At 37.9% G+C, this 278322-nt stretch overlaps 30 protein-coding genes and 1 pseudogene across 56 annotated transcripts; 1 reads left to right on the top strand and 30 right to left on the bottom strand.

Moving 5' to 3' along the window:
* Positions 1–37914: 37914 nt before the first annotated feature.
* On the bottom strand, positions 37915–38997 carry LOC122415227 (uncharacterized). Its single transcript, XM_043427215.1, has 3 exons — positions 38790–38997; positions 38459–38723; positions 37915–37919 (listed from the first exon to the last, which is right to left on the bottom strand). The coding sequence occupies exons 1-3, from the start codon at positions 38988–38990 to the stop codon at positions 37915–37917; spliced, it is 471 nt and encodes a 156-aa protein (XP_043283150.1). The 5' UTR covers positions 38991–38997.
* Positions 38998–41168, bottom strand: LOC122414807 (uncharacterized). Its single transcript, XM_043426402.1, has 4 exons — positions 40969–41168; positions 40638–40902; positions 39319–39596; positions 38998–39059 (listed from the first exon to the last, which is right to left on the bottom strand). The coding sequence occupies exons 1-3, from the start codon at positions 41050–41052 to the stop codon at positions 39430–39432; spliced, it is 516 nt and encodes a 171-aa protein (XP_043282337.1). The 5' UTR covers positions 41053–41168; the 3' UTR covers positions 38998–39059; positions 39319–39429.
* A 428-nt stretch (positions 41169–41596) lies between these two features.
* On the bottom strand, positions 41597–45543 carry LOC122414800 (uncharacterized). The gene is made up of 5 exons (XM_043426396.1): positions 45429–45543; positions 45098–45362; positions 43150–43419; positions 42819–43083; positions 41597–41775 (listed from the first exon to the last, which is right to left on the bottom strand). The coding sequence occupies exons 3-5, from the start codon at positions 43348–43350 to the stop codon at positions 41609–41611; spliced, it is 633 nt and encodes a 210-aa protein (XP_043282331.1). The 5' UTR covers positions 43351–43419; positions 45098–45362; positions 45429–45543; the 3' UTR covers positions 41597–41608.
* Positions 45544–45579: 36 nt separating this feature from the next.
* Positions 45580–54403, bottom strand: LOC122414617 (uncharacterized). 2 transcript variants are annotated; one of them, XR_006261791.1, is made up of 9 exons: positions 54289–54403; positions 53958–54222; positions 52010–52279; positions 51679–51943; positions 49829–50098; positions 49498–49762; positions 47550–47819; positions 47279–47483; positions 45580–45698 (listed from the first exon to the last, which is right to left on the bottom strand). XR_006261791.1 is itself a non-coding variant. In XM_043426058.1 (7 exons), exons 5-7 carry the CDS (start codon positions 50027–50029, stop codon positions 48190–48192), a joined length of 633 nt encoding a protein of 210 aa, XP_043281993.1. In that variant the 5' UTR covers positions 50030–50098; positions 51679–51943; positions 52010–52279; positions 53958–54222; positions 54289–54403; the 3' UTR covers positions 48178–48189. The 2 variants fall into 2 exon arrangements, 1 of the variants encoding a protein (XP_043281993.1); XM_043426058.1 differs by lacking the exons at positions 45580–45698; positions 47279–47483; positions 47550–47819 and adding an exon at positions 48178–48356.
* Positions 54404–54439: 36 nt separating this feature from the next.
* On the bottom strand, positions 54440–61082 carry LOC122414715 (uncharacterized). Of its 2 annotated transcripts, XR_006261804.1 has the most exons (7): positions 60968–61082; positions 60637–60901; positions 58689–58958; positions 58358–58622; positions 56410–56679; positions 56139–56343; positions 54440–54558 (listed from the first exon to the last, which is right to left on the bottom strand). XR_006261804.1 is itself a non-coding variant. In XM_043426265.1 (5 exons), the coding sequence occupies exons 3-5, from the start codon at positions 58887–58889 to the stop codon at positions 57050–57052; spliced, it is 633 nt and encodes a 210-aa protein (XP_043282200.1). In that variant the 5' UTR covers positions 58890–58958; positions 60637–60901; positions 60968–61082; the 3' UTR covers positions 57038–57049. The 2 variants fall into 2 exon arrangements, 1 of the variants encoding a protein (XP_043282200.1); XM_043426265.1 differs by lacking the exons at positions 54440–54558; positions 56139–56343; positions 56410–56679 and adding an exon at positions 57038–57216.
* Positions 61083–61118: 36 nt separating this feature from the next.
* On the bottom strand, positions 61119–63257 carry LOC122415011 (uncharacterized). Of its 2 annotated transcripts, none has more exons than XM_043426767.1 (3): positions 63149–63257; positions 62818–63082; positions 61119–61237 (listed from the first exon to the last, which is right to left on the bottom strand). In XM_043426767.1, exons 1-3 carry the CDS (start codon positions 63230–63232, stop codon positions 61227–61229), a joined length of 360 nt encoding a protein of 119 aa, XP_043282702.1. In that variant the 5' UTR covers positions 63233–63257; the 3' UTR covers positions 61119–61226. The 2 variants fall into 2 exon arrangements, with proteins under 2 accessions (XP_043282702.1, XP_043282700.1); XM_043426765.1 differs by lacking the exon at positions 61119–61237 and adding an exon at positions 61561–61774.
* A 531-nt stretch (positions 63258–63788) lies between these two features.
* Positions 63789–65476, bottom strand: LOC122415226 (uncharacterized). The gene is made up of 3 exons (XM_043427214.1): positions 65368–65476; positions 65097–65301; positions 63789–63955 (listed from the first exon to the last, which is right to left on the bottom strand). Exons 1-3 carry the CDS (start codon positions 65449–65451, stop codon positions 63789–63791), a joined length of 456 nt encoding a protein of 151 aa, XP_043283149.1. The 5' UTR covers positions 65452–65476.
* Positions 65477–65550: 74 nt separating this feature from the next.
* LOC122414927 (uncharacterized) lies at positions 65551–69653 on the bottom strand. Of its 2 annotated transcripts, none has more exons than XM_043426600.1 (4): positions 69595–69653; positions 67647–67916; positions 67316–67580; positions 65551–65637 (listed from the first exon to the last, which is right to left on the bottom strand). In XM_043426600.1, the coding sequence occupies exons 2-4, from the start codon at positions 67845–67847 to the stop codon at positions 65627–65629; spliced, it is 477 nt and encodes a 158-aa protein (XP_043282535.1). In that variant the 5' UTR covers positions 67848–67916; positions 69595–69653; the 3' UTR covers positions 65551–65626. The 2 variants fall into 2 exon arrangements, with proteins under 2 accessions (XP_043282535.1, XP_043282534.1); XM_043426599.1 differs by lacking the exon at positions 65551–65637 and adding an exon at positions 65996–66174.
* Positions 69654–70016: 363 nt separating this feature from the next.
* Positions 70017–78876, bottom strand: LOC122414645 (uncharacterized). 4 transcript variants are annotated; one of them, XR_006261796.1, is made up of 9 exons: positions 78762–78876; positions 78491–78695; positions 76543–76812; positions 76212–76476; positions 74264–74533; positions 73993–74197; positions 72145–72414; positions 71814–72078; positions 70017–70135 (listed from the first exon to the last, which is right to left on the bottom strand). XR_006261796.1 is itself a non-coding variant. In XM_043426112.1 (9 exons), the coding sequence occupies exons 7-9, from the start codon at positions 72343–72345 to the stop codon at positions 70506–70508; spliced, it is 633 nt and encodes a 210-aa protein (XP_043282047.1). In that variant the 5' UTR covers positions 72346–72414; positions 73993–74197; positions 74264–74533; positions 76212–76476; positions 76543–76812; positions 78491–78695; positions 78762–78876; the 3' UTR covers positions 70494–70505. The 4 variants fall into 4 exon arrangements, 1 of the variants encoding a protein (XP_043282047.1); XM_043426112.1 differs by lacking the exon at positions 70017–70135 and adding an exon at positions 70494–70672; XR_006261795.1 differs by lacking the exon at positions 70017–70135 and adding an exon at positions 71233–71274.
* A 68-nt stretch (positions 78877–78944) lies between these two features.
* On the bottom strand, positions 78945–83047 carry LOC122414928 (uncharacterized). Of its 2 annotated transcripts, none has more exons than XM_043426602.1 (4): positions 82989–83047; positions 81041–81310; positions 80710–80974; positions 78945–79031 (listed from the first exon to the last, which is right to left on the bottom strand). In XM_043426602.1, the coding sequence occupies exons 2-4, from the start codon at positions 81239–81241 to the stop codon at positions 79021–79023; spliced, it is 477 nt and encodes a 158-aa protein (XP_043282537.1). In that variant the 5' UTR covers positions 81242–81310; positions 82989–83047; the 3' UTR covers positions 78945–79020. The 2 variants fall into 2 exon arrangements, with proteins under 2 accessions (XP_043282537.1, XP_043282536.1); XM_043426601.1 differs by lacking the exon at positions 78945–79031 and adding an exon at positions 79390–79568.
* A 363-nt stretch (positions 83048–83410) lies between these two features.
* LOC122414557 (uncharacterized) lies at positions 83411–94511 on the bottom strand. 4 transcript variants are annotated; one of them, XR_006261781.1, is made up of 11 exons: positions 94397–94511; positions 94066–94330; positions 92118–92387; positions 91787–92051; positions 89937–90206; positions 89606–89870; positions 87658–87927; positions 87387–87591; positions 85539–85808; positions 85208–85472; positions 83411–83529 (listed from the first exon to the last, which is right to left on the bottom strand). XR_006261781.1 is itself a non-coding variant. In XM_043425939.1 (7 exons), exons 5-7 carry the CDS (start codon positions 90135–90137, stop codon positions 88298–88300), a joined length of 633 nt encoding a protein of 210 aa, XP_043281874.1. In that variant the 5' UTR covers positions 90138–90206; positions 91787–92051; positions 92118–92387; positions 94066–94330; positions 94397–94511; the 3' UTR covers positions 88286–88297. The 4 variants fall into 4 exon arrangements, 1 of the variants encoding a protein (XP_043281874.1); XR_006261780.1 differs by lacking the exon at positions 83411–83529 and adding an exon at positions 84627–84668; XR_006261782.1 differs by lacking the exons at positions 83411–83529; positions 85208–85472; positions 85539–85808 and adding an exon at positions 86906–86947.
* Positions 94512–94547: 36 nt separating this feature from the next.
* Positions 94548–96626, bottom strand: LOC122415067 (uncharacterized). 2 transcript variants are annotated; one of them, XM_043426879.1, is made up of 3 exons: positions 96518–96626; positions 96247–96451; positions 94548–94666 (listed from the first exon to the last, which is right to left on the bottom strand). In XM_043426879.1, exons 1-3 carry the CDS (start codon positions 96599–96601, stop codon positions 94656–94658), a joined length of 300 nt encoding a protein of 99 aa, XP_043282814.1. In that variant the 5' UTR covers positions 96602–96626; the 3' UTR covers positions 94548–94655. The 2 variants fall into 2 exon arrangements, with proteins under 2 accessions (XP_043282814.1, XP_043282813.1); XM_043426878.1 differs by lacking the exon at positions 94548–94666 and adding an exon at positions 94990–95203.
* A 42-nt stretch (positions 96627–96668) lies between these two features.
* On the bottom strand, positions 96669–101190 carry LOC122414783 (uncharacterized). 2 transcript variants are annotated; one of them, XM_043426371.1, is made up of 5 exons: positions 101076–101190; positions 100745–101009; positions 98797–99066; positions 98466–98730; positions 96669–96787 (listed from the first exon to the last, which is right to left on the bottom strand). In XM_043426371.1, exons 3-5 carry the CDS (start codon positions 98995–98997, stop codon positions 96777–96779), a joined length of 477 nt encoding a protein of 158 aa, XP_043282306.1. In that variant the 5' UTR covers positions 98998–99066; positions 100745–101009; positions 101076–101190; the 3' UTR covers positions 96669–96776. The 2 variants fall into 2 exon arrangements, with proteins under 2 accessions (XP_043282306.1, XP_043282305.1); XM_043426370.1 differs by lacking the exon at positions 96669–96787 and adding an exon at positions 97146–97324.
* A 36-nt stretch (positions 101191–101226) lies between these two features.
* On the bottom strand, positions 101227–103365 carry LOC122415013 (uncharacterized). Of its 2 annotated transcripts, none has more exons than XM_043426769.1 (3): positions 103257–103365; positions 102926–103190; positions 101227–101345 (listed from the first exon to the last, which is right to left on the bottom strand). In XM_043426769.1, the coding sequence occupies exons 1-3, from the start codon at positions 103338–103340 to the stop codon at positions 101335–101337; spliced, it is 360 nt and encodes a 119-aa protein (XP_043282704.1). In that variant the 5' UTR covers positions 103341–103365; the 3' UTR covers positions 101227–101334. The 2 variants fall into 2 exon arrangements, with proteins under 2 accessions (XP_043282704.1, XP_043282703.1); XM_043426768.1 differs by lacking the exon at positions 101227–101345 and adding an exon at positions 101669–101882.
* A 531-nt stretch (positions 103366–103896) lies between these two features.
* LOC122415225 (uncharacterized) lies at positions 103897–105584 on the bottom strand. Its single transcript, XM_043427212.1, has 3 exons — positions 105476–105584; positions 105205–105409; positions 103897–104063 (listed from the first exon to the last, which is right to left on the bottom strand). The coding sequence occupies exons 1-3, from the start codon at positions 105557–105559 to the stop codon at positions 103897–103899; spliced, it is 456 nt and encodes a 151-aa protein (XP_043283147.1). The 5' UTR covers positions 105560–105584.
* Positions 105585–105658: 74 nt separating this feature from the next.
* Positions 105659–110088, bottom strand: LOC122414850 (uncharacterized). Of its 2 annotated transcripts, none has more exons than XM_043426453.1 (5): positions 109974–110088; positions 109703–109907; positions 107755–108024; positions 107424–107688; positions 105659–105745 (listed from the first exon to the last, which is right to left on the bottom strand). In XM_043426453.1, the coding sequence occupies exons 3-5, from the start codon at positions 107953–107955 to the stop codon at positions 105735–105737; spliced, it is 477 nt and encodes a 158-aa protein (XP_043282388.1). In that variant the 5' UTR covers positions 107956–108024; positions 109703–109907; positions 109974–110088; the 3' UTR covers positions 105659–105734. The 2 variants fall into 2 exon arrangements, with proteins under 2 accessions (XP_043282388.1, XP_043282387.1); XM_043426452.1 differs by lacking the exon at positions 105659–105745 and adding an exon at positions 106104–106282.
* A 36-nt stretch (positions 110089–110124) lies between these two features.
* Positions 110125–112386, bottom strand: LOC122415014 (uncharacterized). Of its 2 annotated transcripts, none has more exons than XM_043426771.1 (3): positions 112253–112386; positions 111922–112186; positions 110125–110243 (listed from the first exon to the last, which is right to left on the bottom strand). In XM_043426771.1, exons 1-3 carry the CDS (start codon positions 112334–112336, stop codon positions 110233–110235), a joined length of 360 nt encoding a protein of 119 aa, XP_043282706.1. In that variant the 5' UTR covers positions 112337–112386; the 3' UTR covers positions 110125–110232. The 2 variants fall into 2 exon arrangements, with proteins under 2 accessions (XP_043282706.1, XP_043282705.1); XM_043426770.1 differs by lacking the exon at positions 110125–110243 and adding an exon at positions 110602–110780.
* A 49-nt stretch (positions 112387–112435) lies between these two features.
* On the bottom strand, positions 112436–114580 carry LOC122415114 (uncharacterized). 2 transcript variants are annotated; one of them, XM_043426983.1, is made up of 3 exons: positions 114472–114580; positions 114201–114405; positions 112436–112522 (listed from the first exon to the last, which is right to left on the bottom strand). In XM_043426983.1, the coding sequence occupies exons 1-3, from the start codon at positions 114553–114555 to the stop codon at positions 112512–112514; spliced, it is 300 nt and encodes a 99-aa protein (XP_043282918.1). In that variant the 5' UTR covers positions 114556–114580; the 3' UTR covers positions 112436–112511. The 2 variants fall into 2 exon arrangements, with proteins under 2 accessions (XP_043282918.1, XP_043282917.1); XM_043426982.1 differs by lacking the exon at positions 112436–112522 and adding an exon at positions 112881–113059.
* Positions 114581–114622: 42 nt separating this feature from the next.
* Positions 114623–121363, bottom strand: LOC122414713 (uncharacterized). Of its 2 annotated transcripts, none has more exons than XM_043426263.1 (7): positions 121249–121363; positions 120918–121182; positions 118970–119239; positions 118699–118903; positions 116751–117020; positions 116420–116684; positions 114623–114741 (listed from the first exon to the last, which is right to left on the bottom strand). In XM_043426263.1, exons 5-7 carry the CDS (start codon positions 116949–116951, stop codon positions 114731–114733), a joined length of 477 nt encoding a protein of 158 aa, XP_043282198.1. In that variant the 5' UTR covers positions 116952–117020; positions 118699–118903; positions 118970–119239; positions 120918–121182; positions 121249–121363; the 3' UTR covers positions 114623–114730. The 2 variants fall into 2 exon arrangements, with proteins under 2 accessions (XP_043282198.1, XP_043282196.1); XM_043426261.1 differs by lacking the exon at positions 114623–114741 and adding an exon at positions 115100–115278.
* Positions 121364–121399: 36 nt separating this feature from the next.
* Positions 121400–123478, bottom strand: LOC122415075 (uncharacterized). 2 transcript variants are annotated; one of them, XM_043426905.1, is made up of 3 exons: positions 123370–123478; positions 123099–123303; positions 121400–121518 (listed from the first exon to the last, which is right to left on the bottom strand). In XM_043426905.1, the coding sequence occupies exons 1-3, from the start codon at positions 123451–123453 to the stop codon at positions 121508–121510; spliced, it is 300 nt and encodes a 99-aa protein (XP_043282840.1). In that variant the 5' UTR covers positions 123454–123478; the 3' UTR covers positions 121400–121507. The 2 variants fall into 2 exon arrangements, with proteins under 2 accessions (XP_043282840.1, XP_043282839.1); XM_043426904.1 differs by lacking the exon at positions 121400–121518 and adding an exon at positions 121842–122055.
* Positions 123479–128362: 4884 nt separating this feature from the next.
* On the bottom strand, positions 128363–130235 carry LOC122414977 (uncharacterized). Its single transcript, XM_043426707.1, has 3 exons — positions 130003–130235; positions 129676–129940; positions 128363–128634 (listed from the first exon to the last, which is right to left on the bottom strand). The coding sequence occupies exons 1-3, from the start codon at positions 130201–130203 to the stop codon at positions 128468–128470; spliced, it is 633 nt and encodes a 210-aa protein (XP_043282642.1). The 5' UTR covers positions 130204–130235; the 3' UTR covers positions 128363–128467.
* Positions 130236–132332: 2097 nt separating this feature from the next.
* On the bottom strand, positions 132333–134569 carry LOC122415006 (uncharacterized). Of its 2 annotated transcripts, none has more exons than XM_043426756.1 (3): positions 134461–134569; positions 134130–134394; positions 132333–132451 (listed from the first exon to the last, which is right to left on the bottom strand). In XM_043426756.1, the coding sequence occupies exons 1-3, from the start codon at positions 134542–134544 to the stop codon at positions 132441–132443; spliced, it is 360 nt and encodes a 119-aa protein (XP_043282691.1). In that variant the 5' UTR covers positions 134545–134569; the 3' UTR covers positions 132333–132440. The 2 variants fall into 2 exon arrangements, with proteins under 2 accessions (XP_043282691.1, XP_043282690.1); XM_043426755.1 differs by lacking the exon at positions 132333–132451 and adding an exon at positions 132775–132988.
* A 42-nt stretch (positions 134570–134611) lies between these two features.
* Positions 134612–136744, bottom strand: LOC122415001 (uncharacterized). 2 transcript variants are annotated; one of them, XM_043426750.1, is made up of 3 exons: positions 136636–136744; positions 136309–136573; positions 134612–134730 (listed from the first exon to the last, which is right to left on the bottom strand). In XM_043426750.1, the coding sequence occupies exons 1-3, from the start codon at positions 136717–136719 to the stop codon at positions 134720–134722; spliced, it is 360 nt and encodes a 119-aa protein (XP_043282685.1). In that variant the 5' UTR covers positions 136720–136744; the 3' UTR covers positions 134612–134719. The 2 variants fall into 2 exon arrangements, with proteins under 2 accessions (XP_043282685.1, XP_043282684.1); XM_043426749.1 differs by lacking the exon at positions 134612–134730 and adding an exon at positions 134996–135267.
* A 42-nt stretch (positions 136745–136786) lies between these two features.
* Positions 136787–139023, bottom strand: LOC122415007 (uncharacterized). 2 transcript variants are annotated; one of them, XM_043426758.1, is made up of 3 exons: positions 138915–139023; positions 138584–138848; positions 136787–136905 (listed from the first exon to the last, which is right to left on the bottom strand). In XM_043426758.1, exons 1-3 carry the CDS (start codon positions 138996–138998, stop codon positions 136895–136897), a joined length of 360 nt encoding a protein of 119 aa, XP_043282693.1. In that variant the 5' UTR covers positions 138999–139023; the 3' UTR covers positions 136787–136894. The 2 variants fall into 2 exon arrangements, with proteins under 2 accessions (XP_043282693.1, XP_043282692.1); XM_043426757.1 differs by lacking the exon at positions 136787–136905 and adding an exon at positions 137229–137442.
* Positions 139024–139065: 42 nt separating this feature from the next.
* LOC122415074 (uncharacterized) lies at positions 139066–141144 on the bottom strand. 2 transcript variants are annotated; one of them, XM_043426903.1, is made up of 3 exons: positions 141036–141144; positions 140765–140969; positions 139066–139184 (listed from the first exon to the last, which is right to left on the bottom strand). In XM_043426903.1, exons 1-3 carry the CDS (start codon positions 141117–141119, stop codon positions 139174–139176), a joined length of 300 nt encoding a protein of 99 aa, XP_043282838.1. In that variant the 5' UTR covers positions 141120–141144; the 3' UTR covers positions 139066–139173. The 2 variants fall into 2 exon arrangements, with proteins under 2 accessions (XP_043282838.1, XP_043282837.1); XM_043426902.1 differs by lacking the exon at positions 139066–139184 and adding an exon at positions 139508–139721.
* Positions 141145–146121: 4977 nt separating this feature from the next.
* Positions 146122–147648, bottom strand: LOC122415224 (uncharacterized). Its single transcript, XM_043427211.1, has 2 exons — positions 147444–147648; positions 146122–146300 (listed from the first exon to the last, which is right to left on the bottom strand). The coding sequence occupies exons 1-2, from the start codon at positions 147646–147648 to the stop codon at positions 146134–146136; spliced, it is 372 nt and encodes a 123-aa protein (XP_043283146.1). The 3' UTR covers positions 146122–146133.
* Positions 147649–148309: 661 nt separating this feature from the next.
* Positions 148310–150182, bottom strand: LOC122414978 (uncharacterized). The gene is made up of 3 exons (XM_043426708.1): positions 149950–150182; positions 149623–149887; positions 148310–148581 (listed from the first exon to the last, which is right to left on the bottom strand). The coding sequence occupies exons 1-3, from the start codon at positions 150148–150150 to the stop codon at positions 148415–148417; spliced, it is 633 nt and encodes a 210-aa protein (XP_043282643.1). The 5' UTR covers positions 150151–150182; the 3' UTR covers positions 148310–148414.
* Positions 150183–152279: 2097 nt separating this feature from the next.
* LOC122415010 (uncharacterized) lies at positions 152280–154516 on the bottom strand. 2 transcript variants are annotated; one of them, XM_043426764.1, is made up of 3 exons: positions 154408–154516; positions 154077–154341; positions 152280–152398 (listed from the first exon to the last, which is right to left on the bottom strand). In XM_043426764.1, the coding sequence occupies exons 1-3, from the start codon at positions 154489–154491 to the stop codon at positions 152388–152390; spliced, it is 360 nt and encodes a 119-aa protein (XP_043282699.1). In that variant the 5' UTR covers positions 154492–154516; the 3' UTR covers positions 152280–152387. The 2 variants fall into 2 exon arrangements, with proteins under 2 accessions (XP_043282699.1, XP_043282698.1); XM_043426763.1 differs by lacking the exon at positions 152280–152398 and adding an exon at positions 152722–152935.
* Positions 154517–158891: 4375 nt separating this feature from the next.
* LOC122414917 (uncharacterized) lies at positions 158892–161631 on the bottom strand. 2 transcript variants are annotated; one of them, XM_043426585.1, is made up of 3 exons: positions 161523–161631; positions 161192–161456; positions 158892–159039 (listed from the first exon to the last, which is right to left on the bottom strand). In XM_043426585.1, the coding sequence occupies exons 1-3, from the start codon at positions 161604–161606 to the stop codon at positions 159029–159031; spliced, it is 360 nt and encodes a 119-aa protein (XP_043282520.1). In that variant the 5' UTR covers positions 161607–161631; the 3' UTR covers positions 158892–159028. The 2 variants fall into 2 exon arrangements, with proteins under 2 accessions (XP_043282520.1, XP_043282519.1); XM_043426584.1 differs by lacking the exon at positions 158892–159039 and adding an exon at positions 159935–160148.
* A 42-nt stretch (positions 161632–161673) lies between these two features.
* Positions 161674–164011, bottom strand: LOC122414962 (uncharacterized). Of its 2 annotated transcripts, none has more exons than XM_043426679.1 (3): positions 163804–164011; positions 163473–163737; positions 161674–161792 (listed from the first exon to the last, which is right to left on the bottom strand). In XM_043426679.1, the coding sequence occupies exons 1-3, from the start codon at positions 164002–164004 to the stop codon at positions 161782–161784; spliced, it is 477 nt and encodes a 158-aa protein (XP_043282614.1). In that variant the 5' UTR covers positions 164005–164011; the 3' UTR covers positions 161674–161781. The 2 variants fall into 2 exon arrangements, with proteins under 2 accessions (XP_043282614.1, XP_043282613.1); XM_043426678.1 differs by lacking the exon at positions 161674–161792 and adding an exon at positions 162151–162329.
* A 75561-nt stretch (positions 164012–239572) lies between these two features.
* LOC122415223 (putative nuclease HARBI1) lies at positions 239573–241255 on the top strand (annotated as a pseudogene).
* The last annotated feature ends 37067 nt before the right edge of the window (positions 241256–278322 follow it).

The raw sequence follows: 278322 nt of genomic DNA, 5'->3' as shown, positions 1-278322 counted from the left end.
TTCCATCTAAGTTACATGCAGCACTAAAATTTATGATAAAATCCATAAAAATCACATCAAAGGTATAGTCATTTGGTACTCTATGGTGGCAAAACCTTAGAGGAAAATCGATTCTTCTCAGACTTTCAGGATCCCCTGATATTATACACAATACTCGACGTCGATTTTGGATCGGTACAAATTATGTTTAAATATATGTTAATAATAAAAGTACTTGTCCGGCCGATCACTTTTCATTCAATTAAAAATCAATTACAAAAAAACGAAATTGTACGGCAGAATTCATCCAGAGAATTATTGGCTTATCTTTTATTTCACATTCAAGTATTGGAGATGTTGTCGCAACGACCCATCTCCATGGATTCTGAGAAGTCTTAAAACTTGTTACATACACTTTGTACTCGTTTTCAACTCCATATTTTCAGAGTCTTGTTTCGCTATATAATTGGAAGGGACGAAAAATTTCTCCGGTCCAAAAAGCAAAAAAAGCAAAAGGACAGATAGAGATTTTGTTGATCAAAAAATAAAAAGAGGTAATCCAGAATTTTTCTTTCATCATTATCTTTTGATAAAACATCCTAAATTAGAGACCAATAAACTCATTCACCGTCATGTTCAATAATCCAACAAGTATAGTTAGTAGAAATGAAGACGAAATGTTCAGTACAATTTTAGAGTCAATTGATTTTTGAGGTATTCAAGTTCAAATATAATTTTTTGGCTTTCATATATTGTAGTTGAAACGGTGCAGAGTTTTCTGATGACTCTTTTTATTTCAAATAAACAAAGAGTGATTTTTCATGATGGTAGTTTGGGTACATCAGCTTGGAAGAATAATAAGCTCAGCAACAATGTTTTACAGAGTCTCGAGCGTCCTATGTAAACATCCCAAGCTTTTAAACCTCATAATACAAATTCTCATCGGTTGTCCAGATCGTGTGGAATCTCAACTGGTTTAAACTGAGCCATTCCTTGGGCCCAAGAGCTTCAAATAGATGGAGACTGGAAACCTTCTAAATCTAGGTTAACAAAATTGTTCTCAACGGCCGTTTTTCGCAATTTTTACACATTTTCACAGTATTTTGGAATCCACTCGAAGTTTTGAAGGAATATTGGCCAATCTTACCCCAGATTTGGCTTCAGTATGTCAAATACATAAAGAGAGATGGGTGTAGACGTGTAAACAAAAGAATTTGGCCGTTGTACTTGGCGTTTTTTTTCTAGTTAATATTATCTAATTTACCTGAATTCACGAATTCGATAGTCGAGTAAAACGCCAAATACAACGGCCAAATTTTTTTTTGTTTCAATTTAGTGGTTTATAATTTTTCTTCGTTTGTCATTTTTTTTTTTTAATTTTTGTGACCTGAATTTTTTTGGTCGCAATTTCTTTTCGTCATGTTTCTTCTTTGTATTTTTAGTGGTTGGAATTTTTTGCATCTACTTTTTCTTCTTTTGTATTTTGTTTTTTCGTAATTCGATGTGCTTGGCAACTTCTACATTTCTGTGACAACGTTTTGTTTCTTGAATTGAAAGTCTTACAAACATTTATCTCCACGATTTTACTGGTGACTGCCCTGAGGGCATAAATGTACTCGTTCCTAGTTTTTTTTACAGAATCCTCCTTCCCGGGACGTAACAGTATCATAACTCATTAGGGAAATATCACACAAAAACCACAAGAATATGTTTATAGAAAACCGATTTCCCTACAAAAAAATCCTTATGAACAATTAGCTCGGAGCAACGGTTTTGGTGCTATCATCGTTTGAAGTTGAACCGATAAAAAAAATGTTTCGTAAGACTATAAAAATCAAATTTTTCGTTTCACGAACAAACTTCTTGGTAGTTTTTCGTAGAGAATTACTTCCTCTATTAAAAAACTGTTATAATTATTGTAATTTCAAAATTTTTATAAAATCCCTTATTTTTATTGTTTCGGCTTGATTTTCATAGAATAACAATGTTTTTCACTGACAAGGAAACATTCGTTATTTTCCCCTTCAATTTTGATAATTTTCTGATATGTCGAAAAATAAGAAACACGTATTTTTTTATCCGCTTAAAGTTATTTTTGAAAGGTGCAATCGACTCCCAAAGTTGGACATGTTTTGCATCTGATAGTTTTTTATATAGAAGCACTCAACTGATTGAAATAAAACCAATTGCAAAATTTTCTGCATATCAAATAATCTATCTGCCATATCCAACTTCTTATGCAGCCAAAAAATAAAATTGATGTGTATTTAGTTTGTCCTCGGATCAAAAAAATTAAGGGGGCAAAACATTCTTACGAGTCAAATTTTATTTTGGAGACTGTTCCATTCCGATTTCAATATTTTTTTTATAGAATGTAGCTTATCGAAATATAGACGGCATTTCTTTCTATTGGCTCAACTTATTCTTAATCGATAAAATAAACCCCCAAAGTTGAGCATGTTTTCTACCTGGTAGAGTGTTTCATCTACAATTAGTGAAAAAGATTGTTTTCTTATGAAAACCAAGCACGAAACATTTTTACTATTATTCTATGGAAATTATAAAAATAGCTGATTTTATAAAAATTTAAAAATTACAATAATTATAACATTTTTTTACTGGAAGAAATAATTCTCGAAGAAAAACTACCAAGAAATTTGTTCGTAAAACGAAAAATTTGATTTTTATAGTCTTACGAAAAATTTTTTCTTATCGACCAAAGCTTCAAACGGTGATAGCACCAAAACGGTTACTCCGAACTAATTGTTAATAGTACTTTTTTATTAGGGGAATCGATTTCTATAAAAACATATTCTTGTGGTTTTTGTGTGATTTTTTCCTAAACAGTTATAATACGATGATCAGACGTCTTAATAGTTTCCTGGGTTATCCTTATGGAAAATCTTTAAACGCGATTTTGGTGCGCTGCTTTTGGGGATCTTTTTTTCACCTTAATTCAAATTTCTCGGCTGGATGCAAGGGGAAAAAAATATAGATTTTTTTCCGCACACCCTAGTAAGCATAGAACAAAAACATGAAAATAAAAAAAAAAAATTGGAATTCCTGTTTCAAGCAATAATAAGATCTCCAAATTGCACGCAGCTGAGAAGCATCGACAATGAGACTTTGCTCATAAACCATGTACAATTGACCGATTAAACGAACTTACCTGTAAGTGAAGTTCAATCGTAATTGTATGAAGGGCCTCTTCCGAAGAGATCACTTGGTAGTCCTCCACTCTGTGCCGATCTTACCACCTGTTTAAAGCTAAAAAACGAGACAGTGGCTCCCTCACGCCCCCGCGGCGGCCACTCTCGGACACTATTCTCATTATTCAAAGTCTGTCGTAACGTGTATGGGGCTGATTTAAATCAGCTATGGGATCAAAGGAAAAATTTTTTCCTTATTTTTATGGGCGGGACTGATCTCTTCGGAAGAGGCCCTTCATACAATTACGATTGAACTTCACTTACAGGTAAGTTCGTTTAATCGGTCAATTGTATTTCGTGCCTCTTCCTCGAGATCACTTGGTAGATGTTTAAAGTTACGTTACGACTCAACACACTCCCTGTTTCGGTTATTACACTTCACGTTTGAACCGAAACTTTATTCCTATTTAACTCTTAGCATGTACGAGTTAATTCTTTTTTTTTTTTTTTGATATTATAACTCACCGGATCGTGTTTATTATAGTAATGTTTACATAGTAATCTTATAAATTCAAAATAGCCTTGGCAAATTCTGTTTTATCTTGTACTATGTTTAAATCGTAAAACCTCGTAAATGTTTTGGATTCGTTAGTCCAGCCCGCTGTTGCCCTAATCGTATCAATGTTGACACCCACGCGTTTTGCCGCAGATGTCGAAGCGTGTCGGGTGCTATATGCTCCAAAACAGTCCGTATCAATTCCGCTCTCTTTTAACACTTTTTTGATCCATTTACTTAGAGTCTGCGTACCCACTGCTTTATGCGGTTTTTTGAATGATATAAACAGAATTTCCGTTTCTCTGCGAATTTCTTGTGTTACTTTTAAGTAGTCGAGTAACGTTTGCGCAGCGCAAATCTCTTTTTTAACGAAAAACGGCAGGATTAATACGGGCTGCTTTCTCTTTGGCCCTGAGGTTTTTATTTGCGCAGGGATCTTAATTTCTATCCTGTCGTTTGATACATTTATATCATTAATGTTTATCAGTGACAATGTCTGTATTCTATGTCCCGTCACTAACGCTAACAATGTCGCTAGTTTGCTAGACAGCTGTTTCAATGAAATATCGTTATTTGGTGTCCATTTGGCCAGACGTTCGAGTACCACTTTCGGGTCCCATGTAGAATTATACTTGGGTTTTTGTGGACGAATCTTATATGCGCCTTTGCAAATTCTTTTTATCCCTGGATCCTCTGCAACGTTCGGGCCAAATACAAATGACATAGCCGATCTATAACCATTGATCGTCGTGTACGAAGCTCCGTTAAAGAATTCTTCGGCGAGGAAATCTTGAAGTGCTGTAAAATTTATCAATAAGGGGTCCAGCTTCTCTCGAACACAAAATTGACGCCATTTTTTAATCGGGCATTCGTATTGCTTCAACGTTGACTTAGAGACTGAGGCCAAGGCGATTGTTGCTGCCCTATCAGATATTCCTCTCCTCGCTAATGCTTTCTTGATAAAATCCCCGCTAGCAACGACAACTGTGGCCACAGTGGATGGGGTTCTCTGTTAGACGAACGAAGTAGATCAATGTCTGGTTTAAATCTTAAAGGTTTCGATTCTGTCATACTCATAAACAACGGGTACCAGGGTTGTGACGGCCAGTCCGGTACTATTAAAATACCCCGTGAGTTTTCCTGCTCTATTTTTCTTAGCGTTTTAGTAATCACCGAGAAAGGGGGGAAAGCATAAAAGAAATAACGCGTCCAGTCAACTGTAAACGCGTCAACGGCAATTGACCCTGGATCCTTTTTCCATGAAATGTAACTGCTACATTTTTTGTTAGTCCGACTAGCAAATAAATCGATATCCGGGTTGCCTAATACTTTCCGAATTCTTCGAAAGGCTTGTTCCGATAGTGCGTATTCCGTCTCAGGCTCTAATCGTCTAGATTCAAAGTCCGCTTCACCGTTACTTTTTGACTGAATATATGAAGCGAAAAGCCAAATATTGCGACGTTCGCACCATAACCATATCTTTTTTGCTACTTCACTTAATTTCTTACTGCCCATACCACCCATGTGATTGATGTAAGAAATTGCTGTTGTATTGTCAATTCTTAACAGTAAATTGCAGTCGCTCAAGTTTTTTGCAAAACTTTTCAGCGCAAAAAAGGCTGCAAGCAACTCTAGGCAATTTATGTGAAGTCTACGTTCCTCTTGAGACCAAAAACCGTGAATTTTTTCTTTTTTGCAATACGCCCCCCATCCCGTCAACGATGAATCCGAAAAAATTTCCAACGAAAATTTGGAATTACGTATTGGTTTAACTATTTTGTGTATATTGCTTTTCCACCATTTGAAGTCAGCTTGTAACTCGGGGTTAATTTCGATAACGAATTCGTAATTGCCATGATTTTTTTCTAGTGCTCTAACCTTTTCTCTCTCGAAATTTTTCAAATATGCCCAACCATATGTCGCTGCTTGACAACAAAATCCAAGAGATCCAATAAATGAAGCAAAATCCCGAATTTTACATCTTTTGGTCTTTTGATATTTACGAATTAGTTTCAATACGCTTAGCCGTTTGTCCGGAGGTAGTTCGACCTGCATTTTTTCGGAATTTAGACACAAGCCTAGAAATATACATTTTTTCGATGGGGATAACCTGCTTTTTTCATAATTAATCACGAACCCAAGCTTTTCTAAAAGTTCTATTGTTTGATTGGCGTTGTCTAAACAATTTGTTAACGAGTGACCGAACAGTAATATATCGTCGAGATATATAACGGACATGAGTCCTTTTTTCCTTAAAAATGTAACAGTAGGTTTCATAATCTTTGTAAAAATTAACGGAGCGCAGTTCAAGCCGAATGGTAGCACCATGAATTCAAAAATTTGACCTTGGAACGAAAAGCGTAAATATTTTCTATGCTCGCTCGCAATAGGCACGAGGTAATACGCATCTTTAAGGTCTATCGTTACCATGTAACAATCGCGATACATAAGCCTCTGTGCCGTTCTACTGTCTTCCATTTTAAAATGTGACGTGTCTATAAACTCATTAAGAGGTTTAAGATTTAATATTAGCCGATTAGATCCATCAGGTTTAGGCGTTAGAAAAATTCTCGATATGAATTGATCGTCTTCCGCATCGCATTTTCGAATTGCTCCCTTTTGCAGCAGTTTATCTATTTGCTCTGTTATGTCCTTAATTTCTTTATTTGACCACGAGAGTTCGCAGGGCTGCTGCTGTTGACGAATCTCTGATTTGAATGGTATTTTAAACCCTTTTATAGTGTTTAATATAAATTCATCGGATGTGATTGATCTCCAATTTTCGGTAAAGAACCTCAGTCGACCAGCCGAACTACTCACCTCCTCTAGTTCCGCTTCCTGTGCGACCTGTGACTCGTTGAGTAAGACTTGCGGGGAGAAAACTGGCGTTGCTTGTAATGCCCGCCCCACGACTTTCTCTGTGGTGGTCGTGTTTGTATGAATTTCCTGCTCGTCTGCTGAGGCGGGCCCCTCGAGTTTTTTGTCACGTGTTTGGTAGCGGTTTTTTCTGGTAGTTTCAATTCCTTGGTCGATTTTTCGAGGAGCTTCGCCGCTTTCACTTGCTCTTCAAGCTGTTTGCCGAACAGAAATTCATCAACCTCCGCAGTCTTGAGCGTCTCCCTTAATGAAGCTCGAATGTTGGACATGATCAGTGAGCGTCGTGTTAAGGTTTCGTCTCTTTGTAAATCGACAAGAATTCTACAGCTATCGCTTATTTTTTCGATTAGCTCAATCGATTTTATTTCCTCTTTTTTCAAAAGTTGGGATAGAATCGAGCCCAATACCGATAAACAAACGGTCACTTTTTCTTGTTTTTCAGCCAGTCGGTTGTCTCGATTCGCAACTGATTCATGTACTGAAGACTTTAATTCTATATTGAGCTTCGGCGCCTCTAAGAATGCGATGTTGACCGGTTGGGGATGCTTGCTTAACAATTCGGCTTTTATATCCTTTGGCAAGCCGTCTTTATAAATTTCCTCCCAACGAATTTGTATGTCTTTGTGCACGGCCTCTGTTAGTTTTTTGTCTGAACGCAGTCGTTTGCCAATAACGAGTAATGTTTCCTCGTCCAGCGTTATGTCCTCTTCTACCGACTGTGTGGCCTTGCCGCACGGGTTTTCTATTGTTTTTTCTACCGACCGAGTGGCCTGGCCGCTCGTGTTATCCGTTGCGCTCACATTATCTGTCGCCTCGTTTGTGTCATTTTTGGGCTCCTGATTAAGGTTATGCTCCTGGACCGAGTGTAAGCTTCCTTCATGCTCGTACGACCTGGTGCGTAAACGTGACCATGAACTGTCGCGTGAGTGAGAGCGATAACGAGAGTGTGAATGTGAAACTCTCTGTCGCCCCGACACGCGTGAACGTACGCTGTCGCGGGAGCGAGAACGATAACGAGAATGTGAGCGTGAAGCTCTGTGTCGTCTTGACACACGTGAACGTGATCGTCTCTCTCTCTCAATCTCATTTTTCTCCTCGTACTCTGTCGCCCCGCTGCTTGATGATGAATATTCATAATCTACGGCCAGAAACAAGGAAAAAAGTTTCGTTCATTCCAAATGTATATCAATATCCCTTGGATACTAATATAGCATTTTTCGCATTTAGCAGTCCTGAACTGCTAGAAGAGCGGGCCTGACCCGCCCTCCTTTGCGACATACTACGCCTGACGTAGATTTTTTATCTTTTTTTTTTTTTTTTAACCATTGAGCCTGAGAGAGATATCGAGTGCGACTAGGATGCTTCACGAGCCTCCGTTGTAACGGCGTCGAGTTGATCTGGAACAAAATATAGGCTAACTTACGTTTCTTATGGTGTTTTCGTCTTTTCGTTTTCCGCATCTTCTTCTCGAGCCGTTTTATACGGTCACGAAGATCTTTTTCTTCGTCACTTTTCTTTCCCATTCCCTTTTTTCTCCTTCTTCTGAAACTAAAACTTTTCTCCTTTTTCCCTTCACGAGTGTGTGGTTCCTTCGGCACCAAAATGAAGAATGAGAATAGTGTCCGAGAGTGGCCGCCGCGGGGGCGTGAGGGAGCCACTGTCTCGTTTTTTAGCTTTAAACAGGTGGTAAGATCGGCACAGAGTGGAGGACTACCAAGTGATCTCGAGGAAGAGGCACGAAATACAATTAGTATTTTTCTCATTTAAAAAATGGCTTTGTACACTTGAAATATTCTTAAAACTTTGACGAAACGTTCACTACGGTGAGTTATTTCCTTCAGTCCTTCAAAAATTCTAGAAATAAACCCTCGATTTTTTCGACTTTTTGAAGTAGGACTCCCCTTAAAGGTTTCTTAAACTTCCAAAGCCCATATTTTTTTAAAAGTTATAAGACTCGACAGAGAAGAGATAAAGATCTAAATATTGGTGTGGATACTCTTTTCATGGGGTACTATTTCACGAAAATAAATGAGGAAAATTCAAAATGGTCCGGGTGACGGCCTAGGTTAAATGGCGTGGAATGCCTCATATAATTTCGCACATGTTTCAACCTCTAGAGGACCGGAAAGCCAATATATCGGCTCGCCCTGTGATATGAACTTTGTATTGTAACGGGATAGCCTTACCCTCTGGCACGATTTTTGGTTTCACAGAAATCTGTCAGAGGGCTACGGATGGAGCGCTCTCGCGTCAGCGGAGTACCATCCGTACGCCAATAAGGCTTCCTACCTTTTCTTTCCGCTCCTCTTTATTCCTACCAAAATTGTATCTATCATAGAACTAATGGAGTCTGACGTTCCTGCATATCGACATCTCTCCTACAAGAGAGAAGGGGATCTACAAAATCCTAAGTTCCAATATTTGTTAAAATCGTACTTTTCGAAGGTCATTTTGACTCTCAAATTCCGACCGTCAAATAATTTAATGTATGTCAAAGAATAAAAAATGGAGTGATGGGTGAAATCTAAATTTTATACGAATAAGTATGGCCATGGCTTGCAGTCTATAAATATAGAGTGAATATTACAATACGAGCTGCTTATTCTATAGTACACGAATACGCATGACTCGTGTCCAGAATTCTATCGTTGATTTATTCATGAATAACCAATAGTATCACAATAGCCACACATCTTCATCGATTTTTTCATCGATCGAGTACGTACGATTATTTTTAAACAAAGCTTCCCAAGCATGAATAAAATAAAGATTAAGGTGGGTAAAAAATAAAATCGACTGTTTATTTACTTTCTCTGAAAAATAGGTTGCTAGCCATCTCGAAGAAATTCTCTCGAAGTATGAGCTCTTAAGAATATGGATCAGTCGACTAACCTCACTTGGAATTTTCGAAATCGAAATTCTTTGAGACACTTTGATCGATTAAAAAAAGGCTCTGTCAGCCTGCGCAGAACGATGGCAAAAATCGACTGATAGAGCCTTTTTTTAATCGGTCAAACTGTGTCAAAGAATTTCGATTTCGAAATTTGCAACTATCTCTCTCGCACTCACGGTTGCGATATACCAACTGATCCATCCTCTCGGACCGTATGTTGATTCTACGTAACAGGCGCTTCCAGACTCCATAAAACTGCATCGGTCAGTAAGATCGGGGTTTTAACAGCCTAGTTCCATCAATCAACGTTAGATTGCATCATAGATCAAGAGACTCGGTAGAGTCTCGAGATAAGTACATTGACAGCCCTCTCGTTTGCTGGCCCGACGCTCTCGCTGAGACTATCTTTTCTCTGAATAAAACGATTCGGGGTGGTGGGGGTAAAATTGGCAAGTGATTTTTTTTAATTACGAGGCTCAGGAGCCATTTAGCAACTTGAAAATTGAAATTTAAGCTAAATAGATAATTTTCTTTCGATTGCTCCCAAAATCAGAATGATCGGTGGCGTAATTGCTGAGAAAAAACTTTGCACAGGCTCAAGATTATGCAAAAGTTACTAACACATCACCGGTTTGATATATATGTATTGTAACGGTACGATTTTGTGTCAGAACACACCGCTACGCGCAGATTCGAGCTTCTTATAAAATAAAGGAGCTGGCATGAAAGAAAAACAAAAGCGTGGAGAAAGATCTGTGAAAAATCAAGAGTTTTATTCAAAAAGAAAGGATAATCTCTTTATCCGCTTCTAGTCGTTTACAAAAAAAAATCTTGTTGGTTCAAACAAAAGGAGATTTGTTTATTTCTTTTGGTATTTTTCTTTTAGTTCAAAAGGGAACAATGATCGCACGCAAATGACTTAATCGCGCATTTAGAGAAGAGTAAGAACAAATTTCGCGACTAAATTTCTCAGTTAAATAATTTCGATAAGTTTCGCAATAAAAACAAAATTCGCAATTAAAGATAAACTTCGCAATTTTGGAACTAAAAATTCTCGATAATTTTCGCAATAAAAACAAAGTTCGCAATTAGAGATCGGTTTCGCAATTAGGGATAAATTTTGATAAATTTCATAATAAAAACAAACTTCGCAGTCAAAGATCGATTTCGCAATTAAAGATAAATTTTGATAACAAATTTCGCAATTAAAAATAATTTTCGCAAGTTAACTATAAAAGGATGAATTTCGCAATTTAAAGATTTTGTTTTTAAATGAGAGATTTGAATAAATTTCGCGATTATAATATTATCAATCAAAGATTTCTTGCGAGTTGAATTCCGCTACGCACACAGTTTTATTTGACATTCACTTTATGATTTTATACAAGAGCAAAAACTTCGGGTTAGAAAATTTTTTTAATTGATTGCCGTAAACGTTGGCACCTATCATCCGGAATTGAATCCACCCAGGAATCTTAAGGCAGAACGAACCCGAATTGCCCCCGCCCTCCTGGCATGAAGGGAAGGATTCCCCCAAGAATCTTGTGACCGAACGGAGCCGAACGGTCACCGCCCTCTTGGTAGGAAAAGGATGGGTAATCTGGCAGAAATCTTGGTCCAGAACGGAATCGAACTGTCCCCGCCCTTCTGGTCAGATCGGTGCCCCAGAGTGGAAATCTTGAACCCAAACGGAATCGAATGGGGCCTGCCTTTCCAAACTGAGTCGGTGGTGATCTACGTTTTGCAAAGCGGATTCTGAGTTATGAAGTCAGAATCGGCTGGAAAATTTGCGTATGCGGATCTGAGTTGCTCAATCTGCAGATCGGCGTGCATAAGCGAATCAAGCGTGATGAGGGCAAGACTGGCTCCCGAGACTAGCTCTCGATGCCTTCTTATACTCGGCTGATGTAACAACGCGAAATAATCATAATAAATTGGCGGGCTTCGTGATATTTCTGATTCGCTCGCTTATTATAGTCTCAAACCTTCATTGCGTGTTAAAATTTCTAATTGGCCAATTTTATCTTCGGTGTGCTTCATTATTGGTTGCTTAATCGCGACCAATCGTAAATTTTTATTTTGATGTACTGCGCTTGTGGTACAGCTCACAATCGCCAATTGGAACTACGTAATTTTCTCATTCGTGATTTGAGAAATTCGCCTATTGGCTAAATTTTTTGATTGGCTCTTGCGAGCCTGGTCGCAGTGACGCGCGAAATCTATTTGAATTTGAATTGATTGCTTTGAAATTGTTTCATGAATTTTTCTTAAGTTTTGTAACAGATTTGCTCTGAAATTGCCACTAATTAGTTCGCACAGACACTTCTTATTGATTTCTGTCTTTTACTGTTAGAGAACAATGAATTTCTTAATGAAAATTAATGAAAGTTGATTTTCCTTGTGATCTACGTGAAATGGGTCGATAAGCGAGCCCGTACGCTGGCGCCTCTCTTTGAGTAATCCGCGTACCGCTAATTGCCGTGTCGGTACGGCTGCGTGCTCTGTTGTCGAGCGGTATCGTTCGTCTCAGTATGCGCGTCCGACGTAGTTAATGGTAGTAGAGTTGTTGCCTCAACGCATTCTGATTAGCTCACCGATCTCGGCTCACTCCAGCTGACCGACCACGCTCAGACTCCCTAAACGTGTATATATGGCATCTATATGTAGCGTGTGTTTTTTGTCTATTCTGTATCAATTTTTCTGCCGAATCTTGTGATGTGTCAGCGCTACCGGTGGTTTTAGTGGAGGTATCCATTTCCATGCGAAAATATTTTCGAAGATTAACCTTGTGGTTTTGAGAGACAAGTCCTTATTTCCTTCCTTTTTTTTTGGTGTCGTCAGGGCCCGTCGGTCACGACTTTGCCTATGTCCGCAATGGAGCCTTCTAGGCCGTTTGCAGACAAACACGGTTTTTAAAAGGCTCGCACAATTTTTCTATGCGGAAAAATCTTTCTTCGTACATTCGTTGATACGAATGGATGATAGGACGCTCGGGGTCAGCTTCTAAAAGTGCAATATTGTCAAGATTTTGTTTTGCGTGGACAAACAAAAAATTTTTGACAGAGTGCAATTTTGTACCTTTTTTTCCATCCAGCCATATTTCAGTTACTATCGGTCTTAGAATTTCTTCTGGTAGTGGACGATCTTCTTCAGCACAAGTCCTGTACTCATCCAGGCATCTTTCTTTTATCATTTTGCACAACTGCGAATATTTTGGGTTAAGGTGATGGATTACACGATAAAGTGTGTAACCGCCGCCTCCCACCTCTTTCAGTACTGCATAACTCAAAAGAGTTATTGCAGAATACCGACAGATGTCGCGGCACTCGTCTGCCATCAGGTTTCAAAGTTACGCAATGGATGCATACGAGAAACCCGATGGATGACGTTTGACAGGTGTGGGTGTGTGGTGCATGACAGCCACTCAAGCAGTAAAGACTGCTAGTTCTCGCCTGAAAAAGCGGTGGGAATAAATAAACAATTTATAATGTTTATATGAAAGAACCATTTTCGTTCTCTAAATCTCCAACGATTTTCATCGCTGGGTAGTTCAAAGTTAATTGAAATCTCCAGCAGTGAAAATCGCTGAGTTCTCACTTGAAAAAGCGGTAGACATAGATAAACAGTCAAATTGAAAAAAAAAAGAAAATTTACCAGAATTATTGAAAATTTCTCATCTTCGTTCGCTGTTTTTTTCTCCAGTTATTTTTGCTTCCTTTCACTCTATCTTCTCCGAAATTTCAAAATCCACACGCTCGCAGCGAGTCCAGGGCTTCGACGTGTCCATCGATGTACCTTTCAACATCGAGCACGTTCCTATGTATATTTTGTCCTTTATTCTTCAGCACTACACTGCACAAGGAGACTTTCTGTCAAATCCATGACGTATACTAAACGTCACTTTCTCTTATGCTTCTTCGTTTGTCTTTTCAGAAACTGATAGTCGCGCACATTTCAATGACTCAATGTCGATCATTTTTTTCAATGAATTTTTAAAAGCTTCTTTCTCTTTCATTTCATGATCGATTTGGATGCAATAAAGCTCAAAATGTGTATTTTTTTTTATTGCCGTTGGGCTGACATTCGCCAAATTGCGATTCGATGGATATTTACTGAGTTATTCTACAATTACTCAGATGGTAATACGAAATGCAAAAAAAAATCAAAATTTCAAAAAACCCTCATGTCAGCCCAATTGTGGAATAATACTGTATTCACACTTCAAATTTTAACATAATCGGTTGAACGGTGCGGCTGAAATCAACTTTCAAAATTTCGATCGGCATATACCGACTGATCCATCACCTTAAATGCAGCCTAATGGAAGTCAAACTTTTTCACGGCTTCCTGCGTATTCCTCCTTGGTAGTTTCTGAGACTTGGATGCCATTGTTTGCTGTCTTTCCGAAATCTTTTCTATTTTTGTTGTTTGTCTTCAATGTGGCACGTTGCTGACAGCTATGTCTATATTTATATGTATCATCTGCCAGTTTTCTATGTTATGAGCCAAAGAGTAGCGACAGCGATTTAAATAATAAAATTTCGGGGAAACAATGCGAGATGTGTAAATTCGATTGGATGTTCTAATATGACTAATAAAATGTGCTATGCGAGTTTTGTGAAAACAGTGCGGGTTAGTTTATTCTCATGTCAATCGGTTCGTGAATGTTTGTTGATATATAAGATATCAATGTTGGGAAATTTCTCCTAGTATGAACACTTTGACTTTACGTTTATTTGTGACATAATTTTTTCGTAATCCTTGTTCTTATTCCGTTGAATTTTTAACCGGAGTTGCGAGAAAAAAAAACGTTTGTTTATTATAACCTCGAACGTTCTTTTGAAACAGAAAATTTATGTCATGTAATTATATTAAAATAAAAAAACTTTTATCAAGTAAAGATGTCTAATTCAATGTATTGTTGTCATACTTTTTTTCATTTAGTTTGGCTATGCCCTTCGGTTCCTTTTTTTCACCTCCTTAGCTTACAGTGTATCCATACCAATTTCTATTCATTCTCTAGACAATATGTATGTTGTTGTATTTTTATTTTCTCACATATTAATTTAAAAACTTCGAAATTCAAAAAAATCTTTGGGCCAAATAAATGCATAGATATTCACTTCAGTTGTTACATGAGGAATTTGGAAATTTATTTCAATGAGTCATTGGGTGCTTAATATTTGTGATATCAAAATTTTTATCTTTGAAATGTAATGGACACCTTTAATGTTTGATAGCGTGATGATGCGACATAAATATAGTATCAGAGTTTGTATTACTGGTATGCAGCGAGTACGTGTAAACTTTGATATTTCTGTGAAGCGGCAGGTGTGCCGGTCATTTTACTTTTTAGTTCCGACTGTAATATATGAACGGATAAATTCATTACTAAAGTCTTTAGCTGTTTATTTCTAAATAGGTCTGAAATGGCTGTCTTCAAAAGCCAATGCATAGATACATGAAACAATTTTGAGTTCTGTGCATTTTTAAGTGCGTTGTCTTTTTTACTTTTAGTTTGAGCATAATTAATTAAATGAATCTTTGCTATTTTTTTATCTGTAGGAATATGTAGATGAATAAACCACAGCAGATACTTGCAAACTTTGAATATTTTGTGTATTGATATTTTTGATTATAGAATATGGACACATATAAATAATAAAAATTACAGAAGAATTACAGAATATGGATATAATATAAATAATAAGTAATAAAGATAATAAAAAAATATAATAAATGTTATAAAAAGTCAGAGGTGGCTCATTTAAGAATGGGATAACATATTATGGTTTCAGAATGCAATATATATTAAAAAATAAGCAATTCTGTTGGTCTAGACACGCTCTATATTTTTTCTTACCCCGATTGAACCTCGGTGGCTACATACAGAATTTGATAATTTTGTGCATCGACATGTGTGCATTCACTTTGCATCTCTGAGTATGGTAATATGAATTTAAAAAATACATCAAACAGTCATTGGAAGCCCATTTTTGAATTAAATAAAAATTTTTAGCTTTAGAATGCAATATGTATAATATCTAAAAATGTTCAATTCTGTTAGACTTTGAGAGCATTATATGTTTTTTCTCCCTCTCTCTCTCTCTCTCTCTCTCTCTTTCTGTCAAATTTTGAGGAAAATCAACGAAAACATTTGTTTTATTAAAAAGCTTTCATATCTTTTTTATTCACAATGATTTCATCAAAAAAATTGAAAACAAAATTTATAAATAAGGGGGAAAATAACACAATGATACAAACTATTCATAAATCTTACGGAAAATGATTTTAATCTCACCTAATTGTGGAAACATTCGAAATCGAATGGAAACACTTTAAACATTAGAAGAATATCAGATCGTTATGAATTTGTTGTACGTCAATTGGACGACAACCTTTTTATCGTCGAGTCGCTGTAAAAAAAAAAAATTATTAAAACTGTAAAGGAAAAAAATATTGAACGCAGAAGCACGGTAATATCGACCGGCTGATCATCGGGCTCGGTCGATCCTCCCCTCCACTACACTTGTAGCCCTTCTACTACCGCTCGGCGGTATGCGCATGCCCGGCCGCGCGGAGGGGGAACTCGAGCGCTGCTCACGGAGTCCGCGCTAACAGATTCAGAGTTCAGAGACTTTGGAACCTCCACGCCGTGCAGGCTGAAAGGCTCCGAAGAGGCCCAGTCGGGACGCTGCGAAAGCTTCACGACACACCGGGCATACCCCCAGCCGTGCACGCTGGCTCTCCGTCAATACGCTTATAGCCTATGTGTAGTTTTACCTTTGTTACTCGCGAGAAAAAAAGCGCTCGGGTCCCACTCGCTCAGGTTGCCTGTCGGGCAGACAGGACATCTCTCAAGCATCCTATTTAACTCTTAACTTCTTTAATTTATCTACTGCGTAGTCTAGTTTATAAGGAACTTACGGTGCTATTTTCCTTCTCCACTTTTGGACATTGGTGTGCAAGGCACGAATAACGCACGTATTCGTGGAATTTTCAGGCCTCCGGGTGGTTTTAATTTTTTTTTTTGCTTCACGCCTTCCTTGCTTCATTTTTATTTTATCGTTTATTTTGGCGTACTTCCGATAAAGCTCGGATCCACCCAAGAGCCGCCTTGCTTAGCTTTATATGTAGCATTATTACTAGTGACTAATAAATCACCTTATTCTCTTTTGCAATCATCTAAAAGACTGGCTTGTTTCTTTTTTTGTGGTCATTGTTTGGTGCCTGTTTTTTTCATACTATTACCCCGTTCCGTTCCTCCTGCCACGACACCACATGCCGCTAGCTGATCGCCGGGAAAGGAGACGGGAGCGTTTGATTACGCGTCGGTATGCCGCTTCTCTAAACATCACCGTCCACAGACCGCACGCCGATCCCCGAAGAGGAACTGCGGCCACGGGTCGGGTCGGAGAATTTCGGACTCTCACTTGGTCACCTACTAAGAATAAGGTCCGGTGGGTCGTTCCGGTGTATGAAAATCAGCCTCGTCTCTCAGATAACCACGCGCCAGCGGCTCCGCGCTGTGTCGCCCCTCTTTTAATTCCTCTCGCTGCGGAAACAGTCGACATTGTCGGTCCGTCCTTGCTTCCTCTCGCTTCGGCAACAGTCAACATTATCGGGACGCCTAACCTCGACGAACAACGCCCAAACGTGGCCGAACAAGACCCGCGGATAAATCGGCCGAGAATCGGTCGCCACCGGGAAAAACTTTCTCCGACGGAGAACCCCACAGCCGAGGAAATTTGCACTCGGGTGGGAACTCGGCCTCAAAAGCCTACCTCCGGAGCTCGACGGTCGGGACGTCTGATTGAAATCCCGGCTCCCTCTCACGATCCCGAAAACCACCCCGCGACTACTCGCCCAGTACTAATAGTCAAAGCCCGAAAGCGGACCTTAACAGATTTTAGCTCGGCGTCCACCGTGGTCCCATCGAAAAGAGCCTCTGAGGAGAGCTCGACTTAAGGCGGGCTTAATTTTGGGAAGTTTCGCGAAAATACGCGCAAAGAAGAATATTGTCAACAAATTGCACAAAACTCTACGAAAATCATTGAAGAAATTTCTTTTTAAATATCACATAAAAACATTTAAAAAATTTTAAAAACCTGATTATAAAACATTTTGTATCGTTTAGAACTATCACAAAAAAAGATTTGATATATTATTTTAAGAAAATGAGGAAAACATTATTTACGAAAATTTTATTTAATCGAGCATATATGATAGAGTATTCCTCGATAGATCAACCAATGTTTCAATTTCGTTTTCCACATTCTGTTGATTTTTGTTCTTGAGCTCACCAATAGCAAGTTTCATGAGAAATATCTTACTATTACAACTTTATTGAAATTTTTGAAATTCTTGCCTACTAATAGCCAATTTATTTTCTTCATTGTGCAAAACAAATAGGTAAGGAGGTACAAAAATATATCGATGTGACGAGTACTTTTGTCTCGTATGTCGACATTTAAAAAAAAAATTGCTTCAATCAAATTTTCAATTTTCTGATCGCAGAGTACATAGTTTTTATTTTTTGAACTTAGCGTGATTGTGGTTAGCTCAAGTTAATTCAACCCGAAAAAAAATATTGCAAAACTTTCGAGAAAAAAGACGTGATACAAAATCTCAAAAATTCTCACAGGGAAAAAAAGGTTGGGACAAGTACATTGATGGTCTTGAAATTTTCTTCAATTGAAATTTTTCAATTGAAGAATAGCAAACGCAATGTTCACACTTATTTTCATTTGAATCGAGAAAAAAATCAGATAGTCCAATAACCGAGGTTGAAAATACGTAGATTCTTCAACTTACTTGAAAAAATACGATTGCAGCGAGCCATTTTTCCACTTGTATCATCGCGTATTTCATTGATCTTTCAAGCGTACGTGAACCGGGATATAATAAAACTCTTTATAAAATCCGATTTGAAATCCTCGGAATTCGCGATTTTATTTCTGTTTAATAAAGCTTTCAATAAAGCTTTCTATAACAAATATGTGATACTCTGGACGAGCGTTCTTAAATTTCAAGTATCGATCGATATCTTTGATAAATGGGTTATCTCCTTCGTAAAATTTCGGAATTTTTGTATTTACGTATAAATATTGTAAATGATTTACCAGAATATCGACGAGTTGATCTCCAATACCATTGTTTTGGAGAGTTTGAGAATTTTAATTATTCAAAGGAGTTTTTTTATCATTTGGCCTCGGCGTAGTTCGTGGTTCGTTCTGACTTCGTTTAAATTCTCTTCTCTCTTCCATTAGTTTTCTACGCTCTTCTCTCAAATGTTCCAGCAGCTCATTTATTTCCTTACGAGTTCCCTTGTTATCAGGCATGGTACCAATATTTCTAATAGCAGTGAATATAATATTAGAATCTTCACTTTTAATTATTCAAGCGGCAACTTGTTTTTGATCCGTTCTCAATGTCTTATGACAGGGCGATTCTCCAAGTGAGACACCTCGTTTGATAGACCCTCAAGTGAGCCTCGGTTCAACAAGTTTTTTTTTCTAGCACTTTTTTTCTACACGCTGACATAAGCTATGTTAGCTCGTGCTACTAGTTGGGCACCAAATGTAATATTCAATATGCTTTTTATTTATTCTTTCTACATACAGTACATTATGGAACCATTAATTCATTGGAGCTGCAAATTTTTGTATGAACATATTTCGATATTCCGGAATCTAGTGTACAAGATGATTCTATTTATTCCTTTTTTAATACATAATCCGTTGTCCAAACATGTATTTATCGTAAGTGAAAATGGTTATACACGCTGTGACGTGACATTTTGCCCCGCCACTCGTACGAATTGTGTCGACCAGTGGACCAGGTTTACGGCCCATTTTTAACGTCTTTTCGTCTCGTCGGGCGTTGGCCGGAACGAGACTCACCGTCGTTCAAATATAATTCCAAGTTTTAGAAACTACCTACAGTACCGACTTGAGAGATTTTAGCTATCTTTAGTTACCTACTACCTACATTTAGGTAGCACGTATCTACATTTAGGTAGATATTACTACCAATATTTAGGTAGATATTTACTACCTACGTTTAGGTAGTAGGTATCTGCGCCTGCGCTTTGTAGCGCAGGCGCAATAACGTTCTTGAACAAGTCGAGATCCAAATAACATTATTTTTGTAATTTTTAATTCTTGATAATTGAATTTTGTTATAAAATGAAGCTTTTGCAAAAACCTGAAAATAATTTATGATAACTAATGTTGGTTTTTTTTATTGTAAAATAATTCCAAAAACTTAAAAAACGAGTTTTCGAGCATTTCGCGTTCGAGACTACGAAAATGCGGCGAGCAAATCAAAGTGCGAGAACGCGGGCTCTACGCCAATCAAAATGGTAAAAATTATAAAACATGCGCATAACAGCTTGCAAGATTGAAATTCGTCGCTCGATTCTTCAATCGCCGAAAGTCACGACAAATGGGGGGTATAAAAGTCGAAGCGCAACTGATTCGAGAGGCAGTCCTTCCTCAAATTTCTGGACAATCCTTCAATTTCAGAACAATAAGGGTGACCTCAAAAAATTCTCCTCAACCCTAGCTGTTGAGTTAAGATCTAGTGTTGGTGAGGAAAATAAATGACGCAATGGGAGTAAAAACATGTAAAATGTAAAGTACTCTTTGTTTGGTGTGGTCGATGTAGTAAAACAGTGAAAGAGTGTCCCGTTAATAAGTAATTGGTCCGACGAGATATGAGGAGTGAAAAGTGATCCGGTTGTCGTCGAACACACGTTCGATGGCTCCGATGGAAAGATACCGAAGCGTGCTCGCACGTGCCCGAAATGTGATTCCAAAAAATATGAGAGATCCTGTGATGAAAATTCCCGAAAAGTATATCAATTTGTAGCCGATTATGTCCCGAGTTAAGTCAGTACAGTATTCTTATGTAATTCCCGAAATATGAGGTGAATTTCGCCGAACAGAAATTTTGATAATGAAGAGCACGTCAGCATGCTGAACAACTGGATCAAAAACTGATTAATCAATATGGAGATCGATGAAGACGCGCCGTGGGCATGCGTCACATGTCGCGTCAATCGCACCCGAATTACTTGTCCAGTACGTGCTGACACCCGCGGGAGCGTGAGAACTAGAGCACGAAATGTCACCCTTTCACGTATAACTCTTTTTCCGTCGAAATAATTGTTTTCTAAAACCAATACTCAGTGCGGTGACAGTGTCAGAATAACACCCAAGTTGGACTTCTACCCCCCCCCCCCCCCCCCCCTAAACGGGTTTCACCGCTATTTCACCCCCATTACAACTCCCTTCATCAATAAGGCTTCATATCCCCACCCTGCAACGCCCGGCCAATCCCGAGAGACGAGCCAAGTTTAAAACGAGGCTCCCTGCAGCGCTAAATCGTATTTCGTCGGGGAAAGTGTTCCGACAGAGATCTCTAGCTAGACCCATCTGCTAAACCTATCCTGCTTCACCCATCACAGCAACAGCATACTTCAAGGAAGCAGCTCACTTGATCGCCGTCCATGCCTCGGAGAAAAACGGGATCGGCGAAAAGAGGAACGAGAGCTTCAAGAGAATTAACCGCCCAAGAACTCCACGGACTTCAATCACAACGGTTCGTCTCAGGACCACTGAATCACCACCCATCCTACTCCGAATAATATCCCTAACCTGCCTATTTCCACTGACCCTGCAGATTGGCGCCAACCCGAATCGCTCCGACAAACTGTGTTGTACACAGAGTTGTACACACACACACGCACACATTCAGAATTGTACTCTGAAATACACAAGAGTTTTTACGAAGTGGGGCAATCGTGACTAATTCGTTTGTAAAATTGTATCCATGAAAATCCGAAAAAGAAGTGTCCTTGTTAACGGTTATGGAAATGAAAATGTACAGGACGTGTGTTAAATTTCATTATTGGCTATTTATTATTGGTTTATATATTAGGAGTAAAATTTTCTTTTTTTTATATTAAATGAAGTTCGGTCACTAATTTCTCAACAATTTTTTTTATTCTCTCTCCAGCAACTGCTATTTTTGTTAGTATACGCTTGCTTACTCCTTTGCTCAAATATTGTAAGGCTTTAGCCTCTGAGAAACTTCATCTTTGGTGTTGAGGGTGTTAAAAATCGTTCGCACACTCTTAGTCTTTGATCGTGCTTTCTCTAACACCAAGAATGATGATCAATTTTGACAGGACCCGTAAATCCTGGACAGCATTGTGGGCATCTTCAGTTGCCTCTACGCCAATATAATATATGAGTTGAACTTGAGAAAAACTCAATTTGTTCTTTTTTCTTTCGAGTAGAGATACTCATGCAAAATTGCTCAACATTCTTTAATACAATAGGGATATCGAACCTAAACAAGAATAATTGACCATATAAAAACGATAAGGTAAATATTTAGAAGTGCGGTTTTTCCCAAAAAATGAGATATTTTTTTCTAAATATTTACCGAATTTTTAATTTGCTAGCTACACTTTTATTTCTTCTCAACAATCAATGTAAAACTGGAATGAAGTGTGTTAAATGCGAGAACAGAATTAACTTTAGGACTGCACTCGGCTGATACTGCCTTGCTGCCAAGTCTCTTCATCGTAGCGAGTTGTGAGAAATCAATGCTGGAAGTTTGAATGAAACTTTAGATTCTATAAAAAATAAGCCGATAAGTGTAACTTTATCTCGGAGCATTCGATTATTACAAGTGTTAAGTATACGAATTGCAGTTTTTTCCAGGATTTAATGGATTTTTATGCAAATATGTTCATATATATAGGATGAGAATTTATCATTTTTTTTTTTTTAATGAGCTGTTAAAAATATCTCGGAATTTATATTAGTAAGAGAACTATGGGGATTCTGATAGTTCTCTTACTATTGCGTGTTCCTTCGCAACCGAGGGTCCCCGTGCTGTGCGTTGACCTGTTTGTAGGTTCGGAGAGAGGGGGAAGGGAGGTGTGAAAAAGAGAGGGATAGCTAGAAAGATGGTAAGTGTAAGGGAGGGATGAATATATCAGTTTAAATGAAAAAGGAAATGCATTTTATGTATCGTTTTTTTTTAGAATTATCATTTTCAAAGTAGATTTCAAAATGGATAGATGTGCAAATTGAAGCGAAACACACTCTCAAACACTTTATTTCGACGACATGGCGCGCACGAGTGTTTACATCGGCGGCCATGTTGGAAAACTGTCACTTCGCGAAGCGGCGCTCGGGAAGCGAGGCGCTCAGCGCTGCCAACTCAATTTCATTTCAACAAAATTCCCTAGACTCTCTTATCTCTTGTTTTTATTGAATAACGTTTAAATAATATTATTCTTGTTCAGAAAATTAATGCGGATCATTAGAAAAACATATTTTGAACAAATAGGTGAAGATTTCAGATTAAAATTATTTAAAAATTTAAGAAAACTTTTCTTTGAGAAATCGAGCGTGCACAGTGCGCATGCGCGATGACCTACTTTCACAGGCACGTGCAATAAACTCAGTCATGACCAAACAATGAATTAAAATAAAATAAAAATGTTATGGTTCAGAAAATTAATAGAGAATGAGAAAAAATAATGGGGAAAGTCAAAAAATGAATTAAAATTGATCAAAAAACTGTTTTATTGAATTATATTAAATTCTTGCACATGCGCGGTGTGACTACAGCTCGACTCAGCCAATTGGGACCCACGCGGGGGAGTTAGCGCACCAATCAGAGAATTTAGAGTGGGAGTCCCTGGTTCGAGATTAAGTCGCGCAGCGAATTAGAGAAAGGGACAAAGTCCAAAAGAGTTATTATTATTATTTCCTTTGTTCAAGAGAGTATAAAAACCCAAGCGCAGAAGCTCCGGTAGCTAGTCTCATCTCGAATCTCGCCACGCTAGGAGCCAGTTTCGTCTCGAATCTTGTAGAGCTCGACTCGCACTCGCAAATACCCAATGCCAGTCTTGCCTCAGGATCTCGCCACGTAAACTCGCCATAATAGCGAGAATAAAGAAACATAAAAATTTTGACTCATTTCAAAAATAGCTCTAAAAACAAAGAGCAAAATAACATCGCTATTATCCCACTCAGAATTCAAAAAAACAACACCTTTCCTCTCTCACGCTAAGAGGGCCGGGTTCATTCGATGTCGTTTGAACTCAAGATTCTTAGGTGAGAGTTTCCGATCTATCCAGGAGGGCCGGGACAGTTCGATTCCGTTCTGTCTCAAGATTCCTGGTAAATTTCCAATCCTTTTTTCTATCCAAGAGGACCGTGGCCGTTCGATTTCGTTCGGTCACAAGATTCTTGGGTAGGACTCCTACCTTTCCACGCCAGAGGGGCCGGGACAGTTCGGCTTCGTTCTGTCTCAAGATCTCTGAGTGGATTCTGTTCTATCATCGAGTCATTGTTTTCTGAGTGGTGATCAAATTCATTAAAAATTATTAAAACCAAGCAAGTTTTCTTTATTCTCAAAACGAGACAATTTCGAGTTATTTATTATTTTGAGTTAATTAAATTATTCCAAAAGCGAATCACTCACTAAAAATCATTATTTGAATTATATCGAGTCAAAAGAGTGAGATCAGTAAGAAATCCACTCGAACAATCAAATTTGTATTATATCGAGCCAAAAAGTGAGTTTATAAAATTATCAAATAAAATTAATTAAAAATTTATCAAAACCAGCGTTGGCGAGATTATTATTGTTATAATTGCGAGAAATATTAGAAATTTGACATTAAAAACAAATTCCTTCATGCGAGATAATAATTATTATAATTTCGAAAAATAAATAATTGCGAAATTCCAATACAAAGAAAAATACTGCAAACAAAATTCTCATGCAAAACAAAATTCATTTATTTTGTAATTTGATTCAATAAATCATTGGTTATTTTAAATCTAATTTCATTTTACTTTTGTTTTTCTTTCATGCCCGCTCTTCTTTATCATAGAATTGCTCGAATCCACGCGTGACGGTGTGCACTAGCACAAACGTACCGTTACAAAATATGTATGTAGTGCATTCGTCAAAAGAGCTGTGGTTACTGACAAAAAATGAACTTGAATGGATTCCCAAGACTTTGCTTGTAAAATATTATAAAAATCTCAAAAATTCCCCTGGGGAAAAAAAGATTGGGACAAGTACATTGATGGTCCCTTGTTTCCTAATGATATCACAAAAAATGTAAAAAAAATCATACAAAAAATTTCAACACAATAATTCAGAAAAAAAATTTCAAATCATGAAAAAACATTATATTAAAAAAAATTGGAAATGTGTAATTATTTTGTGAAGTGAAAAAAAATTCAAATAAAACGTGAGAAATGAAAAACCGCGCTTAAAAACATTTTGGGAACCGAAGCTCTTATTTTAACATCTAAACCAATTGAAATAAATTTCCATTTAAGTGACGTGCAGTATTAAAATTTATGATATCAATTCGAGGACAAGTATTTAATGGTAATTCGGAATATTCATTCCCACGGGAACCATCAGGAACTTGATAAAGATATAATAAATCAAAAACGTTACTATCTGAGTTACGTGAAGCACTGAAATTAATGATATCAATTGGAGGACAAGTATTTTTTTAGTAATTCGCAATTTCGACATTATGAAATTGTTCTAAAAATTATTTCATGATCAAAAACAGGAAGTGATAATACTTGTCGCACATGTCAATACACAGAATTTTCAAAGTTTGCAAGTATCCGCTGCGGTTTTTCACCTACATTTTGAAATAGACAAAAAAGTACCACAGATTCATTAAATTAATTATGCCAAAACTGAGGGTAAAAAAGACAGTGCATTTAAAAGCGAACAGAACTCAAAATTGTTTGATGTATCTGTGCATTTATTTTAAAAGACAGCAATTTCAGACCTATTCAGAAATAAGCAGCTGAAGAGTTTGGTAATGAATTTCTTCGTTCACATATTACAGTCGAAACCAAAAAGTAAAAAAATTGGCACACCTGCTGCTTCACAGAAATATCAAAGTTTACGTGCTCGCTGCATACCAGTAATACAAACTTTGATACTATGATACTTCATGATACTTCAAAATTCCCTGAACCACATTTTTGAAATTTGTCACATTAAAGAAAAAAAGTGAAAGACATGCTGCATATTGAAGCAAGCAAAGCGGTGCAATTTTGTATGTCTCCATGGTCATACCAACGAATTCAGACGTACATAGAAGGCCAGTTCTTATGGGTGGCCTGAAGACAAGTATTCTGCGGCCGAAAAAAGAGGGCCGCACAATTCACTACACTAATTTTTAGCCACCACAGTACTTTTTGGAACGCGATAGATAATCGGGCGAAACCGGGGCGAAGCGAAAAAGAATTCCTTTCAAACAAGCCCGATGGGTCCGGAAAATACTCAGATGAAAAAAGTGGGAAGACGATTTAGCGAGTGCGTTGAAAACCGGGACGAAAGATGGCCGTCGGCCACGTGTTGCCTTTCGTCGCGACTGCACAGAGAGCGAAAACGACTTACTTGCAATTACAGGCGCTCTAATCCCGGGATAATAAATCCGTGCCTCACAATCTGTTCGATAATCCAAGTCGTTAATCCGGAGAAAAGCCTTCGTCGTTATAAAAATCGCTTGGAAATAATGGTTTCGCTGGGGTGAAAAACTAACAGCCACGGTACGCACGCCGAGTCGTAAAGACGTGAGGCCTCGTGCCGGCTTCCGCAGTCTTCTTCCTTGTTGCGTAATATCGATCGATACTTGATCGATGCGCGCGTCGATGGGGGGTTCAATGGCGATGACTCATTTCGCGCATCTCGAGGTATGCCGTGGCGAGGGGGAGAGGCGGGGAGACGAACAGGACTAAAAATTCGGGGCTGGATTGGCCGGCGTCATTGTGACGTCACGATCGCGGATTGATTATTCGCTCCATGTGTGGCGCCTCCAGTCGATATGTCGATTACAGGCGCCGCGGTGGTGAGATACGTAATCTCGGCGTTCGATTCCGAATTCCCTTATGGCGCCTAGAGCTGGTGCGCTGATAGCTGGCGCCGCCGTGGCCGACTGGGGCACTACGACCGACAGCTCGCTTCGTGGGTTGGTGACAGCTCAAAATATTGTGCCGAGGAAATACGGGTGGTACGACGATTGTTGTTTTCCGTGCGAGGATTTTCCTCGGCAGCTCGTCTCGATGTTGGGAAGACGTGGGACGTCCGCTGTGGTCGAGTCTCGACGCCGGAGGCTTAACTGGCAATCGTCCGAGGTCTTGTCGTTGACCGCCAGTGCTGACGTTTCGAGGTTAGGAACCTCCGACTCGACTCCTGTCACTCCGGTAACGGCTTTGCTGTTCGGGCTCTTCAGGCTGGTAAGGGCTCGTCCCCTTACCCGAGGTGAGTTGCCAATTGGGGCCTTGTGTGGGAATTAATGGGACATAGGGCTGCAGGGGAGTAAAAAGGGCTGGAAGTGTGGAGTGGTTCTGTGCGAGGGGTAATCTGGGCTGAGCGAGGGAGTATTATTGGGGAAGCGGGACTGGAAGGGTCTAGGGTCTGGTGTATGGGCCGGGGATTCTTCTTTTATTGTTGGTGGTATCGGTGCTGATTTTTACTGGTGGCTTCCAGGTGCGACGGTGATCCCGTTCTTGTGTCGATGGCGGCGTGCGCAGTCTGAGATTTAGACTCAGGGGCTACGACGAGGACTCATAAGGAGTCAAAATACAGAAAAGGACTTGCTGGCTTAAAATTACAGGAAAGAGGGAAAGCGCTGCGGTGGGACACCTCCATGACTCTGGTGACGGAGTGGCTACAACGTCACAAAATATAGAGTCCCTTCGGATTTTACGTCCTCCCAGAGTTGTAAAACGCCGCTGATAGTCAACTGAAAACCTTCAAAATACGGCGGATTTTTTTGATTACCGGAAATAGTCCACTTTTCAATCCATGGCAGACAATTCTTAAGGAATTCTTCCACTTGCGGCTGTTTTTAGGATAATGCGCGGCGTAGTGGATTCAGATCACACGAGGAACGACTATTCAAACAATCAAACACGTCATTTACTTTTTTAATAAAATTCGCGGTTGCAGAGCAAGCGGGATGCTTCAATTCCCCAGTCATTTTACCCGTATTTATCGCGGCAAAAACGGAGTGGCTGAAGACCTGTGTTGCGAGACTGACCTTCATTTTTTGAAAATTGTTTGGATTTATATGCTGGTCAGTAAGTTTCGGAGCCACCCTACATGTATGAGTGCTCTCGACATTTCGGAGCTCGCGAAGCACATCTCAGGAGATCATTTGGCCGTCATCTAAAAAGTTGTGTTTCATCAGATTGTTTCGAATGCATTTCATTAAATGAGGAGGATCGAAATCAAAATAAATTTTCTGGCCGTTTCGTTCGATAAACGGTGTATCTTTTGTAATCCCCAGTGAACTTATGGCTGAACGATTGGCGGAAAGCATGTCGCAAACCATATAGCGAACTTTTAGGCCAATTGAATCTAATGAATCTAATACTTTCTGCAAAAGTTTCGTCAGGTCAGAGTATCGTACATTCCTATGTGAGAGGACATACGCAATTGGTTGCTTCCAAGCATGCTTAAGCCGGACCAACATAAATACTAGTGCATAATTCGCGCACTTGTCTGTTCGGCCGAGTTCGCCGAAGTCTTGAAAACCTTCGACCAAATCGGCTTTCGGGTTATATTCGAGAAGACGCTTAATTGCCATTTCATCCAACATGAGAACGCACTGTCGTTCGTTTTCGTCCATCGTCTCAACTTTCGTCGCAAGTTTTGAAATAATACTTGACTCTATTCCCGTGGCTAAGTTCAAATCATTCACCCACGACCGAATCAATGAAACGCAAGATAAAGCCATATGCTTGTTATCTCGCAAATGATTGTAGGCACGTGGTGATTTATAATACAATGACAAAGCAAATTGCTTCTCGTCACTGATCCACTGTCGTTTTTTTATGTGATTAATTTGCATTTTCAAAAAAGAGAGTTGATCGTCGTTCAAATTGTACGCGGCTTTAGCGAATGCTAAGGCGCTTGTATTTTCTTTAAATTGTGCTTCTAATCTTTTAATCTTTTGATTTTTTTTCTTTATTTCTACGCGTAAGGAACCCATCAATCGTCTGAGCCTCATTTCATTGGGGGTAGCTTGTCTAATTTTCTTTCGTCGAGATACAACTGAAAGACCTCGGTTCTCCGAAATGCCAGAGCTACTCGCGGCTGTCGTGTTCACGGATGCTGTTACCGCGGGTGTTGTCATTGCGGGTGCTGTTATCGCGGGTGCTACTATCGCGGATGTTGTTACGGCGGGTGTTGTTGTTGCGGGGGTTATTATTGCGGGTGTTACCGCAATCGCGAGACATGCGAGCGCGGTGGTCGAAACTGATGAATCTGTTGTAGAAGCATCAATGGGTAGTGTATCGGGACGTAAAAACCGTTTAACATATCCTTAAATTTTCCATTTGAGCGGGTGTTTTCTTTTCCAAAGCGAGATTTCTGGATTGAGTGACCCATATCATGAGACTGTTGGGTGTATGGGAAAAAGGTCTTAAGAGGATGGATCACACGATAAAGTGCCCCCCCCCCCCCCCGCCTCTGTCGGTATTGCAGAACTTGGAAACGAGCTACTGCAGAGTACCGACAGATGTCGCGGCACCTGTCTTCCACCAGGGTTCGAGGTTACGCACTGAGCGCATACGACGAACCTGATGAATGATTTTTGCCAAATGTAGGACCGTGGTGCATGACAGCACTCGCCTCGAAAGACGAATTACGTGCGCTATGAGCGAACGCAAAAACATTATATATATGTGTATACATATAAATAATGCAAATTGAAGTTGTGGTATTATTTCCCCATATTTGTGCTGATTTAAAAAATCGAGCTCTCAAGCAGTGAAGACTGCTGGGTCCTCGCTTGAAAAAGCGGTAATAAATAAACAAATCATTTTGTTTATGTGGAAGAACGTTAGTTCTTCATACATCGCCAGCGATTTTCATCGCTGGGTAGTTCAACGTAAATTGAACTTTCTAGCAGTGAAAACTGCTAGGTTCTCGCTTGAAAAGCGGTAATAAATAAACAATTTATATTGTTTATATAAAAAAACGATTTTCGTTCCATAAATCTCCAACGATTTTCATCTGGAGAGTTCAATGTGAATTGAACTCTCCAGCAGTGAAAACTGCTGGGTCCTTGCTTGGAACTAATTTTTCAAGCGATTTTGAAGTTTCTGAATTTGCAAAGAAAAAAATTCCGAAAAACCCATTTGTATTTTTTGAATCGTTCCTAATACTTCCTGTTCTACAAAATTTTATCGTAAAATTGACATTACTTGAGAAAAAAAAATATAAACCCGTTAGAGTCACACAATTTTTTTTCCCCGAAAAATAACAATTTTACGATGAAATTTGGTAGAACAGAGTGTCGGGAATCATCCAAAAAATGCTAATTACTTTTTTGGTATTTGTTCAACTGTTGTAAAACATTTGGAGAATGCCAAAACTTCAACATTGCGTTAAAAGTTCGGGAAAAGCTCACTCGTATTTTTTGGATGGTTCTAAACACTTTTTGTCTCGTCAGATGTTATCGTAAAGTTAATAATTCTCGAGAAAAAAAATTGTGTCACTCGGATGGGCTCATAATTTTGTTTTTCGAAAATTATTAACTTTACGATAAATTCTCATGGGGCCGCCGTTCGTCTTTGCATACAGCGGACCTGCTACCGAGTGGGGAGAGTGGGGGAAGCTTTCATCACGCTGAAGTTTCCAACGTCGGAGTCCAACGAAATGATTGTAAAAAACTCTCCAATAATTCCAGTAATTCTCCTATTTTGTTCCCTGCCAAATTTGCGATTCGTAGTTTTTCAAGCTGCACCAACGATTCGTGAAATAAAAAATTGGTGAAAAACGTTTTTTTCGTTCATTTCGTTGGACTCCAATGTTGGAAACTTCAGCGTCGTGAAGCTTTCTGATTTACAGTGATATACGCACGCTACGCTTACTCGCGTATGTGACTACTCACACTCGCATACGCGCGTAAGCGAAGCGAGCGTATACAATGTAATGGGACCAAAAAATCAATTGTAAAGAAATTGATGATCGCGCTGCACCATGGAATTTCAGGGAACTAAAGTTTTGTGAGATCGGTATCTGTGCATAGCATTTTTTTGGCCAAAATTTCAAAATGGAAATTCCTCGTCAATTTGTCACCGATTTACATGCAACAAGACTCAAATTGTTTGTTTCATTTTAGCGCGTCGACTGACTGGCCGAAATTTTGATTGGTTGATTATTTTCAGAGTAAATGTAAGATTACTCCCACGGTAATAGGAAAAAAAAATTTTTTATCAAATTTCTCAAAATCGCTCTGTCAGACGATTTGTGCCATATAATTGTGTGTGCAGTTCAATTTTTATCACAATCGGTTGAACGGTGTGGACGAATTCCGCGATTGAAAATTCGATACCGGCCAAGTGAGTAATCCATCCTCTTAAATGCAGGTCGTGAGGGACAAGATTGAAAATATTCACAAGTATGCAAAACAGTAGAAGCAAAAAGTGAGAGAAAGTCGATACAAAAGTAATTATTAGTATCATAAAATGAAAATGTCCAAAGATCAAAAACATTGTGTGCATGTTCGACACTCAACAGTAAGCCAGTCAATGAACATAATTGGTTAGGTAGAAAATTTCTGAAGCATGAATAAATATTAGTTTAACTTGCCGCCAGCCGCTCACTTTTCACGTAAAACAAGTATTTTTTTTTCTTTATAAATCGTCAGATCAGAACAAAAAATAACCATGTAAAAATGTTAGTCATGCACAAACGTTGGCAACGAAAAGTTCACTCAAAATTCCTTATATTTAATGAAAAAAGAAAACAATTTTCATGCCTAAACATTCGAGTCTTGGGATGTAACAAATACTTGAGTAAAAAGAAACTTGGTAAAGAAGTGAGGAACATTGTGATTACCTGGCTAAAAAAGAGAAAAGAGAGGCAAAGGCAAAGAAGGCGGTTAATTGTTGTGCTAGGTTTAAAAAAGATAATTCAAAAATTGGAAAAAAATAATCAAACTGAGTCTTTCTTCTTCTTAATCCATTAACACCTAAGCGTCCCGATTTTTAAGCAAATTTAAAAAAATATGGCTGATTCAAACGTGAAAAACGTGAACAATTCTGAAAAATAAACTTTTTTGTATTTTTTGTAGCAATATTACCGCAAAGAATTCATACTGTATACATGATCAGGGATGATCGCGATAGTAACAGTTTACCAGGAAATTTTTATGTAATTATTGAATCACTTCTTTATATGATACAATATGACGGCAAGAACGTAAATTTGCTACAAAAATAAGCTAATTTTTTCTCGGAAATTATTGAGTTTAGCACAAGTTATCTGCGAACAAGAATATCTTAGAATTGTGGGATCGATTGCCCGAACATTTGCAAAATAATAGTGAGGTGCAGTCATATCATTGGTGTCAAGATCATTTTAATCCTCCATGGGCACGAACTCATATTGATGCTCGATGGCCTAGACAGCGCAATTGTGAAAAGTGTTACATAAAGATGCGTCTAAGAAGTATTTCACTTGACGATTTCTTATGTATCCGGATTCTGAGAAATTTTATTTTCCTCTTTATTAGATGCGTCTTCATTCGAGCGTGACGACGCGAGACTCGATAAAATAAAAATAATAAAATAAAAATAAGATCTGCGCTATTATTCTTAATTAATTTACACGCTTCTATTTATTTTTTTTTGGACATTTAATTCTTTTTTTGAAGAAAAATGAACACGGTGGCAATGATAGAGGACCGTATGGTGGGGAGCGCAAAGTGGCGCTGATCGTAGTCCGACTAATAAGTGTCGTGCGGTGGGGGGAATCTCGGAGAGCCGTGCGGCTCTGGGATTGGTGCGCCGGTACCTACGAGGCCCTGATTGGCACGCTAGAACTTACGAGCTACTTTCTTAAATATTTTTATCTGGTAGTCTAAATACTATACTTATTAGTCTAAATATTTTATCTATTTGTATTTTAATTAGAGGGGGTTTTTGGGTTTAATTTCGTTGTATTATTATTAAATAAGAAAACAAAAATGTACTGTTACCGTAAAAAGACACAGATATAGAAACGTGTAACAAACACACCTCCCCCAATAAATGACAAATGCCTTTGTTAACGAAATTCGTTGAAGTTTTTTTTTGTCTGTCACTCGGTTTGGTCTTCCCCCCGTCATCCTTCCGTGCGTGGGTCAGATCCGCGATCTCCTGGCACGTCCTCTTGACTGCCGCCACTTCCTAGGGGTCTGATTCGGTTATCGTTATCGTCTGGTCTCCCACCGACGGATCTGTCCTTGGGGTGTCCTCCTGTGCGGACTCACTTTCCGTCTCCTCCTCGGGTGGTGCTGAGGATTCTACCCTCGGTGTACTCGAGCCTAAACCGGAGGGCCCTGCCTCATGCACGTCATCCTCACTCTCCGGTTTGTCTGCGAGGTAGTCGTCTACTTCAGCGAAGAGCTGATGTAGTGTGCCTGTGTTAGTAAAGGCCGTCGGTGATCTATCCGTGCTCCTCGAGATGAAAATAGAGCATTGGTGAGCTGTAGCCCTGTCGATTGCGATAGGCTCTGACGGTCTCCTGTCAGCCTCCACTGTTGCTGCATTCCAGAAGAGTGCCCTGGCAGCTTCAACCAAGGGGAGCCTACTTACCCCCGAGGCTGACGGTGCGTCTATATTCCCGTTATCGCTGTGCATTTCTTTATTGTGTGCTTCCGCAGCCGCCTGTAGCCACCCCATATTTATTGCGCCGCAGGCCAACCTTTCCCATAACTCGCCTGAGTTCGACCATTTTCTAGCCGCATCGACTTCCTTAGGAATTGAACAGTCCGCCACCTCACAGTATAAGCAGAATGGGCAGACTCTGTCTGCACGCAAACTGGACGCGTGGTCACTTGTAGTAACCAAACGCGCAAACGCCTCCATCGCCACTGTTCTTCCTTCGTTATCGTCGTCGCCACCCATGGTCTCCGTCAGAGGTCCGCTTGGTACTGCCTTTGCCTCTTCAGCTGTCTCGGGGTCTGGATCCTCGGAGAGTGATACCCCGTTGTACGCCCACAATATCACTAAGTACTTGGTGCTAAGGGCGAACTTGCGCCCGTCTTTATTCTTTCCCTGCGGATTCTTCGCCCACTGTGCGAGCGTTCCGTCCCCGATCCGGTTCCTCAACAGAGCTCTTGCGACAGCGGTTGCCCACTTCCTGTTCTTAGCCCCTGACCCTAACAGACCTGTGATGCGCGCTGGGTCGTCCCGGATCTTTGTTGCCATCTCCGCCGCACGTATCGAAAGCGCTACTCCGCGTTTCACCCTCTTCTCCGTGCTCGCCGGTTTTGTGGTCTCTTTCAGTAGTAAGGCTATGCCAGTTCTAATCCATGGGGGCTCTCAGGGGGGAGCGGGGACGGGGGAGCGCGGGGACCGTTGCGGGGCTGCACGGCATGTGGAGGGGGAAGGTTCTCGCACAGCGGGGGTGCGGCGGCACTTTGAAGAGACAAAAGATTTTTTTACACCATACCCTCCAATGACTGATTTATGTTTCTGGTATATCAGATTGAACGGAATTTCCTTTTTAAAGTGCTCTTGCCGAAGATGTTTACATGTCACACTAATGACAAATTTATGTGTCCGGTGTTACGTATTTTGTATTGTGGCGCAAGTTCCGACAAGATTTCTTTTTCAAAATGCCCCTCCCCCAATTTTTGCTTAGAGGAATATATTGTTTTTCTGAGAAAAAATGAAAGTTTGCATCAGACTGGAAGTATTTGCTCTCAATGACAGATTTATGTGTCCTGTGTTACATTCCTGAGATGGCGATGCGATTTCTTTTTTCAAAATGTACCTGCCCCTCCCTCGACAAATTTATGTGTCCTGTGTTGCATCTTTTGTATTCCTGAGGTGGTACAAGTTTCGACGAGATTTCTTTTTTCAAAAACTAGTTTTAACTCAGAGATTTCAGGGGGAGTGCGTTACGGGGGGTTGTGTGGAGGTCCTCAGGGTAGTGAGGAAGTGGAGGGGGGATACAGCGGTCCTGCTTGCGGCATTGCATAGACAAAAGTATATTCGAGGAAAAAAGAATTCGCTGATGCCCAATAACAGATTTATGGTTCCTGCATAGAAAAGTCAGTTGAGACGAAAAGTCTTCTCAATTATTGGTATCCGTGACGAAGGAGACCCCTAATGCGAGATTTATGTGTCCTGTGCTACATTCCTGAGATGGCAATGAGATTTCTTTGGGAAATGCGCCTGCCTTCCCACCCATTTTTAGTTTGAAAGTTGTCAAGAAGAATGTTTTCCGAGAAAAACTATAAAAATTTTCACATTGGACTAGAAATCTTTACAGAGGTGCACAATGACAGATTTATGTGTTCGCTGTTGCACATTTTTTAACCTGCAGAGGCATTTCTCAAAAAGTGTAAGAAGGGACTTTTTGAAGTCAACCGCACTTCCTCCACTTTCTCGATTAGATCCTGGGAATCACATAAGAATTCGAGTTTCCAGAAAAGTCAAGATTTTTCCTCCCTCCTACTCATCCCCACCTCAGAACCGAAAAAAACGCGTATATAAAAGGAAACAATTTTGAGGAAGGTCCAGATTCTGTCGAGACGACGTAACAGTTACGAGTCAAATTCCGTTCAGCGCATCATGTCTCTCACCGTCGACATTGCTACCGAGCAATTGCTGCATATGCAAGCAACTCTCCTGCGGACGTTGGAGCAATTCCTGGTGTGGGAACACCAGTGTGATACCCTCATCGAATCGTTGGAGAAGCAAGTCCGATCGAAACGACCACGCTTGGGATATCACCACTCGGTCACTTCGCAAATCTTGCGTCTCGAATGTTTGAAGCAGGCAACACGTCAACGCTTCATACATTGGGGCGGAGGATTAAATGATCACGGATTAACATGGCGCGAAATTGACAGCGCATTTGAGAATCGCTTGTCGACTGGCGCTGTGATTAATCGTGATCATATCGACCCACGAAAGTTTCTATTGGATGCGTATGAGCTTGTTGAAGAACAAGTGCAGGCTCATATTCGCAAACACAATAGCATCAAAGTGAACACTTCGTTTAACGGAGAGTTCACCGTGGGCGATAAGCGGGCGAATAAAAGTGTCAACACGGGAAATGTTGAACTTTTCACAACATCGGACCTAAGTGAGTGGTATCAGAAGCGAGTCGTGGAGCCGACTCTAAAATCGCTCGAGGAGTTCCAGGAAAGTGACAGCGGCTGGACCTTGACATCCATAACCAATCTAACAGTGAACATCAACAAGTATAATGCCTTACGTGCAGGATATCACGTTTCATTGGCAAAATGGATACAGTTGAAAAGAGCGGTGGTGAATGTGAAATCGACGGATAATGCGTGTTTTGGATGGGCAATGACAGCTGCTCTTCATCCGGTAGACCGATAGAGAGCTCGCACATCTTCTTACCCGCATTATTCAACGATATTCGACTTCCGAGGCATCAACTTCCCTATGACGTTGGACCAGATTGGGAGATTTGAAAAGATGAATAATCTCTCAATCAACGTCTATAGCGAGAACAAGGAAGTCATTTTACCAGTCCGTGTAAGCAAGGAGAAGAAGGAGCGGCGCTTCAACTTGCTTTACATCGAAGACGTGTCGGGATGTGGAATCGTACACTTCGCGTGGATCAAGAATTTATCCCGGCTCGTCAACTCACAACTGAACATGAATGGGCACAAGAAATACATCTGTGATCGGTGAGTAAATTAATATAAACAACTGTAGTCATTTCTTTTTTCACCATTATGATGAAATATTTAAAAAAGAATTTGAAATTATTATTGTTACAGATGCCTCCATTACTTCTCAACCATCGAAAAGCTGCAGTCCCATGAGGTGGATTGCGGTGTTATCAACGATTGTGCCGTTCGACTACCAGCTGAGAACGACAAATGGTTGGAGTTTACCAACGCGAATCGGAAGGAGCGTCTCCCGTTCGTGGTATACGCCGACCTCGAATGCATCCTGGAGAAGACCAGCGCTGAAGAGAGGGAGAAAAACAAAAACCAACATCATCGTGTCTTCAGCGTTGGATATTATGTAAAGTGCTCCTATGATGATTCGTTGTCGGGATATCACGAACGCCGAGGTGAGGACTGCGTGGAATGGTTCGTGGAAGAACTGAAACAATTAGCTTTGCGCGTTGAAAAAATTCTTCTAACGAACGTTTCGATGAAAACATTGAGTCCGCAAGAGTGGAGAAAATTTCGGGAAGACAAAAAGTGTCATATTTACGAGAAACCTTTTGTCGAGGGTGATGAGCGTGTCCGCGATCATTGCCACCTGACAGGACAATTCAGAGGTCCAGCTCATTCAGATTGCAATTTAAACTATCAAAACTCTTTTTTCATGCCAATAGTGTTTCATAATTTATCCGGTTATGACGCGCATTTTATAATAAAAGAAGTAGCAACTGCGTTCGCGGGGAAAGTTGATTTGCTCCGGATAACAAAAGGGAAGTACATCTCCTTCTCGAAAACTGTTCAAACATCTGAAGACACGCGGAAAAATATAAAATTACGTTTCATCGACTCTTTCAGATTTCTCAATACAAGTCTCGATAAACTAGCTTCATTTTTAACTGCGGACAAACTCTTAACCTTAAAATCACAATTTCAAGATTTAGACCATTTTCATTTATTAACACGAAAAGGTGTCTTTCCATACGAGTACATTGATAGTTTGGAAAAGTTGGATGAAACGGAGCTTCCACCGCGAGAAGCATTTTACAGCTCTTTAACTGATTCAACAGTTTCCGAAAAGGAGTATGCACATGCGAAAAATGTGTGGGAACGATTTTCAACGCGAACGCTCGGTGAATACAGCGATTTATACTTGAAGACTGACGTATTAGTTTTAGCCGATATCTTTGAGAATTTCCGCGATACTTGCCTGAAAAGTTACGGTCTTGATCCTGCGTTTTACTATAGTCTCCCCGGATATACCTGGGATGCCATGATGAAATATACAAAGGTAAAGTTTGAATTGCTCACTGACATCGACATGGTATTGTTCGTGGAGAGAGGTATTCGAGGTGGTCTTAGTCAATGCTCCAAAAGACATGCTCGTGCCAATAACAAGTACATGAACTCATATGACCCATCTAGTCCATCATCATACTTGATGTATTTTGATGTTAACAATTTGTATGGATGGGCAATGAGTCAACCATTGCCTTATGCAGATTTCGAATGGATTGAAGATCTTGCAAACTTCAACGTTGAATCTCTGCCATCAGACTCTGAAATTGGTTATATACTTGAAGTTGATCTGGAATATCCAAAACACTTGCACAATGCACATAGTGATTTGCCATTTTGTCCAACGCATGATAAACCTCCGGGCTCGAAGCAAGAGAAGCTTCTTGCAACGGTGAATGCGAAAAAACGATGACTCCTCTCCAGATGACCGCGTTCAACCTGAAAATGATTAGAAAAATTGAATACTAGGAAAACAGTGAAAGATGATCCAGACCCACGGATCCGTCGTATATACCTCGATTTAGTAATAAGCGAATTGAACAGACTAAATTGAATATGTGCGACGGATCCGTGGGTCTGGATCATCTTTCATTACTGAAAACAAAAAACGAATATATCTCATTTGGGTTTGACATGGAGAGAAATCATCAAAACTGTTTCCTCGGTAAGTATTTTAGTTACTGTTTTCCTAATATTCAATTTTTCTAATCATTTTCAGGTTCAACGCGGTCCTCTGGAGAGGAGTCAACATAACTGTTCCATCGGTAAGTATTTCAATCACAGATTTCCCAATATTCAATTTTTCTAATCATTTTCAGGTTCAACGCGGTCCTCTGGAGAGGAGTCAACATAACTGTTCCATCGGTAAGTATTTCAATCACAGATTTCCCAATATTCAATTTTATTAATCATTTTCAGGTTCAACGTGGTCCTTTGAAAAGAAATGAACAAAACCGAATTACGTTCTCTGCACTCACCGTGATTGATTTCACGAAACCTTTGATTCCTCGTACAATTTTCAATTCCGGTTATAGAGGAAGATGGCGGCGGAATCACTGATTCTTCAGAATCCGGACTGCTCTCGTTTGTCTCCTCCGATCTAGACAGCGAAATTACTGATTCTTCAGAATCCGGACTGCTCTCGTTTGTCTCGGTCAAACCAGGCGCCAAACTTCTTTCCATTTCGGCTGCAGGAGCCGTCGCTTTGCCGCCATTTGCGTCCTGAGCACTCTGCGAACTGGACTGTTGACAAAAAAATTGTCATAAGTTGGAAAAAAGTTTAAATTAAATGAATTTTTTTATACTTACTTGTTGGTTAATATATTCAGCGATATAAAATCTCCGGTTCATAACGAAAGTCCGCATGATGGCCCGGAGGGATGCGTTTGACATATTGCAATATAAATCAGTCACTTTATCCAGAATCTCCACAGGAATGGTTGAGTTTGGGCTCCGGAAATATTCGGGAAACCTCGAACATATCACATTCAGCTTGTCGTTTTTGATCATTGTCTCGAATTCGTATTTGTGTTTCCTTGGTAAACTGTTTCCTTGGTAAGTATTTTAGTTACTGTTTTCCTAATATTCAATTTTATTAATCATTTTCAGGTTCAACGCGGTCCTCTGGAGAGGAGTCAACATAACTGTTTTATCTGTAAGTATCTGAATCACAGACTTCCCAATATTCAATTTTTTAAATAATATTCAATTTTTTCAATTATTTTCAGGTTCGACACGGTCCTATGGAGAGGCGACAACAAAACTGTTTGACCGGTAACTATTTCAATTATCATTTTGCCAATATTCAATTTTTATTCAGTAGCATTAACGCACTTACCTTGGAGATTTCTATAGTTTTCTTCACTGTGATCCATTAAAAATCTTTGGACACTGAGATATTTTAACATTTTATGGCCATCTCTCCAAACTGCTGCAACAATCGGCTTTATCAGTTCCAGACTGACTTTTTGGGGCTTTTCAAATCGTCCCGCTTCACAAATGGCTGCATAACACCGTTCGTCAGCATTGATAGCCTTGAGGAGTTCAGTGTATTTTGGGTTAAATGCAGCAGCATGTAATTTTCTTGGAAAACATCTTTTCCACCCTTCGGTTTCGCTGAAAAATGAAATGCCTAAAATAGACATGCCAACATATATCGGTTTGTTAAACATAACCTGGAGATTTCGCAACTCTACAGCGATTAAATTTTCCGCAAAAATACTTCGACTGTGAAAGTTAGGTTTAGCGATCATAGCCTCTGCTCCATATCGACCTGCCCATTGCGTTAACAGTTTAACTTGGACGTGACTACGAACATCCTCCATGGTTTTTCCAAACACAGCATTATTCAATAATTTGAATAGATTTTTTTCAAAATCATTTTTCGCACGTGTACGAAATTGTGTATTCAAATCAATGTATGTTTTGAGCCAGGAAGATTGCTTAGCTGAAACTTCAAGACTCTGTGGATTTTCGTGATTTTCAAACCATGTTTTAAACACTGCTGCAATGCACGATAATGTATGACATATCGTTTTTTTCGAAATTGGTTATATACTTGGAGTTGATCTGGAATATCCAAAACACTTGCACAATGCACATAGTGATTTGCCATTTTGTCCAACGCATGATAAACCTCCGGGCTCGGAGCAAGAGAAGCTTCTTGCAACGGTGAATGCGAAAAAACGATGACTCCTCTCCAGAGGACCGCGTTGAACCTTCAAATGATTAGAAAAATTGAATATTAGGAAAACAGTGAAAGATGATCCAGACCCACGGATCCGTCGTATATACCTCGATTTAGTAATAAGCGAATTGAACAGACTAAATTGAATATGTGCGACGGATCCGTGGGTCTGGATCATCTTTCATTACTGAAAACAAAAAACGAATATATCTCATTTGGGTTTGACATGGAGAGAAATCATCAAAACTGTTTCCTCGGTAAGTATTTTAGTTACTGTTTTCCTAATATTCAATTTTTCTAATCATTTTCAGGTTCAACGCGGTCCTCTGGAGAGGAGTCAACATAACTGTTCCATCGGTAAGTATTTCAATCACAGATTTCCCAATATTCAATTTTATTAATCATTTTCAGGTTCAACGTGGTCCTTTGAAAAGAAATGAACAAAACCGAATTACGTTCTCTGCACTCACCGTGATTGATTTCACGAAACCTTTGATTCCTCGTACAATTTTCAATTCCGGTTATAGAGGAAGATGGCGGCGGAATCACTGATTCTTCAGAATCCGGACTGCTCTCGTTTGTCTCCTCCGATCTAGACAGCGAAATTACTGATTCTTCAGAATCCGGACTGCTCTCGTTTGTCTCGGTCAAACCAGGCGCCAAACTTCTTTCCATTTCGGCTGCAGGAGCCGTCGCTTTGCCGCCATTTGCGTCCTGAGCACTCTGCGAACTGGACTGTTGACAAAAAAATTGTCATAAGTTGGAAAAAAGTTTAAATTAAATGAATTTTTTTATACTTACTTGTTGGTTAATATATTCAGCGATATAAAATCTCCGGTTCATAACGAAAGTCCGCATGATGGCCCGGAGGGATGCGTTTGACATATTGCAATATAAATCAGTCACTTTATCCAGAATCTCCACAGGAATGGTTGAGTTTGGGCTCCGGAAATATTCGGGAAACCTCGAACATATCACATTCAGCTTGTCGTTTTTGATCATTGTCTCGAATTCGTATTTGTGTTTCCTTGGTAAACTGTTTCCTTGGTAAGTATTTTAGTTACTGTTTTCCTAATATTCAATTTTATTAATCATTTTCAGGTTCAACGCGGTCCTCTGGAGAGGAGTCAACATAACTGTTTTATCTGTAAGTATCTGAATCACAGACTTCCCAATATTCAATTTTTTAAATAATATTCAATTTTTTCAATTATTTTCAGGTTCGACACGGTCCTATGGAGAGGCGACAACAAAACTGTTTGACCGGTAACTATTTCAATTATCATTTTGCCAATATTCAATTTTTATTCAGTTGCATTAACGCACTTACCTTGAAGATTTCTATAGTTTTCTTCACTGTGATCCATTAAAAATCTTTGGACACTGAGATATTTTAACATTTTATGGCCATCTGTCCAAACTGCTGCAACAATCGGCTTTATCAGTTCCAGACTGACTTTTTGGGGCTTTTCAAATCGTCCCGCTTCACAAATGGCTGCATAACACCGTTCGTCAGCATTGATAGCCTTGAGGAGTTCAGTGTATTTTGGGTTAAATGCAGCAGCATGTAATTTTCTTGGAAAACATCTTTTCCACCCTTCGGTTTCGCTGAAAAATGAAATGCCTAAAATAGACATGCCAACATATATCGGTTTGTTAAACATAACCTGGAGATTTCGCAACTCTACAGCGATTAAATTTTCCGCAAAAATACTTCGACTGTGAAAGTTAGGTTTAGCGATCATAGACTCTGCTCCATATCGACCTGCCCATTGCGTTAACAGTTTAACTTGGACGTGACTACGAACATCCTCCATGGTTTTTCCAAACACAGCATTATTCAATAATTTGAATAGATTTTTTTCAAAATCATTTTTCGCACGTGTACGAGAAATTGTGTATTCAAATCAATGTATGTTTTGAGACAGGAAGATTGCTTAGCTGAAACTTCAAGACTCTGTGGATTTTCGTGATTTTCAAACCATGTTTTAAACACTGCTGCAATGCACGATAATGTATGACATATCGTTTTTTTCGAAATTGGTTATATACTTGGAGTTGATCTGGAATATCCAAAACACTTGCACAATGCACATAGTGATTTGCCATTTTGTCCAACGCATGATAAACCTCCGGGCTCGGAGCAAGAGAAGCTTCTTGCAACGGTGAATGCGAAAAAACGATGACTCCTCTCCAGAGGACCGCGTTGAACCTTCAAATGATTAGAAAAATTGAATATTAGGAAAACAGTGAAAGATGATCCAGACCCACGGATCCGTCGTATATACCTCGATTTAGTAATAAGCGAATTGAACAGACTAAATTGAATATGTGCGACGGATCCGTGGGTCTGGATCATCTTTCATTACTGAAAACAAAAAACGAATATATCTCATTTGGGTTTGACATGGAGAGAAATCATCAAAACTGTTTCCTCGGTAAGTATTTTAGTTACTGTTTTCCTAATATTCAATTTTTCTAATCATTTTCAGGTTCAACGCGGTCCTCTGGAGAGGAGTCAACATAACTGTTCCATCGGTAAGTATTTCAATCACAGATTTCCCAATATTCAATTTTATTAATCATTTTCAGGTTCAACGTGGTCCTTTGAAAAGAAATGAACAAAACCGAATTACGTTCTCTGCACTCACCGTGATTGATTTCACGAAACCTTTGATTCCTCGTACAATTTTCAATTCCGGTTATAGAGGAAGATGGCGGCGGAATCACTGATTCTTCAGAATCCGGACTGCTCTCGTTTGTCTCCTCCGATCTAGACAGCGAAATTACTGATTCTTCAGAATCCGGACTGCTCTCGTTTGTCTCGGTCAAACCAGGCGCCAAACTTCTTTCCATTTCGGCTGCAGGAGCCGTCGCTTTGCCGCCATTTGCGTCCTGAGCACTCTGCGAACTGGACTGTTGACAAAAAAATTGTCATAAGTTGGAAAAAAGTTTAAATTAAATGAATTTTTTTATACTTACTTGTTGGTTAATATATTCAGCGATATAAAATCTCCGGTTCATAACGAAAGTCCGCATGATGGCCCGGAGGGATGCGTTTGACATATTGCAATATAAATCAGTCACTTTATCCAGATTCTCCACAGGAATCGTTGAGTTTGGGCTCCGGAAATATTCGGGAAACCTCGAACATATCACATTCAGCTTGTCGTTTTTGATCATTGTCTCGATTTCGTATTTGTGTTTCCTTGGTAAACTGTTTCCTTGGTAAGTATTTTAGTTACTGTTTTCCTAATATTCAATTTTATTAATAATTTTCAGGTTCAACGCGGTCCTCTGGAGAGGAGTCAACATAACTGTTTTATCTGTAAGTATCTGAATCACAGACTTCCCAGTATTCAATTTTTTAAATAATATTCAATTTTTTCAATTATTTTCAGGTTCGACACGGTCCTATGGAGAGGCGACAACAAAACTGTTTGACCGGTAACTATTTCAATTATCATTTTGCCAATATTCAATTTTTATTCAGTAGCATTAACGCACTTACCTTGAAGATTTCTATAGTTTTCTTCACTGTGATCCATTAAAAATCTTTGGACACTGAGATATTTTAACATTTTATGGCCATCTCTCCAAACTGCTGCAACAATCGGCTTTATCAGTTCCAGACTGACTTTTTGGGGCTTTTCAAATCGTCCCGCTTCACAAATGGCTGCATAACACCGTTCGTCAGCATTGATAGCCTTGAGGAGTTCAGTGTATTTTGGGTTAAATGCAGCAGCATGTAATTTTCTTGGAAAACATCTTTTCCACCCTTCGGTTTCGCTGAAAAATGAAATGCCTAAAATAGACATGCCAACATATATCGGTTTGTTAAACATAACCTGGAGATTTTGCAACTCTACAGCGATTAAATTTTCCGCGAAAATACTTCGACTGTGAAAGTTAGGTTTAGCGATCATAGCCTCTGCTCCATATCGACCTGCCCATTGCGTTAACAGTTTAACTTGGACGTGACTACGAACATCCTCCATGGTTTTTCCAAACACAGCATTATTCAATAATTTGAATAGATTTTTTTCAAAATCATTTTTCGCACGTGTACGAAATTGTGTATTCAAATCAATGTATGTTTTGAGCCAGGAAGATTGCTTAGCTGAAACTTCAAGACTCTGTGGATTTTCGTGATTTTCAAACCATGTTTTAAACACTGCTGCAATGCACGATAATGTATGACATATCGTTTTTTTCGAAATTGGTTATATACTTGGAGTTGATCTGGAATATCCAAAACACTTGCACAATGCACATAGTGATTTGCCATTTTGTCCAACGCATGATAAACCTCCGGGCTCGGAGCAAGAGAAGCTTCTTGCAACGGTGAATGCGAAAAAACGATGACTCCTCTCCAGAGGACCGCGTTGAACCTTCAAATGATTAGAAAAATTGAATATTAGGAAAACAGTGAAAGATGATCCAGACCCACGGATCCGTCGTATATACCTCGATTTTGTAATAAGCGAATTGAACAGACTAAATTGAATATGTGCGACGGATCCGTGGGTCTGGATCATCTTTCATTACTGAAAACAAAAAACGAATATATCTCATTTGGGTTTGACATGGAGAGAAATCATCAAAACTGTTTCCTCGGTAAGTATTTTAGTTACTGTTTTCCTAATATTCAATTTTTCTAATCATTTTCAGGTTCAACGCGGTCCTCTGGAGAGGAGTCAACATAACTGTTCCATGGGTAAGTATTTCAATCACAGATTTCCCAATATTCAATTTTTCTAATCATTTTCAGGTTCAACGCGGTCCTCTGGAGAGGAGTCAACATAACTGTTCCATCGGTAAGTATTTCAATCACAGATTTCCCAATATTCAATTTTATTAATCATTTTCAGGTTCAACGTGGTCCTTTGAAAAGAAATGAACAAAACCGAATTACGTTCTCTGCACTCACCGTGATTGATTTCACGAAACCTTTGATTCCTCGTACAATTTTCAATTCCGGTTATAGAGGAAGATGGCGGCGGAATCACTGATTCTTCAGAATCCGGACTGCTCTCGTTTGTCTCCTCCGATCTAGACAGCGAAATTACTGATTCTTCAGAATCCGGACTGCTCTCGTTTGTCTCGGTCAAACCAGGCGCCAAACTTCTTTCCATTTCGGCTGCAGGAGCCGTCGCTTTGCCGCCATTTGCGTCCTGAGCACTCTGCGAACTGGACTGTTGACAAAAAAATTGTCATAAGTTGGAAAAAAGTTTAAATTAAATGAATTTTTTTATACTTACTTGTTGGTTAATATATTCAGCGATATAAAATCTCCGGTTCATAACGAAAGTCCGCATGATGGCCCGGAGGGATGCGTTTGACATATTGCAATATAAATCAGTCACTTTATCCAGATTCTCCACAGGAATGGTTGAGTTTGGGCTCCGGAAATATTCGGGAAACCTCGAACATATCACATTCAGCTTGTCGTTTTTGATCATTGTCTCGATTTCGTATTTGTGTTTCCTTGGTAAACTGTTTCCTTGGTAAGTATTTTAGTTACTGTTTTCCTAATATTCAATTTTATTAATCATTTTCAGGTTCAACGCGGTCCTCTGGAGAGGAGTCAACATAACTGTTTCATCTGTAAGTATCTGAATCACAGACTTCCCAATATTCAATTTTTTAAATAATATTCAATTTTTTCAATTATTTTCAGGTTCGACACGGTTCTATGGAGAGGCGACAACAAAACTGTTTGACCGGTAACTATTTCAATTATCATTTTGCCAATATTCAATTTTTATTCAGTAGCATTAACGCACTTACCTTGAAGATTTCTATAGTTTTCTTCACTGTGATCCATTAAAAATCTTTGGACACTGAGATATTTTAACATTTTATGGCCATCTGTCCAAACTGCTGCAACAATCGGCTTTATCAGTTCCAGACTGACTTTTTGGGGCTTTTCAAATCGTCCCGCTTCACAAATGGCTGCATAACACCGTTCGTCAGCATTGATAGCCTTGAGGAGTTCAGTGTATTTTGGGTTAAATGCAGCAGCATGTAATTTTCTTGGAAAACATCTTTTCCACCCTTCGGTTTCGCTGAAAAATGAAATGCCTAAAATAGACATGCCAACATATATCGGTTTGTTAAACATAACCTGGAGATTTCGCAACTCTACAGCGATTAAATTTTCCGCAAAAATACTTCGACTGTGAAAGTTAGGTTTAGCGATCATAGCCTCTGCTCCATATCGACCTGCCCATTGCGTTAACAGTTTAACTTGGACGTGACTACGAACATCCTCCATGGTTTTTCCAAACACAGCATTATTCAATAATTTGAATAGATTTTTTTCAAAATCATTTTTCGCACGTGTACGAGAAATTGTGTATTCAAATCAATGTATGTTTTGAGCCAGGAAGATTGCTTAGCTGAAACTTCAAGACTCTGTGGATTTTCGTGATTTTCAAACCATGTTTTAAACACTGCTGCAATGCACGATAATGTATGACATATCGTTTTTTTCGAAATTGGTTATATACTTGGAGTTGATCTGGAATATCCAAAACACTTGCACAATGCACATAGTGATTTGCCATTTTGTCCAACGCATGATAAACCTCCGGGCTCGGAGCAAGAGAAGCTTCTTGCAACGGTGAATGCGAAAAAACGATGACTCCTCTCCAGAGGACCGTGTTCAACCTTCAAATGATTAGAAAAATTGAATATTAGGAAAACAGTGAAAGATGATCCAGACCCATGGATCCGTCGTATATACCTCGATTTAGTAATAAGCGAATTGAACAGACTAAATTGAATATGTGCGACGGATCCGTGGGTCTGGATCATCTTTCATTACTGAAAACAAAAAACGAATATATCTCATTTGGGTTTGACATGGAGAGAAATCATCAAAACTGTTTCCTCGGTAAGTATTTTAGTTACTGTTTTCCTAATATTCAATTTTTCTAATCATTTTCAGGTTCAACGCGGTCCTCTGGAGAGGAGTCAACATAACTGTTCCATCGGTAAGTATTTCAATCACAGATTTCCCAATATTCAATTTTATTAATCATTTTCAGGTTCAACGTGGTCCTTTGAAAAGAAATGAACAAAACCGAATTACGTTCTCTGCACTCACCGTGATTGATTTCACGAAACCTTTGATTCCTCGTACAATTTTCAATTCCGGTTATAGAGGAAGATGGCGGCGGAATCACTGATTCTTCAGAATCCGGACTGCTCTCGTTTGTCTCGGTCAAACCAGGCGCCAAACTTCTTTCCATTTCGGCTGCAGGAGCCGTCGCTTTGCCGCCATTTGCGTCCTGAGCACTCTGCGAACTGGACTGTTGACAAAAAAATTGTCATAAGTTGGAAAAAAGTTTAAATTAAATGAATTTTTTTATACTTACTTGTTGGTTAATATATTCAGCGATATAAAATCTCCGGTTCATAACGAAAGTCCGCATGATGGCCCGGAGGGATGCGTTTGACATATTGCAATATAAATCAGTCACTTTATCCAGATTCTCCACAGGAATCGTTGAGTTTGGGCTCCGGAAATATTCGGGAAACCTCGAACATATCACATTCAGCTTGTCGTTTTTGATCATTGTCTCGATTTCGTATTTGTGTTTCCTTGGTAAACTGTTTCCTTGGTAAGTATTTTAGTTACTGTTTTCCTAATATTCAATTTTATTAATCATTTTCAGGTTCAACGCGGTCCTCTGGAGAGGAGTCAACATAACTGTTTCATCTGTAAGTATCTGAATCACAGACTTCCCAATATTCAATTTTTTAAATAATATTCAATTTTTTCAATTATTTTCAGGTTCGACACGGTCCTATGGAGAGGCGACAACAAAACTGTTTGACCGGTAACTATTTCAATTATCATTTTGCCAATATTCAATTTTTATTCAGTAGCATTAACGCACTTACCTTGGAGATTTCTATAGTTTTCTTCACTGTGATCCATTAAAAATCTTTGGACACTGAGATATTTTAACATTTTATGGCCATCTCTCCAAACTGCTGCAACAATCGGCTTTATCAGTTCCAGACTGACTTTTTGGGGCTTTTCAAATCGTCCCGCTTCACAAATGGCTGCATAACACCGTTCGTCAGCATTGATAGCCTTGAGGAGTTCAGTGTATTTTGGGTTAAATGCAGCAGCATGTAATTTTCTTGGAAAACATCTTTTCCACCCTTCGGTTTCGCTGAAAAATGAAATGCCTAAAATAGACATGCCAACATATATCGGTTTGTTAAACATAACCTGGAGATTTTGCAACTCTACAGCGATTAAATTTTCCGCAAAAATACTTCGACTGTGAAAGTTAGGTTTAGCGATCATAGCCTCTGCTCCATATCGACCTGCCCATTGCGTTAACAGTTTAACTTGGACGTGACTACGAACATCCTCCATGGTTTTTCCAAACACAGCATTATTCAATAATTTGAATAGATTTTTTTCAAAATCATTTTTCGCACGTGTACGAAATTGTGTATTCAAATCAATGTATGTTTTGAGCCAGGAAGATTGCTTAGCTGAAACTTCAAGACTCTGTGGATTTTCGTGATTTTCAAACCATGTTTTAAACACTGCTGCAATGCACGATAATGTATGACATATCGTTTTTTTCGAAATTGGTTATATACTTGGAGTTGATCTGGAATATCCAAAACACTTGCACAATGCACATAGTGATTTGCCATTTTGTCCAACGCATGATAAACCTCCGGGCTCGGAGCAAGAGAAGCTTCTTGCAACGGTGAATGCGAAAAAACGATGACTCCTCTCCAGAGGACCGCGTTGAACCTTCAAATGATTAGAAAAATTGAATATTAAGAAAACAGTGAAAGATGATCCAGACCCACGGATCCGTCGTATATACCTCGATTTTGTAATAAGCGAATTGAACAGACTAAATTGAATATGTGCGACGGATCCGTGGGTCTGGATCATCTTTCATTACTGAAAACAAAAAACGAATATATCTCATTTGGGTTTGACATGGAGAGAAATCATCAAAACTGTTTCCTCGGTAAGTATTTTAGTTACTGTTTTCCTAATATTCAATTTTTCTAATCATTTTCAGGTTCAACGCGGTCCTCTGGAGAGGAGTCAACATAACTGTTCCATGGGTAAGTATTTCAATCACAGATTTCCCAATATTCAATTTTTCTAATCATTTTCAGGTTCAACGCGGTCCTCTGGAGAGGAGTCAACATAACTGTTCCATCGGTAAGTATTTCAATCACAGATTTCCCAATATTCAATTTTATTAATCATTTTCAGGTTCAACGTGGTCCTTTGAAAAGAAATGAACAAAACCGAATTACGTTCTCTGCACTCACCGTGATTGATTTCACGAAACCTTTGATTCCTCGTACAATTTTCAATTCCGGTTATAGAGGAAGATGGCGGCGGAATCACTGATTCTTCAGAATCCGGACTGCTCTCGTTTGTCTCCTCCGATCTAGACAGCGAAATTACTGATTCTTCAGAATCCGGACTGCTCTCGTTTGTCTCGGTCAAACCAGGCGCCAAACTTCTTTCCATTTCGGCTGCAGGAGCCGTCGCTTTGCCGCCATTTGCGTCCTGAGCACTCTGCGAACTGGACTGTTGACAAAAAAATTGTCATAAGTTGGAAAAAAGTTTAAATTAAATGAATTTTTTTATACTTACTTGTTGGTTAATATATTCAGCGATATAAAATCTCCGGTTCATAACGAAAGTCCGCATGATGGCCCGGAGGGATGCGTTTGACATATTGCAATATAAATCAGTCACTTTATCCAGATTCTCCACAGGAATCGTTGAGTTTGGGCTCCGGAAATATTCGGGAAACCTCGAACATATCACATTCAGCTTGTCGTTTTTGATCATTGTCTCGATTTCGTATTTGTGTTTCCTTGGTAAACTGTTTCCTTGGTAAGTATTTTAGTTACTGTTTTCCTAATATTCAATTTTATTAATAATTTTCAGGTTCAACGCGGTCCTCTGGAGAGGAGTCAACATAACTGTTTTATCTGTAAGTATCTGAATCACAGACTTCCCAGTATTCAATTTTTTAAATAATATTCAATTTTTTCAATTATTTTCAGGTTCGACACGGTCCTATGGAGAGGCGACAACAAAACTGTTTGACCGGTAACTATTTCAATTATCATTTTGCCAATATTCAATTTTTATTCCGTAGCATTAACGCACTTACCTTGAAGATTTCTATAGTTTTCTTCACTGTGATCCATTAAAAATCTTTGGACACTGAGATATTTTAACATTTTATGGCCATCTCTCCAAACTGCTGCAACAATCGGCTTTATCAGTTCCAGACTGACTTTTTGGGGCTTTTCAAATCGTCCCGCTTCACAAATGGCTGCATAACACCGTTCGTCAGCATTGATAGCCTTGAGGAGTTCAGTGTATTTTGGGTTAAATGCAGCAGCATGTAATTTTCTTGGAAAACATCTTTTCCACCCTTCGGTTTCGCTGAAAAATGAAATGCCTAAAATAGACATGCCAACATATATCGGTTTGTTAAACATAACCTGGAGATTTCGCAACTCTACAGCGATTAAATTTTCCGCAAAAATACTTCGACTGTGAAAGTTAGGTTTAGCGATCATAGACTCTGCTCCATATCGACCTGCCCATTGCGTTAACAGTTTAACTTGGACGTGACTACGAACATCCTCCATGGTTTTTCCAAACACAGCATTATTCAATAATTTGAATAGATTTTTTTCAAAATCATTTTTCGCACGTGTACGAGAAATTGTGTATTCAAATCAATGTATGTTTTGAGACAGGAAGATTGCTTAGCTGAAACTTCAAGACTCTGTGGATTTTCGTGATTTTCAAACCATGTTTTAAACACTGCTGCAATGCACGATAATGTATGACATATCGTTTTTTTCGAAATTGGTTATATACTTGGAGTTGATCTGGAATATCCAAAACACTTGCACAATGCACATAGTGATTTGCCATTTTGTCCAACGCATGATAAACCTCCGGGCTCGGAGCAAGAGAAGCTTCTTGCAACGGTGAATGCGAAAAAACGATGACTCCTCTCCAGAGGACCGCGTTGAACCTTCAAATGATTAGAAAAATTGAATATTAGGAAAACAGTGAAAGATGATCCAGACCCACGGATCCGTCGTATATACCTCGATTTAGTAATAAGCGAATTGAACAGACTAAATTGAATATGTGCGACGGATCCGTGGGTCTGGATCATCTTTCATTACTGAAAACAAAAAACGAATATATCTCATTTGGGTTTGACATGGAGAGAAATCATCAAAACTGTTTCCTCGGTAAGTATTTTAGTTACTGTTTTCCTAATATTCAATTTTTCTAATCATTTTCAGGTTCAACGCGGTCCTCTGGAGAGGAGTCAACATAACTGTTCCATCGGTAAGTATTTCAATCACAGATTTCCCAATATTCAATTTTATTAATCATTTTCAGGTTCAACGTGGTCCTTTGAAAAGAAATGAACAAAACCGAATTACGTTCTCTGCACTCACCGTGATTGATTTCACGAAACCTTTGATTCCTCGTACAATTTTCAATTCCGGTTATAGAGGAAGATGGCGGCGGAATCACTGATTCTTCAGAATCCGGACTGCTCTCGTTTGTCTCCTCCGATCTAGACAGCGAAATTACTGATTCTTCAGAATCCGGACTGCTCTCGTTTGTCTCGGTCAAACCAGGCGCCAAACTTCTTTCCATTTCGGCTGCAGGAGCCGTCGCTTTGCCGCCATTTGCGTCCTGAGCACTCTGCGAACTGGACTGTTGACAAAAAAATTGTCATAAGTTGGAAAAAAGTTTAAATTAAATGAATTTTTTTATACTTACTTGTTGGTTAATATATTCAGCGATATAAAATCTCCGGTTCATAACGAAAGTCCGCATGATGGCCCGGAGGGATGCGTTTGACATATTGCAATATAAATCAGTCACTTTATCCAGATTCTCCACAGGAATCGTTGAGTTTGGGCTCCGGAAATATTCGGGAAACCTCGAACATATCACATTCAGCTTGTCGTTTTTGATCATTGTCTCGATTTCGTATTTGTGTTTCCTTGGTAAACTGTTTCCTTGGTAAGTATTTTAGTTACTGTTTTCCTAATATTCAATTTTATTAATAATTTTCAGGTTCAACGCGGTCCTCTGGAGAGGAGTCAACATAACTGTTTTATCTGTAAGTATCTGAATCACAGACTTCCCAGTATTCAATTTTTTAAATAATATTCAATTTTTTCAATTATTTTCAGGTTCGACACGGTCCTATGGAGAGGCGACAACAAAACTGTTTGACCGGTAACTATTTCAATTATCATTTTGCCAATATTCAATTTTTATTCAGTAGCATTAACGCACTTACCTTGAAGATTTCTATAGTTTTCTTCACTGTGATCCATTAAAAATCTTTGGACACTGAGATATTTTAACATTTTATGGCCATCTCTCCAAACTGCTGCAACAATCGGCTTTATCAGTTCCAGACTGACTTTTTGGGGCTTTTCAAATCGTCCCGCTTCACAAATGGCTGCATAACACCGTTCGTCAGCATTGATAGCCTTGAGGAGTTCAGTGTATTTTGGGTTAAATGCAGCAGCATGTAATTTTCTTGGAAAACATCTTTTCCACCCTTCGGTTTCGCTGAAAAATGAAATGCCTAAAATAGACATGCCAACATATATCGGTTTGTTAAACATAACCTGGAGATTTTGCAACTCTACAGCGATTAAATTTTCCGCGAAAATACTTCGACTGTGAAAGTTAGGTTTAGCGATCATAGCCTCTGCTCCATATCGACCTGCCCATTGCGTTAACAGTTTAACTTGGACGTGACTACGAACATCCTCCATGGTTTTTCCAAACACAGCATTATTCAATAATTTGAATAGATTTTTTTCAAAATCATTTTTCGCACGTGTACGAAATTGTGTATTCAAATCAATGTATGTTTTGAGCCAGGAAGATTGCTTAGCTGAAACTTCAAGACTCTGTGGATTTTCGTGATTTTCAAACCATGTTTTAAACACTGCTGCAATGCACGATAATGTATGACATATCGTTTTTTTCGAAATTGGTTATATACTTGGAGTTGATCTGGAATATCCAAAACACTTGCACAATGCACATAGTGATTTGCCATTTTGTCCAACGCATGATAAACCTCCGGGCTCGGAGCAAGAGAAGCTTCTTGCAACGGTGAATGCGAAAAAACGATGACTCCTCTCCAGAGGACCGCGTTGAACCTTCAAATGATTAGAAAAATTGAATATTAGGAAAACAGTGAAAGATGATCCAGACCCACGGATCCGTCGTATATACCTCGATTTTGTAATAAGCGAATTGAACAGACTAAATTGAATATGTGCGACGGATCCGTGGGTCTGGATCATCTTTCATTACTGAAAACAAAAAACGAATATATCTCATTTGGGTTTGACATGGAGAGAAATCATCAAAACTGTTTCCTCGGTAAGTATTTTAGTTACTGTTTTCCTAATATTCAATTTTTCTAATCATTTTCAGGTTCAACGCGGTCCTCTGGAGAGGAGTCAACATAACTGTTCCATGGGTAAGTATTTCAATCACAGATTTCCCAATATTCAATTTTTCTAATCATTTTCAGGTTCAACGCGGTCCTCTGGAGAGGAGTCAACATAACTGTTCCATCGGTAAGTATTTCAATCACAGATTTCCCAATATTCAATTTTATTAATCATTTTCAGGTTCAACGTGGTCCTTTGAAAAGAAATGAACAAAACCGAATTACGTTCTCTGCACTCACCGTGATTGATTTCACGAAACCTTTGATTCCTCGTACAATTTTCAATTCCGGTTATAGAGGAAGATGGCGGCGGAATCACTGATTCTTCAGAATCCGGACTGCTCTCGTTTGTCTCCTCCGATCTAGACAGCGAAATTACTGATTCTTCAGAATCCGGACTGCTCTCGTTTGTCTCGGTCAAACCAGGCGCCAAACTTCTTTCCATTTCGGCTGCAGGAGCCGTCGCTTTGCCGCCATTTGCGTCCTGAGCACTCTGCGAACTGGACTGTTGACAAAAAAATTGTCATAAGTTGGAAAAAAGTTTAAATTAAATGAATTTTTTTATACTTACTTGTTGGTTAATATATTCAGCGATATAAAATCTCCGGTTCATAACGAAAGTCCGCATGATGGCCCGGAGGGATGCGTTTGACATATTGCAATATAAATCAGTCACTTTATCCAGATTCTCCACAGGAATGGTTGAGTTTGGGCTCCGGAAATATTCGGGAAACCTCGAACATATCACATTCAGCTTGTCGTTTTTGATCATTGTCTCGATTTCGTATTTGTGTTTCCTTGGTAAACTGTTTCCTTGGTAAGTATTTTAGTTACTGTTTTCCTAATATTCAATTTTATTAATCATTTTCAGGTTCAACGCGGTCCTCTGGAGAGGAGTCAACATAACTGTTTCATCTGTAAGTATCTGAATCACAGACTTCCCAATATTCAATTTTTTAAATAATATTCAATTTTTTCAATTATTTTCAGGTTCGACACGGTTCTATGGAGAGGCGACAACAAAACTGTTTGACCGGTAACTATTTCAATTATCATTTTGCCAATATTCAATTTTTATTCAGTAGCATTAACGCACTTACCTTGAAGATTTCTATAGTTTTCTTCACTGTGATCCATTAAAAATCTTTGGACACTGAGATATTTTAACATTTTATGGCCATCTGTCCAAACTGCTGCAACAATCGGCTTTATCAGTTCCAGACTGACTTTTTGGGGCTTTTCAAATCGTCCCGCTTCACAAATGGCTGCATAACACCGTTCGTCAGCATTGATAGCCTTGAGGAGTTCAGTGTATTTTGGGTTAAATGCAGCAGCATGTAATTTTCTTGGAAAACATCTTTTCCACCCTTCGGTTTCGCTGAAAAATGAAATGCCTAAAATAGACATGCCAACATATATCGGTTTGTTAAACATAACCTGGAGATTTCGCAACTCTACAGCGATTAAATTTTCCGCAAAAATACTTCGACTGTGAAAGTTAGGTTTAGCGATCATAGCCTCTGCTCCATATCGACCTGCCCATTGCGTTAACAGTTTAACTTGGACGTGACTACGAACATCCTCCATGGTTTTTCCAAACACAGCATTATTCAATAATTTGAATAGATTTTTTTCAAAATCATTTTTCGCACGTGTACGAGAAATTGTGTATTCAAATCAATGTATGTTTTGAGCCAGGAAGATTGCTTAGCTGAAACTTCAAGACTCTGTGGATTTTCGTGATTTTCAAACCATGTTTTAAACACTGCTGCAATGCACGATAATGTATGACATATCGTTTTTTTCGAAATTGGTTATATACTTGGAGTTGATCTGGAATATCCAAAACACTTGCACAATGCACATAGTGATTTGCCATTTTGTCCAACGCATGATAAACCTCCGGGCTCGGAGCAAGAGAAGCTTCTTGCAACGGTGAATGCGAAAAAACGATGACTCCTCTCCAGAGGACCGTGTTCAACCTTCAAATGATTAGAAAAATTGAATATTAGGAAAACAGTGAAAGATGATCCAGACCCATGGATCCGTCGTATATACCTCGATTTAGTAATAAGCGAATTGAACAGACTAAATTGAATATGTGCGACGGATCCGTGGGTCTGGATCATCTTTCATTACTGAAAACAAAAAACGAATATATCTCATTTGGGTTTGACATGGAGAGAAATCATCAAAACTGTTTCCTCGGTAAGTATTTTAGTTACTGTTTTCCTAATATTCAATTTTTCTAATCATTTTCAGGTTCAACGCGGTCCTCTGGAGAGGAGTCAACATAACTGTTCCATCGGTAAGTATTTCAATCACAGATTTCCCAATATTCAATTTTATTAATCATTTTCAGGTTCAACGTGGTCCTTTGAAAAGAAATGAACAAAACCGAATTACGTTCTCTGCACTCACCGTGATTGATTTCACGAAACCTTTGATTCCTCGTACAATTTTCAATTCCGGTTATAGAGGAAGATGGCGGCGGAATCACTGATTCTTCAGAATCCGGACTGCTCTCGTTTGTCTCGGTCAAACCAGGCGCCAAACTTCTTTCCATTTCGGCTGCAGGAGCCGTCGCTTTGCCGCCATTTGCGTCCTGAGCACTCTGCGAACTGGACTGTTGACAAAAAAATTGTCATAAGTTGGAAAAAAGTTTAAATTAAATGAATTTTTTTATACTTACTTGTTGGTTAATATATTCAGCGATATAAAATCTCCGGTTCATAACGAAAGTCCGCATGATGGCCCGGAGGGATGCGTTTGACATATTGCAATATAAATCAGTCACTTTATCCAGATTCTCCACAGGAATCGTTGAGTTTGGGCTCCGGAAATATTCGGGAAACCTCGAACATATCACATTCAGCTTGTCGTTTTTGATCATTGTCTCGATTTCGTATTTGTGTTTCCTTGGTAAACTGTTTCCTTGGTAAGTATTTTAGTTACTGTTTTCCTAATATTCAATTTTATTAATCATTTTCAGGTTCAACGCGGTCCTCTGGAGAGGAGTCAACATAAGTGTTTCATCTGTAAGTATCTGAATCACAGACTTCCCAATATTCAATTTTTTAAATAATATTCAATTTTTTCAATTATTTTCAGGTTCGACACGGTCCTATGGAGAGGCGACAACAAAACTGTTTGACCGGTAACTATTTCAATTATCATTTTGCCAATATTCAATTTTTATTCAGTAGCATTAACGCACTTACCTTGGAGATTTCTATAGTTTTCTTCACTGTGATCCATTAAAAATCTTTGGACACTGAGATATTTTAACATTTTATGGCCATCTCTCCAAACTGCTGCAACAATCGGCTTTATCAGTTCCAGACTGACTTTTTGGGGCTTTTCAAATCGTCCCGCTTCACAAATGGCTGCATAACACCGTTCGTCAGCATTGATAGCCTTGAGGAGTTCAGTGTATTTTGGGTTAAATGCAGCAGCATGTAATTTTCTTGGAAAACATCTTTTCCACCCTTCGGTTTCGCTGAAAAATGAAATGCCTAAAATAGACATGCCAACATATATCGGTTTGTTAAACATAACCTGGAGATTTTGCAACTCTACAGCGATTAAATTTTCCGCAAAAATACTTCGACTGTGAAAGTTAGGTTTAGCGATCATAGCCTCTGCTCCATATCGACCTGCCCATTGCGTTAACAGTTTAACTTGGACGTGACTACGAACATCCTCCATGGTTTTTCCAAACACAGCATTATTCAATAATTTGAATAGATTTTTTTCAAAATCATTTTTCGCACGTGTACGAAATTGTGTATTCAAATCAATGTATGTTTTGAGCCAGGAAGATTGCTTAGCTGAAACTTCAAGACTCTGTGGATTTTCGTGATTTTCAAACCATGTTTTAAACACTGCTGCAATGCACGATAATGTATGACATATCGTTTTTTTCGAAATTGGTTATATACTTGGAGTTGATCTGGAATATCCAAAACACTTGCACAATGCACATAGTGATTTGCCATTTTGTCCAACGCATGATAAACCTCCGGGCTCGGAGCAAGAGAAGCTTCTTGCAACGGTGAATGCGAAAAAACGATGACTCCTCTCCAGAGGACCGCGTTGAACCTTCAAATGATTAGAAAAATTGAATATTAAGAAAACAGTGAAAGATGATCCAGACCCACGGATCCGTCGTATATACCTCGATTTTGTAATAAGCGAATTGAACAGACTAAATTGAATATGTGCGACGGATCCGTGGGTCTGGATCATCTTTCATTACTGAAAACAAAAAACGAATATATCTCATTTGGGTTTGACATGGAGAGAAATCATCAAAACTGTTTCCTCGGTAAGTATTTTAGTTACTGTTTTCCTAATATTCAATTTTTCTAATCATTTTCAGGTTCAACGCGGTCCTCTGGAGAGGAGTCAACATAACTGTTCCATGGGTAAGTATTTCAATCACAGATTTCCCAATATTCAATTTTTCTAATCATTTTCAGGTTCAACGCGGTCCTCTGGAGAGGAGTCAACATAACTGTTCCATCGGTAAGTATTTCAATCACAGATTTCCCAATATTCAATTTTATTAATCATTTTCAGGTTCAACGTGGTCCTTTGAAAAGAAATGAACAAAACCGAATTACGTTCTCTGCACTCACCGTGATTGATTTCACGAAACCTTTGATTCCTCGTACAATTTTCAATTCCGGTTATAGAGGAAGATGGCGGCGGAATCACTGATTCTTCAGAATCCGGACTGCTCTCGTTTGTCTCCTCCGATCTAGACAGCGAAATTACTGATTCTTCAGAATCCGGACTGCTCTCGTTTGTCTCGGTCAAACCAGGCGCCAAACTTCTTTCCATTTCGGCTGCAGGAGCCGTCGCTTTGCCGCCATTTGCGTCCTGAGCACTCTGCGAACTGGACTGTTGACAAAAAAATTGTCATAAGTTGGAAAAAAGTTTAAATTAAATGAATTTTTTTATACTTACTTGTTGGTTAATATATTCAGCGATATAAAATCTCCGGTTCATAACGAAAGTCCGCATGATGGCCCGGAGGGATGCGTTTGACATATTGCAATATAAATCAGTCACTTTATCCAGATTCTCCACAGGAATCGTTGAGTTTGGGCTCCGGAAATATTCGGGAAACCTCGAACATATCACATTCAGCTTGTCGTTTTTGATCATTGTCTCGATTTCGTATTTGTGTTTCCTTGGTAAACTGTTTCCTTGGTAAGTATTTTAGTTACTGTTTTCCTAATATTCAATTTTATTAATAATTTTCAGGTTCAACGCGGTCCTCTGGAGAGGAGTCAACATAACTGTTTTATCTGTAAGTATCTGAATCACAGACTTCCCAGTATTCAATTTTTTAAATAATATTCAATTTTTTCAATTATTTTCAGGTTCGACACGGTCCTATGGAGAGGCGACAACAAAACTGTTTGACCGGTAACTATTTCAATTATCATTTTGCCAATATTCAATTTTTATTCCGTAGCATTAACGCACTTACCTTGAAGATTTCTATAGTTTTCTTCACTGTGATCCATTAAAAATCTTTGGACACTGAGATATTTTAACATTTTATGGCCATCTCTCCAAACTACTGCAACAATCGGCTTTATCAGTTCCAGACTGACTTTTTGGGGCTTTTCAAATCGTCCCGCTTCACAAATGGCTGCATAACACCGTTCGTCAGCATTGATAGCCTTGAGGAGTTCAGTGTATTTTGGGTTAAATGCAGCAGCATGTAATTTTCTTGGAAAACATCTTTTCCACCCTTCGGTTTCGCTGAAAAATGAAATGCCTAAAATAGACATGCCAACATATATCGGTTTGTTAAACATAACCTGGAGATTTTGCAACTCTACAGCGATTAAATTTTCCGCGAAAATACTTCGACTGTGAAAGTTAGGTTTAGCGATCATAGCCTCTGCTCCATATCGACCTGCCCATTGCGTTAACAGTTTAACTTGGACGTGACTACGAACATCCTCCATGGTTTTTCCAAACACAGCATTATTCAATAATTTGAATAGATTTTTTTCAAAATCATTTTTCGCACGTGTACGAAATTGTGTATTCAAATCAATGTATGTTTTGAGCCAGGAAGATTGCTTAGCTGAAACTTCAAGACTCTGTGGATTTTCGTGATTTTCAAACCATGTTTTAAACACTGCTGCAATGCACGATAATGTATGACATATCGTTTTTTTCGAAATTGGTTATATACTTGGAGTTGATCTGGAATATCCAAAACACTTGCACAATGCACATAGTGATTTGCCATTTTGTCCAACGCATGATAAACCTCCGGGCTCGGAGCAAGAGAAGCTTCTTGCAACGGTGAATGCGAAAAAACGATGACTCCTCTCCAGAGGACCGCGTTGAACCTTCAAATGATTAGAAAAATTGAATATTAGGAAAACAGTGAAAGATGATCCAGACCCACGGATCCGTCGTATATACCTCGATTTTGTAATAAGCGAATTGAACAGACTAAATTGAATATGTGCGACGGATCCGTGGGTCTGGATCATCTTTCATTACTGAAAACAAAAAACGAATATATCTCATTTGGGTTTGACATGGAGAGAAATCATCAAAACTGTTTCCTCGGTAAGTATTTTAGTTACTGTTTTCCTAATATTCAATTTTTCTAATCATTTTCAGGTTCAACGCGGTCCTCTGGAGAGGAGTCAACATAACTGTTCCATGGGTAAGTATTTCAATCACAGATTTCCCAATATTCAATTTTTCTAATCATTTTCAGGTTCAACGCGGTCCTCTGGAGAGGAGTCAACATAACTGTTCCATCGGTAAGTATTTCAATCACAGATTTCCCAATATTCAATTTTATTAATCATTTTCAGGTTCAACGTGGTCCTTTGAAAAGAAATGAACAAAACCGAATTACGTTCTCTGCACTCACCGTGATTGATTTCACGAAACCTTTGATTCCTCGTACAATTTTCAATTCCGGTTATAGAGGAAGATGGCGGCGGAATCACTGATTCTTCAGAATCCGGACTGCTCTCGTTTGTCTCCTCCGATCTAGACAGCGAAATTACTGATTCTTCAGAATCCGGACTGCTCTCGTTTGTCTCGGTCAAACCAGGCGCCAAACTTCTTTCCATTTCGGCTGCAGGAGCCGTCGCTTTGCCGCCATTTGCGTCCTGAGCACTCTGCGAACTGGACTGTTGACAAAAAAATTGTCATAAGTTGGAAAAAAGTTTAAATTAAATGAATTTTTTTATACTTACTTGTTGGTTAATATATTCAGCGATATAAAATCTCCGGTTCATAACGAAAGTCCGCATGATGGCCCGGAGGGATGCGTTTGACATATTGCAATATAAATCAGTCACTTTATCCAGATTCTCCACAGGAATGGTTGAGTTTGGGCTCCGGAAATATTCGGGAAACCTCGAACATATCACATTCAGCTTGTCGTTTTTGATCATTGTCTCGATTTCGTATTTGTGTTTCCTTGGTAAACTGTTTCCTTGGTAAGTATTTTAGTTACTGTTTTCCTAATATTCAATTTTATTAATCATTTTCAGGTTCAACGCGGTCCTCTGGAGAGGAGTCAACATAACTGTTTCATCTGTAAGTATCTGAATCACAGACTTCCCAATATTCAATTTTTTAAATAATATTCAATTTTTTCAATTATTTTCAGGTTCGACACGGTTCTATGGAGAGGCGACAACAAAACTGTTTGACCGGTAACTATTTCAATTATCATTTTGCCAATATTCAATTTTTATTCAGTAGCATTAACGCACTTACCTTGAAGATTTCTATAGTTTTCTTCACTGTGATCCATTAAAAATCTTTGGACACTGAGATATTTTAACATTTTATGGCCATCTGTCCAAACTGCTGCAACAATCGGCTTTATCAGTTCCAGACTGACTTTTTGGGGCTTTTCAAATCGTCCCGCTTCACAAATGGCTGCATAACACCGTTCGTCAGCATTGATAGCCTTGAGGAGTTCAGTGTATTTTGGGTTAAATGCAGCAGCATGTAATTTTCTTGGAAAACATCTTTTCCACCCTTCGGTTTCGCTGAAAAATGAAATGCCTAAAATAGACATGCCAACATATATCGGTTTGTTAAACATAACCTGGAGATTTCGCAACTCTACAGCGATTAAATTTTCCGCAAAAATACTTCGACTGTGAAAGTTAGGTTTAGCGATCATAGCCTCTGCTCCATATCGACCTGCCGATTGCGTTAACAGTTTAACTTGGACGTGACTACGAACATCCTCCATGGTTTTTCCAAACACAGCATTATTCAATAATTTGAATAGATTTTTTTCAAAATCATTTTTCGCACGTGTACGAGAAATTGTGTATTCAAATCAATGTATGTTTTGAGCCAGGAAGATTGCTTAGCTGAAACTTCAAGACTCTGTGGATTTTCGTGATTTTCAAACCATGTTTTAAACACTGCTGCAATGCACGATAATGTATGACATATCGTTTTTTTCGAAATTGGTTATATACTTGGAGTTGATCTGGAATATCCAAAACACTTGCACAATGCACATAGTGATTTGCCATTTTGTCCAACGCATGATAAACGTCCGGGCTCGGAGCAAGAGAAGCTTCTTGCAACGGTGAATGCGAAAAAACGATGACTCCTCTCCAGAGGACCGTGTTCAACCTTCAAATGATTAGAAAAATTGAATATTAGGAAAACAGTGAAAGATGATCCAGACCCATGGATCCGTCGTATATACCTCGATTTAGTAATAAGCGAATTGAACAGACTAAATTGAATATGTGCGACGGATCCGTGGGTCTGGATCATCTTTCATTACTGAAAACAAAAAACGAATATATCTCATTTGGGTTTGACATGGAGAGAAATCATCAAAACTGTTTCCTCGGTAAGTATTTTAGTTACTGTTTTCCTAATATTCAATTTTTCTAATCATTTTCAGGTTCAACGCGGTCCTCTGGAGAGGAGTCAACATAACTGTTCCATCGGTAAGTATTTCAATCACAGATTTCCCAATATTCAATTTTATTAATCATTTTCAGGTTCAACGTGGTCCTTTGAAAAGAAATGAACAAAACCGAATTACGTTCTCTGCACTCACCGTGATTGATTTCACGAAACCTTTGATTCCTCGTACAATTTTCAATTCCGGTTATAGAGGAAGATGGCGGCGGAATCACTGATTCTTCAGAATCCGGACTGCTCTCGTTTGTCTCCTCCGATCTAGACAGCGAAATTACTGATTCTTCAGAATCCGGACTGCTCTCGTTTGTCTCGGTCAAACCAGGCGCCAAACTTCTTTCCATTTCGGCTGCAGGAGCCGTCGCTTTGCCGCCATTTGCGTCCTGAGCACTCTGCGAACTGGACTGTTGACAAAAAAATTGTCATAAGTTGGAAAAAAGTTTAAATTAAATGAATTTTTTTATACTTACTTGTTGGTTAATATATTCAGCGATATAAAATCTCCGGTTCATAACGAAAGTCCGCATGATGGCCCGGAGGGATGCGTTTGACATATTGCAATATAAATCAGTCACTTTATCCAGATTCTCCACAGGAATGGTTGAGTTTGGGCTCCGGAAATATTCGGGAAACCTCGAACATATCACATTCAGCTTGTCGTTTTTGATCATTGTCTCGATTTCGTATTTGTGTTTCCTTGGTAAACTGTTTCCTTGGTAAGTATTTTAGTTACTGTTTTCCTAATATTCAATTTTATTAATCATTTTCAGGTTCAACGCGGTCCTCTGGAGAGGAGTCAACATAACTGTTTCATCTGTAAGTATCTGAATCACAGACTTCCCAATATTCAATTTTTTAAATAATATTCAATTTTTTCAATTATTTTCAGGTTCGACACGGTCCTATGGAGAGGCGACAACAAAACTGTTTGACCGGTAACTATTTCAATTATCATTTTGCCAATATTCAATTTTTATTCAGTAGCATTAACGCACTTACCTTGGAGATTTCTATAGTTTTCTTCACTGTGATCCATTAAAAATCTTTGGACACTGAGATATTTTAACATTTTATGGCCATCTCTCCAACCTGCTGCAACAATCGGCTTTATCAGTTCCAGACTGACTTTTTGGGGCTTTTCAAATCGTCCCGCTTCACAAATGGCTGCATAACACCGTTCGTCAGCATTGATAGCCTTGAGGAGTTCAGTGTATTTTGGGTTAAATGCAGCAGCATGTAATTTTCTTGGAAAACATCTTTTCCACCCTTCGGTTTCGCTGAAAAATGAAATGCCTAAAATAGACATGCCAACATATATCGGTTTGTTAAACATAACCTGGAGATTTTGCAACTCTACAGCGATTAAATTTTCCGCAAAAATACTTCGACTGTGAAAGTTAGGTTTAGCGATCATAGCCTCTGCTCCATATCGACCTGCCCATTGCGTTAACAGTTTAACTTGGACGTGACTACGAACATCCTCCATGGTTTTTCCAAACACAGCATTATTCAATAATTTGAATAGATTTTTTTCAAAATCATTTTTCGCACGTGTACGAAATTGTGTATTCAAATCAATGTATGTTTTGAGCCAGGAAGATTGCTTAGCTGAAACTTCAAGACTCTGTGGATTTTCGTGATTTTCAAACCATGTTTTAAACACTGCTGCAATGCACGATAATGTATGACATATCGTTTTTTTCGAAATTGGTTATATACTTGGAGTTGATCTGGAATATCCAAAACACTTGCACAATGCACATAGTGTTTTGCCATTTTGTCCAACGCATGATAAACCTCCGGGCTCGGAGCAAGAGAAGCTTCTTGCAACGGTGAATGCGAAAAAACGATGACTCCTCTCCAGAGGACCGCGTTGAACCTTCAAATGATTAGAAAAATTGAATATTAGGAAAACAGTGAAAGATGATCCAGACCCACGGATCCGTCGTATATACCTCGATTTAGTAATAAGCGAATTGAACAGACTAAATTGAATATGTGCGACGGATCCGTGGGTCTGGATCATCTTTCATTACTGAAAACAAAAAACGAATATATCTCATTTGGGTTTAACATGGAGAGAAATCATCAAAACTGTTTCCTCGGTAAGTATTTTAGTTACTGTTTTCCTAATATTCAATTTTTCTAATCATTTTCAGGTTCAACGCGGTCCTCTGGAGAGGAGTCAACATAACTGTTCCATCGGTAAGTATTTCAATCACAGATTTCCCAATATTCAATTTTTCTAATCATTTTCAGGTTCAACGCGGTCCTCTGGAGAGGAGTCAACATAACTGTTCCATCGGTAAGTATTTCAATCACAGATTTCCCAATATTCAATTTTATTAATCATTTTCAGGTTCAACGTGGTCCTTTGAAAAGAAATGAACAAAACCGAATTACGTTCTCTGCACTCACCGTGATTGATTTCACGAAACCTTTGATTCCTCGTACAATTTTCAATTCCGGTTATAGAGGAAGATGGCGGCGGAATCACTGATTCTTCAGAATCCGGACTGCTCTCGTTTGTCTCGGTCAAACCAGGCGCCAAACTTCTTTCCATTTCGGCTGCAGGAGCCGTCGCTTTGCCGCCATTTGCGTCCTGAGCACTCTGCGAACTGGACTGTTGACAAAAAAATTGTCATAAGTTGGAAAAAAGTTTAAATTAAATGAATTTTTTTATACTTACTTGTTGGTTAATATATTCAGCGATATAAAATCTCCGGTTCATAACGAAAGTCCGCATGATGGCCCGGAGGGATGCGTTTGACATATTGCAATATAAATCAGTCACTTTATCCAGATTCTCCACAGGAATGGTTGAGTTTGGGCTCCGGAAATATTCGGGAAACTTCGAACATATCACATTCAGCTTGTCGTTTTTGATCATTGTCTCGATTTCGTATTTGTGTTTCCTTGGTAAACTGTTTCCTTGGTAAGTATTTTAGTTACTGTTTTCCTAATATTCAATTTTATTAATCATTTTCAGGTTCAACGCGGTCCTCTGGAGAGGAGTCAACATAACTGTTTCATCTGTAAGTATCTGAATCACAGACTTCCCAATATTCAATTTTTTAAATAATATTCAATTTTTTCAATTATTTTCAGGTTCGACACGGTCCTATGGAGAGGCGACAACAAAACTGTTTGACCGGTAACTATTTCAATTATCATTTTGCCAATATTCAATTTTTATTCAGTAGCATTAACGCACTTACCTTGGAGATTTCTATAGTTTTCTTCACTGTGATCCATTAAAAATCTTTGGACACTGAGATATTTTAACATTTTATGGCCATCTCTCCAAACTGCTGCAACAATCGGCTTTATCAGTTCCAGACTGACTTTTTGGGGCTTTTCAAATCGTCCCGCTTCACAAATGGCTGCATAACACCGTTCGTCAGCATTGATAGCCTTGAGGAGTTCAGTGTATTTTGGGTTAAATGCAGCAGCATGTAATTTTCTTGGAAAACATCTTTTCCACCCTTCGGTTTCGCTGAAAAATGAAATGCCTAAAATAGACATGCCAACATATATCGGTTTGTTAAACATAACCTGGAGATTTTGCAACTCTACAGCGATTAAATTTTCCGCAAAAATACTTCGACTGTGAAAGTTAGGTTTAGCGATCATAGCCTCTGCTCCATATCGACCTGCCCATTGCGTTAACAGTTTAACTTGGACGTGACTACGAACATCCTCCATGGTTTTTCCAAACACAGCATTATTCAATAATTTGAATAGATTTTTTTCAAAATCATTTTTCGCACGTGTACGAAATTGTGTATTCAAATCAATGTATGTTTTGAGCCAGGAAGATTGCTTAGCTGAAACTTCAAGACTCTGTGGATTTTCGTGATTTTCAAACCATGTTTTAAACACTGCTGCAATGCACGATAATGTATGACATATCGTTTTTTTCGAAATTGGTTATATACTTGGAGTTGATCTGGAATATCCAAAACACTTGCACAATGCACATAGTGATTTGCCATTTTGTCCAACGCATGATAAACCTCCGGGCTCGGAGCAAGAGAAGCTTCTTGCAACGGTGAATGCGAAAAAACGATGACTCCTCTCCAGAGGACCGCGTTGAACCTTCAAATGATTAGAAAAATTGAATATTAAGAAAACAGTGAAAGATGATCCAGACCCACGGATCCGTCGTATATACCTCGATTTTGTAATAAGCGAATTGAACAGACTAAATTGAATATGTGCGACGGATCCGTGGGTCTGGATCATCTTTCATTACTGAAAACAAAAAACGAATATATCTCATTTGGGTTTGACATGGAGAGAAATCATCAAAACTGTTTCCTCGGTAAGTATTTTAGTTACTGTTTTCCTAATATTCAATTTTTCTAATCATTTTCAGGTTCAACGCGGTCCTCTGGAGAGGAGTCAACATAACTGTTCCATGGGTAAGTATTTCAATCACAGATTTCCCAATATTCAATTTTTCTAATCATTTTCAGGTTCAACGCGGTCCTCTGGAGAGGAGTCAACATAACTGTTCCATCGGTAAGTATTTCAATCACAGATTTCCCAATATTCAATTTTATTAATCATTTTCAGGTTCAACGTGGTCCTTTGAAAAGAAATGAACAAAACCGAATTACGTTCTCTGCACTCACCGTGATTGATTTCACGAAACCTTTGATTCCTCGTACAATTTTCAATTCCGGTTATAGAGGAAGATGGCGGCGGAATCACTGATTCTTCAGAATCCGGACTGCTCTCGTTTGTCTCCTCCGATCTAGACAGCGAAATTACTGATTCTTCAGAATCCGGACTGCTCTCGTTTGTCTCGGTCAAACCAGGCGCCAAACTTCTTTCCATTTCGGCTGCAGGAGCCGTCGCTTTGCCGCCATTTGCGTCCTGAGCACTCTGCGAACTGGACTGTTGACAAAAAAATTGTCATAAGTTGGAAAAAAGTTTAAATTAAATGAATTTTTTTATACTTACTTGTTGGTTAATATATTCAGCGATATAAAATCTCCGGTTCATAACGAAAGTCCGCATGATGGCCCGGAGGGATGCGTTTGACATATTGCAATATAAATCAGTCACTTTATCCAGATTCTCCACAGGAATCGTTGAGTTTGGGCTCCGGAAATATTCGGGAAACCTCGAACATATCACATTCAGCTTGTCGTTTTTGATCATTGTCTCGATTTCGTATTTGTGTTTCCTTGGTAAACTGTTTCCTTGGTAAGTATTTTAGTTACTGTTTTCCTAATATTCAATTTTATTAATAATTTTCAGGTTCAACGCGGTCCTCTGGAGAGGAGTCAACATAACTGTTTTATCTGTAAGTATCTGAATCACAGACTTCCCAGTATTCAATTTTTTAAATAATATTCAATTTTTTCAATTATTTTCAGGTTCGACACGGTCCTATGGAGAGGCGACAACAAAACTGTTTGACCGGTAACTATTTCAATTATCATTTTGCCAATATTCAATTTTTATTCCGTAGCATTAACGCACTTACCTTGAAGATTTCTATAGTTTTCTTCACTGTGATCCATTAAAAATCTTTGGACACTGAGATATTTTAACATTTTATGGCCATCTCTCCAAACTGCTGCAACAATCGGCTTTATCAGTTCCAGACTGACTTTTTGGGGCTTTTCAAATCGTCCCGCTTCACAAATGGCTGCATAACACCGTTCGTCAGCATTGATAGCCTTGAGGAGTTCAGTGTATTTTGGGTTAAATGCAGCAGCATGTAATTTTCTTGGAAAACATCTTTTCCACCCTTCGGTTTCGCTGAAAAATGAAATGCCTAAAATAGACATGCCAACATATATCGGTTTGTTAAACATAACCTGGAGATTTTGCAACTCTACAGCGATTAAATTTTCCGCGAAAATACTTCGACTGTGAAAGTTAGGTTTAGCGATCATAGCCTCTGCTCCATATCGACCTGCCCATTGCGTTAACAGTTTAACTTGGACGTGACTACGAACATCCTCCATGGTTTTTCCAAACACAGCATTATTCAATAATTTGAATAGATTTTTTTCAAAATCATTTTTCGCACGTGTACGAAATTGTGTATTCAAATCAATGTATGTTTTGAGCCAGGAAGATTGCTTAGCTGAAACTTCAAGACTCTGTGGATTTTCGTGATTTTCAAACCATGTTTTAAACACTGCTGCAATGCACGATAATGTATGACATATCGTTTTTTTCGAAATTGGTTATATACTTGGAGTTGATCTGGAATATCCAAAACACTTGCACAATGCACATAGTGATTTGCCATTTTGTCCAACGCATGATAAACCTCCGGGCTCGGAGCAAGAGAAGCTTCTTGCAACGGTGAATGCGAAAAAACGATGACTCCTCTCCAGAGGACCGCGTTGAAGCTTCAAATGATTAGAAAAATTGAATATTAGGAAAACAGTGAAAGATGATCCAGACCCACGGATCCGTCGTATATACCTCGATTTTGTAATAAGCGAATTGAACAGACTAAATTGAATATGTGCGACGGATCCGTGGGTCTGGATCATCTTTCATTACTGAAAACAAAAAACGAATATATCTCATTTGGGTTTGACATGGAGAGAAATCATCAAAACTGTTTCCTCGGTAAGTATTTTAGTTACTGTTTTCCTAATATTCAATTTTTCTAATCATTTTCAGGTTCAACGCGGTCCTCTGGAGAGGAGTCAACATAACTGTTCCATGGGTAAGTATTTCAATCACAGATTTCCCAATATTCAATTTTTCTAATCATTTTCAGGTTCAACGCGGTCCTCTGGAGAGGAGTCAACATAACTGTTCCATCGGTAAGTATTTCAATCACAGATTTCCCAATATTCAATTTTATTAATCATTTTCAGGTTCAACGTGGTCCTTTGAAAAGAAATGAACAAAACCGAATTACGTTCTCTGCACTCACCGTGATTGATTTCACGAAACCTTTGATTCCTCGTACAATTTTCAATTCCGGTTATAGAGGAAGATGGCGGCGGAATCACTGATTCTTCAGAATCCGGACTGCTCTCGTTTGTCTCGGTCAAACCAGGCGCCAAACTTCTTTCCATTTCGGCTGCAGGAGCCGTCGCTTTGCCGCCATTTGCGTCCTGAGCACTCTGCGAACTGGACTGTTGACAAAAAAATTGTCATAAGTTGGAAAAAAGTTTAAATTAAATGAATTTTTTTATACTTACTTGTTGGTTAATATACTCAGCGATATAAAATCTCCGGTTCATAACGAAAGTCCGCATGATGGCCCGGAGGGATGCGTTTGACATATTGCAATATAAATCAGTCACTTTATCCAGATTCTCCACAGGAATGGTTGAGTTTGGGCTCCGGAAATATTCGGGAAACCTCGAACATATCACATTCAGCTTGTCGTTTTTGATCATTGTCTCGATTTCGTATTTGTGTTTCCTTGGTAAACTGTTTCCTTGGTAAGTATTTTAGTTACTGTTTTCCTAATATTCAATTTTATTAATCATTTTCAGGTTCAACGCGGTCCTCTGGAGAGGAGTCAACATAACTGTTTCATCTGTAAGTATCTGAATCACAGACTTCCCAATATTCAATTTTTTAAATAATATTCAATTTTTTCAATTATTTTCAGGTTCGACACGGTCCTATGGAGAGGCGACAACAAAACTGTTTGACCGGTAACTATTTCAATTATCATTTTGCCAATATTCAATTTTTATTCAGTAGCATTAACGCACTTACCTTGGAGATTTCTATAGTTTTCTTCACTGTGATCCATTAAAAATCTTTGGACACTGAGATATTTTAACATTTTATGGCCATCTCTCCAAACTGCTGCAACAATCGGCTTTATCAGTTCCAGACTGACTTTTTGGGGCTTTTCAAATCGTCCCGCTTCACAAATGGCTGCATAACACCGTTCGTCAGCATTGATAGCCTTGAGGAGTTCAGTGTATTTTGGGTTAAATGCAGCAGCATGTAATTTTCTTGGAAAACATCTTTTCCACCCTTCGGTTTCGCTGAAAAATGAAATGCCTAAAATAGACATGCCAACATATATCGGTTTGTTAAACATAACCTGGAGATTTTGCAACTCTACAGCGATTAAATTTTCCGCAAAAATACTTCGACTGTGAAAGTTAGGTTTAGCGATCATAGCCTCTGCTCCATATCGACCTGCCCATTGCGTTAACAGTTTAACTTGGACGTGACTACGAACATCCTCCATGGTTTTTCCAAACACAGCATTATTCAATAATTTGAATAGATTTTTTTCAAAATCATTTTTCGCACGTGTACGAAATTGTGTATTCAAATCAATGTATGTTTTGAGCCAGGAAGATTGCTTAGCTGAAACTTCAAGACTCTGTGGATTTTCGTGATTTTCAAACCATGTTTTAAACACTGCTGCAATGCACGATAATGTATGACATATCGTTTTTTTCGAAATTGGTTATATACTTGGAGTTGATCTGGAATATCCAAAACACTTGCACAATGCACATAGTGATTTGCCATTTTGTCCAACGCATGATAAACCTCCGGGCTCGGAGCAAGAGAAGCTTCTTGCAACGGTGAATGCGAAAAAACGATGACTCCTCTCCAGAGGACCGCGTTGAACCTTCAAATGATTAGAAAAATTGAATATTAAGAAAACAGTGAAAGATGATCCAGACCCACGGATCCGTCGTATATACCTCGATTTTGTAATAAGCGAATTGAACAGACTAAATTGAATATGTGCGACGGATCCGTGGGTCTGGATCATCTTTCATTACTGAAAACAAAAAACGAATATATCTCATTTGGGTTTGACATGGAGAGAAATCATCAAAACTGTTTCCTCGGTAAGTATTTTAGTTACTGTTTTCCTAATATTCAATTTTTCTAATCATTTTCAGGTTCAACGCGGTCCTCTGGAGAGGAGTCAACATAACTGTTCCATGGGTAAGTATTTCAATCACAGATTTCCCAATATTCAATTTTTCTAATCATTTTCAGGTTCAACGCGGTCCTCTGGAGAGGAGTCAACATAACTGTTCCATCGGTAAGTATTTCAATCACAGATTTCCCAATATTCAATTTTATTAATCATTTTCAGGTTCAACGTGGTCCTTTGAAAAGAAATGAACAAAACCGAATTACGTTCTCTGCACTCACCGTGATTGATTTCACGAAACCTTTGATTCCTCGTACAATTTTCAATTCCGGTTATAGAGGAAGATGGCGGCGGAATCACTGATTCTTCAGAATCCGGACTGCTCTCGTTTGTCTCCTCCGATCTAGACAGCGAAATTACTGATTCTTCAGAATCCGGACTGCTCTCGTTTGTCTCGGTCAAACCAGGCGCCAAACTTCTTTCCATTTCGGCTGCAGGAGCCGTCGCTTTGCCGCCATTTGCGTCCTGAGCACTCTGCGAACTGGACTGTTGACAAAAAAATTGTCATAAGTTGGAAAAAAGTTTAAATTAAATGAATTTTTTTATACTTACTTGTTGGTTAATATATTCAGCGATATAAAATCTCCGGTTCATAACGAAAGTCCGCATGATGGCCCGGAGGGATGCGTTTGACATATTGCAATATAAATCAGTCACTTTATCCAGATTCTCCACAGGAATCGTTGAGTTTGGGCTCCGGAAATATTCGGGAAACCTCGAACATATCACATTCAGCTTGTCGTTTTTGATCATTGTCTCGATTTCGTATTTGTGTTTCCTTGGTAAACTGTTTCCTTGGTAAGTATTTTAGTTACTGTTTTCCTAATATTCAATTTTATTAATAATTTTCAGGTTCAACGCGGTCCTCTGGAGAGGAGTCAACATAACTGTTTTATCTGTAAGTATCTGAATCACAGACTTCCCAGTATTCAATTTTTTAAATAATATTCAATTTTTTCAATTATTTTCAGGTTCGACACGGTCCTATGGAGAGGCGACAACAAAACTGTTTGACCGGTAACTATTTCAATTATCATTTTGCCAATATTCAATTTTTATTCCGTAGCATTAACGCACTTACCTTGAAGATTTCTATAGTTTTCTTCACTGTGATCCATTAAAAATCTTTGGACACTGAGATATTTTAACATTTTATGGCCATCTCTCCAAACTGCTGCAACAATCGGCTTTATCAGTTCCAGACTGACTTTTTGGGGCTTTTCAAATCGTCCCGCTTCACAAATGGCTGCATAACACCGTTCGTCAGCATTGATAGCCTTGAGGAGTTCAGTGTATTTTGGGTTAAATGCAGCAGCATGTAATTTTCTTGGAAAACATCTTTTCCACCCTTCGGTTTCGCTGAAAAATGAAATGCCTAAAATAGACATGCCAACATATATCGGTTTGTTAAACATAACCTGGAGATTTTGCAACTCTACAGCGATTAAATTTTCCGCGAAAATACTTCGACTGTGAAAGTTAGGTTTAGCGATCATAGCCTCTGCTCCATATCGACCTGCCCATTGCGTTAACAGTTTAACTTGGACGTGACTACGAACATCCTCCATGGTTTTTCCAAACACAGCATTATTCAATAATTTGAATAGATTTTTTTCAAAATCATTTTTCGCACGTGTACGAAATTGTGTATTCAAATCAATGTATGTTTTGAGCCAGGAAGATTGCTTAGCTGAAACTTCAAGACTCTGTGGATTTTCGTGATTTTCAAACCATGTTTTAAACACTGCTGCAATGCACGATAATGTATGACATATCGTTTTTTTCGAAATTGGTTATATACTTGGAGTTGATCTGGAATATCCAAAACACTTGCACAATGCACATAGTGTTTTGCCATTTTGTCCAACGCATGATAAACCTCCGGGCTCGGAGCAAGAGAAGCTTCTTGCAACGGTGAATGCGAAAAAACGATGACTCCTCTCCAGAGGACCGCGTTGAACCTTCAAATGATTAGAAAAATTGAATATTAGGAAAACAGTGAAAGATGATCCAGACCCACGGATCCGTCGTATATACCTCGATTTAGTAATAAGCGAATTGAACAGACTAAATTGAATATGTGCGACGGATCCGTGGGTCTGGATCATCTTTCATTACTGAAAACAAAAAACGAATATATCTCATTTGGGTTTGACATGGAGAGAAATCATCAAAACTGTTTCCTCGGTAAGTATTTTAGTTACTGTTTTCCTAATATTCAATTTTTCTAATCATTTTCAGGTTCAACGCGGTCCTCTGGAGAGGAGTCAACATAACTGTTCCATCGGTAAGTATTTCAATCACAGATTTCCCAATATTCAATTTTATTAATCATTTTCAGGTTCAACGTGGTCCTTTGAAAAGAAATGAACAAAACCGAATTACGTTCTCTGCACTCACCGTGATTGATTTCACGAAACCTTTGATTCCTCGTACAATTTTCAATTCCGGTTATAGAGGAAGATGGCGGCGGAATCACTGATTCTTCAGAATCCGGACTGCTCTCGTTTGTCTCGGTCAAACCAGGCGCCAAACTTCTTTCCATTTCGGCTGCAGGAGCCGTCGCTTTGCCGCCATTTGCGTCCTGAGCACTCTGCGAACTGGACTGTTGACAAAAAAATTGTCATAAGTTGGAAAAAAGTTTAAATTAAATGAATTTTTTTATACTTACTTGTTGGTTAATATATTCAGCGATATAAAATCTCCGGTTCATAACGAAAGTCCGCATGATGGCCCGGAGGGATGCGTTTGACATATTGCAATATAAATCAGTCACTTTATCCAGATTCTCCACAGGAATCGTTGAGTTTGGGCTCCGGAAATATTCGGGAAACCTCGAACATATCACATTCAGCTTGTCGTTTTTGATCATTGTCTCGATTTCGTATTTGTGTTTCCTTGGTAAACTGTTTCCTTGGTAAGTATTTTAGTTACTGTTTTCCTAATATTCAATTTTATTAATCATTTTCAGGTTCAACGCGGTCCTCTGGAGAGGAGTCAACATAACTGTTTCATCTGTAAGTATCTGAATCACAGACTTCCCAATATTCAATTTTTTAAATAATATTCAATTTTTTCAATTATTTTCAGGTTCGACACGGTCCTATGGAGAGGCGACAACAAAACTGTTTGACCGGTAACTATTTCAATTATCATTTTGCCAATATTCAATTTTTATTCAGTAGCATTAACGCACTTACCTTGGAGATTTCTATAGTTTTCTTCACTGTGATCCATTAAAAATCTTTGGACACTGAGATATTTTAACATTTTATGGCCATCTCTCCAAACTGCTGCAACAATCGGCTTTATCAGTTCCAGACTGACTTTTTGGGGCTTTTCAAATCGTCCCGCTTCACAAATGGCTGCATAACACCGTTCGTCAGCATTGATAGCCTTGAGGAGTTCAGTGTATTTTGGGTTAAATGCAGCAGCATGTAATTTTCTTGGAAAACATCTTTTCCACCCTTCGGTTTCGCTGAAAAATGAAATGCCTAAAATAGACATGCCAACATATATCGGTTTGTTAAACATAACCTGGAGATTTTGCAACTCTACAGCGATTAAATTTTCCGCAAAAATACTTCGACTGTGAAAGTTAGGTTTAGCGATCATAGCCTCTGCTCCATATCGACCTGCCCATTGCGTTAACAGTTTAACTTGGACGTGACTACGAACATCCTCCATGGTTTTTCCAAACACAGCATTATTCAATAATTTGAATAGATTTTTTTCAAAATCATTTTTCGCACGTGTACGAAATTGTGTATTCAAATCAATGTATGTTTTGAGCCAGGAAGATTGCTTAGCTGAAACTTCAAGACTCTGTGGATTTTCGTGATTTTCAAACCATGTTTTAAACACTGCTGCAATGCACGATAATGTATGACATATCGTTTTTTTCGAAATTGGTTATATACTTGGAGTTGATCTGGAATATCCAAAACACTTGCACAATGCACATAGTGATTTGCCATTTTGTCCAACGCATGATAAACCTCCGGGCTCGGAGCAAGAGAAGCTTCTTGCAACGGTGAATGCGAAAAAACGATGACTCCTCTCCAGAGGACCGCGTTGAACCTTCAAATGATTAGAAAAATTGAATATTAAGAAAACAGTGAAAGATGATCCAGACCCACGGATCCGTCGTATATACCTCGATTTTGTAATAAGCGAATTGAACAGACTAAATTGAATATGTGCGACGGATCCGTGGGTCTGGATCATCTTTCATTACTGAAAACAAAAAACGAATATATCTCATTTGGGTTTGACATGGAGAGAAATCATCAAAACTGTTTCCTCGGTAAGTATTTTAGTTACTGTTTTCCTAATATTCAATTTTTCTAATCATTTTCAGGTTCAACGCGGTCCTCTGGAGAGGAGTCAACATAACTGTTCCATGGGTAAGTATTTCAATCACAGATTTCCCAATATTCAATTTTTCTAATCATTTTCAGGTTCAACGCGGTCCTCTGGAGAGGAGTCAACATAACTGTTCCATCGGTAAGTATTTCAATCACAGATTTCCCAATATTCAATTTTATTAATCATTTTCAGGTTCAACGTGGTCCTTTGAAAAGAAATGAACAAAACCGAATTACGTTCTCTGCACTCACCGTGATTGATTTCACGAAACCTTTGATTCCTCGTACAATTTTCAATTCCGGTTATAGAGGAAGATGGCGGCGGAATCACTGATTCTTCAGAATCCGGACTGCTCTCGTTTGTCTCCTCCGATCTAGACAGCGAAATTACTGATTCTTCAGAATCCGGACTGCTCTCGTTTGTCTCGGTCAAACCAGGCGCCAAACTTCTTTCCATTTCGGCTGCAGGAGCCGTCGCTTTGCCGCCATTTGCGTCCTGAGCACTCTGCGAACTGGACTGTTGACAAAAAAATTGTCATAAGTTGGAAAAAAGTTTAAATTAAATGAATTTTTTTATACTTACTTGTTGGTTAATATATTCAGCGATATAAAATCTCCGGTTCATAACGAAAGTCCGCATGATGGCCCGGAGGGATGCGTTTGACATATTGCAATATAAATCAGTCACTTTATCCAGATTCTCCACAGGAATCGTTGAGTTTGGGCTCCGGAAATATTCGGGAAACCTCGAACATATCACATTCAGCTTGTCGTTTTTGATCATTGTCTCGATTTCGTATTTGTGTTTCCTTGGTAAACTGTTTCCTTGGTAAGTATTTTAGTTACTGTTTTCCTAATATTCAATTTTATTAATCATTTTCAGGTTCAACGCGGTCCTCTGGAGAGGAGTCAACATAACTGTTTCATCTGTAAGTATCTGAATCACAGACTTCCCAATATTCAATTTTTTAAATAATATTCAATTTTTTCAATTATTTTCAGGTTCGACACGGTCCTATGGAGAGGCGACAACAAAACTGTTTGACCGGTAACTATTTCAATTATCATTTTGCCAATATTCAATTTTTATTCAGTAGCATTAACGCACTTACCTTGGAGATTTCTATAGTTTTCTTCACTGTGATCCATTAAAAATCTTTGGACACTGAGATATTTTAACATTTTATGGCCATCTCTCCAACCTGCTGCAACAATCGGCTTTATCAGTTCCAGACTGACTTTTTGGGGCTTTTCAAATCGTCCCGCTTCACAAATGGCTGCATAACACCGTTCGTCAGCATTGATAGCCTTGAGGAGTTCAGTGTATTTTGGGTTAAATGCAGCAGCATGTAATTTTCTTGGAAAACATCTTTTCCACCCTTCGGTTTCGCTGAAAAATGAAATGCCTAAAATAGACATGCCAACATATATCGGTTTGTTAAACATAACCTGGAGATTTTGCAACTCTACAGCGATTAAATTTTCCGCAAAAATACTTCGACTGTGAAAGTTAGGTTTAGCGATCATAGCCTCTGCTCCATATCGACCTGCCCATTGCGTTAACAGTTTAACTTGGACGTGACTACGAACATCCTCCATGGTTTTTCCAAACACAGCATTATTCAATAATTTGAATAGATTTTTTTCAAAATCATTTTTCGCACGTGTACGAAATTGTGTATTCAAATCAATGTATGTTTTGAGCCAGGAAGATTGCTTAGCTGAAACTTCAAGACTCTGTGGATTTTCGTGATTTTCAAACCATGTTTTAAACACTGCTGCAATGCACGATAATGTATGACATATCGTTTTTTTCGAAATTGGTTATATACTTGGAGTTGATCTGGAATATCCAAAACACTTGCACAATGCACATAGTGTTTTGCCATTTTGTCCAACGCATGATAAACCTCCGGGCTCGGAGCAAGAGAAGCTTCTTGCAACGGTGAATGCGAAAAAACGATGACTCCTCTCCAGAGGACCGCGTTGAACCTTCAAATGATTAGAAAAATTGAATATTAGGAAAACAGTGAAAGATGATCCAGACCCACGGATCCGTCGTATATACCTCGATTTAGTAATAAGCGAATTGAACAGACTAAATTGAATATGTGCGACGGATCCGTGGGTCTGGATCATCTTTCATTACTGAAAACAAAAAACGAATATATCTCATTTGGGTTTAACATGGAGAGAAATCATCAAAACTGTTTCCTCGGTAAGTATTTTAGTTACTGTTTTCCTAATATTCAATTTTTCTAATCATTTTCAGGTTCAACGCGGTCCTCTGGAGAGGAGTCAACATAACTGTTCCATCGGTAAGTATTTCAATCACAGATTTCCCAATATTCAATTTTTCTAATCATTTTCAGGTTCAACGCGGTCCTCTGGAGAGGAGTCAACATAACTGTTCCATCGGTAAGTATTTCAATCACAGATTTCCCAATATTCAATTTTATTAATCATTTTCAGGTTCAACGTGGTCCTTTGAAAAGAAATGAACAAAACCGAATTACGTTCTCTGCACTCACCGTGATTGATTTCACGAAACCTTTGATTCCTCGTACAATTTTCAATTCCGGTTATAGAGGAAGATGGCGGCGGAATCACTGATTCTTCAGAATCCGGACTGCTCTCGTTTGTCTCGGTCAAACCAGGCGCCAAACTTCTTTCCATTTCGGCTGCAGGAGCCGTCGCTTTGCCGCCATTTGCGTCCTGAGCACTCTGCGAACTGGACTGTTGACAAAAAAATTGTCATAAGTTGGAAAAAAGTTTAAATTAAATGAATTTTTTTATACTTACTTGTTGGTTAATATATTCAGCGATATAAAATCTCCGGTTCATAACGAAAGTCCGCATGATGGCCCGGAGGGATGCGTTTGACATATTGCAATATAAATCAGTCACTTTATCCAGATTCTCCACAGGAATGGTTGAGTTTGGGCTCCGGAAATATTCGGGAAACTTCGAACATATCACATTCAGCTTGTCGTTTTTGATCATTGTCTCGATTTCGTATTTGTGTTTCCTTGGTAAACTGTTTCCTTGGTAAGTATTTTAGTTACTGTTTTCCTAATATTCAATTTTATTAATCATTTTCAGGTTCAACGCGGTCCTCTGGAGAGGAGTCAACATAACTGTTTCATCTGTAAGTATCTGAATCACAGACTTCCCAATATTCAATTTTTTAAATAATATTCAATTTTTTCAATTATTTTCAGGTTCGACACGGTCCTATGGAGAGGCGACAACAAAACTGTTTGACCGGTAACTATTTCAATTATCATTTTGCCAATATTCAATTTTTATTCAGTAGCATTAACGCACTTACCTTGGAGATTTCTATAGTTTTCTTCACTGTGATCCATTAAAAATCTTTGGACACTGAGATATTTTAACATTTTATGGCCATCTCTCCAAACTGCTGCAACAATCGGCTTTATCAGTTCCAGACTGACTTTTTGGGGCTTTTCAAATCGTCCCGCTTCACAAATGGCTGCATAACACCGTTCGTCAGCATTGATAGCCTTGAGGAGTTCAGTGTATTTTGGGTTAAATGCAGCAGCATGTAATTTTCTTGGAAAACATCTTTTCCACCCTTCGGTTTCGCTGAAAAATGAAATGCCTAAAATAGACATGCCAACATATATCGGTTTGTTAAACATAACCTGGAGATTTTGCAACTCTACAGCGATTAAATTTTCCGCAAAAATACTTCGACTGTGAAAGTTAGGTTTAGCGATCATAGCCTCTGCTCCATATCGACCTGCCCATTGCGTTAACAGTTTAACTTGGACGTGACTACGAACATCCTCCATGGTTTTTCCAAACACAGCATTATTCAATAATTTGAATAGATTTTTTTCAAAATCATTTTTCGCACGTGTACGAAATTGTGTATTCAAATCAATGTATGTTTTGAGCCAGGAAGATTGCTTAGCTGAAACTTCAAGACTCTGTGGATTTTCGTGATTTTCAAACCATGTTTTAAACACTGCTGCAATGCACGATAATGTATGACATATCGTTTTTTTCGAAATTGGTTATATACTTGGAGTTGATCTGGAATATCCAAAACACTTGCACAATGCACATAGTGATTTGCCATTTTGTCCAACGCATGATAAACCTCCGGGCTCGGAGCAAGAGAAGCTTCTTGCAACGGTGAATGCGAAAAAACGATGACTCCTCTCCAGAGGACCGCGTTGAACCTTCAAATGATTAGAAAAATTGAATATTAAGAAAACAGTGAAAGATGATCCAGACCCACGGATCCGTCGTATATACCTCGATTTTGTAATAAGCGAATTGAACAGACTAAATTGAATATGTGCGACGGATCCGTGGGTCTGGATCATCTTTCATTACTGAAAACAAAAAACGAATATATCTCATTTGGGTTTGACATGGAGAGAAATCATCAAAACTGTTTCCTCGGTAAGTATTTTAGTTACTGTTTTCCTAATATTCAATTTTTCTAATCATTTTCAGGTTCAACGCGGTCCTCTGGAGAGGAGTCAACATAACTGTTCCATGGGTAAGTATTTCAATCACAGATTTCCCAATATTCAATTTTTCTAATCATTTTCAGGTTCAACGCGGTCCTCTGGAGAGGAGTCAACATAACTGTTCCATCGGTAAGTATTTCAATCACAGATTTCCCAATATTCAATTTTATTAATCATTTTCAGGTTCAACGTGGTCCTTTGAAAAGAAATGAACAAAACCGAATTACGTTCTCTGCACTCACCGTGATTGATTTCACGAAACCTTTGATTCCTCGTACAATTTTCAATTCCGGTTATAGAGGAAGATGGCGGCGGAATCACTGATTCTTCAGAATCCGGACTGCTCTCGTTTGTCTCCTCCGATCTAGACAGCGAAATTACTGATTCTTCAGAATCCGGACTGCTCTCGTTTGTCTCGGTCAAACCAGGCGCCAAACTTCTTTCCATTTCGGCTGCAGGAGCCGTCGCTTTGCCGCCATTTGCGTCCTGAGCACTCTGCGAACTGGACTGTTGACAAAAAAATTGTCATAAGTTGGAAAAAAGTTTAAATTAAATGAATTTTTTTATACTTACTTGTTGGTTAATATATTCAGCGATATAAAATCTCCGGTTCATAACGAAAGTCCGCATGATGGCCCGGAGGGATGCGTTTGACATATTGCAATATAAATCAGTCACTTTATCCAGATTCTCCACAGGAATCGTTGAGTTTGGGCTCCGGAAATATTCGGGAAACCTCGAACATATCACATTCAGCTTGTCGTTTTTGATCATTGTCTCGATTTCGTATTTGTGTTTCCTTGGTAAACTGTTTCCTTGGTAAGTATTTTAGTTACTGTTTTCCTAATATTCAATTTTATTAATAATTTTCAGGTTCAACGCGGTCCTCTGGAGAGGAGTCAACATAACTGTTTTATCTGTAAGTATCTGAATCACAGACTTCCCAGTATTCAATTTTTTAAATAATATTCAATTTTTTCAATTATTTTCAGGTTCGACACGGTCCTATGGAGAGGCGACAACAAAACTGTTTGACCGGTAACTATTTCAATTATCATTTTGCCAATATTCAATTTTTATTCCGTAGCATTAACGCACTTACCTTGAAGATTTCTATAGTTTTCTTCACTGTGATCCATTAAAAATCTTTGGACACTGAGATATTTTAACATTTTATGGCCATCTCTCCAAACTGCTGCAACAATCGGCTTTATCAGTTCCAGACTGACTTTTTGGGGCTTTTCAAATCGTCCCGCTTCACAAATGGCTGCATAACACCGTTCGTCAGCATTGATAGCCTTGAGGAGTTCAGTGTATTTTGGGTTAAATGCAGCAGCATGTAATTTTCTTGGAAAACATCTTTTCCACCCTTCGGTTTCGCTGAAAAATGAAATGCCTAAAATAGACATGCCAACATATATCGGTTTGTTAAACATAACCTGGAGATTTTGCAACTCTACAGCGATTAAATTTTCCGCGAAAATACTTCGACTGTGAAAGTTAGGTTTAGCGATCATAGCCTCTGCTCCATATCGACCTGCCCATTGCGTTAACAGTTTAACTTGGACGTGACTACGAACATCCTCCATGGTTTTTCCAAACACAGCATTATTCAATAATTTGAATAGATTTTTTTCAAAATCATTTTTCGCACGTGTACGAAATTGTGTATTCAAATCAATGTATGTTTTGAGCCAGGAAGATTGCTTAGCTGAAACTTCAAGACTCTGTGGATTTTCGTGATTTTCAAACCATGTTTTAAACACTGCTGCAATGCACGATAATGTATGACATATCGTTTTTTTCGAAATTGGTTATATACTTGGAGTTGATCTGGAATATCCAAAACACTTGCACAATGCACATAGTGATTTGCCATTTTGTCCAACGCATGATAAACCTCCGGGCTCGGAGCAAGAGAAGCTTCTTGCAACGGTGAATGCGAAAAAACGATGACTCCTCTCCAGAGGACCGCGTTGAAGCTTCAAATGATTAGAAAAATTGAATATTAGGAAAACAGTGAAAGATGATCCAGACCCACGGATCCGTCGTATATACCTCGATTTTGTAATAAGCGAATTGAACAGACTAAATTGAATATGTGCGACGGATCCGTGGGTCTGGATCATCTTTCATTACTGAAAACAAAAAACGAATATATCTCATTTGGGTTTGACATGGAGAGAAATCATCAAAACTGTTTCCTCGGTAAGTATTTTAGTTACTGTTTTCCTAATATTCAATTTTTCTAATCATTTTCAGGTTCAACGCGGTCCTCTGGAGAGGAGTCAACATAACTGTTCCATGGGTAAGTATTTCAATCACAGATTTCCCAATATTCAATTTTTCTAATCATTTTCAGGTTCAACGCGGTCCTCTGGAGAGGAGTCAACATAACTGTTCCATCGGTAAGTATTTCAATCACAGATTTCCCAATATTCAATTTTATTAATCATTTTCAGGTTCAACGTGGTCCTTTGAAAAGAAATGAACAAAACCGAATTACGTTCTCTGCACTCACCGTGATTGATTTCACGAAACCTTTGATTCCTCGTACAATTTTCAATTCCGGTTATAGAGGAAGATGGCGGCGGAATCACTGATTCTTCAGAATCCGGACTGCTCTCGTTTGTCTCGGTCAAACCAGGCGCCAAACTTCTTTCCATTTCGGCTGCAGGAGCCGTCGCTTTGCCGCCATTTGCGTCCTGAGCACTCTGCGAACTGGACTGTTGACAAAAAAATTGTCATAAGTTGGAAAAAAGTTTAAATTAAATGAATTTTTTTATACTTACTTGTTGGTTAATATACTCAGCGATATAAAATCTCCGGTTCATAACGAAAGTCCGCATGATGGCCCGGAGGGATGCGTTTGACATATTGCAATATAAATCAGTCACTTTATCCAGATTCTCCACAGGAATGGTTGAGTTTGGGCTCCGGAAATATTCGGGAAACCTCGAACATATCACATTCAGCTTGTCGTTTTTGATCATTGTCTCGATTTCGTATTTGTGTTTCCTTGGTAAACTGTTTCCTTGGTAAGTATTTTAGTTACTGTTTTCCTAATATTCAATTTTATTAATCATTTTCAGGTTCAACGCGGTCCTCTGGAGAGGAGTCAACATAACTGTTTCATCTGTAAGTATCTGAATCACAGACTTCCCAATATTCAATTTTTTAAATAATATTCAATTTTTTCAATTATTTTCAGGTTCGACACGGTCCTATGGAGAGGCGACAACAAAACTGTTTGACCGGTAACTATTTCAATTATCATTTTGCCAATATTCAATTTTTATTCAGTAGCATTAACGCACTTACCTTGGAGATTTCTATAGTTTTCTTCACTGTGATCCATTAAAAATCTTTGGACACTGAGATATTTTAACATTTTATGGCCATCTCTCCAAACTGCTGCAACAATCGGCTTTATCAGTTCCAGACTGACTTTTTGGGGCTTTTCAAATCGTCCCGCTTCACAAATGGCTGCATAACACCGTTCGTCAGCATTGATAGCCTTGAGGAGTTCAGTGTATTTTGGGTTAAATGCAGCAGCATGTAATTTTCTTGGAAAACATCTTTTCCACCCTTCGGTTTCGCTGAAAAATGAAATGCCTAAAATAGACATGCCAACATATATCGGTTTGTTAAACATAACCTGGAGATTTTGCAACTCTACAGCGATTAAATTTTCCGCAAAAATACTTCGACTGTGAAAGTTAGGTTTAGCGATCATAGCCTCTGCTCCATATCGACCTGCCCATTGCGTTAACAGTTTAACTTGGACGTGACTACGAACATCCTCCATGGTTTTTCCAAACACAGCATTATTCAATAATTTGAATAGATTTTTTTCAAAATCATTTTTCGCACGTGTACGAAATTGTGTATTCAAATCAATGTATGTTTTGAGCCAGGAAGATTGCTTAGCTGAAACTTCAAGACTCTGTGGATTTTCGTGATTTTCAAACCATGTTTTAAACACTGCTGCAATGCACGATAATGTATGACATATCGTTTTTTTCGAAATTGGTTATATACTTGGAGTTGATCTGGAATATCCAAAACACTTGCACAATGCACATAGTGATTTGCCATTTTGTCCAACGCATGATAAACCTCCGGGCTCGGAGCAAGAGAAGCTTCTTGCAACGGTGAATGCGAAAAAACGATGACTCCTCTCCAGAGGACCGCGTTGAACCTTCAAATGATTAGAAAAATTGAATATTAAGAAAACAGTGAAAGATGATCCAGACCCACGGATCCGTCGTATATACCTCGATTTTGTAATAAGCGAATTGAACAGACTAAATTGAATATGTGCGACGGATCCGTGGGTCTGGATCATCTTTCATTACTGAAAACAAAAAACGAATATATCTCATTTGGGTTTGACATGGAGAGAAATCATCAAAACTGTTTCCTCGGTAAGTATTTTAGTTACTGTTTTCCTAATATTCAATTTTTCTAATCATTTTCAGGTTCAACGCGGTCCTCTGGAGAGGAGTCAACATAACTGTTCCATGGGTAAGTATTTCAATCACAGATTTCCCAATATTCAATTTTTCTAATCATTTTCAGGTTCAACGCGGTCCTCTGGAGAGGAGTCAACATAACTGTTCCATCGGTAAGTATTTCAATCACAGATTTCCCAATATTCAATTTTATTAATCATTTTCAGGTTCAACGTGGTCCTTTGAAAAGAAATGAACAAAACCGAATTACGTTCTCTGCACTCACCGTGATTGATTTCACGAAACCTTTGATTCCTCGTACAATTTTCAATTCCGGTTATAGAGGAAGATGGCGGCGGAATCACTGATTCTTCAGAATCCGGACTGCTCTCGTTTGTCTCCTCCGATCTAGACAGCGAAATTACTGATTCTTCAGAATCCGGACTGCTCTCGTTTGTCTCGGTCAAACCAGGCGCCAAACTTCTTTCCATTTCGGCTGCAGGAGCCGTCGCTTTGCCGCCATTTGCGTCCTGAGCACTCTGCGAACTGGACTGTTGACAAAAAAATTGTCATAAGTTGGAAAAAAGTTTAAATTAAATGAATTTTTTTATACTTACTTGTTGGTTAATATATTCAGCGATATAAAATCTCCGGTTCATAACGAAAGTCCGCATGATGGCCCGGAGGGATGCGTTTGACATATTGCAATATAAATCAGTCACTTTATCCAGATTCTCCACAGGAATCGTTGAGTTTGGGCTCCGGAAATATTCGGGAAACCTCGAACATATCACATTCAGCTTGTCGTTTTTGATCATTGTCTCGATTTCGTATTTGTGTTTCCTTGGTAAACTGTTTCCTTGGTAAGTATTTTAGTTACTGTTTTCCTAATATTCAATTTTATTAATAATTTTCAGGTTCAACGCGGTCCTCTGGAGAGGAGTCAACATAACTGTTTTATCTGTAAGTATCTGAATCACAGACTTCCCAGTATTCAATTTTTTAAATAATATTCAATTTTTTCAATTATTTTCAGGTTCGACACGGTCCTATGGAGAGGCGACAACAAAACTGTTTGACCGGTAACTATTTCAATTATCATTTTGCCAATATTCAATTTTTATTCCGTAGCATTAACGCACTTACCTTGAAGATTTCTATAGTTTTCTTCACTGTGATCCATTAAAAATCTTTGGACACTGAGATATTTTAACATTTTATGGCCATCTCTCCAAACTGCTGCAACAATCGGCTTTATCAGTTCCAGACTGACTTTTTGGGGCTTTTCAAATCGTCCCGCTTCACAAATGGCTGCATAACACCGTTCGTCAGCATTGATAGCCTTGAGGAGTTCAGTGTATTTTGGGTTAAATGCAGCAGCATGTAATTTTCTTGGAAAACATCTTTTCCACCCTTCGGTTTCGCTGAAAAATGAAATGCCTAAAATAGACATGCCAACATATATCGGTTTGTTAAACATAACCTGGAGATTTTGCAACTCTACAGCGATTAAATTTTCCGCGAAAATACTTCGACTGTGAAAGTTAGGTTTAGCGATCATAGCCTCTGCTCCATATCGACCTGCCCATTGCGTTAACAGTTTAACTTGGACGTGACTACGAACATCCTCCATGGTTTTTCCAAACACAGCATTATTCAATAATTTGAATAGATTTTTTTCAAAATCATTTTTCGCACGTGTACGAAATTGTGTATTCAAATCAATGTATGTTTTGAGCCAGGAAGATTGCTTAGCTGAAACTTCAAGACTCTGTGGATTTTCGTGATTTTCAAACCATGTTTTAAACACTGCTGCAATGCACGATAATGTATGACATATCGTTTTTTTCGAAATTGGTTATATACTTGGAGTTGATCTGGAATATCCAAAACACTTGCACAATGCACATAGTGTTTTGCCATTTTGTCCAACGCATGATAAACCTCCGGGCTCGGAGCAAGAGAAGCTTCTTGCAACGGTGAATGCGAAAAAACGATGACTCCTCTCCAGAGGACCGCGTTGAACCTTCAAATGATTAGAAAAATTGAATATTAGGAAAACAGTGAAAGATGATCCAGACCCACGGATCCGTCGTATATACCTCGATTTAGTAATAAGCGAATTGAACAGACTAAATTGAATATGTGCGACGGATCCGTGGGTCTGGATCATCTTTCATTACTGAAAACAAAAAACGAATATATCTCATTTGGGTTTGACATGGAGAGAAATCATCAAAACTGTTTCCTCGGTAAGTATTTTAGTTACTGTTTTCCTAATATTCAATTTTTCTAATCATTTTCAGGTTCAACGCGGTCCTCTGGAGAGGAGTCAACATAACTGTTCCATCGGTAAGTATTTCAATCACAGATTTCCCAATATTCAATTTTATTAATCATTTTCAGGTTCAACGTGGTCCTTTGAAAAGAAATGAACAAAACCGAATTACGTTCTCTGCACTCACCGTGATTGATTTCACGAAACCTTTGATTCCTCGTACAATTTTCAATTCCGGTTATAGAGGAAGATGGCGGCGGAATCACTGATTCTTCAGAATCCGGACTGCTCTCGTTTGTCTCGGTCAAACCAGGCGCCAAACTTCTTTCCATTTCGGCTGCAGGAGCCGTCGCTTTGCCGCCATTTGCGTCCTGAGCACTCTGCGAACTGGACTGTTGACAAAAAAATTGTCATAAGTTGGAAAAAAGTTTAAATTAAATGAATTTTTTTATACTTACTTGTTGGTTAATATATTCAGCGATATAAAATCTCCGGTTCATAACGAAAGTCCGCATGATGGCCCGGAGGGATGCGTTTGACATATTGCAATATAAATCAGTCACTTTATCCAGATTCTCCACAGGAATCGTTGAGTTTGGGCTCCGGAAATATTCGGGAAACCTCGAACATATCACATTCAGCTTGTCGTTTTTGATCATTGTCTCGATTTCGTATTTGTGTTTCCTTGGTAAACTGTTTCCTTGGTAAGTATTTTAGTTACTGTTTTCCTAATATTCAATTTTATTAATCATTTTCAGGTTCAACGCGGTCCTCTGGAGAGGAGTCAACATAACTGTTTCATCTGTAAGTATCTGAATCACAGACTTCCCAATATTCAATTTTTTAAATAATATTCAATTTTTTCAATTATTTTCAGGTTCGACACGGTCCTATGGAGAGGCGACAACAAAACTGTTTGACCGGTAACTATTTCAATTATCATTTTGCCAATATTCAATTTTTATTCAGTAGCATTAACGCACTTACCTTGGAGATTTCTATAGTTTTCTTCACTGTGATCCATTAAAAATCTTTGGACACTGAGATATTTTAACATTTTATGGCCATCTCTCCAAACTGCTGCAACAATCGGCTTTATCAGTTCCAGACTGACTTTTTGGGGCTTTTCAAATCGTCCCGCTTCACAAATGGCTGCATAACACCGTTCGTCAGCATTGATAGCCTTGAGGAGTTCAGTGTATTTTGGGTTAAATGCAGCAGCATGTAATTTTCTTGGAAAACATCTTTTCCACCCTTCGGTTTCGCTGAAAAATGAAATGCCTAAAATAGACATGCCAACATATATCGGTTTGTTAAACATAACCTGGAGATTTTGCAACTCTACAGCGATTAAATTTTCCGCAAAAATACTTCGACTGTGAAAGTTAGGTTTAGCGATCATAGCCTCTGCTCCATATCGACCTGCCCATTGCGTTAACAGTTTAACTTGGACGTGACTACGAACATCCTCCATGGTTTTTCCAAACACAGCATTATTCAATAATTTGAATAGATTTTTTTCAAAATCATTTTTCGCACGTGTACGAAATTGTGTATTCAAATCAATGTATGTTTTGAGCCAGGAAGATTGCTTAGCTGAAACTTCAAGACTCTGTGGATTTTCGTGATTTTCAAACCATGTTTTAAACACTGCTGCAATGCACGATAATGTATGACATATCGTTTTTTTCGAAATTGGTTATATACTTGGAGTTGATCTGGAATATCCAAAACACTTGCACAATGCACATAGTGATTTGCCATTTTGTCCAACGCATGATAAACCTCCGGGCTCGGAGCAAGAGAAGCTTCTTGCAACGGTGAATGCGAAAAAACGATGACTCCTCTCCAGAGGACCGCGTTGAACCTTCAAATGATTAGAAAAATTGAATATTAAGAAAACAGTGAAAGATGATCCAGACCCACGGATCCGTCGTATATACCTCGATTTTGTAATAAGCGAATTGAACAGACTAAATTGAATATGTGCGACGGATCCGTGGGTCTGGATCATCTTTCATTACTGAAAACAAAAAACGAATATATCTCATTTGGGTTTGACATGGAGAGAAATCATCAAAACTGTTTCCTCGGTAAGTATTTTAGTTACTGTTTTCCTAATATTCAATTTTTCTAATCATTTTCAGGTTCAACGCGGTCCTCTGGAGAGGAGTCAACATAACTGTTCCATGGGTAAGTATTTCAATCACAGATTTCCCAATATTCAATTTTTCTAATCATTTTCAGGTTCAACGCGGTCCTCTGGAGAGGAGTCAACATAACTGTTCCATCGGTAAGTATTTCAATCACAGATTTCCCAATATTCAATTTTATTAATCATTTTCAGGTTCAACGTGGTCCTTTGAAAAGAAATGAACAAAACCGAATTACGTTCTCTGCACTCACCGTGATTGATTTCACGAAACCTTTGATTCCTCGTACAATTTTCAATTCCGGTTATAGAGGAAGATGGCGGCGGAATCACTGATTCTTCAGAATCCGGACTGCTCTCGTTTGTCTCCTCCGATCTAGACAGCGAAATTACTGATTCTTCAGAATCCGGACTGCTCTCGTTTGTCTCGGTCAAACCAGGCGCCAAACTTCTTTCCATTTCGGCTGCAGGAGCCGTCGCTTTGCCGCCATTTGCGTCCTGAGCACTCTGCGAACTGGACTGTTGACAAAAAAATTGTCATAAGTTGGAAAAAAGTTTAAATTAAATGAATTTTTTTATACTTACTTGTTGGTTAATATATTCAGCGATATAAAATCTCCGGTTCATAACGAAAGTCCGCATGATGGCCCGGAGGGATGCGTTTGACATATTGCAATATAAATCAGTCACTTTATCCAGATTCTCCACAGGAATCGTTGAGTTTGGGCTCCGGAAATATTCGGGAAACCTCGAACATATCACATTCAGCTTGTCGTTTTTGATCATTGTCTCGATTTCGTATTTGTGTTTCCTTGGTAAACTGTTTCCTTGGTAAGTATTTTAGTTACTGTTTTCCTAATATTCAATTTTATTAATAATTTTCAGGTTCAACGCGGTCCTCTGGAGAGGAGTCAACATAACTGTTTTATCTGTAAGTATCTGAATCACAGACTTCCCAGTATTCAATTTTTTAAATAATATTCAATTTTTTCAATTATTTTCAGGTTCGACACGGTCCTATGGAGAGGCGACAACAAAACTGTTTGACCGGTAACTATTTCAATTATCATTTTGCCAATATTCAATTTTTATTCCGTAGCATTAACGCACTTACCTTGAAGATTTCTATAGTTTTCTTCACTGTGATCCATTAAAAATCTTTGGACACTGAGATATTTTAACATTTTATGGCCATCTCTCCAAACTGCTGCAACAATCGGCTTTATCAGTTCCAGACTGACTTTTTGGGGCTTTTCAAATCGTCCCGCTTCACAAATGGCTGCATAACACCGTTCGTCAGCATTGATAGCCTTGAGGAGTTCAGTGTATTTTGGGTTAAATGCAGCAGCATGTAATTTTCTTGGAAAACATCTTTTCCACCCTTCGGTTTCGCTGAAAAATGAAATGCCTAAAATAGACATGCCAACATATATCGGTTTGTTAAACATAACCTGGAGATTTCGCAACTCTACAGCGATTAAATTTTCCGCAAAAATACTTCGACTGTGAAAGTTAGGTTTAGCGATCATAGACTCTGCTCCATATCGACCTGCCCATTGCGTTAACAGTTTAACTTGGACGTGACTACGAACATCCTCCATGGTTTTTCCAAACACAGCATTATTCAATAATTTGAATAGATTTTTTTCAAAATCATTTTTCGCACGTGTACGAGAAATTGTGTATTCAAATCAATGTATGTTTTGAGACAGGAAGATTGCTTAGCTGAAACTTCAAGACTCTGTGGATTTTCGTGATTTTCAAACCATGTTTTAAACACTGCTGCAATGCACGATAATGTATGACATATCGTTTTTTTCGAAATTGGTTATATACTTGGAGTTGATCTGGAATATCCAAAACACTTGCACAATGCACATAGTGATTTGCCATTTTGTCCAACGCATGATAAACCTCCGGGCTCGGAGCAAGAGAAGCTTCTTGCAACGGTGAATGCGAAAAAACGATGACTCCTCTCCAGAGGACCGCGTTGAACCTTCAAATGATTAGAAAAATTGAATATTAGGAAAACAGTGAAAGATGATCCAGACCCACGGATCCGTCGTATATACCTCGATTTAGTAATAAGCGAATTGAACAGACTAAATTGAATATGTGCGACGGATCCGTGGGTCTGGATCATCTTTCATTACTGAAAACAAAAAACGAATATATCTCATTTGGGTTTGACATGGAGAGAAATCATCAAAACTGTTTCCTCGGTAAGTATTTTAGTTACTGTTTTCCTAATATTCAATTTTTCTAATCATTTTCAGGTTCAACGCGGTCCTCTGGAGAGGAGTCAACATAACTGTTCCATCGGTAAGTATTTCAATCACAGATTTCCCAATATTCAATTTTATTAATCATTTTCAGGTTCAACGTGGTCCTTTGAAAAGAAATGAACAAAACCGAATTACGTTCTCTGCACTCACCGTGATTGATTTCACGAAACCTTTGATTCCTCGTACAATTTTCAATTCCGGTTATAGAGGAAGATGGCGGCGGAATCACTGATTCTTCAGAATCCGGACTGCTCTCGTTTGTCTCCTCCGATCTAGACAGCGAAATTACTGATTCTTCAGAATCCGGACTGCTCTCGTTTGTCTCGGTCAAACCAGGCGCCAAACTTCTTTCCATTTCGGCTGCAGGAGCCGTCGCTTTGCCGCCATTTGCGTCCTGAGCACTCTGCGAACTGGACTGTTGACAAAAAAATTGTCATAAGTTGGAAAAAAGTTTAAATTAAATGAATTTTTTTATACTTACTTGTTGGTTAATATATTCAGCGATATAAAATCTCCGGTTCATAACGAAAGTCCGCATGATGGCCCGGAGGGATGCGTTTGACATATTGCAATATAAATCAGTCACTTTATCCAGATTCTCCACAGGAATCGTTGAGTTTGGGCTCCGGAAATATTCGGGAAACCTCGAACATATCACATTCAGCTTGTCGTTTTTGATCATTGTCTCGATTTCGTATTTGTGTTTCCTTGGTAAACTGTTTCCTTGGTAAGTATTTTAGTTACTGTTTTCCTAATATTCAATTTTATTAATAATTTTCAGGTTCAACGCGGTCCTCTGGAGAGGAGTCAACATAACTGTTTTATCTGTAAGTATCTGAATCACAGACTTCCCAGTATTCAATTTTTTAAATAATATTCAATTTTTTCAATTATTTTCAGGTTCGACACGGTCCTATGGAGAGGCGACAACAAAACTGTTTGACCGGTAACTATTTCAATTATCATTTTGCCAATATTCAATTTTTATTCAGTAGCATTAACGCACTTACCTTGAAGATTTCTATAGTTTTCTTCACTGTGATCCATTAAAAATCTTTGGACACTGAGATATTTTAACATTTTATGGCCATCTCTCCAAACTGCTGCAACAATCGGCTTTATCAGTTCCAGACTGACTTTTTGGGGCTTTTCAAATCGTCCCGCTTCACAAATGGCTGCATAACACCGTTCGTCAGCATTGATAGCCTTGAGGAGTTCAGTGTATTTTGGGTTAAATGCAGCAGCATGTAATTTTCTTGGAAAACATCTTTTCCACCCTTCGGTTTCGCTGAAAAATGAAATGCCTAAAATAGACATGCCAACATATATCGGTTTGTTAAACATAACCTGGAGATTTTGCAACTCTACAGCGATTAAATTTTCCGCGAAAATACTTCGACTGTGAAAGTTAGGTTTAGCGATCATAGCCTCTGCTCCATATCGACCTGCCCATTGCGTTAACAGTTTAACTTGGACGTGACTACGAACATCCTCCATGGTTTTTCCAAACACAGCATTATTCAATAATTTGAATAGATTTTTTTCAAAATCATTTTTCGCACGTGTACGAAATTGTGTATTCAAATCAATGTATGTTTTGAGCCAGGAAGATTGCTTAGCTGAAACTTCAAGACTCTGTGGATTTTCGTGATTTTCAAACCATGTTTTAAACACTGCTGCAATGCACGATAATGTATGACATATCGTTTTTTTCGAAATTGGTTATATACTTGGAGTTGATCTGGAATATCCAAAACACTTGCACAATGCACATAGTGATTTGCCATTTTGTCCAACGCATGATAAACCTCCGGGCTCGGAGCAAGAGAAGCTTCTTGCAACGGTGAATGCGAAAAAACGATGACTCCTCTCCAGAGGACCGCGTTGAACCTTCAAATGATTAGAAAAATTGAATATTAGGAAAACAGTGAAAGATGATCCAGACCCACGGATCCGTCGTATATACCTCGATTTTGTAATAAGCGAATTGAACAGACTAAATTGAATATGTGCGACGGATCCGTGGGTCTGGATCATCTTTCATTACTGAAAACAAAAAACGAATATATCTCATTTGGGTTTGACATGGAGAGAAATCATCAAAACTGTTTCCTCGGTAAGTATTTTAGTTACTGTTTTCCTAATATTCAATTTTTCTAATCATTTTCAGGTTCAACGCGGTCCTCTGGAGAGGAGTCAACATAACTGTTCCATGGGTAAGTATTTCAATCACAGATTTCCCAATATTCAATTTTTCTAATCATTTTCAGGTTCAACGCGGTCCTCTGGAGAGGAGTCAACATAACTGTTCCATCGGTAAGTATTTCAATCACAGATTTCCCAATATTCAATTTTATTAATCATTTTCAGGTTCAACGTGGTCCTTTGAAAAGAAATGAACAAAACCGAATTACGTTCTCTGCACTCACCGTGATTGATTTCACGAAACCTTTGATTCCTCGTACAATTTTCAATTCCGGTTATAGAGGAAGATGGCGGCGGAATCACTGATTCTTCAGAATCCGGACTGCTCTCGTTTGTCTCCTCCGATCTAGACAGCGAAATTACTGATTCTTCAGAATCCGGACTGCTCTCGTTTGTCTCGGTCAAACCAGGCGCCAAACTTCTTTCCATTTCGGCTGCAGGAGCCGTCGCTTTGCCGCCATTTGCGTCCTGAGCACTCTGCGAACTGGACTGTTGACAAAAAAATTGTCATAAGTTGGAAAAAAGTTTAAATTAAATGAATTTTTTTATACTTACTTGTTGGTTAATATATTCAGCGATATAAAATCTCCGGTTCATAACGAAAGTCCGCATGATGGCCCGGAGGGATGCGTTTGACATATTGCAATATAAATCAGTCACTTTATCCAGATTCTCCACAGGAATGGTTGAGTTTGGGCTCCGGAAATATTCGGGAAACCTCGAACATATCACATTCAGCTTGTCGTTTTTGATCATTGTCTCGATTTCGTATTTGTGTTTCCTTGGTAAACTGTTTCCTTGGTAAGTATTTTAGTTACTGTTTTCCTAATATTCAATTTTATTAATCATTTTCAGGTTCAACGCGGTCCTCTGGAGAGGAGTCAACATAACTGTTTCATCTGTAAGTATCTGAATCACAGACTTCCCAATATTCAATTTTTTAAATAATATTCAATTTTTTCAATTATTTTCAGGTTCGACACGGTTCTATGGAGAGGCGACAACAAAACTGTTTGACCGGTAACTATTTCAATTATCATTTTGCCAATATTCAATTTTTATTCAGTAGCATTAACGCACTTACCTTGAAGATTTCTATAGTTTTCTTCACTGTGATCCATTAAAAATCTTTGGACACTGAGATATTTTAACATTTTATGGCCATCTGTCCAAACTGCTGCAACAATCGGCTTTATCAGTTCCAGACTGACTTTTTGGGGCTTTTCAAATCGTCCCGCTTCACAAATGGCTGCATAACACCGTTCGTCAGCATTGATAGCCTTGAGGAGTTCAGTGTATTTTGGGTTAAATGCAGCAGCATGTAATTTTCTTGGAAAACATCTTTTCCACCCTTCGGTTTCGCTGAAAAATGAAATGCCTAAAATAGACATGCCAACATATATCGGTTTGTTAAACATAACCTGGAGATTTCGCAACTCTACAGCGATTAAATTTTCCGCAAAAATACTTCGACTGTGAAAGTTAGGTTTAGCGATCATAGCCTCTGCTCCATATCGACCTGCCCATTGCGTTAACAGTTTAACTTGGACGTGACTACGAACATCCTCCATGGTTTTTCCAAACACAGCATTATTCAATAATTTGAATAGATTTTTTTCAAAATCATTTTTCGCACGTGTACGAGAAATTGTGTATTCAAATCAATGTATGTTTTGAGCCAGGAAGATTGCTTAGCTGAAACTTCAAGACTCTGTGGATTTTCGTGATTTTCAAACCATGTTTTAAACACTGCTGCAATGCACGATAATGTATGACATATCGTTTTTTTCGAAATTGGTTATATACTTGGAGTTGATCTGGAATATCCAAAACACTTGCACAATGCACATAGTGATTTGCCATTTTGTCCAACGCATGATAAACCTCCGGGCTCGGAGCAAGAGAAGCTTCTTGCAACGGTGAATGCGAAAAAACGATGACTCCTCTCCAGAGGACCGTGTTCAACCTTCAAATGATTAGAAAAATTGAATATTAGGAAAACAGTGAAAGATGATCCAGACCCATGGATCCGTCGTATATACCTCGATTTAGTAATAAGCGAATTGAACAGACTAAATTGAATATGTGCGACGGATCCGTGGGTCTGGATCATCTTTCATTACTGAAAACAAAAAACGAATATATCTCATTTGGGTTTGACATGGAGAGAAATCATCAAAACTGTTTCCTCGGTAAGTATTTTAGTTACTGTTTTCCTAATATTCAATTTTTCTAATCATTTTCAGGTTCAACGCGGTCCTCTGGAGAGGAGTCAACATAACTGTTCCATCGGTAAGTATTTCAATCACAGATTTCCCAATATTCAATTTTATTAATCATTTTCAGGTTCAACGTGGTCCTTTGAAAAGAAATGAACAAAACCGAATTACGTTCTCTGCACTCACCGTGATTGATTTCACGAAACCTTTGATTCCTCGTACAATTTTCAATTCCGGTTATAGAGGAAGATGGCGGCGGAATCACTGATTCTTCAGAATCCGGACTGCTCTCGTTTGTCTCGGTCAAACCAGGCGCCAAACTTCTTTCCATTTCGGCTGCAGGAGCCGTCGCTTTGCCGCCATTTGCGTCCTGAGCACTCTGCGAACTGGACTGTTGACAAAAAAATTGTCATAAGTTGGAAAAAAGTTTAAATTAAATGAATTTTTTTATACTTACTTGTTGGTTAATATATTCAGCGATATAAAATCTCCGGTTCATAACGAAAGTCCGCATGATGGCCCGGAGGGATGCGTTTGACATATTGCAATATAAATCAGTCACTTTATCCAGATTCTCCACAGGAATGGTTGAGTTTGGGCTCCGGAAATATTCGGGAAACCTCGAACATATCACATTCAGCTTGTCGTTTTTGATCATTGTCTCGATTTCGTATTTGTGTTTCCTTGGTAAACTGTTTCCTTGGTAAGTATTTTAGTTACTGTTTTCCTAATATTCAATTTTATTAATCATTTTCAGGTTCAACGCGGTCCTCTGGAGAGGAGTCAACATAACTGTTTCATCTGTAAGTATCTGAATCACAGACTTCCCAATATTCAATTTTTTAAATAATATTCAATTTTTTCAATTATTTTCAGGTTCGACACGGTCCTATGGAGAGGCGACAACAAAACTGTTTGACCGGTAACTATTTCAATTATCATTTTGCCAATATTCAATTTTTATTCAGTAGCATTAACGCACTTACCTTGGAGATTTCTATAGTTTTCTTCACTGTGATCCATTAAAAATCTTTGGACACTGAGATATTTTAACATTTTATGGCCATCTCTCCAAACTGCTGCAACAATCGGCTTTATCAGTTCCAGACTGACTTTTTGGGGCTTTTCAAATCGTCCCGCTTCACAAATGGCTGCATAACACCGTTCGTCAGCATTGATAGCCTTGAGGAGTTCAGTGTATTTTGGGTTAAATGCAGCAGCATGTAATTTTCTTGGAAAACATCTTTTCCACCCTTCGGTTTCGCTGAAAAATGAAATGCCTAAAATAGACATGCCAACATATATCGGTTTGTTAAACATAACCTGGAGATTTTGCAACTCTACAGCGATTAAATTTTCCGCAAAAATACTTCGACTGTGAAAGTTAGGTTTAGCGATCATAGCCTCTGCTCCATATCGACCTGCCCATTGCGTTAACAGTTTAACTTGGACGTGACTACGAACATCCTCCATGGTTTTTCCAAACACAGCATTATTCAATAATTTGAATAGATTTTTTTCAAAATCATTTTTCGCACGTGTACGAAATTGTGTATTCAAATCAATGTATGTTTTGAGCCAGGAAGATTGCTTAGCTGAAACTTCAAGACTCTGTGGATTTTCGTGATTTTCAAACCATGTTTTAAACACTGCTGCAATGCACGATAATGTATGACATATCGTTTTTTTCGAAATTGGTTATATACTTGGAGTTGATCTGGAATATCCAAAACACTTGCACAATGCACATAGTGATTTGCCATTTTGTCCAACGCATGATAAACCTCCGGGCTCGGAGCAAGAGAAGCTTCTTGCAACGGTGAATGCGAAAAAACGATGACTCCTCTCCAGAGGACCGCGTTGAACCTTCAAATGATTAGAAAAATTGAATATTAAGAAAACAGTGAAAGATGATCCAGACCCACGGATCCGTCGTATATACCTCGATTTTGTAATAAGCGAATTGAACAGACTAAATTGAATATGTGCGACGGATCCGTGGGTCTGGATCATCTTTCATTACTGAAAACAAAAAACGAATATATCTCATTTGGGTTTGACATGGAGAGAAATCATCAAAACTGTTTCCTCGGTAAGTATTTTAGTTACTGTTTTCCTAATATTCAATTTTTCTAATCATTTTCAGGTTCAACGCGGTCCTCTGGAGAGGAGTCAACATAACTGTTCCATGGGTAAGTATTTCAATCACAGATTTCCCAATATTCAATTTTTCTAATCATTTTCAGGTTCAACGCGGTCCTCTGGAGAGGAGTCAACATAACTGTTCCATCGGTAAGTATTTCAATCACAGATTTCCCAATATTCAATTTTATTAATCATTTTCAGGTTCAACGTGGTCCTTTGAAAAGAAATGAACAAAACCGAATTACGTTCTCTGCACTCACCGTGATTGATTTCACGAAACCTTTGATTCCTCGTACAATTTTCAATTCCGGTTATAGAGGAAGATGGCGGCGGAATCACTGATTCTTCAGAATCCGGACTGCTCTCGTTTGTCTCCTCCGATCTAGACAGCGAAATTACTGATTCTTCAGAATCCGGACTGCTCTCGTTTGTCTCGGTCAAACCAGGCGCCAAACTTCTTTCCATTTCGGCTGCAGGAGCCGTCGCTTTGCCGCCATTTGCGTCCTGAGCACTCTGCGAACTGGACTGTTGACAAAAAAATTGTCATAAGTTGGAAAAAAGTTTAAATTAAATGAATTTTTTTATACTTACTTGTTGGTTAATATATTCAGCGATATAAAATCTCCGGTTCATAACGAAAGTCCGCATGATGGCCCGGAGGGATGCGTTTGACATATTGCAATATAAATCAGTCACTTTATCCAGATTCTCCACAGGAATCGTTGAGTTTGGGCTCCGGAAATATTCGGGAAACCTCGAACATATCACATTCAGCTTGTCGTTTTTGATCATTGTCTCGATTTCGTATTTGTGTTTCCTTGGTAAACTGTTTCCTTGGTAAGTATTTTAGTTACTGTTTTCCTAATATTCAATTTTATTAATAATTTTCAGGTTCAACGCGGTCCTCTGGAGAGGAGTCAACATAACTGTTTTATCTGTAAGTATCTGAATCACAGACTTCCCAGTATTCAATTTTTTAAATAATATTCAATTTTTTCAATTATTTTCAGGTTCGACACGGTCCTATGGAGAGGCGACAACAAAACTGTTTGACCGGTAACTATTTCAATTATCATTTTGCCAATATTCAATTTTTATTCCGTAGCATTAACGCACTTACCTTGAAGATTTCTATAGTTTTCTTCACTGTGATCCATTAAAAATCTTTGGACACTGAGATATTTTAACATTTTATGGCCATCTCTCCAAACTGCTGCAACAATCGGCTTTATCAGTTCCAGACTGACTTTTTGGGGCTTTTCAAATCGTCCCGCTTCACAAATGGCTGCATAACACCGTTCGTCAGCATTGATAGCCTTGAGGAGTTCAGTGTATTTTGGGTTAAATGCAGCAGCATGTAATTTTCTTGGAAAACATCTTTTCCACCCTTCGGTTTCGCTGAAAAATGAAATGCCTAAAATAGACATGCCAACATATATCGGTTTGTTAAACATAACCTGGAGATTTTGCAACTCTACAGCGATTAAATTTTCCGCGAAAATACTTCGACTGTGAAAGTTAGGTTTAGCGATCATAGCCTCTGCTCCATATCGACCTGCCCATTGCGTTAACAGTTTAACTTGGACGTGACTACGAACATCCTCCATGGTTTTTCCAAACACAGCATTATTCAATAATTTGAATAGATTTTTTTCAAAATCATTTTTCGCACGTGTACGAAATTGTGTATTCAAATCAATGTATGTTTTGAGCCAGGAAGATTGCTTAGCTGAAACTTCAAGACTCTGTGGATTTTCGTGATTTTCAAACCATGTTTTAAACACTGCTGCAATGCACGATAATGTATGACATATCGTTTTTTTCGAAATTGGTTATATACTTGGAGTTGATCTGGAATATCCAAAACACTTGCACAATGCACATAGTGATTTGCCATTTTGTCCAACGCATGATAAACCTCCGGGCTCGGAGCAAGAGAAGCTTCTTGCAACGGTGAATGCGAAAAAACGATGACTCCTCTCCAGAGGACCGCGTTGAACCTTCAAATGATTAGAAAAATTGAATATTAGGAAAACAGTGAAAGATGATCCAGACCCACGGATCCGTCGTATATACCTCGATTTTGTAATAAGCGAATTGAACAGACTAAATTGAATATGTGCGACGGATCCGTGGGTCTGGATCATCTTTCATTACTGAAAACAAAAAACGAATATATCTCATTTGGGTTTGACATGGAGAGAAATCATCAAAACTGTTTCCTCGGTAAGTATTTTAGTTACTGTTTTCCTAATATTCAATTTTTCTAATCATTTTCAGGTTCAACGCGGTCCTCTGGAGAGGAGTCAACATAACTGTTCCATGGGTAAGTATTTCAATCACAGATTTCCCAATATTCAATTTTTCTAATCATTTTCAGGTTCAACGCGGTCCTCTGGAGAGGAGTCAACATAACTGTTCCATCGGTAAGTATTTCAATCACAGATTTCCCAATATTCAATTTTATTAATCATTTTCAGGTTCAACGTGGTCCTTTGAAAAGAAATGAACAAAACCGAATTACGTTCTCTGCACTCACCGTGATTGATTTCACGAAACCTTTGATTCCTCGTACAATTTTCAATTCCGGTTATAGAGGAAGATGGCGGCGGAATCACTGATTCTTCAGAATCCGGACTGCTCTCGTTTGTCTCCTCCGATCTAGACAGCGAAATTACTGATTCTTCAGAATCCGGACTGCTCTCGTTTGTCTCGGTCAAACCAGGCGCCAAACTTCTTTCCATTTCGGCTGCAGGAGCCGTCGCTTTGCCGCCATTTGCGTCCTGAGCACTCTGCGAACTGGACTGTTGACAAAAAAATTGTCATAAGTTGGAAAAAAGTTTAAATTAAATGAATTTTTTTATACTTACTTGTTGGTTAATATATTCAGCGATATAAAATCTCCGGTTCATAACGAAAGTCCGCATGATGGCCCGGAGGGATGCGTTTGACATATTGCAATATAAATCAGTCACTTTATCCAGATTCTCCACAGGAATGGTTGAGTTTGGGCTCCGGAAATATTCGGGAAACCTCGAACATATCACATTCAGCTTGTCGTTTTTGATCATTGTCTCGATTTCGTATTTGTGTTTCCTTGGTAAACTGTTTCCTTGGTAAGTATTTTAGTTACTGTTTTCCTAATATTCAATTTTATTAATCATTTTCAGGTTCAACGCGGTCCTCTGGAGAGGAGTCAACATAACTGTTTCATCTGTAAGTATCTGAATCACAGACTTCCCAATATTCAATTTTTTAAATAATATTCAATTTTTTCAATTATTTTCAGGTTCGACACGGTTCTATGGAGAGGCGACAACAAAACTGTTTGACCGGTAACTATTTCAATTATCATTTTGCCAATATTCAATTTTTATTCAGTAGCATTAACGCACTTACCTTGAAGATTTCTATAGTTTTCTTCACTGTGATCCATTAAAAATCTTTGGACACTGAGATATTTTAACATTTTATGGCCATCTGTCCAAACTGCTGCAACAATCGGCTTTATCAGTTCCAGACTGACTTTTTGGGGCTTTTCAAATCGTCCCGCTTCACAAATGGCTGCATAACACCGTTCGTCAGCATTGATAGCCTTGAGGAGTTCAGTGTATTTTGGGTTAAATGCAGCAGCATGTAATTTTCTTGGAAAACATCTTTTCCACCCTTCGGTTTCGCTGAAAAATGAAATGCCTAAAATAGACATGCCAACATATATCGGTTTGTTAAACATAACCTGGAGATTTCGCAACTCTACAGCGATTAAATTTTCCGCAAAAATACTTCGACTGTGAAAGTTAGGTTTAGCGATCATAGCCTCTGCTCCATATCGACCTGCCGATTGCGTTAACAGTTTAACTTGGACGTGACTACGAACATCCTCCATGGTTTTTCCAAACACAGCATTATTCAATAATTTGAATAGATTTTTTTCAAAATCATTTTTCGCACGTGTACGAGAAATTGTGTATTCAAATCAATGTATGTTTTGAGCCAGGAAGATTGCTTAGCTGAAACTTCAAGACTCTGTGGATTTTCGTGATTTTCAAACCATGTTTTAAACACTGCTGCAATGCACGATAATGTATGACATATCGTTTTTTTCGAAATTGGTTATATACTTGGAGTTGATCTGGAATATCCAAAACACTTGCACAATGCACATAGTGATTTGCCATTTTGTCCAACGCATGATAAACGTCCGGGCTCGGAGCAAGAGAAGCTTCTTGCAACGGTGAATGCGAAAAAACGATGACTCCTCTCCAGAGGACCGTGTTCAACCTTCAAATGATTAGAAAAATTGAATATTAGGAAAACAGTGAAAGATGATCCAGACCCATGGATCCGTCGTATATACCTCGATTTAGTAATAAGCGAATTGAACAGACTAAATTGAATATGTGCGACGGATCCGTGGGTCTGGATCATCTTTCATTACTGAAAACAAAAAACGAATATATCTCATTTGGGTTTGACATGGAGAGAAATCATCAAAACTGTTTCCTCGGTAAGTATTTTAGTTACTGTTTTCCTAATATTCAATTTTTCTAATCATTTTCAGGTTCAACGCGGTCCTCTGGAGAGGAGTCAACATAACTGTTCCATCGGTAAGTATTTCAATCACAGATTTCCCAATATTCAATTTTATTAATCATTTTCAGGTTCAACGTGGTCCTTTGAAAAGAAATGAACAAAACCGAATTACGTTCTCTGCACTCACCGTGATTGATTTCACGAAACCTTTGATTCCTCGTACAATTTTCAATTCCGGTTATAGAGGAAGATGGCGGCGGAATCACTGATTCTTCAGAATCCGGACTGCTCTCGTTTGTCTCCTCCGATCTAGACAGCGAAATTACTGATTCTTCAGAATCCGGACTGCTCTCGTTTGTCTCGGTCAAACCAGGCGCCAAACTTCTTTCCATTTCGGCTGCAGGAGCCGTCGCTTTGCCGCCATTTGCGTCCTGAGCACTCTGCGAACTGGACTGTTGACAAAAAAATTGTCATAAGTTGGAAAAAAGTTTAAATTAAATGAATTTTTTTATACTTACTTGTTGGTTAATATATTCAGCGATATAAAATCTCCGGTTCATAACGAAAGTCCGCATGATGGCCCGGAGGGATGCGTTTGACATATTGCAATATAAATCAGTCACTTTATCCAGATTCTCCACAGGAATGGTTGAGTTTGGGCTCCGGAAATATTCGGGAAACCTCGAACATATCACATTCAGCTTGTCGTTTTTGATCATTGTCTCGATTTCGTATTTGTGTTTCCTTGGTAAACTGTTTCCTTGGTAAGTATTTTAGTTACTGTTTTCCTAATATTCAATTTTATTAATCATTTTCAGGTTCAACGCGGTCCTCTGGAGAGGAGTCAACATAACTGTTTCATCTGTAAGTATCTGAATCACAGACTTCCCAATATTCAATTTTTTAAATAATATTCAATTTTTTCAATTATTTTCAGGTTCGACACGGTCCTATGGAGAGGCGACAACAAAACTGTTTGACCGGTAACTATTTCAATTATCATTTTGCCAATATTCAATTTTTATTCAGTAGCATTAACGCACTTACCTTGGAGATTTCTATAGTTTTCTTCACTGTGATCCATTAAAAATCTTTGGACACTGAGATATTTTAACATTTTATGGCCATCTCTCCAACCTGCTGCAACAATCGGCTTTATCAGTTCCAGACTGACTTTTTGGGGCTTTTCAAATCGTCCCGCTTCACAAATGGCTGCATAACACCGTTCGTCAGCATTGATAGCCTTGAGGAGTTCAGTGTATTTTGGGTTAAATGCAGCAGCATGTAATTTTCTTGGAAAACATCTTTTCCACCCTTCGGTTTCGCTGAAAAATGAAATGCCTAAAATAGACATGCCAACATATATCGGTTTGTTAAACATAACCTGGAGATTTTGCAACTCTACAGCGATTAAATTTTCCGCAAAAATACTTCGACTGTGAAAGTTAGGTTTAGCGATCATAGCCTCTGCTCCATATCGACCTGCCCATTGCGTTAACAGTTTAACTTGGACGTGACTACGAACATCCTCCATGGTTTTTCCAAACACAGCATTATTCAATAATTTGAATAGATTTTTTTCAAAATCATTTTTCGCACGTGTACGAAATTGTGTATTCAAATCAATGTATGTTTTGAGCCAGGAAGATTGCTTAGCTGAAACTTCAAGACTCTGTGGATTTTCGTGATTTTCAAACCATGTTTTAAACACTGCTGCAATGCACGATAATGTATGACATATCGTTTTTTTCGAAATTGGTTATATACTTGGAGTTGATCTGGAATATCCAAAACACTTGCACAATGCACATAGTGTTTTGCCATTTTGTCCAACGCATGATAAACCTCCGGGCTCGGAGCAAGAGAAGCTTCTTGCAACGGTGAATGCGAAAAAACGATGACTCCTCTCCAGAGGACCGCGTTGAACCTTCAAATGATTAGAAAAATTGAATATTAGGAAAACAGTGAAAGATGATCCAGACCCACGGATCCGTCGTATATACCTCGATTTAGTAATAAGCGAATTGAACAGACTAAATTGAATATGTGCGACGGATCCGTGGGTCTGGATCATCTTTCATTACTGAAAACAAAAAACGAATATATCTCATTTGGGTTTAACATGGAGAGAAATCATCAAAACTGTTTCCTCGGTAAGTATTTTAGTTACTGTTTTCCTAATATTCAATTTTTCTAATCATTTTCAGGTTCAACGCGGTCCTCTGGAGAGGAGTCAACATAACTGTTCCATCGGTAAGTATTTCAATCACAGATTTCCCAATATTCAATTTTTCTAATCATTTTCAGGTTCAACGCGGTCCTCTGGAGAGGAGTCAACATAACTGTTCCATCGGTAAGTATTTCAATCACAGATTTCCCAATATTCAATTTTATTAATCATTTTCAGGTTCAACGTGGTCCTTTGAAAAGAAATGAACAAAACCGAATTACGTTCTCTGCACTCACCGTGATTGATTTCACGAAACCTTTGATTCCTCGTACAATTTTCAATTCCGGTTATAGAGGAAGATGGCGGCGGAATCACTGATTCTTCAGAATCCGGACTGCTCTCGTTTGTCTCGGTCAAACCAGGCGCCAAACTTCTTTCCATTTCGGCTGCAGGAGCCGTCGCTTTGCCGCCATTTGCGTCCTGAGCACTCTGCGAACTGGACTGTTGACAAAAAAATTGTCATAAGTTGGAAAAAAGTTTAAATTAAATGAATTTTTTTATACTTACTTGTTGGTTAATATATTCAGCGATATAAAATCTCCGGTTCATAACGAAAGTCCGCATGATGGCCCGGAGGGATGCGTTTGACATATTGCAATATAAATCAGTCACTTTATCCAGATTCTCCACAGGAATGGTTGAGTTTGGGCTCCGGAAATATTCGGGAAACTTCGAACATATCACATTCAGCTTGTCGTTTTTGATCATTGTCTCGATTTCGTATTTGTGTTTCCTTGGTAAACTGTTTCCTTGGTAAGTATTTTAGTTACTGTTTTCCTAATATTCAATTTTATTAATCATTTTCAGGTTCAACGCGGTCCTCTGGAGAGGAGTCAACATAACTGTTTCATCTGTAAGTATCTGAATCACAGACTTCCCAATATTCAATTTTTTAAATAATATTCAATTTTTTCAATTATTTTCAGGTTCGACACGGTCCTATGGAGAGGCGACAACAAAACTGTTTGACCGGTAACTATTTCAATTATCATTTTGCCAATATTCAATTTTTATTCAGTAGCATTAACGCACTTACCTTGGAGATTTCTATAGTTTTCTTCACTGTGATCCATTAAAAATCTTTGGACACTGAGATATTTTAACATTTTATGGCCATCTCTCCAAACTGCTGCAACAATCGGCTTTATCAGTTCCAGACTGACTTTTTGGGGCTTTTCAAATCGTCCCGCTTCACAAATGGCTGCATAACACCGTTCGTCAGCATTGATAGCCTTGAGGAGTTCAGTGTATTTTGGGTTAAATGCAGCAGCATGTAATTTTCTTGGAAAACATCTTTTCCACCCTTCGGTTTCGCTGAAAAATGAAATGCCTAAAATAGACATGCCAACATATATCGGTTTGTTAAACATAACCTGGAGATTTTGCAACTCTACAGCGATTAAATTTTCCGCAAAAATACTTCGACTGTGAAAGTTAGGTTTAGCGATCATAGCCTCTGCTCCATATCGACCTGCCCATTGCGTTAACAGTTTAACTTGGACGTGACTACGAACATCCTCCATGGTTTTTCCAAACACAGCATTATTCAATAATTTGAATAGATTTTTTTCAAAATCATTTTTCGCACGTGTACGAAATTGTGTATTCAAATCAATGTATGTTTTGAGCCAGGAAGATTGCTTAGCTGAAACTTCAAGACTCTGTGGATTTTCGTGATTTTCAAACCATGTTTTAAACACTGCTGCAATGCACGATAATGTATGACATATCGTTTTTTTCGAAATTGGTTATATACTTGGAGTTGATCTGGAATATCCAAAACACTTGCACAATGCACATAGTGATTTGCCATTTTGTCCAACGCATGATAAACCTCCGGGCTCGGAGCAAGAGAAGCTTCTTGCAACGGTGAATGCGAAAAAACGATGACTCCTCTCCAGAGGACCGCGTTGAACCTTCAAATGATTAGAAAAATTGAATATTAAGAAAACAGTGAAAGATGATCCAGACCCACGGATCCGTCGTATATACCTCGATTTTGTAATAAGCGAATTGAACAGACTAAATTGAATATGTGCGACGGATCCGTGGGTCTGGATCATCTTTCATTACTGAAAACAAAAAACGAATATATCTCATTTGGGTTTGACATGGAGAGAAATCATCAAAACTGTTTCCTCGGTAAGTATTTTAGTTACTGTTTTCCTAATATTCAATTTTTCTAATCATTTTCAGGTTCAACGCGGTCCTCTGGAGAGGAGTCAACATAACTGTTCCATGGGTAAGTATTTCAATCACAGATTTCCCAATATTCAATTTTTCTAATCATTTTCAGGTTCAACGCGGTCCTCTGGAGAGGAGTCAACATAACTGTTCCATCGGTAAGTATTTCAATCACAGATTTCCCAATATTCAATTTTATTAATCATTTTCAGGTTCAACGTGGTCCTTTGAAAAGAAATGAACAAAACCGAATTACGTTCTCTGCACTCACCGTGATTGATTTCACGAAACCTTTGATTCCTCGTACAATTTTCAATTCCGGTTATAGAGGAAGATGGCGGCGGAATCACTGATTCTTCAGAATCCGGACTGCTCTCGTTTGTCTCCTCCGATCTAGACAGCGAAATTACTGATTCTTCAGAATCCGGACTGCTCTCGTTTGTCTCGGTCAAACCAGGCGCCAAACTTCTTTCCATTTCGGCTGCAGGAGCCGTCGCTTTGCCGCCATTTGCGTCCTGAGCACTCTGCGAACTGGACTGTTGACAAAAAAATTGTCATAAGTTGGAAAAAAGTTTAAATTAAATGAATTTTTTTATACTTACTTGTTGGTTAATATATTCAGCGATATAAAATCTCCGGTTCATAACGAAAGTCCGCATGATGGCCCGGAGGGATGCGTTTGACATATTGCAATATAAATCAGTCACTTTATCCAGATTCTCCACAGGAATCGTTGAGTTTGGGCTCCGGAAATATTCGGGAAACCTCGAACATATCACATTCAGCTTGTCGTTTTTGATCATTGTCTCGATTTCGTATTTGTGTTTCCTTGGTAAACTGTTTCCTTGGTAAGTATTTTAGTTACTGTTTTCCTAATATTCAATTTTATTAATAATTTTCAGGTTCAACGCGGTCCTCTGGAGAGGAGTCAACATAACTGTTTTATCTGTAAGTATCTGAATCACAGACTTCCCAGTATTCAATTTTTTAAATAATATTCAATTTTTTCAATTATTTTCAGGTTCGACACGGTCCTATGGAGAGGCGACAACAAAACTGTTTGACCGGTAACTATTTCAATTATCATTTTGCCAATATTCAATTTTTATTCCGTAGCATTAACGCACTTACCTTGAAGATTTCTATAGTTTTCTTCACTGTGATCCATTAAAAATCTTTGGACACTGAGATATTTTAACATTTTATGGCCATCTCTCCAAACTGCTGCAACAATCGGCTTTATCAGTTCCAGACTGACTTTTTGGGGCTTTTCAAATCGTCCCGCTTCACAAATGGCTGCATAACACCGTTCGTCAGCATTGATAGCCTTGAGGAGTTCAGTGTATTTTGGGTTAAATGCAGCAGCATGTAATTTTCTTGGAAAACATCTTTTCCACCCTTCGGTTTCGCTGAAAAATGAAATGCCTAAAATAGACATGCCAACATATATCGGTTTGTTAAACATAACCTGGAGATTTTGCAACTCTACAGCGATTAAATTTTCCGCGAAAATACTTCGACTGTGAAAGTTAGGTTTAGCGATCATAGCCTCTGCTCCATATCGACCTGCCCATTGCGTTAACAGTTTAACTTGGACGTGACTACGAACATCCTCCATGGTTTTTCCAAACACAGCATTATTCAATAATTTGAATAGATTTTTTTCAAAATCATTTTTCGCACGTGTACGAAATTGTGTATTCAAATCAATGTATGTTTTGAGCCAGGAAGATTGCTTAGCTGAAACTTCAAGACTCTGTGGATTTTCGTGATTTTCAAACCATGTTTTAAACACTGCTGCAATGCACGATAATGTATGACATATCGTTTTTTTCGAAATTGGTTATATACTTGGAGTTGATCTGGAATATCCAAAACACTTGCACAATGCACATAGTGATTTGCCATTTTGTCCAACGCATGATAAACCTCCGGGCTCGGAGCAAGAGAAGCTTCTTGCAACGGTGAATGCGAAAAAACGATGACTCCTCTCCAGAGGACCGCGTTGAAGCTTCAAATGATTAGAAAAATTGAATATTAGGAAAACAGTGAAAGATGATCCAGACCCACGGATCCGTCGTATATACCTCGATTTTGTAATAAGCGAATTGAACAGACTAAATTGAATATGTGCGACGGATCCGTGGGTCTGGATCATCTTTCATTACTGAAAACAAAAAACGAATATATCTCATTTGGGTTTGACATGGAGAGAAATCATCAAAACTGTTTCCTCGGTAAGTATTTTAGTTACTGTTTTCCTAATATTCAATTTTTCTAATCATTTTCAGGTTCAACGCGGTCCTCTGGAGAGGAGTCAACATAACTGTTCCATGGGTAAGTATTTCAATCACAGATTTCCCAATATTCAATTTTTCTAATCATTTTCAGGTTCAACGCGGTCCTCTGGAGAGGAGTCAACATAACTGTTCCATCGGTAAGTATTTCAATCACAGATTTCCCAATATTCAATTTTATTAATCATTTTCAGGTTCAACGTGGTCCTTTGAAAAGAAATGAACAAAACCGAATTACGTTCTCTGCACTCACCGTGATTGATTTCACGAAACCTTTGATTCCTCGTACAATTTTCAATTCCGGTTATAGAGGAAGATGGCGGCGGAATCACTGATTCTTCAGAATCCGGACTGCTCTCGTTTGTCTCGGTCAAACCAGGCGCCAAACTTCTTTCCATTTCGGCTGCAGGAGCCGTCGCTTTGCCGCCATTTGCGTCCTGAGCACTCTGCGAACTGGACTGTTGACAAAAAAATTGTCATAAGTTGGAAAAAAGTTTAAATTAAATGAATTTTTTTATACTTACTTGTTGGTTAATATATTCAGCGATATAAAATCTCCGGTTCATAACGAAAGTCCGCATGATGGCCCGGAGGGATGCGTTTGACATATTGCAATATAAATCAGTCACTTTATCCAGATTCTCCACAGGAATGGTTGAGTTTGGGCTCCGGAAATATTCGGGAAACCTCGAACATATCACATTCAGCTTGTCGTTTTTGATCATTGTCTCGATTTCGTATTTGTGTTTCCTTGGTAAACTGTTTCCTTGGTAAGTATTTTAGTTACTGTTTTCCTAATATTCAATTTTATTAATCATTTTCAGGTTCAACGCGGTCCTCTGGAGAGGAGTCAACATAACTGTTTCATCTGTAAGTATCTGAATCACAGACTTCCCAATATTCAATTTTTTAAATAATATTCAATTTTTTCAATTATTTTCAGGTTCGACACGGTCCTATGGAGAGGCGACAACAAAACTGTTTGACCGGTAACTATTTCAATTATCATTTTGCCAATATTCAATTTTTATTCAGTAGCATTAACGCACTTACCTTGGAGATTTCTATAGTTTTCTTCACTGTGATCCATTAAAAATCTTTGGACACTGAGATATTTTAACATTTTATGGCCATCTCTCCAAACTGCTGCAACAATCGGCTTTATCAGTTCCAGACTGACTTTTTGGGGCTTTTCAAATCGTCCCGCTTCACAAATGGCTGCATAACACCGTTCGTCAGCATTGATAGCCTTGAGGAGTTCAGTGTATTTTGGGTTAAATGCAGCAGCATGTAATTTTCTTGGAAAACATCTTTTCCACCCTTCGGTTTCGCTGAAAAATGAAATGCCTAAAATAGACATGCCAACATATATCGGTTTGTTAAACATAACCTGGAGATTTTGCAACTCTACAGCGATTAAATTTTCCGCAAAAATACTTCGACTGTGAAAGTTAGGTTTAGCGATCATAGCCTCTGCTCCATATCGACCTGCCCATTGCGTTAACAGTTTAACTTGGACGTGACTACGAACATCCTCCATGGTTTTTCCAAACACAGCATTATTCAATAATTTGAATAGATTTTTTTCAAAATCATTTTTCGCACGTGTACGAAATTGTGTATTCAAATCAATGTATGTTTTGAGCCAGGAAGATTGCTTAGCTGAAACTTCAAGACTCTGTGGATTTTCGTGATTTTCAAACCATGTTTTAAACACTGCTGCAATGCACGATAATGTATGACATATCGTTTTTTTCGAAATTGGTTATATACTTGGAGTTGATCTGGAATATCCAAAACACTTGCACAATGCACATAGTGATTTGCCATTTTGTCCAACGCATGATAAACCTCCGGGCTCGGAGCAAGAGAAGCTTCTTGCAACGGTGAATGCGAAAAAACGATGACTCCTCTCCAGAGGACCGCGTTGAACCTTCAAATGATTAGAAAAATTGAATATTAAGAAAACAGTGAAAGATGATCCAGACCCACGGATCCGTCGTATATACCTCGATTTTGTAATAAGCGAATTGAACAGACTAAATTGAATATGTGCGACGGATCCGTGGGTCTGGATCATCTTTCATTACTGAAAACAAAAAACGAATATATCTCATTTGGGTTTGACATGGAGAGAAATCATCAAAACTGTTTCCTCGGTAAGTATTTTAGTTACTGTTTTCCTAATATTCAATTTTTCTAATCATTTTCAGGTTCAACGCGGTCCTCTGGAGAGGAGTCAACATAACTGTTCCATGGGTAAGTATTTCAATCACAGATTTCCCAATATTCAATTTTTCTAATCATTTTCAGGTTCAACGCGGTCCTCTGGAGAGGAGTCAACATAACTGTTCCATCGGTAAGTATTTCAATCACAGATTTCCCAATATTCAATTTTATTAATCATTTTCAGGTTCAACGTGGTCCTTTGAAAAGAAATGAACAAAACCGAATTACGTTCTCTGCACTCACCGTGATTGATTTCACGAAACCTTTGATTCCTCGTACAATTTTCAATTCCGGTTATAGAGGAAGATGGCGGCGGAATCACTGATTCTTCAGAATCCGGACTGCTCTCGTTTGTCTCCTCCGATCTAGACAGCGAAATTACTGATTCTTCAGAATCCGGACTGCTCTCGTTTGTCTCGGTCAAACCAGGCGCCAAACTTCTTTCCATTTCGGCTGCAGGAGCCGTCGCTTTGCCGCCATTTGCGTCCTGAGCACTCTGCGAACTGGACTGTTGACAAAAAAATTGTCATAAGTTGGAAAAAAGTTTAAATTAAATGAATTTTTTTATACTTACTTGTTGGTTAATATATTCAGCGATATAAAATCTCCGGTTCATAACGAAAGTCCGCATGATGGCCCGGAGGGATGCGTTTGACATATTGCAATATAAATCAGTCACTTTATCCAGATTCTCCACAGGAATCGTTGAGTTTGGGCTCCGGAAATATTCGGGAAACCTCGAACATATCGCATTCAGCTTGTCGTTTTTGATCATTGTCTCGATTTCGTATTTGTGTTTCCTTGGTAAACTGTTTCCTTGGTAAGTATTTTAGTTACTGTTTTCCTAATATTCAATTTTATTAATAATTTTCAGGTTCAACGCGGTCCTCTGGAGAGGAGTCAACATAACTGTTTTATCTGTAAGTATCTGAATCACAGACTTCCCAGTATTCAATTTTTTAAATAATATTCAATTTTTTCAATTATTTTCAGGTTCGACACGGTCCTATGGAGAGGCGACAACAAAACTGTTTGACCGGTAACTATTTCAATTATCATTTTGCCAATATTCAATTTTTATTCCGTAGCATTAACGCACTTACCTTGAAGATTTCTATAGTTTTCTTCACTGTGATCCATTAAAAATCTTTGGACACTGAGATATTTTAACATTTTATGGCCATCTCTCCAAACTGCTGCAACAATCGGCTTTATCAGTTCCAGACTGACTTTTTGGGGCTTTTCAAATCGTCCCGCTTCACAAATGGCTGCATAACACCGTTCGTCAGCATTGATAGCCTTGAGGAGTTCAGTGTATTTTGGGTTAAATGCAGCAGCATGTAATTTTCTTGGAAAACATCTTTTCCACCCTTCGGTTTCGCTGAAAAATGAAATGCCTAAAATAGACATGCCAACATATATCGGTTTGTTAAACATAACCTGGAGATTTTGCAACTCTACAGCGATTAAATTTTCCGCGAAAATACTTCGACTGTGAAAGTTAGGTTTAGCGATCATAGCCTCTGCTCCATATCGACCTGCCCATTGCGTTAACAGTTTAACTTGGACGTGACTACGAACATCCTCCATGGTTTTTCCAAACACAGCATTATTCAATAATTTGAATAGATTTTTTTCAAAATCATTTTTCGCACGTGTACGAAATTGTGTATTCAAATCAATGTATGTTTTGAGCCAGGAAGATTGCTTAGCTGAAACTTCAAGACTCTGTGGATTTTCGTGATTTTCAAACCATGTTTTAAACACTGCTGCAATGCACGATAATGTATGACATATCGTTTTTTTCGAAATTGGTTATATACTTGGAGTTGATCTGGAATATCCAAAACACTTGCACAATGCACATAGTGTTTTGCCATTTTGTCCAACGCATGATAAACCTCCGGGCTCGGAGCAAGAGAAGCTTCTTGCAACGGTGAATGCGAAAAAACGATGACTCCTCTCCAGAGGACCGCGTTGAACCTTCAAATGATTAGAAAAATTGAATATTAGGAAAACAGTGAAAGATGATCCAGACCCACGGATCCGTCGTATATACCTCGATTTAGTAATAAGCGAATTGAACAGACTAAATTGAATATGTGCGACGGATCCGTGGGTCTGGATCATCTTTCATTACTGAAAACAAAAAACGAATATATCTCATTTGGGTTTAACATGGAGAGAAATCATCAAAACTGTTTCCTCGGTAAGTATTTTAGTTACTGTTTTCCTAATATTCAATTTTTCTAATCATTTTCAGGTTCAACGCGGTCCTCTGGAGAGGAGTCAACATAACTGTTCCATCGGTAAGTATTTCAATCACAGATTTCCCAATATTCAATTTTTCTAATCATTTTCAGGTTCAACGCGGTCCTCTGGAGAGGAGTCAACATAACTGTTCCATCGGTAAGTATTTCAATCACAGATTTCCCAATATTCAATTTTATTAATCATTTTCAGGTTCAACGTGGTCCTTTGAAAAGAAATGAACAAAACCGAATTACGTTCTCTGCACTCACCGTGATTGATTTCACGAAACCTTTGATTCCTCGTACAATTTTCAATTCCGGTTATAGAGGAAGATGGCGGCGGAATCACTGATTCTTCAGAATCCGGACTGCTCTCGTTTGTCTCGGTCAAACCAGGCGCCAAACTTCTTTCCATTTCGGCTGCAGGAGCCGTCGCTTTGCCGCCATTTGCGTCCTGAGCACTCTGCGAACTGGACTGTTGACAAAAAAATTGTCATAAGTTGGAAAAAAGTTTAAATTAAATGAATTTTTTTATACTTACTTGTTGGTTAATATATTCAGCGATATAAAATCTCCGGTTCATAACGAAAGTCCGCATGATGGCCCGGAGGGATGCGTTTGACATATTGCAATATAAATCAGTCACTTTATCCAGATTCTCCACAGGAATGGTTGAGTTTGGGCTCCGGAAATATTCGGGAAACCTCGAACATATCACATTCAGCTTGTCGTTTTTGATCATTGTCTCGATTTCGTATTTGTGTTTCCTTGGTAAACTGTTTCCTTGGTAAGTATTTTAGTTACTGTTTTCCTAATATTCAATTTTATTAATCATTTTCAGGTTCAACGCGGTCCTCTGGAGAGGAGTCAACATAACTGTTTCATCTGTAAGTATCTGAATCACAGACTTCCCAATATTCAATTTTTTAAATAATATTCAATTTTTTCAATTATTTTCAGGTTCGACACGGTCCTATGGAGAGGCGACAACAAAACTGTTTGACCGGTAACTATTTCAATTATCATTTTGCCAATATTCAATTTTTATTCAGTAGCATTAACGCACTTACCTTGGAGATTTCTATAGTTTTCTTCACTGTGATCCATTAAAAATCTTTGGACACTGAGATATTTTAACATTTTATGGCCATCTCTCCAAACTGCTGCAACAATCGGCTTTATCAGTTCCAGACTGACTTTTTGGGGCTTTTCAAATCGTCCCGCTTCACAAATGGCTGCATAACACCGTTCGTCAGCATTGATAGCCTTGAGGAGTTCAGTGTATTTTGGGTTAAATGCAGCAGCATGTAATTTTCTTGGAAAACATCTTTTCCACCCTTCGGTTTCGCTGAAAAATGAAATGCCTAAAATAGACATGCCAACATATATCGGTTTGTTAAACATAACCTGGAGATTTTGCAACTCTACAGCGATTAAATTTTCCGCAAAAATACTTCGACTGTGAAAGTTAGGTTTAGCGATCATAGCCTCTGCTCCATATCGACCTGCCCATTGCGTTAACAGTTTAACTTGGACGTGACTACGAACATCCTCCATGGTTTTTCCAAACACAGCATTATTCAATAATTTGAATAGATTTTTTTCAAAATCATTTTTCGCACGTGTACGAAATTGTGTATTCAAATCAATGTATGTTTTGAGCCAGGAAGATTGCTTAGCTGAAACTTCAAGACTCTGTGGATTTTCGTGATTTTCAAACCATGTTTTAAACACTGCTGCAATGCACGATAATGTATGACATATCGTTTTTTTCGAAATTGGTTATATACTTGGAGTTGATCTGGAATATCCAAAACACTTGCACAATGCACATAGTGATTTGCCATTTTGTCCAACGCATGATAAACCTCCGGGCTCGGAGCAAGAGAAGCTTCTTGCAACGGTGAATGCGAAAAAACGATGACTCCTCTCCAGAGGACCGCGTTGAACCTTCAAATGATTAGAAAAATTGAATATTAAGAAAACAGTGAAAGATGATCCAGACCCACGGATCCGTCGTATATACCTCGATTTTGTAATAAGCGAATTGAACAGACTAAATTGAATATGTGCGACGGATCCGTGGGTCTGGATCATCTTTCATTACTGAAAACAAAAAACGAATATATCTCATTTGGGTTTGACATGGAGAGAAATCATCAAAACTGTTTCCTCGGTAAGTATTTTAGTTACTGTTTTCCTAATATTCAATTTTTCTAATCATTTTCAGGTTCAACGCGGTCCTCTGGAGAGGAGTCAACATAACTGTTCCATGGGTAAGTATTTCAATCACAGATTTCCCAATATTCAATTTTTCTAATCATTTTCAGGTTCAACGCGGTCCTCTGGAGAGGAGTCAACATAACTGTTCCATCGGTAAGTATTTCAATCACAGATTTCCCAATATTCAATTTTATTAATCATTTTCAGGTTCAACGTGGTCCTTTGAAAAGAAATGAACAAAACCGAATTACGTTCTCTGCACTCACCGTGATTGATTTCACGAAACCTTTGATTCCTCGTACAATTTTCAATTCCGGTTATAGAGGAAGATGGCGGCGGAATCACTGATTCTTCAGAATCCGGACTGCTCTCGTTTGTCTCCTCCGATCTAGACAGCGAAATTACTGATTCTTCAGAATCCGGACTGCTCTCGTTTGTCTCGGTCAAACCAGGCGCCAAACTTCTTTCCATTTCGGCTGCAGGAGCCGTCGCTTTGCCGCCATTTGCGTCCTGAGCACTCTGCGAACTGGACTGTTGACAAAAAAATTGTCATAAGTTGGAAAAAAGTTTAAATTAAATGAATTTTTTTATACTTACTTGTTGGTTAATATATTCAGCGATATAAAATCTCCGGTTCATAACGAAAGTCCGCATGATGGCCCGGAGGGATGCGTTTGACATATTGCAATATAAATCAGTCACTTTATCCAGATTCTCCACAGGAATCGTTGAGTTTGGGCTCCGGAAATATTCGGGAAACCTCGAACATATCACATTCAGCTTGTCGTTTTTGATCATTGTCTCGATTTCGTATTTGTGTTTCCTTGGTAAACTGTTTCCTTGGTAAGTATTTTAGTTACTGTTTTCCTAATATTCAATTTTATTAATAATTTTCAGGTTCAACGCGGTCCTCTGGAGAGGAGTCAACATAACTGTTTTATCTGTAAGTATCTGAATCACAGACTTCCCAGTATTCAATTTTTTAAATAATATTCAATTTTTTCAATTATTTTCAGGTTCGACACGGTCCTATGGAGAGGCGACAACAAAACTGTTTGACCGGTAACTATTTCAATTATCATTTTGCCAATATTCAATTTTTATTCCGTAGCATTAACGCACTTACCTTGAAGATTTCTATAGTTTTCTTCACTGTGATCCATTAAAAATCTTTGGACACTGAGATATTTTAACATTTTATGGCCATCTCTCCAAACTGCTGCAACAATCGGCTTTATCAGTTCCAGACTGACTTTTTGGGGCTTTTCAAATCGTCCCGCTTCACAAATGGCTGCATAACACCGTTCGTCAGCATTGATAGCCTTGAGGAGTTCAGTGTATTTTGGGTTAAATGCAGCAGCATGTAATTTTCTTGGAAAACATCTTTTCCACCCTTCGGTTTCGCTGAAAAATGAAATGCCTAAAATAGACATGCCAACATATATCGGTTTGTTAAACATAACCTGGAGATTTTGCAACTCTACAGCGATTAAATTTTCCGCGAAAATACTTCGACTGTGAAAGTTAGGTTTAGCGATCATAGCCTCTGCTCCATATCGACCTGCCCATTGCGTTAACAGTTTAACTTGGACGTGACTACGAACATCCTCCATGGTTTTTCCAAACACAGCATTATTCAATAATTTGAATAGATTTTTTTCAAAATCATTTTTCGCACGTGTACGAAATTGTGTATTCAAATCAATGTATGTTTTGAGCCAGGAAGATTGCTTAGCTGAAACTTCAAGACTCTGTGGATTTTCGTGATTTTCAAACCATGTTTTAAACACTGCTGCAATGCACGATAATGTATGACATATCGTTTTTTTCGAAATTGGTTATATACTTGGAGTTGATCTGGAATATCCAAAACACTTGCACAATGCACATAGTGATTTGCCATTTTGTCCAACGCATGATAAACCTCCGGGCTCGGAGCAAGAGAAGCTTCTTGCAACGGTGAATGCGAAAAAACGATGACTCCTCTCCAGAGGACCGCGTTGAACCTTCAAATGATTAGAAAAATTGAATATTAGGAAAACAGTGAAAGATGATCCAGACCCACGGATCCGTCGTATATACCTCGATTTTGTAATAAGCGAATTGAACAGACTAAATTGAATATGTGCGACGGATCCGTGGGTCTGGATCATCTTTCATTACTGAAAACAAAAAACGAATATATCTCATTTGGGTTTGACATGGAGAGAAATCATCAAAACTGTTTCCTCGGTAAGTATTTTAGTTACTGTTTTCCTAATATTCAATTTTTCTAATCATTTTCAGGTTCAACGCGGTCCTCTGGAGAGGAGTCAACATAACTGTTCCATGGGTAAGTATTTCAATCACAGATTTCCCAATATTCAATTTTTCTAATCATTTTCAGGTTCAACGCGGTCCTCTGGAGAGGAGTCAACATAACTGTTCCATCGGTAAGTATTTCAATCACAGATTTCCCAATATTCAATTTTATTAATCATTTTCAGGTTCAACGTGGTCCTTTGAAAAGAAATGAACAAAACCGAATTACGTTCTCTGCACTCACCGTGATTGATTTCACGAAACCTTTGATTCCTCGTACAATTTTCAATTCCGGTTATAGAGGAAGATGGCGGCGGAATCACTGATTCTTCAGAATCCGGACTGCTCTCGTTTGTCTCGGTCAAACCAGGCGCCAAACTTCTTTCCATTTCGGCTGCAGGAGCCGTCGCTTTGCCGCCATTTGCGTCCTGAGCACTCTGCGAACTGGACTGTTGACAAAAAAATTGTCATAAGTTGGAAAAAAGTTTAAATTAAATGAATTTTTTTATACTTACTTGTTGGTTAATATATTCAGCGATATAAAATCTCCGGTTCATAACGAAAGTCCGCATGATGGCCCGGAGGGATGCGTTTGACATATTGCAATATAAATCAGTCACTTTATCCAGATTCTCCACAGGAATCGTTGAGTTTGGGCTCCGGAAATATTCGGGAAACCTCGAACATATCACATTCAGCTTGTCGTTTTTGATCATTGTCTCGATTTCGTATTTGTGTTTCCTTGGTAAACTGTTTCCTTGGTAAGTATTTTAGTTACTGTTTTCCTAATATTCAATTTTATTAATAATTTTCAGGTTCAACGCGGTCCTCTGGAGAGGAGTCAACATAACTGTTTTATCTGTAAGTATCTGAATCACAGACTTCCCAGTATTCAATTTTTTAAATAATATTCAATTTTTTCAATTATTTTCAGGTTCGACACGGTCCTATGGAGAGGCGACAACAAAACTGTTTGACCGGTAACTATTTCAATTATCATTTTGCCAATATTCAATTTTTATTCCGTAGCATTAACGCACTTACCTTGAAGATTTCTATAGTTTTCTTCACTGTGATCCATTAAAAATCTTTGGACACTGAGATATTTTAACATTTTATGGCCATCTCTCCAAACTGCTGCAACAATCGGCTTTATCAGTTCCAGACTGACTTTTTGGGGCTTTTCAAATCGTCCCGCTTCACAAATGGCTGCATAACACCGTTCGTCAGCATTGATAGCCTTGAGGAGTTCAGTGTATTTTGGGTTAAATGCAGCAGCATGTAATTTTCTTGGAAAACATCTTTTCCACCCTTCGGTTTCGCTGAAAAATGAAATGCCTAAAATAGACATGCCAACATATATCGGTTTGTTAAACATAACCTGGAGATTTTGCAACTCTACAGCGATTAAATTTTCCGCGAAAATACTTCGACTGTGAAAGTTAGGTTTAGCGATCATAGCCTCTGCTCCATATCGACCTGCCCATTGCGTTAACAGTTTAACTTGGACGTGACTACGAACATCCTCCATGGTTTTTCCAAACACAGCATTATTCAATAATTTGAATAGATTTTTTTCAAAATCATTTTTCGCACGTGTACGAAATTGTGTATTCAAATCAATGTATGTTTTGAGCCAGGAAGATTGCTTAGCTGAAACTTCAAGACTCTGTGGATTTTCGTGATTTTCAAACCATGTTTTAAACACTGCTGCAATGCACGATAATGTATGACATATCGTTTTTTTCGAAATTGGTTATATACTTGGAGTTGATCTGGAATATCCAAAACACTTGCACAATGCACATAGTGATTTGCCATTTTGTCCAACGCATGATAAACCTCCGGGCTCGGAGCAAGAGAAGCTTCTTGCAACGGTGAATGCGAAAAAACGATGACTCCTCTCCAGAGGACCGCGTTGAACCTTCAAATGATTAGAAAAATTGAATATTAGGAAAACAGTGAAAGATGATCCAGACCCACGGATCCGTCGTATATACCTCGATTTTGTAATAAGCGAATTGAACAGACTAAATTGAATATGTGCGACGGATCCGTGGGTCTGGATCATCTTTCATTACTGAAAACAAAAAACGAATATATCTCATTTGGGTTTGACATGGAGAGAAATCATCAAAACTGTTTCCTCGGTAAGTATTTTAGTTACTGTTTTCCTAATATTCAATTTTTCTAATCATTTTCAGGTTCAACGCGGTCCTCTGGAGAGGAGTCAACATAACTGTTCCATGGGTAAGTATTTCAATCACAGATTTCCCAATATTCAATTTTTCTAATCATTTTCAGGTTCAACGCGGTCCTCTGGAGAGGAGTCAACATAACTGTTCCATCGGTAAGTATTTCAATCACAGATTTCCCAATATTCAATTTTATTAATCATTTTCAGGTTCAACGTGGTCCTTTGAAAAGAAATGAACAAAACCGAATTACGTTCTCTGCACTCACCGTGATTGATTTCACGAAACCTTTGATTCCTCGTACAATTTTCAATTCCGGTTATAGAGGAAGATGGCGGCGGAATCACTGATTCTTCAGAATCCGGACTGCTCTCGTTTGTCTCCTCCGATCTAGACAGCGAAATTACTGATTCTTCAGAATCCGGACTGCTCTCGTTTGTCTCGGTCAAACCAGGCGCCAAACTTCTTTCCATTTCGGCTGCAGGAGCCGTCGCTTTGCCGCCATTTGCGTCCTGAGCACTCTGCGAACTGGACTGTTGACAAAAAAATTGTCATAAGTTGGAAAAAAGTTTAAATTAAATGAATTTTTTTATACTTACTTGTTGGTTAATATATTCAGCGATATAAAATCTCCGGTTCATAACGAAAGTCCGCATGATGGCCCGGAGGGATGCGTTTGACATATTGCAATATAAATCAGTCACTTTATCCAGATTCTCCACAGGAATGGTTGAGTTTGGGCTCCGGAAATATTCGGGAAACCTCGAACATATCACATTCAGCTTGTCGTTTTTGATCATTGTCTCGATTTCGTATTTGTGTTTCCTTGGTAAACTGTTTCCTTGGTAAGTATTTTAGTTACTGTTTTCCTAATATTCAATTTTATTAATCATTTTCAGGTTCAACGCGGTCCTCTGGAGAGGAGTCAACATAACTGTTTCATCTGTAAGTATCTGAATCACAGACTTCCCAATATTCAATTTTTTAAATAATATTCAATTTTTTCAATTATTTTCAGGTTCGACACGGTTCTATGGAGAGGCGACAACAAAACTGTTTGACCGGTAACTATTTCAATTATCATTTTGCCAATATTCAATTTTTATTCAGTAGCATTAACGCACTTACCTTGAAGATTTCTATAGTTTTCTTCACTGTGATCCATTAAAAATCTTTGGACACTGAGATATTTTAACATTTTATGGCCATCTGTCCAAACTGCTGCAACAATCGGCTTTATCAGTTCCAGACTGACTTTTTGGGGCTTTTCAAATCGTCCCGCTTCACAAATGGCTGCATAACACCGTTCGTCAGCATTGATAGCCTTGAGGAGTTCAGTGTATTTTGGGTTAAATGCAGCAGCATGTAATTTTCTTGGAAAACATCTTTTCCACCCTTCGGTTTCGCTGAAAAATGAAATGCCTAAAATAGACATGCCAACATATATCGGTTTGTTAAACATAACCTGGAGATTTCGCAACTCTACAGCGATTAAATTTTCCGCAAAAATACTTCGACTGTGAAAGTTAGGTTTAGCGATCATAGCCTCTGCTCCATATCGACCTGCCCATTGCGTTAACAGTTTAACTTGGACGTGACTACGAACATCCTCCATGGTTTTTCCAAACACAGCATTATTCAATAATTTGAATAGATTTTTTTCAAAATCATTTTTCGCACGTGTACGAGAAATTGTGTATTCAAATCAATGTATGTTTTGAGCCAGGAAGATTGCTTAGCTGAAACTTCAAGACTCTGTGGATTTTCGTGATTTTCAAACCATGTTTTAAACACTGCTGCAATGCACGATAATGTATGACATATCGTTTTTTTCGAAATTGGTTATATACTTGGAGTTGATCTGGAATATCCAAAACACTTGCACAATGCACATAGTGATTTGCCATTTTGTCCAACGCATGATAAACGTCCGGGCTCGGAGCAAGAGAAGCTTCTTGCAACGGTGAATGCGAAAAAACGATGACTCCTCTCCAGAGGACCGTGTTCAACCTTCAAATGATTAGAAAAATTGAATATTAGGAAAACAGTGAAAGATGATCCAGACCCATGGATCCGTCGTATATACCTCGATTTAGTAATAAGCGAATTGAACAGACTAAATTGAATATGTGCGACGGATCCGTGGGTCTGGATCATCTTTCATTACTGAAAACAAAAAACGAATATATCTCATTTGGGTTTGACATGGAGAGAAATCATCAAAACTGTTTCCTCGGTAAGTATTTTAGTTACTGTTTTCCTAATATTCAATTTTTCTAATCATTTTCAGGTTCAACGCGGTCCTCTGGAGAGGAGTCAACATAACTGTTCCATCGGTAAGTATTTCAATCACAGATTTCCCAATATTCAATTTTATTAATCATTTTCAGGTTCAACGTGGTCCTTTGAAAAGAAATGAACAAAACCGAATTACGTTCTCTGCACTCACCGTGATTGATTTCACGAAACCTTTGATTCCTCGTACAATTTTCAATTCCGGTTATAGAGGAAGATGGCGGCGGAATCACTGATTCTTCAGAATCCGGACTGCTCTCGTTTGTCTCGGTCAAACCAGGCGCCAAACTTCTTTCCATTTCGGCTGCAGGAGCCGTCGCTTTGCCGCCATTTGCGTCCTGAGCACTCTGCGAACTGGACTGTTGACAAAAAAATTGTCATAAGTTGGAAAAAAGTTTAAATTAAATGAATTTTTTTATACTTACTTGTTGGTTAATATATTCAGCGATATAAAATCTCCGGTTCATAACGAAAGTCCGCATGATGGCCCGGAGGGATGCGTTTGACATATTGCAATATAAATCAGTCACTTTATCCAGATTCTCCACAGGAATGGTTGAGTTTGGGCTCCGGAAATATTCGGGAAACCTCGAACATATCACATTCAGCTTGTCGTTTTTGATCATTGTCTCGATTTCGTATTTGTGTTTCCTTGGTAAACTGTTTCCTTGGTAAGTATTTTAGTTACTGTTTTCCTAATATTCAATTTTATTAATCATTTTCAGGTTCAACGCGGTCCTCTGGAGAGGAGTCAACATAACTGTTTCATCTGTAAGTATCTGAATCACAGACTTCCCAATATTCAATTTTTTAAATAATATTCAATTTTTTCAATTATTTTCAGGTTCGACACGGTCCTATGGAGAGGCGACAACAAAACTGTTTGACCGGTAACTATTTCAATTATCATTTTGCCAATATTCAATTTTCATTCAGTAGCATTAACGCACTTACCTTGGAGATTTCTATAGTTTTCTTCACTGTGATCCATTAAAAATCTTTGGACACTGAGATATTTTAACATTTTATGGCCATCTCTCCAAACTGCTGCAACAATCGGCTTTATCAGTTCCAGACTGACTTTTTGGGGCTTTTCAAATCGTCCCGCTTCACAAATGGCTGCATAACACCGTTCGTCAGCATTGATAGCCTTGAGGAGTTCAGTGTATTTTGGGTTAAATGCAGCAGCATGTAATTTTCTTGGAAAACATCTTTTCCACCCTTCGGTTTCGCTGAAAAATGAAATGCCTAAAATAGACATGCCAACATATATCGGTTTGTTAAACATAACCTGGAGATTTTGCAACTCTACAGCGATTAAATTTTCCGCAAAAATACTTCGACTGTGAAAGTTAGGTTTAGCGATCATAGCCTCTGCTCCATATCGACCTGCCCATTGCGTTAACAGTTTAACTTGGACGTGACTACGAACATCCTCCATGGTTTTTCCAAACACAGCATTATTCAATAATTTGAATAGATTTTTTTCAAAATCATTTTTCGCACGTGTACGAAATTGTGTATTCAAATCAATGTATGTTTTGAGCCAGGAAGATTGCTTAGCTGAAACTTCAAGACTCTGTGGATTTTCGTGATTTTCAAACCATGTTTTAAACACTGCTGCAATGCACGATAATGTATGACATATCGTTTTTTTCGAAATTGGTTATATACTTGGAGTTGATCTGGAATATCCAAAACACTTGCACAATGCACATAGTGATTTGCCATTTTGTCCAACGCATGATAAACCTCCGGGCTCGGAGCAAGAGAAGCTTCTTGCAACGGTGAATGCGAAAAAACGATGACTCCTCTCCAGAGGACCGCGTTGAACCTTCAAATGATTAGAAAAATTGAATATTAGGAAAACAGTGAAAGATGATCCAGACCCACGGATCCGTCGTATATACCTCGATTTAGTAATAAGCGAATTGAACAGACTAAATTGAATATGTGCGACGGATCCGTGGGTCTGGATCATCTTTCATTACTGAAAACAAAAAACGAATATATCTCATTTGGGTTTGACATGGAGAGAAATCATCAAAACTGTTTCCTCGGTAAGTATTTTAGTTACTGTTTTCCTAATATTCAATTTTTCTAATCATTTTCAGGTTCAACGCGGTCCTCTGGAGAGGAGTCAACATAACTGTTCCATCGGTAAGTATTTCAATCACAGATTTCCCAATATTCAATTTTATTAATCATTTTCAGGTTCAACGTGGTCCTTTGAAAAGAAATGAACAAAACCGAATTACGTTCTCTGCACTCACCGTGATTGATTTCACGAAACCTTTGATTCCTCGTATAATTTTCAATTCCGGTTATAGAGGAAGATGGCGGCGGAATCACTGATTCTTCAGAATCCGGACTGCTCTCGTTTGTCTCCTCCGATCTAGACAGCGAAATTACTGATTCTTCAGAATCCGGACTGCTCTCGTTTGTCTCGGTCAAACCAGGCGCCAAACTTCTTTCCATTTCGGCTGCAGGAGCCGTCGCTTTGCCGCCATTTGCGTCCTGAGCACTCTGCGAACTGGACTGTTGACAAAAAAATTGTCATAAGTTGGAAAAAAGTTTAAATTAAATGAATTTTTTTATACTTACTTGTTGGTTAATATATTCAGCGATATAAAATCTCCGGTTCATAACGAAAGTCCGCATGATGGCCCGGAGGGATGCGTTTGACATATTGCAATATAAATCAGTCACTTTATCCAGATTCTCCACAGGAATGGTTGAGTTTGGGCTCCGGAAATATTCGGGAAACCTCGAACATATCACATTCAGCTTGTCGTTTTTGATCATTGTCTCGATTTCGTATTTGTGTTTCCTTGGTAAACTGTTTCCTTGGTAAGTATTTTAGTTACTGTTTTCCTAATATTCAATTTTATTAATCATTTTCAGGTTCAACGCGGTCCTCTGGAGAGGAGTCAACATAACTGTTTCATCTGTAAGTATCTGAATCACAGACTTCCCAATATTCAATTTTTTAAATAATATTCAATTTTTTCAATTATTTTCAGGTTCGACACGGTCCTATGGAGAGGCGACAACAAAACTGTTTGACCGGTAACTATTTCAATTATCATTTTGCCAATATTCAATTTTTATTCAGTAGCATTAACGCACTTACCTTGGAGATTTCTATAGTTTTCTTCACTGTGATCCATTAAAAATCTTTGGACACTGAGATATTTTAACATTTTATGGCCATCTCTCCAAACTGCTGCAACAATCGGCTTTATCAGTTCCAGACTGACTTTTTGGGGCTTTTCAAATCGTCCCGCTTCATAAATGGCTGCATAACACCGTTCGTCAGCATTGATAGCCTTGAGGAGTTCAGTGTATTTTGGGTTAAATGCAGCAGCATGTAATTTTCTTGGAAAACATCTTTTCCACCCTTCGGTTTCGCTGAAAAATGAAATGCCTAAAATAGACATGCCAACATATATCGGTTTGTTAAACATAACCTGGAGATTTTGCAACTCTACAGCGATTAAATTTTCCGCAAAAATACTTCGACTGTGAAAGTTAGGTTTAGCGATCATAGCCTCTGCTCCATATCGACCTGCCCATTGCGTTAACAGTTTAACTTGGACGTGACTACGAACATCCTCCATGGTTTTTCCAAACACAGCATTATTCAATAATTTGAATAGATTTTTTTCAAAATCATTTTTCGCACGTGTACGAAATTGTGTATTCAAATCAATGTATGTTTTGAGCCAGGAAGATTGCTTAGCTGAAACTTCAAGACTCTGTGGATTTTCGTGATTTTCAAACCATGTTTTAAACACTGCTGCAATGCACGATAATGTATGACATATCGTTTTTTTCGAAATTGGTTATATACTTGGAGTTGATCTGGAATATCCAAAACACTTGCACAATGCACATAGTGATTTGCCATTTTGTCCAACGCATGATAAACCTCCGGGCTCGGAGCAAGAGAAGCTTCTTGCAACGGTGAATGCGAAAAAACGATGACTCCTCTCCAGAGGACCGCGTTGAACCTTCAAATGATTAGAAAAATTGAATATTAGGAAAACAGTGAAAGATGATCCAGACCCACGGATCCGTCGTATATACCTCGATTTAGTAATAAGCGAATTGAACAGACTAAATTGAATATGTGCGACGGATCCGTGGGTCTGGATCATCTTTCATTACTGAAAACAAAAAACGAATATATCTCATTTGGGTTTGACATGGAGAGAAATCATCAAAACTGTTTCCTCGGTAAGTATTTTAGTTACTGTTTTCCTAATATTCAATTTTTCTAATCATTTTCAGGTTCAACGCGGTCCTCTGGAGAGGAGTCAACATAACTGTTCCATCGGTAAGTATTTCAATCACAGATTTCCCAATATTCAATTTTTCTAATCATTTTCAGGTTCAACGCGGTCCTCTGGAGAGGAGTCAACATAACTGTTCCATCGGTAAGTATTTCAATCACAGATTTCCCAATATTCAATTTTATTAATCATTTTCAGGTTCAACGTGGTCCTTTGAAAAGAAATGAACAAAACCGAATTACGTTCTCTGCACTCACCGTGATTGATTTCACGAAACCTTTGATTCCTCGTACAATTTTCAATTCCGGTTATAGAGGAAGATGGCGGCGGAATCACTGATTCTTCAGAATCCGGACTGCTCTCGTTTGTCTCCTCCGATCTAGACAGCGAAATTACTGATTCTTTAGAATCCGGACTGCTCTCGTTTGTCTCGGTCAATCCAGGCGCCAAACTTCTTTCCATTTCGGCTGCAGGAGCCGTCGCTTTGCCGCCATTTGCGTCCTGAGCACTCTGCGAACTGGACTGTTGACAAAAAAATTGTCATAAGTTGGAAAAAAGTTTAAATTAAATGAATTTTTTTATACTTACTTGTTGGTTAATATATTCAGCGATATAAAATCTCCGGTTCATAACGAAAGTCCGCATGATGGCCCGGAGGGATGCGTTTGACATATTGCAATATAAATCAGTCACTTTATCCAGAATCTCCACAGGAATGGTTGAGTTTGGGCTCCGGAAATATTCGGGAAACCTCGAACATATCACATTCAGCTTGTCGTTTTTGATCATTGTCTCGAATTCGTATTTGTGTTTCCTTGGTAAACTGTTTCCTTGGTAAGTATTTTAGTTACTGTTTTCCTAATATTCAATTTTATTAATAATTTTCAGGTTCAACGCGGTCCTCTGGAGAGGAGTCAACATAACTGTTTTATCTGTAAGTATCTGAATCACAGACTTCCCAGTATTCAATTTTTTGAATAATATTCAATTTTTTCAATTATTTTCAGGTCCGACACGGTCCTATGGAGAGGCGACAACAAAACTGTTTGACCGGTAACTATTTCAATTATCATTTTGCCAATATTCAATTTTTATTCAGTAGCATTAACGCACTTACCTTGAAGATTTCTATAGTTTTCTTCACTGTGATCCATTAAAAATCTTTGGACACTGAGATATTTTAACATTTTATGGCCATCTGTCCAAACTGCTGCAACAATCGGCTTTATCAGTTCCAGACTGACTTTTTGGGGCTTTTCAAATCGTCCCGCTTCACAAATGGCTGCATAACACCGTTCGTCAGCATTGATAGCCTTGAGGAGTTCAGTGTATTTTGGGTTAAATGCAGCAGCATGTAATTTTCTTGGAAAACATCTTTTCCACCCTTCGGTTTCGCTGAAAAATGAAATGCCTAAAATAGACATGCCAACATATATCGGTTTGTTAAACATAACCTGGAGATTTTGCAACTCTACAGCGATTAAATTTTCCGCAAAAATACTTCGACTGTGAAAGTTAGGTTTAGCGATCATAGCCTCTGCTCCATATCGACCTGCCCATTGCGTTAACAGTTTAACTTGGACGTGACTACGAACATCCTCCATGGTTTTTCCAAACACAGCATTATTCAATAATTTGAATAGATTTTTTTCAAAATCATTTTTCGCACGTGTACGAAATTGTGTATTCAAATCAATGTATGTTTTGAGCCAGGAAGATTGCTTAGCTGAAACTTCAAGACTCTGTGGATTTTCGTGATTTTCAAACCATGTTTTAAACACTGCTGCAATGCACGATAATGTATGACATATCGTTTTTTTCGAAATTGGTTATATACTTGGAGTTGATCTGGAATATCCAAAACACTTGCACAATGCACATAGTGATTTGCCATTTTGTCCAACGCATGATAAACCTCCGGGCTCGGAGCAAGAGAAGCTTCTTGCAACGGTGAATGCGAAAAAACGATGACTCCTCTCCAGAGGACCGCGTTGAACCTTCAAATGATTAGAAAAATTGAATATTAGGAAAACAGTGAAAGATGATCCAGACCCACGGATCCGTCGTATATACCTCGATTTAGTAATAAGCGAATTGAACAGACTAAATTGAATATGTGCGACGGATCCGTGGGTCTGGATCATCTTTCATTACTGAAAACAAAAAACGAATATATCTCATTTGGGTTTGACATGGAGAGAAATCATCAAAACTGTTTCCTCGGTAAGTATTTTAGTTACTGTTTTCCTAATATTCAATTTTTCTAATCATTTTCAGGTTCAACGCGGTCCTCTGGAGAGGAGTCAACATAACTGTTCCATCGGTAAGTATTTCAATCACAGATTTCCCAATATTCAATTTTATTAATCATTTTCAGGTTCAACGTGGTCCTTTGAAAAGAAATGAACAAAACCGAATTACGTTCTCTGCACTCACCGTGATTGATTTCACGAAACCTTTGATTCCTCGTACAATTTTCAATTCCGGTTATAGAGGAAGATGGCGGCGGAATCACTGATTCTTCAGAATCCGGACTGCTCTCGTTTGTCTCCTCCGATCTAGACAGCGAAATTACTGATTCTTCAGAATCCGGACTGCTCTCGTTTGTCTCGGTCAAACCAGGCGCCAAACTTCTTTCCATTTCGGCTGCAGGAGCCGTCGCTTTGCCGCCATTTGCGTCCTGAGCACTCTGCGAACTGGACTGTTGACAAAAAAATTGTCATAAGTTGGAAAAAAGTTTAAATTAAATGAATTTTTTTATACTTGTTGGTTAATATATTCAGCGATATAAAATCTCCGGTTCATAACGAAAGTCCGCATGATGGCCCGGAGGGATGCGTTTGACATATTGCAATATAAATCAGTCACTTTATCCAGATTCTCCACAGGAATCGTTGAGTTTGGGCTCCGGAAATATTCGGGAAACCTCGAACATATCACATTCAGCTTGTCGTTTTTGATCATTGTCTCGATTTCGTATTTGTGTTTCCTTGGTAAACTGTTTCCTTGGTAAGTATTTTAGTTACTGTTTTCCTAATATTCAATTTTATTAATAATTTTCAGGTTCAACGCGGTCCTCTGGAGAGGAGTCAACATAACTGTTTTATCTGTAAGTATCTGAATGACAGACTTCCCAGTATTCAATTTTTTAAATAATATTCAATTTTTTCAATTATTTTCAGGTTCGACACGGTCCTATGGAGAGGCGACAACAAAACTGTTTGACCGGTAACTATTTCAATTATCATTTTGCCAATATTCAATTTTTATTCAGTAGCATTAACGCACTTACCTTGAAGATTTCTATAGTTTTCTTCACTGTGATCCATTAAAAATCTTTGGACACTGAGATATTTTAACATTTTATGGCCATCTGTCCAAACTGCTGCAACAATCGGCTTTATCAGTTCCAGACTGACTTTTTGGGGCTTTTCAAATCGTCCCGCTTCACAAATGGCTGCATAACACCGTTCGTCAGCATTGATAGCCTTGAGGAGTTCAGTGTATTTTGGGTTAAATGCAGCAGCATGTAATTTTCTTGGAAAACATTTTTTCCACCCTTCGGTTTCGCTGAAAAATGAAATGCCTAAAATAGACATGCCAACATATATCGGTTTGTTAAACATAACCTGGAGATTTTGCAACTCTACAGCGATTAAATTTTCCGCAAAAATACTTCGACTGTGAAAGTTAGGTTTAGCGATCATAGCCTCTGCTCCATATCGACCTGCCCATTGCGTTAACAGTTTAACTTGGACGTGACTACGAACATCCTCCATGGTTTTTCCAAACACAGCATTATTCAATAATTTGAATAGATTTTTTTCAAAATCATTTTTCGCACGTGTACGAAATTGTGTATTCAAATCAATGTATGTTTTGAGCCAGGAAGATTGCTTAGCTGAAACTTCAAGACTCTGTGGATTTTCGTGATTTTCAAACCATGTTTTAAACACTGCTGCAATGCACGATAATGTATGACATATCGTTTTTTTCGAAATTGGTTATATACTTGGAGTTGATCTGGAATATCCAAAACACTTGCACAATGCACATAGTGATTTGCCATTTTGTCCAACGCATGATAAACCTCCGGGCTCGGAGCAAGAGAAGCTTCTTGCAACGGTGAATGCGAAAAAACGATGACTCCTCTCCAGAGGACCGCGTTGAACCTTCAAATGATTAGAAAAATTGAATATTAGGAAAACAGTGAAAGATGATCCAGACCCACGGATCCGTCGTATATACCTCGATTTAGTAATAAGCGAATTGAACAGACTAAATTGAATATGTGCGACGGATCCGTGGGTCTGGATCATCTTTCATTACTGAAAACAAAAAACGAATATATCTCATTTGGGTTTGACATGGAGAGAAATCATCAAAACTGTTTCCTCGGTAAGTATTTTAGTTACTGTTTTCCTAATATTCAATTTTTCTAATCATTTTCAGGTTCAACGCGGTCCTCTGGAGAGGAGTCAACATAACTGTTCCATCGGTAAGTATTTCAATCACAGATTTCCCAATATTCAATTTTATTAATCATTTTCAGGTTCAACGTGGTCCTTTGAAAAGAAATGAACAAAACAGAATTACGTTCTCTGCACTCACCGTGATTGATTTCACGAAACCTTTGATTCCTCGTATAATTTTCAATTCCGGTTATAGAGGAAGATGGCGGCGGAATCACTGATTCTTCAGAATCCGGACTGCTCTCGTTTGTCTCCTCCGATCTAGACAGCGAAATTACTGATTCTTCAGAATCCGGACTGCTCTCGTTTGTCTCGGTCAAACCAGGCGCCAAACTTCTTTCCATTTCGGCTGCAGGAGCCGTCGCTTTGCCGCCATTTGCGTCCTGAGCACTCTGCGAACTGGACTGTTGACAAAAAAATTGTCATAAGTTGGAAAAAAGTTTAAATTAAATGAATTTTTTTATACTTACTTGTTGGTTAATATATTCAGCGATATAAAATCTCCGGTTCATAACGAAAGTCCGCATGATGGCCCGGAGGGATGCGTTTGACATATTGCAATATAAATCAGTCACTTTATCCAGATTCTCCACAGGAATGGTTGAGTTTGGGCTCCGGAAATATTCGGGAAACCTCGAACATATCACATTCAGCTTGTCGTTTTTGATCATTGTCTCGATTTCGTATTTGTGTTTCCTTGGTAAACTGTTTCCTTGGTAAGTATTTTAGTTACTGTTTTCCTAATATTCAATTTTATTAATCATTTTCAGGTTCAACGCGGTCCTCTGGAGAGGAGTCAACATAACTGTTTCATCTGTAAGTATCTGAATCACAGACTTCCCAATATTCAATTTTTTAAATAATATTCAATTTTTTCAATTATTTTCAGGTTCGAGACGGTTCTATGGAGAGGCGACAACAAAACTGTTTGACCGGTAACTATTTCAATTATCATTTTGCCAATATTCAATTTTTATTCAGTAGCATTAACGCACTTACCTTGGAGATTTCTATAGTTTTCTTCACTGTGATCCATTAAAAATCTTTGGACACTGAGATATTTTAACATTTTATGGCCATCTGTCCAAACTGCTGCAACAATCGGCTTTATCAGTTCCAGACTGACTTTTTGGGGCTTTTCAAATCGTCCCGCTTCACAAATGGCTGCATAACACCGTTCGTCAGCATTGATAGCCTTGAGGAGTTCAGTGTATTTTGGGTTAAATGCAGCAGCATGTAATTTTCTTGGAAAACATCTTTTCCACCCTTCGGTTTCGCTGAAAAATGAAATGCCTAAAATAGACATGCCAACATATATCGGTTTGTTAAACATAACCTGGAGATTTCGCAACTCTACAGCGATTAAATTTTCCGCAAAAATACTTCGACTGTGAAAGTTAGGTTTAGCGATCATAGCCTCTGCTCCATATCGACCTGCCCATTGCGTTAACAGTTTAACTTGGACGTGACTACGAACATCCTCCATGGTTTTTCCAAACACAGCATTATTCAATAATTTGAATAGATTTTTTTCAAAATCATTTTTCGCACGTGTACGAAATTGTGTATTCAAATCAATGTATGTTTTGAGCCAGGAAGATTGCTTAGCTGAAACTTCAAGACTCTGTGGATTTTCGTGATTTTCAAACCATGTTTTAAACACTGCTGCAATGCACGATAATGTATGACATATCGTTTTTTTCGAAATTGGTTATATACTTGGAGTTGATCTGGAATATCCAAAACACTTGCACAATGCACATAGTGATTTGCCATTTTGTCCAACGCATGATAAACCTCCGGGCTCGGAGCAAGAGAAGCTTCTTGCAACGGTGAATGCGAAAAAACGATGACTCCTCTCCAGAGGACCGCGTTGAACCTTCAAATGATTAGAAAAATTGAATATTAGGAAAACAGTGAAAGATGATCCAGACCCACGGATCCGTCGTATATACCTCGATTTAGTAATAAGCGAATTGAACAGACTAAATTGAATATGTGCGACGGATCCGTGGGTCTGGATCATCTTTCATTACTGAAAACAAAAAACGAATATATCTCATTTGGGTTTAACATGGAGAGAAATCATCAAAACTGTTTCCTCGGTAAGTATTTTAGTTACTGTTTTCCTAATATTCAATTTTTCTAATCATTTTCAGGTTCAACGCGGTCCTCTGGAGAGGAGTCAACATAACTGTTCCATCGGTAAGTATTTCAATCACAGATTTCCCAATATTCAATTTTTCTAATCATTTTCAGGTTCAACGCGGTCCTCTGGAGAGGAGTCAACATAACTGTTCCATCGGTAAGTATTTCAATCACAGATTTCCCAATATTCAATTTTATTAATCATTTTCAGGTTCAACGTGGTCCTTTGAAAAGAAATGAACAAAACCGAATTACGTTCTCTGCACTCACCGTGATTGATTTCACGAAACCTTTGATTCCTCGTACAATTTTCAATTCCGGTTATAGAGGAAGATGGCGGCGGAATCACTGATTCTTCAGAATCCGGACTGCTCTCGTTTGTCTCCTCCGATCTAGACAGCGAAATTACTGATTCTTCAGAATCCGGACTGCTCTCGTTTGTCTCGGTCAAACCAGGCGCCAAACTTCTTTCCATTTCGGCTGCAGGAGCCGTCGCTTTGCCGCCATTTGCGTCCTGAGCACTCTGCGAACTGGACTGTTGACAAAAAAATTGTCATAAGTTGGAAAAAAGTTTAAATTAAATGAATTTTTTTATACTTACTTGTTGGTTAATATATTCAGCGATATAAAATCTCCGGTTCATAACGAAAGTCCGCATGATGGCCCGGAGGGATGCGTTTGACATATTGCAATATAAATCAGTCACTTTATCCAGATTCTCCACAGGAATGGTTGAGTTTGGGCTCCGGAAATATTCGGGAAACCTCGAACATATCACATTCAGCTTGTCGTTTTTGATCATTGTCTCGATTTCGTATTTGTGTTTCCTTGGTAAACTGTTTCCTTGGTAAGTATTTTAGTTACTGTTTTCCTAATATTCAATTTTATTAATAATTTTCAGGTTCAACGCGGTCCTCTGGAGAGGAGTCAACATAACTGTTTTATCTGTAAGTATCTGAATCACAGACTTCCCAGTATTCAATTTTTTGAATAATATTCAATTTTTTCAATTATTTTCAGGTCCGACACGGTCCTATGGAGAGGCGACAACAAAACTGTTTGACCGGTAACTATTTCAATTATCATTTTGCCAATATTCAATTTTTATTCAGTAGCATTAACGCACTTACCTTGAAGATTTCTATAGTTTTCTTCACTGTGATCCATTAAAAATCTTTGGACACTGAGATATTTTAACATTTTATGGCCATCTGTCCAAACTGCTGCAACAATCGGCTTTATCAGTTCCAGACTGACTTTTTGGGGCTTTTCAAATCGTCCCGCTTCACAAATGGCTGCATAACACCGTTCGTCAGCATTGATAGCCTTGAGGAGTTCAGTGTATTTTGGGTTAAATGCAGCAGCATGTAATTTTCTTGGAAAACATCTTTTCCACCCTTCGGTTTCGCTGAAAAATGAAATGCCTAAAATAGACATGCCAACATATATCGGTTTGTTAAACATAACCTGGAGATTTTGCAACTCTACAGCGATTAAATTTTCCGCAAAAATACTTCGACTGTGAAAGTTAGGTTTAGCGATCATAGCCTCTGCTCCATATCGACCTGCCCATTGCGTTAACAGTTTAACTTGGACGTGACTACGAACATCCTCCATGGTTTTTCCAAACACAGCATTATTCAATAATTTGAATAGATTTTTTTCAAAATCATTTTTCGCACGTGTACGAAATTGTGTATTCAAATCAATGTATGTTTTGAGCCAGGAAGATTGCTTAGCTGAAACTTCAAGACTCTGTGGATTTTCGTGATTTTCAAACCATGTTTTAAACACTGCTGCAATGCACGATAATGTATGACATATCGTTTTTTTCGAAATTGGTTATATACTTGGAGTTGATCTGGAATATCCAAAACACTTGCACAATGCACATAGTGATTTGCCATTTTGTCCAACGCATGATAAACCTCCGGGCTCGGAGCAAGAGAAGCTTCTTGCAACGGTGAATGCGAAAAAACGATGACTCCTCTCCAGAGGACCGCGTTGAACCTTCAAATGATTAGAAAAATTGAATATTAGGAAAACAGTGAAAGATGATCCAGACCCACGGATCCGTCGTATATACCTCGATTTAGTAATAAGCGAATTGAACAGACTAAATTGAATATGTGCGACGGATCCGTGGGTCTGGATCATCTTTCATTACTGAAAACAAAAAACGAATATATCTCATTTGGGTTTGACATGGAGAGAAATCATCAAAACTGTTTCCTCGGTAAGTATTTTAGTTACTGTTTTCCTAATATTCAATTTTTCTAATCATTTTCAGGTTCAACGCGGTCCTCTGGAGAGGAGTCAACATAACTGTTCCATCGGTAAGTATTTCAATCACAGATTTCCCAATATTCAATTTTATTAATCATTTTCAGGTTCAACGTGGTCCTTTGAAAAGAAATGAACAAAACCGAATTACGTTCTCTGCACTCACCGTGATTGATTTCACGAAACCTTTGATTCCTCGTACAATTTTCAATTCCGGTTATAGAGGAAGATGGCGGCGGAATCACTGATTCTTCAGAATCCGGACTGCTCTCGTTTGTCTCCTCCGATCTAGACAGCGAAATTACTGATTCTTCAGAATCCGGACTGCTCTCGTTTGTCTCGGTCAAACCAGGCGCCAAACTTCTTTCCATTTCGGCTGCAGGAGCCGTCGCTTTGCCGCCATTTGCGTCCTGAGCACTCTGCGAACTGGACTGTTGACAAAAAAATTGTCATAAGTTGGAAAAAAGTTTAAATTAAATGAATTTTTTTATACTTGTTGGTTAATATATTCAGCGATATAAAATCTCCGGTTCATAACGAAAGTCCGCATGATGGCCCGGAGGGATGCGTTTGACATATTGCAATATAAATCAGTCACTTTATCCAGATTCTCCACAGGAATGGTTGAGTTTGGGCTCCGGAAATATTCGGGAAACCTCGAACATATCACATTCAGCTTGTCGTTTTTGATCATTGTCTCGATTTCGTATTTGTGTTTCCTTGGTAAACTGTTTCCTTGGTAAGTATTTTAGTTACTGTTTTCCTAATATTCAATTTTATTAATCATTTTCAGGTTCAACGCGGTCCTCTGGAGAGGAGTCAACATAACTGTTTCATCTGTAAGTATCTGAATCACAGACTTCCCAATATTCAATTTTTTAAATAATATTCAATTTTTTCAATTATTTTCAGGTTCGAGACGGTTCTATGGAGAGGCGACAACAAAACTGTTTGACCGGTAACTATTTCAATTATCATTTTGCCAATATTCAATTTTTATTCAGTAGCATTAACGCACTTACCTTGGAGATTTCTATAGTTTTCTTCACTGTGATCCATTAAAAATCTTTGGACACTGAGATATTTTAACATTTTATGGCCATCTGTCCAAACTGCTGCAACAATCGGCTTTATCAGTTCCAGACTGACTTTTTGGGGCTTTTCAAATCGTCCCGCTTCACAAATGGCTGCATAACACCGTTCGTCAGCATTGATAGCCTTGAGGAGTTCAGTGTATTTTGGGTTAAATGCAGCAGCATGTAATTTTCTTGGAAAACATCTTTTCCACCCTTCGGTTTCGCTGAAAAATGAAATGCCTAAAATAGACATGCCAACATATATCGGTTTGTTAAACATAACCTGGAGATTTCGCAACTCTACAGCGATTAAATTTTCCGCAAAAATACTTCGACTGTGAAAGTTAGGTTTAGCGATCATAGCCTCTGCTCCATATCGACCTGCCCATTGCGTTAACAGTTTAACTTGGACGTGACTACGAACATCCTCCATGGTTTTTCCAAACACAGCATTATTCAATAATTTGAATAGATTTTTTTCAAAATCATTTTTCGCACGTGTACGAAATTGTGTATTCAAATCAATGTATGTTTTGAGCCAGGAAGATTGCTTAGCTGAAACTTCAAGACTCTGTGGATTTTCGTGATTTTCAAACCATGTTTTAAACACTGCTGCAATGCACGATAATGTATGACATATCGTTTTTTTCGAAATTGGTTATATACTTGGAGTTGATCTGGAATATCCAAAACACTTGCACAATGCACATAGTGATTTGCCATTTTGTCCAACGCATGATAAACCTCCGGGCTCGGAGCAAGAGAAGCTTCTTGCAACGGTGAATGCGAAAAAACGATGACTCCTCTCCAGAGGACCGCGTTGAACCTTCAAATGATTAGAAAAATTGAATATTAGGAAAACAGTGAAAGATGATCCAGACCCACGGATCCGTCGTATATACCTCGATTTTGTAATAAGCGAATTGAACAGACTAAATTGAATATGTGCGACGGATCCGTGGGTCTGGATCATCTTTCATTACTGAAAACAAAAAACGAATATATCTCATTTGGGTTTGACATGGAGAGAAATCATCAAAACTGTTTCCTCGGTAAGTATTTTAGTTACTGTTTTCCTAATATTCAATTTTTCTAATCATTTTCAGGTTCAACGCGGTCCTCTGGAGAGGAGTCAACATAACTGTTCCATGGGTAAGTATTTCAATCACAGATTTCCCAATATTCAATTTTTCTAATCATTTTCAGGTTCAACGCGGTCCTCTGGAGAGGAGTCAACATAACTGTTCCATCGGTAAGTATTTCAATCACAGATTTCCCAATATTCAATTTTATTAATCATTTTCAGGTTCAACGTGGTCCTTTGAAAAGAAATGAACAAAACCGAATTACGTTCTCTGCACTCACCGTGATTGATTTCACGAAACCTTTGATTCCTCGTACAATTTTCAATTCCGGTTATAGAGGAAGATGGCGGCGGAATCACTGATTCTTCAGAATCCGGACTGCTCTCGTTTGTCTCCTCCGATCTAGACAGCGAAATTACTGATTCTTCAGAATCCGGACTGCTCTCGTTTGTCTCGGTCAAACCAGGCGCCAAACTTCTTTCCATTTCGGCTGCAGGAGCCGTCGCTTTGCCGCCATTTGCGTCCTGAGCACTCTGCGAACTGGACTGTTGACAAAAAAATTGTCATAAGTTGGAAAAAAGTTTAAATTAAATGAATTTTTTTATACTTACTTGTTGGTTAATATATTCAGCGATATAAAATCTCCGGTTCATAACGAAAGTCCGCATGATGGCCCGGAGGGATGCGTTTGACATATTGCAATATAAATCAGTCACTTTATCCAGATTCTCCACAGGAATGGTTGAGTTTGGGCTCCGGAAATATTCGGGAAACCTCGAACATATCACATTCAGCTTGTCGTTTTTGATCATTGTCTCGATTTCGTATTTGTGTTTCCTTGGTAAACTGTTTCCTTGGTAAGTATTTTAGTTACTGTTTTCCTAATATTCAATTTTATTAATCATTTTCAGGTTCAACGCGGTCCTCTGGAGAGGAGTCAACATAACTGTTTCATCTGTAAGTATCTGAATCACAGACTTCCCAATATTCAATTTTTTAAATAATATTCAATTTTTTCAATTATTTTCAGGTTCGACACGGTTCTATGGAGAGGCGACAACAAAACTGTTTGACCGGTAACTATTTCAATTATCATTTTGCCAATATTCAATTTTTATTCAGTAGCATTAACGCACTTACCTTGAAGATTTCTATAGTTTTCTTCACTGTGATCCATTAAAAATCTTTGGACACTGAGATATTTTAACATTTTATGGCCATCTGTCCAAACTGCTGCAACAATCGGCTTTATCAGTTCCAGACTGACTTTTTGGGGCTTTTCAAATCGTCCCGCTTCACAAATGGCTGCATAACACCGTTCGTCAGCATTGATAGCCTTGAGGAGTTCAGTGTATTTTGGGTTAAATGCAGCAGCATGTAATTTTCTTGGAAAACATCTTTTCCACCCTTCGGTTTCGCTGAAAAATGAAATGCCTAAAATAGACATGCCAACATATATCGGTTTGTTAAACATAACCTGGAGATTTCGCAACTCTACAGCGATTAAATTTTCCGCAAAAATACTTCGACTGTGAAAGTTAGGTTTAGCGATCATAGCCTCTGCTCCATATCGACCTGCCCATTGCGTTAACAGTTTAACTTGGACGTGACTACGAACATCCTCCATGGTTTTTCCAAACACAGCATTATTCAATAATTTGAATAGATTTTTTTCAAAATCATTTTTCGCACGTGTACGAGAAATTGTGTATTCAAATCAATGTATGTTTTGAGCCAGGAAGATTGCTTAGCTGAAACTTCAAGACTCTGTGGATTTTCGTGATTTTCAAACCATGTTTTAAACACTGCTGCAATGCACGATAATGTATGACATATCGTTTTTTTCGAAATTGGTTATATACTTGGAGTTGATCTGGAATATCCAAAACACTTGCACAATGCACATAGTGATTTGCCATTTTGTCCAACGCATGATAAACGTCCGGGCTCGGAGCAAGAGAAGCTTCTTGCAACGGTGAATGCGAAAAAACGATGACTCCTCTCCAGAGGACCGTGTTCAACCTTCAAATGATTAGAAAAATTGAATATTAGGAAAACAGTGAAAGATGATCCAGACCCATGGATCCGTCGTATATACCTCGATTTAGTAATAAGCGAATTGAACAGACTAAATTGAATATGTGCGACGGATCCGTGGGTCTGGATCATCTTTCATTACTGAAAACAAAAAACGAATATATCTCATTTGGGTTTGACATGGAGAGAAATCATCAAAACTGTTTCCTCGGTAAGTATTTTAGTTACTGTTTTCCTAATATTCAATTTTTCTAATCATTTTCAGGTTCAACGCGGTCCTCTGGAGAGGAGTCAACATAACTGTTCCATCGGTAAGTATTTCAATCACAGATTTCCCAATATTCAATTTTATTAATCATTTTCAGGTTCAACGTGGTCCTTTGAAAAGAAATGAACAAAACCGAATTACGTTCTCTGCACTCACCGTGATTGATTTCACGAAACCTTTGATTCCTCGTACAATTTTCAATTCCGGTTATAGAGGAAGATGGCGGCGGAATCACTGATTCTTCAGAATCCGGACTGCTCTCGTTTGTCTCGGTCAAACCAGGCGCCAAACTTCTTTCCATTTCGGCTGCAGGAGCCGTCGCTTTGCCGCCATTTGCGTCCTGAGCACTCTGCGAACTGGACTGTTGACAAAAAAATTGTCATAAGTTGGAAAAAAGTTTAAATTAAATGAATTTTTTTATACTTACTTGTTGGTTAATATATTCAGCGATATAAAATCTCCGGTTCATAACGAAAGTCCGCATGATGGCCCGGAGGGATGCGTTTGACATATTGCAATATAAATCAGTCACTTTATCCAGATTCTCCACAGGAATGGTTGAGTTTGGGCTCCGGAAATATTCGGGAAACCTCGAACATATCACATTCAGCTTGTCGTTTTTGATCATTGTCTCGATTTCGTATTTGTGTTTCCTTGGTAAACTGTTTCCTTGGTAAGTATTTTAGTTACTGTTTTCCTAATATTCAATTTTATTAATCATTTTCAGGTTCAACGCGGTCCTCTGGAGAGGAGTCAACATAACTGTTTCATCTGTAAGTATCTGAATCACAGACTTCCCAATATTCAATTTTTTAAATAATATTCAATTTTTTCAATTATTTTCAGGTTCGACACGGTCCTATGGAGAGGCGACAACAAAACTGTTTGACCGGTAACTATTTCAATTATCATTTTGCCAATATTCAATTTTTATTCAGTAGCATTAACGCACTTACCTTGGAGATTTCTATAGTTTTCTTCACTGTGATCCATTAAAAATCTTTGGACACTGAGATATTTTAACATTTTATGGCCATCTCTCCAAACTGCTGCAACAATCGGCTTTATCAGTTCCAGACTGACTTTTTGGGGCTTTTCAAATCGTCCCGCTTCACAAATGGCTGCATAACACCGTTCGTCAGCATTGATAGCCTTGAGGAGTTCAGTGTATTTTGGGTTAAATGCAGCAGCATGTAATTTTCTTGGAAAACATCTTTTCCACCCTTCGGTTTCGCTGAAAAATGAAATGCCTAAAATAGACATGCCAACATATATCGGTTTGTTAAACATAACCTGGAGATTTTGCAACTCTACAGCGATTAAATTTTCCGCAAAAATACTTCGACTGTGAAAGTTAGGTTTAGCGATCATAGCCTCTGCTCCATATCGACCTGCCCATTGCGTTAACAGTTTAACTTGGACGTGACTACGAACATCCTCCATGGTTTTTCCAAACACAGCATTATTCAATAATTTGAATAGATTTTTTTCAAAATCATTTTTCGCACGTGTACGAAATTGTGTATTCAAATCAATGTATGTTTTGAGCCAGGAAGATTGCTTAGCTGAAACTTCAAGACTCTGTGGATTTTCGTGATTTTCAAACCATGTTTTAAACACTGCTGCAATGCACGATAATGTATGACATATCGTTTTTTTCGAAATTGGTTATATACTTGGAGTTGATCTGGAATATCCAAAACACTTGCACAATGCACATAGTGATTTGCCATTTTGTCCAACGCATGATAAACCTCCGGGCTCGGAGCAAGAGAAGCTTCTTGCAACGGTGAATGCGAAAAAACGATGACTCCTCTCCAGAGGACCGCGTTGAACCTTCAAATGATTAGAAAAATTGAATATTAGGAAAACAGTGAAAGATGATCCAGACCCACGGATCCGTCGTATATACCTCGATTTAGTAATAAGCGAATTGAACAGACTAAATTGAATATGTGCGACGGATCCGTGGGTCTGGATCATCTTTCATTACTGAAAACAAAAAACGAATATATCTCATTTGGGTTTGACATGGAGAGAAATCATCAAAACTGTTTCCTCGGTAAGTATTTTAGTTACTGTTTTCCTAATATTCAATTTTTCTAATCATTTTCAGGTTCAACGCGGTCCTCTGGAGAGGAGTCAACATAACTGTTCCATCGGTAAGTATTTCAATCACAGATTTCCCAATATTCAATTTTATTAATCATTTTCAGGTTCAACGTGGTCCTTTGAAAAGAAATGAACAAAACCGAATTACGTTCTCTGCACTCACCGTGATTGATTTCACGAAACCTTTGATTCCTCGTATAATTTTCAATTCCGGTTATAGAGGAAGATGGCGGCGGAATCACTGATTCTTCAGAATCCGGACTGCTCTCGTTTGTCTCCTCCGATCTAGACAGCGAAATTACTGATTCTTCAGAATCCGGACTGCTCTCGTTTGTCTCGGTCAAACCAGGCGCCAAACTTCTTTCCATTTCGGCTGCAGGAGCCGTCGCTTTGCCGCCATTTGCGTCCTGAGCACTCTGCGAACTGGACTGTTGACAAAAAAATTGTCATAAGTTGGAAAAAAGTTTAAATTAAATGAATTTTTTTATACTTACTTGTTGGTTAATATATTCAGCGATATAAAATCTCCGGTTCATAACGAAAGTCCGCATGATGGCCCGGAGGGATGCGTTTGACATATTGCAATATAAATCAGTCACTTTATCCAGATTCTCCACAGGAATGGTTGAGTTTGGGCTCCGGAAATATTCGGGAAACCTCGAACATATCACATTCAGCTTGTCGTTTTTGATCATTGTCTCGATTTCGTATTTGTGTTTCCTTGGTAAACTGTTTCCTTGGTAAGTATTTTAGTTACTGTTTTCCTAATATTCAATTTTATTAATCATTTTCAGGTTCAACGCGGTCCTCTGGAGAGGAGTCAACATAACTGTTTCATCTGTAAGTATCTGAATCACAGACTTCCCAATATTCAATTTTTTAAATAATATTCAATTTTTTCAATTATTTTCAGGTTCGACACGGTCCTATGGAGAGGCGACAACAAAACTGTTTGACCGGTAACTATTTCAATTATCATTTTGCCAATATTCAATTTTTATTCAGTAGCATTAACGCACTTACCTTGGAGATTTCTATAGTTTTCTTCACTGTGATCCATTAAAAATCTTTGGACACTGAGATATTTTAACATTTTATGGCCATCTCTCCAAACTGCTGCAACAATCGGCTTTATCAGTTCCAGACTGACTTTTTGGGGCTTTTCAAATCGTCCCGCTTCATAAATGGCTGCATAACACCGTTCGTCAGCATTGATAGCCTTGAGGAGTTCAGTGTATTTTGGGTTAAATGCAGCAGCATGTAATTTTCTTGGAAAACATCTTTTCCACCCTTCGGTTTCGCTGAAAAATGAAATGCCTAAAATAGACATGCCAACATATATCGGTTTGTTAAACATAACCTGGAGATTTTGCAACTCTACAGCGATTAAATTTTCCGCAAAAATACTTCGACTGTGAAAGTTAGGTTTAGCGATCATAGCCTCTGCTCCATATCGACCTGCCCATTGCGTTAACAGTTTAACTTGGACGTGACTACGAACATCCTCCATGGTTTTTCCAAACACAGCATTATTCAATAATTTGAATAGATTTTTTTCAAAATCATTTTTCGCACGTGTACGAAATTGTGTATTCAAATCAATGTATGTTTTGAGCCAGGAAGATTGCTTAGCTGAAACTTCAAGACTCTGTGGATTTTCGTGATTTTCAAACCATGTTTTAAACACTGCTGCAATGCACGATAATGTATGACATATCGTTTTTTTCGAAATTGGTTATATACTTGGAGTTGATCTGGAATATCCAAAACACTTGCACAATGCACATAGTGATTTGCCATTTTGTCCAACGCATGATAAACCTCCGGGCTCGGAGCAAGAGAAGCTTCTTGCAACGGTGAATGCGAAAAAACGATGACTCCTCTCCAGAGGACCGCGTTGAACCTTCAAATGATTAGAAAAATTGAATATTAGGAAAACAGTGAAAGATGATCCAGACCCACGGATCCGTCGTATATACCTCGATTTAGTAATAAGCGAATTGAACAGACTAAATTGAATATGTGCGACGGATCCGTGGGTCTGGATCATCTTTCATTACTGAAAACAAAAAACGAATATATCTCATTTGGGTTTAACATGGAGAGAAATCATCAAAACTGTTTCCTCGGTAAGTATTTTAGTTACTGTTTTCCTAATATTCAATTTTTCTAATCATTTTCAGGTTCAACGCGGTCCTCTGGAGAGGAGTCAACATAACTGTTCCATCGGTAAGTATTTCAATCACAGATTTCCCAATATTCAATTTTTCTAATCATTTTCAGGTTCAACGCGGTCCTCTGGAGAGGAGTCAACATAACTGTTCCATCGGTAAGTATTTCAATCACAGATTTCCCAATATTCAATTTTATTAATCATTTTCAGGTTCAACGTGGTCCTTTGAAAAGAAATGAACAAAACCGAATTACGTTCTCTGCACTCACCGTGATTGATTTCACGAAACCTTTGATTCCTCGTACAATTTTCAATTCCGGTTATAGAGGAAGATGGCGGCGGAATCACTGATTCTTCAGAATCCGGACTGCTCTCGTTTGTCTCCTCCGATCTAGACAGCGAAATTACTGATTCTTCAGAATCCGGACTGCTCTCGTTTGTCTCGGTCAAACCAGGCGCCAAACTTCTTTCCATTTCGGCTGCAGGAGCCGTCGCTTTGCCGCCATTTGCGTCCTGAGCACTCTGCGAACTGGACTGTTGACAAAAAAATTGTCATAAGTTGGAAAAAAGTTTAAATTAAATGAATTTTTTTATACTTACTTGTTGGTTAATATATTCAGCGATATAAAATCTCCGGTTCATAACGAAAGTCCGCATGATGGCCCGGAGGGATGCGTTTGACATATTGCAATATAAATCAGTCACTTTATCCAGATTCTCCACAGGAATGGTTGAGTTTGGGCTCCGGAAATATTCGGGAAACCTCGAACATATCACATTCAGCTTGTCGTTTTTGATCATTGTCTCGATTTCGTATTTGTGTTTCCTTGGTAAACTGTTTCCTTGGTAAGTATTTTAGTTACTGTTTTCCTAATATTCAATTTTATTAATCATTTTCAGGTTCAACGCGGTCCTCTGGAGAGGAGTCAACATAACTGTTTCATCTGTAAGTATCTGAATCACAGACTTCCCAATATTCAATTTTTTAAATAATATTCAATTTTTTCAATTATTTTCAGGTTCGACACGGTCCTATGGAGAGGCGACAACAAAACTGTTTGACCGGTAACTATTTCAATTATCGTTTTGCCAATATTCAATTTTTATTCAGTAGCATTAACGCACTTACCTTGGAGATTTCTATAGTTTTCTTCACTGTGATCCATTAAAAATCTTTGGACACTGAGATATTTTAACATTTTATGGCCATCTGTCCAAACTGCTGCAACAATCGGCTTTATCAGTTCCAGACTGACTTTTTGGGGCTTTTCAAATCGTCCCGCTTCACAAATGGCTGCATAACACCGTTCGTCAGCATTGATAGCCTTGAGGAGTTCAGTGTATTTTGGGTTAAATGCAGCAGCATGTAATTTTCTTGGAAAACATCTTTTCCACCCTTCGGTTTCGCTGAAAAATGAAATGCCTAAAATAGACATGCCAACATATATCGGTTTGTTAAACATAACCTGGAGATTTCGCAACTCTACAGCGATTAAATTTTCCGCAAAAATACTTCGACTGTGAAAGTTAGGTTTAGCGATCATAGCCTCTGCTCCATATCGACCTGCCCATTGCGTTAACAGTTTAACTTGGACGTGACTACGAACATCCTCCATGGTTTTTCCAAACACAGCATTATTCAATAATTTGAATAGATTTTTTTCAAAATCATTTTTCGCACGTGTACGAGAAATTGTGTATTCAAATCAATGTATGTTTTGAGCCAGGAAGATTGCTTAGCTGAAACTTCAAGACTCTGTGGATTTTCGTGATTTTCAAACCATGTTTTAAACACTGCTGCAATGCACGATAATGTATGACATATCGTTTTTTTCGAAATTGGTTATATACTTGGAGTTGATCTGGAATATCCAAAACACTTGCACAATGCACATAGTGATTTGCCATTTTGTCCAACGCATGATAAACCTCCGGGCTCGGAGCAAGAGAAGCTTCTTGCAACGGTGAATGCGAAAAAACGATGACTCCTCTCCAGAGGACCGCGTTGAACCTTCAAATGATTAGAAAAATTGAATATTAGGAAAACAGTGAAAGATGATCCAGACCCACGGATCCGTCGTATATACCTCGATTTAGTAATAAGCGAATTGAACAGACTAAATTGAATATGTGCGACGGATCCGTGGGTCTGGATCATCTTTCATTACTGAAAACAAAAAACGAATATATCTCATTTGGGTTTGACATGGAGAGAAATCATCAAAACTGTTTCCTCGGTAAGTATTTTAGTTACTGTTTTCCTAATATTCAATTTTTCTAATCATTTTCAGGTTCAACGCGGTCCTCTGGAGAGGAGTCAACATAACTGTTCCATCGGTAAGTATTTCAATCACAGATTTCCCAATATTCAATTTTTCTAATCATTTTCAGGTTCAACGCGGTCCTCTGGAGAGGAGTCAACATAACTGTTCCATCGGTAAGTATTTCAATCACAGATTTCCCAATATTCAATTTTATTAATCATTTTCAGGTTCAACGTGGTCCTTTGAAAAGAAATGAACAAAACCGAATTACGTTCTCTGCACTCACCGTGATTGATTTCACGAAACCTTTGATTCCTCGTACAATTTTCAATTCCGGTTATAGAGGAAGATGGCGGCGGAATCACTGATTCTTCAGAATCCGGACTGCTCTCGTTTGTCTCCTCCGATCTAGACAGCGAAATTACTGATTCTTTAGAATCCGGACTGCTCTCGTTTGTCTCGGTCAATCCAGGCGCCAAACTTCTTTCCATTTCGGCTGCAGGAGCCGTCGCTTTGCCGCCATTTGCGTCCTGAGCACTCTGCGAACTGGACTGTTGACAAAAAAATTGTCATAAGTTGGAAAAAAGTTTAAATTAAATGAATTTTTTTATACTTACTTGTTGGTTAATATATTCAGCGATATAAAATCTCCGGTTCATAACGAAAGTCCGCATGATGGCCCGGAGGGATGCGTTTGACATATTGCAATATAAATCAGTCACTTTATCCAGAATCTCCACAGGAATGGTTGAGTTTGGGCTCCGGAAATATTCGGGAAACCTCGAACATATCACATTCAGCTTGTCGTTTTTGATCATTGTCTCGAATTCGTATTTGTGTTTCCTTGGTAAACTGTTTCCTTGGTAAGTATTTTAGTTACTGTTTTCCTAATATTCAATTTTATTAATAATTTTCAGGTTCAACGCGGTCCTCTGGAGAGGAGTCAACATAACTGTTTTATCTGTAAGTATCTGAATCACAGACTTCCCAGTATTCAATTTTTTGAATAATATTCAATTTTTTCAATTATTTTCAGGTCCGACACGGTCCTATGGAGAGGCGACAACAAAACTGTTTGACCGGTAACTATTTCAATTATCATTTTGCCAATATTCAATTTTTATTCAGTAGCATTAACGCACTTACCTTGAAGATTTCTATAGTTTTCTTCACTGTGATCCATTAAAAATCTTTGGACACTGAGATATTTTAACATTTTATGGCCATCTGTCCAAACTGCTGCAACAATCGGCTTTATCAGTTCCAGACTGACTTTTTGGGGCTTTTCAAATCGTCCCGCTTCACAAATGGCTGCATAACACCGTTCGTCAGCATTGATAGCCTTGAGGAGTTCAGTGTATTTTGGGTTAAATGCAGCAGCATGTAATTTTCTTGGAAAACATCTTTTCCACCCTTCGGTTTCGCTGAAAAATGAAATGCCTAAAATAGACATGCCAACATATATCGGTTTGTTAAACATAACCTGGAGATTTTGCAACTCTACAGCGATTAAATTTTCCGCAAAAATACTTCGACTGTGAAAGTTAGGTTTAGCGATCATAGCCTCTGCTCCATATCGACCTGCCCATTGCGTTAACAGTTTAACTTGGACGTGACTACGAACATCCTCCATGGTTTTTCCAAACACAGCATTATTCAATAATTTGAATAGATTTTTTTCAAAATCATTTTTCGCACGTGTACGAAATTGTGTATTCAAATCAATGTATGTTTTGAGCCAGGAAGATTGCTTAGCTGAAACTTCAAGACTCTGTGGATTTTCGTGATTTTCAAACCATGTTTTAAACACTGCTGCAATGCACGATAATGTATGACATATCGTTTTTTTCGAAATTGGTTATATACTTGGAGTTGATCTGGAATATCCAAAACACTTGCACAATGCACATAGTGATTTGCCATTTTGTCCAACGCATGATAAACCTCCGGGCTCGGAGCAAGAGAAGCTTCTTGCAACGGTGAATGCGAAAAAACGATGACTCCTCTCCAGAGGACCGCGTTGAACCTTCAAATGATTAGAAAAATTGAATATTAGGAAAACAGTGAAAGATGATCCAGACCCACGGATCCGTCGTATATACCTCGATTTAGTAATAAGCGAATTGAACAGACTAAATTGAATATGTGCGACGGATCCGTGGGTCTGGATCATCTTTCATTACTGAAAACAAAAAACGAATATATCTCATTTGGGTTTGACATGGAGAGAAATCATCAAAACTGTTTCCTCGGTAAGTATTTTAGTTACTGTTTTCCTAATATTCAATTTTTCTAATCATTTTCAGGTTCAACGCGGTCCTCTGGAGAGGAGTCAACATAACTGTTCCATCGGTAAGTATTTCAATCACAGATTTCCCAATATTCAATTTTATTAATCATTTTCAGGTTCAACGTGGTCCTTTGAAAAGAAATGAACAAAACCGAATTACGTTCTCTGCACTCACCGTGATTGATTTCACGAAACCTTTGATTCCTCGTACAATTTTCAATTCCGGTTATAGAGGAAGATGGCGGCGGAATCACTGATTCTTCAGAATCCGGACTGCTCTCGTTTGTCTCCTCCGATCTAGACAGCGAAATTACTGATTCTTCAGAATCCGGACTGCTCTCGTTTGTCTCGGTCAAACCAGGCGCCAAACTTCTTTCCATTTCGGCTGCAGGAGCCGTCGCTTTGCCGCCATTTGCGTCCTGAGCACTCTGCGAACTGGACTGTTGACAAAAAAATTGTCATAAGTTGGAAAAAAGTTTAAATTAAATGAATTTTTTTATACTTGTTGGTTAATATATTCAGCGATATAAAATCTCCGGTTCATAACGAAAGTCCGCATGATGGCCCGGAGGGATGCGTTTGACATATTGCAATATAAATCAGTCACTTTATCCAGATTCTCCACAGGAATCGTTGAGTTTGGGCTCCGGAAATATTCGGGAAACCTCGAACATATCACATTCAGCTTGTCGTTTTTGATCATTGTCTCGATTTCGTATTTGTGTTTCCTTGGTAAACTGTTTCCTTGGTAAGTATTTTAGTTACTGTTTTCCTAATATTCAATTTTATTAATAATTTTCAGGTTCAACGCGGTCCTCTGGAGAGGAGTCAACATAACTGTTTTATCTGTAAGTATCTGAATGACAGACTTCCCAGTATTCAATTTTTTAAATAATATTCAATTTTTTCAATTATTTTCAGGTTCGACACGGTCCTATGGAGAGGCGACAACAAAACTGTTTGACCGGTAACTATTTCAATTATCATTTTGCCAATATTCAATTTTTATTCAGTAGCATTAACGCACTTACCTTGAAGATTTCTATAGTTTTCTTCACTGTGATCCATTAAAAATCTTTGGACACTGAGATATTTTAACATTTTATGGCCATCTGTCCAAACTGCTGCAACAATCGGCTTTATCAGTTCCAGACTGACTTTTTGGGGCTTTTCAAATCGTCCCGCTTCACAAATGGCTGCATAACACCGTTCGTCAGCATTGATAGCCTTGAGGAGTTCAGTGTATTTTGGGTTAAATGCAGCAGCATGTAATTTTCTTGGAAAACATTTTTTCCACCCTTCGGTTTCGCTGAAAAATGAAATGCCTAAAATAGACATGCCAACATATATCGGTTTGTTAAACATAACCTGGAGATTTTGCAACTCTACAGCGATTAAATTTTCCGCAAAAATACTTCGACTGTGAAAGTTAGGTTTAGCGATCATAGCCTCTGCTCCATATCGACCTGCCCATTGCGTTAACAGTTTAACTTGGACGTGACTACGAACATCCTCCATGGTTTTTCCAAACACAGCATTATTCAATAATTTGAATAGATTTTTTTCAAAATCATTTTTCGCACGTGTACGAAATTGTGTATTCAAATCAATGTATGTTTTGAGCCAGGAAGATTGCTTAGCTGAAACTTCAAGACTCTGTGGATTTTCGTGATTTTCAAACCATGTTTTAAACACTGCTGCAATGCACGATAATGTATGACATATCGTTTTTTTCGAAATTGGTTATATACTTGGAGTTGATCTGGAATATCCAAAACACTTGCACAATGCACATAGTGATTTGCCATTTTGTCCAACGCATGATAAACCTCCGGGCTCGGAGCAAGAGAAGCTTCTTGCAACGGTGAATGCGAAAAAACGATGACTCCTCTCCAGAGGACCGCGTTGAACCTTCAAATGATTAGAAAAATTGAATATTAGGAAAACAGTGAAAGATGATCCAGACCCACGGATCCGTCGTATATACCTCGATTTAGTAATAAGCGAATTGAACAGACTAAATTGAATATGTGCGACGGATCCGTGGGTCTGGATCATCTTTCATTACTGAAAACAAAAAACGAATATATCTCATTTGGGTTTGACATGGAGAGAAATCATCAAAACTGTTTCCTCGGTAAGTATTTTAGTTACTGTTTTCCTAATATTCAATTTTTCTAATCATTTTCAGGTTCAACGCGGTCCTCTGGAGAGGAGTCAACATAACTGTTCCATCGGTAAGTATTTCAATCACAGATTTCCCAATATTCAATTTTATTAATCATTTTCAGGTTCAACGTGGTCCTTTGAAAAGAAATGAACAAAACAGAATTACGTTCTCTGCACTCACCGTGATTGATTTCACGAAACCTTTGATTCCTCGTATAATTTTCAATTCCGGTTATAGAGGAAGATGGCGGCGGAATCACTGATTCTTCAGAATCCGGACTGCTCTCGTTTGTCTCCTCCGATCTAGACAGCGAAATTACTGATTCTTCAGAATCCGGACTGCTCTCGTTTGTCTCGGTCAAACCAGGCGCCAAACTTCTTTCCATTTCGGCTGCAGGAGCCGTCGCTTTGCCGCCATTTGCGTCCTGAGCACTCTGCGAACTGGACTGTTGACAAAAAAATTGTCATAAGTTGGAAAAAAGTTTAAATTAAATGAATTTTTTTATACTTACTTGTTGGTTAATATATTCAGCGATATAAAATCTCCGGTTCATAACGAAAGTCCGCATGATGGCCCGGAGGGATGCGTTTGACATATTGCAATATAAATCAGTCACTTTATCCAGATTCTCCACAGGAATGGTTGAGTTTGGGCTCCGGAAATATTCGGGAAACCTCGAACATATCACATTCAGCTTGTCGTTTTTGATCATTGTCTCGATTTCGTATTTGTGTTTCCTTGGTAAACTGTTTCCTTGGTAAGTATTTTAGTTACTGTTTTCCTAATATTCAATTTTATTAATCATTTTCAGGTTCAACGCGGTCCTCTGGAGAGGAGTCAACATAACTGTTTCATCTGTAAGTATCTGAATCACAGACTTCCCAATATTCAATTTTTTAAATAATATTCAATTTTTTCAATTATTTTCAGGTTCGAGACGGTTCTATGGAGAGGCGACAACAAAACTGTTTGACCGGTAACTATTTCAATTATCATTTTGCCAATATTCAATTTTTATTCAGTAGCATTAACGCACTTACCTTGGAGATTTCTATAGTTTTCTTCACTGTGATCCATTAAAAATCTTTGGACACTGAGATATTTTAACATTTTATGGCCATCTGTCCAAACTGCTGCAACAATCGGCTTTATCAGTTCCAGACTGACTTTTTGGGGCTTTTCAAATCGTCCCGCTTCACAAATGGCTGCATAACACCGTTCGTCAGCATTGATAGCCTTGAGGAGTTCAGTGTATTTTGGGTTAAATGCAGCAGCATGTAATTTTCTTGGAAAACATCTTTTCCACCCTTCGGTTTCGCTGAAAAATGAAATGCCTAAAATAGACATGCCAACATATATCGGTTTGTTAAACATAACCTGGAGATTTCGCAACTCTACAGCGATTAAATTTTCCGCAAAAATACTTCGACTGTGAAAGTTAGGTTTAGCGATCATAGCCTCTGCTCCATATCGACCTGCCCATTGCGTTAACAGTTTAACTTGGACGTGACTACGAACATCCTCCATGGTTTTTCCAAACACAGCATTATTCAATAATTTGAATAGATTTTTTTCAAAATCATTTTTCGCACGTGTACGAAATTGTGTATTCAAATCAATGTATGTTTTGAGCCAGGAAGATTGCTTAGCTGAAACTTCAAGACTCTGTGGATTTTCGTGATTTTCAAACCATGTTTTAAACACTGCTGCAATGCACGATAATGTATGACATATCGTTTTTTTCGAAATTGGTTATATACTTGGAGTTGATCTGGAATATCCAAAACACTTGCACAATGCACATAGTGATTTGCCATTTTGTCCAACGCATGATAAACCTCCGGGCTCGGAGCAAGAGAAGCTTCTTGCAACGGTGAATGCGAAAAAACGATGACTCCTCTCCAGAGGACCGCGTTGAACCTTCAAATGATTAGAAAAATTGAATATTAGGAAAACAGTGAAAGATGATCCAGACCCACGGATCCGTCGTATATACCTCGATTTAGTAATAAGCGAATTGAACAGACTAAATTGAATATGTGCGACGGATCCGTGGGTCTGGATCATCTTTCATTACTGAAAACAAAAAACGAATATATCTCATTTGGGTTTAACATGGAGAGAAATCATCAAAACTGTTTCCTCGGTAAGTATTTTAGTTACTGTTTTCCTAATATTCAATTTTTCTAATCATTTTCAGGTTCAACGCGGTCCTCTGGAGAGGAGTCAACATAACTGTTCCATCGGTAAGTATTTCAATCACAGATTTCCCAATATTCAATTTTTCTAATCATTTTCAGGTTCAACGCGGTCCTCTGGAGAGGAGTCAACATAACTGTTCCATCGGTAAGTATTTCAATCACAGATTTCCCAATATTCAATTTTATTAATCATTTTCAGGTTCAACGTGGTCCTTTGAAAAGAAATGAACAAAACCGAATTACGTTCTCTGCACTCACCGTGATTGATTTCACGAAACCTTTGATTCCTCGTACAATTTTCAATTCCGGTTATAGAGGAAGATGGCGGCGGAATCACTGATTCTTCAGAATCCGGACTGCTCTCGTTTGTCTCCTCCGATCTAGACAGCGAAATTACTGATTCTTCAGAATCCGGACTGCTCTCGTTTGTCTCGGTCAAACCAGGCGCCAAACTTCTTTCCATTTCGGCTGCAGGAGCCGTCGCTTTGCCGCCATTTGCGTCCTGAGCACTCTGCGAACTGGACTGTTGACAAAAAAATTGTCATAAGTTGGAAAAAAGTTTAAATTAAATGAATTTTTTTATACTTACTTGTTGGTTAATATATTCAGCGATATAAAATCTCCGGTTCATAACGAAAGTCCGCATGATGGCCCGGAGGGATGCGTTTGACATATTGCAATATAAATCAGTCACTTTATCCAGATTCTCCACAGGAATGGTTGAGTTTGGGCTCCGGAAATATTCGGGAAACCTCGAACATATCACATTCAGCTTGTCGTTTTTGATCATTGTCTCGATTTCGTATTTGTGTTTCCTTGGTAAACTGTTTCCTTGGTAAGTATTTTAGTTACTGTTTTCCTAATATTCAATTTTATTAATCATTTTCAGGTTCATCGCGGTCCTCTGGAGAGGAGTCAACATAACTGTTTCATCTGTAAGTATCTGAATCACAGACTTCCCAATATTCAATTTTTTAAATAATATTCAATTTTTTCAATTATTTTCAGGTTCGAGACGGTTCTATGGAGAGGCGACAACAAAACTGTTTGACCGGTAACTATTTCAATTATCATTTTGCCAATATTCAATTTTTATTCAGTAGCATTAACGCACTTACCTTGGAGATTTCTATAGTTTTCTTCACTGTGATCCATTAAAAATCTTTGGACACTGAGATATTTTAACATTTTATGGCCATCTGTCCAAACTGCTGCAACAATCGGCTTTATCAGTTCCAGACTGACTTTTTGGGGCTTTTCAAATCGTCCCGCTTCACAAATGGCTGCATAACACCGTTCGTCAGCATTGATAGCCTTGAGGAGTTCAGTGTATTTTGGGTTAAATGCAGCAGCATGTAATTTTCTTGGAAAACATCTTTTCCACCCTTCGGTTTCGCTGAAAAATGAAATGCCTAAAATAGACATGCCAACATATATCGGTTTGTTAAACATAACCTGGAGATTTCGCAACTCTACAGCGATTAAATTTTCCGCAAAAATACTTCGACTGTGAAAGTTAGGTTTAGCGATCATAGCCTCTGCTCCATATCGACCTGCCCATTGCGTTAACAGTTTAACTTGGACGTGACTACGAACATCCTCCATGGTTTTTCCAAACACAGCATTATTCAATAATTTGAATAGATTTTTTTCAAAATCATTTTTCGCACGTGTACGAGAAATTGTGTATTCAAATCAATGTATGTTTTGAGCCAGGAAGATTGCTTAGCTGAAACTTCAAGACTCTGTGGATTTTCGTGATTTTCAAACCATGTTTTAAACACTGCTGCAATGCACGATAATGTATGACATATCGTTTTTTTCGAAATTGGTTATATACTTGGAGTTGATCTGGAATATCCAAAACACTTGCACAATGCACATAGTGATTTGCCATTTTGTCCAACGCATGATAAACCTCCGGGCTCGAAGCAAGAGAAGCTTCTTGCAACGGTGAATGCGAAAAAACGATGACTCCTCTCCAGATGACCGCGTTCAACCTGAAAATGATTAGAAAAATTGAATATTAGGAAAACAGTGAAAGATGATCCAGACCCACGGATCCGTCGTATATACCTCGATTTAGTAATAAGCGAATTGAACAGACTAAATTGAATATGTGCGACGGATCCGTGGGTCTGGATCATCTTTCATTACTGAAAACAAAAAACGAATATATCTCATTTGGGTTTGACATGGAGAGAAATCATCAAAACTGTTTCCTCGGTAAGTATTTTAGTTACTGTTTTCCTAATATTCAATTTTTCTAATCATTTTCAGGTTCAACGCGGTCCTCTGGAGAGGAGTCAACATAACTGTTCCATCGGTAAGTATTTCAATCACAGATTTCCCAATATTCAATTTTATTAATCATTTTCAGGTTCAACGTGGTCCTTTGAAAAGAAATGAACAAAACCGAATTACGTTCTCTGCACTCACCGTGATTGATTTCACGAAACCTTTGATTCCTCGTACAATTTTCAATTCCGGTTATAGAGGAAGATGGCGGCGGAATCACTGATTCTTCAGAATCCGGACTGCTCTCGTTTGTCTCCTCCGATCTAGACAGCGAAATTACTGATTCTTTAGAATCCGGACTGCTCTCGTTTGTCTCGGTCAATCCAGGCGCCAAACTTCTTTCCATTTCGGCTGCAGGAGCCGTCGCTTTGCCGCCATTTGCGTCCTGAGCACTCTGCGAACTGGACTGTTGACAAAAAAATTGTCATAAGTTGGAAAAAAGTTTAAATTAAATGAATTTTTTTATACTTACTTGTTGGTTAATATATTCAGCGATATAAAATCTCCGGTTCATAACGAAAGTCCGCATGATGGCCCGGAGGGATGCGTTTGACATATTGCAATATAAATCAGTCACTTTATCCAGAATCTCCACAGGAATGGTTGAGTTTGGGCTCCGGAAATATTCGGGAAACCTCGAACATATCACATTCAGCTTGTCGTTTTTGATCATTGTCTCGAATTCGTATTTGTGTTTCCTTGGTAAACTGTTTCCTTGGTAAGTATTTTAGTTACTGTTTTCCTAATATTCAATTTTATTAATAATTTTCAGGTTCAACGCGGTCCTCTGGAGAGGAGTCAACATAACTGTTTTATCTGTAAGTATCTGAATCACAGACTTCCCAGTATTCAATTTTTTGAATAATATTCAATTTTTTCAATTATTTTCAGGTCCGACACGGTCCTATGGAGAGGCGACAACAAAACTGTTTGACCGGTAACTATTTCAATTATCATTTTGCCAATATTCAATTTTTATTCAGTAGCATTAACGCACTTACCTTGAAGATTTCTATAGTTTTCTTCACTGTGATCCATTAAAAATCTTTGGACACTGAGATATTTTAACATTTTATGGCCATCTGTCCAAACTGCTGCAACAATCGGCTTTATCAGTTCCAGACTGACTTTTTGGGGCTTTTCAAATCGTCCCGCTTCACAAATGGCTGCATAACACCGTTCGTCAGCATTGATAGCCTTGAGGAGTTCAGTGTATTTTGGGTTAAATGCAGCAGCATGTAATTTTCTTGGAAAACATCTTTTCCACCCTTCGGTTTCGCTGAAAAATGAAATGCCTAAAATAGACATGCCAACATATATCGGTTTGTTAAACATAACCTGGAGATTTTGCAACTCTACAGCGATTAAATTTTCCGCAAAAATACTTCGACTGTGAAAGTTAGGTTTAGCGATCATAGCCTCTGCTCCATATCGACCTGCCCATTGCGTTAACAGTTTAACTTGGACGTGACTACGAACATCCTCCATGGTTTTTCCAAACACAGCATTATTCAATAATTTGAATAGATTTTTTTCAAAATCATTTTTCGCACGTGTACGAGAAATTGTGTATTCAAATCAATGTATGTTTTGAGCCAGGAAGATTGCTTAGCTGAAACTTCAAGACTCTGTGGATTTTCGTGATTTTCAAACCATGTTTTAAACACTGCTGCAATGCACGATAATGTATGACATATCGTTTTTTTCGAAATTGGTTATATACTTGGAGTTGATCTGGAATATCCAAAACACTTGCACAATGCACATAGTGATTTGCCATTTTGTCCAACGCATGATAAACCTCCGGGCTCGGAGCAAGAGAAGCTTCTTGCAACGGTGAATGCGAAAAAACGATGACTCCTCTCCAGAGGACCGCGTTGAACCTGAAAATGATTAGAAAAATTGAATATTAGGAAAACAGTGAAAGATGATCCAGACCCACGGATCCGTCGTATATACCTCGATTTAGTAATAAGCGAATTGAACAGACTAAATTGAATATGTGCGACGGATCCGTGGGTCTGGATCATCTTTCATTACTGAAAACAAAAAACGAATATATCTCATTTGGGTTTGACATGGAGAGAAATCATCAAAACTGTTTCCTCGGTAAGTATTTTAGTTACTGTTTTCCTAATATTCAATTTTTCTAATCATTTTCAGGTTCAACGCGGTCCTCTGGAGAGGAGTCAACATAACTGTTCCATCGGTAAGTATTTCAATCACAGATTTCCCAATATTCAATTTTATTAATCATTTTCAGGTTCAACGTGGTCCTTTGAAAAGAAATGAACAAAACCGAATTACGCTCTCTGCACTCACCGTGATTGATTTCACGAAACCTTTGATTCCTCGTACAATTTTCAATTCCGGTTATAGAGGAAGATGGCGGCGGAATCACTGCTTCTTCAGAATCCGGACTGCTCTCGTTTGTCTCCTCCGATCTAGACAGCGAAATTACTGATTCTTCAGAATCCGGACTGCTCTCGTTTGTCTTGGTCAAACCAGGCGCCAAACTTCTTTCCATTTCGGCTGCAGGAGCCGTCGCTTTGCCGCCATTTGCGTCCTGAGCACTCTGCGAACTGGACTGTTGACAAAAAAATTGTCATAAGTTGGAAAAAAGTTTAAATTAAATGAATTTTTTTATACTTACTTGTTGGTTAATATATTCAGCGATATAAAATCTCCGGTTCATAACGAAAGTCCGCATGATGGCCCGGAGGGATGCGTTTGACATATTGCAATATAAATTAGTCACTTTATCCAGAATCTCCACAGGAATGGTTGAGTTTGGGCTCCGGAAATATTCGGGAAACCTCGAACATATCACATTCAGCTTGTCGTTTTTGATCATTGTCTCGATTTCGTATTTGTGTTTCCTTGGTAAACTGTTTCCTTGGTAAGTATTTTAGTTACTGTTTTCCTAATATTCAATTTTATTAATCATTTTCAGGTTCAACGCGGTCCTCTGGAGAGGAGTCAACATAACTGTTTTATCTGTAAGTATCTGTATCACAGACTTCCCAATATTCAATTTTTTAAATAATATTCAATTTTTTCAATTATTTTCAGGTTCGACACGGTCCTATGGAGAGGCGACAACAAAACTGTGTAACGAGCCGTTTCGCAAATGATACATTTTAAAATGTAAAAGTTTCGCGCGTTCGGAGATCCCTCTCTATAATTGTCAGAATAATCGCTTGCGCATGATCTATTACTCCTGATCGGCGGTCCTCGCAAATTATCGCTGGAATTCGCTCTCTTTCGTTCCGGGGCCGTCGACGGATCATCACCTCCAATATCACTCGTCTACAATCATCGACCAACATTTCGCCAGGCGTACTGCATAATCGGCGAACTTGCCTGGCTCCCAAAAACACATCGCTAATCTGAGAGCTGTGAGGAAGCCCCGGAACATAGGAAAGAGCCAACGAGGGATCTTTTGACAATTATTAAGATAAGCCACCCATTTTCTTATAATATAATCTACATTGTGACTAGAGCCATGAAAATGGTCCTGCGTCTGTGAATGAAAGTATGAGTGTGAGACGAGTATGACGAGTAATGAGATGAGTGGGAGGGAAGGAATGTTACAGTTCGACCACGAGATGCTGAACAATCGTGTTTAATAAGATGTCAATTCACCATTTAAAATAAATAAAATGATACAATGTTACAACTGTTTGACCGGTAACTATTTCAATTATCATTTTGCCAATATTCAATTTTTATTCAGTAGCATTAACGCACTTACCTTGAAGATTTCTATAGTTTTCTTCACTGTGATCCATTAAAAATCTTTGGACACTGAGATATTTTAACATTTTATGGCCATCTGTCCAAACTGCTGCAACAATCGGCTTTATCAGTTCCAGACTGACTTTTTGGGGCTTTTCAAATCGTCCCGCTTCACAAATGGCTGCATAACACCGTTCGTCAGCATTGATAGCCTTGAGGAGTTCAGTGTATTTTGGGTTAAATGCAGCAGCATGTAATTTTCTTGGAAAACATCTTTTCCACCCTTCGGTTTCGCTGAAAAATGAAATGCCTAAAATAGACATGCCAACATATATCGGTTTGTTAAACATAACCTGGAGATTTCGCAACTCTACAGCGATTAAATTTTCCGCAAAAATACTTCGACTGTGAAAGTTAGGTTTAGCGATCATAGCCTCTGCTCCATATCGACCTGCCCATTGCGTTAACAGTTTAACTTGGACGTGACTACGAACATCCTCCATGGTTTTTCCAAACACAGCATTATTCAATAATTTGAATAGATTTTTTTCAAAATCATTTTTCGCACGTGTACGAGAAATTGTGTATTCAAATCAATGTATGTTTTGAGCCAGGAAGATTGCTTAGCTGAAACTTCAAGACTCTGTGGATTTTCGTGATTTTCAAACCATGTTTTAAACACTGCTGCAATGCACGATAATGTATGACATATCGTTTTTTTCGAAATTGGTTATATACTTGGAGTTGATCTGGAATATCCAAAACACTTGCACAATGCACATAGTGATTTGCCATTTTGTCCAACGCATGATAAACCTCCGGGCTCGGAGCAAGAGAAGCTTCTTGCAACGGTGAATGCGAAAAAACGATGACTCCTCTCCAGAGGACCGCGTTGAACCTTCAAATGATTAGAAAAATTGAATATTAGGAAAACAGTGAAAGATGATCCAGACCCACGGATCCGTCGTATATACCTCGATTTAGTAATAAGCGAATTGAACAGACTAAATTGAATATGTGCGACGGATCCGTGGGTCTGGATCATCTTTCATTACTGAAAACAAAAAACGAATATATCTCATTTGGGTTTGACATGGAGAGAAATCATCAAAACTGTTTCCTCGGTAAGTATTTTAGTTACTGTTTTCCTAATATTCAATTTTTCTAATCATTTTCAGGTTCAACGCGGTCCTCTGGAGAGGAGTCAACATAACTGTTCCATCGGTAAGTATTTCAATCACAGATTTCCCAATATTCAATTTTATTAATCATTTTCAGGTTCAACGTGGTCCTTTGAAAAGAAATGAACAAAACCGAATTACGTTCTCTGCACTCACCGTGATTGATTTCACGAAACCTTTGATTCCTCGTACAATTTTCAATTCCGGTTATAGAGGAAGATGGCGGCGGAATCACTGATTCTTCAGAATCCGGACTGCTCTCGTTTGTCTCCTCCGATCTAGACAGCGAAATTACTGATTCTTCAGAATCCGGACTGCTCTCGTTTGTCTCGGTCAAACCAGGCGCCAAACTTCTTTCCATTTCGGCTGCAGGAGCCGTCGCTTTGCCGCCATTTGCGTCCTGAGCACTCTGCGAACTGGACTGTTGACAAAAAAATTGTCATAAGTTGGAAAAAAGTTTAAATTAAATGAATTTTTTTATACTTACTTGTTGGTTAATATATTCAGCGATATAAAATCTCCGGTTCATAACGAAAGTCCGCATGATGGCCCGGAGGGATGCGTTTGACATATTGCAATATAAATCAGTCACTTTATCCAGATTCTCCACAGGAATGGTTGAGTTTGGGCTCCGGAAATATTCGGGAAACCTCGAACATATCACATTCAGCTTGTCGTTTTTGATCATTGTCTCGATTTCGTATTTGTGTTTCCTTGGTAAACTGTTTCCTTGGTAAGTATTTTAGTTACTGTTTTCCTAATATTCAATTTTATTAATCATTTTCAGGTTCAACGCGGTCCTCTGGAGAGGAGTCAACATAACTGTTTCATCTGTAAGTATCTGAATCACAGACTTCCCAATATTCAATTTTTTAAATAATATTCAATTTTTTCAATTATTTTCAGGTTCGACACGGTCCTATGGAGAGGCGACAACAAAACTGTTTGACCGGTAACTATTTCAATTATCATTTTGCCAATATTCACTTTTTATTCAGTAGCATTAACGCACTTACCTTGGAGATTTCTATAGTTTTCTTCACTGTGATCCATTAAAAATCTTTGGACACTGAGATATTTTAACATTTTATGGCCATCTCTCCAAACTGCTGCAACAATCGGCTTTATCAGTTCCAGACTGACTTTTTGGGGCTTTTCAAATCGTCCCGCTTCACAAATGGCTGCATAACACCGTTCGTCAGCATTGATAGCCTTGAGGAGTTCAGTGTATTTTGGGTTAAATGCAGCAGCATGTAATTTTCTTGGAAAACATCTTTTCCACCCTTCGGTTTCGCTGAAAAATGAAATGCCTAAAATAGACATGCCAACATATATCGGTTTGTTAAACATAACCTGGAGATTTCGCAACTCTACAGCGATTAAATTTTCCGCAAAAATACTTCGACTGTGAAAGTTAGGTTTAGCGATCATAGCCTCTGCTCCATATCGACCTGCCCATTGCGTTAACAGTTTAACTTGGACGTGACTACGAACATCCTCCATGGTTTTTCCAAACACAGCATTATTCAATAATTTGAATAGATTTTTTTCAAAATCATTTTTCGCACGTGTACGAGAAATTGTGTATTCAAATCAATGTATGTTTTGAGCCAGGAAGATTGCTTAGCTGAAACTTCAAGACTCTGTGGATTTTCGTGATTTTCAAACCATGTTTTAAACACTGCTGCAATGCACGATAATGTATGACATATCGTTTTTTTCGAAATTGGTTATATACTTGGAGTTGATCTGGAATATCCAAAACACTTGCACAATGCACATAGTGATTTGCCATTTTGTCCAACGCATGATAAACCTCCGGGCTCGGAGCAAGAGAAGCTTCTTGCAACGGTGAATGCGAAAAAACGATGACTCCTCTCCAGAGGACCGCGTTGAACCTGAAAATGATTAGAAAAATTGAATATTAGGAAAACAGTGAAAGATGATCCAGACCCACGGATCCGTCGTATATACCTCGATTTAGTAATAAGCGAATTGAACAGACTAAATTGAATATGTGCGACGGATCCGTGGGTCTGGATCATCTTTCATTACTGAAAACAAAAAACGAATATATCTCATTTGGGTTTGACATGGAGAGAAATCATCAAAACTGTTTCCTCGGTAAGTATTTTAGTTACTGTTTTCCTAATATTCAATTTTTCTAATCATTTTCAGGTTCAACGCGGTCCTCTGGAGAGGAGTCAACATAACTGTTCCATCGGTAAGTATTTCAATCACAGATTTCCCAATATTCAATTTTTCTAATCATTTTCAGGTTCAACGCGGTCCTCTGGAGAGGAGTCAACATAACTGTTCCATTGGTAAGTATTTCAATCACAGATTTCCCAATATTCAATTTTATTAATCATTTTCAGGTTCAACGTGGTCCTTTGAAAAGAAATGAACAAAACCGAATTACGTTCTCTGCACTCACCGTGATTGATTTCACGAAACCTTTGATTCCTCGTACAATTTTCAATTCCGGTTATAGAGGAAGATGGCGGCGGAATCACTGATTCTTCAGAATCCGGACTGCTCTCGTTTGTCTCCTCCGATCTAGACAGCGAAATTACTGATTCTTCAGAATCCGGACTGCTCTCGTTTGTCTCGGTCAAACCAGGCGCCAAACTTCTTTCCATTTCGGCTGCAGGAGCCGTCGCTTTGCCGCCATTTGCGTCCTGAGCACTCTGCGAACTGGACTGTTGACAAAAAAATTGTCATAAGTTGGAAAAAAGTTTAAATTAAATGAATTTTTTTATACTTACTTGTTGGTTAATATATTCAGCGATATAAAATCTCCGGTTCATAACGAAAGTCCGCATGATGGCCCGGAGGGATGCGTTTGACATATTGCAATATAAATCAGTCACTTTATCCAGAATCTCCACAGGAATGGTTGAGTTTGGGCTCCGGAAATATTCGGGAAACCTCGAACATATCACATTCAGCTTGTCGTTTTTGATCATTGTCTCGAATTCGTATTTGTGTTTCCTTGGTAAACTGTTTCCTTGGTAAGTATTTTAGTTACTGTTTTCCTAATATTCAATTTTATTAATAATTTTCAGGTTCAACGCGGTCCTCTGGAGAGGAGTCAACATAACTGTTTTATCTGTAAGTATCTGAATCACAGACTTCCCAATATTCAATTTTTTAAATAATATTCAATTTTTTCAATTATTTTCAGGTTCGACACGGTCCTATGGAGAGGCGACAACAAAACTGTTTGACCGGTAACTATTTCAATTATCATTTTGCCAATATTCAATTTTTATTCAGTAGCATTAACGCACTTACCTTGAAGATTTCTATAGTTTTCTTCACTGTGATCCATTAAAAATCTTTGGACACTGAGATATTTTAACATTTTATGGCCATCTGTCCAAACTGCTGCAACAATCGGCTTTATCAGTTCCAGACTGACTTTTTGGGGCTTTTCAAATCGTCCCGCTTCACAAATGGCTGCATAACACCGTTCGTCAGCATTGATAGCCTTGAGGAGTTCAGTGTATTTTGGGTTAAATGCAGCAGCATGTAATTTTCTTGGAAAACATCTTTTCCACCCTTCGGTTTCGCTGAAAAATGAAATGCCTAAAATAGACATGCCAACATATATCGGTTTGTTAAACATAACCTGGAGATTTCGCAACTCTACAGCGATTAAATTTTCCGCAAAAATACTTCGACTGTGAAAGTTAGGTTTAGCGATCATAGCCTCTGCTCCATATCGACCTGCCCATTGCGTTAACAGTTTAACTTGGACGTGACTACGAACATCCTCCATGGTTTTTCCAAACACAGCATTATTCAATAATTTGAATAGATTTTTTTCAAAATCATTTTTCGCACGTGTACGAGAAATTGTGTATTCAAATCAATGTATGTTTTGAGCCAGGAAGATTGCTTAGCTGAAACTTCAAGACTCTGTGGATTTTCGTGATTTTCAAACCATGTTTTAAACACTGCTGCAATGCACGATAATGTATGACATATCGTTTTTTTCGAAATTGGTTATATACTTGGAGTTGATCTGGAATATCCAAAACACTTGCACAATGCACATAGTGATTTGCCATTTTGTCCAACGCATGATAAACCTCCGGGCTCGGAGCAAGAGAAGCTTCTTGCAACGGTGAATGCGAAAAAACGATGACTCCTCTCCAGAGGACCGCGTTGAACCTGAAAATGATTAGAAAAATTGAATATTAGGAAAACAGTGAAAGATGATCCAGACCCACGGATCCGTCGTATATACCTCGATTTAGTAATAAGCGAATTGAACAGACTAAATTGAATATGTGCGACGGATCCGTGGGTCTGGATCATCTTTCATTACTGAAAACAAAAAACGAATATATCTCATTTGGGTTTGACATGGAGAGAAATCATCAAAACTGTTTCCTCGGTAAGTATTTTAGTTACTGTTTTCCTAATATTCAATTTTTCTAATCATTTTCAGGTTCAACGCGGTCCTCTGGAGAGGAGTCAACATAACTGTTCCATCGGTAAGTATTTCAATCACAGATTTCCCAATATTCAATTTTATTATTCATTTTCAGGTTCAACGTGGTCCTTTGAAAAGAAATGAACAAAACCGAATTACGTTCTCTGCACTCACCGTGATTGATTTCACGAAACCTTTGATTCCTCGTACAATTTTCAATTCCGGTTATAGAGGAAGATGGCGGCGGAATCACTGATTCTTCAGAATCCGGACTGCTCTCGTTTGTCTCCTCCGATCTAGACAGCGAAATTACTGATTCTTCAGAATCCGGACTGCTCTCGTTTGTCTTGGTCAAACCAGGCGCCAAACTTCTTTCCATTTCGGCTGCAGGAGCCGTCGCTTTGCCGCCATTTGCGTCCTGAGCACTCTGCGAACTGGACTGTTGACAAAAAAATTGTCATAAGTTGGAAAAAAGTTTAAATTAAATGAATTTTTTTATACTTACTTGTTGGTTAATATATTCAGCGATATAAAATCTCCGGTTCATAACGAAAGTCCGCATGATGGCCCGGAGGGATGCGTTTGACATATTGCAATATAAATTAGTCACTTTATCCAGAATCTCCACAGGAATGGTTGAGTTTGGGCTCCGGAAATATTCGGGAAACCTCGAACATATCACATTCAGCTTGTCGTTTTTGATCATTGTCTCGATTTCGTATTTGTGTTTCCTTGGTAAACTGTTTCCTTGGTAAGTATTTTAGTTACTGTTTTCCTAATATTCAATTTTATTAATCATTTTCAGGTTCAACGCGGTCCTCTGGAGAGGAGTCAACATAACTGTTTTATCTGTAAGTATCTGTATCACAGACTTCCCAATATTCAATTTTTTAAATAATATTCAATTTTTTCAATTATTTTCAGGTTCGACACGGTCCTATGGAGAGGCGACAACAAAACTGTGTAACGAGCCGTTTCGCAAATGATACATTTTAAAATGTAAAAGTTTCGCGCGTTCGGAGATCCCTTTCTATAATTGTCAGAATAATCGCTTGCGCATGATCTATTACTCCTGATCGGCGGTCCTCGCAAATTATCGCTGGAATTCGCTCTCTTTCGTTCCGGGGCCGTCGACGGATCATCACCTCCAATATCGCTCGTCTACAATCATCGACCAACATTTCGCCAGGCGTACTGCATAATCGGCGAACTTGCCTGGCTCCCAAAAACACATCGCTAATCTGAGAGCTGTGAGGAAGCCCCGGAACATAGGAAAGAGCCAACGAGGGATCTTTTGACAATTATTAAGATAAGCCACCCATTTTCTTATAATATAATCTACATTGTGACTAGAGCCATGAAAATGGTCCTGCGTCTGTGAATGAAAGTATGAGTGTGAGACGAGTATGACGAGTAATGAGATGAGTGGGAGGGAAGGAATGTTACAGTTCGACCACGAGATGCTGAACAATCGTGTTTAATAAGATGTCAATTCACCATTTAAAATAAATAAAATGATACAATGTTACAACTGTTTGACCGGTAACTATTTCAATTATCATTTTGCCAATATTCAATTTTTATTCAGTAGCATTAACGCACTTACCTTGAAGATTTCTATAGTTTTCTTCACTGTGATCCATTAAAAATCTTTGGACACTGAGATATTTTAACATTTTATGGCCATCTGTCCAAACTGCTGCAACAATCGGCTTTATCAGTTCCAGACTGACTTTTTGGGGCTTTTCAAATCGACCCGCTTCACAAATGGCTGCATAACACCGTTCGTCAGCATTGATAGCCTTGAGGAGTTCAGTGTATTTTGGGTTAAATGCAGCAGCATGTAATTTTCTTGGAAAACATCTTTTCCACCCTTCGGTTTCGCTGAAAAATGAAATGCCTAAAATAGACATGCCAACATATATCGGTTTGTTAAACATAACCTGGAGATTTCGCAACTCTACAGCGATTAAATTTTCCGCAAAAATACTTCGACTGTGAAAGTTAGGTTTAGCGATCATAGCCTCTGCTCCATATCGACCTGCCCATTGCGTTAACAATTTAACTTGGACGTGACTACGAACATCCTCCATGGTTTTTCCAAACACAGCATTATTCATTAATTTGAATAGATTTTTTTCAAAATCATTTTTCGCACGTGTACGAAATTGTGTATTCAAATCAATGTATGTTTTGAGCCAGGAAGATTGCTTAGCTGAAACTTCAAGACTCTGTGGATTTTCGTGATTTTCAAACCATGTTCTAAACACTGCTGCAATGCACGATAATGTATGACATATCGTTTTTTCGCATTCACCGTTGCAAGAAGCTTCTCTTGCTTCGAGCCCGAAGGTTTATCATGCGTTGGACAAAATGGCAAATCACTATGTGCATTGTGCAAGTGTTTTGGATATTCCAGATCAACTTCAAGTATATAACCAATTTCAGAGTCTGATGGCAGAGATTCAACGTTGAAGTTTGCAAGATCTTCTATCCATTCGAAATCTGCATAAGGCAATGGTTGACTCATTGCCCATCCATACAAATTGTTAACATCAAAATACATCAAGTATGATGATGGAATATATGGGTCATATGAGTTCATGTACTTGTTATTTTCACGAGCATGTCTTTTGGAGCATTGAGTAAAACCACCTCGAATACCTCTCTCCACGAACAATACCATGTCGATGTCAGTGAGCAATTCAAACTTTACCTTTGTATATTTCATCATGGCATCCCAGGTATATCCGGGGAGAGTATAGTAAAACGCAGGGTCAAGACCGTAACTTTTCAGGCAAGTATCGCGGAAATTCTCAAAGATATCGGCTAAAAGTAATACGTCAGTCTTTAAGTATAAATCGCTGTATTCACCGAGCGTTCGCGTTGAAAATCGTTCCCACACATTTTTCGCATGTGCATACTCCTTTTCGGAAACTGTTGAATCAGTTAAAGAGCTGTAAAATGCTTCCCGCGGTGGAAGCTCCGTTTCATCCAACTTTTCCAAACTATCAATGTACTCGTATGGAAAGACACCTTTTCGTGTTAATAAATGAAAATGGTCTAAATCTTGAAATTGTGATTTTAAGGTTAAGAGTTTGTCCGCAGTTAAAAATGAAGCTAGTTTATCGAGATTTGTATTGAGAAATCTGAAAGAGTCGATGAAACGTAATTTTATATTTTTCCGCGTGTCTTCAGATGTTTGAACAGTTTTCGAGAAGGAGATGTACTTCTCTTTTGTTATCCGGAGCAAATCAACTTTCCCCGCGAACGCAGTTGCTACTTCTTTTATTATAAAATGCGCGTCATAACCGGATAAATTATGAAACACTATTGGCATGAAAAAAGAGTTTTGATAGTTTAAATTGCAATCTGAATGAGCTGGACCTCTGAATTGTCCTGTCAGGTGGCAATGATCGCGGACACGCTCATCACCCTCGACAAAAGGTTTCTCGTAAATATGACACTTTTTGTCTTCCCGAAATTTTCTCCACTCTTGCGGACTCAATGTTTTCATCGAAACGTTCGTTAGAAGAATTTTTTCAACGCGCAAAGCTAATTGTTTCAGTTCTTCCACGAACCATTCCACGCAGTCCTCACCTCGGCGTTCGTGATATCCCGACAACGAATCATCATAGGAGCACTTTACATAATATCCAACGCTGAAGACACGATGATGTTGGTTTTTGTTTTTCTCCCTCTCTTCAGCGCTGGTCTTCTCCAGGATGCATTCGAGGTCGGCGTATACCACGAACGGGAAACGCTCCTTCCGATTCGCGTTGGTAAACTCCAACCATTTGTCGTTCTCAGCTGGTAGTCGAACGGCACAATCGTTGATAACACCGCAATCCACCTCATGGGACTGCAGCTTTTCGATGGTTGAGAAGTAATGGAGGCATCTGTAACAATAATAATTTCAAATTCTTTTTTAAATATTTCATCATAATGGTGAAAAAAGAAATGACTACAGTTGTTTATATTAATTTACTCACCGATCACAGATGTATGTCTTGTGCCCATTCATGTTCAGTTGTGAGTTGACGAGCCGGGATAAATTCTTGATCCACGCGAAGTGTACGATTCCACATCCCGACACGTCTTCGATGTAAAGCAAGTTGAAGCGCCGCTCCTTCTTCTCCTTGCTTACACGGACTGGTAAAATGACTTCCTTGTTCTCGCTATAGACGTTGATTGAGAGATTATTCATCTTTTCAAATCTCCCAATCTGGTCCAACGTCATAGGGAAGTTGATGCCTCGGAAGTCGAATATCGTTGAATAATGCGGGTAAGAAGATGTGCGAGCGCTCTATCGGTCTACCGGATGAAGAGCAGCTGTCATTGCCCATCCAAAACACGCATTATCCGTCGATTTCACATTCACCACCGCTCTTTTCAACTGTATCCATTTTGCCAATGAAACGTGATATCCTGCACGTAAGGCATTATACTTGTTGATGTTCACTGTTAGATTGGTTATGGATGTCAAGGTCCAGCCGCTGTCACTTTCCTGGAACTCCTCGAGCGATTTTAGAGTCGGCTCCACGACTCGCTTCTGATACCACTCACTTAGGTCCGATGTTGTGAAAAGTTCAACATTTCCCGTGTTGACACTTTTATTCGCCCGCTTATCGCCCACGGTAAACTCTCCGTTAAACGAAGTGTTCACTTTGATGCTATTGTGTTTGCGAATATGAGCCTGCACTTGTTCTTCAACAAGCTCATACGCATCCAATAGAAACTTTCGTGGGTCGATATGATCACGATTAATCACAGCGCCAGTCGACAAGCGATTCTCAAATGCGCTGTCAATTTCGCGCCATGTTAATCCGTGATCATTTAATCCTCCGCCCCAATGTATGAAGCGTTGACGTGTTGCCTGCTTCAAACATTCGAGACGCAAGATTTGCGAAGTGACCGAGTGGTGTTATCCCAAGCGTGGTCGTTTCGATCGGACTTGCTTCTCCAACGATTCGATGAGGGTATCACACTGGTGTTCCCATACCAGGAATTGCTCCAACGTCTGCAGGAGAGTTGCTTGCATATGCAGCAATTGCTCGGTAGCAATGTCGACGGTGAGAGACATGATGCGCTGAACGGAATTTGACTCGTAACTGTTACGTCGTCTCGACAGAATCTGGACCTTCCTCAAAATTGTTTCCTTTTATATACGCGTTTTTTTTCGGTTCTGAGGTGGGGATGAGTAGGAGGGAGGAAAAATCTTGACTTTTCTGGAAACTCGAATTCTTATGTGATTCCCAGGATCTAATCGAGAAAGTGGAGGAAGTGCGGTTGACTTCAAAAAATCCCTTCTTACACTTTTTGAGAAATGCCTCTGCAGGTTAAAAAATGTGCAACAGCGAACACATAAATCTGTCATTGTGCACCTCTGTAAAGATTTCTAGTCCAATGTGAAAATTTTTATAGTTTTTCTCGGAAAACATTCTTCTTGACAACTTTTAAACTAAAAATGGGTGGGAAGGCAGGCGCATTTCCCAAAGAAATCTCCTTGCCATCTCAGGAATGTAGCACAGGACACATAAATCTCGCATTAGGGGTCTCCTTCGTCACGGATACCAATAATTGAGAACACTTTTCGTCTCAACTGACTTTTCTATGCAGGAACCATAAATCTGTTATTGGGCATCAGCGAATTCTTTTTTCCCCGAATATACTTTTGTCTATGCAATGCCGCAAGCAGGACCACTGTATCCCCCCTCCACTTCCTCACTACCCTGAGGACCTCCACACAGCCCCCCCGCAACGCACTCCCCCTGAAATCTCTGAGTTAAAACTAGTTTTTGAAAAAAGAAATCTCGTCGAAACTTGTACCACCTCAGGAATACAAAAGATGCAACACAGGACACATAAATTTGTCGAGGGAGGGGCAGGTGCATTTTGAAAAAAGAAATCGCATCGCCATCTCAGGAATGTAACACAGGACACATAAATCTGTCATTGAGAGCAAATACTTCCAGTCTGATGCAAACTTTCATTTTTTCTCAGAAAAACAATATATTCCTCTAAGCAAAAATTGGGGGAGGGGCATTTTGAAAAAGAAATCTTGTCGGAACTTGCGCCACAATACAAAATACGTAACACCGGACACATAAATTTGTCATTAGTGTGACATGTAAACATCTTCGGCAAGAGCACTTTAAAAAGGAAATTCCGTTCAATCTGATATACCAGAAACATAAATCAGTCATTGGAGGGTATGGTGTAAAAAAATCTTTTTTCTCTTCAAAGTGCCGCCGCACCCCCGCTGTGCGAGAATCTTCCCCCTCCACATGCCGTGCAGCCCCGCAACGGTCCCCGCGCTCCCCCGTCCCCGCTCCCCCCTGAGAGCCCCCATGGATTAGAACTGGCATAGCCTTACTACTTCTTTCCCGCCCGGTGTCGTCTCCTTGACCGGTGGTATTGATAAAGTCTCTCGGTGGACTAAATCTGCTGCATTCGGTATTTTTGGCTCATTTGCCTTCTCCCACTGTGTTGTCCGCCTCCTGTTGACTGTCGATGCGGGCGGTTGCGCAGCCCTTGTGTACATGGCCCAGTTGCGTAGACGCTCGAACTCGGTGTCCAGATCTTTGTTCTCCTCCATCGTTGATTGCAAGATTATATCTGCAAAGGCCGCCGTACTGCCCCGGTAATAGACAGGCTCGTTTGTGTCATAATCTGGTGTGTCCTCGTCGCTGCCGTTATTAATTGGCCCTGGTGGTGCTGTCGTGAGCTTAGCCCGTGCGGTTATTACTGGTGCTGGCTTATCATCTAACGATAGAAATGCTCGCATTGTCGAGTTCATAACCGTAACTTCAGGCTGATCGTCGTCATCGCTCTCCGACTCGCCGTCCCAAGCGGCCGACTCCTTCGCCGCTTTCAGTGTTAACTCGAAGTCGCTGAGCGGCCTTCCTGGCCTTTTCTGTGTCTGTGTCATGCCCAGCGTCCTCAAAGTGACGCTTCTATGTTTCTCCGGTGTTATTGTCGTATCCGTATTTCTCGAACTCGTCAAGCTTGTATTGGCGGTGCCGAAACCGCTCTCAGTGTTTTGGGAACACCCGGACCCGCTCGATCCGGAGTTCTCCCTAACCATATCGCCTCCCTCTGCTGTGTTTTTATCTCCCACTTCTCGGGAACCTTCGTCCCGCCTCGTCATTCCACCTTCTTCCTCGTCGTTTGTGTTTGGTATATTTTTGAAAATTGCAGAGAGAAGTGACATGGTTAAAGATTAATTAGATTCAAAATGATGCCCAACTCCGACCGTGGTCCCGTCAACTACTAGTGGTACGGGTATTCGGTTGCCTGAACTGCCACCATCGGTCCAGGTCCTATCCGAAGAACTGAGGAAACCATACAACCCAGTCCCTCGATCCGTTTTGCGTAGAATCATACGGGCGTGCATCATCCGCGCCGGAGCTGCTCGTAGTAGCAAGAACCAGCCAGTCGCGCCGATACGTGAGTCATACCACACATCCCAGTGAAGGGCAGTTTCTCCACGTCGCGGGGGAACGACTGACTCCGGACTTCCTCGCGCCGAAACGCATCCTAATTATCCCGGTTTCACTTCGAAGTCTCCGCAGGTCCCGGAGGGGAGAAACATAAAGCCTCCTATGCACCCCTACTTTTTGTTTCTCCACTTGAAGTTAACGCTGCTCCATCTGGCTTTGTCAGTTTTCCACAAATGTGAATAGAGCTTTTGCTCGGTAGAATTGATAAATCTTGATGTTGGATTGAAATACGTATTTCGTCGCTATTGTTGTATATTGATGATGCATATGGTTGATGAGCATAAACCTCCTAATGTATAATGGATTCATCGAACGTGACGGGTGTTTGAATGTTTACAATTTTCGCTTCTACTTCACACAACAGATGCACAATGCACAAAGCAGATAGTTCTTCACACGCATAGCCCACGGACTCTGAGATCCAAATTCTTCAAGAGTAGAAGATTTTGCGGTGTTAGCGCTTTGAGTGATGATCGATGACTGATTCTACAATTCCATGCTGGTGGCTTATTAATATTGTCAACTCTATTATAGACTATGCCCTTCGAGATTTTATGTGCAGTCGTACGGTGATGATTTCTCCGCAAAAATTTACCAAACTAGGGTCACCGCGCGCGCTTGTTTTTAATGGTTTTAACACTTTTTAAATAAAAATATTACTCAGGACTATTGTTTCGAATAGTTCATTGCAAAAATCACGGTACCTACGGTTAAATAGTAATTGCGTAAGATCACTCTTACTAAATTACTTGATCACTTCACTCTTGTGTCGCTAAATAAATTTATCTGACACGATCGCGATAATGTATTGCAATTGTTTCCTCTTTTTTTCTACGATTTGAAATACGTACATGAACGAACTCCGAGCACAACATCGACAACCAATCAAAGTACGTCTATAGCAGCTTCAAAAATAACTCGCACTTCGAGATTTCGTGACAACTCTTCTTTTATGAAAGCATTACCGTCTTGATCAACAATACGAAGTTCTATATTGTCGATTGAACGAGTTGTAATAAATAGATATATGACGCTTGATGGTACTTCAATGATTTTATAGCCTAGTGGTACAGATGGAAAAAATTGATGAATTGTATGCACTTTTTGTCCGTTAATGTAAGCACCAGTGGTTATATTGCACTCGACTCATATGGCGTTCACTTTGAGAATGGAAACTGGCAGATCAGACACATGTCTTTTATTGGCTTCCAATGAGCGCGATGCAAAGTCCAACAGGGGTCCAATCGAGTTTTTGGATGGAAAATGAATAGGTTGATCACACTCCAGTTCACTGCGTAGTGTATTATTATTCGGTTTGAGCTGGATTTCTATGTTTTTACGCGTTAGTTCAGATTTTAAGTAATTTTCAATGTCCTCTATTTCATAACTACCCGTTGGTATGATTAATGTATGTGATCCAACATGAAACTCATTTGAGCCAATGTCGATATTGGCAATTGAATTGAATGTGAGTAGTTCAACGAGGCCGAAAGTATAATTTTTGTCGGTTGATAGCACGATAGGTAGAAAGAATTGTGCCTCGAGAACAGATGACGATCCAGATATGGTGATTGTTAAGAGTAGATATACAACACGGGTTCTGGATATTCTGCTGAGTCATTGTCACGATGACGTCATCATCTAGAACCTTCTAGAACCTTCGATGACGTCATTTCGAATGTTCCAGAATGATGACGTCATTGATGACGTCATTTCGAATGTTCCAGGATGATGACGTCATCGATGACGTCATTTAAAAAAAAATAAAAAAAATAATAAAAATTTTTTAAAATGACGTCATTTCGAATGTTCCAGAATGATGACGTCATTTCGAAATGAGACGTTCTTTCCTGTTTTACCGACTGAACGAAATATTCTATGAGACGTTCTGTTCTTTTTCCTGTTTTACCGACTGATTGATACGACATCATTTCGAACGTTCTGGAACGATTCGAACTGGATCCAACGGAAATGACCAATCAGATGATTTCGAATATTCCAGAATTATGACGTTATTGATGATTTCATTTCAAGATCATTTCGAAAGTTCTGGAACGATGACGTCATTTCGAATGTTCCAGAATGATGACGTTATTTCGAAATGAGACGTTCTTTCCTGTTTTACCGACTGAACGAAATATTCTATGAGACGTTCTGTTCTTTTTCCTGTTTTACCGACTGATTGATACGACATCATTTCGAACGTTCTGGAACGATTCGAACTGGATCCAACGGAAATGACCAATCAGATGATTTCGAATATTCCAGAATTATGACGTTATTGATGATTTCATTTCAAGATCATTTCGAAAGTTCTGGAACGATGACGTCATTTCGAATGTTCCAGAATGATGACGTCATTTCGAAATGAGACGTTCTTTCCTGTTTTACCGACTGAACGAAATATTCTATGAGACGTTCTGTTCTTTTTCCTGTTTTACCGACTGATTGATACGACATCATTTCGAACGTTCTGGAACGATTCGAACTGGATCCAACGGAAATGACCAATCAGATGATTTCGAATATTCCAGAATTATGACGTTATTGATGATTTCATTTCAAGATCATTTCGAAAGTTCTGGAACGATGACGTCATTTCGAATGTTCCAGAATGATGACGTCATTTCGAAATGAGACGTTCTTTCCTGTTTTACCGACTGAACGAAATATTCTATGAGACGTTCTGTTCTTTTTCCTGTTTTACCGACTGATTGATACGACATCATTTCGAACGTTCTGGAACGATTCGAACTGGATCCAACGGAAATGACCAATCAGATGATTTCGAATATTCCAGAATTATGACGTTATTGATGATTTCATTTCAAGATCATTTCGAAAGTTCTGGAACGATGACGTCATTTCGAATGTTCCAGAATGATGACGTCATTTCGAAATGAGACGTTCTTTCCTGTTTTACCGACTGAACGAAATATTCTATGAGACGTTCTGTTCTTTTTCCTGTTTTACCGACTGATTGATACGACATCATTTCGAACGTTCTGGAACGATTCGAACTGGATCCAACGGAAATGACCAATCAGATGATTTCGAATATTCCAGAATTATGACGTTATTGATGATTTCATTTCAAGATCATTTCGAAAGTTCTGGAACGATGACGTCATTTCGAATGTTCCAGAATGATGACGTTATTTCGAAATGAGACGTTCTTTCCTGTTTTACCGACTGAACGAAATATTCTATGAGACGTTCTGTTCTTTTTCCTGTTTTACCGACTGATTGATACGACATCATTTCGAACGTTCTGGAACGATTCGAACTGGATCCAACGGAAATGACCAATCAGATGATTTCGAATATTCCAGAATTATGACGTTATTGATGATTTCATTTCAAGATCATTTCGAAAGTTCTGGAACGATGACGTCATTTCGAATGTTCCAGAATGATGACGTCATTTCGAAATGAGACGTTCTTTCCTGTTTTACCGACTGAACGAAATATTCTATGAGACGTTCTGTTCTTTTTCCTGTTTTACCGACTGATTGATACGACATCATTTCGAACGTTCTGGAACGATTCGAACTGGATCCAACGGAAATGACCAATCAGATGATTTCGAATATTCCAGAATTATGACGTTATTGATGATTTCATTTCAAGATCATTTCGAAAGTTCTGGAACGATGACGTCATTTCGAATGTTCCAGAATGATGACGTCATCTCGAAATGAGACGCTCTTTCCTGTTTTACCGACTGAAAATTTTGGAAAAATGTTGGAACCGTAGATGTCGCAATTAATAGGAAGCCTGATATCAATACATTCCAAGAATTTCCAAATCTGATTGATGACGTCATCCTGATTTTTAAATTCTGGAAAATTATATGTCAGAGTGGGGATGTATCCTATAAAAGGGATTTTTCCTTTATCGTCACTTTATGCTGAACACTTGAGCGATACCGTTAACAACAAGCCGAACAATGGAAGCCATTTTGGATTTGCAAGGTTTTAAGATGCCTATCAATAAATTCGTATTAAAAGAGCTGGCAGTCATTAAAATTTATCCCAGTGCCGAAGCTTATGAGGAGTTTGGATGCCTTCTAGTTAAGCCTCCATGTGAATGGGATAGTTTACCAGCCAAGTATAAGAGTCAGAATAAGTGGTGTGAACGCAACCATCATGGTATCCCATGGAATACCGGTGATATTCCTTATGATGAAGTGAAGAACGTATTTGACATTATTTTAAAAAATGTGAGTTTTCTTTATGTGAAAGGATTGGAAAAAAAGCAATGGATCACCGATATTATAGGAAATTCAAAGTTGATCATTAATATGGAGGATTTGGGTTGCCCCGCATTGCGAAAATTACCAGCACCAACATATCAGCATTACAAGTATCACAATGGGGTACGCGAATACAATTGTGCCTTTGAAAATGTTCAACGTTTGAAGGAATGGTATTTGAAGCATGGTGTTGAAAATTCATCATTTCCACGATCCTTAAGAATCTTCGCTACATTGGGAAGTCTGAGAGCAATGAAGACGGAGGATATCGCTTGTCTTCCTCAAGAATTTATTCTAACTTATGCATGGAAGGACATTGACGATGTATGGGACAGACTTCCTAAAGAATGGCGTATCGATGAGGATTTCATGCGTTATCGCCGATGTCGAAAACACCATCAAAAAACGGATACCGATGAATTCGATGGACCTATACCGTTAATCATAAATTGTCTCAAATGTCAATTTTTTTCTGAAAATCTGTATGATGAATAAAATATTTACATGTTTTCAAAATGTTTCCAAGTTTTTTTGAAATCTAACAATACTGCTTATAAAAAGAGATAAATATCAATTACTGATTAAGAAAGAAAATGACTCATCTTCATCTTCAAATATGACGTACTATAGTTCAGTCATGAGTCGCACTATAGAACAACGTAGCAGCGATAGTTCGAGCATGCTTGCAACATGATGCTCTGTGGAGTTAACCACGTGGAGAAAAAATAATTATTTATATTTTTCTGGGTTATCTAGTGACGCAAATATGTATAATCAAGTTTGCTCTATGATCCAAGAAAAAGTTTTGTATTATTACCTGCTTATTCAAATACGTTTATAACACATATTTTTCCGTAGTGGTGCGTCTTATCTCCTGTAACCTGATCTTCTTTTGCGTGATTCAGTGATGAGAGACCCACGAAATATGCATTACGCAATTAGTAGTACTAATTGTTTAATATAATGTTTTATGCGAAGTACCCTTTATAAAAAATTTATTGCATATGAATTTGTAAATAGTTATAATATTTGATAAAAAAAAAAAAGCTATGGAAATGCATCTGAACTTTAAATGATTATATATTGAATATTCTTACTGATCCATACTTTTGTAGAAACTTCAAGAACCATCTATCGTTAAGAAAATGTTCTATTATAAAAAATATCATTTTTTCCATTTGAAAACAATTTTTGATTGTGAGTATTCTATCACTTTTATCATTGAAAACATAATATACATTGTTTGTTCATATAATTTTTTACTTTGAATATTATTTTGAAATTTATTTATTAGAATGTTCTCGAGATTCTTATAGAAGTATATGAAGAAATTTCTAGAATTATTCAAACAATTTTGAAAACTATCTAAAGTAACCTATCATTTTACTTGATTCAAAGAAAACATTTTGTAAAGAAGTCTGTATATTTGAATTATAAACCAATGTAATGTTATAATTAATTTTTAAAAGAATTTATCGAGAATTTATATAAGTCGTATTTAAATCTTTCCCGAATCTATAAACATAAACATTTGAGCCTATATAAAACGACGCATCGACGAGTTGGACCCATCAATCGCTGAGAGTCACCGAACAATCCACGTCATCAATAAATCAAATTTCGTGAGTAATTTTTTAAAAGTCTTCCAACGTTAATTGTGCGGATTGTTAACTAAAAAATCATAAATAGTGAAGTGTAAGAATATTCCATAATTAAATTTTTTATTCGAATTTCTTAAAGATCATGCAATCGTCAACCAACACCATAACCGTTTCGATCAACATACCGAGACCGTGGCTTTCGGCGTGCCCAAGAATGCTTTTGGAGAGTATCCTACGACGGGCGCTACGATCATACATCGTAGCAGATAACGATGTTTCTGTGAAAATCGCTGGGATTGAGGCCCAATTGATCGAAGGATATCACGGTGAATTTTGGTTTGTACCAAATAATTTCTTCAACGAGGAAAACGATGATGACGACGTCATCGTAGTCAACAACGAAGACGGCGACGACAATGTCATCGTAGTCAACAACGAAGACAGCGACGAAGACGATGATGACGACGACATCGTAGTCAACAACGAAGGCGGCAACGACAATGTCATCGTAGTCAATGACGAAGACGACGACGAAGACGATGATGACGACGTCATCGTAGTCAACAACGAAGACGGCAACGACAATGTCATCGTAGTCAATGACGAAGACGACGACGAAGGAATCGTGGTCAACGATGAAGACAACAACGACGACGTAGTTGTACTCAATTAATAATGGTGAGTAATTACATTTTTTTTTAATTAAACTTCTGTCTGCAAACGTTTTTTTTTTTTCACACCTCATGTCTCTAAAACGTGGGTGGACCGTTTGCGTTTCATTCATTATTTCGCGAAAATTCAATTTTTTCATAATTTTTTCTATTCAACTGTCAACGAGTCAATGTTCTTGCTCAGACACGAACGGTTAAGAATTATAATTTCAATAAATTTTTCTAGAAATTAATGTATGTTTATGTTTTTTTGTTCAGTATTATCAACTGCGGATGGCTCGTACCACGATCGTCATTATCATCATGATCATGATTCTGATGATCATCATCATCGTCATTCACAGAATCATCGCGAAAAAAATAAATATAAATGTTATTACAGAGTAATTTCTATTACAGAGTATTTTCTTGAATAAACGAACGATTTATAATTTCTTACGTTTTCTTTATTTTCCGCTGACCTGCCTCACTCTCTTTCTGTGGCTGTTCGATTGACGATACGTTTCACATTCTGACTCAGGAAATAATCATAACTAAAATATATCTAATTTCGAAACCTGATAAAATTCGAATGTGTTGGAATTGAAGAAGTAAAAAATTTTTCTCTCCAAATTTTTCAAAAACCCCGTCGTTTTACAGTAATCTCAATCAATGTACTCGAGATTCCGCTGAAAAATATAAATGAATATATCGAAAAATCGAGGAGACAAAATGTTTTATCTCAACTCGCGACCCAGTTGAAAACCAAGCGATTCAAAATACCAACGTTTTTCCAAAACGATGTAGCACCCGTAATAAAAGTCGTAGAGACTTTTCAAATACACCAAAGTAAAGCTAAATGCCTTCTCCTCAAAATACGCCTTGTTGCATTGAAATATTTAAACCAGCGGCGCAATAGTACTAAAAAGAACATGAGAACTTTATCGAAAACTTTTCCCCGGTAATATATGAGGCATTCCATGCGGTTTCGAACAGTCAAAAAGTTGACTTCTCCTAACAATTAAAATTTTGTCAAATTTCTTAATTATATGAAAACGAGACGTGTACATTCTTTCAGAATTTTTCGATCCCATTTTTCGAGTTTTTCAACTTTTGAAAATTTTCTAAATACCTTTATATTCTGAAAGTTTACGATCAAACAGAAAAATGTTTCAGACAGAAAAGTTGTAGTTTTACGTATATTTTGTGAAAAAATTTTTGTTTGATTTTTTTCGAGTTTAAAAAATGACTATTTTCATCAAAAATAGACGAAAATAATTTTTTGTCATTTTGAGATTGTAAAAAATTGGTGATTCAATAATTACATAAAAATTTCTCGTTAAACTGTAATTATCGCGATCACCCCCTGATCATGATTACAGAGTATTTTCTTGAATAAACGAACGATTTATAATTTCTTACGTTTTCTTTATTTTACGCTGACCTGCCTCACTCTCACGAAATACAGTTCTCGCACGTGCATCACTTTTTGCTATCCTTGATTATTTCGCATCACTCGGCGATCCAGAAAAACATAAATAATTATTTTTTCTTCACGTGGCTGGCTCCGCAGAGCATTGTGTTACAAGCAGGCTCGAACTATCGCGAATATGTCGTGCTATAGTGCGGCTCAGAACCATCGTATGTCATATTTGAAAGACGAAGATGAGTTATTTTCTTTCTTAACCCATTAACACCCAAGCACCTCGATTTTTTACCAATCTTTCATCACGATTATTTTTTAAGTTAACGGTGTTGAAAAAATGTTGTTTTCAGATATATTAACGTAGAATTTTATGCTCTTTCAGAATACAGGCTCAAAATTCTGATCAGACATGAAGGAAAAAATATGGCTGATTAAAACATGAAAAACATGAACATTTTTGAAAAAAACTTTTTTTGTATTTTTTTGCAATATTACCGCAAAGAATTCGTACTGTAATCATGATCAGGGGGTGATCGCGATAATTACAGTTTAACGAGAAATTTTTATGTAATTATTGAATCACCAATTTTTTACAATCTCAAAATGACAAAAAATTATTTTCGTCTATTTTTGATGAAAATAGTCATTTTTTAAACTCGAAAAAAATCAAACAAAAATTTTTTCACAAAATATACGTAAAACTACAACTTTTCTGTCTGAAACATTTTTCTGTTTGATCGTAAACTTTCAGAATATAAAGGTATTTAGAAAATTTTCAAAAGTTGAAAAACTCGAAAAATGGGATCGAAAAATTCTGAAAGAATGTACACGTCTCGTTTTCATATAATTAAGAAATTTGACAAAATTTTAATTGTTAGGAGAAGTCAACTTTTTGACTGTTCGAAACCGCATGGAATGCCTCATATATTACCGGGGAAAAGTTTTCGATAAAGTTCTCATGTTCTTTTTAGTACTATTGCGCCGCTGGTTTAAATATTTCAATGCAACAAGGCGTATTTTGAGGAGAAGGCATTTAGCTTTACTTTGGTGTATTTGAAAAGTCTCTACGACTTTTATTACGGGTGCTACATCGTTTTGGAAAAACGTTGGTATTTTGAATCGCTTGGTTTTCAACTGGGTCGCGAGTTGAGATAAAACATTTTGTCTCCTCGATTTTTCGATATATTCATTTATATTTTTCAGCGGAATCTCGAGTACATTGATTGAGATTACTGTAAAACGACGGGGTTTTTGAAAAATTTGGAGAGAAAAATTTTTTACTTCTTCAATTCCAACACATTCGAATTTTATCAGGTTTCGAAATTAGATATATTTTAGTTATGATTATTTCCTGAGTCAGAATGTGAAACGTATCGTCAATCGAACAGCCACAGAAAGAGAGTGAGGCAGGTCAGCGGAAAATAAAGAAAACGTAAGAAATTATAAATCGTTCGTTTATTCAAGAAAATACTCTGTAATAGAAATTACTCTGTAATAACATTTATATTTATTTTTTTCGCGATGATTCTGTGAATGACGATGATGATGATCATCAGAATCATGATCATGATGATAATGACGATCGTGGTACGAGCCATCCGCAGTTGATAATACTGAACAAAAAAACATAAACATACATTAATTTCTAGAAAAATTTATTGAAATTATAATTCTTAACCGTTCGTGTCTGAGCAAGAACATTGACTCGTTGACAGTTGAATAGAAAAAATTATGAAAAAATTGAATTTTCGCGAAATAATGAATGAAACGCAAACGGTCCACCCACGTTTTAGAGACATGAGGTGTGAAAAAAAAAAAACGTTTGCAGACAGAAGTTTAATTAAAAAAAAATGTAATTACTCACCATTATTAATTGAGTACAACTACGTCGTCGTTGTTGTCTTCATCGTTGACCACGATTCCTTCGTCGTCGTCTTCGTCATTGACTACGATGACATTGTCGTTGCCGTCTTCGTTGTTGACTACGATGACGTCGTCATCATCGTCTTCGTCGTCGTCTTCGTCATTGACTACGATGACATTGTCGTTGCCGCCTTCGTTGTTGACTACGATGTCGTCGTCATCATCGTCTTCGTCGCTGTCTTCGTTGTTGACTACGATGACATTGTCGTCGCCGTCTTCGTTGTTGACTACGATGACGTCGTCATCATCGTTTTCCTCGTTGAAGAAATTATTTGGTACAAACCAAAATTCACCGTGATATCCTTCGATCAATTGGGCCTCAATCCCAGCGATTTTCACAGAAACATCGTTATCTGCTACGATGTATGATCGTAGCGCCCGTCGTAGGATACTCTCCAAAAGCATTCTTGGGCACGCCGAAAGCCACGGTCTCGGTATGTTGATCGAAACGGTTATGGTGTTGGTTGACGATTGCATGATCTTTAAGAAATTCGAATAAAAAATTTAATTATGGAATATTCTTACACTTCACTATTTATGATTTTTTAGTTAACAATCCGCACAATTAACGTTGGAAGACTTTTAAAAAATTACTCACGAAATTTGATTTATTGATGACGTGGATTGTTCGGTGACTCTCAGCGATTGATGGGTCCAACTCGTCGATGCGTCGTTTTATATAGGCTCAAATGTTTATGTTTATAGATTCGGGAAAGATTTAAATACGACTTATATAAATTCTCGATAAATTCTTTTAAAAATTAATTATAACATTACATTGGTTTATAATTCAAATATACAGACTTCTTTACAAAATGTTTTCTTTGAATCAAGTAAAATGATAGGTTACTTTAGATAGTTTTCAAAATTGTTTGAATAATTCTAGAAATTTCTTCATATACTTCTATAAGAATCTCGAGAACATTCTAATAAATAAATTTCAAAATAATATTCAAAGTAAAAAATTATATGAACAAACAATGTATATTATGTTTTCAATGATAAAAGTGATAGAATACTCACAATCAAAAATTGTTTTCAAATGGAAAAAATGATATTTTTTATAATAGAACATTTTCTTAACGATAGATGGTTCTTGAAGTTTCTACAAAAGTATGGATCAGTAAGAATATTCAATATATAATCATTTAAAGTTCAGATGCATTTCCATAGCTTTTTTTTTTTTATCAAATATTATAACTATTTACAAATTCATATGCAATAAATTTTTTATAAAGGGTACTTCGCATAAAACATTATATTAAACAATTAGTACTACTAATTGCGTAATGCATATTTCGTGGGTCTCTCATCACTGAATCACGCAAAAGAAGATCAGGTTACAGGAGATAAGACGCACCACTACGGAAAAATATGTGTTATAAACGTATTTGAATAAGCAGGTAATAATACAAAACTTTTTCTTGGATCATAGAGCAAACTTGATTATACATATTTGCGTCACTAGATAACCCAGAAAAATATAAATAATTATTTTTTCTCCACGTGGTTAACTCCACAGAGCATCATGTTGCAAGCATGCTCGAACTATCGCTGCTACGTTGTTCTATAGTGCGACTCATGACTGAACTATAGTACGTCATATTTGAAGATGAAGATGAGTCATTTTCTTTCTTAATCAGTAATTGATATTTATCTCTTTTTATAAGCAGTATTGTTAGATTTCAAAAAAACTTGGAAACATTTTGAAAACATGTAAATATTTTATTCATCATACAGATTTTCAGAAAAAAATTGACATTTGAGACAATTTATGATTAACGGTATAGGTCCATCGAATTCATCGGTATCCGTTTTTTGATGGTGTTTTCGACATCGGCGATAACGCATGAAATCCTCATCGATACGCCATTCTTTAGGAAGTCTGTCCCATACATCGTCAATGTCCTTCCATGCATAAGTTAGAATAAATTCTTGAGGAAGACAAGCGATATCCTCCGTCTTCATTGCTCTCAGACTTCCCAATGTAGCGAAGATTCTTAAGGATCGTGGAAATGATGAATTTTCAACACCATGCTTCAAATACCATTCCTTCAAACGTTGAACATTTTCAAAGGCACAATTGTATTCGCGTACCCCATTGTGATACTTGTAATGCTGATATGTTGGTGCTGGTAATTTTCGCAATGCGGGGCAACCCAAATCCTCCATATTAATGATCAACTTTGAATTTCCTATAATATCGGTGATCCATTGCTTTTTTTCCAATCCTTTCACATAAAGAAAACTCACATTTTTTAAAATAATGTCAAATACGTTCTTCACTTCATCATAAGGAATATCACCGGTATTCCATGGGATACCATGATGGTTGCGTTCACACCACTTATTCTGACTCTTATACTTGGCTGGTAAACTATCCCATTCACATGGAGGCTTAACTAGAAGGCATCCAAACTCCTCATAAGCTTCGGCACTGGGATAAATTTTAATGACTGCCAGCTCTTTTAATACGAATTTATTGATAGGCATCTTAAAACCTTGCAAATCCAAAATGGCTTCCATTGTTCGGCTTGTTGTTAACGGTATCGCTCAAGTGTTCAGCATAAAGTGACGATAAAGGAAAAATCCCTTTTATAGGATACATCCCCACTCTGACATATAATTTTCCAGAATTTAAAAATCAGGATGACGTCATCAATCAGATTTGGAAATTCTTGGAATGTATTGATATCAGGCTTCCTATTAATTGCGACATCTACGGTTCCAACATTTTTCCAAAATTTTCAGTCGGTAAAACAGGAAAGAGCGTCTCATTTCGAGATGACGTCATCATTCTGGAACATTCGAAATGACGTCATCGTTCCAGAACTTTCGAAATGATCTTGAAATGAAATCATCAATAACGTCATAATTCTGGAATATTCGAAATCATCTGATTGGTCATTTCCGTTGGATCCAGTTCGAATCGTTCCAGAACGTTCGAAATGATGTCGTATCAATCAGTCGGTAAAACAGGAAAAAGAACAGAACGTCTCATAGAATATTTCGTTCAGTCGGTAAAACAGGAAAGAACGTCTCATTTCGAAATGACGTCATCATTCTGGAACATTCGAAATGACGTCATCGTTCCAGAACTTTCGAAATGATCTTGAAATGAAATCATCAATAACGTCATAATTCTGGAATATTCGAAATCATCTGATTGGTCATTTCCGTTGGATCCAGTTCGAATCGTTCCAGAACGTTCGAAATGATGTCGTATCAATCAGTCGGTAAAACAGGAAAAAGAACAGAACGTCTCATAGAATATTTCGTTCAGTCGGTAAAACAGGAAAGAACGTCTCATTTCGAAATAACGTCATCATTCTGGAACATTCGAAATGACGTCATCGTTCCAGAACTTTCGAAATGATCTTGAAATGAAATCATCAATAACGTCATAATTCTGGAATATTCGAAATCATCTGATTGGTCATTTCCGTTGGATCCAGTTCGAATCGTTCCAGAACGTTCGAAATGATGTCGTATCAATCAGTCGGTAAAACAGGAAAAAGAACAGAACGTCTCATAGAATATTTCGTTCAGTCGGTAAAACAGGAAAGAACGTCTCATTTCGAAATGACGTCATCATTCTGGAACATTCGAAATGACGTCATCGTTCCAGAACTTTCGAAATGATCTTGAAATGAAATCATCAATAACGTCATAATTCTGGAATATTCGAAATCATCTGATTGGTCATTTCCGTTGGATCCAGTTCGAATCGTTCCAGAACGTTCGAAATGATGTCGTATCAATCAGTCGGTAAAACAGGAAAAAGAACAGAACGTCTCATAGAATATTTCGTTCAGTCGGTAAAACAGGAAAGAACGTCTCATTTCGAAATGACGTCATCATTCTGGAACATTCGAAATGACGTCATCGTTCCAGAACTTTCGAAATGATCTTGAAATGAAATCATCAATAACGTCATAATTCTGGAATATTCGAAATCATCTGATTGGTCATTTCCGTTGGATCCAGTTCGAATCGTTCCAGAACGTTCGAAATGATGTCGTATCAATCAGTCGGTAAAACAGGAAAAAGAACAGAACGTCTCATAGAATATTTCGTTCAGTCGGTAAAACAGGAAAGAACGTCTCATTTCGAAATGACGTCATCATTCTGGAACATTCGAAATGACGTCATCGTTCCAGAACTTTCGAAATGATCTTGAAATGAAATCATCAATAACGTCATAATTCTGGAATATTCGAAATCATCTGATTGGTCATTTCCGTTGGATCCAGTTCGAATCGTTCCAGAACGTTCGAAATGATGTCGTATCAATCAGTCGGTAAAACAGGAAAAAGAACAGAACGTCTCATAGAATATTTCGTTCAGTCGGTAAAACAGGAAAGAACGTCTCATTTCGAAATAACGTCATCATTCTGGAACATTCGAAATGACGTCATCGTTCCAGAACTTTCGAAATGATCTTGAAATGAAATCATCAATAACGTCATAATTCTGGAATATTCGAAATCATCTGATTGGTCATTTCCGTTGGATCCAGTTCGAATCGTTCCAGAACGTTCGAAATGATGTCGTATCAATCAGTCGGTAAAACAGGAAAAAGAACAGAACGTCTCATAGAATATTTCGTTCAGTCGGTAAAACAGGAAAGAACGTCTCATTTCGAAATGACGTCATCATTCTGGAACATTCGAAATGACGTCATTTTAAAAAATTTTTATTATTTTTTTTATTTTTTTTTAAATGACGTCATCGATGACGTCATCATCCTGGAACATTCGAAATGACGTCATCAATGACGTCATCATTCTGGAACATTCGAAATGACGTCATCGAAGGTTCTAGAAGGTTCTAGATGATGACGTCATCGTGACAATGACTCAGCAAAAAAGTATCCAGAACCGGCCTTGTATATCTACTGTTAAGCTATCATCCATGATGCTTACAAATTAGAACTAAACTATTAGGCCTGTATTCCTCATTTATATAGTGTGTATTTGCCTCGACGATTCAACTGACCACACAAAAATTTTAAACATAAATGGCCACATATTATGGTATTATATTCTTGGTTTTTTTTATAATTATATTTCACGCTACCAACATTGAAATATTTCATGAGTTCGGGTGGAGGTAGGAGATTTCCGAAGGTGTTAAAGTACATGATTTTCCCACAAGTTTTTTTGAAAGCAACCCAATGTGTGCCAGGACCAACATTTTCATCCAAATTCACAATGGCAGATTGGCGTTTCAGTGGTCCATTCGCAGGTAGAGTATCTCGCATGTAAACTCCTCAAAAATTTGTTATATGTATTGAGTCGAACTCAAATATTCCGCGCTTTTCATGATCGAAGCGTAAGCGAAAGTGGGATCGATGGTCAAATGGTCATCCATTCCGCTCTGTTCCACTGATTAGTTAGTCGTCTTCGAACCGCCAAGGGAAAATAAGTAAACAAAAGGGAACTATCCGTCATCACTCATTATCAGCCCGGGCCTGGGACAGGAGGAATTCAGATCAGTATCAAAATTCAGATTCTACGAGTATATTTTGTAACGTAGATTTTTCCCGCGAGAGTACGATCCAGTCCCTTCTCAGCTCACCCGCTCCTTCCCGTATGACTCTCCGGCTGCGAGAACGAACTGGGCGCCAGGTACAAAGTACCGTCGAATTAATCGACTTTATTTTCGTCGATCCCCGCGATAGTAACACAGCGCAAAACTAGGGCTTAGAGTACACGAGGGGAACGAATGACCGAGGACGGTCCGACTACTCAGCTCATCTGAGATACAAAAGGTAGAGGGGGGGGATCTTTGGGGCAAAGTAGCAAGTACGAAACACAAAAGAAATAATCAACAACAAAATATAAAATTCAGAACAGTATTCGCAATTTATTAACAATTTAGATGAGGAAACAAATTATACAAAGAGAGAAATGGGAAATCACGCCAGTTAATTTGAAACAGAATGATAATCCAGAAAACAATAGTTTGATTCACCATTTAACAAAATAATAACTCGAAGGAACAATACTTGTGATTTGCCTTCGCGTTAGCCCTAATTACACGCAGGTGACGAAATGCCGCAAACGACCTACCCGAGTTCGCAAGGTAACTACAGGTAATAGATAATAGGTAATAGGTAACTGCTATGACGGAAATTGTAACACGACGACCATTACGGCAAGGGAGGCAACAAAGTGACCATTGTGAAACAATCCCAGGTAACTTACGCGAGTGTCGTAGGTAGCGCAAAGGCAAAAGGTAATCGACACCCGGTAATTCTTTACCCAATAACTCATCTGCGAGCTAACCTACACCACGGCGACAAAGATCGCGAACGATAGCGCTCCGCGATGCGGAACAATACTCATGTCAGGCGCAACGCGAAAGGCAAAAGATAGGCGAAATTATGATCGACGAGGAAAATTAACAGAATTTCACAATAGAATACTGGAAAAAGATAACAGAAAAGTCGTCGATCGTGAGGCAACAAATAATACAGCAGAAAATCAGAAAGGATGCGCAATACAAAAAACTCGAAAGAAAAATACTGAAAACAACGGCTTGGCTAACCGCCGTACATTCCGAGCGCGACAATGAGAACGAGAGAGACGCAACGAAAACATCGCGCGGCGAGCGCGCTTAGCGGGTTTATTCCAGGATCACCACGCGCGTTTGACCAACTTTGTGCCAGGTCTACAATATTGATAGCCCGGTAAATGTAATTCTATGGGAAGATTGTTGATGAGATCGTTGATTAAACCTTTACCCGACTTATCATATATGATCATCACCGCTGGACAGGTCGTTCTTAACTGATCATTGCCGATGTTATAGTGATGTATTTATGGGGTTTTTCAATTAGTCGCGTATGAGATGGTGTCCAAGAAACAAGTTTCAGGTGGTGGTGGTAGTCAACTCCCCATTCTAAATTTCGATGAATTTGTCGTTGGAGCGGGTGCGGGTGTGAAGAAGCGTCATGGAAATCTACTACCCGATAGTATTCGCGCCGTATTTTGTGGACCATCGAATTGTGGAAAGACTAATGCATTACTCACGCTACTAATACATCCAAATGGTCTGAGACTTGAAAACATTTATCTCTACTCCAAATCGTTGAAGCAGGCAAAATATAGATTGCTTGAGCAAATGCTTCAACCCGTGGAAGGAGTGAAATTTTTTCCTTTTAACGAGTATGAACAAGTCATCGCACCAAGTGATGCTCGGCCAAACTCAATATTTATATTTGACGACATAGCATGTGAAAAACAGGATAATGTGCGGGCATTTTTTCCATGGGGAGACATGAGATTGTGGACAGTTTTTATCTATGTCAAACGTACACGTGTATCCCGAAACATCTTGTGAGAGATAATGCAAATTTTGTTGTGCTATTCAAGCAAGACGATATGAACCTCAAACATGTGTATAATGATCATGTGAATACCGATATGACTTATGCATGCTTCAAAAACATGTGTATAAAGTGTTGGAAGTCGGATAAGTATGGATTCATCACGACTGACAAGGATAGTGAAATCAATGCTGGAAGATATAGAAGAGGATTTGATTTCTTCCTCACGGTGGATGATAATGATGATGATGATAAATGATTGTTCTTTAGTGTTTATCGAACAGTCTGAAGTCTGACTTGCTCATGTCAACATGAAGAGCAAAGAACTTTTAAAGGAGAAGGCTATATTAGTGCATCATCGATTATCTCATCAGTCAACGAACTATAAATACCTTGAGCTGGAAGACAGGTCTCATTTAATTTTTCAATACCATCAATATACTCGTATGGAAATACTCCTTTTCGAGCCAAGAGCATGAAATCATCTATGGATAAACTTTGAAATTGAGATTTAAAAATTTTGAGTTTATCTATGGTTAATAGTGATGCTAGTTTGTCTAGGCTTGTGCTTAGAAATTTGAAAGAATCGATGAAGCGCAGTTTTATATTCTTCCATGTGTCTTTCGATGTCTGCACGGTCTTTGTAAATGAAAAGTATTTTTCTTTTGTCAGAGGGAGAACATCAACTTTCCCCGCGAACGCAGTGGCCACTTTCATGATGATAAAATGAGTACCGTACCCTGACAAATTGTAAAATAGTATCGGAATGAGGAAGGAATTTTGATAGTTTAAATTACAATTAGAGTGTGCTGAATGCCCGATGATGTTGCTGTTTATTTTTTTTTCTTCTCTTCATCTTCAGTCTTCATGAGGATGCACTCCAGATCTGCATAAACGACAAATGGATGTCGTTCTTTTCGGTTGGTGTTTGTAAAACTTAACCATTTGTCAAGTTCGTTGGGCAGTTTCACAGCGCATTCATTCGATTGACCACAATCTATTTCATGCGAATGTAGTTTCTCAGTCGATGGGAAATAGTGTAGACAGATGTAAAATTGAAAAATTATTGATTATATTGTCACGTCCCGCGTGTGATTTCAATATACGCGGTTCGTGACGACGGCCTTCTCCGACAACTGCGCGACTTGACAACGGAGCGTCCTTGAGTGCGACCTATGCGCGTTGCCTCGTGTCGCCGCTGGCCGGAAGCCCTCGGAATCCGCCCGATCAGCATCGCCTGATCGCGAGTTCGAGGGACCTATCCATGGGAACGACTAAACTGCTGAGATGCTGAAAATCCCGTCACGACGATCGCTTTCGAGCTCTCGTCGCCGTGGCGAGGATTTTTGTACATTAGTTCCGATTGCTCGCTACAGACTCTCGGTCGTCCACTTGGATAACTCCGTAATTCAGCAAGCTCGCGGCGGGGTAGTAAATCCTGAAAGATTGGTGAACCGCACAGAGAACCATAAGTCTGTTTTCCGTTAACAAACGCGAAGTGAGCAACACACTGCCCCTTGCCTCACGGACGTTCTTTTGCCGAGTCTTGCAGACTTTTGCGTGCACCCTTTTGTTAAGTTTATTTCTCATTTTGTTATTCTTCATAAAACCAAGTTAATTCTGTGCGTGTGTGTGAACCGCGCGTCAAACGAAGGCGCGGTTATTGTGTGCGGAGCGGAATGGGAGAATTGTTCCCGTTCGTGTGATGTAAACCTTTTGTATCTTTCCTTTTCGCATACTTTTCACAACTATTTCTGTTCTCGTCAAACCTTCTACTTCCATGTCAATAAATCTGATTTCCCGGTTAATAATTATTTGAGCGACCCAATCTCCTGCTTCGGGGCCCGTACGGGACCATATAGGCACCCTTTCGTTATCTCTTAAATTATTTCGATTACTTAATCACTTCAATATTTCGGTTATTCCCATAATTATCCAATTATTTTAATTTCGTTTAGACCAAACAAAAGATCTACTAAATATTTCACATTTCAAAAATCCTACACTCTGTGTAGGTTGGTGACAGCGAAAACTAAGTAAATTTCCCAATTACGTTCGTCCCTTCAGGACGTAACAATTGGTGGCAGCGGTGGGATATCGTTGCCTATACCACGCCCTCCGTGGTGATTGGATCGCTCAAATTTCTAGATTATTCAAAATTTTTCAAATTACCACAAATTCTAAAATTTAGAATTTGTTGAAGTCTTAAAATTTCTATAAATGTTATAAATTTATCCCGTTGACTATCAAGGCTTCTTTCCGTTCCTTCACTTTGCTTAATTTCGGGTTATTCATTCAAATACGATTCAAGATGGCCAATGAGAGTGTCCGTATCCTGAATTCGCTTCAGAATGTTTCTCTCTCGAATCCATCTACCGTCCTCAACGAAATTCCCCGTGTAATGTTGATCCATGAATTCGACGGAACGTCTCCTCCTCTAGAAGACTTCCTACAAATTCTTCAAAATTCGGCTGGACATGTACCGCCAGTCCAAATAACCCGAAATAAAACAAAAAAAAAGGGGGGGAACTTTGTTACCCTAGTTACCGATTCTATCATTTCGCCGGAAACTGTTAAATGGAAAAAATAATAATCGATTTCACGGTACTTATACCATTGAATCGCTTGCCGACGGGAATAGCGTTCCAGACGTCTACTGGAGAAAGATTTGCAAACATGTGGATAAGGCAATCTGCCTATGTTTAGCTAATATATAAAGAAAAAAAAAAAATAGAAAAATTCACGGAAATACTATCATAAAAGGAAAAAAAAATAAAAAAAAAATATATATAAAAAAAAAAAATGGCAAAATATCTAATGGAAACGTTTGCACAGTAGGCGTGCCAGCGAGTGCACTCTTCCCCTCTGTAATGGATTTAATGGATAGACATCTACCGTAAAACCAAAAACGATGTCGATAGAATTAAATTAATTTAAAAATTGTATTTGAGTATGAGTGTTGTATGAATGAAATCGTTCCTGGCGTCATCTGATCTCCAAAACAAAAGGAGCACGACGCTTCTGTCCATCGACATCGTGACGAGGAATTTTATCATCGGAATTCAAGATCTTGGCCCTCGACGAGCAGGGAATCACGCTGAATGTATCATGCGTCGCTCATGCACGCGTTGCTGCTGGATTCGTTTCGAGTTCGTGTTGCCGTTCATTCAAAGCGATGAGGAGTCCAAGTTGTAATCTGAATCCGAGCATAAGTCGACGACCTGGGCAGTACATCACTCCTAAACAGCTGGTCTTGGACTTCAGCAGAGCACGTAAAAGGTAACCTCGACCTGTTAGTGCCTGATACGTCTTTCGAAAGCCATCATTTCCACCGGCTTGCTCAGTCTGCGATTCGACGTCTTCGCCGCATCAACATACAAGTGTGAATTTCGTGTGTTACACCGACGGTCTCTTGAGTCATCGGGAATCCCGGGGTAGGACCAATCAGTCGGCGCCCCGAGATCCATGTGACGATGCTCGGCAGAACTAAAATCTCGAACCAGGAGTCGTAGACCTCGATACCATCAAACCAACGATGCTTCGTCGCATGAAATTCGGAAGACCTGCTCAAATATACAGTTGATTCGGCCTGCGCGTCGAGCCTTCTTCTACGCGTGCCCTGGCCGGGTCTTCACGAGGGGTTCATACCAGCGGATCCGGAGGAAGCCTCATCCGAAGGATGTCTTGGAATCCGCCATGAATGATTTTGAACGAGTGCTAAAGTGTGGGTTATGTTTTTCTTCTCTTCCCTATTTCTATATTTCGGGTTTTTTTTCCCCATTGGGTTTTTTTTTTTCTCCTCGAGATTTAAAATATTTCTTTTCTCCTACATTTTCCAATTCGACGAGGACGCCGAAAAACCCCTAGGGGGGGTGAGTGTCACGTCCCGCGTGTGATTTCAATATACGCGGTTCGTGACGACGGCCTTCTCCGACAACTGCGCGACTTGACAACGGAGCGTCCTTGAGTGCGACCTATGCGCGTTGCCTCGTGTCGCCGCTGGCCGGAAGCCCTCGGAATCCGCCCGATCAGCATCGCCTGATCGCGAGTTCGAGGGACCTATCCATGGGAACGACTAAAGTGCTGAGATGCTGAAAACCCCGTCACGACGATCGCTTTCGAGCTCTCGTCGCCGTGGCGAGGATTTTTGTACATTAGTTCCGATTGCTCGCTACAGACTCTCGGTCGTCCACTTGGATAACTCCGTAATTCAGCAAGCTCGCGGCGGGGTAGTAAATCCTGAAAGATTGGTGAACCGCACAGAGAACCATAAGTCTGTTTTCCGTTAACAAACGCGAAGTGAGCAACACACTGCCCCTTGCCTCACGGACGTTCTTTTGCCGAGTCTTGCAGACTTTTGCGTGCACCCTTTTGTTAAGTTTATTTCTCATTTTGTTATTCTTCATAAAACCAAGTTAATTCTGTGCGTGTGTGTGAACCGCGCGTCAAACGAAGGCGCGGTTATTGTGTGCGGAGCGGAATGGGAGAATTGTTCCCGTTCGTGTGATGTAAACCTTTTGTATCTTTCCTTTTCGCATACTTTTCACAACTATTTCTGTTCTCGTCAAACCTTCTACTTCCATGTCAATAAATCTGATTTCCCGGTTAATAATTATTTGAGCGACCCAATCTCCTGCTTCGGGGCCCGTACGGGACCATATAGGCACCCTTTCGTTATCTCTTAAATTATTTCGATTACTTAATCACTTCAATATTTCGGTTATTCCCATAATTATCCAATTATTTTAATTTCGTTTAGACCAAACAAAAGATCTACTAAATATTTCACATTTCAAAAATCCTACACTCTGTGTAGGTTGGTGGCAGCGAAAACTAAGTAAATTTCCCAATTACGTTCGTCCCTTCAGGACGTAACAATATCTTTTTCAAGATCTATGATTAAAATTTACCTCCCCACATTTTCACAACTTACCGATCACAGATATATATTTGCTCGACCGATGTTTGCTTAAACTCGAGCCCACCAGACGAGCTAGATTCTTTATAATCACGTAGTGTCTAATGTTGCCAGGATGTTGATCTTCAATATACAGCAAGTTCACATGCCATCCTTCTTATTAGATGTCACATGAATTGGCACCACCGTATCCTTTATCATTCCATATACGTTTATCGAGAGATCGTTAAGTTTTTAAAATTTTTTCACGCGGTTCACGGCCACTGGGAAAGAAATCCCAGCTAAATTCAACACTGTGGAGTAGTGGGGGTATGACGTTATTCGGTCGCTGTGATTCTCTGCTGGATAGAGAGCGGCTACCACGGCCCAAGCAAAACATGCATTGTCTTGAGATTTTACATTGAAAATCGCTTTCTTCGAGACTATATGTCGTGGCAGTCTAATGTGGCATCCCGCACTCAAAGGTTTATGTTTATTAATATTAACCGTTAGATTTAATATGCGAGTTAAAGACCACCCACTGTCACGTTCTTGAAATTCATCAAGCAAAGTCAATGTAGGCTCAACAATATGTTGAGCATACCACTCACTCAAATCAGATATTTTGAAAAGTTCTACATTTCGTGTATTTATGCTTTTATACATTTGTTTTTCCCCTGCCGTGAAATCACCGTTGAATAGTGTATTCACTTTCACAAAATCATCCTCAGCAATGAAGTTTTGCACTTTTTCAATAATTATTTCACCTGCGTCTGACTGACTGAGAGGAAGAGTCTTGGATCAATGTGTTTTTGATTGATCACAGCATCGGTTATCAAGCGATTTGCGAATGCACTCTCCGTCTCTCGCCAAATCAATCCATTATAATTGCTCGCACCAATGTGGATAAAACGTTGACTCGTCACATGTTTTAAACCTTCCAAATTCATAATTTAAGCCGCCACATATTGATAGCAACTAAGTCTCAATCATATACGTTTGACCTGAGATTCCGCTTTTAGTAAATCAATCAAATCATCACATTTCTTTTCTTAAGCCGTATATTCTTCTACTGAACGAAGCGATGCCGCTTGCCCACACAAGTTTTTCTCTTCTCCCGCAATAGTCATGGGTGAAGCACTAAAATTTTATTGAGGTACATGCAGGACAACTACCTGGCTAAAACTATGATACTTTTCGATGAGCCCTCAGGATAAAAACCTTCTGATTTATCTCTATGGGGGAAAAAAGTGATTTTTCACACCAATTGGATGAGATAGAGAAGAAGAAAAGTTAAAGTGATTGTGAAGGAGAGGGGGGGGGGGAGGCTATAAGATTGAGCCTCCCTTATCAACCGAGATGATGCTGATGAGTTTTGAAAATATTTGGAAATGTCGCTGGAGCTCTTCAAGATAATAAACTCGAATATATTGACTGTATTCCCTCTCATCAGAAACATCCGGCGTCATCAGTATGCTATACAGGTATATGTTCACCAAAGTGGTTTGGACCTCCATGACGTCTGCTAAGACCCCCTTTGCACCCCAAAAAGTTGTGTGGGAAAAAACATTTTTTCCTCCATAGCACCTAGCAAAAAATTATCTGAAGATGGGAGGTGAGATGAGGAAAATACTGAGCTTTATCAAAATTTTAAACTCCACTCATTAGTCTTCAGACATTTTCCCGAGCGAGTCGAGCAAGGGTATAATCATCGAACTATTTGAAACAGTTCCATGTGAATAGTTTTTGCTTGTTATAAGTATTTTAACGATAAATTTGTGAAAGTAAAAAAAAAATATTCTTGAAAAAAAGTAAAAATGAGTGAAAACTGTGAATCGAAAAAAATCAAGCGTGTGTTCAGCGAGGATAAAAAAAACGCTCTTGACCGCAGATTAGAAATTTGCGCCATCTCCGTATACTATAAGGCTGAACGTGAAGAAAAACTCTGTGGTGTCTGTGTTTTGGAAATTGGTGGAAATCGCTTTTCCAGTCTTTCAATCACCCATAAACACGAGCGTGGTTCTTATGACGCCCCTTCTGTTGGATATTGCGAAGACTGTGGTGCCAGACTCTTTCAACTCGTAACACAAGAGATTTGTTCGGATTGCAATCAGTTGTAAACGAGAAGTAAGTATGATCTTTTCCACATATTCTCATTGTTCTTGAGGAATTTGTAACTCAAAGTTTCTTTTTCTTTTCAATCTGTTTCAGAAAACAGACAATCGCCATTGTGAAGAAAAAATTCATAGTTTTAAAAATTGACCGTTAAAATTAATTCTAGATGTATTTTGTCTTTATAATATAACAATTGATGGATACAAATGAATCATTCTTTTTTCCTTACCACCTTTCCTCAGTTTTTGACAATACTTCTCTCTCACTCTCCTCATTATTTTCGATTTAATCATCTTTCTTTTTCTCTCACCCCAACCCTTTACCCTCTAAGTCTATAGCCAGATCTCTGCCGAGGTGTATGATGGTGCGGGAGGGGGGACTCTGTTGCATAGAACATGCTATACATAAAATACATTTTCTATTCATTCATACTGATCTATCCATCTCTCTCTCTCTCTCTCTCTCTCTCTCTCTTACACTTACCATCTTTTTAGCTATCCCTCTCTTTTCACATCTCCCTTCCCTCTTTCCGAACCTACGGGGTCCCCCCGCACCGCTTCCCCCCTCGCCCCGTCCACTTGATCCAGAATCCCGATAGTTCTCTTACTTATATTTTTTACTTACGTTTGAAAGCTGTCTTTAAATTGCACGATGAGCTGCATGATATGGTATCGGTGGCGATAGAAGACCCCCTTGATAGCATCCACTCGCCTCGTTTGAACCTCCGATAAACTTTCTCGCACAGATTGCGGAAGTACGTTCTCTTCCCACAACTGGCTAAAAACGGGTTTAGAGCAAGAAAAATTTATTTGAGAAACGTCTCCACAGCGGTGGGATTTGTTCCAATATCCTGAGGGAATCGCTGAGTATCTCTGAAAGCAAACATAAAATTAACCCAGTTCACCAAAACTGTGATCCTGAAATGTCTTTTTCGCACTTGTTTAACTTTTATCATCGTTCTAATCGCCTTCGTCGTCTTGATCTTCGTCCTTGTCCTTACCATCGTCATCGTCTTGCTTCTCATCTTCGTTCTCGTCTTGGTCCTTCGTTTTTAATCTTCCTTCTTATTTTTGTGTGTCCTGATCTACATCCTAATCTTCGTCTTAGTCTCCTAGTAATGTTAGAATGTTAGAATAGCAATAAAAAATTAATGAAAATTTAAATATCGTTTTTATTCGAGTTAGTACGTTTGGAACGCCTCCTATCGACAAAAAATCAAACCAAAGTTGTTCATCGTAACGTCCTCCATTAAAAAAGGTCCTACAGAAAAATGAGCCCGCAGAAATTGCATATCTTCAAAACAGAAATCGAAAAATCTCCAAAATAGTATTTATTTCCATCGAAAAAGTTTTTTTTCACATCGCTTGTGCTCATTTTTATTATATTTTCATTCCATTTTAGTGGAGACCGTGCTGGAAATGCTCACTGTCTGTCTCGATACAACAGCGAGCTCGTTTCAACAAGTTCGCGCTGCATTTTTGTAGAATTTCAGAGGTTATACTCTTAATGGCCTCGTCAATACAAGCCTCAAGCTCTTTCCTGCTGCAAACGGTGTCACGATAAATTATAAATTTTATGTGTTCCCACAAAAAAAATCTAATGGATTTAAATCGAGTGATCAGGCCCGTCAATCGTGGACTCCGTCGCGCTCGATAATCCGATTTTCGAACATCTGTCTTAAGGTAACTTGCGCTAAGAGGTTCGTATGCGCAGGGGCACCGTCCTGTCGGTAATGGGCCTCATCGAATTCTTTGGGTGTCATTTCCGCGCGGAGGCATAATCGGCAGAGATCGTTTTATATAAACCGGCTGTATTTTAACGCTGTGAGATTTCCCTCAATTTCGAATGGACTGATCTATGATAATATTAATTTTATCTCAGGAGATTTTCATCCCTCTATAGTGGTAAAAATTATGAGTGTTCCAGCTTCCATTTTTCGCGAAGGAAGATTCAGCAGAAAATATGATGCGCGAAACAAACCTGGGGTCATTTTTTTCTGAATCGATGAGCCATCGACAAAAAGCTAGACGGTTCCGATAATTTCGTCGGAGTAGTTGTTGGACGCGAGTGTAATAATATGCGTGCATCTTAGCGGATTTGAATGATCTTTGGATAGTGCTATTACTTACTAAGTTTACCGGCTGTGTAACTCACATTATCTAATGCTGTCTCTTCGAATACGTTGATCTCTACTGTGTTGCTTTGCGGTTTATCTGAGACCTTTGATTGCGGTAAGACGATCTCTGCCCGCCCTGCGCTGAATTGGCTTGACGTTTGACATTTATACAGAAACTTGATTTTGTAACTTCAAGATTCGTTAAAACATTTTAGTTGCATTTTTTGTACTTCAATTTTTAAAAATTGAAGTACAAGAGTGTTTGATTCAAAGACCCTATCGTATGTGGCACTAGTTTGTGATTCCAGTTAAATAACTGTTGTAAAGAATATATTTTACCACAGGTCAGTTAAATAACTACTATTATTGTTATTATTATTACCTTCAACTGGCAAACTGCAAAGTACAAACATTCTGAAAGGATTCCATCTTCCATCACTCCATGGGTGCCATCTGCCATTTGGTTTTTGTACATTGTAACATTCAGCAAACTGATCGGAAAAATCCTATTTCTGTATGTTTGGAAATTGTCGAAGTTACAGTGGCAGCGAGCGCTCGGAATTTGGCAATCATGAGATAATGGGCAATTCGTGCTTTAGTTCTCACGCTCCCGCGGGTCTAAGCACGTACTGGGCGATAAATTCGGGTGCGATCGATGCGACCCGTGGCGCATGCCCATGGCGCGTCTTCATCGATCTCCATATTGATTAGGACTAGTCTTTGATCTGGTCATTCAGCGTGCTGACGTGCTCTCCGCTATCAAAATTTCTGTTCGGCAAAATTCACCTCATATTTCAGGAATTACATAAGAATACTGTGCTCACTTAACTCGGTACATAATCGGCTACAAATTGATATACGTTTCAGGACTTTTCATCACAGGAGCTCTCATATTTTTCGGAATTATATTTCGGGAACGCGCGGGCACGCTTCGGAAATTTTCCATCGGAGTCGTCGGAGAACGTGTGTTCGACAACGACCGGGTCACTTCTCACTCCTCATATCTCATCGGGCTATTTTTCGGGCCAATTCATCATAGTTGGGACACTCGTTCATTGTTTTACAACATCGACACCACAATATAAAAAGTACTTCACATTTTACGCTTTTGCACCCATTGCGTCATTTATTCTTCCCACCGAAACCAGATCTTCATGCAACACTGTATTTCTAAGAATTAAGAATAACAATAACAGAGATAATGCAACGAACGAAGAAGTGATGCAATTTTTATTCAAGGGATAACGGCTCAACAAGAACCGGTGAATAAATTTTATAATCAATTATCAGAAGTTTCAGCCATACGCCAAAGATTCCACTGTGAAAACAAGTAAGTGCAAGGATTGAATTATGAAGTGCAAATTAAGTATTAATGTGTTAGTAGTGTTACCGTACAAAATATTGACAGATTCAAATACTGTAACGTTACGCTCTAACCGACCTGGCCTGACCACGGCCACGTGTCGGTTCGAGCTACCTTAAACTGAGGGCAAGTATAAAAAGCCCGAGAGAAATGCGGATTATGTTAAAAAAAAACAATAATTCAAATTTATTTTTTTTATTTTAAAAATTCCCGTTTATCGCGGTTGCGTAACCACTTTTTTTAAATTCTGGTTTTTATTTTATTTGTCCGCGTTGTTTAAATGAATCGCCCAAAAATACGGAGCATTTTTCTGTTTGAAATCCAATGAATGAAGTTCCGATGCGATTTGTTTTTATTTGCACAATAAAGAATTTTCTGTTTTCATTTAATTCGTTGTCCTCGTTTTATTTTGTTATCCTGCACATTTTTGCATGAAGATTTGTTTCCTCTGTGTTTTACAAACTAATGCTTTTTAATTCGTGTGCGAGATGAACAATATCAAATGATGTTAATGATGTCCTGGTTGTATCAACCCCTTAAGTCTAAATCTTATTCTAAGTGGCAATCCAAGAGTGTTTATAGCTAGTTACAATTTTTTAAATTTTTCACTAGCGAAGCTACACAAACTAAAATCCTCACCGCAGTCGATTGATGCCTTGAAATTCGCTTTCTTCGCTCTTACTTGCCCATAATTAATTTTATTGAATTAGAATTCAATAAACGGCACTCTGATTATTTTACAATCTTTTTTATCGTCCAATAGCCGTTCAAAATTCTTATAATTCAAAATTCTTAAATTCGTTCTTTTTACCAGACCAATTCGAATAAATGTTTAATGACGACAAAAAAAAATTTCTTCAATAGATTAATTTATCACTTCTATTTTCTTCAATCCAAAAAAATAATGGAGAAATGAAAGTTCGTGATGGACCACAGCAGGCCTCAAACGTCGCCGAATAGCGCCGATGCTCCCACACAAGACAGGTTAGGATGTAAATACCTAGCCACGGGATCGATACGTCACCGAGTCTCACCAATGCCCTGAGCATCCACTAGGTTAGGTAAATGATCGTGTACGGACCACGAGATCGATACGTCGCTGAGTTTCACAAATGTCCCCTACCACGAACAATTCGAAAGTTTTTTTACGTTGGGAATTGGACCCTGGACTATAAGATCGATACGACGCCGAGTCTCACCAATATCCCAGAGATCCAAGGAAAATCATGGAAAACGAATTTTTAGGTCATGAGAAAATAGACCATATTGTTTAGGCTAGGTCAAGTTTCTATTAGATCTGAACTGGTCTTTCAAGTAGGGAGAACTGCCTCTGAATTGGTCGCGCATCGACTTTTATACCCCCTCTCCGGCCCCCGTGAAAAAACAGCCGATGCTTACAATATGGCCAGGGCTTGGGACGGTGCTGGCTACCCAGCCATTGGCTGCCAATGGTTGCCCAAAGTCCGGCCGATCTTCGTCACCGTTCGGTAACCTATGCTGTAATTGAATATTGGCTCACGACTCCTCAATCAAGCTTGGGTCAACTCTGGCTTTGGATTGAACCCTATCATTGGTAATACACAGGCGAACAGTTGACATTCACGTAGCAACCATTCTAGGCCCAATCTGGGCCCTGTTTTATTAACCTTTTCTCGCCCCTCTTTGGTGAAGTTCCATAATGAGTGTTCTTGGGTGAGCGATCAGTCAGTTGTTATTACGAGTAATTGTGAGTGCGGGTCCCGTTACTGAACGTATTTCATGTGGAAACTTAAAATCAATTTAAAGACGTAAATATGTTGAAACACGGTTATCGGATGAAAAAAAGCACAGCGTTGAAAGTGTTGAAACCGGCGGTAACTGTGTGCAAAGCTACTCCGGATGATGTAATGATAATAGACAGCCCACTGGATAATAGTTCATTAGAAAAAATATTGACGTCCGATGACAATAGCGAAATTGAAGGCGGAACAATATTTCAAAATGGAGAATACGGCAATCGTGAGGGATATGAACTAGCAGTGGAAAACAACAATGCAAATGATATTATGGATTGCAGTGATGAAAAGGAAAGTGAGATCGAAGAAGAAAACGAAAATTTTCAAGTTTTACCGGTTGGTCGGGGAAATACACTCACAATAGAGGAAAAATTAATTTCTCTTTATACAAAGCACGCTCTCACGTTGAGGTATGTATTGACAGATTTTTTACATCTTCTGCGTTCCGAGGGATATGTTAATTTACCGCGTACTGCACAGACACTGCTGGGTAATGCAAAGTGTAAGAATATGAAACAATATGAATGAAAACAACAAAGCTTTAATAAATAACGGTATCATTATTGATGATAAGGGATATAAGTTTCGGATTGCCGCGATTATCTGTGATTGTCCGGCTCGGGCATTTATCAAGTGCTGTAAAGGTGCTACCGGTTTTAGTGCGAGTGAAAGATGCGTTGTTACCGGCGTTATTGTGGGGAAAAATAGAAAGAAAAAAAGAGTATACCCGGAAATTGATTGTCCAAAACTCACAAAAAAATCATTCCGTTTGCAAACAAACAAAAATCACCATCTACCAAATCTTATTTTGCCATTACTGAAATTGCCAAAATTCAATATTATAAAAGGAGTGCCTCTCGATTCTATGCACTTGTTGTTTTTGGGCGTTTTGAAATGGGTTTTGGAAAAATGGATTTTGAGGAGAAGCCCTCAACGACTAAGAACGGGAACACTGAGATTTTTAAAATCATTAATGGCGTGATTGAGTACGATGATACCGCGTGAGTTTCAACGCAAAATGTATGATATCGATGATGTATCTCGGTGGAAAGCCACTCAGTACCGATTCGTACTGTTGTATTGTGGTGCCATAATTTTTAAATACATTCTGCCAAACGCTTATTATCGACATTTTTTATTACTCGTCGTATCATGTCGTATCTTATGCGATGAAAAATTGGCCCTGGTATATGCTAATTATGCAAAGGAATTACTACGAAAATTTGTAACTCTCATGCCACGTTTATATGGAAATGATTCGCAAATTATGAATATCCATAATTTCATTCATTTAGCTGATGATGTGAAACATTTTCAATTATCGCTAACAGAAATTTCAACATTCTGGGCTGAAAATTATCTTGGAAAATTCAAAAAATTGGTTCGCACACCAAAGAACTCATTAATTCAAGTTTTGAACCGGCTTAATGAACTTGATGCTCAGTCAGAGGCAAAAATAAAACCGAAAAAAGATATTAACGATATAGTTTTCAAAAACGTTTTCAAAACAAAGTTGTCGAAAGAATCCACGTACGTGGTAGTGTAATCGAATCAAAATATCCTAATAATACCGTGCAATTGAAAACCGGGGAAATAGTTATTGGTAGAGAAATTCAGAAAGACGAACAAACCCAAAACTCAGACTCAAGAAATTATCTGATAAAAGTAAACCCTGTGATCGAAACCAGCGATGTATTCTCGTTTCCAGACTCTTCCAAGAAATTTGGCTTTTTCAAAGTTCCAAAAACGGCAGAAAATGCAATCTGGGTATCAGTGAACGAAATATCACCCAAATGTGTTAATTTGAAGGTAGAAAATGTGCGGTATATTATATCTACGCTGCATGATTAACGGTAACAAAAAACTACGGATTGACAAAAATTTGAAAATTATGTTATTTCGAAAGTAATTATGTCAATTAAATTATTCGTCAAAATTGAAGCATAAAGTGTTGTTAAACATAAAAATATATCAATAGTTTCCTCTGTCAAATAAACTTAATTCGGACTGAACAAAAATATCGATTTTACTATGGTACAAAAATTCAACGTATTTGAAAAAGAATTCCCGATAAGTTGCCGTTTTTCAACCGAAGCTCATATACAATGTTGCATCGTTTTTCGCCGTAAGAGAATCGGGGCCCATGAGTTGCGGATTGACATGCGCTGTTATGATCATTCTCCGATAATGGAAGAGTGGGGGTAGGAGAACCAAAAAGAGTCCTGCCAGTAACAATACAGCGTTCGTGTTGACTGTTATCTGCTCAAAGAAATACGTGTGGACTTAATTGGTTTCATTTCGATTTGCCTTTACCATGAATTATTCACCTTCACCAAGGTAATCATATACTAAAATGCATTGTTAATTATAATTAATACGTTCATTATTTATTAAGTGCGATTGTTTTGTCGATCAATTTATAGTATGGAAAATATCATCGAAGCGGATTCTTTGTTTGTGATTATGGAGTTCGCCGAGAAAAACTATGACAATTTACCCATGATCGACATCATTCCTCGATCATGGTTTTTGGTACGTGATGGAGAATACTTTTGTCTCTATCCAGAAAAAGTAACATCAAAGATTAAGTGGGTAAAAACGCAAAAAGAACTCCTTGATGATTGGCTTGAATATCCTGTCGTCAAAATCATTAACCAAGCAAGTACGTATTGAATTACCTATTATCATCGATTTTTGTATCATAATTGATTTATAACAACGAATAAAAAAATTTGCAATCGTTCTTTTTCACAGAAAATTACGAACAAGCTACACGTCGGTTAAACCGTGCGTTAAAACTATGAAGTGTGTGGTTAGCACAGATACGGAAGGGAGAAGTGCTTCAGAAATCCACAACAACAACGATATCGGAACGCTGGATATGAGTGACATCGGTGGCCTTCCCGCACCTTTATCCGTAGACAATACATTGACCGTTATAAATCCTTGAGGTAAGTGATGTATTTCAAATTTTGCACTACCGTGAACAAAGTAAAATGCAGCAACATTCGTATGAATTGAATTGAGAATTAGATGGTAGCAAAATAAAACCATTTACTATGCATTGCAAAATTTATTAAAATTCACTGCAACCAATTTTTGATATTTTTAGTAAAATATTGAGTATAATAGAAAAATTGAGCTTGCAAGAGAATATTTAGCCAAGTCATTTGATGTTCGTTTTTTTTGTCATTGTTCAATTGTGTATTAAATTTCACTATTATTTATTTTCCACTCATTTTTTATTTCCATTTTGCAAAAAAATTTAAATGATTTTTAATATAGTTCCGATTTATTACCCAAAGATTACAAAATGATTGGTGAGTATTTGAGGATCCGTATATCATTGTTGACTAAAAACTAAAGGATTCAATATTTTTTCAGAAATATTGAAAACGCACATTGATGGGAAATTCGAAGAATGCATGAAGAAAATAGAAAATTCGAAATGCAGCATTTTATATCATTCGAACCAAAAAATTGGGGAATTAAAAACGACGTTTTCTTTATCTCTTGCTGCAACTGGTTGCAAAGAACACGAAGCTCGAGAAACGTTGGGTGCTGAATTGCCTATCAAGATTTTGGAAGAGTTCATACAATTCGATTCCAAATTACTCGAGACGAAACGTGGAGCTTTCATGAATAAATTATGAGTAAAATCCGAAAATAAAAAAGTTAGATAGGATGAAAATTCGAAGACGCCTTTCATTAACGTAGAATATTTTATTTTCCAGAAAGAATTCTGCCGCTGCATTATCGCAGGCTCTAAACTGACGAAAGATGATGTTGGCATCATAATTAACGCCACCATTGGAAAGGCTGTACAATTGAAATACAGTGACTGTGGTCGGAAAACAAAATCGGGGGAAAAACTGAATTTCAGTGCCACGGTTACATTTCAATGTATAAAAGGTATTATGAGATTATCTTATATCAATTATCTTATAACTAATAATAATGAATCATATAATTATCCGAATAAATATAATGAATGTTTCAGAATTTCTGGAAGATAAATTTGCTGGCAGTGCGGAACCTCTGCAAATAATTTCGAAAGTTAGCCGTTGGGTGGCAGGTGCAGGGGATCGCGAAAGAGGTCGACGAGATCGTATTAAGAACTCCATCGACGCTCAATCTACGACCAGTGGTTGACTTATGGTTGTTACAATTAATTTCGATTAATTTTTAAAGTTTATAGTTTTATATTATAAAAAAAAATTAAATAAAGCATGTGCACTCGATAATTTATTTATCCAGTGTTTATTGAATTCAACGCTTCTCCTTTTTTATCATCCCCGCAATTCTAACGCGGTACATTCACATATTACCAGGAATTAAAATGGTTGAATTTTTTGAAAAACTGGCATAAAATTGGAAACTCGAATTTGTCAAAAAATGTAAAAGAAAGTGAAAATTTGAAATTTTTTCAAAACTCGGTGAAATAATGGGAAATTTGTATTTCAAAAAATAAAAAAAAAATCAATATCAGAAAATTCTAGAAAACTTGAAAAAAATTGAAAATTCGAATTTTCTAAGAATAAAAATTAAAAACAATTTTTTTCCTATTTGAATCGATAATCGAATAAAAAAATGAATGAAAAACTAAAGACAAAGCTGAGAAAAAAACGTCTCGTAGGCTGTTCCGGAGCAATTGAAAGAAAAATTATTCGAACTCTGCACACAAAAGCTCGAATAGAAGTCTCCATAATCTTATGTAACGCAATTAAAAAGAGTGAAAGCCAACGCTGATGTGCGCTTATAGCCTCACAATCGACATTCAGCCGGTGTGGGAAATCAACGTTAGGCCCGGTCTTGATACCGATGCTGGGCCAATGCTAGGCCCGATCTCTGAAACCATTGCTGGCCCGTTCTATTTACAGACGTTGGACCAACGCTGTTCGCCCAATGTTAGAGGTTGTAACAATACGGTGTTAATCCGAGCGTGGTCCTGCGTTGGCGCCAATAGTCGGCCAGTCGATAAGCAGAGTCGGCGCGGTGTTGGCCTGACCCTGGGCCATTCGTAAATCTTTTCAAGGGGCCGTGAAATTCTTGAGTACTGATTTTTAGTCTCCAACTTTGTTCCGCGCATCCTATTTCTAAGAATGTCTTTGATTGACCCGATGCCATCCAAATGCGCGAAAAACCATTTTGAAAGTTTTAAGCTTTATTTAATGATGGAATGATTACTAACCAAATGCATTCTTTTATTATTCAACTGTTGGATTCGTTTAATTTTATTACTTTGCTTTATAATTTGATGTTTGAAAACAATGAAAAAATCACGTTCGCGTTCGCGATTGTACGAAAGCATTATTTTTGAGCATGCACAGTGAAACGCTTTTCTTATTTCATATAATTGCTGAATTTCTTCTTAAAATTTTATAACTGAAATATTTTTACTTGATTCCGCGCATTTTTTCGTTTAATTTGAGCATAGTCGCGTTCAAATTGGTGAACAAAATGATAAGAAACAATAAAAAATAAAAATGAGTTTTAGTTCTATTTTATGATATGGATGGACGTGGACACTTCCATCAAGATATCAACTATCAAAAACAGTTTGTTGAATGCTGAATCTTCAAAACCGTCCAATCAGAAGTGATGTCAAAAATCAAAAACGCTGTTTCATCAACGTTGATGTCGGATGAATCAACAGATATTAATGGGAATTCATTGATAAATATTGTGGTTTCAACCCTAGAACCAGTAATTCATTCAACTATAAAACCCAGATAGAAGCTCATTGCGGGGTATACATTGCCCAAGTTCTTGAAGAAACGACTATAAAAATTGGTAGCGAAAAAGTACAGATAATGCGTCGAACAGGAAATTAGCTTGAAGAATACTACATGAACATTCTCCCCAATTGATTGTATATGGCTGTTTAGCTCATGGAACGAATCTTCTTATCAAAGATATCGTTTCTATTCCATAAATCGCAAAAATATGGAGCGACATAAAAATGATCATTAGATTTTTTCAGACCCACCGAGTGCCGAAGCAAGTTCTGAAAAAGATACAACTTAAATACAGTCAAAAAGAGATGGCATTTTTATTGCCAGTTGAAGCTCGATGGGGATCTACATACGTGTGTTGCTATTCATAGTATATTACGAAAGAAGGATCACTTGCAAATAGTTGTCATGCAAAAAGACGTTTCGATGAATGTACCAGCGGCGATAAGAAAAAATATATTGGATGAGGAATACTTTTGGCCGATGTTAGAGAATGTGCATACATTGATTGAGCCACCAAGCGCACTAATCAAACAAATCGACGGAAATCGATCAAATATATCGTACTTCACAACCAGCATAAAAGAACTGTTCATCACTTTGCAAGAGAATGTTTACTTCTTGACTTCGGAAGAAGAAGAGCAACTAAAAGAATCTTTTGAAAAGCGCAGATTTTCTGTTTCACCCCATTCAGTTGGTGGCACATTTGCTTAATCCGAAGCTGGATAATGCAGAATTATCCGAATCCAAAGCTAAAGAGCGAGAGACCCTCGATACGATTGGAAAAAAAGCAGAATTGATGCATTTGGATTCAACAAAGATTTTTACTGACTTGGTATACAATTCGAATATTTATTACGTTCTATGATTAATAACTGATCATATTATTTTCAAATACTATTTCCACTTGTTCAGGATTGAGCGAAGCCTCGACGACACGGCAGTGTGAGAAACTTTGAGTTGAGCTCTTGCGATCCGCCGTTGGTGTCGCCATTTCTCGGGTTCGCAATTTTCGGATGGTGTGAAACTAAAGCAGCCGGGCGCTTGTTTATGTGCTCGCGCAGGCGTCATCACTTCCTAAGCAGTAATTATCACGGGACAAGGGGAATGCACCGCGCATGTGCGCGGCGCATCTTCATCTATCACCATGATTGATTTCTCAGTCTTGATCCAGTCGCTGAAGCGTGCATTCGCATCGTCCATCTACGTAATCTCACCTTCCTACATTCGGTCTCTGCGCAACAAACGTAACACTCTCTCGAGATATTTCAACGGCTCTATCACTCAAAACAGACGGGTTTTCGGGCTCATATCTTGCACGCACGCTTCGATCGTTTATCTTGTTCGTCTTGCACGTGAGTGACGAATACCAAGTCAACTCGCGTTCTGACACGGTTCTCTCACTACGGGATAATTGTCGAGCTCATTCGTACCATTCATTGTACCATCTCATCGGGAATTTATCACCAATAAATTATTCATAATTTTCTCTCTACTCTCCGGCGTACTTATTATTTTTCCACCAACACCAGACTCCTTGCAAGAACACCACTATTTTTAAACGAATTCGTTGGAAAATCGTCCATCTGAGCAAATCCTTCAATCTGGGAAGCCGCGGGCACAATGGCACCAACAGCATGGTAGAATGGATTTAGTGCGAGGTGGGAGCCTATAAAAATGGCTCTGGTTATCTTGAACTCACCAGCGATTTCAGCTGTTTGTGAGCGGAATTGGAGCACATATGCGAGCATTAAAAAAATCAAACGAAATCGTCTTGATTAGGATCGCACTGACAAACTAGTGGTGATAAAGTATAATCTTAATTTACTTTAAAAACGAGATACATCTTCTAACGAAGTTTTAGAGATCGAGGACGAGTTGAACTCGGATGATCGTCTCAAGGTGCTGCCTTCGAAGGCTATAATAATATTTTTATTATCCATCGTGATGACTCGTACTTTTTTTTTTTGAAACTTTGCAATAGTTTCTCTTTTACATGATGCGCCGTAAAAAAATCTGTGGCCATTTCTGGAAATTCATCGTATTGACGAGTCAGACATTTCATGTAAAAACTTTTTAGAAATTCTAAGAAATAACAGCGTTTTTCTTCAATAATGTTGTGGCTCCCAATCGCATAGTTATTCAAATGCGATTTTATTGAAATCGCGTTTTCTGTGCCATTCCTCAGGTGGTTGGGGTGATGAAGCAGTCTAACGTTTGTAAATGTAATTTTTTTGTAATAACTATGGTAAGATATTGGTCGATCCTTCTTTTAGCTTGTGAAGCATAAGATTTCAATCTTTCAATCGTCATATCATCTTTACACATATGGAGCTCCTGTTCTTTTTTCTTTTACTTTACGTTTACTATCGCAAAATATGCATAGTACTTGGTTATCATTTTTTTCTTCATCAACATTTGTATTCCTATCATTATTATTTTCATATTCATATTTGTCTTGTGGTACATTACTAGAGCCCTGTTCAGTATTGGTATTTTCATCGTCTTCTTCTTTTTTTACTCGTCCGTCTTGTACATCATTATCTTGACCAGCTTCACTACAAATGAAAAATGTATTTGTTTTAATAATTGAAAAAAGCGTTAATCCCAATGTGTTATAATGTCGTCGTTCTACTCAGTGCTTAACGTAATATTTTCCATAACACATTGAAAAAGAAAGTTTAGATGAACATGGGGCAAAGTGACCCACTTAAGGAATTCGGTGAACACAAAGACATTCACTTTTTTCATGTTCCAAAAATGATTCCAACTTCTTGTTTCTCGAGTTTGGAAAAAAACATTTTTGGGGTAAAGTAGCCCCCCCTTCAAATGCGGTGAAAATCGATAATTATCAATTCTCGTTATACTGCCGTTGTAATTGAATGTTCTCGCATGGAACATTGAAAGCTGCGGTAAAACGGGAAAACACGCGGTATAGTATAGGAAGAAAAAAAATTAGCCAAAATCTTTCGGTAAACTCTGACAAATTCTTTCTCATGAGGAAAATGAATATTCAGTTCACTACATCAGGGAATAAATGATGCTTCGACCCTTGTTAAGTTTTAAAATTATTTGTCCATCCTTTTTTTCGGGATCTGGTATTATTATTACAGTCTCAATTTAACAAAACCAGAGTTTTTTAGATGATAGATTACACTCTCAAGTCGATATAAAAAACAGTTAAAGAAGCAATAGTCTAGACAAAGAAGGACTGGACAGTTTTCAAACCGAAGAAGGAAAAAATAATAAAAAACAATAAAAATAGAATTAGACGCATTCACTTGATGAAGTATTTGGGTATTAATTTTTATTAACGATATTTTTCGGCAACTAAGTAATCAGAATACATGAAAATCGTTCGTATAATTTTTTCGTATGAATTCAATGCTCAACACTTATTCCACTAAACTTCTTTTTTTTTTAAATATTACGCACACGATTAAGATTATTTTACAATATCTTAAACGTGTGCAGAGTTTTTTCACAGCAACTAAGCTATCGATTATGCTGATTTTGGGCGCAATGGAAAAAGAATTTCTTCAATGACGGAAAGTTCAATTTTTCAAGTTGCGAAATGGCTCCTCGGTGAGCTCGGGCCAGCAGACGACAGGGCTATCAATGTACTTGTCCCGAGACGCTACCCAGTCTCATGATTAATTAGCAATAATCATACTTTTATTTTTTCAAGAGCTTTGTTTTATTAAGTCTCGTTTTATAACAAAAATCGAAATTTGAGAATTTAAATTGACCGTTAAAAATGTTTGCGCGTGAAACACTGTGAAATGTATTTTCGTTTCGTAAATTTGACGAATCTATTCACAAAATTTAATGACAAGAGTATTTTTAATTGATTCCTCGGATTTTTTAAATGATTTTTCTAGTCTAGTTACGTTAATAATGAATGTCGCGTTGATTTTTAATTTAACAAACAAAAAAAAATTTCTTTGTTTTACTTTTTTTTCTACTGTTGGCGTCGCTAGTGTCGCGCGCCACAGCTTATTTGAGGCCTTTGTGTCCTTGCCAATATGGCTACCGCCTGTCACAGCGATGTGGTCAGTCGGTCATTGTACGCGGTCGTAAAAATATCGAGTCGAATCGCCTAGTGTTTGGGGTTATTTTCGATCATGTTAGGTCGGAGAATGTTACGCCACAATATATCTACATTGGTTCCAAGGAGTTGAGAAACGATGCTTGAAGATTTCACGTGGATAAAAATCTAAGGAACTGCTAAGAATCTGGAAGTAAGTTGAATTCTTTCGCAGGTTTACAGCAGAGGATCAAAGAGAAAGAACAAGAACAGGCCGAAGGAGACACAAGAAGAGAAAATTTCGCAGGAATAAAAACAAGATTGACGCTCTGGGTCTAGGAAGACTTTTTATTGAAGGTGATAAACATTTTTATAGACTTTGTACGAATTACAAGCTTTTTCTTTACAAGCGGTAGTTTTACAACCAGCCAACTGAACCTAACAACACGTGCATTCGAAAGGAGCCCTTTTTTATCCAAAGGTTATCACACAAGCAAGACAACGAGGACTAGTTTCCGAAACCAGCAGTGTTTTTCCAGCGTTGTTATAATATGGGGTACCTCTTAACGGAAGTGTGAACCTATCATTTCCTATCTTCACCTTCCCTTATACGTAACACGTCCATTTTTCTTCCGTATATGGGACAATATTGAAAGTCAGTTGCTACTAAGCTTCTGGAATCTACTTATTGCACCTGAATTTTATTTCGGAATTTTAACTAGAAATTTTATCTATAATATCATTCATCATCTAGTATTTTTGATTAATTTTCTCACTACTATAACTGTGAGCGAAAAAATAGTTTTTATATTCCTGTAAATGTCAAAATCTCTTTTTTTTTGAACATCTCTACATATCAAATTGATATCCGTTCATGTTGGAAGAGGAATGAGCCAATATTATACGACAGAATAAAATACAAAAATGGCAAGAGGTTAAAAGATGGCACGGTTGTTCGGACGTTTGAAATAGGCATTGCATACGGAAAAGAAGGAAATGACATTGCAAACGAATCGGGAGAAGAGGAAAAATATAGTGAGATGATGCAAGGAAAGAGTTCCAGAGACCTTCACATTTATTCCTTGTCAATTTTATCTACTAACATTACCAGCAACTATATTGCCACCCTACAAAGGTTCCACATAGCGAAATATTCGTTTTGTATGGGCGACTATCTAAATTGAGACCCGATCGATTCGATACCTCCGGCTGTGCCCTCAATCCCTAGTATTCTAACTGTCTGTATATATTTATTTGAGTTTCCTTTTCTGCTTTCATCCAACTGGTGCCTCTTCGTTCTTGTCTTCGTCGTTGCTTCCGAGATCCTAATAAAATTTCACCTTCACCAACTTCACCACCCTGACTACTATCGATGTGCAGACGCAAAAGTCTTATAGAGTTATCTCAGCCTTATTCTCTTTCTCAGACCGAGCTCTTTCTCTCTTTGTTTCTCGGTTTACTCTATTCATTTCTTTCCATCTCCTACTCTGCTGGTACTTTCCACACCTTTGTACTTTGGATTTTATTTTCACGTATATTCACTGTACTATACTATGCTACCTTCTACTAACTTACTATATAAAATGTGTTACATGTTTGCGAGGTATATTTGGTCAAAATTTCGGTCAAAATGGTGAAACACTGGAACGTCGACCGTTCGAAATAAAGAAACGTAGCGCAGCTGAAAATACACGCTTCTCACCTACTCAGACTAGTGATCCCCAATTTCAACCATCGCTATTTTTACTTTCGCCTTTTCGAGTCATCACTATTCTGCGCATCTAAGTTTTATAGGCTTAAAAAATTCATCTTCGATTTTTGCTACTCTGTATTTTGGTCTGCCTGTAAAACAACTACTCTTTATTTTGAATTTGAAAATATGAACTTTTGAAATTCGTATGGCCTATAAAAATTGCATTTGAAATACAAACTATCAAAATATATATTTTCGAGTAAATACGACTTCAAAGAAGGAGTATTCGATTAAACACGTAATCTGCTAAAGTCGATCAGAGATAAGAATTTCGAATTACTTATTTTTCTCCAATCTGATATTACAACTTCAAACATTTCGAAGTATCGGCCGTTCCATTATTTGATTATTTGACATATTGAACCCTACCCGGATGGAGTAGTGAATGATTTGTCTGAACTTCGTTCTAAAGTAGCTGGATTAGCTTCGTCTCATGTCAGACAACTATGTCACGTGAGATGTCAACTTTTCAAACGTCTCACTACCCTCGACGACAGGAGGATAACACTTCCCAACAAAATCACCGCTTTGAGAGCCGATCTCAACACTATCACGTAAACGGTTTCAAATTTTGTCTCTGAAATGCACACATCAGCAGTTTTGATCCGAAACTTGCCTGCGTCACCGGACGAATCGCCAAAAACCTTAGTCGAAAAAGTTCTCTCGGCACTCAGAATTCCCGAAATAGCCACTGACATCTTCAATATTCGTGATTTTTCCAAAAAAAAAAACACCCAACACTAATAGTGATCAACAGAATACCCTTACTCACAAATTCACCACGCTCCTGGTTCATTTCAAATATCCCGCAGCCTGTGATCAAGTCGTGGTGAATAAACGTTCCAAACGAATCCTTTCGGTTCGTGAAACTTTAGGGATGAATGTGAATGGAAACATTATCATCACAAAATTTATACCTCCGCAGCTCCACAAGCTTCTCAACTAGGCATCACCAAAAAACGAAAGAACGAGACTGGGAATACTGTTGGGCACTACCCGTGGAGTTTTCACACGAAGAACAGATACTTCAGACATTATTTCTATTCAGTCTAAATCCGACTTGGTCAAAATCACCTGACTGACTCCACGTACTCAACCAACGCCAACTTCTACTTTAAGTAATAAATCATCGTTGTCAAAAAACACAGTTCATAATATTAATTCTATCATAATCATTCGAATTGATGCTAACTCATTACTATCGCATATTGATCTTATACAATCCTATTTAAACTGCAATTATTCTCATATTATTCTAATTTCAGAGACTTGGTTACGCTCTCACATGCCTAGTAATCTAGTCACTCTAAGTGATGTCACCCTGTTGCGTAGAGATAGAGAGGGAAAACAAGGTGGAGGCGTCGCATGTTATATCCACAATACTTTAAAACCAAAGATTTTAGCAAGCTCTCCATCACTTTTTTCCAATGCGCCCGAATATATGATTATTGACATCCGAGCCGATCGTCACTATTATTCATTTCGAGGTATAAGAGACCAAAAGAACGCCTTTTTCATGCCTTCCTTGAGGATTTTAATCGGTTTTCTCAATCATATGAAAATATTATCATTGCTGGTGATTTAAATTGTAATTTTCCAAGTGACAACTTTGAGGGAAACTCTCTAAAAGATCTCGCGGACAGTCAAGCTTTGCATATTGTAAATTCTCATGCGACTCATCATACAACTACTTTCGACTCTTTGTTCGATGTATTCATAATGGACAATCAAAGCAAAATTGACTCTTTTTCGCAATTTCAATCTCTCTTTATCGCAGGTCATGACCTCATTTCTCTCTCTTACAAATTTCCCACAAAAGTCGTCGCTCAACGCACCATTACTCTGCAAAACTTCGATGATATTCAATATGCCTATACTTTATTATCATTCGTTAATGAGCATCATGGGTCACTGATGAACTGAAAGCGAGAATAAAATTGAAAAACACCATATATAAAGATGCTAAACGTTCAGGGAATGTCTTAAGTATGGCTCTTTTCAAGCAATTTAGAAACGAACTAACCGCGCACATAAAAATAGTTAAAAATCAATATTACCTCAACCGAATGATAACAACGAATTCCTCATCAGTTTGGCGTGAATTATCGAATTTAGATATTGTACGACCATTCTCTTTATCACCGTACACATTTTTCACATCAGATGAACTCAACTCTTATTGCGTTAAAGTTTCCGACTATCCATCGCCGTCCTCTTTCAGCGAATTCTCCAATAGCTTACATACTCTTGCACTCAGACATCCAACGTTCATGTTCTCTGAAATCAAAAGTAATAGTTTACGCTTAAATCAAAATATTCAGCAGGCTGTTGATGAGAGAAAAATAACTATACTGATTCTGTTCGATTTGAGCAAAGCTTTCGATACTGTACCTCACATGAAATTGCTATAATCAAACTTAATGGATTCGGGTTTCTGACTAGTGTGTTAGAATTTTTTGATTCGTATCAAGAGACTCGGTAGAGTCTCGGGACAAGTACATTGACAGCCCTGTCGTATGCTGGCTCGAGGCTCTCACCGAGTATACTTTCTCTGAATAAAACGATTCGCCATGGTAGGGGTAAAATTGGCAAGTGATTTTTTTGAATTATGAAACTTCTGAGTCATCTGAGGCTTTGAAAATTGAACTGGAGATTAATTAATAAATTCTCTTCCGATTCCACCCAAAATCAGCATGATCGGTGGCATAATTGCTGAGAAAAAACTTTGCACGGACTCAAGATTATACAAAAGTTAATTACCAATACATTCAAGAATGTGTCCGTATTTATAAACACCATCAAAGGCACTTTGATGCTCTCAAGTTTCTGATTGGTTGGATCTGACGACATCCAATTTTAGACGTTGTGATTGGTTGTTGAAATTGGTTGTTGATGATTGAAAGTTTGACGTCAACTTCAGAACGTAGCACACGGCAGCACAGCAGACATTTAAAAAACGTAGCACGGTAACAGCAGTCATAAATTCGATCGATATATATATATATATATATATATAAATATATATATATATGTCGAGGAGAAATATGTCGAACTGTCAAACTCCTAATCTCGTCTAACTCTGTCTTTCAAGCATCATTTATTATTTTATATTTTCGTATTTCACGTCATCTTATATTTGAAGTTATCTTTCTTTTATATCGATCTCCGACACGGCCATCCTGACAGGTCGCATGTCCTCATGTGAAGTTAGCTGTCACTTCTCCTCTGTAACGAATGTTTCAACAAACTTTCATTGGATAACATTGCCTGTTACTCCTTCTTGAGTATAGAATGTTTCAACAAATCTCCAGTTGACAACATTGCCTGTCACTCTTCACAAGTGACGAATGTTTCAATAAACCTCGGTTGAACAACATTGCCTGTCCCTTTTCCCAAGTGACGAATGTTTCCAACTATTTGCCAATCAACAACATTTACAGGAAGCTGCGCATTGCACGCCCACGGTTTCATTTAAGAAATTCCGATTTCCACTGGGCTACAACTACAAACTTTCATGTTATTTGATTTTACACTGTTTAGAATTAATTAGAATTAACAAAAAACAATTTTCGTCATCTAACGAAGTGCATATTAGTATTTATTTTGTTAAAATTTGTGATATACTAAACCGGTGTCAAAGCGGCCGCGTAAATGCAGTCTGTGATCTGTGTGTGAAAAAGTATAAAAAAATGCACGATGCATATGTCAACGGAAACTCTTCAAGATTTCATTATTTCGTTCGATTGAAAATAAGTGTTAACTGAAATAATCCTTCAATTAAACCAGAGTGCGAGAAATATTGTCCAATGTAAATATATCGTCAGTTGCGTGGTTATATATCATGTCTAAATAGGTTATATATACGAATTAATAACACAAAAACACACGGAACTGTTAGAATGATGTTAGAAACTTTAATTGAATAAATGTTTTCTAATTTATTTCTTGTGTCATCATTATTTTTAAACATTCCTATATTTTGCTTCATATTAAGTTTGGCTCTGCCCTCTCCGATCCTTGTTTTTGTTACATCTCGAGGGGGAGGATTAGATGGGGACGCACAGTCGCCGATTTAGAGAGGCAAAGTGTACTTTTGAGTACCGCTGCCGGTGAGTCTTCCTTGGGACTAGTGCGGCGCCTGAGGACACACGTTATACTTTCAGGTATACGTGACCTTGTGATGATGCTGTGCTCGTGAATTAGAAGAGGTTTCTAATCACGGAGCGGTGTCAAAGGCTTCACGAAATAAGTGTTTGCGATGACATTTTGTTCACTACAAAATATATTGATGAATTTATTGATAGACTATTACACTTATTTACATTTGAAATTGAAATGTTTTTACTACGTATTCTTGAGTTAACAATTTAGACAGAGTTCTCCTAAGTGATTTGGATTAGAGAGGGAGAGTTCTCCGATCTTAAATGTTTCGAGGTTCGCTGCTAACTGACTTAAAACTAGAGTCTTTTTTGGCTTGGTCGGAGTTAGAGGATGAGATGCATCTTGGGGGTTGGATACTGTAGAGGGGAGGTTTTCTATAAGGTTTTTTAATTTGGATTGGTTAATAAGTCGTAAAGTAGGTGGTCTGACTTGGTGATTGGATTTGAATATGAGGGAGACTTTTCCGGATATATGATTGGAGGAAAAGTCGCGCGAGATTTTCTCAGAATTAGGGAAAGTGTGTTGAGCGGGGTTTCTAAAATCTGCACGTGTTCCACTTGAATGTGGAGCGTGCGTTTTTGAGACTCGTTAGAAACCTAACTTACGAAATGCAGATGTGGAGTTTTTGTGTGAGTTTGGAAAATGTTAGGCAGGCAATAACTTGGAGATCTGTTTATTATTTCCGGTACTGGTCCTGTAGTTTTAGTGACGACTGAGAGTCGCGGAGCGTCTGGGAAGCACATGCGTTTCGAAGAATTTGGGAAAATGGAAAGTTGAAGAAAAAAAAAGGTATGCGAGAGTGTCCAGAGTCTTACAGGATGTATCGGTTTACGATCCATGTATTGTTCTGGGGTGGTTAAGATTCTTTGGAATATGTTTTATGTCTAAATATACTATCGAATATAGACTATTTATCGACGAATGATGATGACGGTTTGAAGATGTAAAACAAAAAGTGAGGGGCATCCAGCTTGATACTGGGACGTAACATTTTCACCCCATCGGTTTGCAGCGGATCGATACATATTATTAATTCGTTGCCTGAAATGTGTCCTCTGATTTTCTACGACTTCTTCATGCTGATTGAGGTAACATGATTCGAGAGGTTTCTAACCATGATCTTCAATTGCACATTTTGTAAATCAGATTTTCAAAAAAATTTCTAGTCTTGGTATAAGTATAGTCATTCTTTTTCCACCTGGTCTGTCGAGTAATAAATTTTGAAACTTGTTCCAAAAAGTTTTTGGATGCTTTTTTTGCTGATAATATGAAAAGTCGAATCTTCGAAATGTTGTAGGCAAACATAAATTTTGACAATAGAACTTATAAAATGATGTGTACGATGAGTATTCCTATTCTGCAAACTGCAAATGTGGAATTATTAGTGAAAAGATTCATTACGATAAGTCTACAGTTGCTCAATTTTGGATGTGATTAAGTATAATGCCTGCCGACATCCATGGAAACCTACAGAATTTCTGAACGTTATGTGCGCTATGTCATTTTAATGTAACATCATGACTTTTAACAACTTTTCACTATAATACTATAGATTTGGATCATTCAAATACAGCAAACATCTGCAAAATATAAAATTTATGTACTGTGCCATTCATTTTACTTTTTGACTCTCACTGTAACATATATATAAAGTAAAAAATTCATTACAAAAGTCTTTAGTTGCTCATTTATGGATAGATTTGAAATTGCTGTCTTCAAAACTCATTGCGTCGCAGCAGATACCTGCGAACTTTGAAATTTCTATGGATAAATATATGTGCTAAGTATCACCCCCTATATTTGATTATGGTAAAATGTAATGTAACTTGATTCAGCAAGGTTTAAAGTGTTTCTTTTCAAATAGTATTGGAGTTTGTATTACTGTGGTATTGAGCGAATACCTTCAAACTTTCATATTTTTGTGTCGCAGCATGTGTGCCAATCATTTAAATTTTTTACTCCAACCGTAACATGTAATCTCAAAAATTCATCACAAAAGTCTTCAGCTTTACTAATTAACTTAATTTTCCTTTTTCTAAATTCTATGCTAAATTCCTGAATTTCTAAATTCATTTCTAAATAGTCCCGAAATTGTTATTCTCCAAAACCAATGCGCAGGTACCTTAAACGTCTTTGAATTCCATTGGTCTGTTTAATTAAGTACGCTCAGTTTTTTGCTTCATTGAATTCTCACATGGTAAATGTTTCCGGGTGCCTTTTTTCTGATACTTGGATCTCAGCGGCCACTTGCAAACTTTGGAAATATATTTCATCGGGGCACGTTTTGGATGACACGAAAATGCAATTCAGAATGCAAAGATGATTCAGAATGCAAAAACGACATTCAAAAATGGCCAATTCTGTTGGATTTGTTGTTTCTTGAATTTGATCTATCTTTCCTCTTTTCCGTTCTTTTCTCTAACGTTATAAGTCGAAAATCATATCTCGGCCCGCAACACGCATAGCTCCATGCTCTTGAGTTCCCAACGAACAAAACATATTAGAAGACAAGGGGAAAAATCACCAAAGTCCAAGGACAGACCTGTGACGAAATATTTCCAGTTCAATTTTCATGAAAAAGAGGTCTGTTTTCATGAAAACCAACGTTATAAGCCGAAAATCATAAATAATTCATAGAAATTTAAACTAAAATCCTATAGTCATCTGAACATAAATAAGGAACTTTTGAGAAAAAAGACGCGATATCAGACCATAAACTTCCCCTAGGAAAAAAAAGGTTGGGACAAGTACATTGATGGTCCCTCGTTTGCTGATAATTCCAACTATAAAAAAAAACTTAAAAAAAATTTTTTTAACAAATTGTCAAAAAAATTATTTTATAAAAAAAGATACAGAAAAATTCGAAAAAAATTTCACAAATCTTGAAAAAACATTATATTTACAAAAATATCTATTTTTTAAAGTGTCAAAAGAATCAAATAACAAGTAAAAAATAAAAAACCGAAAAATCGCGCTTGAAATCATTTTGCAAACCGATGCGTCATTCTTCTTATTTGATTCGAACAGCTAAATCAATTGAAAAAACTTCCATCTAATTTACGTGCAGCCTTAAAATGTATTATATCAATTCGAGACCAAGTATTTTCTAATGAATTGAAAAAAGTTACCACTTGAATTATGTGCAGCACTAAAATTTATGATATCAATCGGTGGACAAGTATTTTATTAGTTACTCCAAATTTTGACATTATTAAATTGTTCTAAGAAGCTATACAATCGAAAAAAATGACACGAATGCTAGTCATTTATTACTCTATGGTGGCAGAAAGAAAATCGATTCTTCTCAGACTTTCAGGACCCTCTGGTATTATTCACAAAATTCGACGTCGATTGGATCGATACAAATTATGTTTAAATATGTGTTAAAAGTACTTTTCCGACCCATCACTTCCCGTTCACATTGTTTATCCAAATAAAAATCCGGGCTTATCCAGAACTGATGGGTCACATGTATTCATGCAGAGGGAATTGAGAGAATTATCTTCAAGTAATTTTTACTTAATTGCACTAATTTAATAAAAAACGGAAACAAATTGTTTCGCAATATACAAGGGACATTATTCTGCATCGATAAATGAAAAAAATTGTACATAATATATATATCGAGCGTCCAATTCTCTATGAAAATATATATGTCTCGAAATTTTGAATTTATTCGTCCCAGATTTATGAAATACTAAAGAACGAAAGGAATTTTTCTCAGTTAATATTAAGAGCTCAAATTTTCACGGAATTATTTTTTATCAATTTGGAAGCATCTGAGCCCCTGGGAGCAAAGAAATTCGAAAACACCCCTTTTAAGGACCACCCTAGTGCCCCATATATTCTATACATTTGAAGAGGATAATGCAAAAAATTCGATACAAACTCGATTTCGCTACATGCTATAAGGGTATTGCAAAATGAATTTAAGTTCGCTACTTGCTACATATAGGTATTACGAATCGATTATTTCAAATTAAAAATCAAAATTAAAAAAACTCATTATTGATATTAACATGTTCTACAAGTTTGTTATCAATTATTTTTTCGATATTTATCACGAGAAAAAAGAAAACAGCGAAAAACAAGTTCTAATCCCTACATTTTTTGACTTTCTCGTGCGATATTTCAACATCGACTAACAGTATATGAAAAATGTATGAAATCTGAATGTAGAGCGTAAAAAACAAACAAAAAGTATTAAATAAAAAATTTCCTATCTCAACGTAGAGCCGAGTTATTGACACAAAACTGAATTTCACCATTCTTTCGAGGTGGCGGAAATTGCAAATAAGAAATCTCGGTCAACAATTCGAAGTTAAACTTTCCCAGACTTTTCCCAGCCCCCCCCCCCCCCCCCCATATCTAAAATTCAACTTTCCTGGTTCACATGCATTTCCCAATGTATATAATGACTACACTAGAACACGAATGTTTCACTATGTTATTGTTGATTATCGATAGATATTTCTCAAAGAATAATAGAAGTTAGGATTTATCCTCCAACCCTAGATCCTCCAGGAAATGCTAAGCTTGAAAACTCAGGACTATGAGTGAGCATTTTAGCTATTTTTTCAATATAGATTTATTTTATTATGCCATGATCTAATCTAGCAGCTGGCTTGTGGGACCCAGCTATATATAAATCAATATATATTCTTAAAAAAACAGCGTTTATTCCTGTTTTATTTTTATTTTCCGTTCGTAGTGAATACCAATTCGAACTGTTTTCTTCAATGATGGATATACAGTGCCCTTTAATGAGTATCAGAAACGACTAGCGTGAGCATCGAATCTAGCTATAATCGACCGCCTGGTGGTAATACTTATTCTAATAATTCATTCAAAACCGATCGGAGTTGGTACAGTAGAATTTCAGTGTTATCTCAATAGATGTTTCCACAGCTCGATAAAGTAGAAAGTATTTTTTTCAACCTTCAACTTTTCGAGCGGAAGGTGGTACCTTACGTCTGTTCATTCCTTGGTAGCATTAGAAATTAATTACTACGCTTGATGTTTCTTTCGATAAAATGTTAGACAGTTAGAGAACGATTGTTCGTATAATATAACGATACACTTTTCCACGAAACGCTAAGCTTCGCTACACGTCGGTTTGAGCGTTCCTAGATTGAAAGAACAGGTATGGAAAAAAGGTACATGAGAAAACGCTGATTTTTATGTTGAATAACTAATACAAATGAGATTTATCCGAAATGAAATTACTTTCTATACAAGTCACATCTAACTAATATCGCACAGATTTCATTACCCATGTTCGTTTTACACTATGATGCCACCGTATTACCAAATTAACACATGCAAAAAATAACTCAATATAAAGGATTAACTCAGATTAAGAATTTATAAACTTGATTTCGGAAATGGTGTTTAAAAAAGAAATAAACGAAACTGTGTGTCTATAGTCCTTTTTTGTAGAAGCCTCTATTCGCTGTCATGGTTTGGTTTATTTGTTGCTATGACCGCATTGTTGCCAAGCGTCATTTATTTGTCGTTGACAAGGAAAAGTTCTCTGCTGACGTCCTTCGATTTTGATGAAATTTAAATATGTTATTCTACATCAAAATCTAAAAGACACGTTTTTTTTTTATCGGCGGAAAAACATTTCTCGGAGTTGAAATCACCCTTTAAAGTTGAGACCTCCGAGGGGTACTTTTCAGGTTTCACCTATTTTCACCTGAGATAATAGAATGCACCCAAATGGATAATTATCTTAATGATAAACGATGAAAAATGCAACTGGTTTCATATCGGAGGGTTGCATAGGAAAAAAGTTATAGGGGTTGAAATTCACAAAATCGTTATAACAAAAAAAGTATTGCACGTATCTCGATGAACTTAATTGCATTTTGAAGAGGGCAAAAAAATAGTAGATACGTGTTTTTGCGGTTTTCTCGCAAATCAAGTTAAGGGGGTGAACTACCCCTACATATGTTTACATCTAATTTCATTAAAACGGCAGTAATTTTTTGTTTTCCTTATTTCTTCTCCTCGTGATACGTTTTTTCTGTACATTTTCACCAACCGTATCACGTATATAGAGTACTTCATGAAGGATTTTATCCAGGAGCCAACTTATTTATAGATCGGTCTTTCGGTGAAAAAGTATTTATATCGGACTTATTGATAATTCTGACTGATTTATATTTGGCAATGAGATAACACAGGCATACGATGAAAGCTTACACATTCGTTTCGGTAGATAAGACCAAATTTTGGGATGACGCATAGAAAAATTGTGTAGCCAAGTAAAAAAAAGAGAGCGTATAATATGCTTATATCTTTTATTGATAATATGTCAACAGCAATAAATAGAAACGAATATATAATCGTATGCTCTATTAGCCGTTGAAAGTACTGCAGTAATGATAGTAATCGAAAAAGTGTTTAAAACATAGAGACTTTTTACACACCAGGAACAGCGAACAATAGCAACATTTTCACATCCTGGAACTTCACAATGTGAGTTGCAAGAATCTCCAAATGCAAAGTCTACAGGATTTTCAAAATTGGCTGGTTTTTCTTCAATATAACCACTTTTGTACCAAGAATATTTGAAAAGATTGATATAACGTGGTGACGACAGTTGGTTATAAACGAGTGACTGCAGCTTTATGATATTATTTCTTAAATGCAAATCAATATTATAATTCATCAATATACAAGTATCAGAAAAATATCTAACAAAATTTTTCCATACTCGGAATCCAAAAACATCGAGAGGTGGGGGGAGTTGATGATAACTTGAGTTGATGATAACTATGGAAATGTGTCAATATTTACCGAATTTTTGTGAAACATATAAGGAATAGATATTTTTGGAATTTGTCTTGGGGGTTATTCAATATTAACTAATAAAAAAAATTGTTATCCGTAGCAGTTATCGCATCAGTAACTTTTGGCGGAAAAAAGTGAATTCTTTTAAACTATTGATGTGATTCATATGAATACCATGGAAAGTTACAAAAAACGAAATCATAAAGTGGGAAATTTTCAACCGAAAAATTTGATTTTCTCGCCTTTTTCTTGCTCAATTAGGTAAAATCCATTGTTTAAATAAATTTTGAATAGAATCTTTCAAGTATAACTGGAAGAGGCAGATTGCCTTCAAATGAAAAACAAACCATAAGGATTGGACGCATACTATAGGTTTTATAACTTTCACCAGTTATGAAAATGTAATTTCGAGAAAAATCTATCCATCATTTCAGATGTAAATATTGAAAATGTGAAGGAAAAACGTATCACGAGGAGAAGAAATAAGGAAAACAAGAAATTACTGCAGTTCTATTAAGATTTTATGTAAACATATGTTACATCCAGAAGGGACGAACGTAATCGAGAAATTTACTTAGTTTTCGCTGCCACCAACCTACACAAAGTGTAGGATTTTTGAAATGTGAAATATTTAGTAGATATTTGGTTTGGTCTAAATGAAATTAAAATAATTGGTTAATTATGGGAATAACCGAAATATTGTAATATGGAAGTGATTAAGTAATCGAAATAATTTAAGAAATAACGAAAGGGTGCCTATATGGTCCTGTACGGGCCCCGAAGCAGGAGATTGGGTCGCTCAAATAATTATTAACCGGGAAATCAGATTTATTGACATGGAAATAGAAGGTTTGACGAGAACAGAAATATATGTGAAAAGTATGCGAAAAGGAAAGATACAAAAAGGTTTACAATTTAAATGAGTCGAGGTACGATTTTGAAGACGGAACCGTGAATTAACATTTACTCCTACTTACTCTCTCACACGAACGGGAACAATTCTCCCGTTCCGCTCCGCATACAATAACCGCGCCTTCATTTGATGCGCGGTTCACACACACGCACAGAATTAACTTGGTTTTATGAAAAATAACAAATTGAGAAATAAACTTAACAAAAGGGTGCACGCAAAAGTCTGCAAGACTCGGCAAAAGAACATCCGTGAGGCAAGCGGCAGTGTGTTGCTCACTACGCGTTTGTTATCGGAAGTTAGGCTTACGGGTCCTCTATGCGGTTTCACCATTCTTTCAGGATTTACTAAACCGCCGCGAGTTGCTAACTTACGGAGTTATCCCGAGAGACGACCGAGTGTCGGTTAAGAATCAAACGGAATTAAGGCCCGAGAACATCAGCCACGGCGACGATTGCTCGAAAGCGATCGTCGTGGCGTGATATTCTCGCGCCGTCAGCACCCCGGTCGCACCCAAGGATATTCTCCGAAACCCGGGATCAGGCGATGCTGAACCGGCGAATTCCGAGGGCCCCCAACTCGCGACGGCACGAGGCAACGCACAGAGGTCGAGCCAAGGCCGTTCTGTTGCCAAGCCCCGCGAGAGCGTCGTCACGTACCGCGGATGTGCCTTGATGCACGCGGGACGTGACACATATATAGGGGTAGTTCACCCCCTTAACTTGATTTGCGAAAAAAACGCAAAAATACGTATCTACTATTTTTTTGCCCTCTCCAAAATGCAATTAAGTTCATCGAGATAGGTGCAATACTTTTTTTGTTATAACGATTTTGTGAATTTCAACCCTTATAATTTTTTCCTATGCAACCCTCCGATATGAAACCAGCTGCATTTTTTATCATTTATCATTAACATAATTATCCATTTGGGTGCGTTCTATTATCTCAGGTGAAAATAGGTAAAGACTGAAAAGTACCCCTCGGAGATTTCAACTTTAAAGGGTGATTTCAACCCCTAGAAATGTTTTTCTGCCGATAAAAAAAATACGTGTCGTTTAGATTTTGATGTAGAATAACATATTTAAATTTCAACAAAATCGAAGAACGTCAGCAGAGAACCTTTCCTTGTCAGTCATCTACAAGATTGATACAAGATGATGGATCAGTCGGTAATCACAACCGTGAGTGCGAGAGAGATAGCTACAAATTTTGAAAAGGAAATTTTTCCACATCGTTCGTCTGATCGAAAAAATAAAAATGTCATCGGATTTTTGCGATCGTGCTGCGTACGATGACATTTTTATTATTTTAATCAGACGAACGATGTCAAAGAGGTTCAATTTCAAAAATTCGAGGTGTTATTACCGACTGATCCATCATCTTAATCCAAATGAATTAAGTTATGAACAAAAATCTGTTTTACTGACAGCCCTCAAAGAGCCACCTAGAACAACATATACATATTATACATACGACGAATATGCAGCCAAACTCATAGAACGACTCCGAGCGACTCGGCAAGTCACCAGAGAAAAATTAAGAGAAAAGGGAAAAAGTAGCAACAAAACAATGAAAAACATCGAATATCACATCGGCGATAAAGCGCTACTGTTCGACGCAACAGTTCATCGAGGCAGATTAAACAAATTAACTTCCAAATGGTCAAGACCATTTGAAATCAATATTAAAGATTCACAGGTGAACCACAGTACCGGCAGGCGACACAGAACTATACGAGTTCACGTAGAGTTGAGCAAGCCCTACGTTACTTACTGTAGCCAGCTGTAGCGAGCTTCACCGGTATTACAGCACGTGACGAGGCCTAAACCGCCACTTGGTAACCGCTAACTTCGCGCGGTAAACAAAACAGTCAGTAGCAGACAGGTATACGTCCGCAGCAACTTTGCGGAGCATATCCCGCGAACGTATCATATGGGCGAGATCCCTACGTCCAATATCCCACTTAAACATCTTGAGACGAAACTCGCTTTCTGAATACTTTATATATGGCATGCTCGTTTGTTGATATCGGCAGCCATGTTGCAAAACTATCAACAGCTGACAAGCGTGCTAGTTACGCGATGCTCGTGGAGTGGCGCTAGTGACGTGCTATTAGTTACGTGAAGCTCGTGAAGTAGTGTTAGTGGAACGCTTATGTCGCCTTCTATGGGCATTCTTACAAACTAGAATTCCAATTGCGTAAATTCTTTTTAAAATTCAATTTTAATTAAATAATTCAGTTTTTGATGAGGTTCAAAGAGTGATTTTAAGGTCATCATTATTTTAAACAATTCGATGAAAATATCGGAGCAAAATTTTTATTAAACTCAATTTATTTCAAAAATAGAAAATTTCCACTCATACGTGACGTGAATGCTGGTCGGTTCGGCCAATCGGGATCCACTTGGTGAAATGATGCACCAATCAAATAATTGAGAGTGGGAAACCTGGATTTAAGATTGAGTCGCGTAACAATTCAGAGAAATAGATCATGGGAATCGAATTATCATTATTGTTTCTTTGTTTAGTTAGTTGTTGGGTTAGTTCTGTCTCAAGATTCCTGGTAGATTACCTTTCCTGTTGTTTAATGAAAATAAAAGGTTACCTTGGTCTGGTTCAGGATTTAGTTATCAATTTATAGATCAATTGAAAACCTTCGAAAAGTCTTGGAATACTCCATAATCGAACTATTTTCGTTTTATTTTGGTCGGATCAATTTTTAGTTATTCTGTCAACCTGTTAAAAATTATATAATTAATGTGAGGTTCAAAACGAAAAAAAAGAATAATAAATTGATTAAGAATAATGAAAAGAATCATATTTACGACAAATTTACAAATAACCGAAGTCTTAATTTAGATTGTTGATATTAAACGTGTTGGTGATTTACGTTAAATCCTTTGGATTCTCAATTAACTGAATAGTAAAATATTTAGAGCGTATCGTTCTATTCGAGTAATCGTTTGGTACGAGTTATGAATACATGCATTCGGTTTGATTTGTCCATTGATATAACCAGATTGATTCAATTACATAAATCGATATCAATCGATTTCTAGTGAACTAAGTTGAATAATTCATTTTTTTTTGTTGTAATTATTAGACATAATTAATTTCTTTAATTTATCTGATGTGACTATGAGTAAAAGATTCAAATTTACTTGATGTATCTAATTGAATATGAGAAATAATTATTCATTGACCGTTAAGTTCAATTCACTCTTGAAATTCGTTGATAACTATTATTCTTGTTCTATTTGATGTTTATATTTATTTAGATAACTCAGAGATTACAACTTTTAGGTTTTCTTCATATCGAACTCTTGATCAACCACATTCATTCATTCCCACATGTAAACTAACTATCGTCAGGAAAAAAAAATCAATACTCTTTTTATAATATGCCTAACGAATCAACTACTCATTTATTTTGACTACAGAATAATGACAAAATTTATAGTAAATAGACTATCAATAACGAAGTCTCGAACACCTCTTCTATCTAAGAGGGCCGTGGCCGTTTGAGGTTCATTCGGTCGCAAGATTCTTGGGTATCCTTTTTTTCGCATCAGGAAAGCCGCAACAGTTCGGTTTCGTTCTGTTTCAAGATTCCTGATGTGACTCAATTCTTATTATTATTTTTATTATTGTTTTCTGAGTGGCGAAAAAATTGAAGATAGATTTTTTTTTAAATTTAAATTCACGATTGATTATTTTATTTTCAAGATAACATGTAAAAAGCCTGACACTAGTAAAAATTGTAAAGATTTTGATTTTTTATTTTTCAAAATCGATTGTGAAATTGGTTATTTCTGACGAAAAATTGTATCGAATCTAATCAGAAAAGATTTTTTGTTTGTTAAAAGAAATTGCAAAATTATTGAAAGTAAAAACGAACCTCAAAATTTATCATTTTATTTGGGGTCATAAAAAGAAAATAAATTTTTGCTTTTAAAGCGATCAGAAACTTATTGAATTGACATGTTTTATGCGACAATGAAACAATAAGCAATTTAAAACGAAATCATCTTTAGTTTATAAACAGAATCTTCAAAAATCATTATTGAATGAAATTTATGTTTTTATTTTCGAAATTCAAAAACACCGTATTTTAGTTTTTCTTTTGTACCTGCTCTTTTTATAATAAAAAAAAGCTCGAATTAACGCGTGACGGTGTGCAATAGCACAATCCTACCGTCAAATTACATATAATCAATATATATATTAATATATGGGGCATTCCACGTCAAATCAGCCACTTCAAAACTTTTGGATTTTTGATTTGGTTCAAAATTTTTCACGTTGTTATAACCATTGAAAGGAGCTCTCTTGATTTTTTCCAGAATTTTTAGTCGATTGGATAAAAAGTTATGATTTTTAGAAAAAAATAGAGATTTTTTTCTTTTCCCTATAACTTTCCGAAAAATGGGCCGAATTGAATTTTTTTTTTTTAAACTGGGGTGTTTTTTTCTGTTCTTTCTGAAGATATTTTTTAAAAATTATTGGTGTAGATTTTAATCAATTTTTCGCAGTTTTAAGTAAAAAAACCATTAATTTCAGGCAATAAGACATTTTCAATTTTTTTCGAAAAAATTCCCAAAAAAACTTCAATTAGTCCAACGATTTTTAAGACCAGTTGCGTTATGGGGTCTCGTTTGGTTATATTTTTTTCGTAATTTTGAAAAAAAAATTCACTAATAAAATCTTAGTTTTAGACCTGGACATTCAACCAAAAGTGATGTTTCATACGTGCAATACCATTTTGAATTATAGATCCTATTTGACTACAAGCAAAGTGTCGAATAGCAGTTCGAAAAGTTTAATAGAGAATGCAGTCATAAGCCATTGGTGAGAGGGGAACTATCGGTGGGACAGTTCCGATCTGGCGAGATCGTTGTTGCAATCCCTTTGGATTGCAGAGGCACTACAAATTAAACGATTTACGATCGGCATCCGAGGATACTTAAAAAAACTTGGTTTAAGTAAGACCTATCAACTATGCTCTATTTTTTGGCATAGAATATCTCTAATAATCGTTGATAACGGGTCAATACTATGATAGTGATAACGTTGAGATTGAAATATCATTAGGTAAGCAATCGTTACTTGAAGACAGTTTTTTTTGGCATCCTCGGATGTCGATCGTAAATCGTTTATTTTGTAGTGCCTCTTCAACCCAAAAGGATTGCAACAAAGATCTCGCCAGATCGGAACTGTCCCACCGATAGTTTCCATCTCATCAATGGCTTATGACTACCTTCTCTATTAAACTTTTCGAACTGCTATTCGACACTTCGCTTGTAGTCAAATAGGATCTATAATTCAAAATGGTATTCCACATATGAAACATCACTTTTGGTTGAATGTCCAGGTCTAAAACTAAGATTTTATTGGTGAATTTTTTTTTCAATATTACGAAAAAAATATAACCAAACGAGATCCCATAACGCAACTAGTCTTAAAAATCGTTGGACTAATTGAAGTTTTTTTGGGAATTTTTTCGAAAAAAATTGAAACTGTCTTATTGCCTGAAATTAATGGTTTTTTGCTTAAAACTGCGAAAAATTGATTAAAATCTACACCAATAATTTTTTTAAAAATATCTTCGAAAAGAACAGAAAAAAACACTCAAGTTTGAAAAAAAATTCGATTCGGCCCATTTTTCGAAAAGTTATAGAGAAAAGAAAAAAAAATCCTATTTTTTTCCAAAAATCATAACTTATTATCCAATCGACTAAAAACTCTGGAAAAAATCAAGAGAGCTCCTTTCAATGGTTATAACAACGTGACAAATTTTTAACCAAATTAAAAATCCAAAAGTTTTGAAGTGGCTGATTTGACATGGAATGTCCCATATATGATTATATATATATTGAAAAGGGACACTCGCTCAAACGCTCGATAGTATTACGCGAATGAAAAACATCGCGGAGCGATGGACGGGCGTGCGTCCCACCCGGCGGCCATCTTGGCGACTAGCACAAAGGCCCAAGCGAACCGGCGGGCAACGCTCTGAACAGCGCCACTTGTTAAGAATTGATACTAAAATTATATTTTTTCATTTTAATTGTTTGTAATCTTATTATTAATTAAAATGAGCGTAATTAGGCTCAAAATGTCGGTAAAAATGGCCGCTATCGAGGAAAAATAATGCAAAGATTAATTCTTGCAGAAAATTTATACAAAATTCAAATATAACAGACGCGTGTTTACAGCACATGCGCGGCCAGTCCCAATTCGACTCGAACGTGACTTTTTGCAATTTTCCGAATAAAATTAATTTGAACGCTATTAAATAAAATGAAGAAGCCAAATGGATTAGAAAATTAAATAATAACACATCTTATTAAATTTTCATTATTTCAATGTAGCGTTTAGCTAAAAATCGCGTAAAGCGAAATTCGGCGTATCGGGCAATAATGCGTTCGGCCAATGGCAAGACGCGAATCATGGCAGCGAGCCAATGGCGAGTCCCGTTAATATCAAATGCGCAGAACGTATCCGAAAACTGAAAATTCGGCGTTTGAGATATTTTAGAGTGGGAAATCAGGTATAAGAGACCATGCATGGCTCATTTGAGAGGCAGTTCTCCCTACCTGAAGAACCAATTCGGATCTCCTAGAGACTCAACTAGCCTAGACTATCTGAATACACTCTATTCTGGTATAACCTCAAAATCCTTTCTCCAATTGATTCTTTTGGATGCCTGGGATATTGGTGAGACTCGACGACGTATCGATCCCGTATTCCAAGGTCCATTTTCATAACCTAAAAATTTCCGAATTTCCGTTGTACGGGACATTGGTGAGACTCGGCGACGTATCAAGCCCGTAGTCTGAGGTTACATCCTAGCCTATCTTGCGTTTTGAACATCAGTGCCATTCGACGACGTTTGAGGCCCGTGATCAAGCGCAAACTCTCCACCTTTATTCATTGAGTTTGCTTAGGTTAGAGACGATATTAATTGATTTTATAATTTATTTTTATTAACTGCAAGATTGTTAAAATATTATCCGAATTGTTCAGGTAAAACGAACTAATTAATTTAAGAGTTAATTAATAATTTAACAATTCCATTATTCGTTGCCCATTTGGGCACAATAGTCGAAATAAGTCGTCTAGCAGTTTTCAATGCGATCAAAGTCTAGCTTCAAAGCGATGAAAAAGAAAATTATAAAAACGCGAGACACTCTTGGATCCGAAAAGGAGAAAAAAAATTCATGTTTAAGTGGTTAGGCATCCAGGACACCGTTGTCAATCATTAAATTACGAACTGTATTTTTTTTTTTAATTTCATGCAAAACTTGAACGTGCGGAAAAATAGAGAAAATAAGCAGTAATACGATAGATTAATAAAACGTCCTTTATTGTACAAATAGAATAAATAAAATTAGAAATTTAGTCAACAAATTTCACGAAGTAAAATGCTCCGTTTTTTCGGATCTTTCTCAAGTTCTGTTTTCGCCAGATTCTTAAAACAACGCGGACAAATAAAATAAAAATCATAAATGCGGTCGCGATAATTCGTTATTTTTGTAAAACGGTTAAAGGATATAGCCGGGTTTGTATGGGAAATCTGCCCTTGCGGTTTTTTCGACTCGCATTTGGGGAATCGTTTTGGTATCAAACAAAGATAATTCAGCTAAATGTTCAGCTGTTTATCTCAAATGGTTTTCGAGATTTTCAAGAAACTTTCATTTCTTGATTTTATTATTTTTTTATGGTAAAAGTCAAAACTAATGGGTGGGGATTTTTTCCCCAATTCTTAGGAATAAAAGACATAAAAAAACACTTTTGTAAGGATTCTCAAACCAAAAGCCAATTTTTGGCGGACGAAATAAAATTTAAATCTTTGTTTTTAATGCGTTTTTCAAAAGTGTCACTCACCAAATTTTGTAAAATAATGTTTCTTATACTCCTCTATACTCAAAAATTTCTACGATTTATTCGGAGTGGTGGAACAATATGAGAAAAAAATTAAAAGTATTTTTTTCTGTAATCTTGCTTTTAAACAATCTTATATTTTTTTGATGGTAAAGAAATTTATAAAAAATTATTTTTTTACCGAAAAATTAAGAAATACATCACTTAAACAAAATTTTTATCAATTTACTTATTGCATACAAACCATTAGAGATTATATAATTTTAAAATCGTTTGAACATTTTTTTCTACGATCTAGATAACTGACATTAATTCCTGCTGTTCACATATAGATGTGGCTAGCAATTTTTACAGTGTACTATAAGTACTGTGACAAGTAAATTTTTGCAACTTGAAGGTGTATTAATAAAATCCAATCAACGGTGGGCATTTTTATATTCTTTACGTGATATTTATATAATATACAGTAAAAAATGGATGGCAATAAGTTGTTCTTCCGATATGTCCTTCTGCACTATTTTGATTTGAAAAAAAGTAAGGCTGAAGCTCACCGATTACTCGCGGAAACTTATGGGGAATCTGCTTCATCCGAAACAGTATGCAGAGATTGGTTTAGAAGGTTTAATAGTGATGATTGTGATGTTTATGACAAAGAGCGACCAGGCCAACCGAAAAAATTTGAAGAGGAGAAATTAAAAGCGTTATTGGACGATAATCCCGCCCAATCTCTTAGAGAATTTGATCAACAACTTGGAGTCGATAAATCAACTGTATCACGACGTTTGCATGCCATTGGGAAAATATAAAAAGAAGGAAATGGCATCGATTGACCGACAGTGCTATTGCGAATCGGCTAAACATCTGCATTTCATTACTTGCAAGGCAAAACAAGAAGAGTTTCTTGTGGCTTTTTGTGACCGGAGGTGAAAAATGGATCGATTTTTAAGAATCCAAAACGAAAAAAATCATGGGTTGATCCTGGCCAACTGACAACATCGACTCCAAAGCGGGACATCTGCGTTATAGTAAGACAATGCTCTGTATTTGGTGGGATATGGAAGGAGTATTCTAATACGAATTGTTGAAGCCGAATAAAACAATCACCGCTGAGCATTATAAATAACAGTTGAAGAATTTGTACAAAAATTTGATGAACAATTTACAATCAATTGCATCGAACTGACGAAAAGTGATTCTTCTTCATGATAACGCTCGGCTTCATGTTGCTTTGACGGTCAAATAAAAAGTTATAGAGTTTGAATGGAAAACCCTCCCTCACCCAGCGTATTCTGTGGACCTGGCTCCATCGGACTACCATCTTTTTCGGTCAATGTAGCATGATTTAGAAGACAAGCAATTCAAAAATTATGAAGGAGTCCAAAATGGATTACTAATTGGGATAGCCTCAAAGGATAGAGCTTTTTTCGCCACGGAATTCAATTGTTGTCAGAAAAGTGGGAGAAGGTGGTAGCTGCCGAGGACGCATATTTTTATTAAAATCATTTGAATTTTTACCACAGAAATAGACGTTCAAAAAAAATTTTTTAAACAACGAATTTTAATGCAACCACCCAATATTTCAAGCAGGTTGTGTCCTGATTGTTTTTGTTTTTACACTAGTGAGGACTTATTTTTGGTGAAAAAAAATCTTTTATACATTTCTTTATCATTAAAAAAATATAAGATTGTTTGAACGCAAGATTATAGAAAAAAAATCATTTTTAATTTTTTTTCATATTGTTCCATCACTTCGAATAAATCGTAAAAATTCTTGAGTATAAAGGAGTATAAAAGACATTTTTTGACCAAATTTGGTGAGTGACACTTTTGAAAAACGCATTAAAAACAAAGATTTAAATTTTATTTCGTCCCCCAAAAAATGGCTTTTAGTTTGGGAGTCCTTTCAAAAGTGTTTTTTTATGTCTTTTATTCCTAAGAATTGGGGAAAAAATCCCCACCCATTAGTTTTGATTTTTACCATAAAAAAATAATAAAATCAAGAAATGACAGTTTCTTGAAAATCTCGAAAACCATTTGAGATAAACAGCTGTACAGACACCTATCCTACGTGAGAGAAGAGAATACTAAGCAAGAATAAAGGTAAGAAAAAATAAAAAAATACGTCAACTTATAATATTCTCTGACGCACTATAATTAATTAATTATTAAAGAAACAAATTTTGAGAATTTTCGAAAACAATTGGAAACGTGATCGCTCCGCTAAAGAGTCTCTGGCAGCAACTCGTCGTATCTTATAAATGTACTTATCTCAGAGTCGCTGCCGCGACTCTAGGTAATAATTTCAATAATTTGAAGTATGATAGATGTTATGCGTCGAAGATTGTTTTCAGAATAAAAAGGATCTCTGTTGCTTAGCAACAGAATAGGGTTTAACCAAAAACAATATTCGGATGAAATTGACAATCTCCGTCGAGAATTGACGTAAGAGAGACGTGTTCGGGATCATCGCGCATATTATCATTTTGATAATTTATTAAAGAAAGTAAAATCATGAATGATTCTCGCGATTCAATTCCTTTTTATGGTTTCTCTTCGACATATATATTGTAACGGGACAGCCTTACCCCCTGGCACGATTTCTGGTTTAACAGAAGTCTGTCAGAGGGCTACGGACGGAGCGCTCTCGCGTCAGCGGAGCACCGCCCGTACGACAATAAGGCTCCCAACCTTTCTTTTATCCTCCTCCTTATTCCTACCAAAATTGTACAAAAATAAAGTAACAATGGAACCTATCATTCTTCGATAACGAGAAGATTGCTTCTCACAGTACGCTTTGGCGAGGCTAAGCCCGATTGCGTAGCGAGTAAGCAATGCAGAGCACTGGATACTCCTATACCGGACGAAAGTATCCGTTCTTGAAGGTCGAGTTCGAGCCAAGCTCCTCGAATTGCAAAATGGGGACATTAGAAGGCTTTACCCGTCCCTGGCAAAAATCCGCCGGTCAGTGCACGAACCTGCACACTGACACCTCTCCTACGTAAGAGAAGAGGATCTAAAAAATCCTAAGTTTCGATATTTGGAGAACTGATCACCTCCCGAATAACGAAACGTTTCAATATATATAATATATATATTGTAACGTAACGCTCTTACCGACCCGGCTGAACGCCGCCACGCGCCGGTTCGAGCTACCTTAATGAAAAGGAGCAGGTATGAAAGAAACGTGAGAACGCGGAATTTTTGTTTTTGAAAAATTTAACAATTCAGATTTATTCAATTTTGATCGATTTTACAGCATAATTGGTTTTTGATTTATTATCGTGAAATATTCGCGATCGCGTTCGGATACCGTTTTGAATGCATATCCTGAAGAGGAAATTTTTTTTTATCATCTGTCATTATTATCATTCATCCCTAATACGAAGTGTTTCAAGGATGTAACTTAAATAACTCACTTTCAACTGCCATTTTCACATCGACCGGAATCGCTGAATATTTGTTCGTCGCTGTAAGTCATTTTTCTTAAGTTTTTTCTCCCGATTATAACTTTCATCAATGCTCCTACAAGCCGGCGCGAATCGTTAACAAATTTGCCAGTTATTATCTCGTTTAAAATTTTCGGGCATAATGTCTCACCAGTTATCGGAATCAACTCAACCTAGACGTGTTACAAATAGTTCGAGTTTTAAGAAAATGTGAGAAAAATCAAATCTTTATTCTCTATAACAGATGGGACCTTCAAAATTATTATAATTTTTCGAAGTCGATTTCTACGTTTTCTAAATATATTTAGAAACCAAAACGCATCAGGGAATTACATATTTTAAGAGAGCATACTTTAATTGGAGAGTGTCGATCTGAAGACTGATATATGAAAACGGTTTTATTCATACATTGTTGTTTTATAATATTACTCTTTTGATTTTATATGAATACATACCAATAGTCATAAGAGTTGCTCGAATTGACCTCCACCCATCTCTATGCAAAGTCGAGCTCGTCTAAGCAGGTTGGCACTGCAGTCCAACAGCATATCCGACGTGGTTGTTTCTAATGCTTCTCTAATTCGGGCCTCCAAGTTCAACCGATCGTAAATCGGCTGGCGGTAAACAATTGATTTCACGTGCCCCCATAAGAAAAAACGAGTGGGTAATTCTAGTGAGCATGGAGGCCAATCGAAAATGTCATCTCGTCCGATAACTCGGTTTGTGACTTTTCGCCAATGAATTCCTGAATCGTTCAGTACTGGAGACTTTTATCCAATCAAATCATGAATCATCGAATATTCACGACTTTTGGCCAACGAATTCCAAAATCGTTCAGTACTGAAGTCTTATATGCTGTAAGATCACCAATAATCGAATATTTGTGACTTTTCGCCAATGAATTCCTGAATCGTTCAGTACTTGAGACTTTTATCCAACCAAACCATGAATCATAGAATATTCGTGACTTTTTGCCGACGAATTCCCAATTCCTTCAGTACTTGAGACTTTTCTCCTATCAAATCACGAATAATCGAATATTCATGACTTCTCTCTGACCAATTCTTAATTCCTCTAGGATTCAATACTATTTACCGATATGAGTCCTGAAAAAACCAGTTCCGCCGACCTCTGCCGAGAACTTACAATTTAAACTGGCATGGGCTTTGCCGAGAACTTATACCTTATGGTTGCATGGGCTTTACAGAGTATCTATAACATTAGTGGTATGGGTGACACTGCGGACTTGTGATTTCTGTGGCCAGTGATAGTCGGACGATATGCCGAGAGACACTGTGTCACAGACGTCGGAAGTGTGGGCCTGGGCTGGACCAAGAGGATGACCTCGTTAGCCAGTGATAGTCGGTCGCTATACCGAGAGACACTTGCTATTGAGATCCGGAGGAGTATTGTGATGGCTGGACGCTATGCCAGGAGACACAATACTTTGGAGTAGGATGGGCTTTCCTAAGTAAGCGTGATAGCTGGACGCTATGCCAGGAGACACGCTGAGATTAATTCAGGATGAAGGATTTGGATAAAATGATCGGTAGTTGTCCACGGAGGTGTCGCCTTATATAGTGTCGCTTCGCGGTGCGGAGAGGCACGCGGCACGGGGTTTCCCTCGCCGTGGTGGGGAGTCGGACTCGGCTGTTCTCACGCACACGAATGCTTGCCGTGTGTGTGTAACGTGTATCGTTACAATGCATTGTAACGCTTTTCCCAGTTGAGCGACAAATTAACCTAATTCTTTTGTTGTTGGGCGCCAGCCGAGAATTTCTCCTCGACAAAATTTTTATTGAATTAAACAAAAGAAATAGGCTCGAGAATCAACCAGACTAGCAAGTTTCGATATTCTCGGTAGAGGGGTGTGAGCCTTCTAGAGGAAGATAATTACGGAAATGCAGAGCTGGGATTACAAGTAGGATTTATTATAAAACAATATAAGAAACAAATATAATGTTAAAAATTTCCCCAAAATTTCGGTAATTCTGTCAATATAATATTTAGTTAACAAATGTCATCTCCGTTCAATATTCGTTCTCCGATATAATTCAAACAATGATACTTCACAATTTAAAATATGAAAGTAAGGCGTGGCCTACGAAATTACGATAAACAGGTTCTCGGTGACAGAACACGAAATTACGATAATTCTTAACCTAGGACTCTGATCCGGATGTAAATTTTCAATTTAATGAATTCCTCTCGGCAATTCTATTAATTCCACAACGATAAGAAATTTACTATTGTTGAACAAACAAGTCAAAAAGGACGTTAGAATTCAATTCACTCGTGCGACGAAGCAACCATTCGATATCGTTCAATTCTTCGATATTTCACCGATTTTAATTTGCGCGCAAATAATACAAAACGAGACAAAATTATGAACGAGACAACGGCTCACCGCAATAGTTTCAGAAATGGTAACTCCGGCAATTACCTTCGGGATTACTATTCGACTTCGGGGCGTTGGCTTCTCGAAGGCAAAAGATGAGGCTCAAGAGAATGCGTCCTTCCTCGCTGTGGTCCGGATTTCGAGTAACGAGATCGATTCGAAATTTCTATAACGCGGTAGTATGGGACCTAACCCCCCACCCTTAGCCTCCTCGATTGATCGAGATGTTAACGGGTTCTTCGAGAATCTTCGCAAATAATTCGCCCTCATGATTTCAAATTGTCGACGTTCGAGAATATTCGTTGTTGACAATATCGACGTTGGATCTCGGTGCTGGTAGACGCACCGCGAGTTCGACGGTTCGGGGCGAGGGCTTTGAGTTAGCGTCCCACCGCTCGATGTTTTTAATCTCGTACTCGATGACCAACGAGATCTACGATGAAATGACGGACGATCTTCTATATTTGAACTGCCCAATTTCTCTGCTCTCGCTTCTTCCTTGATTTTTCGAAGCTCGTCGCTCGCTCATAAAATGTTTAAATGTGAAACAAAAAAAATATAAAAATAAAATTCATAATCTTGGTTTTTTTATCGCTTGAGACTTTTGAGAGGAGTATTCGTTTGAGAGGAATTCAGACAACGTCGAAAAACGCCTTCCCCTGAGCCATGTTTGAGGAATTATACACTTTTAAGTGACGAGCAGAATTGCCACGTCACAGTATATAGAGATATACAGAATGCCTGTTCGCTATTTTAGTCCTTCTAACTTTTGAGCCCCACCCGAATAATAGTGGATTTTGCATACTTCACAACTATTTAAGTGATGAAAACTCTTATCTATCATAGGAGTTAACAGCTCTACGATTTTTTGGTGCTGGTAGTTACCAAATCGATATTGGTCATGGCATATATAGTGATATGCCCTCTATAAGCAGATCGTTAAGGAAAGTCATCGACATATTTAATCGCCCTGAAATATTTCAAGAATACATCAAGTTTCGTAGAAACATTATCGAAGTCCGTGAAGCACGTAACAAGTTTTTCGAGAAATTTGACTTTCCTTATGCCACTGGGTGTATTGACTGCACCCATATAGCTATCGTTCCTCCTCCCGGAAATCATCCAATACATCCTGAGCATATCTATGTTAACAGAAAAGGATATCACTCTCTAAATGTTCAACTTATTTGTGACGATGATTTCAAGATTTTAAATATTAATTCACGATACCCCGGTAGTGTGCATGATTGTACAATTTCGAATGACAGTGAAATTCAGCGGTTAATGCGAAGACTCTACAACTACGGAGATGAAAGACTCTATTGATATCTACGGAGATGAAAACCCAGAAGATGGCTTAATAGAAGCAGCATTTAATGCTTCTTTTTTCAGAGCTCGATCGATCATTGAAAGGGTAAATGGGATTTTGAAAATGAGATTTCGCTGTTTGTTAAAACAGCGAGTTCTTCATTATGATCCCACCATTGCTGCAAAAATTACAAACACATGTGCCATTTTCCATAATATGGCAATAAGTGATGGATACCGTCTTCTGCCGATTTATGATGAAATCTGGCGAAACAACCTTGACTTTAGTTTTTTACAAAATAATGAATTCGATAAAGGCGGTATTCCAGCTCGAGTAAATTCTGAATTGGCTGCAGGACGAAATCTCCGCGACCGAATTTCCGCTCAATGGTTTTCTTAGAAATAAAATATTAAAACGAAATTTCCTGTGTTCTCTTTTTTTGTTGCTGAAAATTTAATAGTTTTCCAAAGGGGGTCCATACATTAAGAAGAATGCAGAAAAAACCTTGAAATATGGACTTAATTAAATACATTAAGAATTATTATCGATGTAATAATTTATTAACAAGTTATTAAACAATTTAATTTAACAAAGTTATTAAACAATATTAAACAAGTAATTGGCAATTTAAGTAATGTAACATTTTTTTAAATTTTTACACGAGAAATATCTTTATATAAATAAATTTATAACAAAAATTTTTTTATTCGAGTTTTGAAATCTACCACGGACAAGTGAGTCGATTACCCTTCTCTTGCAACGCTCTTCGTTTCATTCGATGTTCTCTCTGGATCTTCTGACTTAGCAAGTTGATTTTTGCCTTGTTTATTCAATCATCATCTTTCAATGATGTGTCGAAAAAATCAGCAATTGCTTTGAGCAAATAGTGCAAACGCTCTGTATGGTCTGGAAATTTTCGACGATACAAAAATTCAGCGATATATCCACTCATAAAGTGTTTTCTTCGTCGATACTTTGGAATCACGGACCGTGCATCACGCCATGTTCGCTCTATATTTTGTGTATAGGCGCCAGAATCAGGATCCACGAAATTGATTTGGTGGTTGACCGTCAAATGTATGAATCCTGAAAAGATTGTGGTTCCAGGTAAATTATAAAATAATTTTTTTTAAATTAAGTATATAACAGTAATTATATATACGATTATAAGTATATAATATAACCTTCAGTGTCAAGATAATTATATGCCTTCCAACAATCGGACATTATCGTTGTTCCAGGACATATTTTTCTTCTAATTACTTCTAATAATGTCCCTGCACTCCGGTCCGGCACTAGTTCCATAAAAACTTCCTTCGATTCACGCTCGATCCCACCAAACACCCATTCCCCGTCGATAATGCGGCCTTGATTATATTTTCGTTTACCGAACTTACTTACAACACTTTTACATACATCACTTTTCGGGTGACAAATTCGCGTTGTGAAGCCACGTTTTTGTTCGCAGCGATTGCTTAAAATTGCACCGTGTTTTGATAATTTTTTGTTTTTTAGTTCCTCGTGACGTCTTTGACAACGCCACAAAAGACTGCTTTCATAGAGAGTAGCAGGGTTAGCATACGTGGTACACAGTACATCACTTTGCAAAACACCGTGATTCTGTAAAAACGCAATACTTTCTGAACGGGTTTGAAATTTTATAATTGCTTGGGTAAGCGTCACTACACATCCGTCACAAGTCATTACTACGTTAATACTATTCAATTTTTTACATTTCTGTACTAAATATACTTACCTTTATATTTTTCCTCACATTCCTTAAACCGATGTTTACGTTTTTTCATACGTTCAATCGCTTTATTCCTGGGTTGTATATTTCATACCTGATCATACTTCGACATTCTCACTCGCGCGTGTGTGTGTGCGTATGCGTGTGTGTGTATAGCTTTTGGTTACCGTTCACAACTTGCTAACTTAAATATTTCTACTAATTGTAATTTATTTTTTTTAAGGGGTTAAAAGTCATGCGCCTCCTTAATGTTGCATGGGTTATCATCTACTAGTGTTAGAAAATGATAAAAAAAATTGGACCCTTTTTGAGGTGGAGCCGTGAATTGCTAACTTCAATATTGCTACTAATTGTAATTTTTTTTTAAGGGGTTAAAGTCATGCGCCTCCTTAATATTGCATGGCTTACCATCTACTAGTGTTAGGACACTAGTAGGAAAATTGGACCCTTTTTGAGGTGGAGCCGTGATTCGGCACAATTACCGGATTTCCTTTTGTTGTTCCGAAACATTTTCGGCTAGTTTTAGGCCAGCTTTTCTTCCTTTCCTTACACTCACTTTTTTCACTCATTTTCACTTTCAATTACAATTATTTTTAATTGATAGAATTTTTCATTGAAAGATGCGAGGACAACTTGAGTGCATTTATGAGAGCGCTTCTCATTACCAGCGTAAAATCGCTGAGCAGCGCTTGTTAGTAAACAGTGTTGCTTACTTAGTAACCAGTAAATAACGGTCGTTATTGAAAAATTCAAAATATATTGAAAGTAGATTATTAAACACAATCAAATAACACAATTTTATGATATTATATTTGTCTCTTTCGAATATTTGAATCAATTGAGTTCCTGATCGATATGAATTTTCTAAAATATTGACTGGTGCTTATCAGTTTATTGCTTAATAAATAGCAATGCATTTTGCTGTTAAAGAAAAAATGCAGGCGTTCGTAAATTTTGGGCGTTTGCAACGAATGATAATTTCGTAGCGTCGATTCGTTAACGAAAAAGTTCTGTATGGGAAACAGTTCCGTGAACGCAGCGCTCTTTTAGAAAAACATTCTTTCCATTCACGAATACCATTCTCAAACATCGAGAATAGCCCCCCAGGCGCCCCTTCTTGTTGGAAATGGGCCGCAGTGAATTCCTCCAGAGTCACATCCGCTCGAATACTAACCTACGAAGACGTCTCTGGAGGAATTCACAATAGCGATCCGTGGTAAGGGTGCTATTTTAATTATATGGACCGATCTGAAACTATATCATAAAAAAACGGAGATTCTTTGGCGAGAGAAAGGAATGTGGATTGATGCTGGATGAGAAGAGAAAAACTGTATTCATGAAAATCATAATGAACAACAATACAAATTATTTTAAAACTTTTAATTATTTAAAATGAAGTTATTTAAATGTTACGAATTCATATTCTTACCCATTTGTTCCCATAGATTCCTGCCCATAAATTTAAGTTAGGAAATTGACGCTGATGATTTGTTTGAGCGATCGCTTTTGGATTATTATCCGTATCAGTCCAAACATGCAAATTGTGGGTATTCCACGCTCTATCTCGACCAAAAGTTGATTCGTCGGAATATATTATTCTTTCTACGAATCCCGGTTTTGCCGCTTCTTTGTTGAGCAAGAAACAGCAGAACTCGATTCTCACAGGATAATCCTCCGGTCGCAACGATTGTATCCGTTGAAAATTATATGGAACGGGTACTTCTTGACTTTTTTAAACGTCCGTTGGATCGAACCATACGAAAACTCTCGAATCCTTATGATAACCCGAATGCTCGTCGTTGGATCGTCCCCAATTTCTCTCAAAACTCTATCCTCCATTGTTGGGGTTCGCGCCGTTCTCGGGACACGACATTCCTTCTTATTCGCCAACGCACTTCCGGTCCGCTCAAATCGATGGTACGCGCCTATGATAACTTTCGCGTCCGGACACCGGGCGTTCGGGACATTACCAAATTGAGCCCGGTATGCCTCCGCGGCACGTGCACCACAGTACTCACATTCAATGTATTTTTTTATCATTTGCGCGTATTCGCGCCCCTCGTAATGTGCCATCCAATGCACTTCAACAATAACAATAATCGAACATATAGTAATAACAGGATAGTACAAAAAATACATAACAATCCGAAATTCAAATGTAAGGATGAATAAATGAAATAAGCGAACACTATTGAAAATGATACTTGATGAGAAAGAAAACACAAAGTGCAATAAAATGATAGAGCAAAAATACGTAAAATATCGAAATTCAAACTGAACACACCAAAACGAAAAAAATTTGTAAGGAATAAATAAAATGAAGGAATACAATTGAATACGATACTTATTGAGCAAAAAACTATTTAAGGAAAAATATACGTAATAAACGCAAACAATAAACAGTATTATTAAAAAATTTATTTGTATTTATCACAGTACTATTGAATTGTAACACGCGACACTGATACGAAGCTAGAGGTTAACAGGATTCTGGTAAAGATCGATCGACATGTTCATTTGTTGAATTTACGACGAAAAAAAAACAGTGGAATTCTGAGAAACTATGACTGCGTTTACACGGCCCTCTTATTCCGGTTTTGTATCTACAGACGGTTATATTTATATGTATCGACAGATATGCATTTTGTATATCTATATTGATATAACTAAACCGGAATAAGAGAGCCGTGTAAACATAGTCCATGAAACAAAGTCTTAGTATTCTCGGTTACCAAGATGTATTGTAAGGTAACGACTAAAAAATAATTGAATAGTACTGTTTGTCATGTGTATTATCGAATAATAATAGTTTTATACGCGTTTTTATTAACGCAAATGTTTTTCTATAAAACGCACTTTTCCTCGGATAGTTTTTGGTTTTTTTCCCCATCATGTTTTGTATTCAATCGTATTCACTTAATTTATTTATCTGTCCTTGAATACATTGACAACCCTGTCGTCTGCTGGCCTGAGGCTCTCGCCGAGATATTTTATTACTTTCTCTGAATAAAACGATTCGCCGTGGTGGGGGTAAAATTGGCATGTGATTTTATTGAATTACGAAGCTCAAGAGCCATTTAGCAATTTGAAAATTGAAGTTTAAGCCAATTGAGTAATTCTCTTTCGATTCCGATCTAAATCAGCATGATCGGTGTTGAAATTGCTGAGAAAAAACTTGCACGGGCTCAAGATTATGCAAAAATTACCAACACATTCAAGAATTTATGCGTCTGTATTTATAAACACAATCAAAGGTACTTTGATGCTCTCGAGTTTCTGATTGGTTGGATCTGACGACATCCATTTTTAGACGTTGTGATTGGTTGTTGATGATCGGAAATCTGACGTCAACTTCAGAACGTAGCACACGGCAGCACAGTAGACATTAAAAAAACGTAGCACGGTAGGTAGGGTGGAGATTGTCCGAAAAAACACTAGGGCTCGAGAACCTAGCCTAACTTTAGAGCTTAGTTGCAAACGCTAAGCAGAGATGTCACCACGGTCGTTTTTGTCGGTAAAAACAGTCAGTCAGCAGGGGTTCTCAACTTTGTTGATAATTGAATACAGCCCTCAATTTCGCGGTTAGTTTTTCAGTCCGGAAACCGTTTTAAAAATAGTGAATGTAGAAAATTTAAGAAATAAAGAAATAAATAAATTTAAGAAAATGAGAAAACTGATGAATGATGAATGAAAAATGAGATGGCATGGAACGCTATCTGAATCAATCGAGAAGCAACTTATCATGTGTAGTAATATTTATTCGAAAACTGGTTCTCAATGCTGTTGAAGATTAATTCAATACGATACAATAAGAAAAATTCATTTGCATTCAAATAACAACTGTGGATAACCAATCTCACGAGGATTCACTCTGGAAATATTTTTCTCATCGTTTATCTTTTGCCATAACTTAAAAAATAGCACCGCTAACTTAAAAAATAGACATATTTGTATGTATAGAGTTGAACATTCTATTTCAATTCCATTTAATTAATATCGAAATTTCGTTACGAGATGCACAGAGAAATTATACCCACTTATATAGCGATATTTTTGTCAATTTTTGGTAACCATTAGTGACAGGGAACATTTCAAAAACACAGTTGTTATTTGAATGCAAATGAATTTTTGCAACGTTGACGAAAAATAGGTCTTTTTTCGTGGAAAGAGTCTCGGGACAAGAACATTGACAGCTCTGTCGTCTGCTGGCCTGAGGCTCTCGCCGAGACTATCTTTTCTCTGAATAAAACGATTCGCGGTGGTGGGGGTAAAATTGGCATGTCATTTTGTTCAAATACGAAACTTATAAGTCATCTGAGGCTTCGAAAATTAAACTGGAGATTAATTAATAAATTCTTAATTTAAAAATAAATTCTCTTTCGATTCCGCGCAAAATCAGCATGATAGGTGGCGTAATTGCTGAGAAAAAACTTTGCACGGGCAAAAGTTACTGACACATTACGAGTTCGACGTATGCGTATACGCGTTTTGACGTGAGTTAGTTGTAGTAGAGTTGTATCTCAACGTATTCTGATTGCTCACTCCATCTGACAGCCACGTTTAGACTCTATAAACGTATCCACGGTCATACTCCATGAACGTAACCACGCTCAGACTTCGTCAACGTATATATGTACAACCCAACCATCTGTCAGTTTTTGATAGCATCATGAACAAACGTAGTTTCGACATAACAAAGTGCGGTCTAAATTTAATTTTAAAAAATGTTCGTTGTTTAGTAGCGTGCATAATATTTATTATTTTAGTAAAAATAGTGATGTCGTGTCATAATATTAAGAAAACCAGTCTTTTAGTGAATTAAACCGGTATAAAACCGGCCGCGCAAATGTAGTCTGTGATCCGTGTGTTTTAAAAAAGTGCGTGATGCAGATTTTATTATTTCGTTCGATTGGAAATAAGTATTAATTCCTTGAATTGAACCAGTGTAGTGTGCGATGGATATTGTCCAGCGTAAATATATCGTCAGTTATAGCGTGGTTATATGTCATCTGTGTATTTAGATTATGTATACGAGTTCCCTTTGATAGTTGTGTGGTAACGAATCAGCCGGCGTTTGACGTTACGAAGGCGCGACAAATGTAACGAACGTTCGCATAGTTGGTAAATAATATAAACTTGATAAGTCAAATCAGTTTATCGAAAACAGTTCTAAAAGTTCAAAGTTATGAGGGAAAAACGTGCGACAACCTATAACCTCAAAGTTTCCTTTCAATCTGAAATGATATAGTTGATATATAATTATAATTAATAAAACAAAAACACACGGAATTGTTAGTATGATGTTAGAAACTTCAATTGAATAAATGTTTTCTAATTTATTTCTTGTGTCATCATTATTTTTGAATATTCCCATATTTTGCTTCCTATTCAGTTTGGCTCTGCTCTTTCCGATCCTTGTTTTGACTCCATTGGTTTGCAGCAAATCGAAACATAATATTAATTGGTTGCCTAATATGTGTCCTATGATTTTCTACTATTTCTTCATGCTGATTGTGGTAACGTGATTCAAGAGGTTTCCAGCTATGATCATCAAACGCACATTTTGTACATCAGATTCTCAAAACAGTTTCTGGTCTTGATATAAGTGTAGTTATTCTTTTTCCACCTGGTCTGTCGAGTAATAATTTTGAAACTTGTTCCAAAAAGTCTTTGGATGCTTTTTTTTCTGATGATATGAAAAGTCGAATCTTCGGAATGCAGTGGGTAAACACAAATTTTGACAATAGAACTTATGAAATGACATGTGTGTTGAGTATTCTCACTTTGCAAACTGCAAATGTGGAATTATTAGTGAAAAGATTCATTATGATAAGTCTACAGTTGCTCAGTTTTGGATACGATCAAACATAATGCCTGCCAACATCCACGGAAATATACAGAATTTCTGAATGCAATGTGCGCTATGTCATTTTAATGTGACATCATGAATTTTGACACCTTTTCATTATAATGCTGTAGATTCGGATCATTGAAATACAGCAAAGATCTGCAAACTATACAATTTATATACTGTGCCATTCATTTTACTTTTTGACTCTCACTGTAACATAAACATAAAGTGAAGAATTCACTACAAAAGTCTTCAGTTGCTCATTTATGGATGGATTTGAAATTGCTGTCTTCCAAACTTATTGCGCAGATACATTGAATCGCAGCAGATACCTGTGAACTTTGAAATTTCTGTGGATAAATATATGTGCTAAGTATCACCTCATATCTTTGATTATGGTAATATGTAATGGAACTTGAATCAGCAAGTTTGAAAGTGTTTTTTTTTCGAATAGTATTGAAGTTTGTATTACTGCGGTACGGAGCGAATACCTTCAAACTTTCATATTTTTGTATCGCAGCAGGTATACCAATCATTTAAATTTTTTAGTCCAACCGTAACATGTAATCTCAAAAATTCATCACAAAAGTCTTCAGATTTTCTAATTGACTTCATTTTCCTTTTTCTAAATTCTATGTTAAATTTCTGAATTTCTAAATTTATTTCTAAATTGTCTGGAAATGAAATTGTTTTCCTCCAAAATCAATGCAAGTACTTTAAACCTCTTTGAATTCCGTTGCTCTGTTGAAATAAGTACGCTCAGTTTTTTTTTTGTTTTTTTGAGTTCTGGCATAATAAATGTTAGAAGTTTTAGGGTTTTTTCGGTAACTATCAAACTGTAGACAATTGGACCTCAGCGGCCACTTGCAAATTTTGAAAATATTTTTGATTGGGGGCACGTTTTGGATGAAACGAAAATCTCTAGCTTCAGAATGTAAAATCGACATTAAAAAATGGCTAATTCGGTTGGATTTGTTATGCATTGCATTTTATCTATCTTTCACTTGAATTTTTGGGAAAAGGGATAAAAAAAATCTGTTCTATTAAAGAAGTCTCTACATCCCTTCTTTCTTGGTGTAAAAACTTGGGAAAAATCATCAAAGTCTATGGATCTGTGGCGATAATTCTGATCTCGGCTGACAATTCTGCCCGCGGTTTGAAGTAGTCTACTTTCCCTCTCTAGGTGCAAAATATACTGTTTTCAACGAAACAAATGCGCAACACGCATTTCTCCACGCTCTTGGGTTCCTAATGGACAAAACATATTAGGGTACAATGGGAAAAGTCGCCAAAGTCCAAGGACAGACCTGTGCCGAAATATTTTCAGTTCAATTTTGACGATAAATTTGTCATTTACGTGGGAACCAACGCTATAAGCCGAAAATCATATCGGGGCCCCCATTCCGGATTTCTTCATGCTCTTGGGCTCCTAATGGGCATAACATTCCACTTTTAAATAACACAATCCTTGCGATCGGTGGATTGCCCATTAAGATTTGAGTTGTATCGTTTCTTAACCGACAGGGAAGCGGCAAAATCTATATTCTTCAAGCAAATTATATTCGGACGAATAAACTTTCAGACCAACAATTTTCATGTTTGGGGCTGAATAAGAAAATAATCCGAGAATGATCGCTTCAGTGAATCAGCACCAACAAAAATTTGGATCTTTGCTTTCTTCGATGACGGCAAAAGTACCGCAGTCGATTGCAAGTCATGTTTCCACAAATTTACTCCCAACATTTTTTTATAACATGAAGCACATAGGCGATTGTCTGGTGCCAACTTCAACTGATACATAAATTTTTGGAAATTCTATGATGTTCTAATTCGGATATATTACAGCATCGGTCTTGAAACTTAAGCATAATTCTTTTGGTCCCGACATTTGTGATAAGACCAAAAATTATAGAATAAATTGCATCTGACGTCAATGACGACAAAATTGTTATGAGATAAGCACGATCCAAAAATGAAAACAAAATTGTAAAAAGTCTTTCACTATAACTTCGACTAACAAAGTTCTTACAAATAAGCCGGAAAATAAGTTAAATGGCAATGAGAAAATATAACTAAGAAATCATTCGAATTTTGTTCTCTTATTTTCGTACGAAAAGTAGCCGAAATAAATTTCATCTCTCTATGGGGGGTGGGATGCTGTAGCTATATATCGCACTCATAAAATAAAGAGTATATAAATTAAGCGCTCTCTGGGAGAGCGGTTGGTCCGTTGGACAAGGACTCGGGCCCGAAATCCGCGAGTCCCGGGTTCGAATCCCGGCCAAAGACACCAATGAAAATTGAAATATTTCCAAGTGTTTTTTGCTGTGATCCCGGATGGTTCGGGACTCCACCATTAGAAATCCATGGCCTATAACACCTCTATGTGATACATGTGCGGTCGGATTACTGCTTTGGGGGCCTCGTGTTGACGGTTTTCATCGTGCGGATGGCCCTCTAGCCGTGTCCCTCTAGCTGGCGCAACATACCACAGTAGAGGAGGTGCATGATTGAGCACCTCAGGTAGAGGCGCTTGATGAGCGTGCTCGCACTGCTACCCGAGGGGGATCAACCAGGTACCGGCTATATCGGCAAGGTTTTCTGCAGTTTCCCTTCGCCCTCAGCGAATGTGATACAGAGGGGAGTAAAGTTGGCTGCAGCCGCAATGGAAGGGGAAAAAAGTGATAATAATAAGGGAAGAAAAGTGGAATAGGGGAAGAGGGTATTGTAAAAAGGCAAAATGCCGTACACTGGCAACAAATAAAAGTAAAAATAATTAAGCGCTCTCAGTGTAAATGCATTGATGGTGAAATATCGACGCTCCCGAACGAGGGACCTGATGTCAACATTAAAACTTCTAGAAAGATATTTAGGCTATATACGCATGAGAAGAGAAAAACCCCCAAATCTATCAAATTTTAGATTAACTAAAAATCGCCAGTCTTTGACGAGAGAATTCGTAACGATTGGTCTCGAAACAATAAAACCTTAAATTTAGTTGAATCATTCAAAACTGGGTATTGCACTCCTACTTTGTTTATATGGGTGATTGCTGTCATGTTATCCACCTTTAATAAAATTTAATATATAATTATATGACAGATGATTAATATGGTGCTTTGTTTGATCAAGATTTCACAGACCGTTGGCTAATTTGCTGCAACAATAAGCGCCCCATTCTGTTAAGGAAGCGTCCGAAAAAATTTCTATAACATAACAGAATTGTTCTCAATTCTACTATTCATTTTCCATCAAATTAAATCTTCAGGTACTGTTGACTTAATATGACTTAATAGTCATAAAACTGTTATAATCACCATTACTTGCAGTTAAACCCAAAACCTTTTCTCTCTCTAGCGTTTTACTGTGGCCCAGGCTGCACTTAATATTCCCAGAAAGAAAGCAAAGTTTTGAAGTTCGTAGGATTTAGCCACAGTAAATTTATTTAAAGTAAATTATATTCGCAATTAGAACTTTCTTTTTCTCAGTTAACTCCACAGTGTAATATACAGAACTGAGAATTAACCCGAAAATTTACATTTTAAGGTTTGAATCATACAACATTTTTTCCTATTAATCAAAAAAACTAATTTTTCTAGCATTTGTTTGGCTTCGGTGATATTATCTTGACATTTTTTATACTTCTTGCAATGAAAAAAATATCATCTCAATAAATTACGATAACAATAATAAACAATCAAAATTGTTTGTACCCATCTTTCATCAAATTGCTTATGCGTCTAGTGTGTTGGAACTTGGAGGAAGATTCGCGCCGCGATATCTAGCGGTAGTGTACACTAGCTCCTAGCAGGTTCTGCAGTACCGCTAAAAAGGGGGGAGGGCGTTCGGTCATTTCGTGGACTGATCCATCTTCTTAAACGGGAATCTTAAATTGTTCTTGTGTTTCTTATTTACTCCAATCAAATAGTATGCATCTTGTAAACCGTGAGCATCGCCGGGCTCATCTAGTTCCTCTGCAGTTGAGGTCGATAATTACCTATAACGACACACTCTGTACCGCAGCCCAAATTGCACCACCGACACCATCTCTGTGTGAACCTGGAAACACAATAAATAAGATTAATAATAATAATAATAATAATAATAATAGTAATAAAAATTTATTTAGATAATAAATTTATAACTAGAGGGAGAATTTGAGCAGATGGTTGCTTGCAAACAGAGTCAACCGGGGGAGTAAATATAAGCAACAGCCAGAATTGAATCGCTCTCTCTCTCTTCGGTGTCTGAGGAATAATCTCACGCCAATTTTGTACCCATAGCATAACAAGTTTAACTTGGTCACGCTCGAGCATGACAATCAAAGAGAAATCCACGATTGAGCGAAAAAGCTCCTGTGACAACGACCAAGCCCGACAAGTTCCATGCTACGAGGGGAAATTCTACTCCTCTTTAAACAAATATTTGGTTCGGTTAAAACCAGTAGCATGAAAGTCTCCTTTCAAGCCTGGTTTCTGTAAAACCAAACCAAATATTTAATACAAAAAAAGGGATTGAGAGAGGATACCAAATTACCTACAAAACTTTGGAGACTCCGCTGCTCCTTCACTGCCTGAGATTCCTCTTCGTCATTTACTGCTTACTCCAATGCAACTACCAGGGGATGTCAAATAGATTAGTAAAAGAATATAAAAAGAATGAATTTGAATATAACACTTCTCTGCGTCTGGCTCAAAAGTAGGGACAGGAAAGTGTTACATAACCTCATAAAAAGAGGACGAGAAAAAAATAAGGAAATTAAATGACAGAAAATTTGATATGAACCCTCATATCGAATACAGAAGAGGAGTTTGAAATAGAGGGAGAAATAAAAGAGGAGAAAGGAAATAAATTCTTGAAAGCAAGACAAACAAGAAATCATATCGGGAGGAAATTGGTACAGGTATCACTTTTCAAATACCCGACACACGAGGATCTGCGAGACACAATCATTAAACACAACAGCACAACATGCGTTATCGAGCAAAATTGTCAATAAATAACTGTAAGACGCGCACTTCTCTGAATTTACCACAAATTCGTACACATATTTACGTGACACTCTTAGCGACTAGTTTCGATCAACGGAAATGCAAAATCTTGCGAGCGTCGTGCCACGCGTATATAGCGATAGAAACAGGAACTCAACGGTCTAGCCATGATTAACGGTGATCAGCTGCGACAACTTTTGGTGCTAGCGGAGAATCCGAGTACTACGTATCGAGCCTATCGGTACTGTCAAAATAAAAACTTCTGACCGTGTGTCAAAAACGAGTAATCACAAAGAGAGTAAACCGAATGTTTGTCAGTGACCATCGACGGTAAAATCGAAACAAACTTGTCTACATATTCATGTGTTATTCCTAATTATATTCAGATCGAATTACGTGCGATTACACACATATAAAATCACCGTGGTTCGTACACTTAGCGACAAAATTTATCAAAGGAGCACTGCCGCCTAAACGCACACATTTTATTATCATTTTGTTTGTATTAAATTAATAAGCTTGTTTGAATAGCTTTTTGTTCATTTCATTTTAGGAGTGATAAAAGATTTTCAAGTTTTTGATAATTGATAGAAAGTATCTGTCAGTAATTTCCCCGTATCACATAGGAATTTGGTAACACCTATGCCTTCCCCCTTGTCTCCTAGCAGAAGCGAAACCGCTAGGCTGAGAGATATTACAGCCGAACGTATATATTCTTGAGTCCCAACGAAGTGTTGATTTCTTTTCTTTACTGGTGCTACCTCCAAATTCAGTTTTGGAGGTTTCGCATATGATTCTCCTTTGTGGCTATATTTTTTCAACAAATTATTTTTGAGATCTTCCGATAAGTCTTTAATCATCCAAACTTTCCATCGATTTTAAATTTCAGGATCAATTTTGATGTTGTTTTCCAAATCTAAATTAGGATCATCTTCTAAAATTTCTAAGAATTATCTGTTCAATTTTGATTCTTTGGTGGTTTCAGTTATATTATTGTACGTCAAATTGTCGACAACCCTTTTTATCGTCGATCCGTTTATGAAAAGATACAGTATGTAAGATATAGAATATAAGAATATAGTGAGGAATTAATAAAGTAATAGATTAGGAACTTGAGTAGCTTATACTTCCCTCATAAGAATTCTAAAAACATTAAGAACCGTTAGCACTTGCGCACCAATCAGTGAGCATCTCTTGCTCTGGGGCCCCACCACGCGTTCCATACTCAATAAGAAAAAAGTTACTATATAGGTATAAATATCAGGCTCCCTCAGAGCCAAAGGTCTAAGATTTAAAAAAAAATCGATTTTCAAATAATCGATTTATCAAGAAAAACATCAAAAAATAATCGTTTAAACAATTTTTTCTAATGTTCTCTATATTCAAAAAATTAATTTGATTCTAATGCACAACTTTTGAACTTTTACTCTTAGAGGAAAAAAACGCCACAAGAAACATTTTTTACCGAAAAAATTATATATTTCATTGATATTTCAATAATTAACGAAGTCCCTGAGAAATGTGCAATGAAATCCAGTTATTCCAGTTCCTAATCCAGCAGGGCACCGAGAGTTATAAGTCGTTATCTGCAATATAAATTTGAATGTTATTTTTTTTTTTCAGCGATCCGTTGAAACAAACAATTCAATTATTTATTAACAAAGTATGATACCGTAGGGATTTCTTATTTCAACAGTATGACGGAATAACGTAAAATAATTCATACATGCATTCATAATTTTTGTCTGTGTCAACAATAGGCAACTTCCAATATATTTAAGAAAAAACAAAAATTACAATATATGTATCTTGAATATAAATAACAACCCACCAGGGTAAGTATGAAGAAACAAACTTGAAATATATATCACATGGGGTTTAGGAACATGTACCGACACCTGCTATGTAAAACAAATTACATATGATTCACAGAAATAAATAACATTGTTATAAAAAGTACAAAAAAGCCCCATCCGAAATATAAATACGCATACACGTAAAATCTTAATGGACTATCCCAGTCCTCATCACACATTGAATTCAGGAATAGCAGCATATTCAATCGCTTACCCCCCAATCTGTTGCGTCGCTCGGTTTTTATTGCCCCAGCCTTGGAAAATAAACGCTCTGATTGGACCGAAATTGTAATAATGTTCAGATACTTTATTGTCAAAGTATAGAGTTTTGGAAATGCTTTTTTTACGCTGGACCAATATTCGAGTGGATTTCCATGTCGTGGGATTGTGGGTTGATTCAGGTATTGACGCAATTCCAGATTGAGCTTCGAAGAATCATTGCCCGATAATTCTATATTTTTGGCGATCAAGTTATCATGAACTTGCCATATAACGACATCAGTTGAGCTTTTCGAATCCGAAGCGGACGTAACTATTAAACCGCGACTACCGCCATCCGATTGGAGTTCGTTATTTATCTTTTTGATTGCCCCTGTTGCTGCTAGAGCAGGTTGGAAATGAACTTTTTTGAACCGGGATCCAAAATCGTTGCCATTGCTAAGAATAGGGAAAAGCTGCCAGGTTTTCAATATTCCGTAAACCGTAAAGTTTTTATTTACACTGCTCACTAGTGCTCACTTACTCAGGTTATGTCTGTTATGGCCGAGCCATTTATTTATAAATTACTTGTTACATAGTTTAAAGTATATTAGTTAATTGTCATAAATGTATTTTATCTCTAAATCGTATAATTTCGAAACGTTCAGTACGAATCCCTTCCGCTTGTGAAACCGAATTCCTCCTACTATACGAAACCTCTTTTAGTCAATTGCGAAATGTATTTCACAGATTCTCAGATTTTAGAGTTCCTTCACATCGTAAACGAAATGCACAATTCATTGTTAGAACCCGGAACAACACTCACTCACTTAGACATACTTTTATATTTTTGCATACTCATTTGCTCAACAGTCTAAATTCTTATTATGCAATTTCCTAATTTCGGCAGGATCGATAGAGAATTGATAACCAAAATTCGTTAGTCTTTCGCTAATCTTCGGTCTAAGCAGAGCTCCTCAGGCATTATTACCGAGAGTCCGAGTCTTGTTCCAGGTTCATACAAGATAGTTAATAGTAACGCGTCTTCGAATGTTTGCAATCGAGCATCACTGCTCGAGGGCTAGTCAGGCACTGAGGTGTAGCGTTTCTTTACTTCTTGAAGGCAAATAAGAACTCATTAATCAATTACACCAGCACACAAAAAAAGTGGTCTGCACATAGAACCGAATCCGAGGTCAGATTAGCCAATACATCTTCAAAATTTTGAGTAAATTCCAAAAAACCGCAAAAATGGCGAAAAATCGCTGTTAAAAGCATGATGAAAGTTGTCTTTGACCTTACTCGAAGGTGTTTTTTATGTAATTTAACGCGCTGAATCTGAATCTAGAGTCAGATTGGCATACCCGCAAAATTTTCAGTAAACTGCGAAAATCGCTAAAACTGGGTCAAAATTGCTACCATGGATATGGGAAGAGTTTTATTAATCTAGATCGAGTACGCTCTTTTTTTATATTGATGCGCTGAAACCGAAACCGGGCGTCTATTTTAACTCGTATATCTTCAAAATATTGCTTTCCTGGATAAAACCGGCTAAAATTGTTCTTTACGAATTTCGAGCAGCTCAATCTGAATCTGGTAGCTAATAGTCCCGATCATGCATACTTCCGACGAAGATCATGAAAAATAACAAAAAATTGAAAAAAAAACGCCAAAAAAGAAGAATTTAATGATCTCATGCGAGATGTAGGACTGCCGAAAAATGGAGCTGAATACTTGGCTTGGCGGTAACATTGACAAAGAAAAACTTGCTATCAAAAGGAACATCAGATTACTTTTATCGTGACAGGAAGAAGGAGTTTCGACAATTCTTCACAATGATTTCGATGATGAATTCTTCGATCAATGATGTTGTTACAGCCTAGATCGGAGTTTGTTCTTGTTGGCCACCCTTTTTGAACATAGTGTTTTTTCCTGTCTCTACTGTCCCATAAACATAAAAAGCAGAGATTTTTTGTGGAACTCAATTGTTGTCTTAAGAACAATGTTGTAATTTCGAAATCGCCACAAATTTGCCATGAATGTTCCCAATACTCTATTTTCTCCAAAACCACTTTTAAATTTCCGTAATTTTCTTTCAGCTTGTTCGAGTGAGCTATTGGAATAGGAGCATATGTGTTTCCGTTGTAAAGTAGAACGGCTTTGAGACTTCTTTTTGACGAATCAATAAAAAGTCTCTGCTCATCGTTTTTGTATATGGTCTGTCTAAATTTATCCATCAAGCCTTTCACATCTGAACAATACACCAAAGTCATCTGTGAAGAATTTTCGAAACTCCCTCTTCCTGTCACGATAAAAGTAAGCTGATGTTTCTCCTTTCGATAGCAAGTTTTTCTTTTTTAATGTTGCCGCCAAGCCAAGTATTCAGCTCCATTTTTCGGCAGTCCTACATCTCGTATGAGATCATTAAATTCTTCTTGGTTGAAGGTATGGGGAGCTTTGCTTTCATCATCAGGGAGGTAATCGTCATTCTCGGAACTTTACGCTCGATAGATCTCGTCAAATCCATGACTATCTCTTATATTATTTATCGTTATATTATTTCTCGATATTTTTTGGCGTTTTTTTTGCTATTTTTTGTTATTTTTCACGATCTTCGACGGAAGTATGCATGATCGGGACTACTAGCTATCAGATTTGGATTGAGCTGCTCGAAATTTGTAAAGAATAATTTTTGCCGGTTTTATCCAGGAATGCAATATTTTGGAGACGTACAAGTTAAAATAGACGCCCGGCTTCGGTTTCAGCGCATCAAAAAAAAAAAGTGCGTACTTGATCTAGATTAATAGAACTCTTCCCATACCCATGGTAGCGATTTTGACCCAGTTTTAGCGATTTTTGCAGTTTACTGAAAATTTTGCGGGTATGCCAATCTGACTCTAGATTCAGATTCAGCGCGTTAAATTACATAAAAAACACCTTCGAGTAAGGTCAAAGACAACTTTCATCATGCTTTTAACAGCGATTTTTCGCCATTTTTGCGGTTTTTTGGAATTTACTTAAAATTTTGGAGGTGTATTGGCCAATCTGACCCCGGATTGGGATTCAGCGGGCCAAAATACGTAAAGACTGATGGGTCCCGTTATATGCGCAGACCCCCTTTTTTTTGTGTGCCGGTGTTATTTACATATCCAAACCTCCAAAGTATTAATAATAAAAATCCCGAAATCCAACATTATTTTGATATATTATACCCTCAAATTTATCGAGTGTACTACGTGATTTATGTACGTGAGTGTGCCGATTACACTGTCTTCGAGGAGACTCGCAATGCTCTGCGTCAGCACGTCTCAGATTACGCGTAAAACATCGACCCGTAAGCCCAAACCTGTATCACCTTTTATTTCATTTATGTTATATGGTTGTAAACAAGAGGAAGTAGACTGTGATCTTATTCGACTGTAATCTAAATCTCCAATTCCGACTCTTCAATAAACAAGTTAATGCGTTACTTTTACCTTCTGTTTCTGTGGCTTGACCTATATCAATCTTTCTGAAATTCCATAACCGCCAAAATTTCCTTAGGGAAAAAAAGTTTGGACAAGTACATTGATGTTTCCGTGTTTCCTGATCATATCACGAAAAATGTGATAAAAATTTCATAAAAAAGAAATGAAGCCAACTGTAAATAATTTCAACAGAACAATTGGAAAAAATTTCACAAATTTTGAAAAACGTCATGGTTTTGCGTCCACCAGAATTGAGGGAATTGCGACGAAAATATTGACAAAATTGGACGGACTAACCCGCGTAGCGGTTTGCTTGAGGTCCCTACGTTTAGAGGGGGGGTTTACCCTCTGGGATTGGAACCAAGTGCATTGACAATTTGCGGTCCAATGGGGTAGGAAAAAGGGTTTATAAAAATAGCGAAATAACGTGCACTTACCTTTTCCTTGGAGCGGTGAAGCGTTTAGGGTATAAGGTGACTTACGGCGTCGCCGGAGGAGTCTCGATTTCGGGGGGTTCAGGGGTTCGGACCCTGATTACCGTTGACGCCTCCGAAGAGACTGGTGATACAGGACGGTACGATTTAAAGGTACCCCCGGGGTTCGGACCCAAAAGACGCCCGTTGGATACTCCTTGCTAATCGCGTAGATGTTGCAGGTTAAATTTATTTCGGAAACGACCTTGACTTCCGGTTTCGAGGGTTGTTCCAGGTCGGCGGATTTAAATTCGGAATGTTGAATATTTTTGGATTTTTGAGTAGGTGAAAATAAAACAGATGCCACGATTTTGGTGAGATGAAATGCACTTGTTCCCCTTTTATTTAGCTGGGAATCTGACAGAATTTACAGAAATGGGGTTAGTTATTATGAAACTTCGTCGTTGGGTTTTTGTTTTTATGAAACGCACAAATCGGAGCAACCAAAGTATCGAAAGTGTGTATCGCGGTTCGTGTGCGTTTGGTAAATCGACGGGTTAAAGACGAAATCGAGAGATCTCAAAATCGGAATAAAACAAAAATTTCTAGAATAAATGCGCTCGAGAATTCCCGGAATGAGTTGAAATTGCGAATTCTCGGGACGAGAACACACGCTAAACTGAACTGCAAATTATCGGAACCAATCAGAGTTCGGATTTATTTTTCGAATTATTGAAACGAACGCATTAGGAATTCGAGTGTTAAATTGTCAAAAAGGAAAAATAAAGGAACGTTTAAAGATCGAATTTATAAGGCGCGAGAAAAGGCTATTGGAAATTGATATCTGAATTATTAGCCAAATTTATCTGAGAGTCAAATCGCAAATTTTCGAAAGAAAAAGAAAAAAAAACACTTCGAGGTCGAGTCGTTAATTACTGACACAAAGGTGACCTTGTAGTTTTTGTTTGAGTCGAAAATCCGTTTATTATAATATCAAAAACTGACGGCTGACTGATGGCATTGTATATGTAGGTATATATTCATAAACTTTATTCCGCTGGAACGGTACAGCGAGTGTCCTGACCAATCACAACTCATTATTTCTGTAGCCGGGATCTCGGGACCCGAGCTTCCATAGAAATGAGTTATAGCTGGCATCAAGAGGCCTTTGATGGTGTTCTGTACAGACACGGTAAATCCATAAATGTGTTAGTAACTTTTGCATAATCTTGAGCCTGTGCAAAGTTTTTTCTCAGCATTTACGCTACTGATCGTGTTGGTTTCGTGCTCATTCGAAAGGGATTTTGAAAATTCGTCTCCAAACCAATTTTTGCTTTATAAAACATCTCCTGCGCTCTGCAGTTTTAGAAAATGACATGCCAGTTTTACCCCCACCACCGCGAATCGTTTATTTATTCAGAGAAAGTATACTCGGCGAGGCTCGGGCCAGCAGACGACAGGGCTATGAATGTACTTGTCCCGAGACTCTACCGAGTCTCTTGATTTTTATAGTTGCTATGGAGAGTGTTCGTAGAAATCTTCATTTCCACATGCAGCTGAAAATATTTTTCATGTTTTCAGATATCTATCCAAAATTAAATCATCTTGTGGATTCGATTCGGAGTTTTCCGAAGTGCTTGGATTAGCGCTAAATCAAAAAAATGAAATGGAACGACACGGTATCCTCTTATTGGACGAGATATCAACTCGAGAAAGTGTCGGTGTTGACACGAAAGATTTGATTTACACAGGATTAATCGATTTTGGCGGAGAGGGTTGCAAATCGGAAAATTTCACAGAAAAAGCTAATCACGGATTAGTTTTGATGTTTCCATCTTTGAGTAACGATTCGTGTCAACCGATTGCATCGAGAGGACCCGTAAAGGATGAAGTCTTGGCACAGCTCATCGTAAAAGCGATTATTAAGCTGTAGAAAATTGGTGCAAAAATCCATGGAATAATCAGCGATGGTGCGAGTCCAAACAGAAAATGTTGGTCTGAACTTGGCGTATGTGGCGAAAAAGGGAAGCTTCGGAATTATTTCGATCACCCTGTTGAGCCAGGTCGAAAAATCTTCATGTTTTCTGATACGCAACACCTTATTAAAACGATCCGAAATCGTCTATATAATAAAAGATCCTTACAGGTCAATCATTGATATTTGCAACCGATGTTTCCCTCAAATCGATCGATATTTTATGAATGCTATATTTAACAGATGGATCCTTCAGGGCCGCTTATCAAGTGGGAACACATTGAAATTCTCCTCAAGAAAGATCGAGAGAGTGCTGGCCCTGGGCAAGCTTTGGCTTGCCTCAAGCTTACCTCCAATCACATCGAATTAAACAATTCCCTCAAAATGCGAGTACGACTAGCTGTTCAGGTAACTACTTTATATTACGATGATGGACCTGTTGTTACTTCTCTACATTAAAAAAAAAATAAATTATATTCCAAATAGGTTTTCAGCAATTCGTTTGCCGCGGGCTTACGCTTTTTCGAAAAGTTCGTTCCAGAGCTTCACGGTTGCGAGGCTGCAGCATCATTTTGCAAATGGATAAACGACACTTTTGATGCTCTCAATAGGAAAAATCCAATCGAAGGAGTCCAACCGAGTAATGTTGACTTTAAGGCAAGTAAACTGTACCAATGCTCACAAGAGTGAAAATAACAGGGTTGTTTTGTATCCAGCTAAGTGTTAATGAAGATTTGTGTACAGCTCTTACTTTAATAGATTATTGAAGATGCACTACGAACGTTAGATGCTTGGGAAACAGAAGTCGAAAATGGGAATTTATCGAAAGATGTATTCTTGAAAAAGCAGACTGCGGAGGGTCTGCGAGTAACTTTGCAGTCGACATTGGATCTTGTTGAGTATCTAACACAGCGCTGCAATTGTATTTCGCGCCTCTTCCTTCAGAGATCAATGTGTAGTACCCCTCACTTTCACAGTGTCGCCACAAGCTTTAAAGTAAAATTGTTTCTCTCCCTATGGGTTCCATAGCAACCCATAGTCTGCGATATTGTTTACTGTCATTCTTTCGCTTTGTGTCAGCATCGTCACACGCAAATATTAATAAAAACGCAAAAAAATGGGAAAGAAGAGGAGTCACGATCATAAGGCGGTTTCGTCGCAGACGCTATCTCGATGGATAAAAAAGACTTTGTCCATAAGCGGCGTAGATGTGAACATTTTTTCCGCGTATAGTACGCGTCACGCCGCCACGTCTGCAGCAAAACGGGCTGGCGTAAGCGTCGATTTAATACGAAAAACAGCGGGTTGGACACGGGAGTCCGCAACCTTCGGTCGATTCTACGATCGAGAGATTTTGCCGGACGAAATGCAATTCGCTGAAGGTATCCTCGGTAATAGAGATTAAAGGTTTTTTGTCTGTCTGTGGACTTGTTTGGTTCTTTGAATGTGCAGTGCATAATATTATATGCGTATTCATGTACTCTTGCGTTTTTTTTGTTTCAACTGTTACATAAATTTGTAAATGATTGAACAAATTAATAAATATAACAGTTTTTTCATCAGCCGTAACTAGCTTTAAACAGCTACACATTGATCTCTGAAGGAAGAGGCGCGAAATACAATTAACGATTAAACGAACTTACCTAAGTGAAGTTCTATCGTGATTGTATGAGCGCCTCTTCCGAAGAGATCAGTCCCACCCACCCATTAATCTCGTACGAGATCCCCAAAAATGTATTTCAGTTACGGCTTATCAAGTAGAACTTTAAAAGAATGACAGTAAACAATATCGCAGACCATGGGTTGCTATGGAACCCATAGGGAGAGAAAAAATTTTACTTTAAAGCTTGTGGCGACACTGTGAAAGTGAGGGGTACTACACATTGATCTCTTCGGAAGAGGCGCTCATACAATCACGATAGAACTTCACTTAGGTAAGTTCGTTTAATCGTTAATTTCCCCTATGTGTTGACAGGCTTCGTGAATCAGGATGCACTGGAGGTTTGTTTGCAAAGAGTTATGGAGTTTATGGTTTTTCGTATAAATTAAACTTTCTATAATTTTATAGTGCTGGTAATGCTTCATTTCACAGCATTTTTAATCTACTTTTAAATATTTTGCATGAAAACTTTGGAGGTAATTAAATGAGAATCAAAGGAATTAATACTATATTCAAATTACTTTTAAATTAAATAATTTAAGATTAAAATTATGTGGTGATTAGATAAAACTTTCTATTGCGTCCTCTTCTTTAGACCTCACAAGAACGGTTTTCCTAAACTATTTTTTTCCTCTTCACTATTCTATTTTCACTATTCTTTAGGACTTTCTGTTTTTGCTTCTGTTTTTTGATTTTATATTATGCATATGCGCTTGGTTTTGAATTTTCCACTGCAGACATTTTTTGGCACGGTAAGACAAGCGGGTGGTTCCAATGATCATCCTTCGACACCAACGTTCCTGAGTATCTATAAGATCCTATCCATGTATAGCGTTTTGAAACCACCGAGGACTGGCAATTGTTCAGTAACTACTAAAAAGTCTACTGAGCCTTTGGTGACACTTGCGGATCTCAAAACGATATACAATAATCCCAATACTGCCACAGATGTGTCAAAGGTTGTCAAAGGAAAATTGGAGCATATTATCGCGCACGATGAATGGGACCTTGAGGACATAATTCATATTACGGAACACACGTATAACATGCCAGTAGTTACTGATTGTGTCATGTATTGCTTTACAGTGGACCTGACAAAGCGAATTTGCAATACTATCTCATGTTTGCAATGTAAAAACGCTTTATTAACTTTTGAGATCAATGATATCGTTCTCCCAGAAGCTGTACTAAATAATTGGCAACAACGAGGTACCTGGGTTCATCCAAACACCCATTTGTACCGCTTCGTGCATTTTTTGGAGAAATCTTTTCAAGCTCACTGTCAATCTACGAATGTGTTCGACAACATTCTGGAAGATGTCTTCAATTTTAAAAGTCTTTCCTTTCCATGTGCTCTGCACGGTCCGGACATTATTTTTCAAATTGTTCAAACTTTTGTTAGAACCTGAATGCAACAGTATTGCACTCGAATAAACGCCGAACAAAAAAAAATAATCAGTTGAGGAAAAAAACCTCAAAATTTTGTACAACATAAGAAATACCCAACATGTATTAAAGAGCAAAGGAAGACAATTTTATTAAAAATTTAAATATATACATATATGAATATGTGAAATTTCACAATTAATAAAGAAATATATATTTGTTTCCACACTTATAACCATGAATTTATTTTTTGCACTTATTCGAAAAACGACACCACGTACACGTATTTCCCGCACTTATCTATAAAAAAAACATCTCTAAATGAATAAATTTCACCTGTATAACTTCACTTTGATAAACATTTATAATAATCGCATAAATCCAAATGGTCAAAATATGAACACGCAACGTAGATGTTTCGATCAGCAGGAGCAGCAGACAGCAGACGAGCAGACTGAGCAGACAACTACTAGCGCCACAAATGGCAGCGAATGGAAATAAAAGCGACGGACATTATGAGAACCATGTCTGACAAACTGTGACAGGGGGCTGACCGGCGCCACTTCGCCCGTGCCTCTGCACCCACGCCACCTCACCAACGCCGTTTCAGTGCGCCGCTGGTGAAATGTGGGTTTCGTTGATTTCGACTCAATAGATTTAAGAATAAATTTAAAAAATGGACGATTCTCACAGTTCACACGAATTTTCAACACAAGAGTCTATCTGTATTTTACCGATTGAAACAGACAACGAAGAAAAGGTAACAACTAGCCATCAAAACAATGAGAAACGCAAGGAAACGGCACGGAATCCTGTGTGGGATTATTTCAAATTATGTATCGACAACGACAATAGAAAAGCAGTCTGTAATATTTGTTCAGCTAGCTTAAAATTGCCATCATGTAATTGTTTTTATTACCCTAATAATTATATTGAAATTTTAAAAACTTTCAGACATTTGCTAATTTTGGTGTCATAAATTTTTATCATATATTTTTTGTTTTAATATTTTTATATTTTCATCCATTGATACAACTTCTTCTATGTTCAATCACCTATTGGCAAAATATAAAGAAGAATACTTAAAGTGCATTGACAAACGGGATAAACGTAAACAAAGTCATATGTTTGTCAATCGACGTCTTTGGTGACATTGTTTGATTTCAAGTAGCCACTCCCGTGACCGTTGGTCACTTTGATGACGGTCATCGTTAAACTTTCATATGAACTGCAACTTTCCATGACTGTCATCAAAATGAATTCCGAGTATATAAATAAATTTTTTTTGAAGAGTCATGAAAGATCACAGTCTATGTTTAATAGACACTTCGATAATTGTCATGAAAATATCCAAGAAATTTTAAGTGGATATTTCGATGACAATAGTAGAAATCAAAGTATATTTTGAAGAGGTCATCGTATTGGCCACATCATATTTTCTGCGTGTTTCCGTCACTTAAACTTGATTGATCAACGCATGAGTCATCTAGCCATTTAATCGATTGCTGAATATATTGAAGCGAAATACACACTGACTCGAACACTTTATTTTGTTTTATCATGCGACATGGCACGCACGAGTGTTTACATCGGCGGCCATGTTGGAAACCTGTCACTTCGCGAAGCGGCGCTCGGGAAGCGAGGCGCTCAGCGCTGCCAACTCAATTTCGCTTTCACAAAATTCCCTAGATTCGTGAAATTCTTTATTTTATTAAATTTTAATTAAACAAACCTTTTCTTGTTCATCAAATTAATGCGGAATATTAGAAAAACATATTTTGAACAAATGGGTGAAGATTTCAGAGTAAAATCATTTAAAAATTTAAGAAAACTTTTCATTAAGAAATTGAGCGTGCACAGTGCGCATGCGCGGTGACCTACTTTCACAGGCACATGCAATAAACTCAGTCATGACCAAACAATGAATTAAAATAAAATAAAAATGTTATTGTTCAGGAAATTAATAGAGAATGAAACAAAGTAATTTAAAAAGACACAAATTGTGCACAAGAACAATAAAAAACCATTTTATTAATTATATTAAATTCTTGCACATGCGCAGTGTGACTACAGCTCGACTCAGCCAATTGGGACCCACGCGGAGGAATTAGCGCACCAATCAGAGAATTTACAGTGGAGGTCCCTGGTTCGAGATTAAGTCGCGCAGCGAATTAGGGAAAGGGACAAAGTCCAAAAGAGTTATTATTATTATTTCCTTTGTTCGAGAGAGTATAAAAACCCGAGCGCAGAAGCTCCGGTAGCCAGTCTCGTCTCAAATCTCGCCACGTAGACTCACTCATGCAATAACGCTCTCTGAGCAAACAAAGAGCCAGTTTCGTCTCGAATCTTGGAGAGCTTGACTCGCATTCGCAAATATCAAACGCCAGTCTTGCCTCAGGATCTCGCCACGTACACTCGCCAATAGAAACGAGAATAAAGAAACATCAAATTCTTCGCTCATTATAAAAAATAGCTCTAAAAACAAAGAGCAAAATAACATCGCTATTATCCCACTCAGAAATAAAAAATAACACCTTTCCTCTCTCACGCTAAGAGGGCCGGGTTCATTCGATTTCGTTTGAACTCAAGATTCTTAGGTGAGATTTTCCGATCTATTCAGGAGGGCCGGGACAGTTCGATTCCGTTCTGTCTCAAGATTCCTGGTAGATTTCCAATCCTTTTTTCTATCGAAGAGGGCCGTGGCCGTTCGATTTCGTTCGGTCACAAGATTTTTGGGTAGGACTCCTGCCTTTCCACGCCAGAGGGGCCGAGACAGTTCGGCTTCGTTCTGTCTCAAGATCTCTGGGTGGATTCTTTTCCATCAACGAATCATTGCTTTCTGAGTGGCGATTAAATTCATTAAAAATTATTATTAAAACCAAGTAAGTTTCTTTATTCTCAAGCAGGACAATTTCAAATCAGCTATTATTCTTCAACTTGAGCTAATAAATTATTCAAAATAAAATCACTCACTAAAAATCATAATTTGAATTATATCGAGTTAAAAGAGTGAGATCAACCAGAAAAATCAACTCGAACAATCAATTTGTATTGTATAGAGTCAAAAAGTGAGTTTCTAAGAATTATAGCTCAATTATCAAATTATCAAATAAAATTAATTGATAATTTATCAAGACCAGCGTTGGCGAAATTATTATTGTTATAATTACGAGAAATATCAGAAATTCGACATTAAAAACAAATTCCTTCATGCGAGATAATAATTATTATAATTTGGAAAAATAAATAATTGCAAAATTCCAATACGAAGAAAAATACCGGAAACAAAAATTCTCATGCGAAACAAAATTCATTTATTTTTGTAATTTGATTCAAGAAACATTGAAAATTCAATAAATCATTTGTTATTTTCAATTTAATTTCATCGCACGTTTGTTTTTCTTTCATGCCCGCTCTTCTTTAACATAGAATTCTGTTAATAAAATGTCATTGAACTATCCAAATGATGCTATTTGGACATTTTGTGCACCAAAACCAATTAATGCAATGATCAATTATCTTTTGATTTACTTGAAAATAGCTGGATTCAAGTTCTTTCCTGGATCATTTCTATTCATATTCATCCTAGTTTTATACCTTTTAGTAATACATGAATGATTACATTTTATCGAACATTGACATAGCATTTTTCCCATTCGGCCTATCCTATTATGGAAATATGAGCGTTCATGTATCAAACTAGAAATATTCCATAGTAGATGGTTATTTCTATGACCAATGTCATTGAAATCAAAGTTCTATCGAGTCAACGTTTCAATATTCAAGTGAATAATAATTTATCATTCAAGTGAGGAAAATAAAGACCATGTAATTATTGAAGGAACAGTATTATTCATTTAGTTTGAAAACATGAGAACATACATTATGGTAAGTTCGATAACTCTCGCGTCTTCAAACTGACCGCATTATGTTGGGATGTCATCAAAGTAACCAAATGTTTTATGCGTTGAACAGTCGACCTATTTCCGATGATCAAATCAATACCCGTTCTAATTAAAAAGTCATATTTACCATTACAACCAAAATATATCAAAGCAAAACAATGCACTATTTTTATTTTAATAATCACATTTTATGACATGCATGAAATCAATGAAACTTACATTAAAGCGATGAAATAAACAAAAAAATATAGAGGAGAAACCATTGTAATCAATGAACTCTGTGACAATTGTAGAATCAATCCATGTTGCATTTTTTTTTTCATTCGTTGCTCAAGTGCGGATTTGATCGACCGTTCGTTTCACATTCGAGTTCATCTGTAGAAACTTCTTGATTTCTCCGGTGGAAGGCGGTTTATTGTTTTTAATTATTGTGCCAAATGCAATTAGAGCGGCATCTTTTTCTCCCTGTGACCATCGTTTTTTTTATTTTTTCTCATTCATATCAGAGTTGGGACACTTTTTTTCCTCTGTTTCGATGATCCCTGCCTCGATTTTTTCGCAGGCGTCACTGACGAGTTGTTCGACAAATCGCCCGAATCAAGCTCCTGAGCCACCTTTCTTTTCGGTGTCACTTTTTTTTCTAGCTTGTCGACTCTGGGTAACGGAGCGCATTCTTCTTCGTCGTTGGTTTCATTAGTAGCTATGGGTACATTGTCGTAACCCATCGCCGAACGAAGAACTTTAGCAACACGAACTACGTCTCGCGAAACTACGGATTGCCGATAGTGAGATCGGTGAATAGCCTCAGCATTGCCCATAACATTAGCAATGTCTGTGATCTCATTTTCGTCCATATTTTGAGCTGCGCAAGTCGTTGCCATATGCTTTCTCAAATATGTTCCTCGTAGACGCTCAGATATAAAAAATGGTACACAGAATCTGAATTCTAACCTCGAATATCGATTCAGCAGCTCCAAATACATAGGAAAAGCATAGCCGCATCCGCCGTACAATCAACTTTTTTTTGTGTGACTGTGTTATTTTCTTCAGCGGGAGATATAGTAACCCAGAAAAGAACATCATTATCGCAGAAACGGTTTTATATTTGATTTTTTTACATAAAAATTTGTCTTAAATAACAAAATCAATCTTACAAATCATTCTTCAAATCATGATTGTATGAACAGTAACAACAAATTCTTTAAACAATGATCAAATCAGATAAATACGTTCAATACAAATTTTTCTTTTTCTTTAATAAAATCTTTTATCATTTAATGAAAATTTCAATTATCCGATTTGTTTCGAATTTTTCGAATTTTTCGAACTATTCGAATCGAAATTCGAATCGGATAATTCGATTCGATTCGTCTCGAATAATTTGTGAGTTCGAATATCCGCACACCCCTAGTACTAGGGCAACTTTTTGCAGATCGGTGCTTCTCGTCATTTGTACCGACCCACTTTCGGAGGGAACACTCTGTTGCCCCACCCTTCTTTTTCCCCATCGTGCTATAGCGTCAGCACGGGAATTCGAGTCCGGTAGCTGCAAAGCCGACCCGCAATCCCAGAGCTTGATGCACGATCTCCACAACCCGTCTGCAATATTCGGGACACTACTTAGTACGGTGCCCGCGGTCCTCAGTCCGGCGCTTCTCCCTATTGGAACCCGTACAACTTTCTAGATCAATCAGGTTTCACGCCTCCCCCCGCCACTATCACGCTCCCCGTCTCATACGACGGGCCCGGTATAAAGCTAGACTCCCTGCGAACGTCCAAAAAATTCCAAAGTCGACCGTGCCATGGGAAGGACCAGCTAGAAGAACTTGCCCATGCCAAGAAGGAAGACCGGATCTACGCCGCTTGGATCGACGTCGTGAGGAGCAAAGCGAAATTTTGAAAAAGCTCTAGCCTAAAGTCGAAAAGGCCGTTAAGCCGGATTCTATCACTATACAACCCCCGCCCTCTTCCTCCACCGCTGCCCTGTACCACCCTAGCGACCGGAGCCCGGTAGTTGAGAAAGTCCGCTCTCGTTCGCACCGCACTGGTCAGCGGTCTCCTACTCTTATAATCCGCCAACGCACACACTCACAAACCCATCCAGACGTCGTTCAAGCTATTACACGCACGGCTACCCGAACGCTAAAAGTTTCTTCCGAAATCAACAAATTCCGCCGCATCATCAGCATCACTGCAAATCTAAGTGTGTTTTTAAACATCCGACAAAAGATTAACCAATGTGTAAGCACGAGATTGAGAATTGGCCACTCAAACTACACATATCACTATTTTTTACTTCCTCATAGAGGAACCTATGTGATTATGAAAATTTTTTTTTTCCAGTTTTCAATGTCAATGTGCTCAAAATGTCCCAAAACATCGAAAAATCATATCTAGAAAAAATGTCCGGATGTGTGTGCGTGCGTGCGTGTGTGTGCGTGCGTGCATGCGTGTGTGTGTTTATTTTGGGCCATGGCATACGTAAAACAACGATGCAGTTTGTGGATAGCGTCTCTGTTCCATCAGGATCATTTTTTTTGTTTCATACAGATGATTAGTTACACCTCGACTTGTGTGATTTGTGTCGGTGTGTTTAATCACTTGGTGTTCACTAGTGTAAGAAACCTTGAATCTGGCTAATTGAGTAAGTTACTGATTTTATTCAAACTACAGAAGTATTGCACAATTAGCTGGTCGTAGTGGAGTGGTGTGTTCCACTCCGCGTCTCATCCAAATCTGCCTCAGCCCTTCTCGCCAAGACCCGAATCCGTTAGCCCTTGGACATAGGGCCCCATTGTCCTCCCTAAGCGAGGCGAAGTGTCCTCAGGCATCTCAAGTGCTGGTGACGACGTCACCAAACTTCTCGCCTTACGAGATAGCATCGAGCATTGCTTTCACTAGCATTACGAACAGCTGATATAGTCAAGCTGTCATCGTCGCCTATCAATGCGCCTACTCCTAAATTAAGATTTTTCAAATAGAACTCTGTGTGGGGATTTTGACAGCAGCACTTGGTTCCATCGCTTTGGCACTGCAGGAAAAGTTTCAATGACAATCATGATCTTCATTTGGGTGCCCTTTGTCGCACATGCGGCATTTCCTGTTTTTCGTCTTGTAATCTAAAATCTGTCCTGTCATCAGCCCGATTAATGAGCTATAACCGTTAAGACTGTTGTAATTTTTTCCATTGCTTCTAGTACTCCAGCCCATATCGTACGAACCAATTATACGCACAACCTCAGAGAATTTTAAGGTTTTTAGTGGTGGACTTTTCGGGATTGTTTTATTAGGGATTTCTTCCATACTTTTATATATAATTTTGTGTAATAAACCTTTTCAAAATTGAATTATAAAGACAAATTTAGAAAAAAATCATAGAGCTGATATATGTTTTTGAAATTTGGAAAAGTTAGAAATCGATAAATGCGTTAAAAGTTTATTAAAAAAAAATGAAAAGTAACAAATTACTTTCTCAAGCTTTTAGAACAATGCTGAAAGCTTCCTCTATGAGGAAGCCAAAATGAAAAATATAGCACCTCATAGAGTAAGCTTTGAACATCGTGCATCTTGACCATCTTGAAGAAGCAATTTACAAATTTCAATTTTCAGCATTTTTAGTAGAATATCCGCATCAAAATTTACGAAAAATGTAATACATTGGAAATGATCGAATATATTATGATTACATATCCAAAAACTAAAGGCCTAAGAGTGAAATACACTACCCCATCTACCAACGCTTATAACGATACTGAATGAATGTTAGACCAATCACTTCGTAAAGTTATAAGTTACATGAAAGCTCTAAAACTATATGAAAAAATATAAAAACAATAATGTACATGCTCTTAATAATGTGGTCCAAAAAAAACATTTTTTATTTTTTTGTTCTAGGAGGTATAACAAAAAATCTCCTGCAAGGGTAGCTCCATATTTTGATTCTATGAGACGCTCAATGGATTTTCGTTTTTCACCAGTAGTTACATACACACCAATAGTTGATAAAATGTGTTCAATATTTTGTTCCTCGCAATATGCTTTAAACGCGTGGGATGTGAAGGCACTTCCTCTATCCGATACAATTCTTTTCGGATTCCCAAAAATTGTGGCCTGTAAGTTTAGTTTTGCAATAACTTCATCGTCAGAAGTTAATTTCAATGGATATAGCCACACAAGTTTAGTGAAAGCGTCAACAACCACTAAGATGTGTTTGTAATTCTTCTTTGTAGATAGGGTCGGACATCAATATTCGATGGGATACATATCAAGTGGAATGCAACCCTTGTCTATTGATTTTAACAATCCTTCTCCTTTTCCATGTTTCTTCTCAGCCAGAATGCATTTCACGCAGTTTCTAATGAAATTCTGAATTCACATCGTATTTTTCGAGAAGTTTTTGTCGTATTTGTACTTTTTGTATCTGTACAATTTGTTGAAATATGTCCATATGCATTGCACTTGAAACATTTTGCTCCTTTTGATTTATTCGAATATTCTCGTTCGTTAGGTGATCAATATTTCCTCAATTGTAACATCGTTTCTTGAAGGTTTTTTTCTCTTGTCCTTGAGGACCGTCATTTCGTTTATGGTAATCTTGTTGTTTATTTTTCTCTCTGCTTATACACATACTTTCACAATAAGTGAATTTTATTCTTAATTCTTTAATGGTTTTAGCCCCATATAAGACTGTTTTATTCGCGTCATTTCCTGTTACACCATCGATTATATATTGGATTTTGGCTTCAAGTTCTATTTCAGCCCGGCAAGCCAAAGCTTGCCCAGGGCTACCTTACCACCATTATGTATTACTCTGCGCGAGTAACGCAATTGAGTTTTTTATGAACGTCTTTGGAATTTAATGTCGATGAAAATTCATCTAACAAATTTCTATTCAATGAGTTTCACGATTTGACATCGCAATCGAAAGTTGCATAAAGTTTAGCAGATCCCCGAAGCAATTTTTTTGCGTAAATAACTTTCTGAACTTCCGACCATTGACAGAGTTTTGCAATTTCTGCAAAATTTTCAAACCATTTACTCATGTTTTGTTTTCCATCACCAGCGAATTTTTTCAAGGCATCCTCTACGTCTTTAAAAGATAATACCGGACTTGATTTTCGTTCGATTTCCCATCTTCTTCGGTTACTTTGATGAATCATTTGCGTTATCACTTTACCGTGATTTTCTTCCTTTACGCCTGCGTCACCAGTTCTTAATCTTGTGGTACCAATTTCGTCTTGATCCCGTTGTATTTACATTCCTTTGACATGAGTTACTGAGTGGTTCATTTGTGTTGACACGATCCCGTACAAAGTGTTTTCTGCCTTGAAAAATTTTTTTTTCTTTGACCTTTTCATCAATAATTCATTTCTCTTTTTTTTTACGAAAATGTCCCTATGCCTGTTTTGCGATAATACACTTGTGTCTGAATTCATGTTAACGATTAATACAGTCAGTACATAAACTGTCAATGTTGTAATCTCGTCCTTTCCATTATAAAGACTGTACAGGCAGTTTTACTAACTTTTATTCTTTCATAAGTCACTTGTTTTCCGATCACTTTACTTCAGCAATCAGTCAAAATGACTTTAAATCTGTAACGAAATACTATAAAGGTCCCGTCACAAATTAAATCACGACAATTTCGAGACACCCTGTAGACGATGCTGAAGTTCTAAAAGTTCTCTCTATCTCTATTACGTGAATTCCTGACATATTTCGAATCAACTATAGTACTTCAACTCGATTACCGTAGTAACCTTCACAGGATCGAAAAATCGCACTTTAGACAACTCCTGAAACTCCGAAGTGGGACATTTCTCCTATTCTCTCCAAAGAATATACAGGGTGGCCCATTGTAACTTTATCATTTTAATATCTCGAAAACTAAGCGCTTTCGAGGAAAATTTTTCGGACAAAATTGATAGAGAGGGGTCAGGAACATTTGAAGACGGAACGTTTGACGACGTTAGCAGTTTTAAAGTTCAGTAGCTGCCTCAAGGTCATTTGAAGATCAACTTATTTTTTGATGGAAACTACATATTTTTTATCGCATATTCGTATTTTGTTTTAGAAAATAAGTAACTTTTGTCTGACAAAGTTTTTGCAAAAATCTCAAATTCAAAGCAAACATTGATATTTTAGTTTTTGGAGAATAGTATGGACCACTTGTTTGGCTAGGGTAGTTCCAAATGTTAATTACTGTCTGAGTTATCACTCTTCACCGTCAGCACCGGCGTTACCCAGTGTGCATTGCGTGGAGGTTTCTGATCCGATTTTACTCACCACTTGACCCTGAGAAGAGCCGTTTATTTTTTTAACGTCTGTTGCTGCTTGATCTAGCGCATTTCTTGTTCAAAATGGCCTCCGTTATTCTCAAGGTACATCGCGGAACCACCAAATAAAAAGTGATTCACATTTTACACTTTTTGCACGGATCCCGTCATTTATTTTCTCCACCAGCACCAGATCTTCACACAATACAATCTATTTCGAGAACGTACCGTTGAACATCCGACATCAGCTGGGGTTTCAGTAAGATGGAGTTCTGGCTCACTATTACTGAAGAGTGCGGAACTTCATAAATTTCCAATCGCTAAATCGTTAAATGAGAAGAGGAGAACCTATCGCATGGCCCCCAAGACCACTTGATCTCAGTCCACTGGATTATTTTCTGTGGGGTTACCTCAAAAGCACGGTTTACGAAAATGCACCAACCACAAAAGTGGATATGATGGAGCGGATTAGAAAAGCGTATACGGCAATCAATGTTAACCTCTAGAGGACCGGAAAGCCGATATATCGGCTCGCCCTGTGATATAAACTTTCTATATAGTTGACACGTGATATCAGACACTAATTTGAGCACTTTTTAAGGGCGACTTCAACTCTCAAATCCCGGTCCTCTAAAGGTTAACACCATCAGATCGGTAATTATTAATTTCCGACATAGGCTCAACCTGTGCATCCAAAGCGATGGAGGCCATTTTGAACACGAAATGCGGTAGATCAAGCAGCAGGGATTAAATAAGCAAACTCCCCTTTTCAGGGTCAAGTGGCGTGTAAAGTCCGATCAGCAACCTTCACGTGGTGCACACTGGGTAACGCCGATGCTAACGGTGAAGCGGTGAAGCGAGGGGGTTTGTTCCTATTCTCCGAAATCTAGAATATCAACTTTTGATTTGAATTTGAGATTTTTGCAAAAACTTTGTCAGACAAAAGTTATTTATTTTCTAACCCAAAATACGAATCTGCCATAAAAAATATATAGTTCCTATCAAAAGAACAAAGTTGATCTTCAAATGATCTTGAGGTAGCTACTGAAAGTCAAAACAGCTGATGTCGTTAGACGTCCCCCACCAAACTCAGTCAATTTTGTTCAAAAAATTTATATATCGGAAGCGCTTAGTTTTCGAGATATTAAAATGGCAAAGTGAAAATGGGCCACCTTGCATGCAACAACACTTAACTGTTTCACGAATAAAATAAAGCTGTTCCACGATTAAACACAGAGCAAAGATTAATTTTGATTATGTTGTGCAGAAAATTGAAAATGGTGATAGTGGCTTGTTTTTTTTATGCTCTCGGAACCTCATCTAGAATCGCTACAACGCTGCTCAGTGGTCAAACAGCACATTCAGTGCTCAAATTGCCATTGAATTTAGCTTATGAGAACATGTCGGTTTGTAACAGCTTTAAAAACAGCGAGCGTAGTCGAATGTTGGAAGAATGTAAGCCGATGGTTTGAGATGAATGTACAATGTCTCACAAAAAAGCTATCGAGGTACTAAATCGGACTATGAAAGATTAAAGAGAGACCAAAATATTGTAGGGGAATGGTTGTATTTCTAGCCGATGATCTGTAACAGATTCTGCCGATGATCACTAAGGGCACATCGGTAGATGAAATAAATGCATGTTTGAAGGCGTATACATTGTGGGTGCATGTTAAAAATTTTTATTCAACTACAAACATGTGAGTTCAGCTGAATTGTGATACACAAGTGGGGTAATATATTGTCCCACTTGTGTGCCCCACAATCATATATGATTGCTCTTTTGAAAGTCGGAGAAGATCGTATGGAAACAGATATTGACGGTATGATTACTTTGAACAATAAATTATGTAATACTGTCCAAAATACAAATAATTTAAATAGCAATCTCTATCCCGATCTAACAATAAGAACTAATATTGGGATCAGAGAGTGGCTGGGTGAAAGAGCAATTTTAGCAATAACGAATGAAATTATAGGGCAGCTAAACGAAGAAATCATGTCACGTGTGAAAAGGGATGTCGTCTAATGTCTGTCCTACCCATTATGTCTAATATGTGTGAATGTCTAATAATGTAATATATGAATTGTCTGCGGAATTTTACTTTCTATGAATTTTTACTGACTCCGATTTTGTTCAATTGCGTATGATAGTTTTAAAACTATCACTAACGGATAGACTGATATGAAATGATTTATTGTCCTTCAAAATTTTTTATTGATAACTACGCATCTCACAGCCAGAGAGGCCGTGTGAGGTTTTCGAATACACCCCAGGAGAGTTCGACACATGGGAGTAGATGTCTCTCCTATGATGCCTAATACATTTTCCATAGCAAGAATGAATTAAAAAAATTAAATTAGTTATTAAAATTATAATTGATTCATTGATATATTTATTTAAATTATGATACGTACTTAGACAAGATGTTTATTTTTACGTTACAACCACTGATTGTTTTTTCTAAATTATTTGAATTAATAAGATGGAGAAGATTGAAATAAAAAACAGTTCGGATAAAAAATAAGCTACCAGCAGTAACAATTCTACGTAGATGAAATCGCGAGTAGAAGCTAGTGAACCAATAAATATTTAGTTACACAATACAGCTATTATTTGATGTATTGAAACTGTCATGCACAAGTTTGGCATATCTAAATAAAACTATGAAAAAATTAAAGTTTCAGAGAAATTGTTAAAAGGGTTTAAAATTTTTTTTTCTTTTTAATTAGAGCTGCATCTTTATTTGTGTGGTTATCGATGGTCACATGTTGTATACGGGTAGAAATGTATACGGTGTTTGTAGAAATGGTCCGATAAATTATTGTGAACGCTAGAATTGTTCGTGGGCACATACTCCACACTCCACACGAGAAAAGAAAGTGTCACGTGACGTATGGCGTGTGAGAAGGCGATAGCGTATAATGGTGTACACTAAGAGGGGTGCATACGTTTAATATTTCAAGGTATTACTGGCACCCAGATTACTTCAGGGACAAGCTTCTGGTACTATGCCGTTCGTGGTTAAAATGATGGCGAGAGAGAAACCGAACGCAGTAAAAGAGAAAGAGGAAGACGATCTATAAACCGAGAAGGGATTGTTGCTTAACTCGTCCTTTACGCGCGAGCTTGAGCGGCAGCCAGAGGTGAGCTGTATCCCTCCCTGCAAAATTAGCGTTCCTTCTTCTCTCTCTCTCTTTTCCGATCCCGCTTCGGTGTTAGTATGGTTTCAACCCTCGAGTGCCAATTGTCGATAAAGCCGAATTACCAGGGGTTAATAATCGAACTCCGGGAAACGTTGACTACATATACCGTTATATATACGAATAGAAGAGAGGAGAGGATAAAGAAGGGGGTGGTAATAGCTAGCACTCTCATGGGGACGTCGGTAGTACTATTATGATTTTCGATATGGAGCTACACATAAACATATACTGTTATGTATATTCTACATATTTTCATATTATCCATATATATATATACGTGCATAACTTTGCTTGCGACGTTCTCTTCATATTTCTACTAAGCGATCACTATTTGCTTTTGATAACGGGCTGCTTGAAATCCTGCATAATTGAACTTACTACGAAGGTCGATTATTGCTTAAATGGAAAACTATGCGTGGTTTTGAACTCATCGTCTGAAGTGAATAGTCTCAAGTACTTTTGAACGAAAAAACCCACTTCAGCTGAGTCTACAGATTTTATTTTATAAATTTATTGCATATTCGCATGCAAG

The sequence above is a fragment of the Venturia canescens genome, chromosome 8, assembly GCF_019457755.1.
Source record: "Venturia canescens isolate UGA chromosome 8, ASM1945775v1, whole genome shotgun sequence".
NCBI lineage: Eukaryota > Metazoa > Arthropoda > Insecta > Hymenoptera > Ichneumonidae > Venturia > Venturia canescens.
The sequence above is the reverse complement of the archived record's forward strand: the minus strand, read 5'-3'. Positions and strand labels throughout refer to the sequence as shown.

Excerpts from the sequence above, each read along its gene's own strand:
- LOC122415224 (XM_043427211.1), bottom strand. The coding sequence starts at position 147,648 with ATGGAAAGAAGTTTGGCGCCTGGATTGACCGAGACAAACGAGAGCAGT. Across the intron at positions 146,301-147,443 it reads GTTTCGTGAAATCAATCACG|CGAAACCGAAGGGTGGAAAA; the intron begins GTGAGTGCAGAG and ends TTCATTTTTCAG.
- LOC122414928 (XM_043426601.1), bottom strand. The coding sequence starts at position 81,241 with ATGATCAAAAACGACAAGCTGAATGTGATATGTTCGAGGTTTCCCGAA. Across the intron at positions 80,975-81,040 it reads CTGAATATATTAACCAACAA|TCCAGTTCGCAGAGTGCTCA; the intron begins GTAAGTATAAAA and ends TTTTGTCAACAG. Across the intron at positions 79,569-80,709 it reads GTTTCGTGAAATCAATCACG|CGAAACCGAAGGGTGGAAAA; the intron begins GTGAGTGCAGAG and ends TTCATTTTTCAG.
- LOC122414715 (XM_043426265.1), bottom strand. The coding sequence starts at position 58,889 with ATGATCAAAAACGACAAGCTGAATGTGATATGTTCGAGGTTTCCCGAA. Across the intron at positions 58,623-58,688 it reads CTGAATATATTAACCAACAA|TCCAGTTCGCAGAGTGCTCA; the intron begins GTAAGTATAAAA and ends TTTTGTCAACAG. Across the intron at positions 57,217-58,357 it reads GTTTCGTGAAATCAATCACG|CGAAACCGAAGGGTGGAAAA; the intron begins GTGAGTGCAGAG and ends TTCATTTTTCAG.
- LOC122415006 (XM_043426755.1), bottom strand. The coding sequence starts at position 134,544 with ATGTCAAACGCATCCCTCCGGGCCATCATGCGGACTTTCGTTATGAAC. Across the intron at positions 134,395-134,460 it reads CTGAATATATTAACCAACAA|TCCAGTTCGCAGAGTGCTCA; the intron begins GTAAGTATAAAA and ends TTTTGTCAACAG. Across the intron at positions 132,989-134,129 it reads GTTTCGTGAAATCAATCACG|CGAAACCGAAGGGTGGAAAA; the intron begins GTGAGTGCAGAG and ends TTCATTTTTCAG.
- LOC122415013 (XM_043426768.1), bottom strand. The coding sequence starts at position 103,340 with ATGTCAAACGCATCCCTCCGGGCCATCATGCGGACTTTCGTTATGAAC. Across the intron at positions 103,191-103,256 it reads CTGAATATATTAACCAACAA|TCCAGTTCGCAGAGTGCTCA; the intron begins GTAAGTATAAAA and ends TTTTGTCAACAG. Across the intron at positions 101,883-102,925 it reads GTTTCGTGAAATCAATCACG|CGAAACCGAAGGGTGGAAAA; the intron begins GTGAGTGCAGAG and ends TTCATTTTTCAG.
- LOC122414978 (XM_043426708.1), bottom strand. The coding sequence starts at position 150,150 with ATGATCAAAAACGACAAGCTGAATGTGATATGTTCGAGGTTTCCCGAA. Across the intron at positions 149,888-149,949 it reads CTGAATATATTAACCAACAA|TCCAGTTCGCAGAGTGCTCA; the intron begins GTATAAAAAAAT and ends TTTTGTCAACAG. Across the intron at positions 148,582-149,622 it reads GTTTCGTGAAATCAATCACG|CGAAACCGAAGGGTGGAAAA; the intron begins GTGAGTGCAGAG and ends TTCATTTTTCAG.
- LOC122414807 (XM_043426402.1), bottom strand. The coding sequence starts at position 41,052 with ATGTCAAACGCATCCCTCCGGGCCATCATGCGGACTTTCGTTATGAAC. Across the intron at positions 40,903-40,968 it reads CTGAATATATTAACCAACAA|TCCAGTTCGCAGAGTGCTCA; the intron begins GTAAGTATAAAA and ends TTTTGTCAACAG. Across the intron at positions 39,597-40,637 it reads GTTTCGTGAAATCAATCACG|CGAAACCGAAGGGTGGAAAA; the intron begins GTGAGTGCAGAG and ends TTCATTTTTCAG.
- LOC122415010 (XM_043426763.1), bottom strand. The coding sequence starts at position 154,491 with ATGTCAAACGCATCCCTCCGGGCCATCATGCGGACTTTCGTTATGAAC. Across the intron at positions 154,342-154,407 it reads CTGAATATATTAACCAACAA|TCCAGTTCGCAGAGTGCTCA; the intron begins GTAAGTATAAAA and ends TTTTGTCAACAG. Across the intron at positions 152,936-154,076 it reads GTTTCGTGAAATCAATCACG|CGAAACCGAAGGGTGGAAAA; the intron begins GTGAGTGCAGAG and ends TTCATTTTTCAG.
- LOC122414850 (XM_043426452.1), bottom strand. The coding sequence starts at position 107,955 with ATGATCAAAAACGACAAGCTGAATGTGATATGTTCGAGGTTTCCCGAA. Across the intron at positions 107,689-107,754 it reads CTGAATATATTAACCAACAA|TCCAGTTCGCAGAGTGCTCA; the intron begins GTAAGTATAAAA and ends TTTTGTCAACAG. Across the intron at positions 106,283-107,423 it reads GTTTCGTGAAATCAATCACG|CGAAACCGAAGGGTGGAAAA; the intron begins GTGAGTGCAGAG and ends TTCATTTTTCAG.
- LOC122415226 (XM_043427214.1), bottom strand. The coding sequence starts at position 65,451 with ATGTCAAACGCATCCCTCCGGGCCATCATGCGGACTTTCGTTATGAAC. Across the intron at positions 65,302-65,367 it reads CTGAATATATTAACCAACAA|TCCAGTTCGCAGAGTGCTCA; the intron begins GTAAGTATAAAA and ends TTTTGTCAACAG. Across the intron at positions 63,956-65,096 it reads GTTTCGTGAAATCAATCACG|CGAAACCGAAGGGTGGAAAA; the intron begins GTGAGTGCAGAG and ends TTCATTTTTCAG.
- LOC122414645 (XM_043426112.1), bottom strand. The coding sequence starts at position 72,345 with ATGATCAAAAACGACAAGCTGAATGTGATATGTTCGAGGTTTCCCGAA. Across the intron at positions 72,079-72,144 it reads CTGAATATATTAACCAACAA|TCCAGTTCGCAGAGTGCTCA; the intron begins GTAAGTATAAAA and ends TTTTGTCAACAG. Across the intron at positions 70,673-71,813 it reads GTTTCGTGAAATCAATCACG|CGAAACCGAAGGGTGGAAAA; the intron begins GTGAGTGCAGAG and ends TTCATTTTTCAG.
- LOC122414977 (XM_043426707.1), bottom strand. The coding sequence starts at position 130,203 with ATGATCAAAAACGACAAGCTGAATGTGATATGTTCGAGGTTTCCCGAA. Across the intron at positions 129,941-130,002 it reads CTGAATATATTAACCAACAA|TCCAGTTCGCAGAGTGCTCA; the intron begins GTATAAAAAAAT and ends TTTTGTCAACAG. Across the intron at positions 128,635-129,675 it reads GTTTCGTGAAATCAATCACG|CGAAACCGAAGGGTGGAAAA; the intron begins GTGAGTGCAGAG and ends TTCATTTTTCAG.
- LOC122414917 (XM_043426584.1), bottom strand. The coding sequence starts at position 161,606 with ATGTCAAACGCATCCCTCCGGGCCATCATGCGGACTTTCGTTATGAAC. Across the intron at positions 161,457-161,522 it reads CTGAATATATTAACCAACAA|TCCAGTTCGCAGAGTGCTCA; the intron begins GTAAGTATAAAA and ends TTTTGTCAACAG. Across the intron at positions 160,149-161,191 it reads GTTTCGTGAAATCAATCACG|CGAAACCGAAGGGTGGAAAA; the intron begins GTGAGTGCAGAG and ends TTCATTTTTCAG.
- LOC122415114 (XM_043426982.1), bottom strand. The coding sequence starts at position 114,555 with ATGTCAAACGCATCCCTCCGGGCCATCATGCGGACTTTCGTTATGAAC. Across the intron at positions 114,406-114,471 it reads CTGAATATATTAACCAACAA|TCCAGTTCGCAGAGTGCTCA; the intron begins GTAAGTATAAAA and ends TTTTGTCAACAG. Across the intron at positions 113,060-114,200 it reads GTTTCGTGAAATCAATCACG|CGAAACCGAAGGGTGGAAAA; the intron begins GTGAGTGCAGAG and ends TTCATTTTTCAG.
- LOC122415227 (XM_043427215.1), bottom strand. The coding sequence starts at position 38,990 with ATGATCAAAAACGACAAGCTGAATGTGATATGTTCGAGGTTTCCCGAA. Across the intron at positions 38,724-38,789 it reads CTGAATATATTAACCAACAA|TCCAGTTCGCAGAGTGCTCA; the intron begins GTAAGTATAAAA and ends TTTTGTCAACAG.
- LOC122415074 (XM_043426902.1), bottom strand. The coding sequence starts at position 141,119 with ATGTCAAACGCATCCCTCCGGGCCATCATGCGGACTTTCGTTATGAAC. Across the intron at positions 140,970-141,035 it reads CTGAATATATTAACCAACAA|TCCAGTTCGCAGAGTGCTCA; the intron begins GTAAGTATAAAA and ends TTTTGTCAACAG. Across the intron at positions 139,722-140,764 it reads GTTTCGTGAAATCAATCACG|CGAAACCGAAGGGTGGAAAA; the intron begins GTGAGTGCAGAG and ends TTCATTTTTCAG.
- LOC122414713 (XM_043426261.1), bottom strand. The coding sequence starts at position 116,951 with ATGATCAAAAACGACAAGCTGAATGTGATATGTTCGAGGTTTCCCGAA. Across the intron at positions 116,685-116,750 it reads CTGAATATATTAACCAACAA|TCCAGTTCGCAGAGTGCTCA; the intron begins GTAAGTATAAAA and ends TTTTGTCAACAG. Across the intron at positions 115,279-116,419 it reads GTTTCGTGAAATCAATCACG|CGAAACCGAAGGGTGGAAAA; the intron begins GTGAGTGCAGAG and ends TTCATTTTTCAG.
- LOC122415007 (XM_043426757.1), bottom strand. The coding sequence starts at position 138,998 with ATGTCAAACGCATCCCTCCGGGCCATCATGCGGACTTTCGTTATGAAC. Across the intron at positions 138,849-138,914 it reads CTGAATATATTAACCAACAA|TCCAGTTCGCAGAGTGCTCA; the intron begins GTAAGTATAAAA and ends TTTTGTCAACAG. Across the intron at positions 137,443-138,583 it reads GTTTCGTGAAATCAATCACG|CGAAACCGAAGGGTGGAAAA; the intron begins GTGAGTGCAGAG and ends TTCATTTTTCAG.
- LOC122415001 (XM_043426749.1), bottom strand. The coding sequence starts at position 136,719 with ATGTCAAACGCATCCCTCCGGGCCATCATGCGGACTTTCGTTATGAAC. Across the intron at positions 136,574-136,635 it reads CTGAATATATTAACCAACAA|TCCAGTTCGCAGAGTGCTCA; the intron begins GTATAAAAAAAT and ends TTTTGTCAACAG. Across the intron at positions 135,268-136,308 it reads GTTTCGTGAAATCAATCACG|CGAAACCGAAGGGTGGAAAA; the intron begins GTGAGTGCAGAG and ends TTCATTTTTCAG.
- LOC122414962 (XM_043426678.1), bottom strand. The coding sequence starts at position 164,004 with ATGATCAAAAACGACAAGCTGAATGTGATATGTTCGAGGTTTCCCGAA. Across the intron at positions 163,738-163,803 it reads CTGAATATATTAACCAACAA|TCCAGTTCGCAGAGTGCTCA; the intron begins GTAAGTATAAAA and ends TTTTGTCAACAG. Across the intron at positions 162,330-163,472 it reads GTTTCGTGAAATCAATCACG|CGAAACCGAAGGGTGGAAAA; the intron begins GTGAGTGCAGAG and ends TTCATTTTTCAG.
- LOC122414927 (XM_043426599.1), bottom strand. The coding sequence starts at position 67,847 with ATGATCAAAAACGACAAGCTGAATGTGATATGTTCGAGGTTTCCCGAA. Across the intron at positions 67,581-67,646 it reads CTGAATATATTAACCAACAA|TCCAGTTCGCAGAGTGCTCA; the intron begins GTAAGTATAAAA and ends TTTTGTCAACAG. Across the intron at positions 66,175-67,315 it reads GTTTCGTGAAATCAATCACG|CGAAACCGAAGGGTGGAAAA; the intron begins GTGAGTGCAGAG and ends TTCATTTTTCAG.
- LOC122414800 (XM_043426396.1), bottom strand. The coding sequence starts at position 43,350 with ATGATCAAAAACGACAAGCTGAATGTGATATGTTCGAGGTTTCCCGAA. Across the intron at positions 43,084-43,149 it reads CTGAATATATTAACCAACAA|TCCAGTTCGCAGAGTGCTCA; the intron begins GTAAGTATAAAA and ends TTTTGTCAACAG. Across the intron at positions 41,776-42,818 it reads GTTTCGTGAAATCAATCACG|CGAAACCGAAGGGTGGAAAA; the intron begins GTGAGTGCAGAG and ends TTCATTTTTCAG.
- LOC122414617 (XM_043426058.1), bottom strand. The coding sequence starts at position 50,029 with ATGATCAAAAACGACAAGCTGAATGTGATATGTTCGAGGTTTCCCGAA. Across the intron at positions 49,763-49,828 it reads CTGAATATATTAACCAACAA|TCCAGTTCGCAGAGTGCTCA; the intron begins GTAAGTATAAAA and ends TTTTGTCAACAG. Across the intron at positions 48,357-49,497 it reads GTTTCGTGAAATCAATCACG|CGAAACCGAAGGGTGGAAAA; the intron begins GTGAGTGCAGAG and ends TTCATTTTTCAG.
- LOC122415075 (XM_043426904.1), bottom strand. The coding sequence starts at position 123,453 with ATGTCAAACGCATCCCTCCGGGCCATCATGCGGACTTTCGTTATGAAC. Across the intron at positions 123,304-123,369 it reads CTGAATATATTAACCAACAA|TCCAGTTCGCAGAGTGCTCA; the intron begins GTAAGTATAAAA and ends TTTTGTCAACAG. Across the intron at positions 122,056-123,098 it reads GTTTCGTGAAATCAATCACG|CGAAACCGAAGGGTGGAAAA; the intron begins GTGAGTGCAGAG and ends TTCATTTTTCAG.
- LOC122415011 (XM_043426765.1), bottom strand. The coding sequence starts at position 63,232 with ATGTCAAACGCATCCCTCCGGGCCATCATGCGGACTTTCGTTATGAAC. Across the intron at positions 63,083-63,148 it reads CTGAATATATTAACCAACAA|TCCAGTTCGCAGAGTGCTCA; the intron begins GTAAGTATAAAA and ends TTTTGTCAACAG. Across the intron at positions 61,775-62,817 it reads GTTTCGTGAAATCAATCACG|CGAAACCGAAGGGTGGAAAA; the intron begins GTGAGTGCAGAG and ends TTCATTTTTCAG.
- LOC122415225 (XM_043427212.1), bottom strand. The coding sequence starts at position 105,559 with ATGTCAAACGCATCCCTCCGGGCCATCATGCGGACTTTCGTTATGAAC. Across the intron at positions 105,410-105,475 it reads CTGAATATATTAACCAACAA|TCCAGTTCGCAGAGTGCTCA; the intron begins GTAAGTATAAAA and ends TTTTGTCAACAG. Across the intron at positions 104,064-105,204 it reads GTTTCGTGAAATCAATCACG|CGAAACCGAAGGGTGGAAAA; the intron begins GTGAGTGCAGAG and ends TTCATTTTTCAG.
- LOC122414783 (XM_043426370.1), bottom strand. The coding sequence starts at position 98,997 with ATGATCAAAAACGACAAGCTGAATGTGATATGTTCGAGGTTTCCCGAA. Across the intron at positions 98,731-98,796 it reads CTGAATATATTAACCAACAA|TCCAGTTCGCAGAGTGCTCA; the intron begins GTAAGTATAAAA and ends TTTTGTCAACAG. Across the intron at positions 97,325-98,465 it reads GTTTCGTGAAATCAATCACG|CGAAACCGAAGGGTGGAAAA; the intron begins GTGAGTGCAGAG and ends TTCATTTTTCAG.
- LOC122415067 (XM_043426878.1), bottom strand. The coding sequence starts at position 96,601 with ATGTCAAACGCATCCCTCCGGGCCATCATGCGGACTTTCGTTATGAAC. Across the intron at positions 96,452-96,517 it reads CTGAATATATTAACCAACAA|TCCAGTTCGCAGAGTGCTCA; the intron begins GTAAGTATAAAA and ends TTTTGTCAACAG. Across the intron at positions 95,204-96,246 it reads GTTTCGTGAAATCAATCACG|CGAAACCGAAGGGTGGAAAA; the intron begins GTGAGTGCAGAG and ends TTCATTTTTCAG.
- LOC122415014 (XM_043426770.1), bottom strand. The coding sequence starts at position 112,336 with ATGTCAAACGCATCCCTCCGGGCCATCATGCGGACTTTCGTTATGAAC. Across the intron at positions 112,187-112,252 it reads CTGAATATATTAACCAACAA|TCCAGTTCGCAGAGTGCTCA; the intron begins GTAAGTATAAAA and ends TTTTGTCAACAG. Across the intron at positions 110,781-111,921 it reads GTTTCGTGAAATCAATCACG|CGAAACCGAAGGGTGGAAAA; the intron begins GTGAGTGCAGAG and ends TTCATTTTTCAG.
- LOC122414557 (XM_043425939.1), bottom strand. The coding sequence starts at position 90,137 with ATGATCAAAAACGACAAGCTGAATGTGATATGTTCGAGGTTTCCCGAA. Across the intron at positions 89,871-89,936 it reads CTGAATATATTAACCAACAA|TCCAGTTCGCAGAGTGCTCA; the intron begins GTAAGTATAAAA and ends TTTTGTCAACAG. Across the intron at positions 88,465-89,605 it reads GTTTCGTGAAATCAATCACG|CGAAACCGAAGGGTGGAAAA; the intron begins GTGAGTGCAGAG and ends TTCATTTTTCAG.